Raw genomic sequence first — 288,358 nt, 5'->3', positions numbered from 1 at the left:
TGGGAAGAAACTCTATCAAGCTCAGTGACACTTTCTTACAAGAGAGAGAGATGGATTTTAGTGCCTGAAGGACTCCAAAAGCCAATTACAATCACCAGCCCTTCTTCCCACAACAGAATCTCTGTGGGGTAGGTGAGGCTGGGAGAGCTGTGGCTGTCTCAAGGTCACCCACCTGGCTGCACATGGGGGACTGGGGAATCAAATCTAGTTTGGAGGCTACTGCTCTTAACCACTATACCATGCTGGCTCTCCCAAGTAACATGCATAGAATCTTGCTTAAGTGTTATCTGAATATGTCTCTTGCGCCTTACAAAATGCATCTTTCTCCTTTGAGTTCATAAACTAATTTTTACAAGGATTGCTAGTTTAGAATACTCACACATTTTTGCCACACATATCTGAAATGTTTTAATAATCCTTAATCTCTTTAGAAAATCCCAGCTAAAACAAAAAACATTTACTGTACAATCAAAAGCCATCATCCCATCACATGTGAAAAACTAGAGCCATCTTTTTAAAGATCTTGATATATGGATTTAGAACATAAGTGTCATAAACCGTATTAGAACTGCCAAAAATGTTGAGACTATGTGGGGAATTGTACTGATGAGAAATATGACAGGCTTTTGAAAATGCATTACACTTCAGGACTACTAAAATTAATGGGAATTTGAGGGTTGAATGAACACCAGTTGCCAAGGAAACAAAAGTGATGTACTTCTAGTAAGTCCCTTCAACCCCAAATAATTATCTTATGTTGGCTTTCCTGTGTCAGAGCAACTATCACTTGCAAAATATAATATCAATCAAACAGTGTTACAGGTCCTATTAACTGTTTCCCCATGGTTCAGTTTCTTAAGAAGCTTTCCTCCAAATCTCATGTTAATCACCGCATATCTCTACATATCTCTATACACACATTTTCTTCATGGAGAATGCTTCATAGGTGATGGTGAAAAATCCTGTCAAGAGTTTTCAAGGCAAGAGGCATTCAAAACTGGCCCACCATTGCATGCCTCTAAATAGTGACCTTGGCTTTCTTTAATGGTCTCGCATCCTGAAAATAACTAAGGGCAGCCATATTTAGCTTCCAAGAGGTGATAAGAGTGGGCTAACTTGGGCCATCCAGATCAGGGGAAATATTCAATTTGTTTCCAAAGTATAACTAGCAATTTAGTTCAACCAAATACACTAAACACTTGATTCCTTTCTTATTTTTTAACAAAAAGATCTGAAGAAGAAGTTGGTTTTTATATGCTGCTTTTCTCTATCAGGAGTCTGAAAATACCTTCAATTACCTTCCCTCTTCCCTCCCCACAACAGACACCCTGTGAGGTGGGTGAGGCTGAGAGAGCACTGGGATTACTACTCAGTCAGAACAGCTTTATCAGTGCTGTGGCAAGCCCAAGGTCACCCAGCTGCTTGCATGTGGAGAAGTAGGGAATCAAAACTAGCTCACCAGTTGAGAAGAAGCTACTCCTAACCACTACACAAAGCTGGCTCTCTTGTATCCAGTAATATAACTTGGCTATGAGACTTCAGATTCTAAGGGTTAATTGAGATTTTGGGGTCAGACTTGATAACAAAGACCCTCTAATAGGAAGAGAAAAGTAGCTCCAGTTGGTTAATATATGAGAAGATTCAAGGACAGTCAAGAGCTGAGCTGGATAAAGTCTTAATGTAGATTCCCATTGGAAATCTATCACAGTATATTAATGATTACTGAGAATGAGAAATCTCTGGTGTAAATATTACCTTTGATGTGAATTCACAAGGGCTGCACTCAGCCATAAATTTCTGAATCTTGTAGAGTTCTGTGAACAAGAAGCTTTGTTACCAAAAACGCACATGTGTCCAAGACACATGTATATTTATATAGTGGAGAATGGCTTGTGAGAGGTTGGTTAAATAGCAAATGGATCATTTGCCAATGTTTACAAGGTAACTGAACCCTTTAGAACTCATGGCAGATAACAGTTATAGTAAAATAACAAGCAGTCTTTATTTGTAAGAAAATAATAAAAGGAAATAGACAAACGTATATCTGGCACACTAACAGTCAATCGGATAGGAAATCAAAGAGGGGAAAGGGTTGCTGTAGGTATATTTACCAACCCTGGAGAGTGGAGAGGCAGAGGTACAACACAGCCAGCCAGCAGCATGAAGGGTGGTCTGAATGGGTCCCGGATCAGAAGCACATTTTGGCTTGGCAAAGCCACAGTTTTTATATCTTTTTGAGAGGAGGGGGTAATGCTTGGCTCATGATGGGGGTATGATAGGGGCAAGCTGAGCATATGATAGAATTTTCCATGGGGGAGAAGTTAGAAAATGGCCTGGCTGGGTCTGGAGATGAGTATTGATCAGCTCAAAGGAAGGGAACCATGATGTCTCAATAGGTCTAGCTGTTGTGGTTGGGGAACAATTTCCCCTGGCAGATTGGCTTAGGTTGAGTCAGGGGTGAGAGACAAAGGAACTTGCCTAGAAGCCTCTAGGCAAACTTGACTCTGCCATCCACTTGATCAGCAATACAATGGAGGCGGAGGAAGGCAGGACATGTCTCAGGCTGCAGCTGTCATGTTGAATCTGTGGCTTAGAGCAAACTGGAGAGAAGATAGAGTCTGCCCAGCTGGGTATTGGCAGACTATGAACATAGTGTCTGGCTTTGCGTAAGCCTAGGCTGTTGAGCATTGCCACTCGTTATTGGGGACAGTATGCCAGTCTATTGAGCGGGGTCCAACCATACTTAACAATTTACAGCAGTTCTCAGTTCCTTCCATTCATATGCCTATGAATGCCTCTTGTGGTGTTTGTGACTAGAATTGAAGACTGTATGTATAGTATTATGTGTGTACAATACTGCCTTATGGTAACCCCACAGAAATCTCCATTCAAGTGATAAAGCAGAGTTGTTGCCATTGACTTCCTCTGCAAAGTCTTTCTTTGTGGTCTTTCATTCATGTAGTGACTTTGCTTTGCTTCCAAACACCAATGAGATCGAGCTATACAATACCATTCCGCATTGCATGGCATAGCTATTACCAATACAAAATAAAGGGACTATGGGGACAGAATTCTGGGGCCTATGGTCAACCTAGGTGTCCATGAAGCTGAGCAAGTTGTGATTTACTTTCATATGGTGTTTTGGTTGGGTTTGGTGGCTTGAGTGGATTCCATAGGGAACCTTCGAGGGACCTGTGGTGGCTCTTGACAGTCCTGCAGGAGGGAAGGAAGGATGGAAGGGAGCATGTGAAGGGTGGGCGCTACTCAAACAAGAGCTATTGCATGCTCAATCAATGACTATTCCAGAAAGACGAAAACACTGCAGGAGCTCTAAGAAGCCTATTTGGATGAACAGAGAACTTCAAGAGGAACTAAGAAAGAAAAGGAAAATGTTCAGGAAATGGAGGGAAGGACAGAGCTCTAAAGAAGAGTACCTACAGGTTACTAGGCACTGTAGATCAATCATCAGAAAGGCCAAAGCTGAGAGTGAGCTAAGATTGGCCAAGGAAGCCCATTGTAACAAGAAAAGATTTTTCAGTTACGTGAGGAGCAAACGTAAAGTAAAGGAGGCAATAGGCCCGCTGTTGGGTGCGGATGGACAAACTCTAACGAAAGATGCAGAGAAAGCAGAAAGGCTTAGTGCCTATTTTACATCTGTTTTTTCCCACAGGTCTAAGTGTTTAGGCACATCTAGAGATGGCTGTAGCCAAAGGATAGTGTCTGGGTGGCAGGTTAACATGGATAGAGAGGTGGTCGAGAGGCATTTAGCTGCACTGGATGAGTTCAAATCCCCTGGTCCAGATGAAATGCACCCGAGAGTACTCAAAGAACTTTCCAGAGAACTTGCACAGCCCTTGTCCATCATCTTCGGAACCTCTTTAAGGACTGGAGATGTCCCGGAGGACTGGAAAAGAGCAAACGTTATTCCGATCTTCAAAAAAGGGAGGAAGGATGACCCGGGAAACTACAGACCAGTGAGTCTGACCTCTGTTGCGGGGAAGATAATGGAGCAGATATTAAAGGGAGCGATCTGCAAACATCTGGAGGACAATTTGGTGATCCAAGGAAGTCAGCATGGATTTGTCTCCAACAGGTCCTGCCAGACCAACCTAGTTTCCTTTTTTGACCAAGTAACAGGTTTGCTGGATCGGGGAAATTTGGTTGATGTCATTTACTTGGATTTTAGTAAAGCTTTTGACAAGGTTCCCCATGATGTTCTGATGGATAAGTTGAAGGACTGCAATCTGGATTTTCAGATCGTTAGGTGGATAGGGAATTGGTTAGAGAACCGCACTCAAAGAGTTGTTGTCAATGGTGTTTCATCAGACTGGAGAGAGGTGAGTAGCGGGGTACCTCAGGGTTCGGTGCTCGGCCCGGTACTTTTTAACATATTTATTAATGATCTAGATGAGGGGGTGGAGGGACTACTCATCAAGTTTGCAGATGACACCAAATTGGGAGGACTGGCAAATACTCCGGAAGATAGAGACAGAGTTCAACGAGATCTGAACACAATGGAAAAATGGGCAAATGAGAACAAGATGCAATTTAATAAAGATAAGTGTAAAGTTCTGCATCTGGGTCAGAAAAATGAAAAGCATGCCTACTGGATGGGGGATACGCTTCTAGGTAGCACTGTGTGTGAACGAGACCTTGGGGTACTTGTGGATTGTAAACTAAACATGAGCAGGCAGTGTGATGCAGCGGTAAAAAAGGCAAATGCCATTTTGGGCTGTATCAACAGAGGCATCACATCAAAATCACAAGATGTCATAGTCCCATTGTATACGGCACTGGTCAGACCACACCTGGAGTACTGTGTGCAGTTCTGGAGGCCTCACTTCAAGAAGGACATCGATAAAATTGAAAGGGTACAGAGGAGAGTGACGAAGATGATCTGGGGCCAAGGGACCAAGCCCTATGAAGATAGGTTGAGGGACTTGGGAATGTTCAGCCTGGAGAAAAGGAGGTTGAGAGGGGACATGATAACCCTCTTTAAGTATTTGAAAGGTTGTCACTTGGAGGAGGGCAGGATGCTGTTTCTGCTGGCTGCAGAGGAAAGGACACGCAGTAATGGGTTTAAACTTCAAGTACAACGATATAGGCTAGATATCAGGAAAAAGTTTTTCTCAGTCAGAGTAGTTCAGCAGTGGAATAGGCTGCCTAAGGAGGTGGTGAGTGCCCCCTCACTGGCAGTCTTCAAGCAAAGGTTGGATACACACTTTTCTTGGATGCTTTAGGATGCTTAGGGCTAATCCTGCGTTGAGCAGGGGGTTGGACTAGATGGCCTGTATGGCCCCTTCCAACTCTATGATTCTATGATTCTATGATTCTATGCTGTTGGGAAGCCTTACAGTAGCAACAATATTTCGGAGAACATACATGGGAAATCAGAAAGATCTCTACTGACATATTGCATTCTTAAAGTAAGGGGAAGTACACATTTAATTTGAAGCACCGTAAAGTAGCCTGAATAGTTGATAGGACAGAGCTATTTGGAAATGTCGTGGTTCCTTTCATCACACTATGATACCTCAGTTAATTGGAAGAAAGCAGAATGGCAAACCTATTTAAGGGCCTACTGGGTGTTCTGCTTTATCTTTGGCTGGTCACCCAACCTAAGACCTGCCCTTATCCCAAAAGCAATGAATAGTTTTGCAATTAGTTTCACTAACTCCAGTTCAGTCAGAGAGGCATGTTAGCATCCACGGGAGCTCTCATGTGAATAGCTCAACAAATGCCAGCACTATTTTCAGTAGAGTATTGATTGGACTTGTTCCCAGCAGAGAAGGACAACACAGAATTGAAACCATATCTGCAGCTGGCATCCTTTCTGCGCTTCATCAACTGAAATAGTATTTTAACAGTGTTTTTGTTGAGCCTGTAGGAGATCCTGAATTATTCTTCATAAAAATAAAGCAGCAGTATAGCATACAAGAAATAAAACCCAACTGATCCTATTGAGAAAAAGGATTTCATATAAACAAGATGCATAGAATGCAAGCGTCATTCTATTCTGCATGGCACTGCTGTAGAAATAGCATTCTGTTCAAGCCATCATATTCTCTACAGATTTTAAACTAACAGGAAAAGATGCTTCGACTTAGCACTCATAGTCTATGGCAGGGTTGCCAAAGGAGACTAGAAAGGTAAAAAGTGGGGAGTGCTGATCTCTCTGAAGAGCTGGGCAAGTCATGTAAAATGCTTTCATAAGATCATGGCTTAGTTCTGAGTGGTATTTATTTATTTATTTTTGTATTTATATACCGCCCTCCCTGAGAAAATGTTGTCTGGGGACCCACCATGATTCTCAGCATTCTTGGTGAGTGGGTGAAGGCACATCTGTCTAGAGAACAGAGATCAAGATGTGAGCCCATCTGTTCTGTGTGATTAATAATAACAACAGCAACAACTTTATTTTCATAGCCCCCCTCCCCCCTTTCTGGATGGCTCAGGAGAAGCGGTTTAGAGTCAGGCAGAAATCTGAAATCAATTGTTTATTGTGTTGGGAAAACATCAGCCAGCCATTCTTAGCCAGGATCCTATCAGATGGTGCTCTTCAACGTGTGCATAAATGACTTGGACTTAGTGGTGAGAAGTGAAGTGGCTAAGTTTGCAGATGACACCAAATCATTTTGGGTGATTACGGCAAAATTAGGTTACAAAGAGCTCCAAAAAGATCTCTTCAGACTGGGGGAATGGGCCTTAAAATGCCCAATGAGATTCAATGTGAGCCAGTTTAAAGTTATGAGTATTGACGCAAAGAATCCCAATTTCACATGGGATCCAAGCTGGTAACACAGAGTACAAAAGGGACCCTGGGTGGAGACAATGTTGACCTACTCTGATGCTGCTGTGAAAAACACAAACTCCATGGTGGCCATAATTAGAAAAGGAATAGAGAATAAAACTACTGCTAGGATACTATCCTCATACAAATTTGTAGCAAGGCCATATCTCGAATGTTGTGTACAATTCTGGTCACTCTAAAAAGGATAGTGTAGACCTTGAAAAGGTGCAGAAAAGAGCAACCAAAATGATCAGGGGACTCTAACAGCTGCCCTGTGAAGACTGGTTAAAATGCCTAGGGCTGTTTAGCCTACCCCAAAAAAAGTAAATAAGTACAGGGAGACATGGTAGAGGTTTATGAAATCATGCATGGCATGGAGATGGTGGACAGGAAGAAACTCTCCTCTCTCTCCTGTAGTACTAGAACGTGGGGTCATCCACTGAGGCTGCAAGATGGTTAATTTGTGGAACTTGCTACCACAGGATGTGGTCATGGTTGCATTTGGAAGGCTTTAAAGGAAATCAACATATTAATCAGCTTTCATGGTGGATAGGTTCTCCCTTCAGTAGAAGAGGTAGTAACACCACTTTAAATCAGTTTCTGGGGAGCTCAGGCAGAATAAGGCTGTTGTGGTCATCCCGTTGGTAGGTTTCCTAAAGGTAGCTGGTTGGCCACTGTGTGAATTGAATGCTGGTCTAGATGGACCTTTGATCTGACCCAGCATGGAGCTTTTTATGTTCTTACCTGAAATGCTGATCTTGCAGGTATGCAATGGACCAGCACTTCAGCATGTGGTGAAAACATCAACAAGTTTATCTTTATTTTGACATTTCCTTATTTTTACTGAGGCCTCAGAAGTCACTTGAAAGTGCACTCAGGACAACTGATCATCCCTGGTCCTATTTAAGACTCTCTGGTCCAGAAAATATGAGTGCATCTGGATGTTTGTTTTTATGGTGTGTTTTTTAATAGTCTACAAGAATATATTTTAAGGCTGTGTTCTTTACCAACCAGAAGGCATGGCTAGCAGCACTCAAGACTGTCATGTGTGTGCAGAAACTCTGTTTTACAAAGCCCATGTGGATTTTTAGAGGCCATTAAATTTTACCATAGAACACAGAAATCCCTTGAGCATAATTTGGTCTTTTAATAGCTTAAAAATCCATATACCTCCTGGGTGAATAGATTAAAAGATTTGGACTGAAACACCAAATGGAACTCCAGATTGGTCACTTGGGAATCCTTTGGGAATTAGAGGATAATTCATTAGAGGTGCAGCCCCACTTTAAAAGCTAGCTAATAAAGCCCTAAGGAAATATTTCTCTTCTGTAGCAACCCATACAAAAGCAAGCAAAGACTGTGCATTATCTATTTATAAACATCATTTTTCTTTCTCCAGTCATACATATTACTTGAATCATGAAAGATTTCTTTAGTAAATGTATATTTTTATAATGCCGTTGCTGTTGGAATTTGAATGTGTAGGTTTTAGTTGATAATTCTTCACCTTTCCAGTTCAGTACAATCAAGTCACCAGTACTTGATTGCAATGCCAGAACCAATATGGAAAGGATGCTTTAAGCAGCACTGACAGATAGGGACAATATCATCCTGTAAGAAAGCATGCCAGAACAATGGTGATCAGGGATCTGATACCCATATCAGCAGAGACTATCTGTGCAGGTTGTGTCAGTAGTGTTCTAAAGAGTGCTTCCTCAAAGGCAAACCCCCTCTCTGTAGAATTAATTACCCAAGACAAACTGCAGAGGAAGTTAGAAACCCATGAAAATAAAAGAGGCTTTTTCAAGGAGACAGTGATGCTGTCCAAAAGAAACTAGTCAGAAATTATGCTACCAAAGTTCATAATGTCTTATCTGGGGTATGAATCTCTGCAACATGCAATCTTAATGGGAAATGGGGGCAAAGGAATGTGATAGACCAAGTTAAAACAGATAAATTGATACCACAGGGTATAATAGCTCAGCTTGCTGAATTCCCATGTCAGACTGGCTTGGATAAGAACAGCAAAGCAAAATAGTTATAGAAGATCATGCCAAAAGCTCATTATGTGTAATATCTTTCCATTGCTCATGCACAATACCTTTATTGGCATAAAGATGTGTAATATGTTTAAGGAGCTGACACAAACAAAGAGAATCTACTACTGAGAATTTCACTGAAGTTTGTTTGATGGAGATCGATCCCAAGGAAGTGTTCTTAGGGTGGCATGGCAAGTCACTTGCAGTCGATTCTTAAGAACACTTTTTCCAGGAGTAAGCTCCATGGAATAAGTCTAAGTAGACCGTTCTATTACTATTACTATTGCTATTGCTATTGCTATTGCTATTGCTATTGCTATTGCTATTGCTATTGCTATTGCTATTGCTATTGCTATTGCTATTGCTATTAAATTTATTGCCCACCACTCCTGAAGCCGGCTTATGGCGGGTTACAAAACGTCCAGTAAAAATCCCATTTAAAAACCCATTAAATTGGACACAAAAAAACCATACAAACAAGAACAGGCAACATGGCAAAATACGACCCTCCACCCCCCTTACCTCTAGGAGGGGGAGGAAGGGGGGTTAAGATAACGCTGACTGTAGCAACGATGTTCCTCAATGCCCCCAGCCTCATCCGCAGACCTGGCAGAAGAGCTCCATAGTTCTGAAAGTTCCCGCAGGGCCCACAACTTGCCCGGGAGCTTAGACCGCTGCACAGCACTGTACCATCTCATTTGACCACCAGCATCTCCACAGGCCAAAGTCAAAGGATTGTCTCAGCACTGCTCAAGATTCTTGCCATTGTAGGAGCTGGCGATTGAAATAGAACTCTGCTGCATCTAAAGCGGTTACTGTCTAGCGAGTTGGATCTTCATAGTTCTCTGTGACTTAAGCCCCAAAGTCTCTCTTCCTCTGTTCAGACTAGTTCCTTATAGAAGGTATAATTGCTGAAGTTTAGGGCATACTTTCCACCTATCATTTGATTTCTTGGTTGAATCTTGATCTATTGTAGCCCACAGCATGTTTGCTGTAATGTATTCAGCTGCTTCCTGTTTAAATTTCATTACTGTATGAAAAAGCCATTGACAGCGCTGCAGAAAATGAAATTAAGGCCTCTAATGCATAAGGGACAGGATCAACAGGTCTCCCACAAGAAATCATAAGCAAATCTGAGTTAGAATGTGATGTGACAAACAAATTCTGGCTTCTTTACTGACCTGTGAGATGCCATTATATGTCATCTCACCCAGTTGCACCCAACTGCAGAATAGGATTTTGCAATAGGATCAGCAAGCACAGGCTGAGATGGAAAAGAAAGGGGGAAAGAATTCACTGAAGCCAGTGGGGTGACCTGAGGTACTAACTGTGGGTCCCACCCTACTATATGCTTTACGATTGGAACCTCCGGGGTTTATATCATCTACAACCACCTGCATAGGTCCTAAGGCTAGAACAGCAGAGCTGGGATCGGTAGAATTAGAGATTATGCCGCCATTTTATTGTAATTGCTTGTTAACAGGGTTTTATGGGTTAATATTGTGATTTTATTGATTTTATTCCTTGTAAACCGCCACGAGACAACTATTGTCAAGCTTTGTAAATCAACAAAAATATTTGCATAACTGATAGAAATTCTTGACATGAAAGGAAAGTAATTTTATATTAAACAGACAATTTAATACACTGGGATTTGTGTGCTTCTATAATCTTCCTTAATTTCTGCCTGTTTATTCACTAATGTAGTTACACACTGTGGAAACAAACCCAATTAGTAATTCATGGTTTCAAGCATGAGCATTTGAAGAAGTTGGGGATTCATGTAACAGATTCCTATAATTTCCTTCCTTCTTCCTTCCTTCCTTCCTTCCTTCCTTCCTTCCTTCCATTGTGGCTGAAGTGGAATTCTAGAGATTCCTTAAACATAGTTTGGCACATTAGCAACTGTGACAGCTCCTCGGATGAGACGCATGAGCAAACCTGTCAGCACTAGGGTGGCCAACCTACAAATTGTAGTAAAACATCAGCTCCTTGAGTTCTTGAAATAATTGCATCTGTCTAGTACTCCTAATTTATCAGAAAACTCATAGGTCACCTCCCCATATTCTTGTTCAAGGCAAATACAATCCAATAAAATCAGCAGCATAAAAACCAGCAGTTAAAAAAAAAACTAGAGGAATAAAAACACCAGAAGACAATATTGAATAGCCCACATTGATATTCATAACATTCATTTAAAAAATTTCTAGAGAGTAATGTGTTTTCTTCCTCATTCAGTCATCCTCTCACCCACAAGCTGTTTATGCTTCAGGGACTTTCAGGGCTGTTCCATCTACTTGCCTTCATATGTAATTCCTTGCAAAATTGGAGCCATATTATTAATGTTTCACATCTACCTCCCTGTGCTTAAAAGCTTTATAGACAGTAGCAACAGCAAAAATAAAAATAACATTTCATGCCTAATCTAAAGTAATTTTCTTTAAACACAGTAAATGTGTGCAACAGAGGAAGATATTTCCCTCTGGGATTGCATCAGTTTCCTTTAAAGATAGGAAGGGTGCTTTAATTTCCAAGGCAGTGTAAATGCTGCTCGCAAGCCACTTCCCTGCTCACAAGGCAGTTTGGAAAGATCCACATTTCCTTACTCTCGTTGCTTACTTTTCCTGGCTATTTCCACAGCTACCTTTTGAGTCTTAAAGCCTGTCCCTTGCTGAAGAAGTATCACTTCAGTCCTCTTTAACATGGCACTGCTTAAAGGCAGTGCCTAATCCCCCACTTCACATTTGCCGCCTTGCAATCTTGCACATGCTAGGATGAAAAGGTCTACTCTGAGTCTACAGCAATCCTCTTACCTTTAGCATGACTGAATGAATGATGGTATGGGTCCTGAGATCCAGTTATTGGTGTTCAAATGACAGAGAAGTTTAATAAATAATAAAAGAAGACACATGGTCTATTTACAGAGCAACCTGAGGGCCAAACAAAACAATATTGTGTTCTCCATGAGTCCTCATGGAGAAGAGGCTTCAACATCTCCTCCCAGGAGCCATTTTCTTGGACCTGAAATAGTAGCATGGGATGCTATTTAAACCATGTGGTTAAACCACATGTTCCCTGGGAGAGGGCCATTTCCAGTCAGGGAAAGGCTGAAACTCCTTCCCATATGCTATCATCCAAATACAATGCCATAAGCATAGGAATTCAGGTGAACCAACAGCTTGCTTTTAACTGACCTACAGATTACGCATGCCAGAAGCAGCCTGTATACTCTGTGTAAATAGGTCAGGGTCCAGTCCTCTCCCTGCAGATATGAATTGAGTAACTTACCAAAGACTCCAAGTTGATATTCAGAGTGTGAATTTTATGTTGGATCTGCAGGTACCATTTTGAAACAAAGGGATCACTTAGCAGATCATATAAGAGACCATTGGGGCTGGAACGATAATGCAATTTTATCCAAAATTTGATAGTGGAGAACTATGCTCTAAATGACAACAAGCTGAGACCTAGTTTGTTACAAAGGGTGGGAAGACTGATCATGTTTGGAAGACCCAAAATACGACTGAAAAAAACTGCAGCTATACGATCCAATTCAGCATTCAAAGCCTCAATCCAAACTGGCATCCCGTACAAGAGTTGGTTAACAACCTTCGACTGGAAAATCTGGATCGCTGCTGGCCCAAACAGGTTCCCACCATGAAGGTGAAAACGTGAGAACACACTTAACTGGTTCTTTGCCACTGTAAGTACCACTTTCCGATGCAGGGACCAATTAAGTTGGTAATGAAAACAAACTCCCAAATATCTGAAATGTTTAACTTGTTCCACGGGATTTCCGTCCACTTTCCATCAGCTGCGTTTCCAGGCCTTAGAGAAAATCATGATCTTAGATATGCCATTCAAGGTTTCTGAATCTGAATTTGAATTGAGTAACTGCTGCTTCTCACACACTCATCAGCCTCCCCTGTGGGTGAGTGACAATTCAGGATTCAGTCGGTCATTCAAAAGCATTCGCATTCTTTTGTCAAAGTCTCTAACTTCCATCCTGTGTCACTTTAGGCAAAGCAATTACGTTAGACCCATTCACAGAAACCAGAAAGCAAACTTTCAGCAAAGTCACTCTTAGTACATGTATGCCCGATAACAGAATAATTTGATCGCCCCTCATAGATGATGGAGAATGAAATGAGACCCTGCTCCTTTTAAAAGCACTAGCAACATCTTTGACACTCAATAAAAGAAACTGCAACAGAGAAACGTGATCTTCTAGAGGTCACAGCAATCTCAAGAGTGGCAGCGGTCGATCCAACATGATATAACACGGTCCGATAACCAGATAGTAGGTCACGTTGTTTTATGGGATATGATCAGGGCTATCCCACCCACCCCCACCCCTTTAAAGACAGCTAGATTTGCTGGTTCAGCAGTCTTATATCTACAAATATTTTTAGTGTCCTCTTTTAAACTAGGGAGCCAGAGAAAGGCTGAATCTTGATTAAGTGAAAGACAGCAGTTGTACCTGGAATGACTACCTCGATGCCTGATTTCCTATCATCCTGCTCAGTGAACCATTAAGGTGAATGCAATCAGGAACAGTGGCTTGCATGGGGAGTTTACAGCAGAATAATTGTAAGGAATGAATACAAATTAAATCCTTTAAAAGGCAAATCCTCTGCAGGTCTCTATACCCAGCATATTACATGCATATTTCTAAAGATGGGACACATCAAACACTATGTGAAAAAGAGCAAGAGTCTGCTCCTTTCAGATAATAAAAACTCATGCATCGTAATCCAGGAACAAGTTGGCTCAAGAATTCTGATTGCTGCTCCCTACTGTAACTGACTTAATCCCAAGGATTACTTGTTGCTTATTTCCTGAGAGCACTGAATCGGGACCATTAAATGTCCTGGGGGCTACATTCTCCCTTCGATACACCATTACTGCATTTCTTTGAATGTGACAACCAGTTCTGCTAGGGGGAAAAATTAACCCTGACATCCTACCTCAGGCGGCTGCGACTTTTTACAGTTTAAGAACCAAACTACATCAAAATTCAGAGCAAGACACTGACAAACCACAGGAACACGAGAAGACCCTTGCTGGAATCAGACCAGTGGTTCATATCGTTCATCGAGTCCAGCATCCTGTCTCACACCATGGCCAACCAATTTCTCTGAAGCTTCAAAAACAGGGCACAGATGCCTTCCTCTGATGTTGTCTTCTGGCACTGGGGTTCAGATTTTACTGCATTTGAACATGGAAGTTTCTTTCATTCAACATGGCTAGTGGCCACTGCTAGACCTCCATGAATCTGCTCCCCTTTTAAATATCTGCGGCTGTCATTACACCCTCTTGCAGCAAATTCTAAAATTTAATCATAGTGTAAAGAAGTCCATCCTGGATCTACTGCACATTCATTTTATTGGCTGCCCTGAAGTTCTAATGTTACGAGAAAGCTCATTAGCATAACAAAAATGTACTTAAATGTCCTGATAACTGACATGATTTTAAAATCCAAAAAGTTTCTGCAGCTCAAATGCCAGCTTTTGTGAGTCCTTCACTACAAAATGGCACACATGAGATCTAATGATAAGCAATAAATATACACAGGAGTATCTTGCACAGTTGTTTCAGTGCACTTGTATAAATCTACAATTGCTCACACTTGGGTACTGGCAACTGATCACCTCTCTCATTTCTGTTGCCTTAGAGAAGCCCTTTTGTCCCGTAAAAATCTTTGTCTGTTATTCCTTCTGTATTCTGGTTAATATAGCATGCCACCTACCCCTCCAATATACCTTTACTCAATATTGTATTTTCTGTTTGAAAGAGCCATATTTTGCTCAGTAATGAGTAACTTTGGCTCTAGAGCCATAGGTGGCAGCCTGAAAAAATACCTTAGGTTCTGGAGATTTTCCAAAGATATTTCACAAAGTGGCAAAGTATCTTCTATGGGAAAGCACTACAAATAGAGATGTGGCATATTTCTAAGGGAAGATCAAAATCATGGAAAGTTTTACTAAAAGGAAGAGACGACCCCAGACACAGCAACTTGTTGATCCTAGTACCTGGGAACAGACTCTACACAGTAGCATCCCTCATGCTGGGACTAGAAGCCCCTGTCCTTCTATGCCACTCAAAGGGTTTCTGATAGCCAGGACAAGGAGAAGCACAAGTCAAAGGTGAGCCCCAGTTCCAACTGCAATGTCAGGCCACACCAGTTCCAACCTCTCTTGGAACCATGGCTACAAAAGAGGCTCCATATGACACCAATGCAGGCTTGCTTCTTTGCTTAGAATGCTTTCCTTTTTCCCAGCTATTTAAATAACAAAATTGATCCAAGCAGTTATTAAAATTCAAACAAGCCAATACTCAATCAGCAATCACAGCTAAAATCACTGAAAGAAAACATCAACCATTCCAGCTACAGAAAATCCCAAGCTGAGGAGAAAAAAGAGGAATCAAAAATTACAGGGCAGCCTGGAACCAATTCCTAAACAGCATTATGCATAAGATTCCCCGTCAAGCAAATAACTGGCCCTGGTTCAGCAGCAATGCTAGAAGAAGAGGAAGAAGAATTGGTTCTTATATGCTGCTTTTCCCTACCCGAAGGAGGCTCAAAGTGGCTTACAGTCGCCTTCCCTTTCCTCTCCCCACAACAGACACCCTGTGAGATGGGTGAGGCTGAGAGAGAGCCCTGATATCACTGCCCGATCAGAACAGTTTTATCAGTGCCGTGGCGAGCCCAAGGTCACCCAGCTGGCTGCATGTGGGGGAGTGCAGAATCAAACCCGGCATGACAGATTAGAAGTCCACACTCCTAACCACTACACCAAACTGGCTATGCAGAGATTCATCAGTGGCTATTAGCCATAAGGTACAGAATGTTGAAGTGGATGGGTCACTGGCCTGATCCAACATGACTTCTCTTATGTCCTCTTATGTTCTTATATTGTGCAACTGGGCCATAGTTGCACAATATAAGAACATAAGAGGTAAAGGTAGTTTGTTGGATGAAAAGAAGAGAAGGAATCAGAAAAAGGTGAGAGGTTATGGTATCTTACAGAGAAGAAAAAGAGAAAATAGTGTGTGCTGTGCTATCAAATCACTTCTGACTTATGGTGACCTTATGAAGGAAAGACCTCCGAAATATCCTATCATTAACAGCATCGCTCAGGTCTTGCAAACTGAGGGCCAAGGCTTCATTAGAATAATAGAACCAGAGAGTTGGAAGGGACCTCCAAGGTCATTTAGTCCAACCCCCTGCAGAATGCAGGAAATGGCCACAAGAGCCAAGCACCTACACAATCCCTTCTATCCACCCACTTACAATCTGCCTAAGTTCCCAGAATTAGCATTTCTGTCAGATGTCTATTTAGCCTCTGCTTTAAAACTTCCAAAGAGGGAGAACCCACCACCTCCTGAGGAAGTCTGTTCCACTGAGGAACCACCTTGTCAGGAACTTCTTCCCTAATTGAGTCTTTCCATCTCATGTTTGATCTACCTCTTTTCCTTCTGCCTTCAGCATTCCCTACCACTATTGTCTTTTCCAGGAGGAAACAGTAGGGGAGGGGAAATGAAATCCCCCTCGCAAGTCCTTGCTGCTTGTTTGCGTATAATATGAAATTTCACAGACACTAAAATGTACATCGATCCTTTGCAATAAATTGTCATTGGTTAAAAAGGCAATCCTGATTAATCCATTCATTTCCCTGAAGTCTTGGAAGACTTGATATGGCCTTATCTCAGGCATTTTTCTGGCTGAATTCCAAAACTGGATCCCTGCTTGAAAAGAAGGGCATTTGAGAGACATTTGAAGCCTTATGAGGACTGGAGGGAGAAGCACTCAGCTTTTTTCGACCAGCCTTCCTTTTGCTCTTAAAATCGTTTCATGCACATTTCATCACTTCATGGGGTAGATTTGAGTTTCAGCAAATGGGCCTGCTGCCATCACATCTAGCCTCGGCCACAGATTCACACGGTCTGGAGCGTATTCTCAATGACACTATTTTAAGAACTCCAGCCGAAGAAAATTCTATCTCGGTGAAAACAAAGCGTGCAATCAAGGAAGGCATAAATGAGCACTCTGGAAATGCACTCACAGGGAAGAGCTAGCATGAGTAAGTGGGATGATGATCCATTACTAATGAGTCTATTTTAGCCATCTTGTCAACCGTTTGCGCCACACATAAGAGAGTCCTATTAACGCCTCACACCTGAATTTGTTCAGCTGGAAAATGATCACCTTTGTTCACAAAGTATTCATCTCATTCTTTTGGAATGGAAATTACTTCAGGTCCTACTTATCCTGCGAGTGCTAGAAGGGCAACTGAGTGAGGGTGAAAACAGGCAGTCGTTTGATCAGGGAGTAACACATCGGGGAGAGGCGATTTTGCAGAAGCATTTTACAGGTTAATATTCAATATGCTGAAATTAATTGGCACCTGGCAAAGTATTTGTTGTACAGGGCAATGCAGAAGTTCCATCTAGGGGTATGAAAAAAAATGGTTTCCTTCAGTTTTGCAGTACTGTCTGCAGAACCACACAGCAGCAGAAGCTGTTTGCAGGGTTTGTGTGGGGAGAGGAGAGATCTCCCCACCATACACAAACTTTACTGGGAGAACTTCTGCTGCCAGGTTGTTTAAGCAGCTCAGAAGCAAAAGCTATCTGCAGGGCCTGCATGAGCCTGGGAGGGATCTCAACATCACATGCAGACCTGATTGGGAGGATTCATTTTATTTGTTTCTTTGTTTGTAATTTAATGTATACCTCACCCCTCCCAACAAAGTCGGTCCGAGGTGGCTTACAAAAGGATAAATGATAAAACACACAATTTCCATGAAAAACCCTCAATTAATCCCCATGTAGAGTGAGTTACAGTAGTCTAATTGTTGCATGGATCACTGTGGCCAAGTGTTCCGAGGACAGGTAGGGCGCTAGTCGCTGCACCTGGTAAAAATGGAAAAACCTTCTCTGGGCTACATTAGTGATCTACACCTCCATGGGAAGGGAGGCATCAAAGACCACCCCCAAATTCCTGGCTGAAAGTGCAGGTGTTAATTGCAACCTGTCCAGGCATGGGAGATATGCTGCCTGTTCCTGCCCCTTCCCACCCTGCCACAGGATCTCCTTCTTGGAGGGGCTAAGTTTCAGATGGCTCTGCTTGAGCAATCCAGTCACTGCTTCCAAACATCTGACAAATGTATCTGGGGGGGGGGGGAAATCCAGCAACAGGCAGAGCTGGGTGTCATCTGCATGCTGGTAACAACCCAGCCCAAAGCCCTGGACCAACTGGGCCAGAGGGTGCATATAGATGTTAAAGAGTGTGGGAGAGAGTATTCCCCCCTGTAGCATTCCACAAGGAAGTGCCAGGCTTCCAGTTCACAAACTGTATAAATCGTGGCAGGTAGGTCCTGGCATAGCGTCAGAACTTTGTCCACAAAATGGCTCACAAAAACTTCACTGCTCAATTCCAAATGTCTAAAATTTTGATGTCCTTCATCGAGGGCGGTAAGAGAACTAATCACCCTAAACAATTGTGCTAGGTGAGAGCCCATGGATGCAATTTCAGAGGTATAGAAGTCCCATTTTGCTGCTTTCCCTACATTCTCATATGCCTTCGTAAGCATTTGATGAGGTGTCCTTGCCGCCTCGTCATGAGTCTTCCTCCACATCTGCTCTGGTTTCACTTCCTTCCTCTCCTGGAGCTCCTGGGTATACCAGGGAGCCCATTTTAGGCAAGAAGGAAAAGGATTTTTTAGAAACTAGCCTATTATGCTATTCCAATAACAGCACAAGGTTCACCATGATTCCAAGACTCCTCACCTAATCAGAGCTAACTGAACCACACATAATAGAATCCCTCTCCAAATGTAATGGCTAGAGTAATCTCTGGTGAGCATGTTCAGAATTCTCCCCTTTATTCAAAGATTTGCAGTGATGTATCTGAATTCACAGAATCATAGAGTTGTATCTGAATTCACAGAATCATAGAGTTGGAAAGGGCCATCTGTCCTAGAGGAGATCAGCCCTGACTGCTCCTTAGAAGACCAGATCCTGAAGATGAAACTCAAATACTTTGGACACCTCATGAGAAGGAAGGACTCCCTGGAGAAGAGCCTAAAGCGACTGAGGGCAAAAAAAGAAGGGGACAACAGAGAATGAGGTGACTGGATAGAGTCCCTGAAGCAGTCGGTGCAAACTTAAATGAACTCTGGGGAATGGTAGAGGACAGGAAGGCCTGGAGGATCATTGTCCATGGGGTTGTGATGGGTTGGACACGACTTCACAACTAACAACAATCTTGTTCAACCCCCTGCTCAAAGCAGGATCATCCTAAAGCATTTATGGTAAGTATCTGTCCAGCCACAGAATTATAGTTACCCAGAGCAGTGTGTACTCACCTCAGTTTCCTCTGGGAGAGGTGAGCATAGGGATGAACCTGGCCTACCCCATACTTAGAAATCTATATGAAAGTATTTCAATATGAAATTATTTTTTTATTAACAGCCAACTGCCATCAACAATGAATCATGATTTTAAAATATATTTTTCCATTTATAAGTCTGAATGTCAATTAAGGAAAGAGGACTTTCAGATGAGAGGAAAGTTGTCAGGAACTCTTTAGTGTGAATGTGGTCCTGATCTGTGGATTTAGCTATCACCAATAAGGGTGATATCACTATACATATATTTCATTTGTATATGAAAAGAAATAATTCTTCCCTCCCTCTTTTCCTCACAACTGACCTATGAAGTAGATGAAGCTAAAGCTGTGTGACTGATACAAAGTTACTTAGAGAGGATCATGGCTATGTTGGGATTTGAAATCTGGTGTCCCCAGTCTGAAACCAATGCTGTAACAATTATATCATTCACATACTGGATAGTCAGCACAAATCTGCACATGAACTTTGGAGTCCAAAATAAATACTGGCTTCTCAGATTCCCTGGCCTGAATTTGTTTGGTTGAAGTATGGTACCAGGACAGTTGAATCACACCACTTTCCAAATGTGGGGAACCATATTATATCCCTCCCCTCTTACAGACACACAGAAACCGACAAAAATGCCCCAAGACAGAAATATCCCCAGCTCCTCTGTTTCATTTTGCCTAAAGCAGGCCTCAGGATATCAAAATAAACTGAATGTTCATCTTCTGGTCCATAGATCTCTGTTAACACCTCCCCAAACACAGCTTTCAATATTTGGACAACAGGTTTTTGTCGCTCCCCCTTCCAAACACACCAAACTAAATATAAAATGGAAATAAGTGTGTTTATTTATTTAAAGGAGGACCTACTGACTAGAATAACCTTGCCACTTTGGGGAAACTAGTTTTTCTCCCTCCAGCCAGTATACGCTGTGCTTAACAATCAGCTCTCTGGGGGAGAAAAAAGACATGTATATACTCTGGTATACACTTCAGTTTCAATGGCTGCCTTTCATCTGCCTTGGCAGAACTGAATAATCTCTCCAGTGACTCTAAGTTTTTAATCTTGGGCCATTCAAGATTAACTAATTAACAAAGTGCCCGCCATTATAATTGTGTTTGTGTGAGGGGAGAGAGAGAGAGGGAGGACGTGTGCAATGCCGGCCAAAGGACTTTTGGCACCAGAGGTGGTGAATGACTTTGTCACCCCTCCTGTGCCATGGGAGAAGCCACCACTTACCCTCTTCCCTTGCCTGCACAGTGTGGGAGAGAAGAAGGAAGAAGGTCTGCCCCAGCCAATGCTCTTCTGTTTCTAGCCTTTCATGTCCTCCTGCTCCTCTTCTAAAACATGCAAGGGAAGAAATTGGAAAAAGGAAGGGAGAGATATCTTTGCCAGTGTTCCAGAGTAAATTTGGTTTCTATCTGCATCCATTTCCTTCTCCCCACTCCAAATTTTGCCTCCTCTCTTGATCTTCCCCTCCACCTCCAAGTTTTTAAAAACAATTTGCACACTCCTTTCAAAAAAACCTCTCTGGTGTACGAAAAATAAAGAGGGGTGGGAGAGATGGAGGAAGGGGGAATCTTAGCTTGTTTTTTTACACACACACACACAAACACACACATACTGAGTATTCATTCCTTTTCTCACTTTGGCAAAGAATCGCTGATGGTTGGATCAGGTTTGCTGGGTTGTTTTGTCTTTTTGTGTTTGGCTAATATGACTGCTCTGGAAATTCTCAATGGAAGGAGGTTTTTAAAAAGTGAGATGTGGGGGGGGGGAGGGTAAATGCTGCCACTCAAATATTTGACAAAAAATTGAAAGAGACCCAAATAAATCACAATTCTTTTAAAATTGGGCAACACAGAAAAAACGTTTTCCACTCTGGCTTTTGTGAATCTTCCTTTGCAAGGGACTGGAGATCCCAGACCATGAAAACCATGAAAACAGGTGGAAGATATTTTACTTTCTTTTCAGTCCCCCCCCCTCCCCCTATTCAACTAAAGCAAAAGCCTTGTTTTGTTTTGTTTGTTTGTTTTTTTGTCTTGGCTCTTTGCAACAAACTAATGGAGCACCAAACCTTTAACTAGCAAATTATGGGATGGACTGTGTCTGTGTCTAGGTGTTCCTCTCTTTCTGGGGGCTGGGGGCTTTGTTTCCTTTAACCTCTCTCCCCCATATTTATTTGAGAGTGGTGGTAGAGAGTGGAATGAAAGGCACATCAGCTTTGGTGTGTGTGTGTGTGTGTTGCTTTCCTTTTCCAAATGAATCCACAGAGACAATCAAACGCAAACAAAGATGGGAATGGGATCTCCCCCACCCACATACATCTCCTCTCCAACTCACATAAAATCATCCTGCCCTGAACTTTGCAAACTGGAAGATAGGATCATATGGAGAAGGGATGGCTTGGGCATTGGTACTATAAGCACCCAAGAAGGGGAGGTGGAAGCCATCATGGTAGGGGAGAAACCAGCTGAATGCTCTCTGGCTGGGCAAAGTAGAACTGGCAGATAGGGGAGTCGGTGCCTCCACTGCAAGCCCCTTTGTTGCCAGAGCCCTGGCTGCAATAGGAGATGCCACTGATCAGCTAGCCAGTGCTTGAGGGGTAGAGGGAACTGGTGTGACAGCCAGCTCACACATTCCTGCAAATTTAACAAGCTCTCAAAAAATGGCTACAAGGCAATTCTAGCATACCACTGCTCCCAACCCATTTCTAGAGATAAAATGGAGATGCAGCCATTCTTTGCCTAAAGCAGTACCCACCAGGACACAGTAATATTGCAATTATTATCCATCAGCAAAGACAAACCTTAATAATCTTGTTCCATTATCTGCATCAGTATATGTGTATCTACAGGAAGCACATTCCTCAAACCAACCACTGAAACCTTCTGATTGCTAGATGGATTTCACAATTTCTATTAATCCTTCCCTCTACTCCAGGCTCTTTCCCTTTATATATTATCCACAGTATTGCCTCCCCTTTTATCTTTACAACAACAACCAACCATCGTATTTGAGGGTCCAACTCTCTAACTCAGTGGTTCTCAACCTGGGGGTCAGGACCCGTTTGGGGGTTGAATGACCCTTTCACAAGGGATGTAGCAGGGCAAACAGCTTGGCTGGGGGGGGGTGCCATCCATACAACAGCCTTGCGGGGTACATCGAGATTGAGCGTTCGTTTGTCTGGAGCAGCAGAAAAGAGCGAGATTGGCATGGTGGGACAAGAGGCAGAACTCAACTGAGAAACCCTGGGGGGGGGGGAACAATTTATATACAATCATGAACAATGGATCTTCATGCTATTGGTCAGTTTTGGTTTAATTGGTGTGAAAGAACACTTGCGTCATTTTATGGTTGGGGGTCACCACAACATGAGGAACTGTATTAAAAGGTCACGGCATTAGGAAGGTTGAGAACCACTGGTCTAACTATAATCCTCTTCATATGCTGCACTCATCATCTCGCAACTTGTTGTTGATGCCAGGCCCCTGAGCGAGTGTGGAAGAAAACGCACGGCGAAGTGACAAGAACATCCCATTGCACGCTTATGAGGGTGTATGAGATAGCTGTGAAAGGGGCCAAACATGATTTCTTTGCCACAGAAATTGTGTCCGCAAGCTCTTGCCCAGCACAATGGTTTAAGGCAGTTCAGCCTCTTACTGGCCTCAAGGAGGGGCGCCAAAATGTTAGTAAATTGATTCATAGCTGTGAGGCATTAGCGAGCTTTTTAGCGGATAAACTCTTCTCAGTCTACAAGCTCTAATGTGCATAAATGCAGAAAGATGACTAGAAAATCCTGTGGGGCAGTAAAGGGGATAGCTTAGCAAAATTAGGGACCTTGGCTTATTGCAAATTGTTCCCGTCTTGTATCTGATTGGCTTACTGAGGTTTCCTTGGTTTTTTTTATAAGAACAGTTATCGTACTTCTCTTCCCCTCTCCCAGCTAATATGGACAGAGAGTCTTCTGTATCTTCTGTTTCCTGTAAAGCAGGGGTAGTCAAACTGCGGCCCTCCAGATGTCCATGGACTACAATTCCCAGGAGCCCCTGCCAGCAAGTGCTTGCACGGGCTCCTGGGAATTGTAGTCCATGGACATCTGGAGGGCCGCAGTTTGACTACCCCTGCTCTAAAGTATGTGTTTTACTACAATAAATCTATTTTGTTCTTAAGCAACGTTTGCGCAACCTTTTCTGCTTATTTAGACTCTTCCAACAAGCGAACCTGAGAATCAGCAAGGGTGCTAATTGCCGCTGCGGGGGCAAAAGCACCCAGAAGACGCTGGCAGTGCATCAGCCTTGCCGCCCCAGCAGCCTCCAAGGAGGCGCGTGGTGTAGCGGCATAGCAACAGCAGGAGGGAGGTGGGACGGCAGGCTGTGTGGATGTTTCCTTTTAAGGAGTGTGCACTCTTTCCCTCCTCAGAGCCAGAGCAGCAATATCCCACCCGCCCACCCTTTTTATGTATTGTTAAGAAAGATTGTTATTGCAAGTTGCGATGTTATGTTGGTATATGTTAACTGAATGGTTAGGAAACTTTACTATTGCAAGATGCATTGTTGTTATATGTTGTTATATGTTAACTGTCGCAGCCTGCAGTTTTTGGTACAAGGGATGGATCTGTTTGAAGAGGCATTGCCTGTGTACTGGCTGGCCTCCATGGAGATTGGGGGGCCCCATAAGGGACTGCGTGGATCCGTAGCTCGCGGGGAGCTCACGTTTCCAGGTGGAGGTTAGCAACCTACAGAGGCGGTCACCCATTGGATTGTAATGGGTGGCCACCTCCCATGAGTCAGCTGGACTCTGGAGGATCTGAGGCCTTTTGACGGGGTTAGCTTGCGGTCAGCTGACCACAAGAGGGCATGATCCCATCCCATGTTTAGGGCCACACTCAATAGTTTAGATAAAGGCTGTGGCCAGTTTATTGCCAAAATGAGGAGCCAGTATCTTTATTGAGATGCAGCAATAACCCCCTGCAAGGCAATGCAAACAACTTCCATGATAAGCAACCAGCTTCCAACAGGAAGAACAGAAGGAAGTGGTGGCAGTGAGGAAACAGCTGCTGGCTGTAGTATATTCTACAATTCAAGTCACTGCTGGGCTAGAGAGTCCCACATCTATCCATTCTTTGAGCTTCCTTTTGATATTATCTTTGTGCAGTCTCAGAAGCACATGTGAAAAATCCTGCTGTTCACCCTAATAATGATTTGCTTTCTTGTGTGATTGAATTACCTTCACTATAGTTCTCTTCATGATAATGCTGCACAACAAAGACCGTTTCTTCTCTTTCACACTAGATCAGAAAGCAGCTAGATGTTGATTGATTTTAAAGTATTTATGTAATGCTTTTTCTGCCCATCCTCATTTGGACACTGAGAGACAATAAAAACATTCCACTGTTTTTAATATGTATTTATTCTTCTGACGATCACTCTTTTAATAGAAATCTGGGGTACAATTGTCCTCCCCAAAACCCCTTTCTTTCAGACCATGAGCATGTATGATAGATACAGTGGCAAGATTCTGCGCACCTGGCAGAGCCTACCATCATCCTGAATTGTTTTAAGGAATTATGTTTGTCATTTTTATATCATCTGTATAATTTGTTGTATGTAAATCTTTCTGGTGCTGTATGTATTTTTGTGCTGGTCTTTGACCATATTAATTCACTCTTTCTTTTGATAATCTAACCTCAACATTCTTCTTCTGAAGAGTGTTTACCAGAACTTTTTAAAAGTTTCCAAAGACAGGACTGAATATAAATCCCATAATAAATAAATCCCATATTAAATAAATAAGTAAATAAATAAAATAAAAAATATGTGTGCAAGTACAATAAAACGCAATAACATCAGACACAGAAAGATCGTACTGGAATGCCAGGATAATAAATGACAACTAAGTCTTCAAACCACAAATATGGAAATTTGACTTCAGATGACTAATCTGCCTGGAGGGATTTCAAAAACTAAGATTTAACTTTGCTACTATGGAAACTACATTCTTCAGTGATGGGACCTAGGGGTGTATACTTCAAACATTTCATAATAATTTTGGATCTGGATTTTGGGCAGAGCACTGTTTTCATTATCCTGATTATTCTGGAAATGTTGCCACCAGTTCAGGATTTTTGGAGAACATTTATTCAGGCTCTGAAAATTCAGGAATATTATTTTTGTCATTCCCCTGGGTGTCTCTAAATAGTTTTCTCCCTGATTGCACACAAAGAGCAAATGATTTCTCACAATATGTTTGTTTGGCCCCTTCAGATAGCTGACTAGGATGCTTTTATTTCTCAAAGTATTTGGGGGCAGTCTTGAATCAGTTTGCTGGTTCCTATGCTACTGCTTGACTCAGTTGAATGGTTTAATTCCTCAATGTTACTATCCTGGACTTTTTTATTTTATGTTGCAACCTGCATATTGTTTTTTTATGTTTGTGGCCTTCATCAGACTGCGGAGCACCCTGCCTCAGGTTATGTCTGGCCTCCCCTTTTGTACCTTTTTGAAACTTTTGAAAATGATTCCATACCAGTGGACAATTACGGTGCTTTCCCCTATAACACAGAGTTTTAATCTGTGGGGTGTTCTTGTACATTGCTGTTTTAAATTGAAGCTTTTGTCATTTTAAATTTTGATTTTTGAGTGTTTTTTATGCTTTTACTTTTGTTTTGTCTACGGCTACCTGCTGGTTTAGATTCTTGGTTTCTAATCTGTTGTACATTGTATTGTCAATCATATAATTTGCCATTTTAGTGATGGAAAGAATATTTGAGCATATTATTAACAATCCACATTTAAATAGTCCTGCCAAGCTTTCAAGACCTCCGTGTATATTATCTTGTTACTGTTATGAGTATACTGATTTACATAGCAAATACCAACAGTGATTGACCCATCCACATATTTACAGGGCTAAGAATTACATTTCATCAATTAAAATATTATGAGATTGCTGCAATGCAAAGTCACATTCCCCAACAGAAACCTCTGTACAGGCCAATTGTAATGTGCATCAGCCTCTTAAGTATCTTACAAACAGAAGACAATTTTCTGTCCTGGAAGTTGATTTTTTTAGTTGTACATCATCAAATCAAATCATGCATTTTCATTTGCTCTGCTGAAATAATTCACTGCCTAATTGGTTATACCAGCTTCAATATCTAGAAATGCTTATAGGCAATTGTGCAGTTTAATTACATGCCTTGCTGCCTTATGGAATCCCTTTGATTGCCCATGAAATCAGATAACTAGTACATTTATAATTGATGGAGTTAAACATACCAAATACTTATACAAATTATTGATAATATTTTAACGCCATGATACCAAAAAGAAGTACGATACCAAAAAGAAGTAGACAATAAGAAGGAATAAAACCTAAACCCAACAAACTAGCAGTAATTGGCTGTTTAGCATAAATTATATTTATATAAAGGTGAAGCAGAAAGGACTTGACCATCCATCTGTGAAAAAAAGAGCAGTTTCACAATTACACCTTGGAAGTCAAACCAGGAAAGCACATTTCTTCCCATATGTCTCAAAGCTGTGGGGGGAAGGCCACAAAAATGTCAGAGGCTGATATGTTTGAAGACAGTTGTTGTTGTTGTTAGGTGCGAAGTCATGTCCAACCCATTGTAACCCCATGGACAATGATCCTCTGGGCCTTCCTGTCCTCTACCATTCCCCGGAGTCCATTTAAGTTCACACCAACTGCTTCAGTGACTCCATCCAGCCACTTCATTCACTGTCCTCCCCTTCTTCTTTTGCCCTCAATCACTCCCAGCATGAGGCTCTTATCTAGGGAGACCTTCCTTCTTGTGAGGTGGCCAAAGTATTTGAGCTTCATCTTCAGAAGACTAGAAGATTGTAAAATGCTGTCACTCCAGAATGAGAGTCCTTTGAGTTAAGCAGTGGTATTAAGAACAAGCAGTATGAAACAACGAAAGGAGAATTAGCGGCCCAGAATCAGCCAGGGCCACCATTGACATGGTTGGAGGGGAAGGGGGCACATGTGGGAGAGTGAGGGGCACACATGGCTGCCATGTGCAGCCCAGAACTTCCTGATTGGTTGGTGGGTGGGAGGAAACAGCAGGCACCTTGTGGAGCCTCATGCTTGGCCTGGCCTTTTTTGCCAGGCATCTCACAAGGAGCTACCCACCTTCCCTTCCTAGTAGTTAAGGGGTTGGTTATGTTAATAGGCCAGGGCAGGTATTTTTCAGGTTTGTAGTGGTGGTCTGTGTGTGCATTTTAAGTCACAGCTTGCATGTTGGCAGGGCGTGGAGCCAGTTTTGGAGGGGAATTGCCCTGTGTGGCAAATGAGAGAAGCAAGGGGGCCTCCTTAAGGAGGTGGCTGACCTGTGGATGGGTGCTGAACTTGGCTGGGGGAGGTGCATGGGTCACAGGGCCAGGTGGCCTGGGAAGGATTCATAGGGGGTTTGCACCTCCCCGGATGTCCCAGGTGGACACCTCCTGAGATAGGATCTGCAGCAGCTCAGGGGATCTGTCTTCCAGCTGGGAACAGGAACAGATTGACTGAGCTGCTGCCTTGCCAACATCCCATTAAATGTTACAATAAAGCGGTGGCCTTATTCAATTCCAACCACATGTGCAAGCATATTCCTTAGCCCGGAACTCCCTCCCTGCAAGTCAATGAGGTCTACCAAAGTCCTTCGCATTAACTGAACCATAAATAAAACCTGGCCTGGAACTTCTCCATATTTTGATACCTTGGAACCCCAGTAAAACACAGAACAGCTTTCTGAATGGGGAGGATAAGCCAAGGAATCAGAGGCTGAAGGAATTGGGCAGGAAGTAAGGATCTGTTCAGAAAAGGGGAATGGTTCAAAAAGTGACTGAGCTTCCTTACCTATCTGTGTCCCCCCTCCCCCCAACGTACTATAGCCGTAATAAGCAGCATCTAGTAATAAGCTTATATAGCACCAGGGGAGTACGTTGTTCTGTGAATGCTTGCCTGGCTAAATGGAAAGATGTTCATGGCCTCTGTGGGAGAAATGTCAAAGAATATAATGAAGTAGATCAATGTAAGCCCAAGACAGTCTTAAAACGTATTCCACACTAGAGAAAAGGCCACGAGAACCACAGAACTAACCTGGCAAGGTATGCATACAGACTGAAAGCGTTCAATAAAAGTGAGGCAAAATGTTGTGCCTCATTTGTTCGTTGAGCCACTGTCCTCAAACTATTTCAAGTGGAAGTCTGAACTGTAGACCTTGTGCAATAATCCCTTACTATCAGGAGCCCTAGTGCTGAATTATAGACCCAGCGACTGCCGCCACCTCCTTCAGCACTGGAAAATGCTATTGATTCAATCTGTTCTTTTACCATGTCTATAAATGAATAAGACAGAAAGGGCAGGCTCCATAGTATAACTCCCACAAAAGCGATGCCAGGATGGAATTGGCCTTTTGCCCTTCTGTCCAGACCTACCCAAAGACACATAATCACCTAATTGACTTCCAGATGTTGTCATTAAATTCCTCTAATCGGGGAACACTTATTTGCTTAATTAGTGGCTTTCTTTGGGTTCCTGAACACCACTTTAAGTCCAGGCCTGCCTGTACATCCTTGTGAGACACAAATAAAAAAGAGACAGTCAAAACTGTGCCACCTTTGCTAGGGCACTAAAAAAAAAAAGCAAAGGTACGCAAGAAACCCTCCTTTCAAAACTTCTGCTGTTTCCCCAGTACCTTCTGGAATCATTTGGTGTCTTTAAACTGTTTATTAGCATCAGTGTCAGACAGCAAATCTGCACAGGCAGACATATCAATCAAATATAGAAAGAATGACAGTAGCTGCAAATCAGGGGAAACTGCATTAGCTCCCAAGGCCTCCCATACTTACAAATTTTTTTAACAAAGACAGCTGATTAACTCTTCCCCTCATAGCCATTTGTCCTGCAGTTCATTGTGATAGCTGTAATCAGCATTCTAGGTGACTTGTTAAAAGAAGTAGCTCAGGGGTTTGTCAGTTCCTCACCTGGGAACAGGATAACTTGTGAGACAATAAGGAAGTCTCCAGCTGCTGCACCTCACAGTCATCCCCCCTCCACCCCTGTCTTTCAATATTAGCAGGATTCTCCTTAGCTTCCTGAGGCACCCCGGGGATCTGCACCATTCCCAGCTGGGAGAACAGATCCCCTTGCCTGCTGAAGTCTGCCCTACAGAGGTGACCTGTGGGGGGGAGGGGAGCCACCAGGCACCCACCTGCTTTGCCTGCCCCCCCAGCCACCTGGCAACCACCCCCTGGCCTCCCAGCAAGATAAGCTATGCTTGTTTACATGCTGTCTCATATTGAGGCCCTGAACCCCAGGGAATCTGATCACCCACCAGACTCCCTTCCAGCAGACTCCATACCATGCAAAACCCATAGCTGTGATGAAATATTATCCATGAAACATCTACCACAGATACTGCCTGGAGGCTGTTTAAACATCATATAGGGTGGGAGGGAAGGAAGCTGCTCCATGGTATGCTAGGCAAAGAGGCCAGGACCCATGTACATGGCACCTTTATAGGTGTTGTGGGTCCCATCTGTCTCTTTATGTTGCGTGCGCTGTGTAAGAGCAGCTTTCAGACTGCATGTCTGCTGCCTTACCACTCTGCGCCACAAGAGGCACTTTAGAATGAATATCTCCCACAAATAAATAATGACTTCCTTAAGTTGACCTTCCCAGAGCACCCTACCTTGCTGAGAATTATGGTAGATAAAGGGGGATTTGTTGCAAGATTATTGAAGTACAACTAGGCAAGCTATCTTTGAAAATTCACCCTGAGCCAGAAAAAATGGTAGCAATTGAGACACATGCCCTGGTGGTGAGTAACTGTATCACACATCTCCATTTTAAACAACTAGAAATTCTCCCCATCTCAATGAAAGGTCTTAGTGGTCACATTAAAGCCATCAAATCACAACTGTGCTTGAAAACAGAGGTACCAGCTACTTTGTCCCCCAAAAAATTGCATTGGGGGGGGTCAGTTAAGCAGTTAATCTCTGGACTTGCCCTAGCTATGGCTTTTTGTGAGTCAGTGAGTGAGTGCGTGTGCACATTTACGTGCACTGTAATACCTCCGGCATCACTCCAAAAGACATCTGGAATCTTCTGTCCCCTTGCATTTGCTGGTCTTTAAGGTACCACAAAACCCTTTACTGTTTAGGGTATAACAAACATGGCTGTCATTCTAGGATTAATTGTTGTGTGTGTTTTCTCTCACAGCTATTCATGTGAGGCAAGTCATTACGATTCCCACCTTAACTGATAGGAAAGCCAAGCTGGAAAACAATAGGGAACCTTTTTCAACAAATGATGCATGTCTCTTCCAAAGCTCCACAGCAGGATGACAGCTGTTGTATCTCCCACTGACTGCTCTGCCACATCAGTCTCTCTTCTCCTGCCTGCAAGTCCCACACACTAGGTGGGGAAAGGTTGATGAAGGAATTCACATAGCACAGAAGGCAGCCCCAATGTACGGAGCTGGTGATGATGTAGATGGAGAAATGAGCTCACTAGCTGGATTCTCAGTTACTGTAAACAGTGATTAAGGAAGTATATAGTTGCCATGTGTTAGGAAGGTATCCTTAAAAACAAAACTCTACAGCAGAGTTTTGGTAGAGCCAGTATAACTGTACACAGGCAACTAACTATTAATGCATGTGGTACAGCAATGTGTTTCCTCCTTGTAGCACAAAAGCCCATAACTAGTAAAGCAGAAATCATACACACAAATGTGCCATTCCAGCACCTACTAGCTGTCCTGCTTTGGGTACAGGATGTGGAAGAGACCAGTGAAACCACCGATAGCCTTGTAAAGTGCTGTCCAGAGCTTTGTTTTGTATTACTGCACCAGAACAACGTTGCTTGAGCAATTTCCTATGCCTGTGAGAAATAAGTACTTCAGAGGAAGGTAACTTACAGATGAAGTAGAGAGATGGATTGCACTGACACAAGGGATTTTTCATCAAGGGCATATATGGCAGATGTACTGTTCACTAAACCTTTATGTGTGTGTTCTTCTGAGAATAAATTCAGTCAGAGGCCCACTAGGAAAGAACACCCAGCTGAAAGGATGATATATTCAGTTGAACAATGTGTAGTAAAAAAAAATCCTACCATGATTAAAGGCACTAAAAGTAACATATTGGCAGGATATCCCGTACATGTCTCCCATCAGTTGTGATGAACTGGAATTTTGTATTAAAACTGTTGTCATCATGAACAAAAAGCGATGGTCCCCAGTGTGGCACCACTCACCAGTGTGTTTCCAAAGAATCACAGAATCATAGAATAATAGAGTTGGAAGGGACCTCATGGGTCATCTAGTCCAGGGGTAGTCAACCTGTGGCCCTCCAGATGTTCATGGACTACAATTCCCACGAGTCCCTGCCAGCAAACATTGGCAGGGGTTCATAGGAATTGTAGTCCATGAACATCTGGAGGGCCACAGGTTGACTACCCCTGATCTAGTCCAACCCCCTGCACTCACAACCCTATCGCTCATTCACTGTAACCTGCCACCCGCTTGAGCCTTCGCAGAATCAGCCTCTCCATCAGATGGTTATACAGCCTCTGTTTAAAAATTTCCAAAGATGGAGAACCCACCACATCCCAAGGAAGCCTGTTCCACTGAGAAACTGGTCTAACTGTCAGGAACTTCTTCCGGATGTATAGATGGAATTTCTTTTGAATTAATTTCATTCCACTGGATCTGGTTCGTCCCTCCAGAGCAAGAGAGAACAACTCTGCTCCATCCTCTATATGGCAGCCATGTGCTGCTGCTTTTCCTCCTTCACTATACCACCTCCTCCCCCTCCTCCTCCTCATTGGAACACTCAGAAGACTCCAGAAGATTGCCTTTGTGTCTGCAGGGACCATCCATCATGAAATAGCTGTTTCCACCACAGCAGCTTGACTCGATTAGAACCTCCCAACATTTTGTGATTGCCCTCCATGGCAGCCATTTTGTTATGGGTCTTGACATTTTGTGGTGGTGAACACTGCTCTAATGTAGACTTCCAGCAGGGCATACAGGCTCAGCGCAAAATAAAGGCATCAGTGATGAGACTCAAAAATCTATTTACCACATTCCTTGTTTTCAAACACTTGGTTTGGTATTCTTCACCAACTGTTTTCCATTCTCACATGTAACCTTTTGTTACAGGTTAAACAATTATGAGCCATTCATTGACTTTAAAGATTTAAGATGTACTAATATGTCTTTGGGTTACGTTTTAAGCTTTTAAAAATTGATTAATTATAGCATCAGAACTCAATATATTTGTAACTACTGCTGTGATACTCTTTGAATAATAGCACTTAGATCCAGTTATTCTCCTAGTAAGTGGAGTTATTAGTTTATAATTATTATTTTTATTATTATTATTATTATATTATTATTATTATTATATTTATATTTATACCCCGCCTCCCCCCGAAGGCTCGAGGCGGCTTACATAAACCCGTCCCCTAAAACCATAAAATGACAATAAAAACCAATGATTTACAATAATTGTAACAGCGATGGCGTAGCCTACTCATTTGCTCTCCGCATCCTCATCTACGGCGGGGGGTGACGCTCTCTACCGCCAGTTTGTGAGGGGGGGGCTGATCTTCTTTCCGCCCGGCCTCAGTTATAAGCCTGGCGGAAGAGCTCCGTCTTACAGGCCCTGCGGAATGCTGGTAATTCCCGCAGGGCCCTCAGCTCTTCCGGGAGCTCATTCCACCAGGTTGGGGCCAGGACCGAAAAGGCCCTGGCCCTAGTCGAGGCCAGGTGGGCTTCCTTGGGGCCGGGAACGACCAGTAAGTTAGCCCCCGCAGAGCGTAAAGCCCTGCGGGGGATATAGGGCAAAAGGCGGTCCCTCATATATGCTGGGCCTAGTCCACGGATGGCCTTGAAGGTCAAAACCAAAACCTTGAACCTGATCCGGAAGGCGACCGGTAACCAATGCAGCTGCCTCAGAACTGGCTGGATGTGAGCCCTCTATGGTGTAGCTGTGAGGACTCTAGCAGCCGCATTTTGGACGAGTTGCAGTTTCCGGATCAAGCCCAGAGGCAGGCCAGTGTAGAGCGAGTTACAGAAATCTAGTCTAGAGGTGACCGTCGCATGGATCACTGTGGCCAGGTGTTCGGAGGACAGATAGGGCACTAGTAGCCGAGCCTGGCGAAGATGGAAAAATGCCCGGCTAGCTACCTGTTTAACCTGTGCCTCAAGTGTTAGTGAGGCATCGATGGTCACCCCTAAATTCCTGGCCTGAGATGCGATATTAAGTTGCGTCCCGGCCAGAAAGGGTAAGCGCGCTTCCTGATCTGCCCCCCTACGGCCCAACCACAGAACCTCCATCTTGGAGGGGTTGAGTTTCAGGCGACTCTGCTCGAGCCATCCAGCTACGGCTTCCAAACATCTGGCAAATGGATCTGGGGGGGAGTCCGGGTGGCCATCCATGAGGAGAAAGAGCTGGGTGTCATCAGCGTACTGGTGGCAACCCAGCCCATAGCTCCGTACCAGTTGAGCCAGAGGGTGCATAAAGATGTTAAATAATGTAGGAGAGAGCACCGAGCCCTGTGGGACCCCACAAGGGAGCCGGTAAGGGCCCGATACTTCCTCTCCCACGGCTACCCTCTGTGTCCGGTTTTGGAGGAAGGAGCGTATCCAGCGTAACGCTGTACCCCTTATCCCCGTACCGGCAAGGCGGCTCGCTAGCAGCTCGTGATCTAAAAGAACTAGCACAGCAGAGCCACCTCGGTCAAGCTGGCGACGGAGGTCATCCAACAAGGAGACCAACACAGTCTCCACCCCATGACCAGGGCGGAAGCCAGACTGGTATGGATCGAGTGCCGAAGTATCTTCCAGGAATGCTAGGAGCTGGTCCGCCGCAGCCCTTTCCACCACCTTACCCAGGAACGCTAGATGCGCTACTGGGCGGTAGCTTGCAGGGTCATGTGGGTCCAGGGATGGCTTCTTGAGGAGAGGGCACACCATCGCCTCCTTCAGCACCTCAGGAAACTCCCCCAACTGGAGAGAGCAGTTAACAATATCCCTGAGCTGCTCACCTATCCGTCCATCCCTCCCCTTAAGGAGCCAAGACGGACAGGGATCAAGGAGGCAGGTGGTTGCCCTCATCCTCCACAGCAACCCGTCCACTTCGGATAAAGAGAGCCGCCTGAAGCCATCAAACGTTACCTCCAAAGGCGGCCAACGGGCCTCTAGTTCATTAACTGTATTAACTGTAGCTGGAAGGGAGTGGCGGAGCGACAAGACTTTATCCGCGAAATGGCTCGCAAATGCCTCACAGCTGATGGTCAAATTCCTACTATTTTGGCGCCCATCTTCCAGGGCGGTAAGAGATCTAACAACCCTAAATAGTTGAGCTGGGCGAGAGCTAGCGGATGCAATTTCCACGGCAAAGAAGTCACGTTTAGCCACTTTCACTGCCATCTCATACGCCCTCATAACCAGAAAACATATTCACTTGACTTATAAAAATGAACTGGCACATAAATTCGTAACCAGAATTAGGCACATTTTTGGCTTGTTCTTCCACCTGCCATCACCCAGAGTCCCATAGCACTACTAGCTTGCCTTTATGTCCATTTGACTCGGCCTGTAGTGCTGGTGATTTACTGATTCCTCCTGATTGCTGCAGGATAATCTTGGTTGCGTTGGTGGCCAATAGTCTGGACAAATTATTATGCCATTTGAGAGACAGTTCAGAATTTCCCTCGGGCCAAATAAGTCATTTCAGGCAAAATGTGCCCACTGAAATTAATGGGTCATTCTGTTTGATTCTCAACAAAGGTTTACATTGAACAATGGATCTTGTAATAAAGTATGTTAAGAATACCAAATCAAGTGTTTATAAACTAGGGAATTTGAGGCAAGACATATTTGTAGCTTTAATATGCTACTTTTGCCCTTTAAATGGGACAATTTTTAAACTGGTTCCAAATAGCTTTCCCTTTAATGTCTAAGACAAGCAAGCTATAATGGATACAGATCTTGCTAGATTTTTGTGAGCTGCTTTGGGTCTCTTCACAGTCACTTTGTCAGCTGGAAAGGAAAGCGAGTGTCCAGCTCCTTTAATAAAGATTTAGTGAGTGGAAATGAACAGTTCTAAGCTTTTCATGGCATTCAGTTAAATAACGCGTGAAGTTTTCAAGTAATTATTATGCAGACCTACCTCAGGAGGTTACTGTGGTAATAAAATGGGATGACTCAATGCAGTAGAACAACAAAAAACAAACAAACAAAAGAAACAAGTCAGGCTGGTTCAATTTGACAAGGCTACCAAAAACAAGTCCCAGGCTGCAAATGAAGTATCTTTCCATGGACCTTGACTCCACCTGCAAGTAAGGGAAGACAAAACGTAGCCCAGATGGAATTCAGCTGCTGCTAACTTGCTGCTGGCAAGATCTTCCTAACTTCCCCTTAACAGCTAGTAGTCCCTTTCCCTTTGAATGATATCAGTCAGATGCTACAGATTACAGTAAATTTAATCACCTGATTAGTAAACACTAAGCTTGCAAATATCTTTGATTGCTTGCCCATATGTGGGGCCCACAACAACTGTCCCTGTGGCTCCATAGCTAAGATCACCAATACACCTGCACCATTCATATGGATGTCAATGTCATTCACCATCAGCATTGTATGTATCTTGGGAATTTCGACCACTGCCAGCACATATAGCTGTCTTTCCTATCTGCCATCTCCTAGGACATTTAGCCACTATGTCAGCATCCAACCTTCATTTTTCTCCTTGCGGTTGGTCTCCAGAGAGATGTGCACTCTGGTAGGACTTGTGCTGTTCATTGTAGGATCTGTTTCTGCCTCCTAGACAGGGGCATTTTGTTTTTTGCCTGTAGTATACAAATGTGACATTTTTAAAAAATCATCTCATGCTGCAACAGCTCTTCTTTCCTCTTATGATTAATATCCTTTGTCACTTATTTGAGGTCAGGCTTTCTGAATAACCCACTTCATTACTTGGTTCATTAGTTATCTAAACTCCTCTTAGCTCAAATACAAACTCTTTTTTAGGGGGGGATCATTCATAACCTGAAAACAAGAAAAAACACGAGGTCTTCCCACATTCTATGCATTTCTTGCCCAATATGTTTTTACAGAAAACGGCTGAAATAGGAAACTAACCATGCCTTCCTAAGCAGCGTTACACCCTTCTAAATTCATTGACTACAATGGACTTGGAAAGGCATAATTATGCTTAGGATTGCATTTTTATTCCTCATTATCTGCAAACAATTTATCTGTGGTTGCCATAATGAAAGATTCTCTGTAATCAAGCTGCAAACTTAAGCACCTTGATTATAAAGAAGTTCCAGTATTTTGACTAGAAGAATAAAAGAAAATCTAATAAATACACAGTGTTGATTGGCCATTGGAAACACATCATAAAAATGAGAGATTAATATAAAGGGTTGCATCCAAACATGCCCTTGTATGAGGAGAAGCTGTGCTTCCAAGATCTGAAGGAGTTTCTTGTTCATTGGGAAACTCCAGCTCATGAAAGGGCAACTTTGGATCCAAGTATACTTTGTATAGAGTCCACTATAAATGGGGGATTAACATTTCTGTTAATGAAACAAGCAAATAAACAATCCCAAGGCAGCCTAAAGTTCTTACAAACAAGCCCTGTAAGTATTGCTTATATCTTTTGTTGACTCCTGTGATACAGAACAAGTGACAACTTGCTTTGAAGATATTTATAGTACTGCCGTTTCCAGTGGGAAAGGGTCATGTGAATTCTCCAGTCCTTTCATGGGCTTTCAGAGGACTGTGATAGAATGGGAAAGGCGGGGGAGGGGGGTGATTTCTGTAACATCTACCAATGAAAAGAGAAATATAACAACTACTGTGGTGGCCTAAATATTAATATCCTGTTTTTCTCCTCAATGAGAACCCAAATCAGTGTGTAGCAGTGTTCTCCCTTCCCTTTATACATGCAATTAACACACTTATGAAGCAGGTTAGGCTGAAAAGAAGAGTAACTGGACCAAGGTCACCCAGCAAACTACCATGACGGAATAGGAATTTCAACCTGGGTCTCCCGAAATACTAAGCCATGATGGATATCTGTAAAACATTGATTTTTGTTTTTTTTGTTTTTTACTTTTTATTCCTGAATTCAACCCATTATACTTAGACCCTTTGCTAGTTGTTTTATAAGTATAATCATTCAAACAAATGAAAATTCCCCAAAAGTGCTGTATTAAGGGAAATTGTAATAGTGTATTGACTGTGGTGTGGTCAATGATCCATTCATTATTGTGTCTTGAAGGCTTTTGGAGTTTGTAAAATAATGTATTTGATTCCTTCAAAAGTCAATAGAAACACAAATAGGTGACTGAGGAGCCAAGACAATTCAACCAATATTTATACTCCAAGACACAGAGATCCGGTCTTAACTCACCCACCTTAAATGCAACAATTTATAGCTTGGAATGTTTGTCACCACTAAAGTGCCCTCACCGTCAGCTACAATAGTGATCTGTTTAGTGGGACTCAATGTGGAAAATTCTGCAACCTCATGAAAAATAGACATGCTTCATTAATTTGGAGGTAAGAGATACTTTGAAAATTAGTTGTTGAAAATTGGAGAGAAAATCCCAAAAAGCGGATTCACCAACATATGTAGAACTACCTACCAGACAGAAACCAGCAGGCCACCAGCAAAAAAAATGTATGGAGGTGAAGAAACGCTATCTCCACCTCCAATGTCTCGCCCTCGCACCCGCCTCCCTCCCCCTTCTCCAGGGGATGGGAGTTTTGGGGGATTTTTTTAAGTGAACTGCCTGGAGCAATGAATAGGCATTCATTCGTGCAGGCAAAGGCAAAAACAAAACAAATTCCCCCAAGTTGTAGCACAAAGCATGCCTCTCCAAGCTTCCCCTGCAATCAGGAACAAGATATAATTTAAAAAGAAGCAAGACTCGTGATTCCATAAGCAGTGGCAATAAAGAAGCACTATGCATCTATGATTAGATGCATAGGTGTTTCAATGGAGAAATACCATTTTAAAAAATAGTGGGCATCGCAGCCCCTTTAAAGCATGTGAAGAGGGGATTGGCTGCCTGGCTTGATTCACATACAGAAAAGAGTAGTGCATAAATCACATTGCTCTCTTCTGCCACTTCCAGGGGGAGTGAGAAGGGGGAGAAGTGCAAAATGGTGGCAGAGAAGAGCAAGACAGCAAAAATGGTGAGGAAGGGCCAGGAGGTGCAATTTTATTTAGCGTTATGCCACTCCGCTGGCATAACATCATTTTTAAAGATGTGCAGAAATGCTCCCAGATCTGTCTCATTGATACTCCTTCTGGTAATGAAAACTGAGGTACAAAACACTCAACACTTGTCCTTCTTCATTAAAAAACAACTCATGTAGTTTGGCCCTACGATTTTGTGTTGGAACTGTCCCAAGTATAACTGCTGGGGAAGGTGATGTGATAGGATAAAGCTACTTGCTCTGCTTTGATAACTGTTCTGATCTACAGTTTCATGGGCATTAAGCAATCAAAGAAAAATAACAAAAGAAAAAGAACTGCACTTCTTCAGGAGAAATTCATAATACTACCCTCATGAATGTAGCCACTTCCTTATATTTCAAAGGTCCAACTGGGTAAAACTTCCAGAGTTTAGGTATTTCGGCAGACTGAGTAAGTTAACTGTCTCCCTTTTTTCTCGCAGGCTCCTGGAGCCATCATTTCCATGACATCAAAGAGGACACAGAGAAGGCAAAGATTATCCACATAAAATTGTCACATTTCGGTTCATTTTGAAACAAAACTGTGAACTTTTCAATGAAGAACATCAGCTTCAAGGCATTTATAACATATGCAAATCACCTGCTTCATATTTCAGTAAGACAAAGTGCTTTGGGTGCTGGAAAGAATGCTGGTATAATAATATTCATGTCACTTTAATAATATTTTCTTTGCATTTGGAAGAATATTTCTTAATACTGGCATAGCTTTTTCCCCAATCTATTCAGCTAAATCCAGGTTTTGTCTTTTCACCTCTAATGAAATGGATTTCCCCTGGCATCCATACAGTTCAATAATCTTTAATAATGCTACATTCTCTCCTCTGAAAGCCTTTTCCAGCAATACATGGGAATATATTCATGACTCGATAACTTCCCATTTTCATTTTTAAAAACTTTATTCAGATAGCCAAATTGCATTTTCTTCAGCTGAAAATAGACTGCTTTTCTGAATGATGTCTTTTAAGGTCAAGTAAAAGCTATTTCTGACTGACTTCAATCCCTTGGAAACTTCACTGATGCAGAGCAGCCAGAAGTGACAACAACAGGGTCAGAAGTCTGTCAAGAAGATACAGTCTCTGAGATGGCAAGAGTGCCAAAATGAACTTATCCATGGGCGGTTTTGTGCCTTTCAGACTCAATTACCTGCACATAAAAATGGAAATTGCCAACCTCATGGTCTTGCATCACATTTTTAATAATGAATAATGATAGTAAAAAGTGGAGTTGAGTTCCCAACAAATGAAGTTCAGTTGTGTAGATGTGATGGCACTGGTAGTACAGAGGCAACGAGAGAAGCAGAAATGGGAAGCAAGAGGGCCCACACAATGGACTGCTTCTGCGGAGCTCCATTGATCCCTTCTGTTTCAAGATTGTAGGTGGGGTGGATTGGGACATTAAAATGAATCCAGGAGCCTCTGTGCTGCTAGTAGGAGTAGAAGCAGCAGCAGGATTTGTTTTATTGTTTAGATAGGTCTTTACAAAATATGAGACAGGTTTATAAACAATAAAGTAGAATAAAACCATAGAAGACATAGCATTTAAAACTATAGAACTATGAAACAGCATGCAAAAATACAGAAATGCAAGAGTGTTAAGAGCTTACCTCAGTGTCCTATTCACCTTCTTAGGAATCCTATTCCTTAGTGTAGGGTAAATTCTACTACCTATTAGATTGACTTTCTTAAGTGGAACAGCCAGAGGATAGCGACCTGAGGATCTGATTTGGTTCATGAGCCCATAAAGAAATGGACAGTCCTTTAAAGTCATGATTCCTATGCCATAGATACTTTAAAGGCCACAACCAACACCATGACTAAGTGAAATGTGTTCCTGTCAGCTAGCCACAGACAATTATTGGTTTGTTACATTTTGAATCAGTTGCAGTTTCCAGGTTGTCTTTAGGGGCAACCCAGTGACCAGGATGTTAAATTAATCCAGTTGTGAGGCTACCAAAGCATGGGCTAGTATATCCAGGTTGGCTGCCATGCAGCTAATAGAAAATAGCCTGCAGCTGATAGAAAATAGTAAACTGAAGTAAAGGATTATGCATTTGAGAGAACGTTCCTCAAGTGGGAGGGTATTTTAACCATTGTACTAGAAGTTCATTGGTAGGCTGTGATCAACAGCAATGTCAACTGACGGATACACGCTGCTGGCAGAGCCTCATGGGAATCGTAGTTCTTGGGCTTTCCATTCTGCCATTGGTGTAAGAAAGCTCGGGGGGGGGCATAAACAGCATTCTTGGAACCAGCTTAAAGGGGAAAATCATAGGAAAACAAGTTTACAAAACTGTGAAGAAACGATGCAGAGAATGCCATGAGGGGTGAGTGTCATGGATAATCAAAAATACTCCAATGGGTTTTCCATGGCATAACCACTGCCACATGCAGAATTTTAAAAAAGCAAACGTCTTTTTTGCAGAATTTTTGTGAGTTTTCCTGTTGTGCATAATCAACCTTGGTCATCACACCAACCAGATTTTCAAACTGTAAGCTAGCTCCATGAGCACCACCAAGCTCTTAAGCCACTCTGCAAATGTCAGCTCCCCTCCATCTGCTACAAGTGGATACAGTCTCTCTGACATATTAGCCTTCCCAACTATCATTGCCTGTGTCCAGTTATGAGGATTACATTACATTTGTATTACCTTCTGATTCTTTGATTGAATGGTTGCTATATTGCTCTTTATTTGTTGCCTGAATCCTATTTTCATCTTTTTTTATTGAACACTGTGCCTTGACATGGTGCTAGTGCTGGATTATATACTTTACCTTTTGGTACATGGAAATTGTTTTATTAGAAATACAATGCCGGTGCCAGAGATGTTTCCAAAAGAGGAGAAAAATCTTCGCCATGTTATTTCTATGACGAATATTATTCTCCAAATGAACACTGAATATGAAAATGCTGTAATTTCATTTTCAATGAGAACATTCTTTCTTCTAAGACTGGGGATAAATCACCAAGTGCTTTCTAATCCATGAATTCACATCATTTCTAAGATTTATGATCCATTATAAAGACAGTTTCAATTTCCTTTGCCCTAGCAAGATTTTAATGTATAGCAAGCAGAAATTGCACTTACTCTGCATGCTTTTCATAGCAATAATATCATTTACTGATAAGCTTTTTTAAAGGTTTTTTTCCTCCCCTGTTATGAAGATATTGCTGGATGTGTTTTATAGTAAGCAGTAAAAATGAAGAGAAAAAACATAATATTAAGAACAAGAGATGGTTAGAACTGTTAAATAACAATAGGGAGGCCTATTCAAGTTTTAAATAATTGTCATATTACTAATCACAAAGAATGTGAAATCTATGAAAGATAATCGTAGAATCATAGAGTTGGAAGGGGCCACACAGGCCATCTAGTCCAACCCCCTGCTCAACACAGGATCAGCCCTAAGCATCCTAAAGCATCCAAGAAAAGTGTGTATCCAACCTTTGCTTGAAGACTACCAGTGAGGGGGAGCTCACCACCTCCTTAGGCAGCCTATTCCACTGCTGAATAATAATAATGCTGCCCATAACACTGAAACAACCAAATCTTCTGTTGATGGGGGGGAAAGGAGAGACATAATCTTTGATCATTCAAAAAGGCTATGTTGAGAATCATAGAACCTGATACAAAAATAATGTGAGATACAAAAATCATGTGAGATGGAAGATAGACTTTAGGATGGAGAGAAATCAGATTAAATGAAAAAGCTAGCAGGATTTAAGCCATGACACATAAATACAAATTGAGGGAAGGGAGGAGGACTGGACATAGTCACTATTCCCAGGAATATAATGAATATAGCATTCTCTAATGCAGTAGTTCTTAATCTAGGGGTTGGGACCTTTTCACAGGGGTCGCGGTAGGGCAAGCAGCTTGGCCGGGGGGGTGCCATCCACACAACAGCCTTCCAGGATAGATCGCAATAGAGTGTTCGTCTGTCTGGAGCAACAGAAAAGAGTGAGATCGGCATGGTGGGACAAGAGGCAGAAGTGAACTGAGAAACACTGGGGGGAAAATAATTTATATACAATCATGAACAATGGATCTTCACACCATTGGTCAGTTTGGGTTTAATTTCTGTGAAGGAACACTTGCATACTTTATGGTTGGGTGTCACCACAACATGAGGAACTGTATTAAAGGGTCATGGCATTAGGAAAGCTGAGAACCACTGCTCTAATGCAATATTTTCCAATCTATAGATTAGATATCAAAATATGTATGCCACTCCGCCTTTAACAATGGGAGGTGAGGCATACAAAATTGAAAGGAACTGTATCTACACTTTGCCTCAGTGAGAACTGTGGCTCCCCATTAAGCTGCATATTTCATCCAGAATCTCCTCTAATCTCAGAGCCCCAAAGTTTTCCTGAGCAATGGCCTTTAGGGAGTACAAACAAAACTGTGCTGAAACAAAACAAAAAAATTAAAATCCTGAGATGCTTTTGAGATGAGCTGCTTAGGCTCAATTCGACCACTGAGAGCCCTATGTAAATGTGTAGATCTCATCTGCACCTGGACATAGAAGTCTGGGATTTGCGGTGTAATTTTTGTGAAGTCCTTGTGAAGATGGAGCATTTGCTGGCTCAACTGGCCTATTGTGGAGACTCAATGAAAGATGATGAAATCATATGCAGGAAGAACACCTAATCAGGCAGCATCTGGAACTGATTGGATTCAGTGATGCTGACAAATCCAAGCTCAGCTCATGCTCTGCCGTAAATAAAGCTTCCTGGCATGGATCCAAAGGTGAAAGCATCCAAGAACTGCACTGGATTGCTTGCTCAAATGCCTTTTGCAGTCCAAGGAGACAAGACACACACACCAGATTCATTGGCACAGCACCGTGTCATTTACTGGCAGACCCATAGCATCCTCCAACTATCCATTGGATCAATTTGCTACCTTCCACGTCTCAGCTTGTGACCACTTTAACTGGTGATGTTTGTGCCACATCACAGGTCCTGGTGTATGCTGGGGCAGCAGATGTTCTGTTTCATTGAGACACCCCGTTCGCCAGAGGTACAGATTTATAGGATCTGGTGGTTCTTGGCTACACTTAATAGAAAGGACTTTTTTTTCACTTAAGCGACTCAACAAATTCTAGAAGAAGAAGAAGAAGAAGAAGAAGAAGAAGAAGAAGAAGAAGAAGAAGAAGAAGAAGAAGAAGAAGAAGAAGAAGAGTTGGTTCTTATATGCTGTTTTTCTCTACCTGAAGGAGTCTCAAAACGGCTTACATTTGCCTTCCCTTTCCTCTCCCCACAACAGACAGCCTGTGAGGAAGGTGAGGCTGAGAGAGCCTTTAAATTACTGCTCGGTCAGAAGAGTTTTATCAGTGCCATGGCAAGCCCAAGGTCACCCATGTGAGGAGTGCAGAATCAAAAATGCCATGCCAGATTAGAATTTCACACTCCTAACCACTACACCAAACTGGCTCTTTATTGTGTAATTGCACTTCTCTGTAGAATCCATCCTCTCTGAAACAAAACCAAACCAGGACAAATAATGGGGGACTGGGTGAAAATATACCCAGAGATTTTCCAGGCATCTTCAGAGTGTCGTAGAAGGTCTAAGCGGTGGCACTGTATTGCTGAAACAGTATTACAACAGTATTACTGTGATCTTATCCACCCCCCCCCCCTCAACCATGGTGTCAAGAATGTCATGGGGGGGGAGCAGAACTTTCCCATGCAGAGGAAGGAAAGGAGTGTTTTGTCTGATACAGACACAAGTTGTAATTTCCCCTTTAGACACAAGAAACGGCTCATGCCAATAACATCCTGCTGGGGAAACATGGGGGGGGGGGGGTGGTACACAATTAAAATAGATTTCTTTGGTAGAAAGAACAGTCTGTTAATGATTCGAATGTGAACACAGAGTATCATCATACAGAAACAGAAATATCTTGCAGGGATCAGGTGGCTGTAAAGTGAAAAATCCTGTGTGAAAGCTCTCCTGGTTGACATATTCTAAAGAGTTGCCACCAAGCACCAACGATCTGACTCAACATTTGTTTATTTCTTTGAAATATACATATTCCACATGTCCACCATGCGCAACATGGCTCACAAAATATAAACATGCACAGTTAAAATGCCATTAAAGCATAGAAATGCCGTTCAAAAAGGATGCTACCTCCAATTTGTCCAATTTGTGAATGACTTAGACCTGTGATTAGTAAACCATGATCCAGCCCAAGAGACTAGTTTAGCAAAAGTGATTTCAATAAACTTTTTAGCATAACCATGAACACAAGTTGCTATCTTATATTGAGTCAGACTAATATTGCATTTCCTACTCTGACCTGCCCAGTATCTCAAGCAGAAGTCTTTCATGTTGTCTACTACCTGTTCTCTTTAACTGGAAGGGGCTGTAGGTCAGAAGAAGAGTCTCTGCTTTGCATACAGAAGGTTCCCCGTTCACTCCCTGGCATCTCCGGTTTTCAAAAGAACCAGGCAGTAGGAGATGTGAAAGGCTTCTGCCCAAGATCCTGGGGAGCCTCTGGTCATCTGAACAGAAAATACAGGCCTTGATGGATCAATGGTCGGATTTAGTACAAGGCAGCATCATGCGTGCATGTGTAACTGGAGGGGATGCCAGACACTGAACCATGGACCTTTTGCATGCCAAGCAGATGCTCTTTCACTGAGCTTCCAGCTGTATATGCAGATCTGCTGAAGACTGACCTTGAGGTCCAAGGCAGGATTCAAGCAGACACGTAATTGATCAATATGCAGCAAGGATCCCATCTGCAGGATCCAGTTGGTTTAAATCAATCTAATCTGATCTAATCAATCACATGCACTGGCAGGAAGATCCATTGTGTGCTATGTGTATATATGTCTGGGTTATCTGGAGGGGTCACAGTCCTGTTGTTGCCCATTACAACTTGTACTCATGCTGAGATTGCAATAAAGAGCTATTTGTTTGCCCAGTAGTCCTGGCCATGCTTCCATGAACCCTCAAATATAACACTTCCTATCTCCCATTTGGTACTGTGACTGCACTGTTTGTTTGCTGCTTCCTTTCTGTGCTCCCAATTTGACGTCCAGGTTGCATCCATTCCTAAGGAAAGAGATGTAATGATAACAAAAGGAGAGGCAGAAAAACTATTTCATGAAGCTGCACTGATAAAACATACCTAACAACTCATTTTTATTTATGCACTCTTTAGGGAAGAATGCTTCCCCCCCCCCCACTGTAGCAATTTTATAACAGTCGCCCACTTCGTGATTCTCAAACAAAATCATATTTTTATCAGAGAATTCTTTATCCTCTTGAAATAGCAAGAATGCACCCTTTCGTAGTCAAACATAGATAGGGCTATTTAGGTTTTGTACTGCAGGCTTAAATCACAGGTATATGCTACCACCTAAAAGTGTTTCCATGGTGATATTTGCATTGCATTGTCACCCAAGGCTTTGGGTGACTATTTCCACAACCAAGGCAAATTACTGCTTGCAGTGGATAAATAAAGTGTGTCTCCGGACACGAAAAACATGATAAGTTTTCATGATGCCCTCAACTTCTTCGGAAAAGTCATGCTAAAAACCATGAACTACTGGTTAGGTGTTGAATGATTTGTGACAAATGGGTCCTTTGGCCATTAGGGGTGCTGTTTGCCATCACTCCTCCATTTTATTAGTGCATAACAATTAGCTTCACTTAGGAAATGGTGAAAGGTTAGGGGAAGATGATGAAGCATTAAAACCTGCACTGTCCCTTTGTGGTGTAACTACAGGTCAAGCTTCAGCAAAAGAGACTCTTTAAACCTTATGCTTAGGACAGAAACCCTAACACCTTGCTCAGGCAAGAGCACCTCCTAGAATGCCTGCCATCTTGGAATCCTGCCAATTCCATTAGAATGGCCCATTTATTTTCATTCCACATTAAACCATTCTGGCAGACTTTTAGACAATCCTGTTTGGCCCAGACCACCTCTTTGTCATGGAAGTTCAGAGCCATTTCCAGGTGCTTGGTGGAGATGGGACTATATTTTATATGGTTCTACCATTTATATGGTTCTTATATGGTTTTATATGGTTACTAAAAATATAGCCCGCTGTATAAGGGATACAGCGAGCTCTAGATACTTACAATTTCTTGTGTCCCACGGCGACGGCTCTCCGTTGTGAGTGGCAGCGGGGGAGGCAGGGAGGGCCCAGCAGCCGCGCTCCGCGCGACTGCCGGGGTCTTTGTTTGGCAGCGGCCTGATGCAGCGAGAGGCGCAAAGCGCCTCTCACTGCGTCAGGCCGCTACACGAGGGAGCCCTCGGCAGCCGTGCTCCACGCGACTGCCAGGGGCTCCCTCGGGCAGTGGCCTGACGCAGCGAGAGGCACGAAGTGCTTCTCACCGCGTCAGGCCGCCGGGCAGCACGGCTGCCGGCGGCTCGCAGTTGCTGGGGTTGGGAATCGGAGGGACCAATCGGCAGGCGCTTCGCGCTTGCCGATTGGTCCCTCCGTCTGTCCTGAGGAAGGGTCCAATCTGGACCCTTCCTCATCACGGACAAATCCCACCTCAAGAGCCCTTAACGATTTGTTTAGTCCGTGGCGCCCGTGGCGCCACGGGTGGTTTAAAGATATGGTAACAGTATGCTCTGACATCAGAGATGGAATTCACTAGGCTGGCTTAGGTCCAGTTCAATTTACCATAAACATCTGGACTTTTGGGAGTTTCTCTTGTCTTCAGTTTTCAGTCCTCAGTGGAAACTGAGTCCACCCAAGGAACTCTGCACGTGCTCTGAGGAACCTGCTACAGCACAGGTAATATATGTTTAGCTTAGTTCAAGAATATTGCTTTTCACTTGAATATCTCTGTTCTTTTGTTGCTTTCTCTGAATTTTGTTTCTACTGGTTTTTCACCAGCTTTGGAATCTAGCCTCTCTTTCCCATTTTTAATTTGCTTTTATAATCAACTTTTAATTATAAAATCATTTGTTTGGCTTTACTTAGTACAATTTACATCTCTGGAATGTTTATCTGAATATTTACCCTACATAGTTGGTTATAAGGTATTTTCTAGGGTTTCTACCCTGTCGTTGCTCTAGGACTGTGCTGGAAGAGTGCTTTCTCCGTGTATCAGTCTAAATGTTCAGTCCAAACATTCTCAGTGATGGTGGCAGGTTATCAATGTTTCTTCCAGGGAACCCTTGGTCTAAGGGAGTCTGCATGAAAATATATCATTTCTTCCTCTTGTGGCGCAGAGTGTGGCGCAGAGTGGTAAGGCAGCCGTCTGAAAGCTTTGCCCATGAGGCTGGGAGTTCAATCCCAGCAGCCGGCTCAAGGTTGACTCAGCCTTCCATCCTTCCGAGGTCGGTAAAATGAGTACCCAGCTTGCTGGGGGGTAAACGGTAATGACTGGGGAAGGCACTGGCAAACCACCCCATATTGAGTCTGCCATGAAAACGCTGGAGGGCGTCACCCCAAGGGTCAGACATGACTCGGTGCTTGCACAGGGGATACCTTTACCTTTACCTTTACCATAACAATGCTACCTTTGTGGAAGCCATTTCCTCCACCCTATGACTAGCAATGCATGGCTAGGATAAAATATGAATGGTTCAATTAGAAGTCTTATATCAGCACCCCACATCCAGTGAAGTGTTCACTTCCTGATCAGGATCCAATATCCCAGTTCATTAATTCCCATACTGGCCCTCCAACTTTGTATTCCAATATGCGTAGTCTTCCACAAGTCTTCCAATATGCATAGTCACCAGTTTGTGCAAATAGGGCAACACGAATATTTTCCGTCTTTAATATGCATAGAAGTGTACTCTGGAAAATCTTACTTTCCAATTATGTGTACTGATTCAATCTGGAAAAATGGCACCATGCATGTATCAAGAGGATCACACATGTCACAATCTCTCTGAGCTGTGGTTGGATCGGCAAAGTTCTAATGACTGATGGGCTAAAATGGTAGTCTTACTGAAATTTTATTCCAGCCACGCTGAAATAGTTTGTGGAGAAACAGCTTATGTATAGCAAAAGTAATATATAAAAGGCATAGGAATAGGAATAGACAGGCATGCCCATCAAACTATGCTTCAAATCTATAAAAGAGCAAAAGCAAGTAACATCTGTTGGCAATAGGAAAACACAAAAAGCAAGCAAATAGCTACTGTAAACAGTAGCAGAGAGAACTTATGATTGGAGAAGGGGGCCATTGTCACTGACTAGTTGAAAATATGATGAATTAAGTCATCTTTTGCAGGGACCTTTCATGTCCTTTTAACACAGTCTCAATGATATGCTGATCATGCATCTAATACAGCTACCCTCTTAAAGCAGTTTGTCACCGTAGTTTGCAACAATTATGATTCAAGCTTGAAGGAGTCATCAGAGTTTGAGACATCTGCAGAAAACCTTACAAGTTTCCTGGCAAATGGCGGGGGGGGGGGGGGGAGAGAGAGAGAGAGAGAGAGAGAAAGAGAGAGAGAGAGAGGCTTTCCTACCAATTAAAATATTGTCCAATACTGATTCAAAACACGTTTCCCAGCTTTTCTGCAGACCCTGAATTTCCTCTCAAACTATGCCAGATGCAACTTTACTAAGATGCCAGAGTTGGCTGTATCTATTGGTTAGCTTAACTTCTCTTGGTAGGTTTCTGCCTGCAAACATTTTGGCCTAGAAAAGAACTGATGCTTGGTAGTCTACTGACTGTCATTTGTCGGCACAGAATAATACACAGGGAATACAAAGATGTGTTTTATGCACAGGCACTCAACTGCAGGCAGAGATCCATTTCCCATCCGTTTTCAAGCTGAACAGTAGACAGTGGTAGCTGCAGCAGCAAAACTTCCAGAAAAAGGCGGCTGAGAACATCACCCAAGCCGCTGTTGACACGGCGGTCGGGTGGGGGAGGAAAAGAGCGGCAACGGCGGAGGTGGCGTGCGCACGCACGCACGTGTGCCGGGCTGGGGTGGGCCGTTGAGCGCGGGGCTATTTAAGCGGCCTCGTGCTCACTGCCCGCCCCTTTTCGCCCGGAGCCGAGTCAGCGTGTCCCACCCCCCCTCCCTCTTTTTTCGTGATATGGGTTAAAAAGGTCTAATTTATGGTTTGTTTCTAATTTCTGTCACAGCTGGTGGGGAGGCGCAAGGAGAGGACCCAATTTGAGGTGGAATCAGATCAGGGGCACCTGTACGGGAGAGGGACCTTCACTGAGGTGGCTGAAACTGTGAGTTAAGCCTAACCCGGCTGGGGAAGGCTAGCACGGCTCGCAGGGCCAGATGACTCAGGGTGGGCCAAAGAAGGTTTACGCCTCCTTCGGCACCCTGAGGGGATCATCTCCCTCAGAAGATTGCCCATCGGCCAGGCTCAGGGCTGCATGAGGAAATGCAGACGGCTGGAGTTGATGGGTAGGGGGTGTGTGGTCGGTGACCACAAAAAGGAGGGAGTCCTCTCCTTGTCCTGCCAACACCGCAGGTTCTGTTATGTTTTAATAAAGCTGTGGCCTGTTTGTAATGCCATACCAGTGTCCGCATTATTCCGACTGTAACTATAGACCTGCAAGTCAAAGCCTTCCATTTTATACATAACCTCCTTTCATGCTCTTAAAAGGAGGCCTATACATATTCACAGAAATGAATTAATCTGGTTTGTTTATTCTGACTTCAGCCATCATGCCCCTCCCCATTCATTCCTATTAAGACTGTAAAACCCCTGCAGAATTCAGTCCCTGTGTCAACTTTTCCATCTCAAAACCCCCATTATACAGGAGTTAATTTGGTGGCTAGAACCAGAACTCAGAATCAGGCCAAATCTCCAGCAACATCGTACTTATTTCTTCAGCCATTGCATAATATTAACTTGGCTTCGTTCACCTTTTCTCTGCTTCTCTTATCCCCCCCCCAAAAAAGATGCCACACACAAACCAATGAGTTCAGCCAGAATTAATTAATTACAGGTGGTTTGAGCCTTATTAAAAGCCCACTGCCAGCCCTACTGACTAGGCTGCCTGATACATGCCAACTTTATGGGCAATCCCACTTGGCTCCAAGTATAAAGGTAAAGGTATCCCCTGTGCAAGCACCGAGTCCTGTCTGATCCTTGGAGTGACACCCTCTAGTGTTTTCCTGGCAGACTCAATACGGGGTGGTTTGCCAGTGCCCTCCCCAGTCATTACCATTTTACCCCCCAGCAAGCAGCTGGGTACTCATTTTACAGACCTCGGAAGGATGGAAGGCTGAGTCAACCTTGAGCTGACTGCTGGGATCGAACTCCCAGCCTCATGGTCAGAGCTTCAGACAGCATGCCGGCTGCCTTACCACCCTGCGCCACAAGAGGCTCCAAGTATAGAGTGGCTTTAATCCACCTGTAGCATTTTCTAGCAAACATCAGTCTTCAAATTTGTGAAGCCCCAGACCTGAAGGCATCCCTTCTCCAAACCCCCTGATTGATAACCTATGAGGGGCCAGTGTGAGAAGCCACCTTAAATATACATGATTTATTTTGAAAATCTTTCTTTTGAAATCTTTCTTTTGAAATTCCTTCATGGCATTCCCTCTGATTTTCCACAAGTGTGCTGTGATGCCCTAAAATGACCCTACACGAGATACAAAAATTCTAAAAACTATATAACATTTTAATTAGATTAAATTCAGCAAGGGAGATGCAGGCATCAGGTTGGCTATGGCAGATGCACAAATAATAAGAAGCAAATGGAGGTTAAATAGGGAGCTCATTGAAATTCTTGTTTGCTCTACTTTATTCTCTTTTGCTGTTTTGCATTTAAATATTTGAACTGCACTCTTAGAGCAACGACACAGATACAGTTCACAACTAAAACGGGGCTCTGGCAAGCATTTCATGTCAAGTGTTCATGACATCAGACTATCCACAAAGTCAGAGTGTCTGCAATTTGTTCATGATTATGAAAGCAGACATCTATTTGTGTACACAGGATCCAAACTTATTATAATTGTCAATGTGTCCTTTTGAAAGAGAAAACGAAATGTCAGCATAAAGAAGTCACTTTGCCTCTGAAACTCAGCAGTATCTAAAGATCGGTTACCCAAAGTGTGTTCCGCCCACCCTGTTGGTGTACTAAGGTGTCCCCTGAGAGGAGAAAAGCAACATCTGCACAGTTTCATAGGTTATATAGATGGCAAGGATTATCAGACATTTTTAGTTTAGGAGACTGACTCTGAGACATGACAGGGTGTTGGCCTGAGGTGTAGGAGGCATATGGTCAACTCTCTACCAAGGCTTGGGTAACTCCCTGGCCTGTACTCAATCACAATCACAAGACTTTATAGCATTTAAGTTTTCTTAAGAGAGGGGTGGCAATATTGCTTCCCCACTATTCTGTTCCTGAGGGTGATGCCTGAATGTCACAGTTTAGCCTATTTTACAGAATTCATGAGCTGTTCATTGAAATGGCCAAATACAAATAAATAGTCTTAATACCTATCAAACACATTCTTCCTACCAAATACATGTTATTTGGATGTTGATTCCAAGTCAATGGAGCCCAACTAATTGAGCAGTATACCCAGCACAAAAAAGTTTGACAAACCAAACAGATTTCAGATAACGTTGGCTGGGAAGGGGTTTATCCCATTGTAACCAATTTTTTTTTCCAGATATTGACAACCAACACTAGCTGTAAAAAATAAAGAGGTTAGATTCTTCTTTTTTAACAGCAATGAATGAACTAACAATTGATATTTTTCTCCTCAAGAAGTTTCCTCAAATTGAACATGGACTCATGAAAGCTGTACTCTTGAAAATGTTGTTGGCTTCTTGAGGTGCTATTGGACTTGAATTTTGCTCTGTTGGCTACCCATCTCAAACCTTCAGCTGTACAGTTGGACTAAAACTACAGTTGGAGAGCCAGTTTGGTGTAGTGGTTAGGAGCGCGGACTTCTAATCTGGCATGCCAGGTTCGATTCTGTGCTCCCCCACATGCAACCAGCTGGGTGACCTTGGGCTCGCCACGGCACTGATAAAACTGTTCTGACCGAGCAGTGATATCAGGGCTCTCTCAGCCTCACCCACCTCACAGGGTGTCTGTTGTGGGGAGAGGAATGGGAAGGCGACTGTAAGCCGCTTTGAGCCTCCTTCGGGTACGGAAAAGCGGCATATAAGAACCAACTCTTCTTCCTCTTCTTCTAAAAGGTCTTAGAATAATCAAAGCCAAAAACAACTCTAACAGGTTCTGAAGGCTTGGAAGAGAATTTGAACTTATTGTGCCCTGGAATGTGCTCTGTGCCTTGGACTTAGGGAAAGCAGTCCTTCCCTATCTGAACTCCCCCACCATAGAGAGAGATCAGAGTTACAAAGCATATGTAGCTAGGAAATAAGACCATAATATTCCTTTTTTTTCATCACAGTTGAATAATGTAGATAAATGTTTCCTGTTGGTTAAGTAATACCAATTATTACTCCATTCTTTAAAAAATATTTTTTTAATTACCCCCCCCCCCCGTATGGAAAACCTCAGCAAAACCTTAAGACACCTGCAATGATGGAAGGTTAAGTTAGTTCACAGCTGTGTAACTCTACTGATAGAAGAAAATGACCAGATCTTAAAAAAAAAAACAGTTGGCTTTCCAAGAGAAAATGTTTGCTTTTACTCAGAAGTACAAAAGTATGTTAACATTTGTTGGAGATGTACATGTAGAACACTGAGATAAAATGAGAATTGAGGTTAAGAACAATCTGGGCCATTCCGCACGACTTAAATGTAGCCAAAGTCTTACCTTTTGTAAACGCTATTAATTCAATGTTCCACATGATGTCGTAAACAAAACTCCCGCCAAACTCCAGCAACAATTGGAATTTTATAGCTCTTAGGGGGAAATCCAGAAAAGTGGATTCCCCCTGAAAAAACCGTTACACTTCTGAGCACAAGCCGCAACACATCAGTGAAAGACATGTGCATTCTCAAAATAGCGGTAGAAAGAATGTCCCTCCCTTGCTCTCGCCCCCAAGCTTCCAGAGACGAGATCGCCGTTTTTCCCCCTTACACCAGGGAAAGCAACGAATAAGCGAGGCTTCTGCAGATAGTCCCTCCACAGAAGTGCTTAACAGTAAAACAAAGCACCTTTCTGCAATTGTCTTTAAAGTTTCCGAGCACAATACAGCCCCCTGTTCGACACTGCCTGTAATTTCAGGCACAAGTTGCGCCCGGGGGGGGGGGGTTACTTGAAGAGCGTGGAAACAATTAAGTGCCAGCTCTTACGCCAGCAAAAAAAGGTCTTTCTGAGACAATGATTGAACAAACATTCATGGTGTGTTTGGGTTTTAAAAAACAGTTTTTAAAGGGAAAGGGGCTTTTCGGAAGAATGAACACAACAGTTCATTGGCTATTCTGTTTGATTGATGGCCAGGGGCAGGAAGAAGCATGGAAAAATATTGCTTCCTTTGTTGCAATTCCAGCGAGACCAGAAACCTGTGGGGAATGAATAGACCACTACTGGGACTTCAATATTCCACTAGAATTGAAGGTGTGCAGAATGACGAAATTCCACTATTAAATATAGTGTTTCTACATACTGCAAACATTTAGCAACATTGGTCATTGTGCGGAATGCCCCCCTGAGTTTGCCATGGGTTCTCAGGTATAGTCCCCAAGCCATGCCCCTTCTTTCACTACTTTTTTCCATAATGGTGCTTTTTCTTCATCTCAAAGGGCATACAACTCATATGGATCCTCTGCACCAATGAAGCTTCTCCTCTAGGTCAGGACTGCAATCAATCAAAGGAGCAATATTTTTACAGTCTACATCTAGTTTAAGAATGCTTTCATTAGTAATAGCTGTTATTTTAATATATTCTTATCTTTCCACACTACAAAATTGAAAGAACATGCATTCACAATTTTGGTCACTTCAGTTTGAAAACATTCCTAGTGAAATCAAATATAGATTCAGTGGTATAATGGCATTTAGGTCAGTTTATGTCCTAATAAAAATGTACGTAGTACCAAAGCTTAAAAACTGGCTTGTGATATTGCTATTTTGATCATTATGTCGATCTGTCTCCATTATTCTCTCTCAGTATTTTATTGAATACTCTGATACTAATGGAGTACATAATAATAATAAATTTCAGAGAGGGAGGAGTCCATCTCATTAATGCAATCGGTATTTCTTCCATATAATGTTAATGCTGAATGATTAATGCTATATAGGAGAAATAGCTAGTGCATGTTAAATAAATAGAACCTATAGTTTTAGAAGAGATTTTCTGCTAATCAAGAGAAGAAAGAGAAGGGAAACCACATGCCACTCCTCTCATGCCAGTTGAGCTGTTTTTCTTTGACAACATGCTGTGACCTCAAAGTATCCTTGGATTTGACTGACTCCAAATCTTTGGATCAGCCAACCACAAATGTACATTAAATTATTCTTACTCAATGCAATACCATAACACAAGCATTAAGGATACTGGGTAGCTAATCCAGACAATGAGAACAGAGTAAACCATACCCCCCCCCATACACACACACACCTTAATGATACTGAACTGCACATGGAAACAACCCTGTGATTATTTTGCCATCAAATCTGCCTGTTAAAGGGGCTTACAACATCAATGAACACCCCTAGGATGGCGAGGTCTCATTCAAATAACTGTCTGATCAACTTTAGATGACACTTCCTCTGCCTATGACAGTGACCAATGGAAGTCACCTTTGGTTGTAAAATCTGAGAAATGGCTACCCATCCAAACAATGCAGTATGTACCCAAATTACCCACCCTTGACCTGAAGTGAACAATCGCAAGATAGTATTGTTGTAATCACATTATTTTTGTGATTGTATTGTATTGTTATAATACAATCACAGTATTTTGCATCATCACAATACAGTACTATTTTGAGGACCTGTAGATGGAATTAATATACTTTTGATTTCTGATACATTGCTATGAAATTAAATGTTGATAGATCTTAAGATGATAATTAGGGATGGGCGCAAACTTAAAAATCCTGGTTCAGTTTGGTGTTCAGGGTGACCTTTGAACTGAACTAAGCTGTAATTTCCCCAAACCAAACCGGCCAGTTCGGATCCCCTTTTTGTTTGACTTCCTGTTGCTGGGAGAGGGGGGGCTTGCCCAGGAAAGGTTTAACTAGTCCATTTCACTTCCCCAGACCTTGAAATGTGAAGAGCAAAATAGAAATGCTTAGTGGTTCACAGCCATTTAAACCTATACACTTTTGAACCTATACACTTTTGAACCTGTGCCTGGCATGTTTCCCAAAAGCATTTTCCTGGGGGGGGGAGCATTTTCTTTGGGGGCCATAATTCAAACCCCCTAATTCAATCTGCTCAAAACGTGGAGGGCATATAGAGGAGAATCAGGTTAGGTCTCCTGCCAGTTTGATTTTTCTCGCTTGGACAGGGTCTATTCTATACACTACTGAACCTCCTAGAGCTGTCTCTGTCATATCCCCAGAAAGCACTTTCTTAGGAACACCTTGTTTGGGGAGGGGAATAACTTGTACCCCCTAAATCTGCTCATCATTAAACTAGGAAGGCAGGGGAGAGTCAGCCAGAGATCCCCTCTGAGTTTGGTATTTCTAGTATGTTGGGGGATGTTCTTATCATCTCACGAACCTCACAAATCAAAATTCATGACAGTTCATAGCTCGTAAACAGAGCATGCTATGTGCCCATCCCTAGCAAAGGCAAGGTTTTGCTGCAACTCTCAAGATAAGATTTTGAGTGCCAGCATTTCTTTTTCTTCCAGTGAGGTTTTGATGCCAGAAACTGGTTGAGTTTTCTGAAAGATATGGAATATAGCACGGTACGGTAAGGAAGAGCATCCTTTCCCTCACATCATTCCTCCTGCCCTATGGACAGACACTTGTTTGACAATGTTGTGAAAGGACTTGTTTCCCAAATTAAAGATTGAGTTGGGGTATTTGACTAGTGAGAAGGGTAACAGTGGGATCTCCACCAAAGTCTACCAGGAATATTTCCTTAGAAACTCTCAAAATGAACCAGACCTGGATAAATGAAAGTGTTTTTTTTAATTAGGAAGAACAATTTAAAGGCAACTAATAAACTTACACACAAGAAACCATTAAATACACATACAAGAACTTAAAGAAAGCTGAGTTGAATGAGAGCCAGCTTGGTGTAGTGGTTAGCAGAACGGACTTCAATTTTATATTTCTCCACATGCAGCCAGCTGGGAGACCATGGGCTCGCCATGGCACTGATGAAGCTGTTCTGACCAAGCAGTGATATCAGGGCTCTCTCAGCCTCGCCCACCTCACAGGGTGTCTGTTGTGGGGAGAGGAAATGAAAGGCGATTATAAACCGCTTTGAGACTCCTTCGAGTAGAAAAAAGTGGCATATAAGAACCAACTCTTAGTATTATTATTCTATAAGAGTGAAGTGATATAGCTATCATAACATAAAAAAGTCCATGGAAGAAATTACCACTCTGGGGAAAAAAAGGTGTAGCCCAGAAGTGTGTTGTTGTTTTTAGTTGCGAAGTCATGTCTGACCCATAATGACCCCATGGACAACGCTCTTCCAGGCCTTCCTGACGTCTACCATTCCTTGGAATCCATTTAAGCTTGCACCAATTGCTTCAGTAACTCCATCCAGCCACCTCATTCTTTGTCGTCCCCTTCTTCTTTCACCCTCAATCACTCCCAGCATTAGGCACTTCTCCAGGGAGTTCTTCCTTCTCATGAGGTGGCCAAAGTATTTGAGTTTCATCTTCAGTATCTGGCCTTCTGAAGCAGGGGTAGTCAACCTGTGCCCCTCCAGATTTCCATGGACTACAAGTCCCATGAGCCCCTGCCAGCATTTGCTGGCAGGGGCTCATGGGAATTGTGGTCCATGGACATCTGGAGGCGACAGGTTGACTACCCCTGTTCTAAAGAACAGTTGGGGCTGTTTGTTAGCATTTATTGTAATTTTTCAAGATTTTGGGGTGATTACCTTTATGAGCATGGGAAAAGTCTTTATTGCAACAAAATGATTGTATTGCCTACAAGAAGAAAATAACTTGTGTTTGAGTACAGGGTGTAGTCTGCACGGGGCTCTTTATCCAGTTCCAGTTCGAATGAATCCCTCCCATCTACACTGAATTTGATTGGCATTTTGATTTGGGGCACTTTAAATTTTCCCTCTGCAACAAACATGATTAATTTGAGGTGACCCTACCTTCCCCCCGCAATATTCTGGAGTGGATATAAGCCTCAATATTTCAAAAACCACCATGAGTAAATGTGCAGATCTGTGTTCTTTGCGAAATAACTCTGCCTCGTGCCTCAAATGCTGTAACAAGGAAGTTTTCCATGATTGGCCATGGTGTCAGTGCAAAGTCTTCCCAGTTACAAGGCTTCCCTTAAAGTGACTGTGCTCTAGAAGCCCTAGCTTATCTCACCAGACATTTACCTCTTGGTTCCCCCCCCTCCTCTGCTGTCTCCCAACCTCCCCCCCCCCTTTCAAAAGGAAAGAAAAGAGTCCTGCTGCACTTGGCTCCCTCCCTTCTGAGCTTCCACAATCGAGTGCTGAACACTTTCTGTTTCAATGAGGAGGGGGGGATAGAGGAAGACTGGAGTTCAAATCGATCTGAATTCAGCAGGATTCACAATGGAATAAACAAATCAAGTGCAGAATTAGCCCAGGTTTTTCAGCTGCATGTTCATCTTCCTGTCCCTTGAGCAACTGGTGTCTCTTGGATTGTGTCCTGGCGCCCTGCTGACTGGCGGTTCAAAACGGCATCCCTCCAGCAAGTTAACAGTATAACCTAAGCAAGAATTTTATTCCACTGATAATAGAACAGGATACATGCCCAGAAAAGAGCAGAGAAGAATTTTTATGGAGACAGGTAATGGATAAGGCAAAAAAGATATATGATGTGCAAGAGAAGGAAGAAAAAGCTGATAAACCTGAGGGAGGATTTTTATTTCTTCTCCCACTGTGAATTATCACATGCTTCCTTGCACACACAAGATGTTGTAGATCAGGAAAAACACTGAGCTGCATTCCTTCTTTGCAACTCTGGATATTTTGGGGTAGCATATGCATGCCATTGACCTTGATAATAAATACTGTTATGGCACATAGTCAAACATTATTTGTGTGGAGTAGCTTAAAAAGCTTTAATGCATTTCCATTTTGATTTAAAAACTAACAGAAGTGGAATGTCAAAACTTTAAGGATGTGCTACGTGAGGTTCTTTTATTGAATACAATACTGGGATCAAAGCTACTCACTGATTCCCATCATTTTCAATAAGATGATATTGCTAAATATAACTTCCTTTGATCACTAAGTTGGGATGAAGTTTGCAGCAGTGGATCCCCTCTCAAACAAAGGAACCGCCCTCCTGAATTTCTGGCTGATAAGAGAGTGGACACATTTTCTATACATTTTCTGTATAACAAAAACTCTCAATCGCAAAGCAGGCACAGGCATTCTAAAAACAAGCTTTTGAGTCTGTTAGTGGCCAAACCAATCCTCACCCTGAAGGGAAGTTTGCTCACAGACACCTGTCTCCAACATTGCCTTCATGTTGCATTGCATTACCCTGCAATTGCCTCCCCTAGCCAAAATGTACCAATTTCTGTCAGTCCAAACTGACTGAATTGCACTGTCTGCTCCCAAACAGAAATGGAACTGTACACATCAGCCTGATATACCATGCTTCTAGGAGGTGCCTGGATTCCTTAGTTTAGATCATTGTGGACTGCGGTGGCAGACTAAACACTGAATTTTTCTCCCCATTCAAAAATAACACATTTTTGCAGGTCAATAGAACTTCTAAAGGTGTTACTAATCCTATCAACCTGGAAATCTTTCCTTCTTCTCTTGCCTCCAAAACTTAATTAGGTAATCACTAACAGCCTGCTCCACCTAGTCAGTAACCCATCATACAATCTGGGGGTTGTGAAGTAACCACTGATGCTTTTAATTTCATTCCAATAATGAAATCAAAATATTTGTTTCTTTTTCTGGGCGAATCCTTAAGGATCCATCCAGCAAAATCACAGTTATTGTTCCTATTTTGAGAAACCACCATGGTTTTGTCTCAAACCAGAACATATCATCAAATGCCTAAAGCACCCAACCCTAGCCCAAGGATGCAAATTTTCTATCTAAGCCACACACCACTCTGTCTGTGTGTGTTCTTGGATCCAGTATGCATATCCCTACCCTTCAAGGATCGCTGCCTAGTTGTGGCGAAGGGGTTTGCATAGCTCTATGAGCTATGCCGTGCAGGACCACCCAAGACGGACAGGTCATAGCAGAGAGCTTTGACAAAAAGTGATCCACTGGAGAAGGAAATGGCAAACCACTCCAGTATCTTTGCCATGATAACTCGATGGATAGTACCAAAAGGCAAAACGATATGATGCCGGAACATGAGCCCCTCAGGTCGTAAGGTGCCCAATATGCTACTGGGATGAGCAGACGGCTAGTACGAGTAGCACCAGAATGAATGAAGCAACTGGGCCAAAGCCAAAATGATGCTCAGTTATGGATGGAACTAGAGGTGAAAAGACAGTCCAATGCTGTAAAGACTTATTCCATAGGAACCTGGAACGTCAGATCCATGAATCAAGACAAGCTGGATGTGGTCAAACAAGAGATGACAAGACTGAACATCAACATTTTAGGAATCAGTGAACTAGAGAAAGAGAAAGATACACCCTATTGAATGCAGAATTCCAGAGAATAGCTAGAAGAGATAAGAATGCCTTCTTAAACAGTGCAAACCAATAGAAGAAAACAATAGAATAGGGAGGACCAGAGGACCAACTTCAAGAAAATTGGAGATATGAAGAGAATGTTTCATGCAAATATGGGTATGATAAAGGACCAAAATGGTAGGGATCTAACAGAAGCAGAAGAGATTAAAAAAGAAAGACACTTGCTCCTGGTGAGGAAAGCTCTGGCAAATCTAGACAGCATCCTAAAAAGCAGAGACATCACCCTGCCAACAAAAGTGCATCTAGTCAAGGTTATGGTCTTCCCAGTTGCAATGTATGGCTGTGAAAGTTGGACCATAAGGAAGGCCAAGCGTCAAAGAATTGAGGCTTTTGAACTCTGGTGCTGGAGAAGACTCTTGCAAGTCCCTTGGACTGCAAGGCGAACAAACCGGTCAGTCCTAGGAAATAATGGATCAACTGAACATGCTGCATTCCACAGGTGGTGCAATGTGAACTTCAAGTGGTTCCACCTTGGTTCAGTACCATTGATTGCAGTTGAAAGGAGACAATTATTAAAGGACACCAAAATATGCATGCAGGGGGGAACCTTGAAGAGGATAATAACCATTGAAGATTTGAGAAGAAAGATGGAGGCAGGTTTGAGGTTTAACAATATTCAGGACAGAACAATGTGGAACAATATTCTGAAGAGTAGTCGAAACAGAAAATTAAAGACCATTATACTATAAGATACTATAAAAAATTGTCAGGTAGAGCAAATGTTTCAGTATTCAGAACTGCTGCTGCTGTCACCCTTCACAAATACTAAAATGAGCACAAACAATATAATGATAAAAAAGAGTACAAATGATATAATGATCATTAGGATAAAATAATTATTTTTATAGCAGCCCAACTGCTTACAAATTATGAGAAGGCATTCAAAATATCCCCTGTCTTTTATTCACTGACAGACAAAATGACATCTGAAGACAAAGTAATGTTTTTACTCATCTACAAGCGTTCTTACAACTCCTAATGGATTAGACCATAACTAGTAAAGTAGCTTCAGTAGATCATATAACTGAACAAGCAACTCAGCTAAATTTGACAGGTGGAACAAAGGGGAACCTCTCAGTACAAGTGCTAGGAGGTCAAATCAGGAGACAGTCTCAGCATCTATGCCCTGTTCGTTGGCATGCAAACAGCAGCAAGTTCTGATACTAGCTACCCATTTTGAATGTAAAGGTTATACTTTGGGACCAGCATTTACATGGATCATGCTAAGAAGGTGATTTTTTCTTTTAGCAGCTGCTAATATATAAATTTACTGTGAGATTTTAAGCATTCAGCATGGACACCATGGCCTTCATATGTGTGTAGATCTCACCATCTCTTTACTTGCACAGTTAATTCTGCCATTTCCTTTCCCCCCCCCCCAATATTGTATTTCCTTTTCCAGACAGAATCTTGTTCCATTTGACACACCTATAAACCTCAACATCCACCATCGTAAAGAAATAATGAGTTTTCACAATGCAGATAACTCTCCCAAACTTCTGTTTTAAACCATCCTCATATATCACTGCCTGGAACAAAGGAGGGGAGAAAAACACATTGCTGTAAAATTATATATGTTACATTTATATGCACAGAAATCTGTGCATTGAGGCTAATTTGCTTGAACTGCATGTAAGGTTAAGTACATGTGCCTTTTTTATTCTTTGCAAAACCTATAGATCTGGCAATATAGACTATGAAAATTAGGGAGGGGGGGACAATACAGTCCTAAACAATGTGACACTCTTCTAAATCTATTATTTCAGTGGTATAACTCTGCTTAGAACTGCACTGTTAAACACCCTCAGCCTATGCATCTTTTCCTTGATGATATCAGCATCCATCACTACAGCGGCATTTAGGTGTTTGTTTTTTAAGTTGGCAGATCAATTATAGCTCTCCCAACACAACATGTACTTTTGGCACTTAGACATCTTGTTAATTCATCTAATTCTAGCTAAACTCTATTCTAAATTCAAAAAAGCTAAATTTGGCTGCTTCACAATCCCATCTCAAGGTTTTCTGAACAAAGTCTTAAGAGGTTTTCTGGGACAATAACTACGTCAGCTCTTCTCCACTGATTTCATGTTCAATTAATGCCCCCCCCCCTTTATCCCAAATCGATCTACCTCTGGAATCAGAGTTAGCACGTTAATGTTGTCCCCTTTAGTACAGGTACTGTTATATGGAAATATTACAGGAAATGTTATAGAACCTGTTATGATCAGTTATTGAAACCACCATTACTATTGTTTTTTTTCCATTTGTTGATGTGTAAACTTTTCAATAAAATTACAAAAAAGTGTCTTATCTCTTGGAGGGAGGGAAATCAAGTCAGTATAGACCCCCTCTCTGCACACTTTAAACATTGCAGATAAGGAGAGATGGTATTGTTTAATTAATGCCAGTTCAGTACAACATAGGAAGAGATGAATTTGTGCAGTCAGATTTGGCCTTAAGAAACTCTTTTGGGCTCCATTTGAAAAGCATACGTGCAAGTTTGGGATTTTTCTTGGAATTGCATTTAGCTTGCCATGTTTCAAAGTATATTGAAACATCTGCTTTCAATTAACCCAGCCTAGGAGATCCTAAGGCTCATTTCATGATGGGGAAAAGCAATCCAGGGAAGCTAAGAGACAGCTGCAACAACACCTCTGTTGCAATTTAGCTACCACTATCTACTATAGTGTTAATTTGTATTTAAGGAATATCTGTATTGGCTGCTTCTGTACAAATCTGGATATGTCACAAAAATAAATATGAATACACTGACCCGCCTCTCCCGCTATGTCCCCTGGAGGGCACTACACTCAGCAAACATCAGCATACTGGTGATCCCTGCCCCTAGAGATGTCTGCCTGGCCTTGACCAGAGCCAGGGCCTTTTTGGTCCTGTCTCCAGCCTGGTGAAATGAGTTGCCAGTTGAGATCTTGACCCTGATAGAGCTGTCAGAGTTCCACAGGGCCTGCAAAATGGCACTCTTCCACCAGGCCTATCATTGAGGACATGGCAGCCATAATCAGACAGGCCTTTCCTTCCTCCCCCCCCCCTTCTCTCCTTTTTTCTTCCATCTCCACCAACAAATAAACAACTCTGATGGTGAATGAAGGCAGCTGGGAGGAGGGGGGTTGGATTATTTTATCAATTGTTATATTCGAGCGAGCTCGGTGTAGTGGTCAAGAGCGGTGGCTTCTAATCTGGTGACCCAGGTTTGATTCCCCAATCCTGATCCACAGACCACCAGCTGGGTGATCTTCGGCTCGCCACAGCACTGAAAAAGCTGTTCCCTCAGCCTCACCTATTTCACAAGGTGTCTGTTGTGGGGAGAAGAAAGGGAAAGAGATTGTAAGCCACTTTGAGACTCCTGGTAGTAAGCCACTTTGAGACTCTGGTAGAGTGGGATCAATGAACCAGCCAATTTTGTGAGTCTTATATCGTCAGAGAGAGCAATGCTACTTTTTCTGGCCCATATTTAAAGGCAAGAGAGGGCAGACTAGGCTTTGCTAAAGTTCTTTAAGAAGTAAATTCTAAGCTGATAAAGATTAGTGAGAAACTCACACATCCCAAAGCTATTAGTCTATGTCAAAGTACGGAGCTGACTCTGAAGACATGTTGGGCGCTTCCACTAGTTCAAAATGCTGCAGCAAGACTACAGTCTGGTATGAGTTATAGGACACATATTTCACTTGTGCTGAAAGTATTGATGTCAGGAGCAAATTGGCAGCCAGTTTTAATTCAAAGTACTGATGACCTTTAAAGCACTACACCAGCAATGACAAATGATGACCTACTTCTCTATGAACCTGCCTAATTACTACAGTCATCATCTGAGTCCCTGTTTCTATGTGCCTTTGTTATATGCAGTGAGACTGAGTGAAAGCAGTTTTTCTATGGGGGCACCATCCTTAATTATAGAGGACTGTCATAACAACAGTGATAATTGGTGCCCTATAGTGGTGGGAATGCTACTATGTTAGCCCCAGTCCAACTTACCCATCAGGTCTTACTGACTTAAGCACATTCCTGATGCTTCAGAGAATATTACCACCATTCACTAAAGGGACTAGATATCAGAGACCTCAAGAAATCTTATATACAGCTCTCTCTCTCTCTCTCTCTCTCTCTCTCTCTCTCTCTCTCTCTCTCTCTCTCTCTCTGTGTGTGTGTGTGTGTGTGTGTGTGTGTGTGTGTGTGAGAGAGAGAGAGAGAGAGTCAGTACTGGCTGCCACCCAAGTCAAAATGGATCATTAGCTATTTCCCGCAACCCTGACATCACCAGAACATTAGGTACACACTAGAGCTCCTCATTGCCCATTCCATGAGCTGTACCGGACAATAGTTTTCCTTTTACAAATGAGATATTATAGGATGTTAGCCTGGCTGAGCCTTGAGGAACTGGGCCCATTCTGCACTTGTTCGATAATGTGCTTTCAATGTACTTTAGAAATAGATGTTCCTATTCCACACAGGAAAATCCAGCTGCAAAAGCACAGTGAAAGTACACTATCCAATGTGTGCAGAATGGGCCCTGGTTTTGATTTTCAGCAATCTCTACCTCCTCACCTCCCAACATTCTTACCCAAATAAACATGAATTGTATAATTCATGAAGCACTTATTTTTAAAAGAATTAACAATTAGACCCGAGATTGAACTCCATTCATAATTGTATGTACTGTGTGTATGTTCTATATATAAAATATTTGCAACTAGTAGTTAAGCAGCTTTAAAAGCAGGCAGGAAGGGTCTCCCTCCACCACCAGCTCTGGTCACAGCAAGGCAGGAGCTGGAGCTAGGCCTGTGGCAATCCCAACAACTGTTGTTGGCCCTTCCACATGCAACCTGCACCTGACGGGTAGGATGGGAGTGTGTTGGGGGGGGGGCACTGCCCCAGCACTGTGGCCCCTTGACTTGGGGGGAGGGAGGCAGGGAAAAGCAGAAAGAGTGCTGTATTCTCCCCTTATGAAGATTAGGTATTCATCTGTGTGAAGAATTGGAGCTCAGATTTAAGAACCTTAAAAGACAATGCAGTAAAAGTGCTATACTCAATATGCCAGCAAATTTGGAAAACTCAACAGTGGCCACAGGATTGGAAAAGGTCAATTTACATTCCAATCCCAAAGAAGGACAACACCAAAGAATGTTCAAACTATCGCACCATTGCACTCATTTCTCATGCTCAAGGTTATGCTCAAAATCCTACAAGCTAGGCTCCAGCAATATGTGGACTGAGAACTTCCAGAAGTACAGGCAGGATTCCAAAGAGGCAGAGGAACTAGAGATCAAATTGCCAACATATGCTGGATCATGGAGAAAGCTAGGGAGTTCCAGAAAAGCTTCATTGACTATGCTAAAGCCTTTGATTGTGTGTAGCACAACAAATTGTGGCAAGTTCTTAAAGAGATGGGAATACCAGAGCAATCCTAAACAGAGTTAGACCCACCTAAGCCCACTGGACTTCAGTGGCCTTAAAAGCGTAGAGAGCCAGTTTGGTGTAGTGGTTGGGAGAACGGACTTCTAATCTGGCGAGCCGGGTTCGATTCTGCACTCCCCCACATGCAGCCAGCTGGGTGACCTTGGGTTCACCACAGCACTGATAAAGCTGTTCTGACCTAGCAATGATATAGGGATTTCACTGGAAAGATGCTGTACCATCAGCCAGACCTGGAAGCCTTGACTTACCTTACTTTTCACACTTGACAGGCACTCCTTAGTATTGAAAACTAGGCACATTTTCCTACCATTCTTTCTTTTCTTTTCTTTTGAATCACATTGCTCTGTGCAGAGCATGTAAAGAGAGATGAATGAGGCCTGACCCTGGGAGACATTTAAGATTCTATTTGACATCCAAAAACGATTTGCCTACAGCCTCTTCAAGAAGGATTATTCTCCCAAGACATAGTTTGCTGCTTACTGTGGAAACTGCTTTTGCTGCTTACTGTGGAAACTGACAGAGCAACAGTGGAGAATTATGGATTATTCAACATCAGTGAGAAAACCTGCAATTAGATCTGTATTAGTGACTTTGATGTGCTATCATATTAATCTGGACCAAACGGATAGAAGTGTCCTGGGAAAGAAGGTTGACTGCATCCAGTCAGTGACAGGACCAATTTCAAATGGTCTTCCTTTGATTAGCCCCTGAAATGTGGCAGTTTACCATCAGTCCCTTAGTGATTTTAGACAACCATTTAATTGAAAAGAGAACATGTTCAGAATATGTAGATGTTGAGGCGAGGGGGAAAGTATCAGAGTATTTTTAACAAAGAATCTAGAGAGTTTTTTAAAAGTCAATAATGATGTCCTGTTTTTTCAGTTGCACAAAAAAATCCAAAATACGGAAAATTCAATACCTTGATAAATAATGGCCGAATAGACCATCATGCCCCACCGACTCTGTCATAAGGCATGGTGAGGTGATGCTCTTTAGCAAGAGAAGGAGCAGGAGCTGCTTGTAGCTCATAAAAATCTGGAAAATCTTATTGAGTGTCCATAATTTCCCATGCTGACTTTAGAGATTCCTGGATAATGAGGAGTGAAGGAGTTTTGGCTGCTCTTGCTTCTGGAAGGAGTGGGGAGAGTAAGCCTTGGTGGTGGTGCATAGGGCCTGAAGCCACCCCAGAAAATTGTAAAAGGGGCAGCTAAAGCCCAGTGAAGAGATATCAAAAAGTCAAGGGAAGAAGCAGCATGGATTATGAGTCTCACAAAGAAATCAATGGTCAGTGGAAATTAATTAAAATGCAAAATGAGGAACCATTTTTGCAAGAAAGTTCATCCTAATATCAAACATCCTTGACTTGCTAAGATAATTTCAGAATCCAGCCATATAATAATGGTCTGTTTATAACAAAAGACAAAAATCCCTTCAGGACTTCTTTGATTCTTAAGACAATGTCTTAACACCTCAAAGAGATTAAACTGAGAGATCAAACTTCCTGAGTTAATCATAAGAGCAAAAACTCATCTCCTGAATCCCAAAACACGACTTGGTGCAGTTTCCAACAAATTTCAATAAACCCATAAAAACTAACATCAATTATCATTCATTTAACCAAGAATAGAATATTAAAATCAATTATCAAATTTCAGGTTTCAGAGAGCTCCATCCAGTCAGTAAGTAGCGTCGGAGGCATTGGCATGCACTTTGAAGTATTTCGATTTGGCCCCTTTACCTCTCTGGGGCTGAGGAGGACAGAGCAGAGCTAGTGTTGGAGCAGGTTGGCATCAGCTGAGGAGGCATCAGAGGGTGGCCTGCAGGCCTGACCATTGTAGTTGCTTGTGTGTATTCCCTCCCCCTTCTGCCTGGACAGCATCACAGAGGGAGATAGGCCAGCTTCAGTGAACAAAAGGGTGAGGGAAAAGTGTTGTGCTGAAGCAAGAAGACATTGCCAGCCTTCTCTCCCACCAGCCCCATCCGCAAACCAGCCAGGCGATGAGGAGCTTTGGGGCTGGAGCATGTGTGCAGCTATTCTGATGGGAATGAGGTCACTCTTGAGGCCTCAGTTTTAGGGATGGGCGTATTTTTAATTCAGAATATTCTTGGTCCTCAGCCTGGCCTCCAGGTGGTGAAACCCTTGTTTTTTCTGGTCTGCCAGTGGGGTCCTGACATGCAGGTCCAACCCTCAGCATTCAGACTGGTTCTCAGACAAAGGGCTGCTGCACCCTCGCTCTCTCATTCACACAGAGAGCGTACTTCCTTCCCCCCACTTCCCCCTCCTTCCCTCCCTCTCTCTCTTTTCTTTCTTTGGAAGCCTAGGTGCATTGCTACAGTGTTGTCCACCCCACCCCACCCCCATCCATTTTCTCCAGGAGAATTGATCTCGGTTGTCTGGAGAGGAGCTGTCATTCCGCAGGATCCCCAGTCCCTCCTGGAGGCTGGCATCCCTGAATGTCAATTCCCTAGAGCCCACCCTCCAAAGTATCCATTTCCTTCTAGAGGAACTGGTCTCTGTAGTCTGGAGAGGAGCTGTCATTTCAGGGGATCCCTAGATTCATCCATCGCTAGGGGCTACTTATCATTCCTGCACCTGATCCAGGCCTCAGCCTTCGCTCTTCTATTGCAACTGGATTATGGTGGCCCCCTGGGGTTTCCAAAGACAAGAGACATTCAGAGGTGGTTTGCTATTGCCTGCAACCCTTAGTAGTCCTTGGAGAAGGGCTGACCCTTCTCAGCTTCTGAGATCTGACAAGACTGAGATAGCCTGGACTATCCAGGTCAGGTATTATTTGATCTAGAACTCCCTTATATCTGTTTTTGATGGCCCATGCCATCCATAAAACTCTCTTCCAACACTACGTTTCAAAGGAACTAACTTTCTTCCTCTCAATTTTCTTCATTGTCCAGATTTCACACCCATATGCAGTAGCGGGGAATACCATCGTATGAATTGTCTTAATTTTGGTCACCAAGAACACATTCATACACATACACCTTTCTAAGGTGAGATGCCACCACTGAAGAAGCCTTGTCTCTGGCTGCCACCAACCTTCAGCCTCTGCAAGTTAGTTCACAGAGAGCAAGGCTTGGGAAGAGGATCTTAAATGTCAGTCTGGACATATATAATATAGTAATTTTTAAAGAATCTGTGGGGTATTGTTGGGGTATATTTGAGGGTCTAGAACAGTCCCCAAACCTTTTGAGCCTGTGGACACCTTTGGAATTGTGACGCAGCATGGTGGGTGCTGCCACAAAATGGCTGCTACAGGAGGCACAGTCAGCCAAAAAATACCTGCTGTAGCTTATCTTCAGTCACCCAATGAAAATCCTTGTGCTGTGGTGACAGCTGCTGCCAAAACAACATTTTTAAGATTCTGTACATCCCATCAAATCTCCAGTGGCAAAAGGCCCACTGGCCCTTTCTAAAAACACTCTGCAGGTACTAGGAAAGGTCTTGGACAAGCTCCATGGAAACCATGGGCATCCCATTGGGGTCTCAAAGGCAGGCACAGAGCTACTTATTGATCAAACATTCTATCATCATTTCTCTTGGTGTAGTGGTTAGGAACATCAGTTTCTAATCTGGTGAGCCAAGTTTGATTTCATGCTCCCCCACATGCAACCAGCTGGGTAACCTTGGGCTCGCCACAACGCTGATAAAGCTGTTCTGACCAGGCAGTAATATCAGGGCATTCTCAGCCTCACCCACCTCACAGGGCGTCTTTTGTGGGGAGAGGAAAGGGAAGGCAATTGTAAGAGAAAAGCAGCATGTAAGAACTAATTCTTCTTTTGTTATTTCGGGTTAGGATATTGTACAGTGTGTTCCATATTGTTGTTAATAAATAGTATATGCTGTTGAATTGTGATCTACTTGAGAATAATTTTGAATTCCAGGTGAGGGCAAATGTGAATGAAACACGTTGCAGCCCTCAGTTTTAGGGATGGGCATGAACCACTTCATGAGCTAAATTTCAGCCAGAACTTGCCTGAACTTGGTAGCACCTCATTCGGTTATTGGGGAAGGTGACTTCCTCAAATGTTTCCTGGACTTTTAAATAGCCTGCTGTTCAGGCCATTTAAACCTAACAGGCCATTTAAACCTAACAGCTAAGTGGAGTGGTCTGCCTGCTAGCTGTTAGGTTCAGATGGCTGCAAGCCATTTAAATTGTTCATTCCAAGCGGGGAAGTTGGGCATAAAAGAAACAGAGGAAATGGCTAAGATTAAGGTCTAAACTGACCAGTTCGGTTTGGGGCATTTTGTTTGGTTCAGTTCAGGGTTCAGTTTGGGACTGCCCTGAACCAAACCAGAATTTTTCAGTTTGTGCCCATCCCTATTCAGCCCCCTAGGATCACAATCATGAAATAACAAGCCTGTTTCTTTTTAGTTAATTGGATCCTTGTGATTTGACTTCTAGGACAACCTAAGAAAACTATCCTGCATTTTTAATTAATCAAGACCAATATCTGGCAGACTGTACACTGGTGATATTGCAAAGAGCTAAGGCTTTTCAAATGTAGTTTCTCCAAATATCTTTTTATTTGTTCATATGAACACCAGTTTTTTTAATTCCTATGTGACTCTTGAGGAAATGCTAATATGCATTTAGACATAATAAATTATTTACAAGATGTGGGCATAGGAAGTCACTTGATTCTAACCACAATTAAATGTTAAAATAAGGTTTTTTTAATACATATTTTTAATTCAGAATATTCTATCCAGTTCTATATTATAGTTTAAGAGCATGTTTGAATAAATGAACAATTAAACACAGGAATTTGGAAGGAACACATCTATTTCATGCTGTAAGTGTAAAATCAATCAAAAGAGCTTTGAGTTTTATGAGGCGCACCAAGGCTTTTCATCTCCAAGTCACAACTTTATAGGTTTTTCAGTTGTCTCGGGCCCGTGGAGACTAGCAGGCATTACCATCTGAGCACTCTTCACCATGTGAATCCAACTGTAATTAACCCCCAACTCTGCAAAGGTTCACTAACCCTTTTTGAAAAATCTTGACCAAAGTATAGGGGCATGAAAGGAAATGTATGACTTTTAACTAAGAGCATAGGGAAAGTTTGACAGTTTGGCTTTGATTTGGAAAGGTCACTCAAACAAAATGATTGAAAAAGAATGCAGACAGGACATGAAGAGAAAAGTGCCTGGAAAAGTCAAAAGGGAAGTAACCCCATCTCCCCACACGCATATACCCCTCATCCCAGGCAAAGCGCCTATATATATATTGAAATATATATTGAAAAAAACAACTTTCCACAAATATGTAGGCATTCCTGAAAGAATGCATTCCTGAATGTGTTTCATAGCTTAATCATGACGTTAGGAAACACTGAAGCTCACTTGCCCTCCCACAAGGCTCAGGGCAATTTACATAAAACACAGGATTATACATTGTAACCATAACCATAACAATAATCATAACATAACAGTAACAATAACAATAAAAACCAGTATTGAACAATAATATGACAACTTTTCAAACAGAGCCCGGAGGGGGTCAGTTGGGTTCAGGATGTGGAAGGATGCCTGCGATGTCTGGGGGATTAGCTGAATGGTGTTAAATCTGTCAGCATCAGCTGAATGCCTGGTGGAGGCGCTCCCTTTTATAAGCCCTGTGGAATTGTGGGAGTTCAGGAAGGGCCCTGATTTCTTCAGGGAGCACATTCTACCAAGTGGGGGCCAGGACAGAAAAGGCTCTGGCCCCGGTTGAGTCCCGACGTATTTCTTTGGGGCCAGGGATCCTCAGTCAGTTGGTTGTGGCAGAATGTAATGCTCTTTGGAGGGTACAGACAGAGAGGTGATCTCTCAGATACACTGGGCCTAGACCGTGTATGGTCTTGAGCCTGATCCAGAATTAAACTGGTTACCAGTGAAGTTGTTGAAGGACAGGCCAGATGTAGGACCCTCACGGTGTGTTTGTCAGGATCCTGGCTGCGGCATTCTGGACCAGTTGCAATTTCCAGATCAAGGTTAAGGGAAGGCCAGCTTAGAGCGAGCTACAGTAGTCTAGTCTAGTGGTGACTGCTCTAGTAGCTTGTCCTGGCACAGATGGTAGAAGACCTGCTGTGCTACTCTCATGACCTGTGCCTCCATAGAAAGGAGGCATCAAGAATCACTCTCAGGTTACTCAGGGAGTAAGCTACAGATAGTTGCACTCCAACCAGGTTGGGAAGGCCCACTTCCTTGCTTGGACCCTCCCTACCCAGCCACAGGACCTCCATCTTTGAAGGGTCGAGCTTTAGATGACTCTGCTTGAGCCACCTCATCACTGCTTCCAGGCATCTGGCTAAGAATTCAGGGGAAGAAGCAGGGCATCATTCATCAGAAGGAAGTGCTGGGTGTGATCTGTGTATTGGTGACATCCCAGCCCAAACATCCATATCAGCTGAGCAAGAGGGTGCATGAAGATCTTAAATAGGATAGGAGAGAGGACAGCTCACTGTGGAACTCCACGTGTGAGCTGATGGCAGCTAGATACTCCTATAGCTACCCTCTGTCTGCGCCTCCAGGCTAATGCCTAACTGGCTATTGTTTTGGTGCCCTTCGTTGAGGGCAGTGAGAGATCGAACTATCTTTAACCACTCCAAGCGGAGCAGATTAAATAATTCGTTAAGGGCACCAAAGGTGGACCCTGTCCGTGATGAGGAAGGGTGCCCATAGGCCCCTTCCCCCGGACTGACAATCTGATTGGGCCCTTCGATTGCGCAGCGTGGCTCGCAATTGGTCCCTTGGCGCTGAACTGACTAATCGGGAGGCGCGAAGTGCCCCCTTCCTCCTCGCCCGCGGCCGCCGGCCCCCCCGCTGCCATTGCTTGACTTGCCTCTGCAACGCCTCACCGCCACGTTGTGGCCTCACCTCCTCGCCGCTGCCTGCCAACTATGCTCCACATGGGCCCAACTCACCCGCACCACAGGGGGGGCGACGAGCCGCGTCCAGCCCCGCCGAGCTGTACCACGCCCGCATCGGCTCCCCCACGGTAGGTCGCAGACTCGCCGCTATGCCGCGGCCTCGCCTCCTCGCCGCGCCCGCATTGCCACAACCCTCTGCACGCCCCCACGTCGCCCACGCTGCACCCGGGGCCGATGAGACGAGCTGCGCCCGCATTGGCCCTGCCGACTCCCGGGGCCCGCACAAGCCACATGCCACCGCTCCGCCCCGCCCCACAGCCGCACCGGCCCCGCTCACTTTGAAGCCCCGCTAGCGCCCGCTGCATTAAGACTGCAGCGGGCTTATTCACTAGTCTTAAATAATTGTGCTGGGTGTCAGTGCGCAGACACAACGACAGTCGAGTAAAAGAGCTGGAAAAAGTATACAGGAGGGCAATCAAGATGATGAAGTAAGGCTGAAGAGTCTGGGACTTCCCAGTTTAGAAAAGAGACAATTAAGGGAGACATGACAAAGAGACAAAATTGACAAAGAGAACATTTTCTCCCTCTCCCGAAGTATTAGAACTCCAGGGTATCTAAGGAAGGAGATTCAGGATAGACAAAAATAATCTACTGTGTGTTTTCTGTTAATTATGCATCCAGACATAAATTGCCCACAGAGTTGGCTCCTATCAAGTGGGGTCCAGCCTCTGGTATACATCTGGCAACCAAAGGGATTTCCTGCTTGCTATGAGACCAAGAACTGAGAAGCTGTGATAAACTTTGTTACTCAGATCTACATTCATGCCTTCAGGTCCCGATTTGTGACTTCACAGTTGAGAGGAAATGTTATTCTCACCTCTGCAAGAATGTGCTGGATTTAGTGTACGTTACAGACACCTTCACCCACTACGTTTTGCCATCACACCTGGGATTTAAGCAGGACACCAGACAAGTGATGAAATGACAGATGGGCTGAGGGGGAGGTGGATCCATTCGTAGAACAAGCTGCCAAATGACACAGTTTGGGTGGTGGAGAATGTTTGCTTCCTTGTAGCAAGTGTTTGCCCTAGTCTTTTAAAAACAGTCTGCTACTCCTGTTCAAATCAAATATAGCTTGTTTTGTGCATTTCCAAAATGCTGACCCATTTTTGTTTTCAATGGAAAAGAAAAGAGCATCATACCAGAACTGAATGGACCACTGTGCTAAGGGTACAAACTCATATACTCTTTCAGAAATCTGTCCTTTCTGGAATACTTTACCAGTGGGTGTACATTAGGTCAGTCTCTGCTGGCCCTTGGAAGAACTTGTAAAACACTTATATTTATAACCTTGGGAGTCCAGTGACAAAGGGCCCAATAAGCATCCATCCACCTGTGTGCACATTTATTCTGCTCAATTAATGCTTCCATGTCGTTAGCTAGGACCATTCCATAAATTGTTTCTTTCTTCTAAAAAGTTTGTGCTCTAAGGAAAGATCTATGACACACTCTACAAAATGGCCATTCCTGTCAGTGAATCACAGGAATCTCGTGATGGAAATTCCAGCTAGTTCTCTGGGTGTCATTAAGTTGAATTTTCCGAGATTTTCACATGCCAATTCAGGAGAAGATTGAGTTGCAATGAAACATATTTTGAAAAATTGCAACATTGTGGACTAATGACAAGACCAATTCAGCACAGGTAAACCTACTGAAAACTCCTAATGTTTTACGATAACTGAAGGAAACCATCAGCAGAATCTTTCTGACACTATTTCACCACAAATAATTTAATCAGAAACACAGAAGGTGGAAAAAACACTACAAGCAAATATGAAGCATGTTTCCACAAAACAATGTACAAAATGTCTCCATGGAATCTGGAAATAGAATCTGTTGCAGGCTAATTTAAGAATTTGCAAAGTAAGGACTAAAACCCAACATGCAGAATACCACAATTGTGTTCACAACATTAACCAAAAATAGCCGTTTTCAACCTTTGGACCATGGAGGAATCCTGAAAAAAAAATTGAGGCGCCCCATAGTCAGAGTTAATGTCCATTAAGGCAACATTTAGGGGAATGGCCAGGGAGCCCCTACAGGTTCCATGAAGCCTGGATTGGGAATCCCTGGCCTAATATGGACACTATTCAAATCTACAACCCCCAATTCATTTGTCTTCTGTGGAATATACACTTTAAAAATATACAGCATTTTTATTAAATTCTATCTAGGAAAATTTAATTCAGATGCAGCATCTGGTATTAAGTGACATTTTGCTTTTCATCCAATTTTCCACATGAACTGAGAGAAGATCAAGAGGCTTGATCCAATTGCTGATCATTTACTCTGCAATCCAAAGACTTACACTACATTAGCAACCAGATGACTTTTAGCTGTCCCCCCTTCCTTTAAGGATCAGGCAAAGGGGGATACAGGCCAGGTGTTGCGTTTGTTCGGATTTGTATCTATAGCCCCTCCACAGCTTTCAGAACAACACTGAGAAATAAGGTTTTTGAGAATTTTATTTTATGAATAGGCACAATATTTCTTAATCTCTTAGAAAAAGACAGTATTGGCAAATAACCTGAACTAATGAAACAAGCCTCTTACAGGAACATTCTAAGAAGACTTACATTCTTCTAAGTCCATCGAAGTCAATGGGCAATAGAAGGATCCAATTCTGCTCAGGATGACATAGTTACGGTACAATCTCCTTGCCTTCCAGATAAAATTAATGCTGAAATTAAAGATGAGGGAACTTCATTCCTATTTTCCTTCTAAAGCCACCACTGTGCCCCAAGAGAAGGCATAGGCTATCCCACCCTCTGGGTCATCACCCCAGAACATGTAAAGTAGCCAACCTCCAGGCAACTGAGCAAGTGAGGAGTTCTTTGTGAGCTAAGGAAGAATTTTGGCTCATAAAACAGATGAGTCCCTGAGATTCGTATTGAACACCAATTGCAATTGCCAAAAGGCAGAGGATGATTCAGTGATAGAGCATATGTTTTATATATACAAGGTGTCCAGTTCAATCTTTGGTATTTCGGAGTGCTGAAAAACATCTGTCTTTGCCTATGAGAATTCATCAGGAGAAAATTCTGACTTAAATTGGCCAGTGGTCTAACTCAGTATGCCTTTGGGGTGGTGTCTTGCTAGGCTATCTATACATATATGTCAATGGAAGGGATGTGTTTAGGGAGCACATGGTGCCATTCCTGGAAACCAACTACATGCACTCATGTAGCAGATGTAATAATACTACACCACCATCACTACTTCCTGCTCTCCTTTTCTAAAAGCCCCTAATAGGAGGGAGGGGGGTCTGTGTGGGAGGGTGTGTGACTTCCCCAGTCCTCTCCTTTCTTCTTTGACTCAGGCAGGCATGGTTTAAGGAATTGTGGGGCCCGTTGCACCTGAGTCAGCGAGGCCCTAGCAGAGCGCAACATGTGCTGTTATTTGTGCTGCACAAGTAACAATGGGGCACCCTTCCCAGGGTTAGTTTGGAACACTGGAATCAACGGATACCTTCACTTTGCTGAAAACATTTACTAGTATTATCCTGAACTCTAAACTTCCTTAGCATAAAAAAGAAAACAACCTAATCTTTTAAATTTGAGCACACTCAGGGACTCAGTCTAATTGAAGAAACATCATTGGTTTCTTGTAGAAATACACCCAAAGCAAACGAAACCAATAGGCAAAAGGTTGTGTCTTCTTGAGATTTATTAAATCCTAAATAATTTTGCAACCAGAATGGGGTCCCAGGTATTCAATCCTGCTTTCTATTGCTTCTTCAGTGGTTGCAATTGTAGTCTTACTATAACATCATATAACATCACCAGTATTACAGGTACAGGATATCACATGGGCAATAGCCCTTCAGTAAAGGGGTCACTTCATTATTTATTATTATATTTATATTTATATTTATATTTATATTTATATTTATATTTATATTTATATTTATATTTATATTTATATTTATATTTATATTTATATTTATATTTATATTTATATTTATATTTATATTTATAGCCCGCCACTCCCTTGCGGCTCGATATATATCTCTGGAAACACAGCATCTATAGCTTGGACACCCAACTTGTTGTAGTGATTAAGAACATTGGCCTCTAATCTGGAGAACAAGGTTTGAGTCTCCACTCCTTCTCCATTTTGGATGACCTAGGGCCAGTCACAGTTCTTTCAAAGCGAGCTCTCTCTCAGCTTCACCTACCTCACAGGGTGTCTGTTGTGGGGAGAGGAAGAGTAGGCGATTGTAAGCCACTTTGAAACGCATTTGAGCAGTAAAACGCAGGGTACAAAAAACAGCTTTTCTTCTATATTTTCTAAATTAATAACTATTCCACATTACAGATGCACAACTGAAGCTGAGAGAGAATGGTTTACCTAAAGACACTTAGTGACCAGATGGCTGCAATGTGCTTAGAATCAGACACCTTACAACCGGGTTTCCCAATCAGGATTCCAGGGAGCCCTGGGGCTATATGAGAGCTCCCCAGGGGTTACACCACCTTCCCCAAAAATTCAGAGGGCTGCTGACATCACTGGAGCCCTCTTCCCCTGTTGCTCTCTTTCTCCACAATGGAAACAGTAAATGGTCAATCTATTAATTGACTCCCACATCTTACATCCGCACCCACTTCTCTGAAGGGGCATGTCACCACATCTGGTGTTCCTGAAAGCCTGAAAAATATTTCAGGGGTTCTTCCACAGTCAAAAGATTAAAATCGGTTTCCTTTCAAAGACAGATCCCATCCCCTATGCTGTGCCAGCTCCAATCTGCGCTGGCACAGCTGATCACCTCTTTGGGAAGAAGGCAGCCATTTTGCATACATCAGTAGGAGCCCCACCAGTAACTGCCTGAGAGGCTATTTGAACTGGAGCCAAAATAGTTTACTGTATTGTGTTTTAATGAGCCTCTTGTGGCGCAGAGTGGTAAGGCAGCGATATGCAGTCTGAAAGCTCTGCCCATGAGGCTGGGAGTTCGATCCCAGCAGCCGGCTCAAGGTTGACTCAGCCTTCCATCCTTCCGAGGTCGGTAAAATGAGTACCCAGCTTGCTGGGGGGTAAACGGTCATGACTGGGGAAGGCACTGGCAAACCACCCCGTATTGAGTCTGCCATGAAAACGCTAGAGGGCGTCACCCCAAGGGTCAGACATGACTCGGTGCTTGCACAGGGGATACCTTTACCTTTACCTTATTGTGTTTTATTTATTTAGATCTGGCCTTTGTCTTCAGTGGGTGGCTGAAGTGGCTAACATCACTCTCTGTGTTATCCTGTGAGGTGGGTTAGGCTGAGAGTGTGTGACTGGCCCAAAGCTCCATGGCAGAGTGGAGGTTGAACTTGTGATTCCCAGATTTTAGTCCAACACTTTAGCTACCACTCACATGATCACAATAGCACCGAATTTCGTAAATGCAATGTTTCTTCTGCTTGGGCATTGGTTTTCAAGAAAACATTTCTACTCTCCTGCTCCCCCCCCCCCCCCCAAGAACAAAATTACACATCACCCAGCACTGCAGTTAGACAGTGGTCATTTTTCACCTACCAGTCATACAGGTGAAGTGATGTACGCCTCAAAGTCTCCTTTTTTTTGAGGGAAGAAAGTGCTGGCTATCTTCCATTTATTTCAGACAACTCCACTATGTCTTTATCTTCTATCCTGTCAGCTAAAACAAAGGAAAGAGTTCAATTTAGCTTTCTTATTCCAAGTATATATAGTATTGACTTACAGGAGGGCATTACGGGCTGGAATAAGACAAGACACACCAATGATGGGTTTAAACAAGGCCACAGCTTTATTACTTCCCCATGGGAGAGTTGGTGCAGCATGGGAGAGAAAGCCTAACCTAGCAGTCAGTGAACTGCACCAACACCCCACAGGGTCCAGAGGTTCCTTGGGGATCTGCACCATTTCCTGCTGAGATAGAAGGTCCCCTTGCCTACTGGAGTCCGCCACTAAGGGAAGTGACTGGGTGCAAACCTCGCTTGACAGCCATCAGGGCTGCCTGACAAAATGAGCCTGTAGCCTCCCTGCCGGGTCAGCCATGCTCATTTACATGCCATCTCTTATGGAGGCCCCGAACCCCAGGGAGTCTGATCGCACACTGGACTCCCTGCCAACAGGCTCCATCCCATGCAAATCCACAACTGTGATGAATTATTACCATGACACATCCACCCCAAAATTCTGTAACAAAGCTGTTTACATATCATCATAGGATGGGTGGGAGGGAAGCTTTATAGGTGCTGTGGGTCCTGTCCTGTCCTGCCCTGCTCCTTGATGCCATGTGCACTGCAAGGATGCTGCATGCTCACAATGGGGCACTGAGGCAGTCATGTCTGCCTCCAGCTGGCCCTCCACTGCATCAATAGGTGGCTGCATTGAGTCTCGGCCATGTTTAAGTACATTTGGGGTGAAATCCTAAATAGAGTCACCCCCTTCCAAACCCACTGAAGTCATTGGGCTCAGAAGGCTGTAACTCTGCTTAGGATGACATTGTAAGTATTCTGTAGCAAGGCAAGGTAGCATTTATTGTGTGGGGGCAGAGGCTATTACAATTAGGATACAGAAAAGGGAACAAGCTAAATCAAAAACAATAACATTAGAAAGTTAAAAGTGCATCAAAACGTGTTTAAAAACACACAAGCACTTTCTATGAGAAACATACTGGCAAGAATCAGGAGAAAAATATGCTTCTGGGCTTTATTTACAAGGGGCAGAATACAATGTGCAAGACTGTGGCCCTAGGATTAATGTACATAATAACAATTTCATTTCCTCTGGCGGTATTGCTAATTCATCCTCTCTGCCTACATAGTCCTTATCATATTGAAGGCCATAAGTAAGGAATGGGATAAGTGGCTCAACATGAGAACCTGAGGGCCACAGGATAGGGGGTAGGGGGAGAATCAGGAGGGGTGGAGTAATCTTCTAGAGCAGGGATACTCAACCAGTGGTCCTCCAGATGTTCATGGACTACAATTCCCATGAGCCCCTGCCAGCAAACTCTGGCAGGGGCTCATGTGAATTGTAGTCCATGGACATCTGGAGGACCACAGGTTGACTACCCCTGTTCTAGAGGGTTCTAGGAAGAACACATCCTTATTGGTTGGTCATCGTCACATGATTTCACTTAGCTAAGAATTATAACTGGGCTATCATGCTGAATCTGTGGCTGGAGAAAAGATGGAGTCTGGCCCAGCAGACTTTAACATTGTCTGGCTTTGCACAATCCTAAACTATTAAGGAATGCCACTGGTTGTCGAAGACAGCATGCCAGTCTAGATGGCAGCGTTCAGCCATCCATAACAACTTCCCCTGTTACTCTACAGGCCTAGTCTTGTAAATGCTGGGTTACCTTGGGTCAGTCACAGTTCTCAAAGCTCTCTCAGCTTCCCCTGCCTCACAGAGTGTCTGCTATAGAGAAAGGAAGATAGGCAATTGTAAGCTGCTTTGCCATTCCTTCAGGTAGTAAAAAGTGGAGTACAAAAACTCAGTTCTTCTCTCATGGCAGAGGGTGGGGTCCCTATGTGGCTCTAGAGCCAGGGACTATGGAGAAGTACCTAAATGCTCTTGCTCCCCCTATGATCTAAATAGAAGATGCAAGAAGAAGGGGGGCTTTCAACTGGTCTTGGATCCAGAGTGATGGAAAGAAGCATGGTTACTTCCTGTACTACTTCTGATGGCCCCATCAATGCAGTTAGCTTACAGAGAGGGGAATCTCTGCTGGGGGATATTCTTCCAAGAAAAATGGGGTCCTATCACTATGGAATGAGGAGTGGACTTGGATTATGGTGGTCCCAGATTCCACATGACTATGCCATTCTCTGACCTGATACCCAGATGTTCACACAAACAGCAATCGCTGCACATGTGCTTCTTTACAACCACAGTGTAAACATGCCTTTATTATTCAGGCAGCAGTGTAAAATGATCAGATTTGGCATAAAGCATAATGTACTTGCTATTCCTCCAGCTCTTCTCCTGCCTTTCCCTTCTGCTGTGAAATTTATTGACTCCTTTCGCAAGCACTTAGAAAACCCACTAACAGTGATGGTTCTAAGGAAATTGTGCTGAATGAAAATCTCCCCCTCTTGCTATCCCTTTTTAAAGTTGTTTCCCCCCTCCATCCTTCACCTAACCGATTCAGAATCGCAAACAGCTCATCCTAAATAGTAGCCTGCCATCTATTTGAAACGTCTCACAATTGTTCTCTCTCTTTTTTAAAGGATAAGCTGAAGACAAAATTTGAATAATTCATAGAGGTTCTGACCAGCAAGTGCATTCTCTGGCTTCTCTCCCTTGCTTTGTTTCATACAGAGAGAAGGAACAGAATTCTCTTTGTAACTGTCCCTCTGTCATCTTGTCACTTGCAAGCAGTTTGAGTCCCCCCCCCCATCAGAACTGAGTTTGTAGCAATATTGTTCAGCTGAGACAAGAACTATGATCAGCACAACAGCACTGTTAAAAACATTATAGACTCCATGAAAACAATCACATCTGCTGTAAAATGGTAGGTGATCAACTGCGGCACATCATACTCATCATAACTTAGCTTGACTTGTCTGGCTGGAGAAACAAATTACAGATAATTCCCTCTTTTTCCTCCTTTCCCCCATTATTGTGCAAAATGATACCATGTGCCCACTTGCTGCCAGACCTCTCATGCTTTCAAGGGAGAACAATGGCTTTTAAATGATAGGAGATGTGATCAGGGTTTGCAAACGGTCTGCCTGGTGTTTCTAACTCTGTTTGAGGAAAAAGCAAAAAAAACACACAACCAAAACTACAAAACATGTAGCATATTTTCTTTGGCTTTATGGGGACACAAAATAAGTATATAACGGAATAGAAAATGCATAATTTCATCCTGTATGCATAATTTCATCCTGTATCCTGTATAGGGATGTGTGCCTCGGCTCGGCCACCCTGGCGATCACTGAAGCCGAGGTGACACATAGGAGACCAGTGCCACGGCCGGCCTCCTACATGCCACTTCGGGCTTCAGTGATCGCCAAGGCAGCTAAGCCAAGCCGAGGCACACATCCCTAATCCTGTATGTCTGGCCTTTGGAAACAAAGATCCTGTTACAGGGCAAGCTTCCTCCACCAGGGTTTCATTAAACCCTGGGGTTTCTTGATGGCCCTGGAAGGGTTTCCTAAACAAGTGTGAGTGAATGTTTTTAATTTTTTTAAAAAATGTGTTAAACATTTATTGGTTGATATGTAAAAATACCCAATGGCCAATGATGGGCCTGGAGAGGGTGGGGAGGAGAGGCCCCCGTGTGTGTGTGCACACCTCTATGCTTCCTAACAATATGCTGCGTGATTGTGCCACTTCTGGGGGTTTTCAAAGCCTGGGGAATGTCTCACAGGTTTCTCAACAGTCAAGAAAGGTTGAGAAAGGCCACACTAGGGTATAAAGACAGAGTTGTTTTGAATGGCTTATATGTTAAATACATTTTATCAGAAAAGAAAAGAGAGCTGGACACATACTCTGTTATGTGCAAGTGCTTTAGGTTCATTCCTGGCACATCCAGTTCAGTATCCCACTTAAGAATCTCAGCAGGTTTAAGGACAAAACTTTCTCTAGTGGTGATTCTAGAGAGACACTGCCTGTTAGAGTAGAGAACATTGAGCTAAATAGATTGATGGTATCGCTCAATGTGAGGCAGCTTTATAGGAATGTTAGTAAAAATTCTGTCATGGTACCTGATATCAAGATCTGCATCAGCATCCTCTGAAATGCGATACCTGTCACGGACCCCAGCAGTTAGATGCAGTCGTGGTCCCCTACTGGATATACAAGTCCAGTGACTACTGACACTCAGCACTTCACCAGAAATTTGGTTTATTGGAAGCAGGGACTCACACACAATTCACTCAGCCAAGGCAACACAGGCACAGGAAAATTGACCACGACATCGCTCTTAAATCGGACCCAGGTTTTTATACGCACGGGAATAGACCTCCTCCCCCCCCCCCCCCCTGCTTTCAACAGGAGAGCCATAAGAGACCCTTTCCGGAGAGTTTTTGAAGTCAGCGGGGTGTGAGACTGTTGGAGCCAGCAAAGCTCCTGCTTTTACATTTCAAGAGGAATGCCAGATCCCATGGCCCGGAGAGGGGGGAAAGGAAGGCGGTGATCAGAGCGACAATGTTTTTGACACCTCTACAAGGGACAAGTGGAGCCCGCCCTGAGAAGGAGAAAACAGAGAAGGGGGGGACAAAGGCACCTGACAATACCTGCCAGAGCCCCGAGCTTCAGGTGGGTCCTACTGTCAATGAGTCCCTTTGCCCCTTCCCTGCCCATTCACTTGTGAGTGCTCTGCTTTTAATACTTTGGGTGTAAAGACAATTCATGGTGATGGCTACAGTGGCACTCCTAAGTGTACTCACTGCCCAATGCAATTGGAGAAAGGTCATGCAGAGGAAGGATGCACAGGTGGACAGGCATATGTTAGTGGGTGGGTTGGAAGGGGAAGCCCATCCCACAGCAGGCCCTTGTCCAATGGTGGGCCAGAATGGGCAAAAAAATGCTCTGGTTGACTCTACAGCAATGCACCACTGGTGGCCCAGCATTACCACCAGTGTGAGGAATCGGCCTGAGCGGAATCCATCACTTGAGGGCAAGAAAAACCAAGAAAGTCTACAGAGCTAGTGTGAGTCATTTAGGTATAATTCACTGTCATCCCCAAAACAAATGGCTGCCATATTGGATTCCAGCCCTGGCAGAGCCTGCATGTGTATCTGTGAGTCAGCTATCTCTGAGACATGTTGAACTGGCTGAATTGGCTACAAGAACACATGGTCTTAATTAACACACCAAATCAATAAAGGGGAATATCTTGAAACTCTATCACAACAAGGCCTATAAGGTTAGCTGATATTTGTACCTACAGGATGATATCATTTTTATTTACATCATACTATGTAACCTGCTGTGTGTAATTTGTAGTTACCTGAATTTTGTAATGCTGTATGTTATACTTACTAAAATATGTTCCAGATGATATTATGTTTGAAGTGATTTATAGTGGGATTTATTAAACTTATTATTCTTTTTTATTATACTATACTCACAGAATGTGGCTGTGGACCTTGTAATATTTTTTTTTCAAATTCTGTTGCTATACATTTTGACTGCCTCTTGGCAATCCTTTCAATCCAATTCTTGTGATTTTAAGAATCTGGACTGTGTTACTGTAAATAGCCCTTCTGTAACTGCAGTACTCTTGAGGACATGTGCAATTTCCCGAGACAGAAACATTCCAAAAAAGGGCAGCACTAATGTTTCTTTTACTTAGCTGTGATTGTAATGAAAGATTTAATCATTTGTTGCTAGTTCATGGTTTCACTGAATCCCGCTAAAGACACCTGCAGTCTTGTAACAACTCCAGCAAGGAAAAGAACAAAGAGGTCTGGGGGAAAGTGAATCCTTTAAACCCATTTTGAGCTGTTGGGTTTCCAATTTTAGCCAGCAAATCTCAAGTTTGACCTATGAGAGATGGGAATGTGTCAGGTGAACATGTCAGGCCTTTGATATTAGCTCTGAATATAAGCTCAAAACATCTCCCAAGGGACATGAGCCCCAAAACATCTCGTTCAGAAGCATTAGACTGACTTGAGTAGATACAGCCTTAAATAGCCATAAGCCATACAGATGTTTCTGGCTATTTAGGGATAAAAAATCTTTTTTTTAAAGCTAAGTTTGAAAAAAAAACCTTAAAATTCCTTGGCAGCTTCATGAAACCAATGGGTTGTATATCTCAAATTCAATTTCTCCTCTCTTTTAAACATTCCCATAAAATAAACTTTAAAGGACTATTCAGTATAATTAAAAAGTCAGCTCCAAAAAAAATTAAGGCTTGGCTAGGCTTGCCATCTCCTTGTGGGGAAATTCCTGGAGATCTGGGGGTGGGCCCTGGAGAGGGTGGCCCCTGGGACCTCCATGGGGTACAATGTTGTTGAGTATGGTACACTGAACCTTTTTGAGCCTGTGGACACCTTTGGAAATTCTGACACAGCCTGATGTGCTCAGCCACAATCTTGGTGCAATAAAAAAGTTTCTGCAGGAAGTGGAGTCAGTCATAAAATGGCTGTTACTGCTTACCTTCAGCTACACAGTAATAATATTTGTGCTCTAGTGTCAGTTGCTGCCAAAGCAATTTTTCTTTAAAAAAATCTTCCCTAATGACTCTGGGATACACTCCCATGAAGCTAACTCAGGACTCTTTGCAGTGAAGAGTAAAAAGTAGCTTTATTGGGAGTCTTGGAGAGCAACTATGGGAACTTTCATTGCAGAAAAATATTGCTGAAGACACCTCATAGAGAATTTCAGGAACAGATATACCCTCAGCCCCACTGTCCCTTTCAGGGATTTGTGCACCAAAAGGCATTCCCACAGAAAGGCAGTTTTATCTAAACTACAAAGTGAAACTATTCTTCAAATGTCTTAGCACCCAAACACTAAATGCCAGGCATGGTCATTTGCATTCCTTACAACATTAAATAATACCAACCTTAAAAGATAACAGGAGTTACTTCAGAGAGTAGAAAGAACAAGGGAGTGGGGAAGGAAGGCTGGGAGAACCCCCCCCCCTGTAGAAAGCAGGCCCCCTCAGCTGAAGGCAAGTACCTTGGCTTAAAGGTACATGACATCTACACAGCCAATGACTTTTCCACTGGCTATTTGATATGCAAAAGCCCCACCAGGACCCTCCTAAATACACTTGGTGGGCACCATGGAACCCATAGACTCTACCTTCCAAAGCAACCATATTATTCAAGGAAAATTACCTCCATCAATGAGTGGTAATTCTGAGATATCTCCAGGTCTCACCTGGAGAATGGCAAACATAGGATTGATTGACTAGGGGTGATTCTGCACCAATGGTGCCACTCTAGGCCTCTGGCAGTGTGTAGTGGCAGAGCTACATGTTTCGCTGCCTTCTGTGTCCCCACGGGGAACACATTTTAGCAGTAAGCCCTGAATTTGTGCATCTCTATGGATGCAGCTGGGGTGGAATGGTTCTGCTGCACAGGGGGTGGCAGTTTGCAGGAAGGTGAGATTGCGTGGAAGACCTGGCGCTTCTGAATCTACATGGGCCTCCACCAGGCTAGGCTTCATTGGCCCCCAAATCACATAACGGGATGCAGAAAATATCTTTGTTCCCTTAAAGTGGAGCAACAGCAGCCTAATGCACACTCAGCCTGGGAGAGGTCTGCCCTAGCAGTGACATCATGTGGAAGTGGCGCTTAGCCTCACTTCCATAGGACCACCCTCCCAGCCTTTTCCGCCCATGCGGAACAAATAAAAGGTTTTCATGACTATGTTCACTTTGGGAGGTAATTCAGTTATCAACGCAACAAGTCAGCTGATGTTCCAGGAGCCCCTTTTCATTTTCAATCAAGGCAAACTGCTGGCTAGAAGAAATCCATGTATCATAAGTGGAGGAATGATTCATCCTTACTATAATGATCAAAATAGACACCAGCCAGAAAATTGCATGGCTGAGGGAGGGGGTGCGGGATCGGGGATCATGGCGACAATTGTGCCATGGGATCGCCAAGAGTTGGACACGACTGAATGGCCGACAACAACACTCAGTGATTCAACAGCTCATATAAAAACAATTCAGAAGAGGAAATGTTTGTTCCTTTCTCCTTCAGCTGCTAAATGATGTTACTGTCATCAAGTTGCATTCAGTCAGCAAACTGCCCATTTCCCAATGCTAACACATCTTCAGTCTGAACAGTTGTATCTTGCTGTCTGCTCTCAGATCCCTTGAGTTTAGGAAACATAGGAACAGCCCACCCCATACTATGAAAAAGCCCCAAAGACAATGAAAAAACCCTCTCAGCTACTCACTACTATAGAGTACAGGAGCAGTAAAATAGATGATAGTAGATTACAGGAAAATGCTATTTACAACAGAATAATACCTTAGAGGCCTTTCTGATGGTATCATAAAACAATAAGATTTTTGGTGCTTGCTTGAAAATAAAACAGAATCACATGTCAGTCTCATTGGCCTAACCAGTTTAGTGTTTCATTCTCTTCTGGAGAATTTATACAGAAACTTGGGTTTAATTTTTTTTAATACATTAAATCAGGGTACACTGCAAATTAGGAAGAAAGAAATCAAATTTATTCATTGACAGGGAGTTTCACAATGTTAAGAGATCCTGTTATATATACACACACACCCCAAATATGTTTTCATCTCTCTTAGAATTCCATCCCCACCCTGAAAAAAAAACCCTTCATTGTGATTTTCCAATAGGCCAGCTGGATTTGATTATAGTAATGTCATATTCAACAATTCAGGCACAGGAAGTGAAAGCTAACTGGAATCCTTCCAAGATCCATTATTTTGCATACATCTTAAGCCTAAGAACTGAACAGGCTATATTAAACTGGGGAAAGTTCATGTAGTTATCCAGTGTACAATAGGTTTTGATTGACAATCTATATATTAATTCCAGCAGACTCAGAGTTTGCAATCAACACAGGAACCAATTTCTGGAACCAAATCGTGTTTACATTAAGCTGGGAATTGGGAAATCTAGTACAATTCTATGCAGTTACTTCCCCTGAACCCCACTGAAATCAGTAGACAGACTGAGTAATTCTGTCTAGGAGTAATGTCAGTTGATGAAGTAATACCAGGTGATAAGTGGTATTTGTCATAATCACTTGGAAGAAATGCAATGTTAGTTTTCACTTGTCTCTCACCTTCCTTTTCAGGAGCCTAAATGGGTATACAAAGTTGCCCTGCCCATGATTTTATTCTCTCAACAATCCCGAAAGGTAAAATGAGAGTAGGGCCATTTCCACAATTGTCCGTGTTCTCCGGGTCTCCTTCGTATTGGTCTCTGGAGATTGACTTCACTTTTGTGCCTGGCCACCTGCACACGTCATCTCCAAATGGCAATGCTGAAGATTTGCTTTTTTTCATGCTGTTCACATTAACTTTGGAGCTATGCGCTTCCGGGGGGGGGGGGGTGTTGGAGGCGTGGAGCAGGCAACCCTGCCCCCTTCCTTTTTTCCTTTTTTCTTTCTTTGCCCTCACACAATAAGGCACTTTTGGTTTAATTAATTTGTGATTTCTTTGTATCTGAGAAAGTGTGAATAAAATCTTGTTGATCTTTAAGATGCCACTGGACTCTAAATTTGTACTTTAAAGCTGAAATGATGGGGGTGGGGAGAGAGCCAAAAGGAAGGGATAAGAAAATCCTCTGGGACAAACCAGCAGGGTCCTGCCAGCTGCTGCATAGATGGAAACAGGAATCTTTTTTTTAAGGGCCATTTCCCACGGCTTAAAAATAGCACAATGGTTGCTAATTGAAAACGCTACTAATTTGGCATTACCCACGACGTCGTAGACAATCTGCAACACTCCTGAAACCGATCAGCAATAAGCGCTTCGTTTTAGCGCTTTCAGGGAAATCCAGAAAAGTGGATTCACCCTCCGGATAGCGATACACTCCTGCAACCAATCTGCAACACTAGCGCTAAAGACCTGTGCGTTACCATTGTTGCTGGTTCTTCAAAGCCCCTCCCCCTGGCTCTCTTCTCCAAACTTCCGGCGAAGCGATCGCCATTTTTTTTTCTCGGAGCGAGCGGGGATAAACGCACCGGCGAGCCTCTTTCTGTTTAGAGGCTTCCCTGGCTTCATTCCTTCACCTTTAGTCACTAAGCACAAACCACTTAAAAGCCCGTTTGCTGGAATAAAGTCCCTTTATTTTTTACACATAAATTCAGCTGAAAATCGAGCCCGTGAGAAGGGGGGGGGGAATTTTTTTTTATCACTCGAGCCAGCGTGCAAACGATCATACAATCAAACGACAGCTCACATTAGGCAGCTGGATGGGTCTCTCCGTAGCAAAGAATCTACACAGATTCGTTGCTATGGGTCTGTTTTTTTTTTTTAAAACCTTTCTTAAAGGGAAAGGGGCTGTTTGGGAGCATGCTAACGGCTGCGCATTGGCTGCTTGACGGCCAGGGGCGGGACGAGCTTGGCAATAGCGCTTCCTTTCTAGCGATTTCTGCCGAGACCGGAAGCCTGTGGGAAACGCTAAAAAACGCAACTGATTCCACTACAAAGCCAGGTGTGCAAAACGACGAATTCCACTATTTTAAATGGCGATTTTTCATTCCGCAAACAATTTGCAACAAAGATCCCCGTGCGAAAAGGCCCTAAGACTGGGAACTAGTGCAGGAAGCCTAGAGGGCACCTGGCTCTTGCACCCACCTCTCGCAGGGCTGATGTGTGGCTGAGTGCCAGTTTGGTGTAGTAGTTAGGAGTGCCAACTTCTAATCTGGCATGCCGGGTTCGATTCCCTGCTCCCCCACATGCAGCCACCTGGGTGACCTTGGGCTCGCCACAGCACTGATAAAACTGTTCTGACCGAGCAGTGATATCAGCGCTCTCTCAGCCTCACCCACCTCATTGGAGAGGAAAAGGAAGGCAACTGTAACCCGCTTTGAGCCTCCTTCGGATAGAGAAAAGCGGCATATAAGAACCAATTCTTCTTCTTCTTCTTCATGTGCACGCATATTGCCCTTTCCCATCCAAGCCAAGAAGCTCAGGTTCAGGGTCTCTAAAGCCTATGATCTCCAGCAGATCTCCTGCCGGGGAAGGACAGTTTGTGGAAGGTTCCAGGAGGAAATGGCAGCAAGAGGGACTTTTCATTCTGGTAGCGCAGGAGCACGATTGAGAGGAGTTTAAAAGAAAAATGGATGTGAAAGAAATTATATCATGACCTGAAGCAGATTTTCTTAGTGATAATTGTTTTGTTTTGATTTTTTTGAAGGCAGACAGCCCCGCCCCTTCCTTTTCTCCTCTTTTAATCTTTGCACACGCGCAATAACACCCATTTGATTTAATGCATTTGTGATATCTTTGTATCTGAGGAAGTGTGCGTGCACATGAAAGGTCGTACCTTGAATAAAACTTTGTCAATCTTTAAGGTACCACTGCACTCTACATTTGTACTTTAAAGCTGAAATGATGATTGGGGGGGGGGGGAGCCTGCTCAGGAAGAAGACGAAAGGTGGGGGTTGGAAAATGAGGGCATTTCTGGCTTGCCTTGCAAAAAGAAGGGTGGAGAAAAGGCAGGCTGAAACAAAAACAACAACAAATTCCACAAATACTTTCAGGGAAGCCCTGGGGGCCTCATATTCATAATTATGATCATGCATCTTAACACAATCAGAAAGAATGAAAGAAAAACACAAGAAATCGTACCTCGGAAGCCCCACATCTAATGCCATGGTTCGAGGGGGATTAGAGGGCTTACTAAGATTAGAGGGCTTCCTACATATTAGGTGGTCATTCAAAGGTGATTTTAGTTGCTCAATGGAGATAAGGTTTTTTATTTTGTGAGCGCATTAGCTTCTCACAACCATCATGCATCTTAATGCGACCAGAAATATAATAAGTGGCGGTAGGGTCCAGAGGGAATGAAACAGGAGGCAGAGAAGCAGGTAGGCAGACTCACAGGTCCACGAAAGCATGCTGAGGGTGCGGAAAGAAGAGAGAAGCCACTTCGAATGCTGACCACACACATTAAAGATAAAAGGTAACGGTATCCCCTGTGCAAGCACCGGGTCAGGTCTGACCCTTGGGGTGATGCCCTCCAGTGTTTTCATGGCAGACTCAATACGGGTTAGTTTGCCAGTGCCTTCCCCAGTCATTACCATTTACTCCTCAGCAACCACACACATCGGATTACCGCAAATTCTCTCCCTGGGAGGGAAGGGAATATGTGGGGGGGTTGGAAATCAAAAAAGATACGTGATGGAAACCTTTCCTCCAGATCTTCACCTAAGGAGCCCTATATTTGTGTTAAATCAAGGAAATTCCGCGCAGCTGCCGCAAAATTTTAGGTTGCTGTGGAAACGACCTGGGGCTAGCTTAGAATCACAGTGAGCTTTGCAGCTGCATGGAGATCTATGTTGAAATTTCTTCAATCCTAAGAGGGTATTGAACCCCCTTCACCACACTGGTTTTCCAGGTCCTTTTTTGCAGCAGTAGCTTTATGTGTTGGCAAATGTGTTGGTCTGAGGGCAGTAGAGCAAAGTGGGCAGCAGTCCATTATATGTGTGTCTGTCCAGAAGTGCCATGCTTACATGCCAGGCTTATCCTTCTACTTTCCTGATATCGAGTGATTGTTGGTGCTCACCACTAGTTAGGAACCTGACCATTTTCTAAGACGAAAATATAGAAGTTATTGAACTGTTGCCAAATAACCCAATATGCAAGCCAGAGTTATGCATTTTTAGAAAATACAGAATACAGAATACAGAAGGAAGGGAGAATTGATGGAAATTATCCCCCCATGCACACACACACCCTAAACACTTTTCTACTATACAGCTAAAGAAAAGTATCTGACAAATGGACCAGCAAGCCACTATGCACAAAATAATACAACACAAAGCAAAACTATCCAGTTTGGCCTTCAATTGACTTTACAGCTCATGTAACATTTACAGTTTATCTCCATAGTTAAAAGTTAATAGAATGACTACCAAGTGATTTCTGTAGTTCCTGACTAAAAAGAAAAGTCATTTTTGTCTCTTGCTTTGCAAAACACGAAGTACAACCTACATCCAGCATAATTCTGTGCACACTTATAGGAGCATTACCTGTTCTGTAGCTGTGTTGGTGTTGGTGTGAAGCAGCAGAGTAGGCCAAATTTTGAGTCCAGTGGCAGCTTTAAGACCAACAACCCTACCCAGACTAACTTTGCAGTAAGTGCCACTGGATTTACTGGCAAACATGCTTAGGATCATAGCAAACAATGCATCCTTCAACATTTTTCTTTTAAATTCTTTTGACTGTTTAAAAGTCTTTCCTTCAGTAAGTGCTCTTCTGAATTCCCCGCCCCAAAACAAAAACCTGTGGTTCTTGAGCAGGTGTTTTACACCACACATTTGAGTCTGAGTCTTCCTGAGTTTGCCACAACTCAGATGTTCTAAATTAATTAGTTTATACCCACTGATTGTGCTCAGACTGACAAATTATACAATATTATGAATACATCTTAGAACAGTGGTCCCCAACCCCTGGTTCGGGGACCAGTACCAGTCCATGGATCAGTCGGTACCAGGTCACGGCTCGTCCTCCTCCCTGGCTGCTGCCTCGGGGGCTGCCCTGCCACTCTGCTGCCAGCTCACCTTTAATGCTCTCCAGCAGCTGCCATGGCTGGGGCTCCCCCTCAGCGTGGCACTGTGCAGCTGCTGCTGGCAGTGCCCCCCAGCGGGAAGTCAGGGCTGCCGGTGGGGAAACAAATGGAGCAGGGGCTCAGGCAGTGGTGGTGACGTCCCTCGGCAAAAGACTACCTCTCCCCCCGGGCTTCAGTAAAATTATCAAGCATTGATCGGTCCCCGGTGATAAAAAGGTTGGGGACCACTGTCTTAGAACACATCTATTCTGTTGTAGTTGTATAAACATCTTTATGAAGTCAAATGCAATGAAATGCTATTGTAAAATATAGTTTAAATGCAATTACTGCCATCTGGGCCACAACATGACTGAAGCAGTCCATCTGCTCCAGGATAACCTCAGCTGTAATGCTTCATGAGATGTGAAAGAGACCATAGCAGTAGTATTAGTATTATTAACACAAGTATGGGCTAGTATTCATACAGTCTTCTTTTTACTGAGTTCCTTTTGAAACATTTGGAAAGCTGTTCTACTTTTTTTCCAGAATGTGTAGATGTGAGCAACAATATCAAATAGATCCCAATTGTGTGTTGTCTTCTTTCCTATTTACCCTACTTTCATGGCAGCAAACAAATTTTTGCCCCTTTTCATCAGAAGTTCTAGAAAGATACTTTTGAATTAAGCTAAGTCCTCCCTCTTCCTTTTGTGATCTCATGGGGAGGGTAAGACAATATATCTATGTACTCACAGGAATTACACAACACAAATTTATTGCAACCCAGCTTGTAGGAATGAAAGAAGAAATTCAGGGGGTGGAGTTTTCCTTGGCTCCTAATCATGTTCCCATTAACTCTTTCCTAGTCATTTTACTGTACTGTCTTTTGCTGATTCAGAGGGAAATGATGGACAAAAGGAAATTCTTCAACACAAAACAGTGATAATCCAAACAAGTGCCTTGGGGGTGGTGGGGGGGGGACATTTATCCTGCTCCCAACTCCTAGCACTTGAGCATACCACTTTTGTTCCATCCATAGATGCAAGGTAGCCATTGGTACTTACTGCTGGAATAGAGAGCAGAGCACTATGAGGGAAGTGAAATGAGACAGCAGCACCTGAAGGAAGATGCTTGCTCATGAGGGAATCTCTGGACTGCTTGTTTCCCAAAACCAAAAAAGGAACACAACCTTTACAGGGAGGAAGTCAGAAGTTGAGCTGTATAATAAAATAATGTAAAAATGTTGATTATTTATTATAGTGCACAAGCCAGGACACAAGCTTGTTTGCAATTTGGCAAACTTTCCAGTGCTTCAACGTTGTGAAAAGGAGCAATTGTCTCCCCTTTACTGTATCAACTACTCCCTTTCCTATTGAATGCAGCAGAAATGGGGGCCCTTTTTATTGGGGATCTATACATTCTAACAATTCCTAGACTCCATTGCATTATAAAGCCCATCCCATGGAAAGTAACAACCAACATGATTCCATTCAAATAGGCAGATGGCTGTCTACATCAAGGAGATTTAGAAAAGCTTTTAGCGGCCTGTATTTCTTCACCAACGTTCCTCCTTCTGGTGAGGACAAATGTCATTCCCATGCTTCCTATCACCATGCAGCATTAATGAGAAGTACAATTTATTATTTTCTTTACAGAGCTGTTGTTCCCTCCAAAGGATTCAGTTCTGTGAATTTATCCTGCCAGCCTGAGGTAAAAGCACAATGACTTGTGAAGCCAAATATACCCAGGTCTAGTCTAGGAGGGTACATTTGGGAAGGCTGTTCTGACAGTAATAAGACAACATGTGCAGCAAGTGAAAACACTCATGATGAATGTGTTTCTGAAAAGCACTGTGTCCCCAGACAGGCATCATCCTGACAAATGGTGCAATTGTCTGATTTATCATTTTTGGGTTTGCAAGCAAATCAAACCGACACATTCTAAGGATATGACAGTAATATTTCATGTGGAACACTGTAAAGACATCTAAGTCCTCCTTTAATGATGCCCATGGTTCCTGACTTTTGTATCAAGCAAAAGGCAACACGTGTGCATGACAGAGCTTTTTAGTATTTAGAGTAGCTCTCTGTTGCCAGTAGGTCTCATCAGGTGAAGGCATGGTGGTGAAAGTAGAAATGCTGTGTCGCAGCTAAAGCATGTACAAACTGGGGTATACTGACTTGCAAATAACAAAGCCACAGAAATGGTTTAAAGGTGCATAGAGAATGTGATGCCATTCTTTTGACTCAGCTGGAACATTCCAGGCCTAGGAAGTTCAAGGGTTTTGCAGCTTCCACAGGCAGGCCAGAGAGATAGCTTAGTGCACATACCCTTTAAGCAGCACCTCTCTTGGTCTCTAAACACTCTCTAAAAAGCTCTCATTTCATTTCTATGCTGCAGCATGGCAAAGATTGGTGGTGGCGAGGCAATAGGCAGGTGAGCATGGCAGGAATCCATACAGCCAACTATTCTGTTCAGTGCTTACTTTCCTGCCCACCCTCTGGGGCGGGGTGACAAAAGGGCCTGATATCAAAAGGTATCAGCTGCAGCCTGCCTCATCCAAGTTGCCAGGGACTGAACCATAATCCCTGGCAACCAGCAGTGGGGAGGAGAGAATCTCAGGTTAAAAATTGGAAATAAAAATAAGGCCTTGACTATGTACCAGATGTTCTGTCCACAGTTCCTGACAATTTCTAGAGATATTCAAAAGTGCCAAGAATAGAGTTTCTGTATATTACTAGAGCTACCCTTATCACTTCTGGGTAGCCATTCGGTCAGGAACTCAATTGTCAGAATTTCTGGTAAGTAGGGGAGGCCTTGTTTTTCTTTTTAATATTTCTTTCCAGGCTGTTTGTCCCTACACCATCCCCAGCCCAGTTGTAGCCCACTAATCAGTTGAGCCACTGCCAGATCATCAAGATGCTGGGCTACTGCAAGGCGAGTGGATGCACGCAGGCTGGAACAATGAGCCCTGGAACGCTGAGCAGGAGGGAGAACTTTGGAGTGGGAAAGAACTGCAGATAGGATCTCTTGCCAGTCGGGGGGGGGGGGGTCACAAGGGTGGAGGAGCAACTCCCACCAGGAGGAGAACAATATAGTTCTAAGTTCTGGATCTATGTAGTTCCCCCCACCCCACCCCAAATCCATTATTTCCTTCTCTCACAACTGACCATTACAAAATAAACTAGTGCCACACACATGAGGAATGGAGGGGGAAGTAGACAATGAAGAAATCCATTCCTTCCCTGCTTCAGTTTCCCTCTCTCAGGTGACTGAACAAGCTAGTTCTCCTTTTCCTCCTTTATTGACTCAACATTCTATATTTTCTGGAACATATTTATCATTATCCGGCTAGCCTTTGAAACTGCACTATATCCAATTAGGCATCTGGTTCATCTACCTCACTGGAATCTACTTTGACAGCTATTGGCTCTCTAAAGTTTCAGAGAAAATTGTTTGTCAAATCTACTTATTGAGCTCCTTTTAGATGGAGATGCCAGTGACCAAAACTGGGACTTCTGTGTGCCAAATTTATACTCCTCCACTGTGTCACTGAACTTCCCTTTGAAGGACATCTTCCAATTTTAGTTAGTTTACCATGTCATATTTTTCTGCATCAGGGCCAGCTTGACCATGAGGGAGGCCTAGGCCTCAAGAGCACGGGGGAAGGGGGGAGAAATGGGTTGCCAGGAGCAGTGAGTGATAACCCAGGTTCACATTGTGTCTTGCTGCCCAGGATCATGTGGCCAAAGCCCATTACAGGAATGGCAGCTCAGAGCACAGTGGTTTGAGGCAAACGAGACCACTGTAAGGGTGATGCCTGTCTAGCAATGAGGATCTCTCTGTCAGTAGGAGGCCTAGGTCCAAGGACCATTGAGTTACTGTTACTGAAATTGGAGGTGTTTCTCTATATCCCGCCTATAAACAACTCCTCAATGTGAGGAGGGATCTGGCTACTAATGCTGTCCTGCTGGCCATATCAGAGGCATTCCTGAGAATACAAAGACCCCAACATTTATACTGCTTTTTGCCACTTTAATAAATACAGTGATTCTTTTAAGTTAACAGAATTAACCATTTTTCACACTGAGGCTTTAAAAAAAATTCAGTGTCATATGTATACACAAATCGTACCTCCCTGTTCAGTTCCAGGTAGACTCGTTTTCTTATTTAACAGTTCAAATTGTTGTTTAGAAGGGGATTCATCTCAGTGTTTGGTTGGAGAATAGGACACCTTCTGAGACTCTAGTGCAGGGGTAGTCAAACTGCGGTTCTCCAAATGTCCGTGGACTACAAGTCCCATGAGCCCCTGCCAGCATTTGCTGGCAGGGGCTCATGGGAATTGTAGTCCATGGACATCTGGAGGGCTGCAGTTTGACTACCCCTGCTCTAGTGTCACAATCCAATAAGCTCAACCTTCCCACCAAACATTACTGCTGTCTCTAAAGTTTAGATATTACGTATTACATAGGCCGAGTTGCTTCCTTCTATTTATTTAAGAATTGCATTCTTCTTCTTTTTTTTTTAATTATAAAATCTTATCCCAGATCCAGGCGTGAGTGAATTAGCTAAAATGTAGGTGCTTCAATAACACAAATCTGAGGCTGACTCTCAAGCAATCAATAGCTGATCTTTTAAAGGACTTGGCAGATGACCTTCTTCTTTCAGATTAGATATCTGTTTGAGCAGAGTTCGTATTGATTGAGACAATGACCTCACTGCCAGCTCGGGGATTTCTACGGGGCTATTCTCTTGGTGTACTCCCAGCATCCGCCTATTGAAATCATTCACTGCGATTAGATCAAATTAATTACAACTTAGTTAATTAATGAGATTCCATTTTAGCACTCGGGATTGAATACCTTCCCCCAAACTTCTGAACTTTTCTTGCACAAAGCTAAAGAGAGAATTCTTCCCAGAGAACCCTTACCGACTGGGTTTATTGCCCTAATCTTTTACTATGAGTTTGTTGTGGGAAAGCACACTAGAAATGCCCCTTCCCTTTGTTTTACAATGTTTTGTAAATACATTTGAGAGGTGTTTTAAAATCTGTCTTTAAACTATTGCCTGCTTCTGCCATGAGCTAATATTGTTTGCTGTTTTAACACATACATGCCTCTCCGCAATTCATGAAGACTTTCTGTCATCAAAGTTACAATAAAAATATTTAAAAAAACAATCTGTCACCCATAATACAGAAGATAAAATGCCCAAATCAGATCAAAACAGCAGCACTAAGTAGCAAGCTTCAAAAAAAGCCCTCGAAGTTGAAAACGTTTTATGAGCCCATCACAAATATTTCCTTGTCAATTCATTAACAGACATAGTGATATAACTTCCCTCTATTTATTTCTGGTTCACAGAGAAATTATTTGCATCGTTACTTCAGTCTAAACCCATGGAAATCAAGACTGCACTGCTGCAGACCCAATTTAAACAGGGTTATACCCCTCTGAGTCCATTTACATTAGTGCTTTAGGTTGCACGGCCAGTTTCCTATTATTTTTGCATTGATTAGCAGGGTGGCATTTCTGCCAATGAAGACCCAATTTGCTTTTCAGCATAAAATATGGCCACAGCCATTTATTATTATGTCACCTTCAGAAGGGTTGGCCTTGCATGATAAGTGTCCTGACCCCTCAGCCATCCAGCTGCTTAACCTGAGGGTCCAGGATGCCTTGGGACCCACTCCATCCCAGCGGGGAGAGCAGGTCCTCCACATCCATAATCCCTCACTGGGAAAGTACCCTATCGAGGCCCACTAGGCATCCATCTCACTTTGGTGCCCCGTGGGTCACTTAGCTATGAGCCCCTGGCCACCCAGCCAGGTAAGCCATGCTTGATCTCGGCTGGTCTTGTTAAGGAGACCCCCAACCTCCAGGGAGTCCCAGACGCAGACTGGGCTCCCTGCCAACAGGCTCTTACCGAGCCTAAACTGACTGCAACAGAGAAACACAAAAAGAACATGTAACAAAACCATAAACAGAGTGTGGGAAGCTGTTTGACTGCCCAGCATGGAAGAAGGGCGAGGCAGGTGCACATGGTGCCTTTAAAGGCATGTGTGTGCCCCTGCCTCCCACGCATGCCGACAGTGGCATGGGCCCATGTGGCTCATTGGGCTTCCTGACGCCACCTGTGTCATCAATGGCGGCTGCGGTAAGTACACAGACGCTAAATATTTTTTAATCAGGAGAACATGCCAACAGGGGTTGGGTATAAACTAATAAACAAACAAATAAATAAAATTTCGAAAGCATTTTTTTTAATGCATGGCAGCACTGATGTGAAAAGATCACCGTGCTTTGGGTTTGGTTAAATGTGAATCATAGCAATTTTGCTAGGAGAATTTCCTCATTAAAGATGACCTTTAGGAATGGAAATTATTTATCTGAGTTGCATCTCCTGTCCAAAACCAAGTAATCAGTCTTCTTTACGTTTCTCTTCCTTGCACAATTGTACAAAGTTTCACTTGAATGTTAGCTTCTACCATCCCTCATCACCACCCTTTCGCCCTCACCAGCTTTATCTTTCTCTCTTCCAAAGTTCTGTTTCAGCAAGAGTATCCGTCTATAGGATAATTTCAGCTTGTTTGCTTTATCTTGGGCCCCAGTATGCCCAATCATATGATAAATACTGTTCATCATCCCATAAAGTCCTAAGTAGTTACACCCTTCTAAGCCCATTGACTTCAGGGTACTTAGGAGGTGTAACTCTGCTTAGCATTGCATTACTAGCATTCTAATAAACAAAGAGGCTGATTAATAATCTAACCAAAACTTTGCTATTTATTAATTACTTTGATATTTCACTTTCCTTCTTTAACAGAACTCAAAAGTAATGTATGTATAAGCTTGGACCCACCAAGTATTACTGCATCCAGAAGGGACTCCTGTCTCAAACATGAAGCTCCCTTATATTGAAGCTCCCTTGGTCACTCAGAGTCAATATTGTCTACTCAGACTGGCAGCAGGGTCTTGGGCCTTTCACATCCCCTATGATCCTATCCTTGCTGGAGATGCCAGGGATAACTGGATGCTGGAGATGCTGGGGATACCTGGGACCTTTGGCATGCCAAAGGCCCGTTATGCACGGCCGCTGAAACGGCGATTTCGGGTCACATGGAAAACGCGGAGGGGGAAGAAGCAAAGCAAACCGCTTATGCACGGGACGGGACACAATGGCGGCAAAAGCCAGAGTAACCGATTATGCATGCGGCGATCCCGGCGCCACTTCTGGTTGCGCCCCGGTCACCCGGAAGCTGCGCTTTCTTCTGCATTTCACTAATGCGGCTTTTCCCGCGGCATGCACCAAATCTGCAGCCGGTTGCAGCCGGCACCATGCGTTATCGGTGATTTTTAGTCGCTGCCATTCCACCCCGAATGTGCGCTATCCTCCCGTGCATAATGGGCCAAACAGATACTCTACCACTGAGCCATGGTCACTCCCAAAACCACAGATCCACTCTGTCTGCAGAGCAGGATTTCCTTGTCTCCCATCTCCCACTGTAGCCCACAATCCCCCCTGAAATCCTGCTCCAGAAGTACCCCTAGGAATCCCTAGAGGGTTATAGATGGGGGAACTAGAGGTGATGCTGCAGTATAATCCCCCCTTTTCACCTGCTGTGAGAGGGACAGGAATGGAAGAGTGTTGTGGAGACAGGATGTTGCCCACTGCAGTAGGCATCTGGTAAATCTAGTTAAGGCTTAATATGAGTGCAGCTCTATTACCCTGGAATGGTTCATTGGCGTCATTTCAGAAATAACACAAAGGGTTTTTTATCCCTTTCATGTCTCATGAAATAGCTGGGGGTTGGGGGATGAAGGTGATTTACAAGTTTGTACCAAACCAGGCTCAGACAGGTATTTTCTAGCACTGTGGTTCCTTTCCATGTCATAAGATTCATATCCCCGGCTCCATTTTACTGTCACAGCCTCCATGTGGTTTTGAGGATGCTGTTGATAGCCTACATCTGGACTTCTCTCCTGGTGCAGCTTTAAAAACAGCTGATTTTCATTATGCAAAATGACCATCATTTTCCAGTAGCAAGAAGGCACGGTGAAAATGTACTTTGGCCTTCTGAGGAAAATAAAAGCAAATGATGCATTCGCTAATGCTAAGGACCAGAAGGTAGAGCTCAAGCCCAAATTATGAACACTTGGCGCCTTGGGAGGAACTGCAAGCCTATTTGTCTACTAAGAGCAAGCCTGTGTGTTCCTCTTAACCTTGTGACTTCACAGGCACTATTTCATAATTCATTAAAAAAAACAGATTCCTTGGTTTTCACGGTATCCTTTCTGTAATGCCTGAATGACATTACTGTGTCTGCAAAATGCATGGTCCACAAATGTGAAGGGTAATTGTACCATGTAGTTATAAACCCAAGTACACTTTTTTGTCTTCTTTACACTGGAGACAATGCCAACCTGTGGTGAATATTCAGGGATAAAAACATAAGAGAGACCATGTTGGATCAGACCAAATGCCCATCCAGTCCAACACTTTGTGTCACACAGTTACCAAAACTCAGGCACTATCAGGAGTCCCACCAATGGGCCAGGACTCCAGAAGCCCCTTCCACTGTTATGCTCCAAGCATCACTGCCCCAGACATAGTATTCCATCCATACATTGTGGCTAATAGCCACGGATGGACATCTCTATATGTATCCAGTCCTATGCTTGTAGCCCTCAGCACTTCCAATGGCAGTGAATTCTATGTGTTAGTTGCTCTTTGGGTAAAGAAGTATTTCTTTTATCTGTTCTGAGCCTATTTCATTGAGGAGACACAAGTATTGTGAGGAAGGGAGACAATAACTTCTTTCTCTGCCTTCTCTATCCCATGCATAATTTCATAAACCTCTATCATGTTACCCATCAATCATTGTTACTTCAAACTAAAGAGCCCTTAATTGCTTCCACCATTCTTCATAAGGAAGGAGTTCCATCCCCTTAATCATTTTTCTTGCCCTTTTCTGAATCTTCCCCAGTGCTATATCTTTTTTGAGATGAGGTGACCAGAACAGTATACAGTGCTCCAAAGGAAGCATTATGATGCAGGCAAATTTATTTTCAGTCCATTTCCTAATAATCCCCAGCATAGCATTTGCATTTTTTTTATTGCAGTCACACACAGAGTCAGCATCTTCAGTGAATTATCTACCTGACTCCAAGATCTCTCTCCTAGTCAATTATCACCAGTTTGGACCCCATCAACATATATTTATAGTTAGGATTTTTAGTTGTATATTATTTATATTTATAGTTTATATTTATATTATTATTTAATGTATTACCCGTCACTCCCAAGCAGGCTTGTGGCGGGTTACAAATGTCAAATTAAAAACCCCATTAAAACCCTATTAAAATGGACAAAAAATACAGGTATAGTAGACCAACAGTTAGACTTTTTAGCTTCCTTGTGTATTACTTGCCCACACTGAACCTTATTTGCCATATTGATGCTCACTCACCCAGCCTCAAGATATCCTTCTGGAGCTCCTCACAGTCCTCCCTGGTTCTCACTGCCCTGAACAACTTAATGTCACCTGCAGCCTTAGCCACTACACTGCTTATTCCCAACTCTACATCATTACTGAACAAGTTAAAAACCCATCGGACCTAATACTGAGCCTTGCTGTAGGACATCTTCCACTGTGAAAACTGGCCATTTCTACTCACAGAGAGTTTCCTGTTAATTAGGAGCCTTTGAGGAGGAACTTTGTAAAAAGCTTTCTGGAAGTCTAGAGTTATTATTTCTCATATGGCAGAATTTACAGCACATAAACTCTGATATATCATTGGTAGGCAAAATCATGAAACTCCAGTTCACATACTTTGGCCATGTCATGTGATCCAACTCAGTGAAGAAAGCAATTATGCTAGGATTGGTATGTGCGAAAAGGAAATCAGGCTGACAAAGAGCACAGTGGTTAGATATGATCAAAATGGACACTGGCCCCAACCAAAAGAATCAGTGAAAGATCAGAAATTGTGGCGGCAGTTGTGCCATAGGATCACCAAAAGTTGGACTTGACTGAATGATCATCATCATCATCATCATCATCATCATCATCATCATCATCATCATCATCATCCTCACATTGAAGTCTAGTTTATTGGCAACATAAACAAAAACACTTCTCTCATTCCCTGCAGCAAATATTAATTCACAGCACACTCCTGGCTGACATGGACAGCAGAACAGATGTCAGTTGCATCTCAAAGTGTCATTCAACCATAGATCAATGCTTGATAGGTTATCATTTAATCAAGAAATACAGCTCTAGTCCACAAGGGGTGCTATATACTGCTTTTGTTGATTTTAAAGCAGCCTTTGATAGTATCTCCAGATACAGATTATGGACTAAACTTGAATTGTTAAAAGATTATGCATACACATTTGCATTTTACATGAAAATAATTTCCTTAGCCCTCAGGGCCACCTGTCTGGCCCACTAATGAAAAGAGTAAAACAGGGGTGCATTCTGGCACTTATAGTTTTCAACTTCTATATTAATCCCATGATGTGGGCTTTATCAAACACAAGTTTCCATCCTCCTAAACTAGCAAAAAGAGCCATCTCTGCCTTATTATATGCATAAGATACAGTAATTGTATCTCATTCACATTAGGCCTTTACTGCTGCCAAGAGAAACAACTTGCAATAAATTATCAAAGAACTAAACTCACCTTTATTGAAAAGCATGAGAGCCACAGATGGCAGATTGAAAGACACAATATTGGACAGGTTAAATCCTTTAATTAGTTAAGTGTAGTCTTCAGGGTCATAGAGAGCCCCAGCAATGCATATGGCTGTGTTCCCCAGCATAACACCACCTTTGTGGAATAATCTGAGATTAGAACAACCATGAAAAGAAGTAAACATCACAGCTATAGTCTGGATTGGCCCCTCTTCCATGATTATTTACCAAGCAAGAAACTGTGCTGGAGAACTATTTACAGATCTTGCACCGCATTGTCTGATTAACCTCTTACTGAAAGACATATCCCTGCTTATTCATCCTTGGTATTAATGGGAAACAGATAGAGAGATTTAAAATGAATTTGTATTCTAAGAAATACTTGTGTTCTAAGAAATAACCTTCCAACTAAGATCACACAAGGACAATGTAACATATCCCAGAACCAACCTCTGGGTTTGGAATATGGCTTTCCATTATCCATTTGCTATGCTTCTGCTTTTACTTAAATGAGGAAATTACATCACTGAAGAAGAATGCCATCCACATGCTAAGAATTATTGTACTTGTTATAATTCTATGGATATATTCCATTTTACAAAAAAAAAAAAGATGCAAGCAAAGTTCAAAGTAGGATCACTCAGAAATTGATCTAGACATCTTGCTGAGTAGTCGGAAGTGTGTTAGCGTCAGCTGACTATAAAAGCTAGTATATACATTGAATAAACAAATAAATAAATAGAAATAACAAATAATAACAATAAAAATAATAATTTTATTTAAATTATTCTACTTCCTCTTTCCACGAAAATATCCATGGTAGAACATGTATCTGTCCTTGACTCAAATGTCTCCCAAATGCAAACATTATGCTCAATCAGAAAGGAGATAAATTCAGTGACTTCAATTGCTCAGTAGTAACTCTTGAATCAGTGTGGCTTGGCAAACATCTTAGCTCATGAATGGCTAGCTTCAGGTAGAAAAAATGAAGGGGGCATTTTTTTTTTCTGTAGATAAAGAACAGGAAAGCAGTTTGTCAAAATCTTATACATAATCCTGAACTTGGCTCCAGAGTATGGATCAAAAAATCCACATACCGTAATAATGCCACAAACAAACACATAGAAACAATCACAAGGTCCAGTAGTCGGAATATGATTGGATGAAATATTTCGCCATATTCTATTGGATCTGAGATGCAGGACTGCGTGTCAGTTGCAAAATCAGCTAAAACGTTTTACAAAAATTGTTAGGTAAACATGCGTCTCGATGTCTTCCACTTACATTTGTAAACCTTTATGTGCCCATAAAAGAAATCCTGCTAGTAAACGCCATTATGTATATTCTGGATGGCAATTGAGAAGAAAAAGACTTTTACAACTCAAAAACAGCTTGAAAGAAAAGTAGTTTGGTTTGATGGTTTCATCCCCTAGGGAACATCCCCAGTTTTGGTCTACAGGTTTCACAGTGAACACCCTTTAAAATGCTTTTATTTATTTTAAGACATGTAAAGACTGCAGAAAACATATTTTGAAAGGCATGTAAATGGGATAGATTGTAAGATATGACTAATAAGAAATCCTCTGTATGAAAAAAGTCATCAATTCTCAGAGAAGTTTCACAATTGCCTAGCAATACAATAACGACATGGCAAGAAGCATTTTGTTGCAAATTACAAAACAGTCTACTTAAAATAATACTGCTGTGAACTGTATGCATTCATTTCTTACTGCTCTTTAGTTCCATTGACCTTGGGTTCAGGCCCAGAACCTGTTTTCAGTGCTAAACTCCAGACCAGGAACGTATGAATCAACAAGATAAGAGAATACATTGATGTGTTTCCACAGGGCTTTCCTTCATCACTGGGCAACCAGATTGAGTCACCATAGACATCTAAGACTGAAGGGTTTCCAGGTGAAATGCTGTATTATTGTATTTGCACCATGAAGATTTTTCTTCCCTAGATGGCATTCAGTCCATGGAAATGTGCTGGGCAAACAGTGTCCACTATCAATGCAGTCACTCACTCCGAAAAAACAATGGTGAAGGGAACAATCATTCTCCCAACTAGATTTTTCTTTTCTTTCCAATTGTCTACAAATTTCTGGCCATCTATTCTTCTAATTATTAGGACGGATTTGAAATGGGGAGTCATTCAAGTATTGTTCTTAGTTGCGAAGTCATGTCCGACGCATCGTGAGCCCATGGACAATGATCCTCCAGGCCTTCCTGTCCTCTACCATTCCCCAGAGTCTATTTAAGCTTGGACCGGCTGCTTCAGTTACTCCATCCAGTCACCTCATTCTCTGTCGTCCCCTTCTTCTTTTGCCCTCAATCGCTCCCAGGAGTCCTTCCTTCTTATAACGTGGTCAAAGTATTTGAGTTCCATCTTCAGGATCTGGCCTTCTAAAGAGCAGTCAGGGCTGATCTCCGCTAGGACTGACCAGTTTGTTCGCCTTGCAGTCCAAGGGACTCACAAGAGTCTTCTCCAGCACCAGAGTTCAAAAGCTTCAATTCTTTGACGCTCGGCCTTCCTTATGGTCCAACTTTCACAGCCAGACATTGCAACTGGACATTCAAATATAGAACAACTGAATAATTTAGACATACTAAATAGGACTGTCATTTCAGGTTTCAGTAGTGAGCACAGAGTTTCAGTAGAGATAGCAAAATTCACAGCATGGTTGAAAGATATTAATATAGTTTAACATTAGATTGTAAAAACAGCTGTGTGTTTTTTCTGTGGTTTTATTTTTAAATCTCATAACAATCAGATACAAGATATTCCTGAGAAGTACACGTGGTCTAAAAGATGAGGAAGATTTCACTCCCAGATCAAATCTCTTAATCATTTCTCTATTCCTACATCACAGAAATAGGCATTTCATTTTATCAACCGCCATTTATGGGATTTCAGAAGTTTGTAATAGCACCTCTGGAGAGTTAACTACAAACAGAATTCTAAAATCAATTTGACAAAGGGGAAGCATACATTTTTAAGAGATGTTTTATATTGGCTTCTCAAGTTCATTCTGAATCTCTATAAAATTGATCTGGTGCAGAAATTAGGAATGAATGGAAGCAGGATGACAGTTTCCTTTGAGTTAAAGGTTTTGGGGTGGGGGCTGTGGTCTAGTATGGAAGGTGGTTGTTATATTCTCAATTGCATAATGTTGAAAGTTCTAGGCTAATGGCAATGCAAACAGTGTTTCAACCTGATTTCTGGCACACAGTATGCTAGAAATTAGAGGTGCAGTGCAATGAATAAGGTGGCTGGCCCATTCAATCTACTGAGCTTCTCACATGCAGGAAGGATTGTCAGATTCAACAGCAGAAACTAATATTAGTGAGCTGATTTACCTGTTTTAGAAAGGTGGGTGTGAACCAAATGGTAGCTCTCCAGGTAGCCAAATGGTGGCTCTCCAGATGTCCATGGACTACAATTATAGAATCCTAGAGTCGGAAGGAGCCATCTAGTCGAAACCCCTGCTCAATGCAGGATCAGCCCAAAACATCCATAATAAAGTATCTAACCAGCCACTGTTTGAAGACTGCTAGTGAGGGGAAGCTCACCACCTCCTTAGGCAGTCAATTCCACTGGTGAACTACTCTGAGAATTTCCCCACCACCACTAATATTCAGACCCCAGTTCATCCTCGTCACTCTCTTCTGAACTCTCTCAATTTTGCCCACACCCTTTTTGAAATGAGGCCTTCAGAACTGCACACAGTACTTCAGGTGCGGTCTGACCAATGAAATATACAAGCTACAGTTTGGCCAGCCCATCTTAGTTGAACAGGGATTGCAGGACCACTCTTCCTACCACTACATCCCTCATGGCATCTATGTCCATGGGGTGATGCCTCATGGAAGTGCAAGAAGATGATCACATTGTAGCCTTCCAGATGGATTTGATAAAAGACCACAGTGAAAGGCAACTGAGATGGATTAGTCTTAAGTAGAGTGAGGATGCAGCTGCAGCAGACAGGCAGCTTGGGCCAGCTTGTTACAGTTACTGTCCATGGAAATGGATTGTGACAGCAGCTTTTGGACCAAATAATGGCCAATGAAGGATATGGAAAGTGGTCATCCTTTCTGAATGGTGTCTGTCCTGGCTATATAGGAGTGTTCTGCATATAAGGAATACAGGGCTCATGTTTTGTTTTTTGTTTTTTAACCTGTGGTTGTGGGTGTAATACCAGCAAGGTGATGTCCTGATTTAAATTGAATTTGGACTTTAAGAAGCAATTGTTCTGAAGTTCAAAGGACTGCTCCATTGTTAAAGAGGGTGTTCTCTGAACAGAAGGTGCTTCCTTGATGGGTTAAGAGCTGGCTTGTAAAGAACCAAGTCCTTGGAACAGGGAGGGAAAGGGATGGATGATGACTTTGACTTAGGTGGCTTTTCCTGTGCCTTCTTAGGTAGCGGGGGGTCCTGAGGAGCTGCACTTGGGAGATAGAAGGATGGAGCTCAAAGCTTTCCCCGTCTTTTGCATTAGATCCAGGGGAGTTGGATTTGTTCCCAGAACCACTGGACCTCAGGAAACTTGGATCTGTCAGGAACACAAGGCAGTGTAATGCTCATATCCTTCTCATGAGTAGCTCCAGGAAATGCCCGTAGTGCCACTTAGAGGTGGTAAACTTGGCAGTGTCTGGTTTTTGGAGTGGTGGCAGATGGAGCAACACAAAATGTTTTTACGCTAATAGAAGTTTTCTGAGTCTGAGTCTCACAAGATGCCAAGGCATTTGTTGTGGGCTTCTGTGGGGTAGAATTTTGACCCACAGAACCCGCAATTCTTGAAGAACACTTTTAATGTCATTTTCCCCACACTTGTCTATGGAGGCAGTAAGTGAAGGTAGTTTTGTGAGCAGTATTGTGCTATTGAAATGGAACATGGACTAACAAACCCTTTCTTCAGAGAGAGACAGAGGGAGACCTGAGGGGAGGATGCGCCATCCCTCAATATCATACTGGAAGAAGTGGGAAACAGCATGGGGGGCAGGAGCATTCTGAGCCTCAAAAAATCTCCTCCACTGAAGTGACCTCCAATTCTAACATTGTTATAGCAAGTGTGAAATATACTAAAGTCGGACAAAAATGGTCTTAAGGTATACTGCTTTTAAATTTCATGTTGAATATATTTAAAAGCAGGTCTTTGAACCACAGTCTTTGAACCTAGCTGGGAGTTTTATCGTCACATAATATCTCCCACCAAAAACTGAAATCAACTTGGGAAGAAAATATCAATATGATTCTCTCCAAGATAGGCAACTGACTACTCTAAAACAGTGGTCCCCAACCTTTATTAGGCTGGGGACCGGCAGGGCATCGGGCCACGCCCACGCTTCTGGCCGCGCCCGCGGGCCGCACCCGCAGATCGGGCCGTGCCCGCGAGTCACGCCCGCGGATCGGGCCACGCCTGGAAGCCATGTCCGCGGATCGGGCCACGCCCGGAAGCCACGCCCGCGGATCGGGCCGCACCCGTGGGCCCCGCGGGCGCGGCCTGCACGGGCGCGGCCCGGCCCTGATTCGCTCTCCCCGCCCTCCCGCAGTAAGAAGCTTCCCGGACCGCAAGTTTGCGGCCTGGGAAGTTTTTTACTGCGGTGGGGGGGGCGGGGAGAGGGAGCCGCGGCCCGGCACCATGGCCTTCGCGGCCCGGCGCCGGGCCGCGGGCCGCAGGTTGGGAACCACTGCTCTAAAAGGTGTCCTGACCTGGATAGCCTGGACCAGCCCGATCTCAACCAATGTTAGAAGCTAAGAAGGGTCAGCACTGGTTGATGGGAGACCATGAAGGAAGTCTGAGGGATTGCTATGCGGAGAAAGGCAATGGCAAACCAACTTTGAACTTTTCCTGCCTTGAAAACCCTATGAGGTTCAAGAGCTGGCTTGCAAAGAACCAAGTCCTTGGATCAGGGAGGGGAAGGGATGGATAATGATTTTGACTTAGGTGGCTTTTCCTGGGCCTTCTTAGATGTGTATATGTGTGTGGGGGGGTATGTTCTGAAGAACTGCGCTTGGGACATAGAAGAATAAAGCCCAAAGCTTTCCCCATCATCTGCGTTAGATCTGGGGGCGTTGTATTTGTTCCCAGAACCACTGGAACTCAGGAAACTTGGACCTGTCAGGAACAAAAGGCAGTGTAATGCTCAAATCCTTCTCATGAGTAGCTCCAGGCAATGCCCACAGAGGAAGGCAATGGCAAACCAACTTTGAACTTCTCCTGCCGTGAAAGCCCTATGAGGTGGTCATAAGTGGGCTGTGACATAATAGCACTTTCCACCAGCACTCTAAAGAACAATTTGACATCTTTCTCAGGCAGTCAGACCTGGACACATCCATGGTTTACCAGTGGACTACACAGTTTTTCTGCTTGGCCCTTCTCAGCATCAAGAGCTCCTTAGATGAAAGGCAAAAAGGCAAATGTATTACATAGGTAATGAAAATGTTTGGGAGGGTGCTGGTTTAATATTCTCCCCCCCCCCTTTGAAAACCTAAAATAAACAAGGCCTGCAATTTCTTGATGCCAAACAGGCTGTACTCCCCGCTCATACCTTGGTTTTTTGTTGTTCTTGTTTTTTTCAATTGACAAAATTCAAGCCCATTTAACTCAACCGAACACTCAGTACCCAACTGTCCTTTTATGAATTGCAAAGTACATTGAATCACCAGCCGAGGCTGCCCAAAGACAATGTGAGAAGTGCAATCTGCATTAACGAGTCTGAAAAAGAGTTGAATTAATCATTGAAACGCAGATGTTGCCCAAGGGGGGGTATGCACGCAAGAGAGAGCAGGGACGGCAAAATGCGATCAGGCCACGGGCGGGGAGGAGGGGGGGGAGATCATGTCATGACATTGGCACTGCAAAATTGCAAGACTCAGAAGCTGAGACAGGCACAGGCACTTTACAACAAAGGGTTTTTTATAAAATAGCTACTGCCCTTGTGCGTTAATGAACACGAACGCTTAAGACCAAATGAGTGGGAATGCAAGGTGGCAAAGCGGGGCTTCCGGACGGCAATACAGCTGAGCAAGCATGAGGCTTTTTGACCCACTCACTCGGCAGCTGCAGCCTGATTGTTGCTCTGGAGGCTCCCTGTAGGCTCTGCCGAAGCTCTGGCAGGCGCAAGCAATTCCGTTCTTGTGGGATTGCAGCCACCTACTGGCGAGATGTGGTTACTGCTGTGCCTGTTGGTAGAATTAATTATTGAAAGTACAAGGAGACAACAGAAGTAATTGAGGGTCCCGTGACCTCATAGAGCACATAGATTTCATTTTGCGGTTAAGGAAGGCTTTTCTGATCTGCCAGCCAGGCACTTGATTCACTCGGCTTCCCCAACCCCTTGTTCTTGGACATCTTTCCCTGAATATAACATTTATAGTGTAGACCTAAGCAGAGTTACGCTCTTCTAAACCCATCGGCTTCAATGGGATCAGAAGGCGTTAACTCTGTTGAGGAGGGCACCGCTAGAGTTCTTAAGAAATCTGATGTCAGCAGGAAAGCAAAAGTCAACTTAATCAGAATAGTCCCTAGATGTGACAGTCCTTGCTGCTGAGCAAGGCTCCAGGGGACAGGCTTGTCATTTGATGAAAATGAGAAAGGGGAGTCAAGCTTCAAAGGCCCTCTTCCTCAGGCACAGCAGTTGGCTGGGGTAGGCTGCAAGCAGACCATTAGAATAGCTTTGATTGTAAATTGTAACTTTAAAATCTCCAGGTCCTACTGAAACCAATCATACAGGATTCATTGTTATATATGCACCTGTTAGCATAGAAGGCTCAGATCACAAGAATCTGGACACGCACTGACTGGACGCTGCTGCAGCTGTGTCAGGAGAGGGTCTCCTGAACTGATTTAACTCTCATACAAAAGGAAGCTGTGCTATGGAACTTGCCCTTGACAGGGAGACATTTTGTCTGGACTACCTCTTTGGGCCTCTCTTACTGGAGTACGTAAATTATCAAAGCTGCAGCAGAGATGTAAGGCAAACAATTAAGGTTTTATCTTGGTCTGAGCTCACAGTGGCATCAGAATTGGTTTCCTGCATCAGAGCCTGATTAGTCTTAAGGTTTTTTAAAAGGTTGGGGGGGAGAGATTTTTTCATTCAGCCAGCGTATGGAAACAAACATAAAACTTTACAAACTTCTTTATATTTATTCAGCACATTTATAGACCTCCCCTATCGGACCTGCTGTCTTAAAGCCACACCCCTTCCCTACCCTAGGCCAAAACAAGATGGATGCTGAGGGATATCGGGCAAGTCCATCAGTGACTTATGAGCTAGGAAGTCCTGTGGTCTTCCCTCTGCCATTCTGCAAGTCACTTATCCCTCAGCTTCAATTCCTCTTTGTCAGCCCTGAGATACAACTGTGGATGTCCCCCATGCGGTTTTGTAAAGATAACTGATCTTATGCAACCAAAATGACAGAGAGTTGTGTGGCAAAGTGAAGGCTCACATGTATTGTCTTGAATGTGGTTGTGGCTCTAAAACACTAGCCCTGACACATGTAGTCACCCAGTCACTGGTGAGACATGAAGTACATAGTATGAAGGACAATCCTGAAGTGGCCTGTGAACCATGAGGTGCCAGTCAAGCAGGAAAACTTACAGGAGCTGTGAAGAAGCCAGGACCCCGAGGTATTGGTCCTTGTTTTAATATTTAACATGCTGAATGAAGAGAAAGAGTCATCTCTTTGGATACACGCAGCACCGGTACTACTTTGGCTTCTTGAAGTCCATTTGGCCATCCAAGCAGAATTTCTTTAACTCTCATGAAGTGCTGGAATTAGGAGCAAAGGGGCTCCTGATCTTGCGTGGGAAGAGGAGAGCTGGGCAATGGGGTCCAGGTTTGTTTATTAGTAGTTTTGTGTCAACCTGGACCTGGCTAGCCCGATCCAGGGTAGCTAATGCAGAGGCAGGCTATCGTTGATCATTTCTCACCTTAAAAACCCTACAGGGCCACCATAAGCTGCCTGTGACTCAACGGTCCTTTCTGCCACAGTACAGTTCTAGTCTTGCTCTATTCAGCTAAGAGTGCACCACAAAGAACCTCAGCACCCATTACTCTGGAGGATGAGCAAACAGAGGGATACTATTCGTTGTTCTTCCTTCCAGTGGGTCACATTGGTGAAACAATTCTGAAGGCAAGGACAAACACATAGAAAGCAATACATATTTGTGTTTGTAAAAAGAATAGGTGAAATAATTCAGCAGTATGGATATCTCTTCAGATAACGAGAAGCTATATACATTTTTTGTGGGGGGGGGAACCAAGGTATTCAGAACAAGGAGCCACTTAAACATTCAGCATGTTCTCGTTCTGCTGTTACTCCGTTGAAGAATAAAAGTAATAGGCTTTATCAGAGGAATTTATCATCTTAGCTGTCGTAAGGAACAAATTATGTTATTGGGAAATTACTATACATTGTTATTATTGTTAATACTTTAAGCAATTCTGTATATGATCAGCATAGTCTTTAAACTGGAATCCCATCTCTCAACACTGCTTACCACATTCGTTCTTATCTAAAGACCATCCAGCAATTTCATGGAATGTAATAGGAAAGCATATTGATAAGAGCTTTAGAACAAGCATAATCCCACCCTGTTTCCTACAGGGCTGGACAAGAATTGGCTGTAACAAATGCCATTGCCATCAGTTAGGGTGTACCCACAGGCTGATTTAGGTTTTGGTGCCCATTCAAGACAGAGTCAGAAAAAGTAAACAAGTCATGAAATCCCAGAGCCTGCTAGAATTCCAAGGGACAGGGCAGCACGAGGGGAGATGTGTGCATTTCAGGAACTGACATGAGAATCCTTGTGACTGATAAAAAGCAGGTGCAAAGGACTGATCTAAGATTTAATTAGTGATGGGTCTGTAAGGACCATGAAGCAAGGGGAGAGACAGATGACCGATAACCTCAGAAAAGTTCAAATTTGATTGAGGCTGAGGCCTGCTTCTTTCCAGCCATAGATCGTGTAACAGTTGAAAGTCTTTACAGGCAGTCTCAGTGGGTTTGAAGAGCCTGGACTCTAGCAATTGACCTGTGTCCATCATGAGGATAAACCCTTTAAATTGATCTGATCATAGTTCAGCTACTTTGTTGACAACTGAGCTCACCTGGAGGACTATCTTCAGGAGGCGTAGGGATTCCACTTTTTAAAACAGCCTTGTGCATTTAACAAAAGCCACCTTCTGCATAGATGCATTTTCCTAGTCTCTGTCCTCTAAAGATAAAGACCATTTTTTCCTGCCTTACAAAATGAGGTGTGCCTTTCCTGCACTTAGAGGTTAAGTTGTTTCAAGGCATGCCATGAAAAGCTAACAGAGATCCTAAGGGATGGAAAGTGCTATATAAATGTAAATTGTCACTGTTGTTATGCATGAGCCGCAGCCAAGCCTGACGATGAAAAACGGCACTCCGACTGAACTTTGCTGATGAGAGCCACTAAGATTAGAAAATCTCTAAAACTATCTGGACATGAAGACAAACTCCGCTTCAAAGCCTCTAAAGGGTAATATAGTTTTACGCGAGGTGAGAGCATTTGCTAAGAAATGAAACCTGCTTAATCTGGTCAGGACAGTAGTCAAAGAATCAAAGAAGCAGCCTCCCCCTCTCTCTCCCCCCAATGCATCAAAGGAATCACTTGAATGGCTTGATGCATTTGAGGAGAGGTTTGGGAGTTTCTTTCCTCAGTGTCTGATATAGCCGTGTTCCCAAGGATTATGCACTGTACATCGGCCATGGCATATAAATCTTTAATAGAAATAAAGTCATACAATCTTCCCTTTGGAAGGAACATAAAAGGCAGGATTTTGCTGCCTATTTCTACTACCGCTATATATATTGGAAATATTCTGGATGCACATAATCTGATGTAAAGGCTTTGGTTATACAGCCCTCTTTTAGAGCTGTAAAAGAAGCTCCTGAGTATGGCAAAATACACACACACACATTTAAATCTTTTAAAAATATCGAATGGGCATGCCTCCTTCCTAATATACTGGGTAATAAATTAAGATCATACTTCTGCCAAGTCGATAAAATCTCAGTACACTGTGACACAACAAAATACAATGCCTGCAAAAGCTGTGTCCCTATAAAAATTCCAAAAAAGTCCAATGCCCTTTTTTGAAAGCTCCAGTTTGAAGCCTCATCTGAATGTTAGAAGATGGAGAGCTCTCTTCCCACTCCCCAAGCGTGTAGGAGCGGCACCTGGAAAAGAGTATGAACATGCCACTAGGTTCACACCTGCCTACAGGAAGTGGTGCAGAACAAATATCGTTTAGAAGAGCCAAACTGCTGTGCAGCTTCAGAGAGGAAGAGATGGTCCTGCATCGCAGATGTATTTTTTTTTCATTGCTTCATGTAAAATCTGCCTTTCCCACTAAGTCTCAAGATCCACACTGCTTGAAAGGAGGCGGGAGAGACCAATAGCATAAAGACAAAGAATCCCCAAAGCTCTGGACACAATTTGTTGCCAAGGGATGTACAACTTCTCATCACGTCTACTTGAACCATCCTGAAGTGTTAAAAGGAGCAATACTAAGCAAGACTACCCGGAAGGAAGCCCCATCTGATGAAGTGGGGCTTTTCCCCAGGAAAGTGATTTGAGGATTGAAGCCAAAGCAGAAGAAGTTATCAACTTCAAGGCAGGCCCTGGAGTTCTCCTGGAATTATGACTCATCACCAGATGACAAAAATCAGCCTCTCTGGAAGAAATGTCAGCTTTTGACATTAGTCTAGAGCATTTATCCCTGCTGAGCTCCCTCTCCGCTACACATCCCCCGTCCTCAAGGGTCACCCCCAAATGACAGGTAGAAGACATCTCCTCCAGGATTCCTTTGGCAAGGCGAGCCTGTAAGGGACTGCACTGGAGTGGTGGAAAATACAAGATCATCAAAGTTATTCTTGGGAAGGGGAGAGGGAATATGCCTCATAATCCATTAGCAGGCATCCAGCCCTTCTACGCAGAATTTAAATGTGCTTTTCATTCATTGCAGTGCTTCCGCTTCCTAGGTAAAGTGATGCTGTTAGACTAATGCGAACACATTAGCGTGATGCATCTCCACCTCAAGAACCGGGCAAATATTCAGCAGACTGCAGTGTAATTATATCTCTGCGGCAGAACTGGTTCCATATACCTCTTGTCCAACTAATTCTGACCCATTGGCACTGATCGCATTTCTTAAGCAGATGGAAGAGTTTTATTTGCTCTACCATTTCATGATTGCTCCATTTCAGTGCTTTATCTATTGTCCCTTTTCCTGAATGCAATCCCTTTGTCTTCTTGGCATTTACAGATACCCAGAGCAAAAATTAAAAGAACATGTAAGAAATTACTTCATTACCCTGTATGCCAAAACACATTCCAGAAAAATAATTTATTTCTGGGCTGAGACCCCTCCCCTTCAACAATCTCTCCTGTAATCTATGATGCAAGTCAAATGTTCTTGTATCCCCCCCCTCCTTAGATCATGACTAAAGCTGTGAGAAAAGTCTTTAGTGTAAATGCAAAGTTATTATCAGTTCAGTCTAACATGATATAGAAACTCAAAGAGTCATTCTGGAGCTGGCAGGCTATAAATCTAATCAATCTTCTTAAGAGAAAGAATTCCTTTGACCTGGAAATTTCCCAGTTAGAGCTAATTCTCCCACCTTACAACATCTATACAAAACCCATATATGGTTAATCATTTCCATTCTACACATAACAAAGGAAATAAAACCTAAATTTTGAAGCAGTCTCCAGTGAATCCAGTAATGAGCCTCTTGTGGCGCAGAGTGGCAAGGCAGCCGTCTGAAAGCTTTGCCCATGAGGCTGGGGGTTCAATCCCAGCAGCCGGCTCAAGGTTGACTCAGCCTTCCATCCTTCCGAGGTCGGTAAAATGAGTACCCAGCTTGCTGGGGGGTAAACGGTAATGACTGGGGAAGGCACTGGCAAACCACCCCGTATTGAGTCTGCCATGAAAACGCTGGAGGGCGTCACCCCAAGGGTCAGACATGACTCGGTGCTTGCACAGGGGATACCTTTACCTTTACCTTTACCAGTGAATCCCAGTCTCACTTTCCACACACATAGGAAAATGCGCTTTCAGTGTGCTTTTGCAGCTGGATTTTCCAGTGTGAAACATTGTTGGGTATGATGCTACAGCTGGGCTACAGCAAACATTTGCAACTGTAACAACTTGTCTGCACAGGATGATCCCATTGTCAATAAGTGCTACTCTCCAATACTCAGCACTGTGGGGATGCCGTCTGGCTGGGGGTTCGGCTCATCCTTTGCACTGGCAAGGTTCCAATCGTAATGCCTGCCACATCTGGTTAAAGGATTTGGCAGTTGGGACTGATTGAGAAATGCCTTCCTACAATACTCTGGAATCCTGCTTTCACTTACAGCACACGGAGAAAGTGCCACGTAGGCCACTGTGCATTCCATGAAGGAAGAAAGGTGGGATACAAAATATTATAGTCAGACAGTGTTAGGCCATGTTGGCTATTGCTCTGATAAGATAAAACAAGTTTTTAAAACGAAATCCCTGATGATTCTCTCACTGAATCAGTTTTATACATGCTGACTGAATCAGATTTTGGAATAGCTGCTTTTCAAGTGCTCTTGAAAGAGCGGCAAAAGCTAACTGGGGCTGCCTTTTATATTGGCATAAGCGTGGTTGCTTCAGCATACAACAGAAGAGCTGGAACTCAACATGCATTTTTATGCATTAATTTATATCCTGCTGTCCTCTCCAATTGGGACTCAAATTTCTCCCCTTCTCCATTTTCTCACAACCACCCTGTGAGATAGGCCAGGCTGAGAGTTTGTGATGGGCCCAAAGTCACCCAGCTAGCTTCCATGGTGGAAGTGGGGATTTGAATCTGGGACTCCCAGCATACTACTCTGCCACTGTGTCCACTATGCTATCTCCCATGGGTTGAATGAACACCATAGCTCCCATAGTTAGATAAGAAGATCACATAGGTTTTCTTGAGTAACAGATCTGACTTCTCTTATCTCCTCTGTGTCCTACAATAGCATTACACCAAACATCACCTTTAAGTGCTGCAGATCAAACCCTGGCATCTAGGAACAGACTCACGTAGTCTATTTTCTGTCATACTGAACTAGCAAACCAGGCAAAAAGCTGAACTCGGTCTCTTCCATCAAAAGCTGCAGCTTTCATTAAGATCCTTAAGCACAAATAGAGGCTACAGTCTCCAAATTCAACTTCTGTCCGTGAAACTGTTCAGTCTAGACTTGCTGCATCACAGATCAACAGAGGTTCTGTTTATGTTGGCATCAGGCTAACTTGTCTTTTCCTTGCCCTAGCTTTCCCTTAGGTCACTTGGTCCCATGTTGCCAAGAGACTTGGCTTGCTCTGCACTCCTGGCAGAACAATAAGATCCATCCCCAAGAGCCAGTAGTGAGGGAGACTTCCAGTGGAACTTCTGCTCCAGCTGGCTGGCCCTGAATCAATGGTGCTTCTTTGTATTAGAGAATGTAGGTAAAAACTCTTTTACTTGCAAATTAGAGTTCTCCAGTACAAAGGAGGAACACTGGGGGATCTCCAGTGCCTGAAAAAGGTGAAAGCTGTGAAGGAGAAGCAGTTGTAGTGTAACCTGAGAGCAGCATCTCACCTAGGCAGGAGAAGAACTCCCTATCAACAACTAAGACCCTGAGGGGACTGAGGCTGGAGTGACCTTTCATTTCCTTAAACTAGGTGATTAAGTAATTGAAATGCAAAATGGAGGCTGCATTGTTGAAGAAACTAACTCCTGTGAGCTAGACTCTTCCTGCCCCAACCCCCCAGACTAAGGATTGAAATCCTCCACTCCTGATCAAGATGCTGAAGGAGAAGCTGAAAGGGGGAAGGGAAAACAGATGTATAAAATCACAGATGTTACAGAAGATTCTGGTTGTTATCTTATTAATTCTGGAATGGTGTGATTACTTATTAAAAAGGAATAATGACACCTAGAAAGAAAAAGGAGTACAAACGCAGTTTGCTGTCTCCATCCCAGATAAAGTGAATATGCAGGAGATAATGACCAAAATAATACAAATGACTGAGACTTTGAATGACATGAACAGAAAGGTAAATAAAATTGGTGAAGATTTAAGCAATATTAAACAGGAGATATCAAAGATCCCAAGGCTGGAAGACGGCATATCTCAACTAGTGGAAGACTTTAAAATTGTGAATGAAAATCTGGACAGTCTAGAAGATAGGATGGAAAGTCTGGAGAATGAGAAGGAGAGAGAGTATCATGAAAGAATCTAGATAGAAGTGAGACAAAAACAAAGACTTTTAAGACTGCATGCCCTGCAAGAGCTGGAAGGAGATGATACATATACAAGCGTAGTTAACATTCTGTGCGAGATGTTGGGGGGAAATGAGGAAGAAATGAAGTTGGAAGTTGCTGAGATCTTTGGAGTAAATTCAAAATATGCCAAAGAAAGAAAACTTATAAGTTTAGTTAAGAAATCTATAAGGGATGATGTACTTCATGTACACTATGAAAAAAAGGTTTCAAATGGATGGGAAGAAAATTATTTTGTTGAAGGAAATGCTACCAAAGATTTTGAAATTGAGGAGTACAGTTTCATAACTGAAGTGTTGAAAAAATAGGATATATCTTAGATTGAAAATACCTTATTTTGTTTCAATTTAAGGGTAAGGAGGTAAAGATTAAAGACAAACAGAAAGCATGAGAGTTCATAAAACAATATTTAAAAGAGCTAAATTAAAATATTGGTCTGCTGGTAGTTGAGTTAATTTAACTTATTTTATGTAATAAAGATATGAATATATAACACGGAATGTGAATGGTTTAAATTATCTTTAAAAATGAAAAGGGTGTTCAACTTTTTGAAAAAGGGAAATTTCCAAATAATTTGTTTACAGGAAACACACATAAAAGAATCTGTAAAAAAATATTTAGTTAAGAACTTGGGCTTAGATTTTGTGGCAGCAATGAAAAAGGAAATTGTACTATGTGTTAAGGAAAAACTGAAAACACATTTATTAAAATTCAACAAAGGTGGAATATTCATAATGTTAGAAGTGGAAATGAGTTTATTATTGCATGAGGTGGTCAAAGATTTTATAATTGCTTGGGCAAGGAATCTTGGATATAAGATCCCATTGGAAACCTGGCAAAAAACGTGGAGTAAGATCTGAAATTTACAAATAGCTATTATATTAAGGCAAACTATTATAAATTGCATTCTTGTTGGTACATGACTCCACATAAATTATCAAAAATAAACAAAAGCTTATCAGATAAATGTTGGAAATGTTGGGAAGTAAGAGGGATGTTTCATATGTGGTGATCTGCAAACAGGCAAGACAATTCTGGCAGGATATCCATAAAGGAATTTCCATTTTATCATGTCCTCCATTTTATTCTTATAACAACCCTGTGGAGTAGGCTGGGCTGACAAGAGTGAGACTGGCCCTAAATTACCCAGTGGCTTCTATGGCATAAGTGTGGATTCAAACTTGGGTCTTCCAGATAACACTCAACCAGCTTGGTGTAGTGGTTTGGAGTGCAGATTTCTAATCTGGCAAGCTGGGTTTGATTGCCCGCCACCCCCACGTGCAGCCATCTGGGTGACCTTGGGCTCACCACAACATTGATAAAGCTGTTCTGACCAAGCAGTAATATCAGGGTTCTCTCAGCCTCCCCAACCTCACAGGGTGTCTGTTGTGGGGAGAGGAAAGGGAAGTCAACTGTAAGCTGCTTTGAGACTCCTTCAGGTAGAGAAAAGTGGCATATAAGAACCAACTCTTCTTCCTCTTACATCACACTGGCTCCCCACATGCCTTTAGGTGGGTCTCCTACTCTCTAGTTCTTTTGTCTAGGTTATCCTGTGTGTCCCAGAGAGCTAAAATTCCTCCACCCCTTCTATTGCTCAGGTTTGGCAGCTACATCAGCTGCTTTGTGTTCAGTCAGAAATAATATTGTGTTGCATAGCCATGCTTTCTCTACCAGGGTTTCTGTACCTGGGACTTCTTGATGACCCTGGATGACCCAACCATATTCTGCACAATTGCACTACTTCTGGGGTTTCTCACAGCCTGAAGAATGTTTCAGGGGATCCTCAACAGTAAACAAGTTGAGAAAGGCTGCCCAAAGCTACTCCTGCCTCTCTGTCGTCATCTCCCCCCCTCCTCACAAGCCCTTTCACCATACTGATAAGCCTCTCTCCAGTTGCCAGCTGGCATCTCTGTATTTCTACCTCATAAACAGCATAGGGCAGAGGGGTAAAAGATACACTCTTCCTTGTGCTCAGGTTCAGTGCTAGATGAGCAACGCTCATTAGCCCCTAGGCTCAACAGTCAGCAGTACTAGACAAACGTACCAAACTGCTGAGGTCCGGGATTAGGGGACCAGGAAGCTGTTCATATATCAAAGGCTCAGCAATTGAACATCATTAATGGAAGTCTCCAAGTGTTCCTTCTCTCCGCCTCACTCCCCTATTATTCTTTATGTTCCCCCAGTTTATATAATTCGTAATGCTGTGACTTCCTTGGTGACCAGGGGAGTGTATAGTCTCAAATAGCATAAGCCCCTCAATGTAACCTGGTGTTCTTTTGGGCCTATCCAGTTGTCATTATTCCTGCTTTGCCTTTTCATTCTCTTTCCCCTGCTATTTCAGAGGAGGGAGCTTGAAAGCAAAATACAGCAGAGCGCACTGCTTCAGTATTTCACCGGCTCCCGCTGCACAAGTGTAACAACCTAAATAAAATATGTGAGGCGAGTGCTGGGGTCACACAACTGAAAATCTGCCATCAATCTTCCCCGAGTGGGAACGTGTCACTCACATCCCGCTTTATATCCTGATGGCTACAAGCATCGTGTTATAGCTAGGATTACATTTAGGAAGTAATAAAAGAGGAGAAATATGTACATTATTTTCATACTTCTTGTCAGCAATGTATAAATCCTGCACGAGCAGCCGGAGAGTTTCGACAAATCCTGGCCTGCCGAAGGGCTTATAAAGGGGGATATTATTGGAGCGGGAAAGAAGAAGCTATTTTCATCTTTACTAGGGGTGCCCACCGACACATCAATCTTCTCCTCCAGTTCAAGAATCCTTTTTCCTGTTGTTATTATTAATAATCATCCTCATAATTCCTATGGCACTTCCTAGTCTATAAATTGCTTTCTTTGGCTTGTCCTTACTGCAATTCTGTGGCGTTCCATAGGCTGAGAGACTTGCCTGAGGTTACACAGTGAAGGTCACAGGTGAGCCAGGATTGGCTCTTTCCTAGATCTGAGGGCAAATGATGCATTATGCAGCAGATCCAGAAGTAGATCTTTCGACATTTCCCTTCAAACCGGAATTGGTCACAATTGATGCTCGGATTGGCAATGTCAATAGGCAGAAATGCGGGGAGGGGGGAGGAATTCAACTCTGTTTCTATTACTGGCTCATGCAAGGAGAAAGCCAGTGGCAGCCACTCCCACTCACTCAATGCAGTGCTGGGCTCCTTCAAGCTTCATGCAGGACTGCAAGCACTGGCACTTACTACTTTGAGTAGTGCTGGGGCCACCAGCTCCTGGCAGCAGCTCAAGCCTGCCTCACTCAGGGCTTCCTTGTGTAAGCCAAATATTAAGACAGATGGGATAAGGGTGGTCCCAGCAATGGGATGGGGGGGCAGCCTTCAGGTCATTGGCCCATTGGGACTTCTCCTGGCGGCCTTAATGGCCAATCCACTCTGATTGGATCCCATGATCCAACAGCAGAAGCTGCTGATGGTCAGGGAGCTTCCCCCATCCCTCATCTCAAACAGTCCATTACACCACTGGGAAAGTTGATTCCAAAGATCAAGAGACCCTTCTGGACTAATAATCAAATAGTCTCGTTCTACTGAAGGGAAAAAGGGCAAAATTGCCCTTCTGTTTTGCCCATCAGTGAAGTTGGCAGGTTTACAAGAAGGTGGGGACAGCCATAACTGTTAACTTTACTTGGGGGCAAACATCACTGATTCCACAGAAAATTCTTTATTTTAAAGGCTAAGAAATCATGAGAACTTAAAAACATAGCAAACTTGGTCTACTTTTGATTTTAGGATTGATTTCACTATCACGTCTTCATATATATTTTTATTGTGAACCACTGCGAGCCAGCTAGGTGGAAGCAGCAATATAAAAATCGAATGAATGAATGAATTTTTGTTGACACCATAAATTGTAGGTCTAAAAGAGAATTCCATTCAAAGGTGACAGGATTTTAAGACAATTCCATATTATACACATCACTCAGAATGAGATTACATGTACTATGCACTTGGCACATGAAGACCTTGTTAAGGCACATGGACATCCAGGCTCACAGAATGAAGTTTGAATCCAGTGGCACCTTTAAGACCAACCTAGTTTTATTCAAGATTGATCTTAAAGGTGCCACTGGACTCAAACTTTGTCCTGCTGCTTCAAACCAACACGGTTACCCGCCAGAATCTATCCAAGCTCACAGATCTTCAAGACAGTCCTCATTTTCAGTGATTCACATTAAATCCCCCAAACCTGTGAAAATTCCCACCTTCCTTCAACATAATCTACAGGAAAACTCTTATTAGCTTTCAACTTGAGAAAAATCTCTCCTGGTCACCTTGAAGTGTGTGTGTGTGGGGGGGGGGGGAATCCTCCACACTGTCCTTAAACTACAACTTCGGTAGCTGCACTTGAACAGAAATGTGACATTCCATCCAGCATTTTGTTGACATTTCATATCACTCATGTCCGTCGCCCAAGTTCCCTAATATGAATTGACATGAGTGGCACCAGGCCAAAGTCACTTGTCACACTTGCGATGTGCCTGCAGGAAGATCCGTCTAACAGAAGGAGTTCTCTTAAATAGAGGTTAAAGCAATGGTGCCTTTATGGAAAGGTTATGTCAGTGCCTCTCATATCTTTAAGTATCAGGCACTGCTCCTGAATCAGGACTTTCTGGAGCAAATAAATAAACTTGTGAGGGGGTCAGTGTCAGTGAGTTTGAAAGATGCTTCCCCGATTCATCTCACCCCCAGCGTTGGGGGTGGATTTCACTCTTGCTTTATATGCACAGGTATATTTTTTTCTGAATCTGCCCAAACCTTTCTCTGTACTACATTGAAAGAAATGCTCCTCTTATGTTTTGGCATTTGCTTTGCTTATATTTATATAGAGCCTCTTGTGGCGCAGAGTGATAAGGCAGCAGACATGCAGTCTGAAGCTCTGCCCATAAGGCTGGGAGTTCAATCCCAGCAGCCGGCTCAAGGTTGACTCAGCCTTCCATCCTTCCAAGGTCAGTAAAATGAGTACCCAGCTTGCTGAGGAGTAAATGGTAATGACTGGGGAAGGCACTGGCAAACCACCCCGTATTGAGTCTGCCAAGAAAATGCTAGAGGGCGTCACCCCAAGGGTCAGACATGACTCAGTGCTTGCACAGGGGTACCTTTACCTTTACTTTGCTTATATTTATAGCAATGATCTACTTGTTCCAGCCTCAGCACATCCAATCTATCTATTGACATGTGGTTGGCAGTCAGGGTGGTTTTCCCACACCCTCACAACCCCTGCCAGAAGATGGCGCCCACAGACTCTCTGCAGCTCTTTGGCCAATGGAGCATAGCAGGGCTGCTCTCCCACATGACAATTTTTGTCTCTTTCCAACCTTCTTATTCCAGGAGGGAGATATAACTGCTGCTGCAGCAATCCCCCCTCCCCCATTTTTTTCTTTTTGCATTTTTCTGCTCAGGGGATGAATCAGCTCTGTTGAGATGTAACAGCATGGCTTGCTGCTATGGCCAGCCTCAGGGGTCCCCTCCAGACTGGAAGTAACTTATCACTCACTATAGACCACCAGATAAGTTTTGAAGCATGGGTGAAGCAGATAAGCATGGGTGAAGTAGATAAAGGTTCCATGGATTTCAGGTAGTTGTAATCAGGCTTCCAAATTTTTAAAAAAATTCAACATGGAATAGAAGCCAGGAATACAGTATGGTTAATTACCCCAGCACTGAATTTCAGCTGTGATCTGCTCAGCAAGATTTGGCTATCAGCGCTTGCTAATATCTTCTGCCTGATCTGATTAAGCCAAAGTTACTTCCCTTGGCAAAATAAAGTGCAGGCACTAGACCACTTCTCTCTCAGAGCTCTTGTTCTCTCCCGCTAGGGGTCTGCACAGGAAGAACGCCCTGCAGATAAGGCTGCCTCCACTTTATTTCAGATTATGGATTTAGAAAGCTTTAAATTTGCTATGAAGACAGTTTTATAATGGAACAGGAATAATCTAATAATAACGCTGTCAGCAATGCAAAGTCCTGTGACATTTCTTGATCGTTCAGCACCACAGACGCAGCATAAAAGATAAAGGGGCAGATGGAATGGTGCACAGAAATTGAACAGAAGGTTGCTTTACCTCCGGCTGAAATACTTCCCATGTTAAAGCTAAAGTGCGAGGATCAAACTGCAGCGAATGTCTTTTCCGTCTGGGTCCTGGTAAACCAGATTCCATTACAAAAGCTCTAATTAAAATTGGCACTCAAGAACCCCAGTGTACCAATAAAAATCCAGAGAATACAATTGTGGAGAACAGGTCCATTAAATCTTAGTTTTATGACGTATCTCCAAGTCTTCAAAGCCTACCACGGACAGCTTTCAAAATAAAATCGAACTGGCATTTTTGTTTCTGATACACAGCATTTGCCAAAAGTAGTTTCACTTGTGGCTAGTAAATTGCTGGGAAAGGGGTATGTGTAACATTCTGTATTCAAACACATAAATTAATTCATTGAATCACACAACATGGTTATAGCTCCATTTGTTATTCTGGTGGCAAATTGTAGTGATACATTATTGACCAGCAAGTACCCTTAGCGACCAGCATTGCTCATTCTTACAGAATCCAATCAGGGAAATGTGATCCAGCATCACAGCTATAGCTAGCAGTGGTTATTTATAGAAGAGCATCTAAAAAGGAAGCTTTACTTAGAGAAGGAAACAACCAGCACTGATGGTAAGCATGCCTCAACCAACCATGTTGGCCATGTGGCGTTTGCAAGTGAACTTCCATATGCCATTGAGGATGGGTTCATGAGGCACAGTACCATGAGGGCAGGTGGGTTATCATGTATTCTCAACCCAGCCCATCAGGGTTAAAGGCAGGAATTTCAGGCAGGCAACAAAAATCAGCCAAGATCTTCTGTCCGTTGGGGGAGGGGCCGTGAGCTAATAAAAATAATTTCTACTGAACAACCCAGTGGTCGGTGACAAGAAGAGACCTGTTAACAAGTTGTCACTTGCCAAATAGTTGGCCAACCCAAAGAACACAAGGCCAATGCAAAGAATAAATGACGCAGTGTTGTACTGCTGAATGATGTAGTGGAGAGAATGCTATAACAGAGGCCTATTATTCATGGTGACAGCAGTGCTGGGTCACCGGTACTGGATCACCGGTACTTCAGCACGGTGGGGCACAGTGCCACATCCTGAGTATACACAGGGGACAAAATCCACTGGTGCACATGGCCCACCCCAGGGTTTTCCGTGCGCATGCACAACTCCAGGGCAGGTAGGTTCCCTCGTGCCACACAGTGGTGGTGGCAGTGGTGAGGGGTGGGGGTATCCCAACACAAGGGTGGGTGGCGTAGCAATGCTATCCCACCATTAAGGGATTGACCTTGTTTGGCTCTGCGATGCTGTGAAGCCAAATGGGGCATTTTGTGACCCTTCAGGGACACCATACGCTCAGGCCCGGCTTGTCTGATGGTGCCCTCATTAAGGAAAGGAATGCTGGGGGAAAAAATCAGCCTCCTCCGGGGCATCAGAGGCCCTGACGTGGGCCAGGGCTGGGAGGGGGGCGGGCTTATGGTGATATCATGAGTCTTCAGGGATTTGCCCTGCTGAAATGCAAGCGCTGGCCCAGTGCACCCATCTCATGCATAATTGGCCAGAGTGAGGCAGAGCAGCACATGGTTGGTCACCAGAATGAATGTTGGGTGGCTCTGGAAGAGCAATCTCATGAAGATGTGCTTGAAGAGGGCAAATACAAGAAATAAGTATTCAAGAAGATCATGCCACAGAATATAAACATGTTGGCAGACATTAAAGCACTTTAAAAATTGGGTAAGTTACTGCAGGCTAATCAATGCACAGGTGTGTCCCAAGATAGACCCCAAGTTAGTGCTTCTTCACAACATGACCCAGAGGTGACTTTCATTGAACCAATATCTGCAACCTAGAAAACAGGGCTCAAGGTGGGGAAAGAAGCTTTCCTATGTATTGTTAAACGGCTTGTTTCCAGCTATAGCAAGCTTGCTTCTTGCATCTGGCAAGCTTGCTTCTTCATGTTTTCCGCACGATTATCGCCTCAATGACTCGCATTGCACTGTCTGACTACAATGTTTCCAAGTGCTGTGCTATATAATGTTTAAGTTTTGCAGCCCTGTTAATGTAACACCATTAACAAAAGTACATTTCAAAGTGGCTTAAAAGTTCCTTTATTCCCTGCAACCCCATAAATATACATAGGAACAAACAACAAAAAGCTGTCTTCCTGCAACACAGAAATAACATCAATAAGACCATGTACAGCTAAAGCAAGAGTTCCCAAATCCTGCCACAATCAACTCTAATGAACAACAATGTGCCAGACAAATCCCAACCTTTCCAAGGCAATGATTTTTAAAGATTGACACGTTTCTCCCAAAACCTCTTTAATTCCTTGGAGATGTCCTATAATTTGGCATCTGCTTTTCTATCTAGTTTTCTCCGGTGGTTTTCCACCACCATCAGATCTGTTCATGGATTCACTGTTGGCTGTTTGGGGGAGGGGGATCATTAGATGAAATCTGCAACAACTCCACATCCAGGGAAACAAAACTTTCATGTATTGCTACTGAGAAACAATGCTGTTACTTTAGGTCTCAACATGGGATTCCATGCTGGAGGGCTGGCCATCCTAATGCTTTGCAGACGTGGGTGGGTGGTCTGATACATTTTCCTATGATTGACAATCAGTGTTTTGACCCGTTCCCCCCCACACACACACACACACACAACACACATACACATACATATAGGCTTTGCCATAGTTTAGGGGATAATTTTAAAAGAACACAGAACTTGTGCCCAAAAGAAAGGGTACTTGGCCACATCCCCCCAGTTTGACGATCTTGCCTGAAGGGGGGTGGTTGGGATAACATTATGCTGAAAATCTTTCTGCTGAGGATTCAGAGTTTAGCTCTCTGAATTTATTCGTCATTTCTGACCTTCTTCAGTCATGTGAAATACCACAGTCCCAGCATGTCTTGGTTCTGTTCCTTCTTTCCACAAACCCAAACTGTGGGGGTTTTATTGCTTTCCCAGAAAATATATGATTGCTGTTGGGTATTACATACTTTTTTCCTGCTTGGGCCTTTTTCTGGGTTAGTCTTTTTCCTAATAACTGCTACATGATCTCTCATTTGTCTAATTATCTCACAACCGTTTTATACATGAACACAGACTATTCGACAAAACCCATTATCGCCTAGTTGTGAAAAGCGTTCATTAATTTTAAATGGTTCAACTTTCCCAAGGGGATAAAATCACAGTTTCATTTGATTCTTTGATCTGTATAATGCTGGTTAAATAATTAAATGCAAAATGAGGAATACACATATAAAATGTAGAAAGTCCCTCTATACTTACTTATAGATCAAGTATTTCCATTTAACATGTACTAATTCCATTAGGTTGGACCCTTAACTGTAAACTAAACTGAGTTGACTCAATAAAACTTTTTTTTGTCCCTGCTGCAGCCTGCTGTGCTTCCCAGAATGCTGTTCCTTGGATTATGTGAACCTTTGGGGAAATACACCCCAAGAGCACTAGGGGGAAATCCCGACTGAGCGGAAATTCCCCTTGTGCAAAAGGAATGAAAAATAGGCTCCAACCTACTACCTTCCATGATTTCATGTTTTATCAGTACATTGTTTCCCCACTTTACACCAGCATTTATATTCACTCACTTAAAAATAATACAAAAGAACTTGGCATAGTGCTCAACAATGTTATCCCACTTTACCTCACAAACCTTTAAAATAGACTAAGAACATGATGTGACTGACCCAAAGGAATTTAAAGAGCAACCATAAGCAGGTTTGATTAGGATCCTACTAAGGGTAATTCAGTGATGCTTACCCCCAGAAAAAAATATTTTTAGGGATGCATTGCTAATGAGTGTCAAAGCTAAGCACAAATTTCAAAGTAGGAATATAATGAGCAGTATATACCTTGCTCATTATTAATTTAACCCTTAATGCAGAATGTATCTATGGCTACAGAACAGTGTTATGAGTGAGGGTCCTGAGACATGTACAGTTCTACATTTATAAACTAAAATAGCCTTTCTCAACTTGTTTACTGTTGAGAAACCCCTGAAAGTGGCACGATCATGCAGAATATGTTTGGGGAGCATAGCTTTGTACATGCTCTCCCCTTCATATTCCCTCCAGGCCCATCATTGGCCATTTTGGGAGGGGAGGCAGATTGACATATATAACAAATTTTAAAAATACATTAAACATGAATTAACTCCCACCCATTTGAGAAACCCTTCCAGAACCACTAAGAAACCCCAGGGTTTCATGAAACCCTGGTTGAGAAAGCCTGAACTAAAATCTGATTTTTTAAAAAAATTCAAACTCTAGGGAACGTTTTGATGTCTTACTTTCTGATGTTAAAGTATCAACAATTCCCGATGTAAACTTCTGAGGCTAAAGTTACAGTGCAAGAGGAATGCAGCATTTAAGAACACTCGTGTGTTTTAGGAATCGGAACTAAATGTAATTCTTTCATTATAAACTATTAATAGGAATGTTCCTCAATTTATATTACATAATAAACCTTCTGTGTTTCACAGTGACAGTTGTTTCCTGAAGGCATGGTCCAACAGGCACTGCTTCAGTTCAGCTCTCATTCATTCAACAGAGACTTGTATAGCAACAGAGTTTGGTGGACAACGCTCTTAAGTCTGTTGGGACATTCGTCAAATTTATCTGCTAATAGCTTGCTTAATTTTATTTTTGTATCCCACGGTCCTTGATAACAGCAAACTAATTCCAGTAGCCCTGTTTAATGAAAATGTGCTGATGGAACTCATATTTCACTTCATTGACCATAATGAGCTATTTCATCAAACTGTCCACATGACACCATTAGAGGAAAAATGATAAATTTACTAATTTATTCAGTTGAAATTCAGCATAGAGTTAGAAAAGGAAATCCAAAGTGCTCTATGGAGAGGTATGTTACCCTTTCACCAAATGATATGTCAAAGTCTTCATGAAACAAAAGACTGCTTTTGTTACCCTTAATGGAGTATAAACATTAAGTATTGTTGATTAATTATTTGTATTATGCAAGTTCAGCAGAACAATTGTATGCTTCACAAGTGCAGATTTCCTCTTTTAAATACTGTAAAAAGACTGTTTGCTCATAACCAGTTCAATTCCTAGTGTTCTTAGTCTTCATCCCTTTAATCCATTCATTGCTGGGCTCATTGATTTAGAACAATCAAGATGGTAGCACTATATATATATATATATATATATTTTTTTTTTTTCTGAGAAATGTAAACTGTCGGGTTTATCAGAATCCACATTTGTGCCCTCAAATCACAATATCTCTAGATTACGATACCACATCACTGGATGGCAGAAAGCAGGAAAACATCATGACACTAGACACTTAAGAGATGCAGCAAATGCAAAAGTGACAGACCAGCAGCTAGAGTTGCTAGCCACCCCCCAGGGGTGCAAACATCGGTGGAACTGTGGATCCCTGAGGGGCCTGGCTGTAACCTGGCTGGGCCATGGTGGACGTTCTCGGCTGGGGCATCATTGACCACCCAACTTCCAGCTCTGGGGTGGGTATGATGGGTACCTGGAAGCTGTCAGGGGAGGCTAGACCATGGCCTAGTGTGGGTTGGAACCCACCCAAGAACCCCACAGGGGGAAGCAAGGAAAGCAGGTGTGAAACCGATGGAGTCCTGGGGTGGTCCCCTCTCATCAAATGTAGGAAACCACTTAGTAGGTGTGAGGCTACTTGCAAAGACTCTGGATGAGGGTGATCTCTAGACCTGGTCAGAATTGTGGCCTAGTGGGCTGCTGAGCCACTGATGCCTGAAAGAGAATTATTTGTATTATGCAAGAATTATTTGTATTATGTGGTGGGTTGAGCCACTGAAAGAGGATTATCAGATGTTCATGCTGGCTTTCGATCACATAGCAAATCTGGATTTTGGAAAAGTCACAGGAATATCAGAGGAAGTCTACATCTGCTTTATTGAATACAAGAAAGCTTATGATTGTGTGGGTCACAACAAATTGTGAGATGCCCTGCAAAATTTGGGGGTGCTAGTGCATTTGATGCAACTGATGCAGTCACTCTATGCAAACCAGGAAGCCACTGTGTGTACACCATTTGGTGACACTGACTGGGTCAAAACAGAGAAAGGAGTGCACCAAGGTTGTATTCTTTCCCTTTTCCTGTTTAACTCATATGCTGAGATCATTATGAGGGAGATTGAACTCAAAGAATCAAACATTGGAATTAAGATTGGAGGGAGGAATATAAATAATCTTTGATCTGCTGATGACAATACCCTCCTGTCAGAAATTAAGAAAGGCCTAGAACAGCTGATTACAAAGGTCAATGAAGTAAGCTTCTTCTTAAACATTAAAAAGAAAAAATAATGACCGCAGCAAAAAAACCATGTCACAATAACAATTGATGGTGAACAGATCAAATGTGTTCAAGAATTCATTTTTCTTGGATCACAAATTGATGAGACTGATGATTGCAGTATAGAAATAAAAATGTTGAATTGCTCTGCGTCACTCAGCAATGATGTTGCTAAAGTCACTGCAGGCTATTTATGGACCCAACATTCAGAAGCGAACCCAAAATAGGTTTCTTTAAAATTATTATCAGTGTGTGTTATTTTTACTAAATCCACAATAGAACTAATGATCTCATAGTAAGCCAGTACAGCCTTAGCTGGTGACTCATCCAGGGATATTTATTTATTTATATTTATCTACCGCCCTCCCTTGTGACTCAGGGCAGCTTACATGGAACTTTCATGAAACAGTACGTTGTAAATAAGCATACTGGTTTGAACATATATAACAGTTTGATAACAGGCAGCATTAACTAAGAACAATCAATCGTTTATTGATTTGATTTCAATTCTTTATTTACCCAACTATACATCAGCTACCAGGCTTGTACTAACTTTTAAAAGTGATAATATACCAAAGACCCTATGGAGCAGGAAGTCTTTCTTAGCTCATTTTAATATTACAATTTCCAGGGTTTTAGTTGAAAGGAGATCTATAAATATACTAGCTAAAAGGAATGGTTTAAAAGGTGAGGGAAAAGGTAAGAACCATCCAGATTGCACAGAGATTGCCATTTTGTTTTAATGATGATACTGAATATAAAAGACTCTCACCAAACAGAAAACTATCACACCAGTGAACATGTTGGGCTAGCTATTTGCAAAGAAATTTTAGAGGAAAGTTTTTAAAAGGTATATTCCAGCTTGCTTCTTCAGGATTCTACTGCCTAGTTCTGGTGCATATCTATACCTGGCATCTAGCTAACAATGATGGCAGTCATGAGGTACCATTTTTCACCCACATCTCTGTACATTATCTGCTAGAATCTGGTAGGAAGAGAAGGACATAAAGGCCTAGGCCCTGCTGAGGCATATGAGTTGCAATCTTGATAATTGCCCATCAGGCTAAGCCAAATTACCCTGACTGGAACAATTTTAGACCAGAGAGTCTACAACATTAGATGGGAAGCTTATCTTCTGACTGATGGTGCGAATCTACTGTGGAGCTTGACTCTGAGGTCCTGAAACAAATTGAGTATGGTTGTTAAGGCTTAGGCCCTTTACATTATCTGTCCCATTTTCAATATCCTTGCAAATAAATGATTGCTACAAAATCAAAGTCTTAACGTATTCCTCAGTGCATTAGTAGTCAATATTGTTCTCATTAAGACTAACTAATGTTCTTATGGCTGCTTGAAACACTTTATTGGCCTTTAGAGCTGGCTTACAGATTTTCAGGAGTAAATTAATTGTAACGGTGTTTGAGTTGAAAGTATTCTCATTTACTCATGACCTCCTGAGACTTGATAGTCAATGCCTCTAAATCTAATCTGGAAAGCACCAATATGAAAGCTAATGAACTTGGCAGTTAAATCTCCATCTTCCGGCTTTTAGAGATAACAAGCAGTTATTTGACTGGTAAAATCTCAAGAACTATTAACTGGGTAGTAATTGTTAAAAAGTGTTATGGGAAGCAAGGACATCAATCGTCACAATGTCTACTGCTCTGAGTTTGTATTTCACATTCGCATTGCTAACCGTGGCTGTAAACATTTATTCTCACCCTCCTCAGGGCTCTTTATACACTGTCTGATGCAGTTAAAGTTCCATCTGTGTAACAACTTTCAAGTGCCTTTGTAATCAGTCAATACTATGATTATATCTATGTATAATAAGGATAATTCTGCAAATGGTAATCTGTATTTTTCTTAAGGAAAAATCTGCTGACTATTACCAGACACAAATCAGAAACTGAGAACAGGATCTTCATAGCAAAACTAAGCATTTTTAAAGATAATTTGTTAAACGTTTGCTTTCTTATGGAAGACAATTCATTTCTCTGCCTGTCTTGTTCAAAAAGAGTAATTGTAACCTTAAATATGAAACTATTAGATACACAGGGATCTCATAATATGTCAGAGCATTGTAACACAATCAGTTCCTTATATCAGGGGTAGTCAACCTGTGGTCCTCCAGATGTTCATGGACTACAATTCCCATGAGCCCCTACCAGCAAATGCGGCCAGGGGCTCATGGGAATTGTAGTCCATGAACATCTGGAGGACCACAGGTTGACTACCTCTGCCTTATATAATTAAGGGCACCTTGACTGATCCCTGAGAGACCATGATTAACAATCTGATGCCAGATTAGGGTTGCCAGTCAATGGCTGACATCCAATGGGAGATGGGGGTGCCATCATTATATTTGACATGATGTCACTTCCAGGAAAATCTGGAAATGACATCATGCCACACAGAACACCAATTTGTTTTGTTTTTTTAATCTCCTGCCACTCAAAGGAGCAGTTACAGGAAGCACAGGTTACCTATAGGACGTTACCTGGCATTGTAGGAGACCATACAATCCCATGCCATATATTGGTAGAGGCATGCTTATCTCATATTCTACTCTACTGTAACTGAGTTTAGCACAATCCTATTTTTCTAACAGCTCTTGTTTTCTATGGTGATAAATATAGGAAACTTGTTAACTGGACTCATATGATGACAAAAACATGAGAATCCACATTTAAGTGGGAAAGGGATAGAGAAAGAAGAACTTTCTCAAGAAATGGAATCTTGAGAAGCACTGCTCTATCTTTAAAATTCTGCTTTTTTACCTTCACTCTTTGGAATCTTTTCAGGCAAGGAAGGCATGACTTTTGGCAAGATTGTGTTAGCAGAGTAAATAAGACAGTAAGGTTGCACACCCTGATTTAAGAATAGGTAAAGCTTTATGAGCCTCTCGTGGCGCATAGTGGTAAGCAGCAGAAATGCTGTCTGAAGCGATGTCCATGAGGTTGGGAGTTCGAACCCAGGAGCCTGCTCAAGGTTGACTCAGCCTTCCATCCTTCCGAGGTTGGTAAATGAGTACCCAGCTTGCTGCTGGGGGGTAAACGGTAATGACTGGGGAAGGCACTGGCAAGGCCACCCTGTATTGAGTCTGCCATGAAAACGCTGGAGGGCGTCACCCCAAGGGTCAGACATGACTCAGTGCTTGCACAGGGAAAACCTTTACCTTAAAGTTTTATTAAAGAATTACTATACTTGATAGTGCAGAGGAGAGATAGAGATAGGAGCTGACTACATGCCTAACTAAGAGAGATAGATAGACTGGAACTGTGGCTTCTGAGAAGAAGTAGGAAATTGCCCCTAAGAGTAGCAATCTGAAGATAGACAAGGAATGACGAGGATAGACGAGAGAAAGTCCTGACCTAACTATCATATCTAACACTATCATATCTCACTATCATATCTAACACATTACCTAACAGTATTCTTGCTGCCCCTTGCAGGGTCTTCTTCTCTCCTTCTTTCTACACCAGACATTGGTCCAACAGGTTGAACATCTTTCTTTTGAGCTTGACCCGTACCAGGTATCATCAAATTCCAAAAGCGGAAAGACTTTGATTGCATGGTTGCGATGGTCCTGACACCCTTCCTCACATTATTCTAGCTTGTCCTGCTTTCTCTAGCCAATGTAGTTTTATTCAGGATTATATAGTTAAGATCGAATTGTAGCAATGAACTACAAATGATCGATGCCATACTTAGTGAGAAGAATTATGCTCTAATGTCCAAAGTTGCCAATACAATAAAATCATAAATTGTGCTTTGGTACTTTTGTATATATTTGTTTGAACATTCATTTGAGCTGTGTTTATCTGTATGTATTTGAGTTTTCTTTTGTGCCATTAAAAGTGATCTGTATCTGCTATCCTCCTCATCCTCCAGTGGAAAGCCTTTTATATGAATGAAAGCTGCCTGTAAGAAACCTGGGCTTACAATAACCCATCTATCATCTGAAAGCAGCAAAGGAAGTACTGGTGGGTGTCATGGAGGCCATGGGTGCCACTTTGGGGGACCCTGGCTAAACCAACTGACAGGATTGTTCATGGGGAACGATGGACAATATATGCCATTTTGAGTTCCTTGAATGACAAATACGCCGTAAACTAAATAAACCACTGAATTTTATCTGTGACTGAAATTCATTCATGCAAGTTACTACCTAATGCTTCTATGAAGTTTTTAAGCTTAGTATTTTGTCCTCATCCTTAATTAAAATGAAACCTATGGACATGTGGCAGTTTCTGTCCACATTTATAACCTTTCTAGCCTTTTCTTCCTGTCTCTCCAGTGTTTTGCCACCCTTCTCTCTCCCCTAACATTGTCTTCACAGTCTCAGACTTAGATGGTGAACTCTCCATGACAGAAATGCTTCTGCTAAAATTATTCTGTACACCCATGGAGCTAAACAATAGTATAATTGCAGCAGTTGCATGCTCTGAGAGAGAGAGTGTGTGTGTATGTGTCTGAATTCATCCTTGGACAGCATGGCCAATAAAATAATAATGAGGAAGATGAGCTTATGCTGCTTACTTTTTGTTTTAGACATCCATAGATGGCTATCAATTATCCACAGATGGCATCCACAGGTTAATGTAATTCAAATAGAAGGACTCTGAGAATTATGAAATGCTATCCATTCTTCAACAAGAACCTGATCTGAAGCTACTAGTTTAAATGTTATTATGGGTAAATGCTACTAAGCTTGCTTCTGTTTGGAAGGGATTTTGTTTGGTTGTGGCTGTGCTAGTTTTATCTTTTGGAAATGTCAAAGCAATCCAGAACAGCTGCATACAGCCTGCCCGGGGCCTCTGGGCTGCACAGCAGATGCAAAGAAGTTAGGCTTCGTGTATGTATGCCCAGAAAATATGTGAGGATACATAAGAAACCTTCAGACAAGTTTCTTTTTTCTCTCCTGGAGGCCTCTCACAGTAACAGTTGTATGCTAAAGTATGAACCACAAATGGGAGAAGCTCTCATATAGACAAACTTAAATCAATTTAGGTATCCATTTCTAAAAGAATAGAGAAAAAAAGCATCCAAGTTGTAAAAGCATTACAGCTTGGCTTGCTCAGTTGAGACGTTCAACTCAACTTTTATGCTCCCAAATAAACTTTTCAGAGGCCACACATTCACTTCAGCCTGAACATATCTGTACACACTTAGGCTCTATACATACATCCCACTCCAAGCTCATGGGCAGCTGTCAGAAACAAGAACTAGCTTAATTCCTGAATTTGTTCAGTGAGCTTTCTCCCTAATACTTTTAAATTTTGCAAAATGGATTTGTTTGATTAATCTACATGCATTTGAATGTCCTCTTGTGAACCACTCAAGTGCCAGGTATAATTGAGCTACATCTGCAGCCGACCAAATATGCAGAGAACAGGGATTTGCTGACTGATTAACTGCCTTTTTGCCTGGGCAACAAGGTATGCGTCAACCAATGACAGTTGTATCTGGTAAAAACCTTTGGAGGGCAACAAAAAAGAAGAAGGGAGGCAAAGAACTTGATTCCCATGTTTGTAAGTAAGTTAAAGTGTCATGTGAAATGAAGGCCTGAAGGTACTCCTCTTAGAGTACTATTATTAAATCAAAGATCTGTTTTTTTTATTCAACTTGAGCCAAATAAAAGAGCTGGAGCAAACAAGCATTAATATTCCAATAGCAATGTGACTTCTTGCAGGGGTAGAATAAATGAAAACTATTCACTTTGAAAGCCCTCGAGCTATCAAGACTCAAAGCTGATTGCCATCCAGATGGCAACAATTGTTTAGGTGACATGAAACACAGAAAGGAGGAGGTGAAACAAAACTAATAAGACATTGGTGTATTAATATGCACACTTATATTAACAGTGCAGCATGAAAAGAAAACTGAGTTTGAATATTCATGTATTTTTGTGGTTGTAAAATTAATTAGGAAATCTTGTCCATATCATCAGTGGAAGTTATGTGATTCTTTTTGTAAGAACTAAATCTCACTCATATTGTACAATCTTAATAGAATATTCTTCTCAAAAGTAATAATTTCAACAAACTTGTATGTTTAATTTCAAGTTTGGCTGAGTTTCCAGCTTCCTCTCAATCAAATAACTCAAGTTAACTAGTTCTTGGTTTCTAATTCTCTATTGGGTTTTTGGACAAACACCCTCAGATGGAGCCTGAATGAGGATCTGGATTGTACAACATACAAACAGGCATCCTGGAATTTGCAGCCCTTTTTCAAAAGGCAGGATTTGGATGCAGTGATCTATATACAGATCAGATTGCTGCATGGGACTGATTCTGAGAGGGTTCAGAAATTGCAAGTATAGAAAAGGAGGGCAAGAGATGAACTGAGGTAAAAGACACTTGATACTATAAATCAGGCATGGTTCTTATGTTAGAGACAGTTCACATACAATGCATGATGACAGAGGTTAGAATTTCTATCTTTGTTCTCATCCTGCAGTGAAGATAAATAAAATTGCAACAAAGTAAGGTAAGCCATACACTAATTAAGGAAGAAGTATTCTGTAAGCACAGGATGCTGATTAGGAACATGTAATTAACCAAGTTTCTTAAAAGCAGGTTTTGTTGGGTTGTTAGAAAAGAAGCAGAAGGATGGTATTGGCTTAACTTCCCTTCAGAATTCAGCCCCAGGAATAAAGAACACTCTTTCCCTGGCTGCAAGTAAAGTTTCAAGTAAAGTTTGTTGGCTGCAATCATAAGCATAGCATACTCAGTAGAAAAGTAGAAAATTCAGGATCACCTTACCCTGCTCCCCCCCCCCCAAAAAAAAATAAAATAAAACCCCAAACACCTGAAGGCTGGAGATGTCAGAGAAACAGCAAAGGAATTTGCTGTGAAATTCAGTCCTTGGGCAGCCCCATCCTTTCAGAGTAGGGCCACATCCCTCAGCCCTTGGTTGGTTTTTTTCCTCTTCTTCTTGTGGATGCCTGTGCTGGCTGGTGTGATTGATGGACCTATTAGTCTTGCCATTGGCCCAGTCTGTACCTCAGCCTTGGAATGCCCTTGCCTATGATACATGGTGCTGGATATTGTTTTTCCAGTGCTAAGTAAAGACATATTTGTTCTCTTAGAATTGTAGTCCATGAACATCTGGAGTGGCACAGTTTGCCCACCCCTGTCTTAGACTTAGGGATAAATGGTTCTTCCCCACCATCATGATGATTTTGATTCATTTTAAATTCATCTTGCATATCTGCTGCTTTTTATATTCCTGTTAATTTTTATTCTTACCTCTTGTTATCCTAATAACATTAGAATGTGCTGTGTTTTCATTTTATCTCCTGATGTTTTAATGCCTCTGACAGTTGTAATTCCTGGAGATCTCTAGGCCCCACCTGGAGTTTGGTGACCACACTGCTGCCATAAACTATCATAGAATAAGATAGTGTTCCAGACAGGGACATTAACATTCATTAACATTCATACTAGTGCAAAAGTGTAGTTTGTCTATCAGTAAAAAAGACAGAAGAGCCTCTTGTGGCGCAGAGTGGTAAGGCAGCCGTCTGAAAGCTTTGCCCATGAGGCTGGGAGTTCAATCCCAGCAGCCGGCTCAAGGTTGACTCAGCCTTCCATCCTTCCGAGGTCGGTAAAATGAGTACCCAGCTTGCTGGGGGGTAAATGGTAATGACTGGGGAAGGCACTGGCAAACCACCCCGTATTCAGTCTGCCATGAAAACGCTAGAGGGCGTCACCCCAAGGGTCAGACATGACTCGGTGCTTGCACAGGGGAAACCTTTACCTTTACCTTTAAAAAAGACAGAGTCAATGCTTGTGTAGGAAAGTAATAAAGAAACTGTATAAATTCTAATTATGCCTTCATATTTGTTTAAGTCACTTGTTAAGTATTTTCCATACATACTTCTGAAGTATATCTCACAAGTCTACAGTGAAAATGGTTTCACCATCCTGTCAGCCCCGCAATTGATCTTTCAGGTAATATACTGAAAAGGACATTCTGTTTAGAGAATAATCTAGCTCCACCAAGTGAGCATTTCTTGTAAATGCTCTTTGGTATTTGAGAGCAGACTAAAAAGGGATCTCAGCCTCCCAAATATCATTTTTCTCCTACAGAGAACCCATGAAAAATGTGTCTAATTTCACATGGAGTAAAATAATTTTCCATAACCTTTACTTCCATATTTAACATCCAAATGGTATTTTCCATTGCTGCATATGAAAAACATTTCCCTCAAATCATTTAACAGAAATAGCTAATATTTTAAATTATTTTGGGAGAAATGAAAGATCACTGGGGTCTCTGTAAACCCTCCGAGGACCAAGCTTGAGGTCCAAGTCAGAATTGAAAGCATGCACGGCAATTAGCCAGTGCTCGGCTAGATCCCGATGGCTGGAACCAATCAGTTTAAAGTGAAACTGATCACTAGCACATGCTGGCAGGAAGATATTTTGTTGTATATGTGTATATATGTTGGGATTTTTGGTGGGTTGTTCAGTTTCGTTTCAGTTTGCCTTCTTGTACCATCATGCTGGGGTCACAATAAAGAGCTGAAATGAACTCCCAGTGTCCTGGTCTATGAACCCATGGATCTAAAAATCACCACCAAAAGGCAATTCAGATTACAGAAGCTTTACAGGATTGTTACTTTAGAATTATATCATTTCACAGGTAACAGGACTCTATGTCTATATCAGTAACTGTAATATATGATACTTAAATTCAGAGACTGGGACCCCAGAAAAGCAAAATAAATATTTCATCAAACCTGAGAAAAGACAGGTTTCCAAACTGCCCCCACTCCCGAAATCTAAAATAAAAGAATAATAAAAATAAAAAATAGTGTGTTTTTTTGGAAAAAAAACTCTCCAAAATGATAGCAGTGCCAGTAGCTTTAAGAAACAAATGCCCTCAGTAGTTATTGCAAGACAACCACAACAGTATTGTCAGGTTTCATGTCTTGGTTTCTGTCAATAACAGGCAGTGGGGAGGTGTCAGGGCCATTTTCAAGGGCGATTCCAGCCTTTAAGGGGTGTATGATGGACATCACTTTAAAAGCAGGCCTCAAAGTGCTGATGTGTTAAAGAACCAGGAGGAGAAGAATTAAACCTTCACTCAAATATAGAACTCGACTGACAGGCATTCAAGTGATCTGCCATAACTATAAACATACTTCATCTAATGAACAAGAGTATTTCTTGGTGACTAATTTCACTCTGATGACCTAACTTATCTTGATGTTTTGAGAGACAGAAATTCCAGACATTCATAATAATAATACATGTTACAAAGAAGCTAAAATAATAGGAACAATAGAACTTTATAAGACTGCAGTGATAAAAAGAGAGACTAGAGAGGAAAAAAATACTGCCAGTGTTCAGCTGCTCTGTCAATCAAAAACCTTGCCATAAACTAATTTGACATCAGCTGGAGATCAGTTATTGCTTGCCATCTCTCTTTACTAGTTGCCAAGCTGCTTAGAACATATAACTGCTGACAGTTCTTCTCTAAATGTTACGACAAAGAAAGGACAAGACTGGCAGAAAGGCACACTTTTTAAAAACCTTTCTCAACAATGCAGTGTTATTAGGGCACTGATCTCTTTTGGAGTCCACATTTCCTAACAATGATTGTTATCTAGGTTGTGAGTAGCCAAAGACTCATCTTAAAGTCTACACAGGTAGATTAGCGGCAAAACCAGGAAACCACAAACTGTTGTCTCTGTAGGCAATATAACTCCTACAACTATAACAGAGGTCACGCTTTAGTCAAAGCACAAGGTCAGAGCCAACCTGACCATACGGCAATATGAAGAAGTTGCTTTGAACCATACGTTCCAGAGGGGAAATTTTCCTTCCTGCATCTGTGTTATAAAAAAAAGAGAGGCTATTTCAAATCCAGAGGAAGAGGCATACTTCTGACTTTTTGCTTTAGGCACCAAGGCCAACATTATATAAATGGCTTTCAATCTTTACTCTGCTTGTTTGTATTCCAGGTTAGCAATCTAATTCTAAAGAGAAGCATAGCTAATCAGCACATAAAATGACATGTGTCAGCAGCATTATAGAAGCCTCTTGTGCAAGCAAAGTGGGGGAGAGAGCACACCTGTTTCGATATGGCATTGCAACTGACTTGAGGCATAACATAATAGCAAATTATTGTTCTTCCCCCTCCCACTCTCCCGCTCAACAGAAAATCCCAGAGGTCTATAGGATCAGGTCACATAACTACTGCTATAAACTGGTTGTCTCTCCACATAATACCCATACTAGAAACACTAAACGTCTATTTTGCAGTGATAATATTGCTGGTCATGGATGCACTGCTTTACCCAGCTACATCCTGAGTCTGGGGCACAGAGGTGAGAAAAGATATCCACCAAGATCTTGACACTGAGCCACATGGCTGGGTTAGACAGACTTCAGGAAATGCGTTAATTCTTCTCTGTCATCTCTTTTCCCCTCGTGTGATCTTCCCCCTTCCAGCTACATTTTTTTTTTATCTTGGAAGGCCCTAGTTATTAGAAGGTGCTCAAATCAAATGACTGTCCCTGTCAATTTCTCAGGACTGCGCTGTGTTCACCAAGAGCAGACCTTTCAAAAGCAGTCAGCTGTGACCCAGGCCTTTTTGATGCTAACTGCAGCAATAGAACTTCAGTAGTGCTGTTTTCCTTTTCTGTCTAAACCAAGGCTGTGACTCTAACAAGGAATTTGAATAGGCCAGACTCTCTGTATTCATTGCCTTTGTCTGTAGCTTTATTGTGTGGGCTTTTTAAAAAGATTCTGTTTCAAAGACTGATTTTTTTGTCCTCAAGATGATCATTTTTACACTTCGCTCTCACTTGAAGTGTAAATTCTGGCATTAAAAAGATTGCAGACAGTTATTTCAGTTTATGTACTGCCCTTATTTTGGTATTGTCGTCTATCTTTTCTCAAAGTGCTTTAACATTTCTCTGTTTTGTTCATACCTGCACTATTGATGGAGGTAAGATTGCTATTCTGATTTTTAACACTAGATTGATAGACAGCATGCCCCCCCTCCCCTCAGACTTGCTATGAAATGTTGTAGTACATTTCCCCATATTATTGATATCCATGTCACAATTTTTTTTTGGATTAATAGTGGAGGCATGCTTCAATGTTAAACTAAAAATGATGCACACATTTCATCCACCAGTTTCTAAAATAGCGACCCCAGGGGCGTCGTCGAGGCAGTGGACTCAGCGACCCAAAAAAGGGTTGAGAACCGCTAGTGACGGCAGCAACCCAAACGGGGTAGTAGGGTTGCACATGCACTGGTGATCATGGAAGACCGAGGCAGCCAGCAGACAGGAGGGGTAGTGCTGGCCGCCTCAGCCTTCCATGATCACCAGCGTGTGTGCAACCCTATGATCCCCTTTGGGTCACCGCCACCGTCGCAGTGGCAGTGGGGGTCGCAGCAACAGGAGGGTTGAGAACTGCTGTTCTAAAATAATGGCAAGGCATCTGTACTGTATGTGATTAGAATACCTACATGCCTTGGACACATGTGCAGGCTACAAGCCAGAAGGTTCCCCCCATGACAGTGATATGGATGTCCCCCAGTCCCTTTTCCCAACGGCCCAAAGGGGGAGGGCTGGCGGTAGCGAGCTCGGTTTTAAACCAGGCTTCAGGACAGTGCTCACTGTGGTGGTCTGCAAATGCTGGTGTCTTCTCTGTCTTGGCTTGTGAGCAGTAGTGGGACGCAACGGAAGCACACCTGCCCTCCCCTCCCCCCAATTGCAGCAGGTCTCGCCACATGGTGGTGATAGTCAGGGGCAGGGTATCTCTGGAGATGTGCCAGCATTTGTTGGCACGGCTCTGGTGGCGTGAAGGGTGGGGAGACTGGCGGGCAACAGGCCATAGTGGAGGCTTGGCAGATGCATGGTGCATGTGGAGGGACAGAAGAGCATTCAAGCAATCCTCAGTAGAGGAGGACTTTTCCCACAAACTCAAATCAGAGGGTGAGTGGTGGCATGCAACACTCTTCCTGTGGCCGTGGGGGGATGGCTGTTCCTTGAGGAGGCCGCAGAAGGCAGGTAGCCTTCTGAGGCTGCAGCAGCAGTGAGGTGGCAGGTGTCGTCTCGGTGGGGTGGCAGCATTCTTGAGTGGGCTTCAGGGCAGATAGCCCTCTCAACAAGGACCAGCACATTGTGGGAAATACCCTGCATATTTTATTAGGGATAATGATGATAAGGGCCCTGGCCTTTTCAGAGACAAAAGACATTATGAACAAGAATTACTAGCAAAGACATCTCATGTTCTGTCACAATGAAGACTGGAAGAATATAAAGACTGGAAGAATGACAAAAATGTGTTGCCTTGTACCCTGGAATGATTTTGCGGCGGGGGGAGGGGGTGGGTATTGATTCCCCCAAATATTCCTACACCCAAAGAATCTACACAAAGATTCCTACTGATTCACTGAAACATTTTTTTCACACATAGAATAGGACATTCGGCATTCTCAATGAAACAAGACAGATTCAAGTGGGAAGCTGTGCTGGTCTGAAGCAGCACAACAAAACAAAATCAGAGTCCAGTGGCACCTTTAAGACCAACAAAGATTTTATTAAAGGTGTGAGCCTTTGAGTGCAAGCACTCTTGTTCAATGTACTGACTATCATGATATTCCCACTGTCATGATGGTCAGTTCATAGTCTGAGGAAGAGTGCTTGCACTCGAAAGCTTGCACTGTGAATAAATCTTTGTTGGTCTTAAAGTTAACAACAAGACAGTCATGAAGACCAGAGCAACATACTGCCTTAACATTGATAATATTTAATATAGCATAACATCAACCTGGCTGGCCTTCCTGATAGAACTGCTCAAACATTGAGAGAAAACATTAAAAAAAAAGATACCACCCAAAGAATGAAAACTCTCCAGAATTAACAAGTTAAATGGCGGATATATAGGTAACTTTACAATGTTTTTAACTGTTCTGAGGTGTTTTTAATGTTATTTATGACTGTTTTACCAACTGATGTTATCTGCCCTGAGATTCACTGGAGGATGGGTTAGAAAAATAAAGATTTGTAATAGTATTACTGAAATGTATTCATCCTTTCCTTTCTTGCCATGCAGCTTTCCTCCATTTCTCTGTCGTTTTATATGCCATGTGACAACAGTGACTTCTGCTGGCAGAATAGTAGAGAACTACTCTGTTGTGTGTCAAGAGGAAAATCTGTTCTCCCATGCATATTTATGTGCTGACCCCAAGACTCCTAGAACAGGATAGTATGGAAACTGTTATAATCGTGGCAGGCCACATTCATTCTTCTAACATATATTTGAACATTCCTGTAACATCTACTTCCAAGCAATTGTCTTTAGAAATAACTTTCCTGATTCACACAGGTAACATTTTGACTTCTGACTTTGTACTGCTACACAATGCAATTGCTCAAGTGTCTAGCTATTTGACAAATTTAATTAAAATATAATTGCAGTGGACAATGTGGCAATAAAGTAAAAAAAATTATACATCTTATTGATGATTTCAAGCATCCCAGTTCCTCATTAGAATTTCACATCAGATTGTATCAGTTACATTTAGAGTACTTCAGAAATGTCAAAGTATGGTAGGCTTTTAGCTTCTGGTGTCAGATAAATAAATTTAGTTTCCCAGGTATATTGTTCATTTGATTCACCACTTTAATACACACGAGTTTGGGCTCTTGGTCCTGTGTATATGCAGAAACCTTTCCTCCGACTTCTCCCCCAAAAGAGTAGCATCAGGAGAAAATGACTAAGCTTACTCAAAGTGTCTCCAGTATGTGTTTTTTTCTCTTCAAAAACGGGAATTGCAATTCATTTTAAGTAGCAGAGGGGAAAAAATATTTTGCTCCATATTTTTTATTTTTAGCACAGGAAAGCACCATTTAATTTGGCGGGCTGGCAATTCCATCAGCTGCCTTTAGAGTGACCGCAGTAAAAGAAAGTTGGGAGTCCAGAGGAACCCTTAAAGCCAACCAAGTTTTATTCAAGGCATAAGCGTTCACGTGCAAGCACCCTTGCCACTGAACTCACACGGCTCCCCACCGGCACCTGCCGGCAGTAAAACAACTCTCGAGTTCGCTCTTCTTTCCGACGAGCAGCTCAAAACGCATCTTTCCCCCCCTCAAGAGGGATCCCAGGCCGTGTATTGCCTCAAGCGCTCCCAGGAACACAGAAGTCTCGCGAGACTCGATAACGGAGCAGGGCGGAAAATGCGGTCGCCACGCCTGACGTCCACTTTCAAGCTCGTCTCCGTCCGGCGAGCCGAGGCGGGATAGTTGCGCGAACGGGACGTCAAAGCGGCCGCCAATCGAAGAACTAGCCGAGGAAGGCGAAACGGAGTGCGAAGTACGTGACGTCATCGTCTTCCCTGCCCGTTGGGAGGGATAGCCAATCAGGTTGCGCAGCGGACAATTTCGAACACGCGAAAAGCGGAGGAGGGAAGAAAATCACCGAAGGCTAACGGCGACTGGGGGGAGGGGGGCTCGGGCGATGCGCACGGAGTGGCGGTTGAGCCTCAGGTCACGCGCAGAGAACGAGCGAGGAGCGGCCAGAACGCGCGGTCGGGTTCGGTTGAATATTTCGTAACAGTAATAACCGGCGAGGGCTGCGGGGCTGCCGGTGGCTTGTGGGCGGGAGGCTGCGAAAGGCCGGCGGGCGGGGGGTATAGACAGCCACATTGGCCCGTATTTTTTTTTACTGGGATCCGCCCCATTGAGATTGGGCTCGAGAGCTCGCAGAATGTTTTATTTCCAGTGGGCTGGCTCTCGTGACAGGTATCGGTCCTTGCAGGGGCCAGCTGCCGCTCTGGGGTTAAAGGGAGGCTGTTCCGCCATGTTGTTTGTCGAGCGCTGAGCAGACTCTCTTGCGAGTGCCCGGTTGCTGAGCAAACGGTCTTGAGCCGTGTCGTCCGCAGATTTAATGGGGACATCATCATCACACATAAACACACACCCCGGGGGGGGGGGACACGGCTTAAAGGTCGCCTGATAGTCTTAAGCGAAATGACCAATGTTTGGCCGGTCCTTCCTGTTTGTTTATATTTCTGATTCCGTTTACTGTGTGTCATTGTAATTTGATAACCAATTGGATTAGATGCATTTTGAGGGATGCCAGCCTCTTGGTGGGAGTTGATGATAACAACTCATCTCCAGACTGCAGAGATCAGTTGCCCCCAGGAGAAAACAAATGCTTTGAGGAATGACCCCCCCCCCCCCCCGTGACATGATATCCCTCTTCTTTACCCAGGCTCCATCCTCAAATCTCCAGGAGTTTCCCAGTTGGGATTGGCAACCCCATTCCCCACGGGTGGCAGGGGGGGGCACAAAGGCTTTTAGCAATGGCTCTCCAAGGACAACTCACTAGCTGCTGTGATATAAGATGCTGAATTAAATGCCAGGGTTTTGTGAACTCTTAGGGTTTCTTTATGGCCCTGGGTTTCCTGAATGGGTAGGAGTTAATTCATTGTTAATATATTTTTTAATTTGTTAAACACTTATTGGGTGTTATGACAATATATGGTCATATTTCATGTATCATTGACTAGTTTTAATGTAAACCGCCCTGAGCCTTCGGGGAGGGCGGTATATAAATCTAAATAAATAAATAAATATTGATCCTCTTTCCCCCCTCCCCAGAATGGCTAATGATAGGTCTGGAATAGATGGGAAGGGTAGGGGCCTGTGGTGAAGGTACATGAAGCTAAGCTTCCCAGCCATGTACTGCAGGGCAGGGTTGCACCACTTCTGGGGTTACTCAAAGCCTGAAGATGTTTCAGGGGATACTCAATGGTGAAAAAAGTTGACAACGGCTGGATTAAGCAGACCTTTGCTAACATTAGTTAACATCCAAGAAAAATGTTTCAGAGAGTTGCTACTGTAGCTTCTTGGGAAAAGTTTTGGCCATGGTATCTAACAAGACTTTATTGTATATTTTGGCCTTCAGCTAATAAGTGACTACATTATTACCAGATTCAAGTGGGTAGCCATGTTGGTCTGAAGTAGTGTCTAAGATAACAGATTTGAATTTACTTCTTCAGATTCTGATTTTAAGTACACGAGTATTGCTTGTTAGTATTGAGACACAGAAAGAAAAAAAATACACTACCTCTTCCTCAAATGAGCCAAGTTTCCCAGAGTGTCAAACAGTTGTATAATTCAAGTAAGAAAGAAAGAATGGATAACTTCAACCCTTTTATAGTGATGTCATTTCAAATGTGTTTAGTACTAGGGGCCAAGCTTGTTGCATTCAGGAATACAACGGGGCGTTAGAGTGACGGGTAGTGGGGTGGAAGAACTCTGCAGATGGCTTCTCCCTCCCCACAGGACCTGGAAAGGCTGGAAACCCAGAGGAAGGGAACTCACTGGCAGGGGCAGCTCTCACACAGCAGGGATCTGCAGTCTCCAAGCCTCAGAGGGAAGTGGAAGGAGGAAGGGGTGGTCAGGAGTGGGGGATGGAAGGCTGCTGGACAGAAAGGCAAGCTGGTTGCAGGAGACAACACTCAGGGGTGGGACAGCCGCCATGGGTGTTAAGTGCTGAGTGGCACTTAGCCATGATATATGCTCCTTCCCCAAGGCCTTACCAGAAATATTAAGTGGAACAGATAAGTAGCCTTCTGATGAAAAAACATGTGTTCAGCCTGTTGGAACCTCCTTGTACTGGAGGAAATTTCTGTCATTGGTATAATAGATCCTTTGGGTCCAGTTCTTAGTTTTGGTAATTATTCAAACAATAGCATCAGATATTTTCAAATTCAGTAAGATTTTACATGTGAGAATTTTGTAGAGATGAGATCAAGAATACTTCCATAAAAATCCTAAAACATCATTCCATTCTTGTATTTAAGGCATAACATGGCTAAAGAAAAGTGCTTGAAAAAATCTTTTAAGGAAACTCTGGAAGACATAAAAGAACGCATGAAAGAGAAGAGAAATCAGAGATTGGCCAAGCTGGGCAGATCATATGTTTTGGGAAAATCAACCTCAGTCCTGTCTTCCAAGGGTAAAATTGTAGATCAGTTTTAAAATATTCTGCTTATGTTTTTCCAGAAATAAGAATGATAAAATTAAATCATTTCCAATTTATTTCAGATGACACTTCTGTGCAGCTGAAAAACTTCCAAGCAAACAATAGAGCATTGGCTCTGGCTTTAGAAGAGGAAAAAAGCAAAATGAGAGAAGCACAAGATATCATTTTGTACTTAAAGAGGGAATATCAGTCACTAAAGTTTCAGATGCTTGTCTTGCAAAGAAAGGTTGAGTTGCAACAAGAAAAAGAACATGAGGTACTTTTAAAAATGTCACATGGTAGATGTCTACACATCCATATTTTCTTAATCATAGAATCATAGAGTTGGAAGGGGCCATTCCAGACCATCTAGTCCAACACCCTGCTCAATGCAGGATCAGCCCAAAGCATCCTAAAGCATCCAAGAAAAGTGTGTATCCAACCTTTGCTTGAAGATTGCCAGTGAGGGGGAGCTCACCACCTCCTTAGGCAGCCTATTCCACTGCTGAACTACTCTGTGAAAAATTTTTTCCTGATATCTAGCCTATATCGTTGTACTTGTAGTTTAAACCCATTACTGCGTGTCCTTTCCTCTGCAGCCAACAGAAACAGCATCCTGCCCTCATTTTGTTGGAGGGGTTATTAGGTGCATGTTTTATAAATGGCTTTGATGGATATTTTCCGTATATTTTGGGTGATATTTGATGTCTCCTTTTTGATCTGTAGGTATGAATGTTTGTATTTTAAATACATTTTGTTAAAAAATCTAGAACGCTAAAACATAGGACTTAAAGTAAGGACTGTGCAAGAGTGCGCAGAGATTAGGCTGTTAAGAAATCTAGTGCTTTAACCTTTCAAGGACAGTAGATAAAAATAGAGATTTGTCCCCTTTTAGGTTTACGTCTAAACAAGCTTGTTGACTAGAAGAATGTTAGTGGTGTAAGGTCCCCTCTTCTTTTTCACACTAACAATTGAAGTATTTAATTTTTATTTTCAATTAGACTAGATTATTGATGGTGAAGAAGGTTATTTCTAAAGCTGTTCAAAACCTCCTTGAGGCAACTAATCTCCTTGAACCAGCAAAGGATTTATATACCACAGAAGATGTAAGTTAGTCTTTTTGAAATCTTGAATTTGTGGATTTTAGAGTTTATTTATGAGTTCAATCTATAAATATATAGAGAAATCAGAGCTATGTTTGAAAAATACACAACCCAATCCTGGAAGTCCCCAGGCTTTTCTTGATCTTTCTCAATAATGTTTTGCCAAATACTACCAACTTCTCTCTTCCCATCTTTATTATGTTTATTTTCATAACTAACACGACCCCCTAATTAGATAAGGTCAAATGAAATTAGTGGAGAAATTAGCCTGTTCAAGCTAATTAATATTTGTGTCTTAGAGGGTATGAAGCATGCTACCTGCTTATCTAGCTTCAGTGAAACAAAGTTTGAGTCTAGTGGCACCCTTAAGACTAAAGTTTTATTCGAGGTATAAGCTTTTGTGTGAATGCACACAAAAGCTTATCTGAACGAATAAATAAAATGGTAAAAGAGTACTGGGAGGATTTAGGACTCATCACCACCAATCAGGCAGGCTATACTTGCTGTCCCATCCAATGAATGGCCGATCATGAAGGATGTCCAAACACTTGCATGCAGTTCCTATGTCAGTGTATGTGCAATCTTATTCACCTACTAGAAATTCCACTATAGATATTTTTAAAAATTCTCTGTAACAGTGGAAAATTCCATGTTTATGGCATTCTCCTCAGTACTGAGAATCAGAAGTGTAAAAGTTCACATACTTTATTGTTAAGTTCTTAGTATTATATAGTATGTTTTTAAAAGTTGTTGTAACACCTAGTACTATGCATTGACATGTTGGATGTTTTAAAATATGGAAAAATGAAATGATATATTTCACTGTTCTTTGGTTGGAAGAACTGTTACTGTTTTAAAATGAGAATAGACCAGTGTATATTCTTTGCCAGGCTATTTTTCTGCAAGTATTGCCTTCTGAGTATTACATTTACCTTAAAACCCCAGGTTTTACCTTCATGCAGATCAGTGAAATGTAAAAGTAGGGTATATCTATTACTGGTCAGATTGTGAGAGATACCTAATCTAGCAGTATATGCTAAAATACAAAGGTTCTAAAATGATAAAAATGTTGAAGAAAAATAGCATGAAGGACCTGGTTGGAGAGACATGCAGAATAACCTCCAATATTGTAGTTGTTCTTTTCATGCAATATATGATTATTTTAGTTACATGGAGAACTAGCTGCTGCCTTTGCTATACTCTTATGTATTATAATAAATTGAATGTTTTTATAGAGCCCAGCTCCATCTGTCCCAGCACTAGAAGAGCATGATTCCAGACATGGAAGAAACCAAGCTACAATGTATGTAAGAATGTAATAATTCACCACTGAATAATAATTTTGATGGAGCCAACTAGAAAGCAGAGCACTAAAAAGGAAAATTTAGGACTGTTTCTTTAGACTCACATGTGTATTGAATGGACCATGTGTAATTTTGACAGGTTTTAGAAAATTCACTGAATAACATTTTCCATTCAAAGCACACTGCCCCAAAACATCATAGTGAGGGGTGGTATATAAAATCAATGAATGTATAAATAAATATGCAATAATATGTGTAAATATATCCAGGAAACATATTTGTAATGCATAAAATACATTGATTGGTTCATGAGAACTGAATGCACTAGTATAACTGGTGATCCCAACTCTTTAGACCAGTGGTTCTCAACCTGGGGGTCGGGACCTCTTTGGAGGTCGAACGACCCTTTCACAGGAATCACGGCAGGGCAAGCAGCTTGGCGGGGGGGGGAGCGTTGCCACTGTTGCTGCTCCTCCTGTAGGCACCCGCACTTGGCTGCCAGCCGCTCCAGCAGTGCCTCCAGTGCAGCGCAGTTTCCTGCCAGCCACTCCAGGTGGTGGTGCAGCTCAGTGGGACAAGAGGCAGAACTGAACTGAGAAACCCTGGAAAAAAATCAATTTATATACAATCATGAACAATGGATCTTAATGCCATTGGTCAGTTTCTGTTTAATTTCTGTGAAAGAACACTTGCATAATTTTATGGTTGGACGTCACCACGACATGAAGAACTGTATTAAAGGGTTGCGGCAATAGGAAGGTTGAGAACCACTGCTTTAGGCCAATATGTCTTAACATTAACTTTTTGTTATCCAAGGAGTTAATTGTCATTGCTGTGCAACCCATGCTTCTTCAGGCATATATCCTGTTGATTGATTGGTTTTTTAAAAATGTATATTCCTTCAATCCAAACAGTGATATATCACTGTGGAAAAAGAGGAGTTGGGTTATTGGTTCAAAATTAATTTAGAAAATATTATTTTGAAAATTAGTGAAAAAAATAATGTGAATGGAGGGAACTTGCTTTAATGATGATATTCTTTCTTGAAATATCTCAGTAAATTTCACCTATTCCTCTTAGGGCAATTCTAAAACCTGACTTTACAGTCACTGTAAATAAGCCAGGCAAAATGTTCACAAGTGAACTTGAAGATAATGCAGACAAAAATTATTTGGATTTTTTATCTGACTCCTTGCAAGACATGGAAAATATTCCCACAGGCCCAATGTTGCAGACAAATAAAGGTAAGTAGTCCTGTGTTTAATTTTCTAAAAATGTAAATGCTGAAGACTCTGGGATACAAAGAACTTTGTTTGATACCACAAGGCTTTGGGCTTCTAATTTGCAGACTGCAGCATTACTATGATTTTGTGTTACTTAACAAACTAATTTTAAATCTCGTGTAACTTTTTTTTCCATATTCCTTCGTAGGAACTCCGATATTTATGTATGTTTCTCTTCTCATAAACTGCTATGTGCCAAAGAGGAGTTCAGGTGTAAACAAGAATTACTTTGTTCTTTATGCCTTAAGGCAAAATTAGTTGCTAAGAAACTGTTTCTTCCTTGTGTTCAGGAATAACAACCTATCCTTGCCTACTCCCTTCTGGGTCACCTTTCTTTTCCTGTTTAAAGGAAATTAATGTTCTCTACACTTGGGTCATTTAATTTTTTTTTTTTGGCGTGACTCTGGCTGAGATATGAGCTGATCAATCTTTTCTTCCCAGGCCAGATTCATCTTTGTATTTATGACCCTGAATTATCCTGTGCCTGTGTAACTGACTCTCCTGTAGCTTTTCCATTTTTGTACCTTAAGCATGAAAAGAGTGCCGATCCAGTTACAATTTTGACATGAATCCTGGGATATAGGACATTTCTATACAATATATATTGGGATGATTGTATGTAACATTCTTCCTATGCATGTGGTGAAATGCAGCTACTGTTCACCAAAATCAGGAAAGTGGGGTTCCACTTAATACTTTAGAAATTCTTTTCATGAGTGGATTGTGCCCTTTGTTTGCTGTAACACAGTTGTATTCATTATTACTGTTCTAATACGTTCACTATTCTGTCAAGCCTTTTTAACTACGTGTGTTCTCTCTGAAAATAGTGCATGCTATTATAGTATTCTTAGGTTTAATTAGTTGTTGTAAAAATAATCTTGGACATCCACTGTGCATTTGTTTAATTTGAACTACTAAAGTGGTTAACAAATTAGTTTTCTTAGGCCAATACCAGTGGGAATTGATACACATGATCTTAAATTATCAGGTTGGCAACAGAGTTCTCATGAGGATTGTGAACCATATGACAGCAGAAATACTTCATCAAATGAAGAGAATAAGCAAGTTCATAATTCCTTACCTAAAAGCATATGTACCCGGCGACGCTATTTGAAGAAACAAGACCAAAGTGAGTTATTTGTTTCTGATGGTAACAATTTAGAAATCACTCACCAGATTGAAGTATCTTGTGAACAAGACAATACTAGAACTGAGAGGGATATAGAGATTAATAATGAACAGATCCAAGAAGTGCATCCTTGTGCAGAGAATATATATGATACAAACAGAGATCAAAGTTTGGTATGTTCACATGGACTGGCAGACTCCAGTATATCAACAACTGATCTAAAGGAAATTGATTTTAATAGTATTGGTGATTCTCAAATACAGAAGGAGAAAGGTCAAAAAAGGAAACTGGAAGAAGTGAAAAAACATTCAAGGACTAGTTCAAAAAAGAAAAGTCAGAGTAAACGTTCCCGTTCCAAATTAAAAGCGGATTCATCTGTGGGTTGCAGTGATGCTTATAACTTTATTTTTGAGGAGAGCGTCCATATTACACCTTTCCGACAAAACAAAGAAAATGAGACTATCACAGACGATAAAAGTGATGCAGAAGAAATATGTAGTGATTTGTCAACAGATGGTACCTCTGATGACAGTCTCTATGTGCCTTACAAAAATAAATCAAAATCAGAGAAAACATTAAGACATGGAAGTGATGCAGCCCCAGTATGCACAAGACAGGGATCCAAAAATCCTGTGTTAGAACATGGAAGAACTACTGAAGGAAAAATGTCTATAGGTAAGTAGACTAGGATATTGGTAAGTTCCTCTCTCATTCATTATTAGGCTTTTAGAATTAAGTGTGTATGTAATTAAAGTGTATCTGAAGAAGTGACCAGTGGCTCTGAAAAGCTCAAGCCCTGCCACAAATTTGTTTAGTCTTTAAGATGCTACTGGTTTCTTCTTTTCTATGTAATTAAAACAGATATCTGCAGAAAACTTCCCTGTAGATATCATTGAACCATCACATTTTTTCAAAACTGAATATATGCTTGCATTTTGCTTCCAGACATAGTAGTGTAGATATAGTTTAGATATGTCTCCTTGAAATCTTTATTGTCCTGTTCTTAATAATGTAAGAATTGGCATTGTTTTGCCGTCTTCCCAGTATTTATTAATGTTATACACACAGAAACCATGAAGATGAATATGCATGTAATGGGAGAAACTGTCAGAAAACCAAAGTTTCTGTCATGATTTTAATGATGTATGGGTACCCTATGTTTAACCATCTTGAAATGTCTCCTAGCTTTCTGTATCGCTTGTAGAAATAGATACTGTACTCCAAGATACTGAATGTTATCTTGTCAGGTTGGCCTCTGTGCTTGGCTTGTATTATCCAAATTTGGCTACGTGAGTCCTGGGAGAACTGCTTTGAATAAACTTTCAACTTTTCTACAAGTAAAGTTTTGATTTCAAGTCTGTCATCCTGACAGAAACAGTGGACCTAATGCTGTAATGAAAATTGCTGAAAAGATTCCATGTTTCATTTTCACTGTAGTGAACAAAGAAAAAGAGCACAAGATGAGTCCTTCTGAAAATACCAACTTTCAGACAGGTAACCTTACTGCTTTGACAGTCTTATTCCTTAGTCCGTGGACGGCTTTTAAACAGAAGGAAATTGTTACCTTCATACAAATATATTTCTAATTTGTCAAAGCCTGCCCTTACTATATCTTTCCTTAGCCTCTCCCATACATTCTGCCCAAACTCCTACAATCCCACTTCCACAAACACACTACCACCAAGAATACTGTCTAATCCACCCTTTCTAGCGCCTGTTGTATTTACACGTACAATGGGCTTAAAATCTAGTGCTATAATAAATTGTAAAGGTATTTTTAAAAGAGTAATACTGTGTAATTTGTGTGTATTCATACAGTTTTTAAAGCTTAAATCCCAAATCTATACATTTTTAAAGCAAATTCACATAAGCGTGCACAAGATAGGTTTAAGCTTCTAGATCCTGGTAGTTTGGTTGTCAACAGCAACATCAGATGACTTTTTGTTTGGGGGAGCAGTTGAGGATGTAGTTGCTTGTGGGAACATTGCCAGATTTAAGACACTGGGGAGAGCATTTTTTCAATGAAATCTTTGATTTTCTATGAAATAAAAATAATTTATTAATTATATATCCAAATTTCCTGCAATTTTATTTGAACATAAATCTTAGTCTTGTTACTAGAGCCTGAACTGGGTTAAAATTACAAGTAGTACTGTTTATGCTTCAGTGTTCTGCTTATACATGTTCTGTTCATATTTGAAGACATGTTAGAAAGATTGTTGGTATCACTGACAGTGTTGTCCTTTCTTGGGGAGAAGATTCTTTTCCTGTAAGCATTGAGACCCTTCAGTTAGTTGGAGCAGATTAAATTTTTGTTTAAAGAATGGTGTGGCATCTTAGCATTTTCAAACTGATTATGTTTATTTTCTGCTGGATTAACATACAAAAAATTGTCTTAATATTGTTTGAAGTAAAGTTTTAGGTTGGTGGTCCAAGTTTAGGTTAAAATGGTAATGAGCTAGCTCTAGTAAATCATCCATGCAAGGCAGTGACAGTTCTGTCCTTCAGTCTTTCCCATGTTCTTTTCCTCTCTCCACAACAGTCCTCTTGATCCTGTAAAGTGTGATTCCTTAGGCCCTGGAATTCATTGAATTAACCACATGAGTTGGTGGGGGGCTCAGCTGGGGAGAAGGGATGGAATTGTTTCTGCATCTCATCTCAAGGGAGGTTCATTGTCAGAAAAGAAGGCTGAACATATTCCTTAGCACCTCACAAATTGCATGATTTTTTAAAGTTCCCGTGGGTTCCATAGTCCCAAGCACCAGCTGTTGAAAGGAAGTAAACTTAGGAAAGATCTGTGATCTTTACGCTCATTGATTGCTAAATCACTCTGATTGAACCCAGCCTAGCCTGATCTCATCAGATCTCAGAAGCTAAGCAGGGTTGGCCTTTGTTAGTATGTGGATGAGAGACCACCAGGTAAGTCCAGAGTTGCAACACTGAGACATGTGATTGCCAAAAAAAGCTGCCCAACAACTTCACACCTTCAACTAAAGTGGAAGAGAGGCAAACTAATACTGGTAATTCTTTGAACAGGTAAATACTCTGAGAATCTTCAAAAATTCTGTCATCTTGGAGATATTACCAACCTTACATCCTCTTCTACCAAAATGAGAGATTCTCATCCTCCCATCACTACTGGTGAAAAAGATTCCTCTCTTCACAGACGCAGATGTACCACTAGTGTCTGCTATAAGGAACCACCTATTAACAAGTTAGTGCCTTCATTTTCAATTCAGTTCATTACAAAAAAGTTGCAGTGTTAGTGTAAACATGTTTTCCTTTAAAGATGATTAGATTTTAAGGGATCTTTGTACAATGCTTGCTTGTTTGGGCCACTGTGGAACTCTTTGCCTGTGACACTTCTGGACTTCCAGTGTATTACCCAGAGAGCCCCAATGTGTGCCTAGCAGGAGAAGCAGCGAGCTATCTCTGTAGTGCCTGGAAAGAAGTGCACGTGGAGCAAAGGTGTTGAATTTAAGCCTGTACATTTAATTGTACTAACAAATCTAAGAATAATATTGAACATTTTCAAAACTGAATTTATATCATAATTTGTTTGTTTAGGAAGCTTCGACGGGGAGACCCTTTCACGGATACCAATTTTCTGAATTCTCCCATTTTCAAGGAGAAAAAGACTTCCAAATACAAGTCAGTTAAAAAGAAATCGCTGTCCAGATACAATGAGGCATTTGTTGGTTGCCTTTGAGAATCTTCATCGATGCAAAATGTGGAACGTGATTTAGTAGTACAAGTGTTCTTACAGTATAAAAAGGGGTATTTTAGTCAAGTTTTGTTGCTGTGAAATCTGAACTGTATATTTGTACATTTACCTGTTTAACATATGAGTTCAATTTGATACTTTAGTAGCACTTCCCTAACACACAGGGACTTCAATATTATATATTAAAAATTAGTAGGCATGTAATTGAAATATGCATAATAGGAAACTAGTTCTTTCTCAGTTGGCAGAGAAAAGGAAATTCTGTCCTTCAGTCTCTTTCCTTTCCTTTCTATTATGGAAATTATATTGCCTATCACATTTTATAATTAATGTTGGCATTCTGGGAATTACAAGTCCCAGGAAGCACTAATTCGGAAGAGGATTGTGAGGAATAAAATCAGAATGAGGACACTACAAGACTTCTCCTTTGGCTGCCATTGCATCACTCCCTATACACTGGACAGGTAAATAAGATTAGCTAGCTGGAAGGAAATCTTTGGCTTGGATTTACTATCAAAGACAGAGAAGAAATGGGCAGCTCTGTAACTGAACTTACTTTGAAGTGGTTTTTTCCAGACAAGCTGTTGTAGTTCACATGTACCAAAGGAGTATGAACTCTGTGTTTTAGTGCTTCTGCTTGGGTAGAATCCCCATTCTACAGAAGCATAAAGTGGTTTTTCATGTGATTCGTTAGCCTCATGAATGTGTTCAGTGTGAAATGCAAATCAGTCTAGCAGTGTACTGAGTAATTTCTTTGTAGAGGTTTCTCAACGTCATTTACTGATAATACAATTTGTAATAATAAATATTAAATAACATATAAGATGTGGATTTATTTTCAGTTGTTCCATAAGGACATCTTCTGTATGATTATGAGCCTTCATTTCAGCATGGTATGGTTTTTTAGTGATGTGGAGTTAGTTTATATAACCTATTCTGTGTGAATGTGGCTTACTTCCCAGTCAGAGCCCACACCAAAATAACCAGTGTTATGGAACTGCAGTTTGGATCCAGTTTCCACATAATACAGTGGAACTTTCCTGCCTCTGCACTCGCAGCTGACGGACCTCCACAAAGTGCTCTGAGATAACTAGAAGAAGAGTTGGTTCTTATATGCCTGATTAGCTTCTGAGTGAGCTTTGACTAAAAGCTATTGTCTTGGATTTTGTTCTTCTGAGCTTGTCTCAGAGTACCTCACTGTGAATGAGTTAAGTGCAGTTCCTCATGCCAGAGAGTTTATGCAGGTTGCTTCTCAGGTCAATGCCTGTAAAAAAAAAATCAAAGTAAGGGTTGGATAACATTATCCCTGCTCTTTTTTGGGAGTTCAAGTTTCTTAAGAAAAAAGTTTTTTTGTGCTTTCTATTTTTTAAAAATCTACCTTAGATCAGAATAAACTGTCATAGTTTCAGGTGGGTAGCTGTGTTGGTCTGAAGCAGCAGAACAGAGTTTTGAGTTCAGTGACAGCTTTAAGACCAAACAAGTTTTATTCAAAGTATTAGCTTCCTTGTGCATGCACACTACAGATAAAGCTGCCACTGAACCCAATTTTTGTTCTATCATATACACTTCTCTCACTGGCTGTATTTGGACAAGGTACCTGAGCTGACAGTAGAGCAATTTCAGAGGTATTTAGTGTCTTTCATTGATGTTTTGCAATCTGGATTCCAACTTTCTGTCCTTTCTGGAATTTGCTGACAAAGCAGGCAGGGTCTAAAAAAAGCATCCAAATTGATACGACCTATACTAATATACTGGACTGTTATAATGTACTCAAAGGTAATCCAAAATGCTGGGACCTGCCTTTTGCTTGCCAGCTAGCACCAACCTGTAACTTCAAATTTGAAAAAGCTCCCTGACTAATTCTAGGCTAAATTCAAAGGGCTGGTTTTAATGTTTGAAGTCCTTGAGGGCTTTGGACCCACAGCCTTAATGCACTGCCCCTTCCTAGGTAAGGCCTACCAATCACTGGCTACCTTAATATCAAAGGTGGCCTCCCTCCTATGCAATATATAATTAATCATTTTTTCTTCAGTATAATTAATCATTTTTCTTCCCTGTGGAGACTCTGCTTAAACTCGAGACAATTAGAATTACATCTGAATGGGTGTTTAAGTAAAAGTCTGTGACTTGCAACTGTCATGGAAAGAAATAACACATCCAAAGGTAATATGGCAATTTCATTACAAGCAAGATAAACCTTGTCTTTCAAAAAACTGTAAAGTACCAAAAAGCACACAAGATTAGTTTCATACATATAATTTAAAATCAATTTATACCAGTACAATAAATAAATTTACAAATGTAGTTTCAGTTAAAGCATTTTTAAAACACATCATACTATAGAGCTTTATTGCACAATATCTATGAAAATAATCTTTAAATTAGAAACCAATGTTCTGAATATAGAAGAGACTCTAATTTCAAGACAATAAGAATCTTTGAAAGGAACACTTTCACAGGATATCAAGCTTAAGAGGTGATTCTTTTGGCCCAGTTTACAAAATACTTGAAAAGTACTACTTAAATACTCTAATACACAGTTGCATTATTGTACCTTAAATACAAAGCCAAATAAATCTGATTTTATATAAAGCGCTAAGGCATTTCTATGTCACCATTTTTACTAACGTTGTACCATTTCCTTCTAGAAAGGGTCATCTATTTGTAGGATAGATACTCCCATAGACATTTTGTAAAAATGGAGAATTCTACTGAAATGCAGTTTGCCACTTTTCTAGTGAACTATCAGCATGTCTAAGAACAAACAGGATGAAGCTCTAGTCCACCAACAGCATTTTATAAACAGAGGAGAAGCAGTCCACCTTTAGCATGACACATTCTTCACTGCCCTCTATTCCCAGTGTTTTTAAGATAACCACTGCCCACTTATGAAACAGAACATAGTAGCGAATATTTCCTTTGCACCCCACTGGCATGAGTGGAAGTGTATCTCCTATGTATAATGTAAGGAGTAGTGAAAATATAGCTGCAATAATTGATAATATGCTAATAGGATTGTTATAAAATGTGGGTGGAAAATCCAGTTTAGAACAATACATGATGGCAAGGAAGTTAACTTAGCAGGACTATGTTCAACTTTTTATGACATTGCATAAAATCTTTATAAGTATCAGATAGGGCTCTTCATTTAAGGATAGCTGAGACTTTACAGAACTACAAATAAAGTTTTCAAAGGGATTTTAGTATCTTTCCCCTGCATTGCAACTGTCCACCAGCATGGGCTGTGGTGAAAGGGTAATTAACAGAAATCCTCCCTACCTTACAATAGGCTCTTGCTATATGTCCAAGAGGTTGGGGGGGGGGGGAGTGAGTACATTTGCCAGTTTCCCTTCTGACTACAGCCCTGTACTGCGTCTCACAACCAGAGTTCCTAGCCCTTACAATTGGCTTTCTGTTGGAAAGTGGGGGTAGGGTGCAGATATAGTTGTGACAGGAACGTTTTGTCCCACTACTACAGTGTGAAGGGAAAACCACTTGCATAATGGAATTGTCAGAGACTAGGAAGGCATACGCTCTGCATAGGAATACTAAAAATCACATTGCACTACTTAGGTTAATGTGAATGTTGCTCAACTTACTCATGGCATCTAGCTGCTGGCTGATGTGTGTGAAAATCTTTGGAATTGCCCCTTCCACCCACCCACTGCAGCACCTACTGTGGGAATGTATGATCAGAGTGGCGTTTCCATGTATATAAAATTCCTAATACAGGCAAATAATTGCCAGCTTGGGACACAGTACTAGAAAAGGTTTTTCATTTGAAATATGCTATAGTTGGCCCTACAAAACAGTATAGTAGAGTATATATGGCTTTTTATGGCTACCACAGGTTTTGAAGTCTTTTTGGAATTTATGACCTATATAACCAAAGTCAGTATGACACAACTTAACTAGTCAGCTTTTTCTTTGACATAGTGGTTGCAAATACAAAGAATGAAATTAATAAGAAAAAAATTGTACCTATTAGGGGATTTTCCTCATTATAGTTTAGAGCAGTTCTTTCTAATATTCTCATAGCACCTTCTAGTAGTTGAGTGTTTCATTAAAATATATATAAAATTCATTTCCCCTTTGTTAGCATCTCTGCTGTAAAAAATAAAAAGCTTTTTACAATTTGATACTGCATTACATTAAGCTTCAACATTCACTGCTTGGAAAATTGTCCCTTTCCAAATCTCCAAACAGTTTTGTGCAATACATCTAATAAAAATGTATTATTGAATTCACTGCAAAAGGGCATGCAGGTGTACATTTAAAAAGTACTTTAATAAAATAAACTCTCTATATTACATTTTTAAAAGTGCTAGTTAACAAAACAAATTTCTTTTAACACACATTCCAATTCTATTGAAAGATGAACTGGAAATTCTGCTCTTAAGTAGGCATATTGATTGTGTTTGAGATAGACAAGATCACTTGTCAATTAACCCAGCTTCTTTAATTTTTGTGTAGAAAAATTTCTCTAGTATATTGGCACACTTGTAGTATTCACTTTCAGGAGGGTTGTACTCTCTGCAGTTAGTAAACACTCGCTGCAAATCTGCCATGAATAATTTCTTTGATACGTAGTACCGGGTTTTCAGTCGTTCACTCATAGTTTTCAGATCTGTGTAAGAACACACACACCAGTTACTCCACTTCTGAATGGCCTGTGGGCTGTAATAAAGACTGACCAACACACACCAGTCTTATTCATAGAATAATACTGACTCTTTAACATAGCCCCTCGTGTTTTTTCCAAAAAGCTGTAGATACTTTAACATATTTTGTGTAGTTGGTATTAAAATTAATGCTACCATTGCACATATATCTATATGCTGTTTTGTCTCCACCAGAGCATTTCTATAGGTGGAAGGAGTTCCCTTCTCACCTCCTCCCTTGCACCGCAGTTCAAAATGTCTTTTGCGATGCTGTTCTACGAGATCTTCTGTACACAGAAGCAGTGGTCTCCCACGCAAGCATTGACCCTGCTCAGCTTTGAAGCTCTGATGAGATCAAGCTATACGAAAACATTCCACACCCTGTCTCTCCTAACTTTAACCTTCTAAAACATATTGATGTAGGGGTATTACCCATGGGGAACCTTATAACTTCATAATATCCGGGAGCTTCTGTCCTCTTCACAGGTTCCATGAAAGGCCAAGCGCTTTGATGGCTCTTTTGTAAAAGGGGGAAAAAAGTTTCTCGTATAAATAGATGTTCCATATTAGAAATAGTTCCATGTATTTACAGAGCATTATGCAAGCGACTCCATTATAGGGCACATGTTTTCGACTGAGACAGTCCCAGCTTCAATCTCTGATATTCCTAGTTCAAAAATCTTAGAGGTTGTTGAGATCAGACTTTCTCTACCTGAAAGATCTGGAGAGAAGGTCTGAGGATATGTTATGAACAATCTTGCTGAAGCTAAACTTGTGCCTGGATAAGGGAATTAAGCTGGGGAAAGGAGACGTAAGATCCCAAGATTCCTTCCAACTGTTACATTCTATGACCGGGAGGATACCACTGATCAACTTAGTAGAAGATACTGAACTACCAGACCAACTTTATTACCATTGAGAAACTCCTGAAACTTTCTTCGGGCTTCAAGAACCCACAGAAGTGGTACGATCACAGAATATGGTTGGGAAGCATAGCTGTGTACATGCCCTCCTCTTCCCAACCCCTCTTGGCCCATCGTTGGCCATTCTAGTCTGTACTAGACCAGCGTATGATACGATTTCATAAACAGTCACATTTATGTTTTAAGATTATTGATCATTGGTATCTTTTAACATTCTCTGCTCTTCCTCAGTGGAGATAATTTAGTATATTTATCAAGATTCATATGGTCCAAATGAATATGAATACTCACCTTTACCTGTTGCAGAATGTTTTTTAGAGTGCTGTACAGCTGATCTGGATCTTTGGGTTCTTTACTTGAAAGAAAATTTTGACAAGAAAATTAACATGTATGTTTTGTTCACTTTTGGTTGTCTCCTAAAACATTTCCAAAAATTATTGCTATGGTTACTTAATCCTACACAATGGATGAGGACAACAAATAGTTCAACAGTTACAGCGAGAAAAGCTTGTTCTTTTGTACAAACAGCTCTTACCCTTTCTCTTTGATACTTGGTTTCCATCCGGTCTCTCCTATACAATAAACAAAATGAAAGCATTTGAGAAGAAGCAAAACTCAACTGTACAACAAAAACTACAGCATATTCCTACTTTTCAAACTAATCACAAACAACAGCTATACTAAGAATTCCATTTTGCTTTGCAGGACACTGCATTCCTCAATATGTCCCCATTAATTTACCAATCCTTTTGTTCTGTGTTTATTCAAACTGGGATCAAAACAACAACTTATTTGGTTCTTTGGGCCTCAGACTGGTTTAGATATGAAACAACCCATTGCATGATCAACCATGCAAAACTGCAACCCCAAGCCTACTCCTTATTAAGAATTGAGTCATCATGAATGTAACTGAATGTTATTTCTTATGGAGACTTGTTTAGCACTGTTCTATATTTCAATTTTAAGCACAAGGAGACCTCTCAAGAAAGCCAATATTCTAATTTCCCTTTCTGACAAACTGAATGCGAATGCAGAAGGGTGGACTTGTTTATAGCTAAAGCAGGTGGGGTGGTGGTGGTCTATATTATTTCCAACAACGGATACTGCCACTTCATTACTCCCCATTGCCCTTTCTAGCCCAGTTGACCAATCTCAAACATCCAGATTGACCCTTACTGCTCACTGCTTTGTGCAGTGGCTTTGAAAAGTACTAAAATTATACATGTTGAAGCACATGTTAATAGGAGAAAATTCAGCCTTCTGTCAAAACTGCAGCAACTAATAAATACACTCCATAACAGTAAGACCCTTATTTTCAATCTGGCCCCTTTGATAATTGTCAAAGCGGTACATACTAATTCCAGGAATGCTTTCTATGGGGATCTGTCGTACTCCATCTTTGAAGCAAGAAAGACCAGGATAAACTTTCCGAATCTGAGCTTGCTTCCTTTCAATCAATTTTTTAATGATCTGTAAAAAATAAAGAGTGACATAGAAAGAAGACTTTAATTGCTACAGTGAAATAACGTGTATGGCAAGCAATCACAGTGGGGTTCCCAAAGTGGGTGGTACCCCCCCCCCCGCCCAGGATGATGGAAGGATCTAGGGAGCAGTGAGGAATGTTGGGGCAGTAGGGGGCAGCAGTCTGACTCTTTTGCACCTGCATTTTCCTAGTGAGAGACATTCCGAGTTGGCTTGCCATTGCTTGCCTTTGGGTAGTAGCAACCCTGGACTTCCTTGGTGATCTCCCATTCCAGGGCTGACTAAGGTCAACCTTGCTTAGCTTCCTGAAGAAATGTATAGCTTCTGAAGGTGAGCTGGATGGGATCATATTCCTACTGATCTCCTTCCCCCCCTCAAACTCTTTTCTCCCTAGACTCCTCCCCAGATCTCCAGGAATTTCTTAACCCAGGGTTGGCACCCATTTCCCCAAAGTCTCCATCTCTGGGAGGCTGGAAAAGCCTTCTGCTTACTCCTGGCCATGAGATTTTCCATTGCTTGCTTTTCTCTCTCTTTCCCCTTTTGTCTTGACCCATAGTTTTTGTGGGATGGGAGTCAAGGGGATGGCAACCAAAAAAAGTTTGAGAACACTGTGTTAGTGCATCAGGTTCAGGTGGGTATTAGTCTGAAACAGCAAAACAAAGTTTGAGTACAGTGGCATCTTTAAGACCTTTCATGTACATGTATCAGTTAGGGATTTTTGTCTCTAAAACTGTACAAATCTCTGGATTTTAATTTAAATATTACTTTTCTGAATCAAAATTACAATACAATGCTTTATCTAATTTCTATTTTAATTAATTAATTTATATTCAGATTTTTAGATCACCACTCCCGGAGTCGACCGGCTTGTGGCAGTTTACATAAAATCTATCTAATCTAAATTCCCATAAAACAGTAAAACATGCCCATACAAAACCTCAGATGGCAGTAAAATCACAACAGGATAGCTCACTACACCCACACCCTCATATCAAATGGTTGCCAATTCTCCAAAGGGCAGCTTCAAGATGTGTCCCAGCAGGCTTTTACCAGTCTGCATGGGGAGGGAGTAGTTCTTCCTAGACCAGGCTTCAACAAAATGCCTGGTGGAAGAGCTGTCTTGCAGTTGTCTTGTAGGCCCTGCGGAACATTGAAAGCACCATCAGAGCAGTCAGCTTTTCCGGGAGCTCATTCCACCAGTTTGGGGCAAGGATCAAAAAGGCCCTGGCCCTGGTTGAGGCCAGGCACACTTCCAAGTGCCTGGGGACAAACAGCAGATTTCTGCCCGCAGAGCAAAGAGCCCTCTGAGCAGCATAAGGAGACATGCAGTCCCTCAGGTAAGTGAGGCCCAGGCCATGGATGGCCTTAAAAGTAAGTACCAACATCTTGAACCTGATCTGGGAGCTGATCGGCAACCAATGCAGCTGCCTCGGCATAGGCTAGACATGGGCCCTCCAAGATGACCTTGTGAGGAACCAGCAACTGCATTTTGCACCAGATGTAATTTCTGGGTCAGAGACAAGGGAAGGCCCACGTAGAGTGAGTTACAGAAGTCTAGTCTGGAAGTGATTGTTGCATGGATCACCGTGGCCAGGTGGTCCGAGGAATGGTGGGTGCTAGTAGTTGAGCCTGGCGAAGATGGGAAAACACCACTTGGGCTACTTTCATGATCTGATCCTCCATAGAAAGGAGAACATCAAAGATCACCCACAACTTCCCGGCCACAGGTACAGCCGTAAGCTGCACCCCATCCAGGCAGGGGACTTGCGCTTCCTGATCCTGTACCCTTCTACCCAACCACCATCTTGGAGGGGTTGAGTTTCAGGTGACTCTTTCTGAGCCATTCAGACACTGCTTCCAAACCACTGGCAAATGTTTCCAGGGGGGATTCTAGCCGGCCATTCATCAGGAGATAGAGCTAAAAGGTTGTTTCACTGCAATTTTTGTACCTATTCTGATCCTACTAGTAAAGCAACCTTTGTTGGTTTTGTATGGGAAATTCTACATGGCAAAATTATAAGTATGGAGTGTCAGAATTTCTACTTGTAACAATAAACGAAAAATTAGAAAAGGGTGCTTTAAGAACTGTGGAACATTTGTGGGTGGAATGTAATAGGGAAAGCAAAGTCATCTTTGATATACTGACAAAGTAACACTTCAAAAGAAATTATGTAAACTTTCCAGATTCTTAAAAATAATAATTCTATACAATACTTCAAAGCTTCTGTGTTCAGAGGAAAAAACAGAATAAAATCTACCAGAACAATTCATTCTACTAAACTTGAGAAATACCCATGGATACTAGCATAGGTTTGGTTGGTCTGTAACAGTCAATCAATAGAAAACTTACCTCTTTCTGCTTTTTAATGATAACTGAAAATTCAGTATACGGAATCTTTGGATTTAATTCACATCCCATTAATGTTGCTCCTTCATAATCCTTGATATAGCCAACATATTTTGCTTTGGGTACTTTAATATCTTTTGAAAAACCCTAACAAAAATAAGGGAAACTTTTAAAATATACTTTTGTTTTTAAATGACTTCTGAAGTAACACTGATTTTTCTTGGATACATGATCTTCCAGGTTCTTTAAAGCAACAATTCTGTACATGTTACAGTAGAGTAGGCCATATTTCCAAATTAAGCACAGAATCTAGTTCCAAACCTGAGTCAAAATAAATAAGAAATTTTGGAAGGAGAATGACTAAAGGAGAATGACTAATGAGTACAATAAGTTAAATGTGATCCCAGGGGCGATTGCTAGTTAATTTTTTTAAAGCAAATTTACAAAAAATATTGATCCCCCCCCCCCATACGTGTTATTTATTTACTTTGTTCATTTATTCCACATTGGGTTTTCAGTGTGGCTTACATTGTTTCCCTCTCCATTTTATTTCTACAACAACTCTGGGAAGTAGGTTAGGCTGAGTGCGTGTAAGTAGGCCAACCCACTGAGATTCCACAGCACAGCAGATTTTCAAACCAGCGTCTCCCAGATCTTAGGCCATTAGAAAAATATTTCTAATATTTATTATACTATATTAGAAATATAGATATTTCTAATATTTATTATATTTATAATACTGACTCTGAATTTATTCTAACAAAGGTTTTAGATGTCCCGTTCAAAAAATAATATACTATTGAAGATGTGCCTATTCCTACTGTTCTTATCTTTCCTAGGAAAATACGACCTACAGTTACATGCAAAACAAACTAAGAGTCTTCTTCTATTTCTATTAATGGGTGTTTCGACACAGGTTATGTGCCCCTAGTCTTGAGGCTGTTATGTACATATGTGCCATCAAGTCACAACTGAATTATGGTAACCCCAACAAAGGTTTTTTTTGGAGAAGTAGAGATGGTTTGCCATTGCCTTCCCTTGAAAAGTCCTCCTTGGTGGTCTCCCATCCAAATACCAACTCTTCTTAGCCTCAGTTTTGTCAAGACTGAGCTATATCATGCCACAGCATAATCATGCTTCCACAGCATAATGGTGCATTTGTTCATTTTCTGGGGATTCCCATGCTTTTCTCTGCTCTTTTCCAAACCTTTTTTAAAGATTACAATGAAGTCTGAATGGCCGCCATATGCATGAAAAAGTCTGGATTTTTCTAGTCCCACTCACATAGCAGCCACTTTCCCTATTCCTTGAGCCTTTAATTATTTTAAAAAATGGAGATTGAATACCTTTATCGCGATCTGGATATCAGGTTCTCTGAATTCTCAGTTTTCCTTTTCTCTTAAATTAGGTTTCTAGTCCTTTTTCCTTGTAGAGGTATAAGGGAAAAGGTACCAATCTGATTTTTAAAAAATGTCCAGGAAAACTTGTGTGGAAGCCTTTTTGCCAATGTGCTGCATTAGCAGCTGTAGCAGTAACAGGGAAACTAGACAAGCTTGTCCCCATATAGAAAACACCCATGAGACTGCCCCTTTTCCTTAAGAGAATGCTTATCAATGGAAGAGAATGCCATCAATGGAGTTAGCCAAAAGAAAAGAAACTCTTCTTGCAGTATGGATACGAAACATAGTAACATGCTAACCAGCACAGGACAGGACTAATGATGCAGAAAATCACCATACATACGCATACATACATACAAAAAGTCAAAGTAGCTCAGTGCTCAAAATTTAATGATGTTTGCCCTATGGTTACTAACAATTAATATTCCTTCACACCAATGAAAACCTCTTAGGACTACTTACTTGTTTCTTGAAGTAACCAATTGCATATTCATCAGCATATGTAAGAAAGTTGAGAATATTATGCTTAATGTGATATTCTTTCAGATGATTCATTAGATGGGTTCCATAACCCTGTATAGAAATGCAAAAGTTTTAAAACTTTGAAGCTTGCATTTTAGAAACTGAGCATTAAAATAATCCTTAAATGCTTTACTTCATGCCATGTTAATTCTGTTGTGAAGGTCCCCTCAGAAGCATTAGGGGCTCCACTGGGAAAGAGAGACAGGACATCCCATTGTGTTCACATAGAGAACTACACTAGTTTTCATGAAAATCATTTAGTTTCATATCTTTCAAAAGAGTTCACAGTTATGCTTTCGCTGTAGCCACTGACATCATCTTTACCTTCACTTGTTCATTCGAAGTCACAGCACAGAAAACTATTTCTGTAAATCCTTGAGATGGGAACATCCGAAAACAGATACCACCAATCACACGGCCATCTTTTATTAAAGCAAGGGTCTTGTGCTTCCTGCAATTGTACACATTAACATCAGTTTTATTTCACAATTATATATATATGTGTGTGTGTGTGTGTGTTCCACATAGAAAGTAGATGCTAGGAAAGAGTTTTATTACAGTATCTTTTCCACTGACAACGAATACCATTTTAGGAAGAATGCACATGAGAAGTTAAAAGGGCACCAATGATGACAGTTTTAAATAAAAGCATGACCAAAGAGATTGGGTCATTTTTAACCTATAAGCAGTGCCAACCTAAGCAGAGTTACCGCTTTCTAAGTCACTGAAGTCAGTGCTCAGGAAGGCATTGAACAATTTTTTGGAATTTTTTATCTCCCAAGTATCAGAAATCTACATAGTATAATAACAGATGACTAGCTGGGTTACTCTGAAGAATTATTCTATTCTTAAAGATGTGGAATGATTTACATTGTTTCAATTCCCAACTTGTTACAGATAATACCGTTTATCCATTTGTATTTGTCACAATCAAAAACATGCATACAACACACAAGGAGCTTCCAAAAGAAATCAATAGAAAAATTCTCATAACTGAACAAGGCATGGTTTCAATTCCACTTCAACTTGGAAAATTTTTGAACCATGCAGCCCTTTAAGCTACTGACTTTGAAGAACAAAGCAAAAAGCTTTGCTGTCATCTGTGTCATTAAATGTGAGAGTCCATTAATTAATCTGATAGTGTTATCGGATGTTTAGGCTAACAGCAGCGGAGTTCATGGGCACTCAGATTTGGTGAAGCCATTTGATTCCAAAATAATAAGCAAGTTCAGGTGCTTTGAAATGCAAAATGGAATCCTTGGACCAAAGTCATTACTTCAAACTGGAAAACAATAATTTAGAATGCCCTTTCACGGGCTCATTGCGAAGTCTTAATAGGTTTTGGGTGGGTGGTTGATCTTAATGGTTTTAAAATATTGTTTCATGTATGTTTAAAATTGTTATCCACCTTGGTGGCCTTTGTGATGGCAGAAACATATGATATATATTTTGTAAACACGGTAATAAATGTGTTGGTACTAGGTATATCTGGGCCGGCATCTCTGAAAATCTATCTATTTCTCTGTAACCTAATCTGAACTATTTATTGAAGTTGGCAGTAGCAGGTTACTACAATTAAGTGTTCTCAGTTTATTTTCTAACAATTAATCTAATAATTAAATGAATGCCGAGACCTAAACTATACTTTGCCACGTTAAAAACTTGGTGATTTTTATTTATTTATTTTGGTGTCTCTAACCCCAATGAATGATGCAAAGAGGGAAAGAAAGGTACTCACGGATCAAAGACTAAACGAGTAATATACTCTTTTGGCATTCTGGGTAGCTGATGCGAGAATACGTTCTGTAAGCCAACTAGCCACATCATAATTTTTTTGTTTGGCTTTTGGTTTAGGGAATTTCCAACAACATGAAATTCAATCACTCCCCTACGCTCTTCTAGCCTGGCAGCTTCGTCCCGAGCCGAATGGGCTGACAGAAAATTAGTCTGCTTCAGTGCAAAAGAGAAAAAAAAATATTAGTGCATTTGCTAAGATTTTTGTGACTTCATCATCTGATACATGCATGCAAGATGAAATGGACTTCTAAGTGTGAACAAGACTATATGCCTGTGCAAATTATAAGCCACTCTAGGAACTTCTAGTCAAATTGGTTAAAAAGTTAAGATATCACTCTATGCCACTGCAGTGAAGGGCAGTATATAAATCAAATTAATAACATTTAAAAAAAATCATTTAGATATATAGCATTGAAAAAGCCATAGATATTTTTGAGACTCTACAATTTCCAGCAATTGCCCAAGTTCTAAGGAATTGCTTCAGGGAAGGACTCAGGATCTTGCTCTTTATCACCAAATTTGTAAATGGAACTTTGTATTCTAAATTCTAAAACAGTGCTGTAACCCTAGATTCCTTGTTCAAAATACCAGCTAAATTTACATCTGAATCTGAAACCTTCTGTATATCAATCTTCCCGCTGCAAGAATGGAAGCAGTTAGAACAGTTAAAGGGATCTACTGTGTTTTAATGTATTATTTTATTATTTTTTAAAAATGTTCTTGCCCACACCGAGCCCTCAGGGAAAAGCGGGCTAAAAATACAATTTTGTTTTTATTATTATTAAATGTAGCAGGTCAGAAACCAAACTTAAATAAGTTCCTGGCTGGTCACTCTAAGAGATCCCACTGTTAATTGCTGCTGTTTGAAGGTCCAAATAAATAGGCACTCGTTTTTAAAAGCCCAAATATGGTATTCATACATAGAGCTAAATCAAAATATTCCAATATCATTTGATCTTCATTTAGAAATGAAAATGAGCCTAAGTCAATAAACAGATATGCTATATTGTTGCATACATAACCTCAAGGAATATTATGCAGACATCATAATCAATTGCAGTTGAACTGTTTGATTTACATTGTCTGCTTTCCAGAGCAAAATTTGGCTGCTAGCTGTCCAGGAACTATCAATTCACAGAATGTCACTTTTCACAGTATGCACAAAGAAATGGATCAAAATGTGGGAGGAAGAACCTGCAGTGTAATGAAGAATTGTGCTTATTTGGAATCTTGGCTAAAGAATTATAGCTGGCAATTGGTGCCCCCTGTGGTCAAAGTGCAAAGCACACAAATTCCTCTCTTCCCATTCCATCAGCATGGAGCTTAAACATCCAGCAACTGGTAAATGTAAATATGAATAGAGTTGCCAGCTCTGGGTTGGAAATCTCTGGAGACATTTGGGGTGGAGCTGGGAGTGGGTGGGGTTTGGGGTGGGGAGGAACCTTAGTGAAGAATAGTGCTATGAAGTCTACTTTCTAAAGCAGCCATTTTCTCCAAGGGAACTGATCTCTTGTCTGGAGATGAGCTATACTTCCAGGGTATTCCCAGGTCCCACCTGGAGGCTGGTATTCCTAAATGTGGATGATAGAAGTGGTCTAGTAATGGCCTTTCCCCCCTGATTATGAGGATGCAGTAAGAAAGTTGCTCAGACCTTTTGTCTACATATCTTCAGAAGCATTTCCTCCCTCTATAATCAAAATAGAGTTTATTTTCAGAGGGCAACAACAGCCTATGAAATGTATAATAGCATCTGCTCAGGCTGGAGCTTTTTGATGTGGAACACATCTTCTGGTGCAGCCCCTGGGATGGAAATGACTATAGATGTAACATCCATAGTCCTGTCCCATAAGTGGTCGGGGACAGCTGAGGGGCACAATGCGGGAGGAGGCCTGCCAGGACCACCACTGCCCAAGGAGGCTGGAGCAGTGCTGCCACAAGAGGTAAAGAGGAGAGGAGATGGGAGGGAGTCTGGGTGTGTGTCTGAGGGAGGGAGAGGGACTTGGGAGGAGGTCAGGGAAGCGAGGTAATGGGGGAGAAAGCAGGGGGGAGTGGGGAGGAGTTTGTGTGTAAATGTGTGTGTTTATATGTGTCTAAGAGAGGTAAGAGGGAATGGTGGGGGTAGTAGTTTGTGCGTCTGAGAAAGGGAGGGGGGAGGGACCAGGGAGGAGGTCAGGGAAGCAGGTAAGAGGGGAGGGGAAGGAGTGTGTGTCTGAGAGGGGGAGGGGAGAGGGACCAGGGAGGGAGTTGGGAAACCAAGAGGGAAGGGGGAGAGGCCAGGGTGGAGGAAAGAGAGTGTGTGTATTTGTGTGCACACCTGTGTGTGTGTGTTTGTGTGTGTTTGTGTGTGTCAGTGAAAAGGAAGGGGCTAGGACCAAGGAGCCCTGGAGCAAGTATATGTTCCACATACCTTGTCAGAGTCAGACTGTTACAAATTTATTTTTTCTGATCATAGTCTTTCTGTGGTGGGATGGTCTTCCCAGAGATGTCAGGAAGGTCCCCATGTTATTGATTTTAAAGGATTTTTGATACAAAGGATTGCTAAGACCTGTTTGTCAAAGTGGTCTTTCAACAGGGCGGTGAGATGGAACCTTTTGTGATACACCTACTTTATAGGGCTTTCAATTAACATTATCCCCAGCCTTTTGGAAAAAGGCAAGTTAAACTGCCATCAAAAAATAAATACTAGAAATTGATTGTGCAACATTCCAAAATTGCCACGCTGTGTCACATGTTGTATATGCTACAAGAAGAAATAACTTTATGTGTTTAGGTCTCATTTCTTGAGGTTTAATTACTTTGCATTACAATCGCATAATGTTTTATTCAGTGTGATGTAATGCGCCAGCTGCCTCCAGCATAGTAAGATCAGACACGGTGAAAAATTAATCAAAACTCATTTAGTGGGCTGTATTAAAAGCAACATATTGAATTATTTATATTTAACAGAGAGACTGACCAAACATTTAATTTCACCAGAAATTTTAAAAAAAGGAGCCAGGTGTAAAAGCAAATGTATCCACCATCTGTAACTAAAAAGGTCAATATGCTGACATGAATTATTCTGCCAAGGCTACAATTCTTACCTCTGGCCCAAGCATTGCTGCTGGATCTGTAATGGTTGACATCACTTCATTGATTAGTTCAATAGGAATATCTCCCACAACTCTTGGCTTCTTAGCATCCTCCCCAGAATAAGGCTCATTGATTTTTCTTTTCTCTCCTGTGTAATTAAGTCATAAGACACAAAAGTACTATTCAATGATCAAAGAAGTCCTAACGACCCAAATATTTATTCTGTTATAAGGCAGCAGTTCAAGGCTACTGGATAGCATTGAACAAGCTGATTCACAGCTCTGAAAATGGCTGTCCTGCAGTGCAAAACTAGGGCTTCAGTTCCCGAGTAGGCCACATCTAAGAGGCTGTTCCTTATGACACAACTGTCCTGGAGGAGGAGTTTCACAATGGATGCAGAGATATCTCAGGATCAAAAGTATTTTTCTCCAAGCCCTTTATATGTTCCTCATATTTGTGGATGCACGTAACACTGTCTCACTGGAATCACATTAGTGAGATAAATCAGAATTTCTCAGGAAAGGTGAGTTTCAGCCTCTGACCAATATGCATTTTTCAAGTAGATAACAAACCAGCACTAACAGAATTCTGAAGAAGTTAGATTCAAGACCAGTAGCACCTCAGCAGCCAAGATTTGGAGGGGTATATTGAGAGTCAAACCTCCCTTTGTCAGATACAAAAAAGCTAAAAACTGCTTAAACCATTATGAAAAATACATTTATAAGGCAGAATGGTTTGTGTCATTTAATTGCTTGAACAGAATTTTTTTCACACATCATCAACAAATACGTGATAACCAGCTTTCCATACAAACTCTCTTAAAACCTTTCTGCCAGTCGGTACCAGCTAGCTTAGTCTATGATGTGTAGACCATCATTTTACATTCTTTTAAAGTTGATGACTGGCATTACATCTTGCTCCCAAGGCCCTATGAGAGGGGCTGGGACTCCATGACACAACATCTGTCCCAAGTTCAATCATTGGCACCTCTAGTTAAAAGGATCAAGTAGTAGGTTACATGTAGTCTATGGCAGAAACCCTGGAGCGCTGCTGCCCATCTGATGGATTCAGTATAAGAGAGCTTCTTGTGTTCAAGTGTCCATCAAGAAGCCCCTTAATCCCTCTGTACTGTCAGAGAAATGAAGTCCAAAGCTGCTAGGCAAGTTATGGCACCTCCAGCTGCCAAGGGCCCCCTTTTACCTCATCCCCAATCAACTGCCTTCTTGCCAGATCACAATGGCCTGTGAACACACAAGTTTACTATTCATTTAAAAGTCAAGTTGTGTATGACTCTTTCACTTTGAAGGACCTGGCTAGAACCAACAGACAGTGGCCTTATTTCTCCGTTCGATTTTATTTTAAAGGGGTATTAAATAATTGGAGTAACTGAAAGAATTGTATGCATGGACGTGATACTAAACGAGACTCTGGAGCATTCTGTTGGTAGCCCTTCTACTTTTAAAATTTTACTGTGCAAATATTCATTTTAGGAATGACATTTCTTGAGTCTTCTTTTTTATTTCCTTCGTTCGTTTCTTTCAGGTGCCAGAAAAGGTTTGCACAGCCTCACACCTTCATGAACAAGCCACATACTATCTTGGTGTGCTGCTGTGAAAAAAAAAAAATCTTCATTTCCACTGGGCCTGGGCAGAACCTCCAAGGACACTGTGCACCAAGCCCTTCTCACAGTAGTAAAGTGAGCTACTTCCTTATTAGTGTTTCTATCGTTTTGAGTTGAAATCAGGCTGAAAATTCCACTCTGAGTCAGCATTGTCTATTCACTCCATGCTTACAATGACAAAAACAAGACCATTAAGAACAGAAAAGATAGATGTGCCTTCTGGCTAATGCATCAACAAATCTGGCAGCTGAACTTCCGCTGTAGAACATTTTGCGCATATGGTAGGAAAGCTGCAGGGAGACAGCTTGGCACTTTAGGTCCAGGATAAACTAAAAATAACTGTATTTTGACTTGCTTCATTAACTGCCTGGAGGGGGGAGGGAGGTGGAATACGGCATGAAACGGGAGGAGGGGGGAGGGAAGCTCAGCTTGTAATAGCAAAAGTACAGCAGCGCTGCAGCTACCCTTGAACATATCCAGGTACACATGTTTGAGCACCCTTAAGGGAAGTGCTGGGTGGACACACAATGCCTTAAGAAAAATTCAGGGGACACAATGTCATTCTAAGCTCCATATTCCTTTAGGTGACCTTGGGTCTGTGTCAAGAATGATCAGACGTATGGTCTTTTAGGCAGAAGGGTTTTATCACATATCACGACTGATAACAGGATGTAGCTGGGTCATTTTGAAGAACACTGGGGAAGTGATTACATTCCAATTACTGCTGAATGAAACCCGCTCTACATGTAATAATCATATGCACCCACCGTGCCATCCTCAGCAGGTCTACCCAGAATCCTATTCAGATCTATTCAATAGGTCTTACTCCCAGAAGAAAAGAGTTTTTAGGATTGTATTGCATATGACTGAGCCACTGGTGATTAAATGGGCTCCAGGAATAAGTGACTGACTCACATCAAGCCACCTAAATAAATTTAACAGAGTGAAGGGATGGCTGTTGTTGCAACAAAGTGTAGTGTATTGTTATTATTTAAATCCTATGCAAGGCACCCTTCCACTATGAAAACTGCTGAACATAGATTGCAGATTAATACAAAATAATAACCATGGTGATGGAATTCAAAGCATTAACACATTATTTAGAACTAGGGTGAGAGGTTAATGTTAAAAAGTATTTTCTGTTGGCATTGGAAGGCCATCTGGGCTTCTGTATTATTACCTTAAAAAGCACTAGCTGAACCTGATAAAAGAATTGACTATGGGAGGTATCTTTACAACACACACACACACCCAATGATAAACCCATTCTGCATTGTGGGCAAGTTGCCAAGTACCGATCTTGCCATAAAAGAATCAAGCAATAGGAAAGACGCCAATCACAGCTCTTCTCTTGCTCAACTCTCATTCTCTTCCAAGAGGGCTTACACAGGAACAACTCCCTATGGATCATACTCACTGGGGCTAAAATAATCAAAAGATGAAGTTGGTTGCTCTTTACATACCCAGGTTTGGGTCCTGGCCAGAAACAGCTTTGCATGCAGGGCTCAAACTCCCACTACTGGGCTGCTCGAGAGATGTGGGACTTGCGCTGTATGAAAAGGACCTTACCACCGGGGGACGGCTAATAACTACAATTAATAAAAAGAAACCATGTTTAAGACAATAGATCTCCAGTCTACACACCATTCTATACTGCATATGAATATGGCAACACAGACTTTCTGTGCATTACTGTCCAATTACCAATGCACTAAATGCACCATTTTAGCTGCACAAAGTACTAACAAAGCCATAAAGAATATAAATGAAATTGTATGTATAAAGGACATTCTATTAAGCAAAGGTACTTAATTTATGGGCATGGGGACTCCCTGCCCCAAAGCAAACGGCAGTTACCTGTCTGGATGCCTAGCTGGACAGTTCGAGAAGAGGATGCCATGAAATCTGGATCCCAGATGGGAGAACTTTGACTATACACCTCTTCCTCCAACATGGACAGGAACCTTAGCACATAAGGTGAAGCAAGGTTAACACACATGAATTCAATAATTTAAGTCACCTAGCAAAATGGACAGATCATACATTTTAATGATAAACTATCAAACTTTAAACAACTGAGAAAAATACACGGCTGCTACATAATCCCCTTTGGCACTGTTGTTCATTTTAGAGTGATTATAAAATGGTAGGCTAGCACTCTTGATCAGAAATATCTCAAGTTTTGTTGTCATCACAATAATTTTGAGGTATCTGTGTTGTATAAAAACACTTTAAGCAGCTTAGAATCATGTACGATCTAGAAAGATTATCTGCCATGATTTAAGTATCCTCAAAGTAATGAGCAATCGAAGATAGCAATGTCAGTCTGCTCTGTAACACTAGACACACAAACATCTGGAGATCAATGTTGTCAAGTCTCTTATAAACTACCGCTTTTGTCCAACCACAGTTCTCTAAGGATATAAGCCAACAAAAATACCATCTCCAGCTAAATGTGACAGCAGAGCTTCCAAGACGCTTCTTTCCGAAAATCATCTGTGGATGAATGAGAAGTTTGGGAGAACCTGAATGCTTGCACACTGTGTTATTTAGGACAGTCTTAATGAAAAGTATCCTCATGTTTGGATTTTGCTTTAGAGCAATGTGGCTACCTGTACCCTGTCATGTCACTCGCATGTGAATACTTCTCATTGGTATATACTGTTCAGTGGAGGTCATTTGATTATTAGAAAAAATCAGGATCAGCTCTGCCTTCTAGTATTCATAGCAGCCGAAACTATTTCATTGTGACAACTTTTTCTTTCCTCCCATAGTTTTGAACTTTTATGAACTCAACTTTAACCAGCAAAGTAAAACAAAACCAGAATAAGTTCTTGCCACACATACTTTAACCATTTTACCCGTTAATCTAGGATAACATTCCCAGTTTAATAGTAAAAGAATCATGAACGCAATTAAGAAACTGCATTTAATTCCAAAGCATATAATGAAAGGGAGAAATGATCCACTCATTTCACTACTTGTTACCACTGATTATGAGTACAGCACATTAGTTAGGAATAAGAACTAGAAGTTCAGGCCTCCTACTATTGGAAGACTAAAAAGGGACAGTGAAGTCTGACAGAAGTACAGATGTAATTGCAAGAGCCATCTTGGAAGTAAAACTTCCTGAAAACTATGTAATCTATGATAGGGAAGTTCCTGCCCACCCAAGGGATCTAATGGTATTATTTTCACAAGCAGATTGTTTTGGCATTTAGGGACAAACCCTAAATTAGCCAAGACTTGTTTTCTGCATGGGAATGGTTATAGCTTCTCATTTTTGACAACAATAAAAAGAACACCATCTGTTGTCTGCATTTTATGGAAAAAACATAACTTGGTCTCCCCTATCTGAGACCCTACCACAGTGATGAAAATCACAGCCCCTTGGTGATACACAAAGGCAGAGAACCACTACATGCACAACCTTCTCCCACAGAAAACAGAACAACACAAATATTCTTTTTTTAGTGCCCTTGCAGTTGATTGTTGAAGCCCTGTCACCATAAGTTGTAAGACCCCAATGACTTTAGAGTGTCTTCCACTCCCAGAACGTTTCCATAGACTCCCATCAAAAAATCTACCACCCCACAAACAGTTTCTCAGTCTTAATGCACTTGCATTTCCAGTTGGTTGTTCTGGCACGCTGATATTCCTAAACAGTCCTACGTTCAATGGGGATTTTCCCATGAAAGTGTCCTTAGGATGGCAACCTTTCAGTGAAACCTTAAAACATGTTTATGGGATTAAGTCCACTGAACAAACCTGAGTAGTATTCCAAGTAGACCTGATTAGGATAGCTCCCTTATTGTGCTTTCTTAAGAACTATATCCTTCTTAACCCATGGATTTCGATGAATTTATAAGGATGTAATAATTCTGTTTAGGATTATGCTGCCAGTCTACTACTATATTATTTCAAATTTTGCTCATATGCCAATGAAACCTATCAAAAGGCAATACAATAAACTTAATACTATCAAAAACAAAAATAATCTCTCCTTATATGTTCTTTCTTTTCTTATTCCTTTATTTCTCAGGACGTCTATCAGAACAGCATCCTGGTAATGTCCATTTTCAATGGAAAACAACTTTCTTCAATTAGTCAATTTTCAAATACAATGGATCTCTATCCAATAGCTTATTTTAAACTAGTAATAATATACCAACAATCAACGGCTCTAAGAAGTGCGGGGAGAAACGTGTAAATGTCTACGTTCCCAGAGTTGCAGCTCTTGGCTGCACAGTCCACTGTCCAGAGTGGCCTGGACTGCTCACGAGCTACTCAGTCCCTTCACAGCGTTCATATCATCTTGCCTGTACCCCAGTTGCCCAACTGCCACTTTTCCAACTGTCATTCCCTCTCACCTGTCAGTCACTCTCTAGCATTCTCTGGTCTCCTTAGTAACCAGAATATCTCAGTAGCCTGCTTCATCCTTATCTGGCCATGCCTAATTTAAAGTTCATTTTAGCAATACAATAGGGTTGCCAGGATCGGATCATTCCAGCAAAGGTCATTGTTGACCAAGTTCCTCAATAACTTAATTAAGCATGCTGACTAATTACTGGGAAAGGAAGGCAGTATGGTATGGCCCAGGGGTGGGCAAACTGTGGCTCTCCAGATGTCCACGGACTACAACTCCCATGAGCCCCTGCCAGCACACATGTGTGCTGGCAGGGGCTCATGGGAGTTGTAGTCACTAGACATCTGGAGAGCCACAGTTGGGCCACCCCTGGTAGCCTGATCTTGTCAGATCTTGGGAGCTCAGCAGGGTCAGCACTTGGAAAGGAGACCACCAAGGAAGACCCTGCAGAAGAAGGCAAGGACAAACTTAATCTCTTGCCTTGAAAGCCCCTTGACGGGGTTGCCATAAGTCAGCTGTGATCTGATGGCACTATATACAAACACAATTAAATACTGATGCAGACAAAATCAAGAACTGCTCTTCCAGTGGGAGATAGCCAAGCACATGCTTCTGTCTTCCAGGGAAGTCTGTGGAAATTAATAAAAATTCTTAACCACAGTGGGATTATTTCCACGTTTTTCTCGTCTAGCCCACATTCCACAACCAGTAATTATAGTGATACAAGCCATCAGCTTATAAAAGATACACTTTATCTCTTTTTCCTCTAAAGACCTGTGCCTGGAAAAGAACATACTGAAGTTTGCCACAAAGCAGACAACTAATTGGCCTCATCAGAGAAACCATTTCACCCTTATCTGTCATGATGATGAAGTAGTCCCTGTTTAAGTACTGCATCTTGCTGTGGAGAAATTTGTTCTTTGCTAAACCATTATCATGTGGGGGAGGGAGGATCTAAGTAATGACATGTCTTTTTTTCTACTGTTCCACTAACATATTTGATATGTAAACCATCATGAATAAATTACTTCTACTGCAGTGCAATTATTATGTAAACTGAAATCCCCATGGCTCCATCACATTGAAGCAGGGTGAGGCAATTTAATTCACTATACTATGCTGATGTCAACCCGGTGTCAAAAATGAAAGCCTTTACAAAGTTACAGCATAAAATGGCAAAAAGAGAAAATTAAGAGGAGGAGAAGATAGAGAAGCCCTGTTTTTTAGTACCCAAAGGAGTGTCAAAGCAGCTTACAATAACCTATGCATCCTCTCCCCAGAACTAACACCCTGTGAGGTAGATGAGGCTGAGAGAGTTCTGAGAAAGCTATGTCTGGTCCAAGGTCCCTGCTGGCTCCATGTGGAGGAGTGGGGAATCAAACCCAGTTCTCCAGATTTGAGGCTGCCGCTCTTAACCACTACACTAAGCTTGCTCTCTGACATGAAGCAGGCTTATTTGAAAAGAGGCATGAACTATGTAGCTAACACCAATGTAATTATAACACATCAATTTATGACATAGAGTAACAAGGACAGTCTATTAATGCGTAAGCAGACCACCATTGTTTAGTACAGTTATCCCCTGACTCCCCAGCCCTAGAAAATTCAAACGTAACCTGGATACCACACAGAGACCATTTACGCATTGCGAACTTCACTGCCACAGCTCCCATGCAGGAGCACAAATCAAGGGCGGATGAGGCACACCAGGCCAAATGCTCCCCATGTGGGTGCAGGAAGAGGTGGGGCAACCTGCCACGACTAAAACTCCAGCCTGCAGCCCAGCATGAAACCCCCAGTGCGTAAACGGTCAGACAAACACAGGCAGTAAAACAGCATCCAAGACCAACCAGGTCTTGTAGCTTTCTTACCCCCAGGAGACACAAGCTGAGAATGTTTTGCTCTAAACTGATACTGTTCTTGTTATGATCCTAAACACAGCCAACAGCTGGTGTGTGGCTTGTGGGCCACACAGTGCTTTCCTAAGCTGAGCTGTGCCCTTCTAAGTCTTCTGGAAATCAATGTTATGCTTTGGATGCCATTGTCAGTCTTCAGGCGCAGGTTACTTGGGACTTGGCTACTTAACGTACGGAGCTAGTGTTCTGTAGTGGTTAGAATGTCAGACTAGAAACTGAGAGGCCAATGTTCATATTTGCCATGGAAGCTCACTGGGTGACCTTGGGCCCATTACATGCTCTCAGCCTAACCAACCTTCTAGGGTTGTTGTGAGAACAAAAGGGAGAAGAAGAGAATGAATGTAAACAGGTTGGGGCCTCCAATGGGGAGGAAGGCTGGGTATAAGTGAAGTAACTAAAATAACAGGGTAATTAAATACATAAAACAGTGCACTGCAGTCACTTGCAGATTAACTAAGTAGCAAGAAAAAAGGCATTAAATGATTATCTGCTATGGTAAAAACTGAGAATTTATGTTCTTTTTAAGCATAGGCTTAACTGGCACATCATATTATTAAAGATTGAGAGCCTAATCAAATAGTTTACAAATAAAAATTTCTTACTTTGGAAAATGTGTGAGGATTAGTGTTCGTTTCTCAGGAGGAAGCTTATCTTTTTCCTGCCTAGCGTGTTCGAGAAGTTGTCGTCTCATGACTGTAAAGACGGAGCGCAGCAGTGTTCTCCCAAAAACTTGTGTGGTTTCATATCGAGGTAGACTATCACAAAACTGGGGAACATTGCAGTAGCACAGCCACCTGCCAGGAATTGAGGACACAAAAATAATACACAAAAAACTCAAACAAAACTTGAAAAATATCTTATTTGATAGTCAATTAATTAATTATTTGTCTCTATATTTATTATATTTCTATGCCACATTTCCACCCAAATTCAGACGCTAGCAGTAAGACCCCTCCTCTTGCTGAAGGACAGTTTATAGCTAGCATTACCATAAACACCCTTCCTAATATATCATCTCAAATATAAGTGTAATACATTGCCTGGCCCAAAATGACAGAAAATGGATGCCAGCCAGAGACAAGTCTGGACATGTAATCTGGAGGTGTAAGAGCAGCTGGTTAGCTGACAGCCTCCTTCATCCCCTGGAGATATGCATAATTTAGGACAATGGGTCTCTCAAGAACCTAATGACTCACTTGGACTAATCTCATCAATGTCCCATCTTGCTTCCTCTGGTTACACTCACCTTAATCAAGCGACCAGTTAATCAACACTTAATTCTATTCACCAAGCCTTTTAGTTTACCCGTCCAGGGTCACTAAGCCTCTCCCAGATCACTGTTCACCTTAGGAAAGCCCATCAAACTTTTGTTTTTCAGGTGAATATATCAGCTTGCCCCAGGAAGCATTTTGTCCTACATCAAGATCAGCTAACTGACAATGTAGTGTGTGTTCCTAGTACCAGCAGCATGCACCCTCACTTTTTAGGTTTCTTCTTTTCTCTCTGTTAAATGCTTCTGTGGACCACTACAAGATCTGGTAATTATAGCTCTTTTCCCCTCAACTATTTCCATGCCTTTCTCTTAACTAGCTTACATGTTTCAAGTGTGCTTATGTGGGTGTCTTGCCCTTTTATTTTTCTTTTAATAAAAAGCCTTTCTGGTTGAACATCAGCCTGGTTTATTTGAGCAAAAAAAAAAATCCTAGTATACATTGGTGGAGATCTAAGTTCCAACCTCTCACTCTTTCTCCTTAAGCTAATTACCCCAAATGAAATAGAAGATGGTCTCTTTAGAACACAGAGAGTCCTCATTAAAATGCATGTCCATACAGTTTAAATAAAATAAAGTATTTAAACATGGTGGTTTAATAGAACATATAAGCACATAGACACACGAAAGCATACAAATAGGCAAGAATTACTGAGGGAACGCCAAACTAAACATTTTCACCTGTTAGTGGAAAACAATAATCAAGAGACAGCCAAATCTCACTGGGCAGGGAATTCCAAAGTTTCTGCACTACAACCAAGAAGGTCCTTTCTCAGGTGGCCATCTGTCTAATACAGGCTTTCTCAGCCAGGGTTTTGTAAAATCCTGGGATTTCTTGACGACTCTGGGTTTCCTGAGTGGGTAGGTGTTAATTAATTTTTTATATAATTTTAAAATCTGTTAAATATTTATTGGGTGATTTGACCACATATGGTCATGTCAACCTGCCCCTCCGTCCCCAAATGGCAAATTATGGGCCTGGAGGGCAGGAAGAGAAGGAGCCCTAGGTAGGTATATACACAGCTAAGCTTCCCAACCATACCCTGTACGATCGCACTACTTCTGGGGCTTCTCAAAGCCTGAAGAAGGTTTTAGGGGTTTCTCAGTGATAAAAAAGTTGAAAAGGCTGGTCTAGTGAGACAGTGGGGGTCCCCAAAGCAGGGTCTCCAGAATGGATGAGTAGTGTGTCTATATGGGAGAAAATGGTCCTTCAGTTATGTTGGTCCCAAGCCATATACGGCTTTGAAGATCAATGCCAGAACTTTGAATTGGGCATAGAAACATTCGTAGCCAATATGCATAGAACAAAATTGGCATGAAATGATATTATCTACCATATTTACAACTATTATTGGCGCCACAGCACAAAATATGCTTTACCACATCTTATCCTATAGGACAGCAGTTCAGGAAATCTAAACAATTTAAACTGTTTTCATAATCAGCCCAGTTAAAGGGTTTGTTAAAAAATAAACCCTGTCAGAACAGATCTCCCATTAATTTAATGACCCAAGTAACAGAAGAAATCTTAATCACATATGAGGGTGATAAAAATGAAATTGCGGCAATATTCTAGCCCTGTTCTCTAAATCACTCCTGGACTATAGTAGCTGGAGGTATATTGCACCTGAGGTATGGCTTTGGCTATTTCATCCATACATAGTTAAGAGTATTTGTATTTTGTAGACTGCAGAATATGTATTTTGTAGACTGCAGAAACTCAGTTAAGCCCAGCAAAGCTCACATACCCTCCATCCTTGAACATTGCCAATTAATGCATAATTTCTGCTTTCATGGCACAGTCTGCCATTACAAATTCAAATGAGAAATGAAGTTCAATCCACAATCCTGGTTTGCAGGAAAAGTGAAGTCCATCACTTTCTGCTTACAACAAAACAGCAAACTATGGTTTTCCATGGAAGAAGAAATCATGTATCAGCTGCCTGCACATAATGGATGAAGGAGGAAGGAGCATGCAAACCCAAGGGTCTTCAGACTCATTAGTGTAGTGATAAACCATGGCTTGCTGTCATATCTGAATCAAACCGGAGCATTGAAAGTAGTCATCACATGGCACCTGTACTTACAGAAAATATTTCCATAAGATGCAATGGGAACCATAAAACAAAACATTCTTACCTTGTATAATTAACTTTATAGCCAGCAATGTCATCATTAGGTGACCTCTGCCTTCGTTGAGAAGGAGTCTCCAAATGCCAATAGTTGATACGATTTAGAAACATTTTAGCCAATTCATCTATTGTTTGTCTTTCTTTTGATGGTAGGTGACTAAATTTGTATTGGACAAAATTATTTACTCCCTTAAAAGAAGAGACAGAAATTAAAGACATGCAATCAAGATAGCATATATATTCGCATATAAGCCGACCCACATATAAGCCAAGGCACCTAATTTTAACACAAAGGCAGGGAATAAGGTTTCCACTACTGGCTACTGCAGATGAAACACAGTAATTGCTCCATGTCTATAGCCTCACGTTTGCATATGAATCCAATCTGCCTTCTGTTGCATTAATTTCAGTACAAATAAAAAGCCGCTGCTGGTTTATAAACTGCAGGTATAGTTTCCGACTGGAAGATATGAGGCATCTACCCAGTTGCAAATAGGTACTTAATGTGTAACCCCACAAGCCTTGAACATCAGCCCATCCCCAAGCAAGAAGGCTACTCTTATTTGTCCAGCATATGATAGATATAGATAACCAAATACCTAACCAACAATGGTTACCTTTCTGAATCAGGACCTTGTTTTCTAAAGATATCAGCGACCTACCTAGGGGTCTTGTAGTGATACAAATTGCTATCATCTATTGGATTCCTTTTAAACTTCATCTTTTGTATTGCTAATGGTGGATTTTCCAATTTAGAAGATGCTTTTTCCATCCAATTCCCAGGGGCACTGAACTAAAGAACAAAGGGCTCTCTGCAGACATGTACAAAAGAATACATTAAAAATAATACTACTTCAGCTAGAGAGAGTAATTACACATTTGATGAAAGTGCGAGCTGAATTCTGAAATGCATGCAACAGATTCACAATGCCTACTTGCATGAGAAAGAAGAAAACTATCCTCATGTGAACCGTTAGTAGTCATCTTCATTGTCACATATAGAAATTATGTTCCTAATATAACAGAGCTCTTGATGCCTTTTTAAAACTCCTAGCTTTTCTTTCTTTCCTTTTTTAAGATGCCAAGTGAAAAGCAAAATCACAGTAGTGCTAACTGCTCATGCAGATATTTTACCTGTTCAATACTAGGCTTCTCAAACGGGGGACTTTCCAAAGATCCTTCGACAACAGGTTTCCCCATCTGTAAAATGCACTTCCTCAAAAGCTGTTGGGAAAGTTTTTTAAATAAAAAGTTTAATGGCCATCAGTTTTAAAAAATGGACATTTTAAAATGATAAAATCTATAGTCTTGCACAGCCAATGATTTAGATTGCTAAATACACACACGCAAAACCAAATAGCACACCACTCTTAGGACCTGAAAAACTATCTGGGATTTATGGACCTGGTATGGATAAGCTAATGAGCTAAGTTCATGACTTTGAGAGCAGAAGTGGAAGTTGCTAATTGCTGCTTTCCCCATCTCTTTGTGGAGAGGAGTCATCATGATTTGCAAGGAATAGAGGAAAGAAAAAACTATTAATTCTAATAAAGTTACCAAAGAATGTAGATGGTAAAACTGACATTCAATCCCAATTAGAGTTATACCGTTCTAAGCCCGTTGACCTCAATAGACTAAGAATGATATAACTCTATTTAGAATTACATCGGTTCTCAGAATCTACTGAGATTACCTCCAGAGTGAAGGCATTGTGTATCCTCTGATGGAGAGGTCTAGCCCAGAATTACAGTACTTAGAAAGACTGGAGAGATGGAAGTTGACAATACTGAAACCTTGCAGTCACCTTTTTTCAAAAGTCAACCAACTTCTAAGAATTTGTATACAGGACAAAAGTACAGAATTGTTCTGGAAAACAAAAACAGCAACTTGCCTTGAACAAGTAGAAATAGACTTGTTTAGTGTCAGCGTCTTCTTCTTTATGGACACAGGTGAAGAGATACTCCACATCCAGCACAATTCCCAATAGCCTGTTCATTTCTTCTTCAGAGACATTTTCCAAATGGGAAACATGAGCAGCTAGGAACAAATAAACAAAATCCAAAGCTGTCAGCAAAAGAATTGAGCCCATAGAGGTTTCCCACCTTGGAATGGCTGGTAATAGCCCAGAGGCTGGATCTGGCCTGTGAAGGTATTTTACTTAATCTCTAACAAAGTGTGGGTAACGTGTCTTACATATGAAAACCTCCAGTGCATCCATATTTTTGAAATGGAAGCTATTCATTCTCCCCTATATATTTCAAACGATGATTATCAGACCTTATTGTAGACATTCCAAATCTTCCTTCTTTTTCTGTCCTTTTTGCCCTCAAGTCACAGCTGCCTTGTGGCAATCCTGTAGGGCAGTGGTCCGCAACCTTTGTCAAGCTGCGGACCGCTGCGCTGGGGTGCGGGGAGAGGGTGACCCGGGGCCCCGCGGCGCAAACGTGCATGCGCGGACTTGCCGTGCGTGCGTGTTTGCTCCCCCGGACGCAAACGTGCATGCGCGGCAAGTCTACGCGTGCGCATTTGCGCCGCCAGCATGTCGGCGGCCGCGGCTCCCTCTCCCCGCCCCTCCAGACCGCAAGGAAATCGGCCGCCAAAGTGGATGATTAGCTTGCGGCCCGGCAAGCTTCTTTTCCCGCCCCCTCCCAAAGCAAGAGGCTTGCCGGGCCGCAAACTGATCAGCCGCTTTAGCGGCCAATTTGCTCGCAGCCTGATGAGCTTCTCGCTGTGGGGGGGCGGGAAGAGGGAGCCGCGGCCCAGCGCCGAGGCCTTCGCGGCCTGGCACCGGGCAGCGGCCTGGGGGTTGGGGACCACTGCTGTAGGGCAGTGGTAGTCAACCTGTGGTCCTCCAGATGTCCATGGACTACAATTCCCATGAGCCCCTGCCAGCATTTGCTGACTACCCCTGCTGTAGGGCTTTTGAGGCAAGGGACTTCAGAGTTGGTTTGACATTGCCTGTCTCTGCACCATGACCCTAGTATTCCTTGGAGGTTTCCCATCCAACCATTCACCAGGGCTCACCCAGCTTAGGTTCTGAGACCTAACAAGACTGGACTGGCCAGGGTAAGCCAGGTCAGGGAACTTTTTGATTGAACAGCAGAGACTGAATGAACCATTATGCTAAGTAAACTATAGAATATAGCTTAGCTACAGGAATATTGATGTCTGTTCCTTGATCTAGCAGCCTGGATTAGCCCAAGCTTGTCAGACGGTTGGAACTAAGTAAGGTTGGCCACAGTCAGTATTCAAATGGGAGATCACCATGGAAGTCCAGGGTTGCTATGCAGAGGAAACCAATGGCAAACCAACTCTGTTCCACTCTTGCGTTCACCACCCCATCACTGGGGTCACTATGAGTCGGCCACAGCTCGGTGGGACATTCTTTTTCCTTGGTCTACTATAATACTTTTGCATGTCTCATTGCTTCTTATGCAGTGTGCTTTTAACATGCGCCTTTGTTAAAAGCACAGCAAGTAGTCTTTTACTGCAGGGGTAGTCAACCTGTGGTCCTCCAGATGTTCATGGACTACAATTCCCATGAGCCCCCCTGCCAGCAAACGCTGGCAGAGGCTCATGGGAATTGTAGTCCATGGACATCTGGAGGACCACAGGTTGACTACCCCTGTTTTACTGGATGTACCAGAAGGCTGTGAATCCACTGTGCAAAGAACAGAATGTGAGATATTTCTCCATCTGTGCACAGATGCTGGTAGCTGAGGTACTTGGGTAACAGGCTACTTCTATTAAGAACTATACATTCTAGACTCCTAGAATATTATTGCTAGGTCCCTTCTGGCAGCCTGCAGGGGATTGGTGGGGGAGTGACTTATCAGAAGAGAATGGAAGGACCAGGCAACTTGGTGATATCATTTCTGACACACACAGGAAGTGACATCATCATGCTGTGTCTGTGGGGTGAATCTCCGGTATTTGGGCAAAAACTCTATGGTAATAATGGCATCTATGATAGAGGTTTTTGTCCAAATACCAGAGCATTACCTGGACATTGTCAGATGTGTGCTCTCGAAGTGATGCCACCATGTCAACAGAAATAGGTGGGTTCTCCTCTGTCTCCTTGTAAGTACCCCTGCTGGCCATCTGATCCACCAGGGTCTAGCAACCCTACTCCAGAACCTTTATTAAATGGAAAAGTCAATTTGAGACTTAACAGATTGCCTTCTCTAATGCATTTACAATTCCAATATTTGCAGAAGAGTCTGTAATCTCAGAAGTAACTTAATTTGCTGGACATGTCGCCAATTTGTCCTTGTGGTTAAAGAAGCACAGGAGCCCCTACACTAATAACTTGTCCAAAGTTCATTATGCAAAAAGAAAAGCAAAAAACCCTCTTTATAGTAAGCCTAGATTATGTCCACAAAAACTTAAAGAAAAGGCATCATCAGTGTCATAAAAGCTTAATAACTGGCACTTATAACTATCTAACAGCAGGAGGCTAATGGGGAAATTAGCTACACTGTCATTTTAATGGCAGTGTGGTTTGAACTGTGAAGGCACTTTTGTCATCAGCTGTTACCAACAGTGAAGTAGGGGAGGGGGAAAATCAAACAGTTACTCTCTGCCTGTGATTCAATGTCCTTTTCTCCCTGTAGATCTAACTAAATATATTTAAACCCATTATATCAGCGGACGTGTGCAGGTACTAATAAGCCCATCTGCTACAGTGTAGAAACCTACACTGAACCTACATTTTTCTCTTCCACAAAAATAACAGGAAGACTTTCCCAGGTATTTAGCAACCAATATCTAGTCTAGCTAATAATAAACTAGGTCCTAATCTGATGCCTAGTTTGCGTTTCAGATATGGTGACAATTATTTTTACCTCGTTTGTTCAGCTTGTGCATACTGTAAGTATAATTCTTATGAGTATAGTTCTAGCTTGCCAGCTGGATTTTTGAGGGTGCCACTAAGCTGCCCTTTTCAGTTCAGCTGATTCATCTGCTAACAAATAAGCAACTATCAGGAACTAATTGTTGGGTAGAACCTCTGACCCCAATGACTTGCGCTGATTATCATGACCAATGTAACAAGGGCTCAAAATGCAAAAAGAAAAAAAACGCAACAAACACAGAGCTGGTGAGTTTAAAATTCCATATTTCCTTTTCAAATTTTGTGTTACACCCTGTGTAAAAGAGTTGGTATCACTGGGCTTCTGCAACATAAAAGAAGGGGCAAAAATGGTACAGGATACTACAAAGGTAGAAACTTCAACCATATATTTTAAAAGCTTAAAATGATATATCTATAATATTACAGTGTACTTAAATAGTTCATCCAAAGCAAAATAGGCAAATTACACTGTGCAGCACACATAAAATACAATGCTGAATACTCTTAGTAGCACACTGTGTAGTGCACAGTGTACGATATCTATGGCCTAAAGGCCCATTTTGGTTTTTTTAAGGAACTATTTAAGTGAAGTGCAATAGAAGATATAGTTTATTCTATCCTTTGTATATATATGTTTGTAACTTCAGCCTTTTATGCATCCAAAATCAATGGGCTTGCCAGCTTTCCTGAGTTTGCTGACTCACAGTGCAATTATTTTAAAAAGAATCCTAAGTAGACCTAAGTAGAGAGCATCCTGCTCTCTCAAGGATGCCATTAAAATTAATAAGTTCCAATAATCTAGATATTCTAGACGAACTGAATCCACTTGTCCTAGATGGAGTGATGTTGGCTTTATAAGAGCAGGTTTGATGGTGCCCATGGTCCTTGCTTGTTGTTTGAAAAGCCAGATGCCATGTTTGCCAGGAGCTCTTTCTATCAGCTGCATGTGAATTGCTAACTAGCAGTGTGCAATTTTTGACTGACCAGTGTTTTTTGGTTTGGGTCTGTTGGGCCTGAAAAAAAAATTCAGGATTCCTCAGAAATCCTGGATCCCAATACTGGTATGAAATCTGGGATTTTTTCAGGTCCTCAAGAAGAAACATACCTTTTTTTAAAAAAGCCAGCCCAAACCTTGGGCTGATCCTGCACAATGCAATATATGCAATATATTTTCAACTTGGATAGATCTGAATATACATTTTTACTGCCAACTCTCTCATTTCATAGATGTAGCTAATCTGGCTATGCTAATTCTGTAAACTCACAGTTGGATTGCTGCAATGCACTCTCCGTGAGGCTGCACCTGAGGACAAGCTGGAAATTACATCAAATCCAGAATACGGGAGCACATGTTGCCCATTTTGAAACAGCTGCACTGGCTGCCAATCTTTTTCTGTTTAAAGCCCTTTACAACGTGAGACCCAAATATTGAAGAACATGAATATATGAGGCAGTCTTATACAGAATTAGACTTTTGGGCCATCAAGGTCAGTGTCATGCCCGTGTCCCTGGTTCTGGTGCCAGGGACACTGTGGGGATCTCCCACAGACACCAGGAGACCCAGTTGTGGAGGACGTGCAACCTGTTACCAGCCAGGTTGAGGCCCATCCGTATTATGTAAAACCCTAGGACAAGACTTACCAGAGAAGCAGCACCAATGGCCCCAGGCCAAGACTCCTGTGAGCCCTGAATGACAGTGTTGGCAGCGCCGATCTACCTTGACAGCTATCAGAAGATTGGCACATTTGGCAACTTGCTGTCAAGGTAGATGGGGCCCAGCTGCAACTTCTTACTCTGACAAAGATTCACCCCAGGGCTGCTCCACCCTGCTCTGTGTATTTCAGGAGTGCCTTGAGACAAGGTCCTCTGTGGGTGTAACACATGCGTTTACCTGCCCATCTCTCCAGATAACTCTATGTTCCAGTTCTCTGTGGAGAAGCTCTGCCTGACTGACTCCCAGTTTCCTGACCTTGGCCTGATTCCTGATGACTACACTCCCCAATTCCAGACCCTCATGACTACCACCTCAGCTTCTGATCCTGGTATGGTTTCTGATTTTCTCGGGCTCTTGACCCCAGCTCAGCTGACTCCCCAATTCACCCTGGCTACTGTGTGAACTGTCTCCTTTGGCTCCCAGCCTCCCAGACTGGATTCTGGTTTCTGGGTTGCCTGTCTAACTCGGCACAACCACCCGGCTGAGGCAGGGCAGCACAGTCTGTATTGTCTACTCAGACTGGGAGTGGCTGTCCAGGGCCTCAGGCTAAGGTCTTTCATCACCTCCAACCTGATCCTTTCAACTGGAGATGCCATTGAACTCAGACTTTGTTCTATTGCTTCAGACGAACACAGCTACCCACCTGAATCTGTCTTTATTAAACGTATTACATTAAATTAAATTAAATTAAAATTCAAAGGACAAATTATTCTGTAATTTACATCTCCTTTCCCCCAACCTTTTGATTAAAGTCAGGCTCTGATTTCAGATAAATGGACTGAAACTGAAGAAGAAGAAAAGCTACAGAACCTACCGAGTGCATGATTACAGCTACGACACGGTTCAGTAAGACACACAACGGCCTGTTGCAAGTCTGCCCTGGGTGGAGTGGGAGGTGGGTTAGGGTTTTTCCAGCCATTACATTTACAGGATTCTTCCGCCTGTGATTAAAACGGGAAGGGAGAAGGAGAGAGAATAATGCCATGAATTTTGGATAATGCAAACATCTGGCACATCATTGCTAATGTTCATAAAGTAGAGGCTTTTGTATTGCTGGAACATAATCATTCTGTTACTGTAAATATACAAAACAAAATGAATAGCCATAATTTATAAAACAATCATTTCCTACTCTACTGGTAAATATTAGCAGTGGAGAAGGTATTGGCTGAGAAAATTGGCAAGGCCATTCTCTTAATGAACCAAACATTACCCCGCAGTTCTCAGCATATGGTCCAGTACACCTAGTGGTTTCTGTCCCTGGACTGATTGTAGACATAAATAGCTTTTAAATTTTAATAGGAATATATCATGACTTTTACCAATGAATTTCTCCATCACAGATGAAATGAGTATGCAAGACCACTGTGGCAGAAATAATGCAATAGCTTTAACATGATCGCAAGTTCTGTTTCCATTAACTCTGAAATAGCCTCCGCTAAATAACTTGTGTTCATCATGCACTATTGTGCATAAAGTTTATATTGTGCATGTATGTAAAGTACCATCAAGACACAGCTGAGCAGTCACTAAATAATACCAAGTATTTGGTCCAACTACAATGCAGCCTTGCAGGAGGAGAGAACACATTCATTTATCAATGCGTTATTTTCTCCCCACTCAATATAAATATTTTACAAGCACTGGGATTTGTAACCTGTCAAATGTCAGAAGATAAAGTAGCAGGAAACTGTGTTAGAGCAATCCTCCTCTGTATATTTTTCATCTTAAACATTTGTATATGTACCATAAACAGTACATTGCCCATATATTTATCTGTCCTTAGCATGAACTACAAAATCTACATAAATATTTGTGTTCCCCTCCACACACACACACACAAGCATGCCTGTTTATAAGGAAAACATACTGGGGAGGGTGACAACTAACATTCATAAATATGGAGCTGGGATTTTGTAATTCTATCAAGCACCAAAAACTCTGCCCCTGCAATCCTGTGACATAAAATGAACTTCCAGGAATTAATTCCAGCTCTGAACAGAAACAACAGAAAGCATTCTGAATGACAGACAGGTTCTTTTGTTTTTTTCCCCACCATTCAGTTGTTATTTCTGACTAATTTTTCCCAAACAAGTGATATTTAACTTACAATAATCCAGCCTCACCCTCTCTTTCCCTCTACATAATAATATTTTAAATATCATTTACAAAATAGTAAAATATTTCCCATGCTTTTTCAGTACATGTCCATCAGGGTTTTCCCCTCACTTTCAACTTGCACCTTCCTCAAGTTTTATTTTTCCTTTTCCTTTCATTAACCTCTCTTCAGCTCTCAGTTCATGTTCCTGTCACTATTTCTCCATGTTTTGCAAGACTGGTTTTGTTGTGTTCTTCCCCCTTTCTTTGCTCCTAAATCGAGGGTAATTCAGAAGCAAACCCTCCCTCGTATTTCCCCTCCTGCACCCTTTTGCTGCCCCTTGGAGGCCATGCTTCCACCACCCACTCCTCCAGCATCATCCTCCATTCCTTCTTGCAAGGGAGTTGAACGTGCCAGGAGACTTCTCAGGAGTCACTTGTCTCTTCCCCCTGCCTTGTTCCTCCCCCCTCCCCATGAGGAAGGATCTTCAAATTTGTTTAGAGATTTAAATTAAGGCAGTCATGGGAGGGGAAAATGGGCTGATTGATGCTTGAATCCGAAGAGCACTGGTGGTGGGAGGCCGGGGGTGGCAGAATTGTTGGTGGGGGAATTGTTCTCCAAAACAACAGCTGGGGTTGGGAATGAGTGTGTTTACACAGAACTCAAGGTCATGCCTAAAACTTCTTCGTATGAAATGCCTTCTCTACACCCCCAGCTCCCCTTCACCAACCCCCTCTTAGAACCAGCAAGCAAGCAAGAGAAGGGGTGTGTGGATGATTGTTACCTGTTATTTGTAGATTATTTTATCAAGGCTCATCAAAGTTAGATGCCGAAAGACCTACCTAGTAGCTGTGAATTAGGGCACATTATGATCCACCCTCTGGAGTTTTGCAGCTTCTCTTCCCCTCCCCCAAATAGGGAAAGATCTTCAGATTTGTTTAGAGGTTTAACAAAAAAAGACAGGCTAGAAAAAGAGTTTTTGACTGATGTTTAAATCCAAAGCATCACCCCTCACAGGTCACAATGACACTGCAACCCTATTTAGGAAAGCTGTGCTTTTAGGTTGCTGTTGCAGAATACACCAGAGAACAAAAAACGGTGCATAAAGGCAGGCACCAAATTCGAAGTCAAGCTTAAAGGCTTGACTACTGAGAAAATCTGCACTAAGATGTTTGTGCAGGAAAGCCCTTAATTTCCCACAGTTGTTTAAATCTAGCTAAACACTCCTAAATGCCAACCTAAATAATAAACACTGTAAACATTCTTTCAAAGGGAAGAATTAAGTTGGTCTGACTGTGGAGGGAGTTCCATAAACACGGGGGAGAGGGGGTGGTTATGACCACAAGCTTTTTGCAGACCAAAGATTCACAGTATGTCTTCTTCTACCAGCTTCAAGGGATCCTGGATCTAAATTATTTATGGATTTAAAGGTTAAATAATACCAAAGCAACAATCATATGAGTCAGCATAGTTCTTCCTTGATAGTTCTATCTCACCAGCTCATACCAGCTAAGAAGGTGGCAGGCACGTTTTGAAACAACTGAACCCTTCAGAACAGTCTTCAAAGGCAGCAAAGCGCATTCAGATCAAGTACATCTTTGCTGAAATGTATGCCTTCAGTTCTTGACCCCAGCAGGGAAAATATTTTTGCACAAAAGGGAACGTGCATTCCTCAGAAGCTCACATTACATCCTGTTGAGTGGCTCTGAGACTTTTGCAATGTTTTCCCTTCGCTGTCTCATGCAACTTGATCAAATGTCACTCCTCTGCTTTTCATTAGAAAAGAACATATAAAATTACCTCCTTGAGAATTTTGTGCACGGAGATGGAGAAGCAACTGAAACATTTAGTTTCCCTGAAGAGCCTACAAAACCTTATATAAACTACATATTATATATCACTGTTATGACTCTTGTCATGGAAACACTAATTTAGAAGAAGGCACATTGTACAAGTAGGGACGCACGATACTGGTGAGGGGGCAATTCTTCTCTCTGACTTAATTCCCTCCCCCCAATCATTGTTGCAATGCAATCCTTGGGCCACCGTGGGTCACCATCAATGTTGGCAAGCCCCATTTGCCCCCCCTCCAACTGCCAAGCTCACTAAGGCTCCCCCCCCCATAACAATGGTGGCAGTGAACAATGCATGACGCCCAGCTACTGGGCCTGCTGAGGCTTCTCCTCCCTGTACAGCACCGATGACAGTGAGTCTTGCATGGTTCCCAATACCGGCCCACTGAGGCTTCTTTTCCCCCAACAGCTTCTCCCTGTGTGGCTCATAGCCGCCAAGCTCCATCCCAGCCACTACTGCCAAGCTCCACTGTAGCTCCCGACAGAAAGTGCATTCTCTGTGCATGAACCAAGTCTTCTTCAATGGTTCCTTTATTTTTAGAGGGGATTTAAACCTCCCCCACTTTTTTAAGATTTAAGATTTTTTTCCAAACCTGGGGAGTACCTGGGAAATAGTATATAGATAGAAAGTGACAACGGAAGACACTAGCTTGGATCCCATGGCTATATTTGGACATAAGGGAACTATTTTGCTGATTCCCCATTTCTGCCACAGATCTCCAACTGCCCTGCACTCTGTTCCTTGGAGTCCTTTTCCCCTTCTCACCACGAGCAATATTTCAGATTATCTTTGGCAGAAGGGGAAGGTGAAGAACTCCCATTCTGCTAATGGAGTCAAGCATGCAAGTACTTATATATTCCACAAGCAACTCTGGCTGTGACCAACAATTTTCTGACACAGTGGAAACATGATTATAATTCTAGTCACACTCTAGTTACAGAGGTATATGTTATATACGACATAGAGCTGTCATCCAAAATGTTTTTCCGCAAAACACATAGGATCACTTACCCATAATTATGTCAAGCATTTCTCATTCAACCTCACATCACTGGAAACTGCTAGCAAGGGAATGCACGACATACTGACATGAGTACGTGTAAGCATTCAGAAACTTTCTTAGTGATGTGGCTCAATGGTAGAAACCATTTTTAGTGGCAGCTCTGTGTCACTTAAAACATGCTCTTCCACCCACAGAATGAAATCCAAAACCAGTTTCACAGATTTGAATACATCATTTTACATCCAAATGCTCTTATCTGTTTTGTGGTTTACAGCCCATAGAATGCCACTCTTGAATGTTACTTTTGAAACAAACTATTAGGGATAGAAGATGTAGGAAACTCAGGTTCATGTAGTGATAAAATGGAATTCTATGGGAAAGTTACTATGACTCACAAATGCTTGCATAAGTTCTTAAATTTCTCAAAATGCATGTTAATTGATAGATGGGCTTTACTAGAAACACCATTGGGTTCTGTGCCAGCTTGGTGTGGTGGTTATGAATGGAGGACCAAGTTTGATTCCCCGCTCTTCCACTTGCAGCCAGCCAGGTGAACCTGAGCAAGTCACATTTCTCTCAGATCTTTCTCAGCCCCACCTACCTCACAGGGTGTCTGTTGTGCGGAGAGGAAGGGAGGCGATTGTAAGTCACTGTGAGACTCCTTTGGTTAGTGAAAAGTAGGGTATAAAAACCAAGTCTTCTTCAAGTACATTTGTTAACAACAGTGTTTCTTCGTGCAAACCCCCACCCCCACAAACACACACACACACACACACACACACAAAAATCCAATACTGGGCAAGTTGTTTTGTAGAGTTTAACATTAACTGCAGTATCATTATGCAACTTTGTATTATTAAATTCTCTGGACCAAAACAGTAATCGATGAGGAGTCCAAGCTGTAGTGACTCAGGCTGCATTGGAAAATAAATGACTATGGATTAGTTTTATGATGAACATTTTTCTAATGATATACGTTAGCCCTAAGCTTGGATTGTGGCTTATATACACAACCAAAAATCATTGTCATTAATTTATACATTGGACACATCAGATGTTTACTGCACTTACTTGAAACAGTAAACAACAAAACACTAATATTAATGCAAATTAAGAAGAAGAGTTGGTTCTTATATGCCGCTTTTCCCTACCCGAAGGAGGCTCAAAGCGACTTACAGTCGCCTTCCCATTCCTCTCCCCACAACAGACACCCTGTGGGGTGGGTGAGGCTGAGAGAGCCCTGATATTCCTGCTCGGTCAGAACAGTTTTATCAGTGCTGTGCAGAGCCCAAGGCCACCCAGCTGTCTGCATATGGGGGAGCACAGAATCGAACCTGGCATGCCAGATTAGAAGCCCACACTCCTAACCACTACACCAAACTGGCTCTCTACCTGGGATCCAGGGAACTATTAAGCCTGTTCTGTATGTACAGGAGGGAATTTCAGGAAATTTTAAAAGGAGTTGGTGATGCAGTTGAGTAAAAAATGCTGTTGTTAGGGTCAAACACAAAAAAGCTCCAGGTGTATGATGATGGTAACCTAAAACAGTTCTTAGGATAATGATCTCTGTATAGAGGACATATCTCAAGGAACACAGACACAAACAGATATGCAGTTTCCTTATACTGAATCAGACCATCACTCCATTAAAGGTAGCATTGTCTACTCAGATGATGATCTTTCATATCCTATACTATCTGATTCTTTTAACGGGAGATGCCAGTGATTGAACACAAGACCTTCTCCATGTCGAGCAGATGCTCTGAGCCATAGCCTTTTACAACCTTTTCCATGTCTGTTAATAAAATCTAGTGTGCTATGATGATTTATAATAATTGAGGTTTTCTGTTTTCATTCCAGTGAGAGGCATATGGCACAGAAAATCTTAGGCAGTTATTGTTTATATTCAATAGCTGCTGCTCCATGACATGATCTGGAAGCGCCTGGTTTAAAACTTAGATGAGCGGTGGATTTGTCAGCTGGCTTTAGGCAAGTCACTATCTCAGTCACTCACTGAGAATAATGCTAGCGTGCCTTGCAGCAGGCTTTTTCAACCAGGATTTTGGGGAACTCTGTGGTTTCTTGAGTTTCCTGAATGGGTGGGAGTTATTTTTTAATATATTTTGAAAAATTGTTAAACATGTATCAAGTGATATGACCATATATAAGAGCCTCTTGTGGTGCAGAGTGGTAAGGTAGCAGACATGCTGTCTGAAGCTCTGTCCATGAGGCTGGGAGTTCAATCCCAGCAGCCAGCTCAAGGTTGACTCAGCCTTCCATCCTTCCGAGATCGGAAAAATGAGTACCCAGCTTGCTGGGGGGTAAACAGTAATGACTGGGAAAGGCACTGGTAAACCATCCCATATTGAATCTACCATGAAAACGCTAGAGGGTGTCACCCCAAGGGTCAGACATGACCCGGTGCTTGCACAGGGGATACCTTTACCTTTTTATGATCATATATGGTCATCCCCCCATCCCCCCTCAAATGGCCAATGATGGGCCTGGAGGGTGTTGGAAGGGGAGAGACCCCAGGTGGGTGTGTGCACAGCTATGCTTCCCAACCATGTTCTACATAATTGCACCCCTTCTTGGGTTTCTCAAAGCCTGAAGCATGTTCCACAGGTTTCTCTGTAAGAAAAAGTTGGGAAAGGCTTACAGAGTTTCTGTACAATTACTTCACACATTGAATTTGTAAGTGCACACGCGATGTGCTTTCCATGTACAAATAAAATGTAAAGTGTGCATGCTACAAGTTTGTCTGCTAGCACACATATTAAACAAGTACATAGAATCAGGAAGTCAAGATTGAGTGTAGCTGCTTGTTGCATATGCACTCAGCGGTAACTTGATTTGACATGTGTGAAACAGTCCTGAAACATTCATGAAATTCTTTAGACACTTGTAAAAGTGCTATGGATTTATAAATTCTAGAACCATTCCATTCAGTAATGCAAGTAGAAGAAATGTGGTTTCTTTTTTACCACATATGCTTGGGTGTTAATCAATGAATTCTATTTTTTCCCCTAAGAATGTATTTTAAGCAAGAGTTCATCTGTGATGTGGCTACTGGTATTATAAATTTTCAAGTGTTTTATGGCTATTCTATTCCTATTTATGACAGTCAATTTTCTTGTGAATGTTATTTATACTTAGCATAGATAAGCAAGTTATTAAGATGGATGGAAATAGACTTAGCCTTGGATGAAATCCAAGGGATCACTCTTGGAAGGAAAACAGCTGCTGGCGCTGTTCCACAATCGCTTGTACAAGAGCCTGTAGAAGAATCAATAAACTGTTATGCTTGTGCAAGACACTGCGAGCTCCTGAAGAACCTCTGTTTTAGCTAAAGGACAGTGCTGGATTTCACCGACATATAAAGTAGACCTGGGTGCAGGAAACATCTTCTGCACATAGCCAGGCACCTTTGGTTCTGTTCATAGTTGTTTTTAATTGCCCTGTTTATCAGCCCAACTGTTCATCTCCCCCTTTGCTACTGGCTGGACCTTTGGGTCCCTCACTTAAGGCCTAGGTTCCTATGAAGCATTTTTGTGGGCAATACATATCAATGTTGAAGCGCATTAGTGATCTTTGCTGATTTGCCTACAAATATTCCTCAAATGAGAAGATCAGTTGTGAAGAAAAGGGCCTGAAGTTGTGGAAAGAAAGAGCGCATACACCCCACAATGATTTTGCCCGGAAAATGTCTCTGTCCTTACACTAATAATTACCAGTAAATGTATGTTTGTGGGAAAGATATGCAGTTCTAGCCTAAGTGTATGTGTGTATGTGTGTGTGGCCTGCACAGTTTGTGATCCAGCCCACTAACCACCGATGGGCTGGCATTTGGCTGGCTGCTGAGGTCTACAAAACTGAGCAAGGGACTGGGAGAAGTTTGGTAACAGCAAAGCCACCATATCTGGTTGGTAGGTTATGTTCAACTGTGGAGGGTGGTGAGGTTGCCAATTGTGTGGTCCTGCTTTAAATTCATTCATTTTTCTGTGATACTATTTCCCACTTCACTCCAGTAAAGTCAGAAAAGTAAATTTTTGTATCCCCAAAGTTAACCTTATATTTGCAGTCTTTCACTTTTCTCTCTTTCTCCCCAGCCAAAGCTTATCTTCAGGCCTAGTTCTAGGGTTAGTAGAGAGCCCAGCTGCCAACCTGCACCCATCCAACTTCTTCCCTATTATTATGTCATTTCTTCAAGTCCTGCCCTCTACATTCTGCTCTGATGCTTCCTGTTTTCCTAACTTCCAATGGACTAAGTACATAACGATGCTGCAATGACTGCTGTCAGAGAAATAGGATGCAAAGAAGAATGAGACATCAAGAGAAAGAAGCAGATAAGCCAAACAGTTGTATAGCACATATATACCCTGGCTGACTTTAAGATACCAAATGCATACAGAAACAGGTAACATACATGTAAATTCTGTTCTTATCCAGTATTCAAGCTCAGTAGTTCTAAAAATTATGACAGCAATAGAGAAATAAGAGTAAAAAAGGGAAGGGATTTGAAAGCGACATTTTTTATTGCCACATCTTTTCCAGGTTTCACAGTTATTCTCACCAGTTATTCAGAAAGAAAAAACAACTGTCTCTTCTAAACGCAGCCTTCATGGGGAAAGCATACAAAGAGATTTCTGTTTGCTGACTCAACATTTTGCCTTGTGTGTCAGCAAGATATTGAGCAAAGAATCAAAGGAGCTTCAAATTGAACCACACAGGTCTCAGGGGAATTAGTCCCAGTGTGCAGCCTCCATTCCGTCAGCAAATAACATTTCCAGAACTCAGGAGCCCCAGCACAAATATTTAAGGTTATAATCCTAAGCATACTCAGGAGTAAGTAGGGTTGCTGAGACTGCATGGACTCCAATAGACTTAGAAGGATGAAATTCTATCTAGGTCTACTACAAGAAACACAGTATGAATTACATCATAGTCATAGTTAGATTACATTGTCAGTATATAAAATGTTGACTTTACACCAGGGGTAGTCAAACTGCGGCCCTCCAGATGTCCATGGACTACAATTCCCAGGAGCCCCCTGCCAGCAAATGCTGGCAGGGGGCTCCTGGGAATTGTAGTCCATCGACATCTGGAGGGCCGCAGTTTGACTACCCCTGCTTTACACAATACAGAATCTCAGTATTAGCCTTGATTTCAACCAGAAAGGTAAGTATTGGTAATAAGAGCTTTCACACAGGTTTTTGAGCACTTTCTTCCGTCAGCCAGAATTGTCCCTAAATTTTTGCAAAATGCACCATTGGAAGGATTTGTTTTTTAAATGAATAAAGTGAGTAGTGCCGTAGGAAAAAAGAAAGAATTCTTTAAAGTCTGGTAAAATGGCAGGGCAAACGGCAGCTGGAAGTGGCTAACTTATAGGAAAGTAGCCCGAATGTGGGTGTAACTACGTTCTAGGTGGGGCCTGGAGTTCTCTGGAATCACAAGTTATCTTCAGACTATAGAAATCCATCCAGATTATTTGGTAAGGCACTTGGACATTGTTCTTCCCCAAAAGGTTTACAGCAAAGCAGATTTGGGTAAGAGTTTTCCAAGGACAAGGAAAGAATGATGAGAGCACAATGTCACATGAATGCGCTTTAAAAAAAAAAGGTGCTACAAGTCTGGATTCCAAAGCAGAGAAAAACCGTATGGAAACAGCCCTGATGGCCATGCCTCTGAAACATCATTCCTGTCTGAACTGTGTGCTATCAATTCAGAATTATTTCCATTTATGTTATTCTGCCAGGGTGTATTACCCAGTAGAGGTAATGTTTCCCTAATCACTGAATTATCTGTACACCGCCCGTGGCGCCACGGGCGCCATCTGTACACCGCCCGTGGCGCCGCGGGCGCCACGGACTAAATAAAACAGTAAGGGGTTCTGGGGCGGGATGTGTCCGGGATGAGGAAGGGTCCGGATTGGACCCTTCCTCATGACAGACAACCGGAGGGACCAAACGGCAGGCGCGAAGCGCCTGCCGATTGGTCCCTCCGATTCCCAGCCCCAGCAACTGCGAGCCGCGCTCAGCGCGGCTCGCAGTTGCTCCCGGCCTGACGCGGTGAGAGGCGCGAAGCGTCTCTCACCGCGTCAGGCCGGCCCCAAGGAAGCCCCCGCCGCAAACACAACACAAGACTCCAGCCGCCGAGAAGCTGCAGAAAAAAAAAAAACACCCCCGGAGGAGCCTTTCGCCGCTAGCGCGACGAGAGGCAGCAGAAAAAAAAAACCCTGTAGGAGCTCCAAGCCGCCGCGCCGACGAGAGGCAGCAGAAAAAAATTAACCCTGTAGGAGCCTTTCGCAGCTCCAAGCAGCAGGAAAAAAAACCCCTGTAGGAGCTCCAAGCCGGCACGCCCACGAGAGGCAGCAGAAAAAAAAAAACCCTGTAGGAGCCTTTCGCAGCTCCACGCAGCAGAAAAAAAAACCCTGTAGGAGCCTTTCGCAGATCCAAGCAGCAGAAAACAAAACCCTGAAGGAGCCTTTCCCAGCTCCAAGCAGCAGGAAAAAAAACCCCTGTAGGAGCTCCAAGCCCACGAGAGCTAGCAGAAAAAAAAAACCCTGCAGGAGCCTTTCACAGCTCCAAGCAGCAGAAAAAAAAACCCTGTAGGAGCCTTTCACAGCTCCAAGCAGCAGAAAAAAAAACCCTGTAGGAGCCTTTCGCAGATCCAAGCAGCAGAAAAAAAAACCCTGTAGGAGCCTTTCGCAGATCCAAGCAGCAGAAAACAAAACCCTGAAGGAGCCTTTCCCAGCTCCAAGCAGCAGGAAAAAAAAACCCTGTAGGAGCTCCAAGCCGGCACGCCCACGAGAGCTAGCAGGAAAAAAAAACCCTGCAGGAGCCTTTCACAGCTCCAAGCAGCAGAAAAAAAAACCCTGTAGGAGCCTTTCGCAGATCCAAGCAGCAGAAAACAAAACCCTGTAGGAGCCTTTCCCAGCTCCAAGCAGCAGAAAAAAAAAAACCCTGTAGGAGCCTTTCACAGCTCCACGCAGCAGAAAAAAAAAGCACCTCCTGGTGTCCCCTGGGTCCTAGCGCCCATTGCATTCCTGGTTGCAATGGGCTTTCTTGCTAGTACAAGCATAACACTTCCAATAATAAATCTGCCTGGGTGAGAACCCTGGTTGAAACTCACAATAAATTGTTTGCCTTGACTAAACAGAGACCAAGGCCAAAGCAGTTCTTGTCCAACACTCAAATAATGTGACACTCCACAAATATTGAAAAGGTCTACAAGCTTTAAGGCAAAGCTTGAATCTCCTGCCACTAAGGCCCCATACAACATGAACCCGCAAACCGTGTTGGCTCTCCTCCTGATGGTATTGCTCTCCCCTTCACTGACCTATACATCCCCTTTCATGGAGGTCTCTGATCCTCTGGGCCCCTATAAGTTGGAAGAGACTTGCCAGCACATTACACTCTCGCAAGACGACCTCTTTATGTGGAATATTCCACTCTTGGCTTTGAGCATTATTTCAGGGCAGTTTCCTGCTCAGTTCCTTTTACTTACAGTGCATCTAAGAATTTGATTTGGCGTTCAAAGAAACAGCGATAAAGGCAAAGATACTAAGCGGTGACACCCCTCCCCCCCTTTCTAAATCCATATAAATCAATGGGTGTAGTTGGGTGCAACCCTCCTTAGGCTTGCCCTGCTAATTTATCAAAATAAAAGCAAGGTCCTGGGGGCGCTGCTCTCTGGCTGCTGGGCTGGCGCTGGCCTCCTCAGGTTACAGCGCCAGCGGTCCCCCCTCACCCACCCCTACTCCGGGCTGCAGAATGAACAAACCCGAGTCCCCACATCCTTCAGCTGTCAGCCTGTCAAAACAAAGGCTCCGTTGCCAAGACCGGGTAAGGAAACGGAGGGGGGGGGGTAGAGAGAAGGAGAGGAGGAGCCACCGCTGCAAGTCCCCAATCCGAGCTCCTGGCTCACTTCCCCCAAGTAACCCGGCAGGCAGGGCACGGAGAGTGTCGGAAGGGCTGCCTTGCAGGAGCGGAGCCGAAGGGTTTGTGGGGAGGGGGGTGTTCTTTAAGCCCCACCCAGCAGGCGCCCCGAAGAGCGCCTTCTCCTTGCCAGCGCCACTGTTTCCACGACAAGCGGCGGCAATGCGCCGAGCCTGCCCCGTTGGGGCCGAGCCCGGCCGTGGCCGGAGACGGGCAAGCGTCGCCCTGGCGCTCTCGCGCTGCCCTGCTGCAGCCTCGCCATTGCCAAGGGGGCTCAGTCGGCGGCGGCCGCCCAAAGCGAGTCCGTTCCCCGCCGCACAAAGGAGCCCGCCGGGCGGCGCCCCGTGGCGACAAGGAGGAAGCCGGCAGAGCAGGCGGTGCGGAAGGCGCAGGCCCGCGAGAGGGCGGCGGCCTGGGAATTGGGTCACCCGGGAAGAGGGGAGGGAGACGGGGCTCCCAGGGCTAAGAACCGCCCAGGGAAGCCGTCGCTTTGGCCATGCAAAGGAGCAGGGCAACTGCGAAGGGCGGAAGTGAGCCGAGGGGCTCGCTGGGGGCGATGCGCTTCGGGCGGAGAAAGCGAGAGGAAAGGTGAAGAGTGCTCGGGGGCGAAGCGATCGCTTCATTTTGGGGAAACTCTGAAAACATGATGGATTTCATGCGCCGGTTGAGCCGCTTGGAAAACTGAGCATGTGCATTTCCCAGCCAATAAATAGTCACAGCCCTCCCACACATATGTGGGAATCGAGGATTTACAAAACAAACTCTGCACAGCCTTCTAAGACTAGGGGGTGCATCCAGCCAGCCATGGGTTACCTGGAGGAGTTCTCCACTTTCTCGTCCTCCCGCAACAGTCTACTGACGGAGTCGCACCCCAACCTTTTTTTTTTGGTCCTAGAGGTCTCGAGATCCGCAGGAGAGAAAGTAGGATCATGCATCTCCCCTCCCAACGACTTAAGTGCCGTGAAGTCTTTTGAACTGTATGAGTCGGGTCCAAAGCAGTTCAATTTCTCAGCAGATTTGATCCCTTGCGCTGTCACACATCACTTTTACCACTTGACTTAACGTCGCATCCCGTTTTTGCTAACATAAATCAGGTCCTAACGTAACAGTAACAACGGATTTCCAAGTTTAAATCAGAGTCCAGTAGCACCTTTAAGGTGCCAACAGAGATTTATTCAAGGCGTGAGCTTTCGAGTGCAGGAAGAGTGCTGGACTCTGATTTTATTGTGCCACTTCAGACCAACACGGCTGCTCATTTGGATTTCCAAGGGTATAACTCAGTGCTATTAGATCGCAGGGCTTGCAACGGCGGGCGGTGTGAAGAAATTCACTTCGCATCCGCCCTGCGAGGTTAAAAGGCGCCCAGAGATAATGAGCCCCCGTGAAGTGTTCTCGAAGGGAGGGGGCCAAGAATAAAGCAAAATAATCCTCGTAAAGGAGGCGGCAGGCAGCGCTGTGTTTCGCGCATGGGGAAACCTGCTGCTAAGTTAACAAAGCGCGAAAGCAGGCAGAGGGGGAAAGGCAGGTCGCGCACACCCAGCAGAGCCCCCGGCAAAAGCGTCCCATTTGCCCCGCTTTCGCGCCGCGTCGGGCGCAGCCTCCGCTCCGACTGCAACGGCCAAAAGGCTCGAGCGGAGCGTTAGGGCGCCCCTATCGGTCGCAACGAAGGAGGGCGGTCGCTGCTGCTGCTGCGTCTGAGGCGGCGGCGGCGGCTCCGTCCTCCTTCTCCCCCACCCCCCGGGCCGGGCGGGTACCTTGCAGGCGGAGTAGACGCCCAGCTTCTCGAGCTTCTTGGCGCGGGGCGCGGAGCGCAGCTGCGCCTTCTTGCCCGCGATGCGAGCCGACCCGGGGCCTCCTCCGCTGCCGGCCGCGACGGCCGCAGAGCTCTCGGCAGTGGCGGCGGCCGCTGCCGCGATCACAGCGCGGGCGGGTCCGCAAGCGGCCAGCCCTCCGGCGGCCGGAGAGCCCTGCTGCACCGCTCCAGCGCCGCCGCTGCTGCTTCCTCCCCCTCCTCCTCCTCCTCCGGCGGCGGCGGTGGCGGCAGCGGCCGCTGCGGTGGCCCCCGCCCCGGCCGCGCCAGCCTCAGACATGCCGCAGCCCGGGCGGCGGGGGGCTCGGCTGGGGTGCCGTCGTCGCCACCGCCGCCAGGTTCGCTCGGTGGCCCGGCTCCGTGCGCCCGTCGAGCGCTCTAGACCCTCCCCTTTCCCCGCTCGGCTGCCGCCGGCTGCTCCCTCAGGAGGGAGGGGACAGGCCGCACCGCGGGCGGGTCCTGCCGGGGAGAGGAGGCGGAGGCGCCTGCGAAGAAGCCAACGGGGAGGGAAAGACGGACATGTTGCTGGCCGCGGCCTGGCGCGGTGGAGGGGGGGGGGGGTGTCGTCGCCTGCCGCGGCCTGCTCTGCATTCGCTGCCTACGAGGCAAAGAGGCAGCGCGGTGGCGTCGCCGCCGCCAGCCCGAGCCGAGCCGCACAAGCGCCGTGAAGCGCCTCAAATTGCCTCTCCTGTCACCCCACGCGCCCGTGCTCGCACCCGCTTTTATGTGGCATTACGCCGGGAAAGGTGGTGGCGCCAACAGCTCTGGAGTGCGCCTTTGCCACCGTTCCTGAAGGCAGCGACATCCCTTTTCTCCTCCCTAGAACCTTGGGAAGGTCAAGCTGAGAGAGAATAAAGGCCCAAGGTCGTTATGCCATCACCTGGCATGCATCCAGTGCATAGTTATCCTACACCATATCTGTTTCTCCCCATTTTATGATACTCAGAGAGATAGAAGGAAAGAGAACGGTTAGCCCAGGGTGGCTCAGTGAGCTTCACAGCACAGCAGGGAGTTGGATGCCTCTCATATTTTAGTCCATTTTCACCACTTCTCCACATTGGTCACATTTTAAGAACATGGGAAGTACTGCAGGGGAGAATTTACAGTTGTGCGTGATATAATCATTGACAGGAACAAATTTATTTAGCCAGCGCCCTCTTCGGTGTGCCTCACTGGGTAGATAAGATCTCCAAAGTGAGCTCAAAGCCTTCCCATTTGAGCCTACAGAACAAGCACAATCTGACAGGCTGCAGGCAAGCAGAAGGTGGGTAACTGTATTTTCTGTGCAAAGTTCTGTGCAGCAGATAATCCAGATTGGTTTTGGAATATGAAGATGCCTATGCAGTCACAATCTGCATGCTGGCACACAAGTTTCTTTCTCATTTACATTGATACCCGTTTTCTTCTAGAACGTGTTGATTGCATTGCATAGGGTGGGGAAGACAGGAGTATCTTTGGGGGAGTGTTTGGTGCTTTATTTATTCTTCAGCTGAATCACATTGTTATTATACAGGATAGCAAAACGTTGCAGTGACGTTATAATCAAAGTGTATTCTCATACAATAGTCGCTGTTTTTAGGGAAGTAATTAATGGTAAAGGGAGGGGATGAGCAGGTCCCATCATGGTTATGTCCTCCAGTGACTGTTGAGATAAACTCAAATGCCACTCAGATGGGATAAAACCACCCCCTAACTATAGGTAGCATCCTGCGTCCAACAAGCCCACCCCCATCTAAAGTGACATCAGGACCAAGTTACAGGAAGTGGAGAACCAGTGCTATGAGTTTGATGCTGTCCAAGGCAGGACCTTGAGCAGGAAATACCAGCCAAACACCAGATATATCGTATGGCACATGTGTAATACAGCCAGCAGGTCCTAAGATTGTCAGGCTGCTGGGCAAAAGACATTCGGAGGTGGTTTGTCATTGCCTGCCCCCGTGTCATGACCTTGATATTCTTTGGAATTTGCCCTTCTAGGTGCTACCCTGCTTACCTGCTGTGATCTGACAAGATCGAGCTTACCTGAGCTAACCAGGTACAGGACATGCTTAAGTACATTTATATCCTGTGCTTTCTCCAAGGAGCTCAGAGGAGCATATATAATTCTCTCCCCACTTCCATTTTATTCTCACAACAGTCGTTTCAAGTGGACTAGGCTGAGAGAAAACAACTGGCCCCAGGTCATCTAGCGAGTTTTATGGCAAGTGGGATTTGAATCTGGATTTCCCAGGTCCCACACTTAAGGTAATAAGATATGGTAAAAGGTTTGTGACTGAACCTGAGTTATATCTATGACAAATTAACCCCCACGAGCTGGTTTGATTGGCAAGAAACAAAAGGAAGAACCGAAAGAATAATTCCGATTGTGTAGCTCAATAAGAGGAAGTGTGGGTTCTGTGAAAAACCACATGACATAAGCTACACTGTGGATCCTGGACTGACATAGCTGATTTATCATGAGTTGATCGTTGCAGTTGCCTGATGTTGAAAAGTGTGTTCACCACCCCTTGCAAATTGTTTTTTAATGTATTATGCTTTTCATCATTATTTGCTCAGCAGGTGTTGGGATCAGTTCACAAGGCAAAAAAAAAAAAAACCCTACACATTACGTGTTACACCCCTAGAAATACGGGCCTTGTGCCGTGTCATTCAGCATCAGAACAGTAACTTGGTGGCTAAGGATACGGTTACTATAGTAATAACTAAACATTGGAGTTGCAGTACCGATGCCTAGCTAGTATGTTAATAGCAACAGGGAAAAAATGACACCTAAAGGACACAGCTTTCTAAAAGCCAAAGGTATGTTTTATTAAATTTCATTGGAGTTTATACATGGAATTGCACATCATAGCAAGTAAAACTACCAAATATGCTTCAGCACCTCCAAAGGCCAAAGAGGATGCACAGGTTTATGATTGTTTTGAGACATGCAAAGGAATTTCACAGATGACTTGTTGACACATCTATGTAAGCCAGGAGGAAGTGGGCTACCACAATAAACAGCAGTTTTGTTTAGGTTTTTTAGATAATAACTCAAACAAGGGAAGAGTATTAACCTCACAGGCTTCAGATTTTTTTAAACATGGACCTATAGAGCTAACGTTTATTTAAATCACACTAAAGGACCGACTGGTATTGCGTGTTGAAATATCAAATGCTATCATTACTTGTCATAGTAATGTCCTCTTTTTGGGCTTATCTGGCTTTTAGGTGTCAGGCCTAACCATTTTTTACCCAGGTTTTTAATGGAAGAGTTCTGTATTTTAGTCTGCTGACTGTTAGGAAGATCAGTTTCAGCTGTTGAAGGGTCTTATGCTTCCATTTCTCCTTTGTAGTGGCTTGTATTACCATTGTTAATTTGTACTGGGTTATTATAGTAGTAGTGGTGTGTTTTTCCTTTGTGACTTGCCTGAAGAGAGGCAGCTTATACATTTTCCTAATTAAACAAATAATCCTCTAAATGTGTGTTGCCTTTTGGATTTGTATTGGCCATTTCTTGTAACTGCAGACCTTGATGTGGAGTGGAAGGTCTCACCATATCACACCATAAGCATTTGAAATGTATTTAATACATGATATCATGTAAAAGGTTAAGCTTTTATGTATTTTATATCATTGCCAATAACAAATTTTTGAACTGCCTGTTGACAATACTAAATCATATGATGCTGCAAGACTTAGATAACATTTGAAAATAAGGAACCAAATAATCCTATTCCTCCATTCTTGGATATGAACTATCCATTCATCTATCCACTAGTGTTGAAATGGTTATCTTTAAGTTAATGTTTAATGTAAGTGTTTATGTTTTGTAAAATATCACTGAACTTAAAGCACACTGAAGAATTCCTCACTAACTAAAGTTCATGATGAATTTGGGCAGTTTTGTGGTTGCAATGAAGTCTGTGGCAGGTAAAGTGGCACAAACTGTCAAGTGGTTCATGGTGGTCCATGAATACTCCCAGATAGATTGTCTTTGCTTAACCAAAATGTTTGCCAAACTTCAAAGCAATGAAATTTAGCCATTTAATGTAGGAGTGGTCAGGGACCAGAGGATCTGTTCTGTGTGATTGGGCCTGGGAGCTTGCCAGGGGTCTGCCAAGCTGTTGTGGGGTTGCTTTTGGGAGGCCTTGTCAAAACTCTGGGGATGCCTGCCTTTTTGCCCTTCAGAATCTTCCTTTGGGGACTGGGGATGGCCCTGCCAGTTAAACATGCGTTTCTGTCCTTTTGCTGTGTAGAAGACTATGCCCTAATGGACTGGTGTGTTCTGGACCTCTGTTTCAGCTGGGGGGGCTGTGAGAGTTGTGGGTATACTCCCCTTATTTGTGTTGTGTAGCTAAGTTGCTAAAGTGCCTGCCAAGCTGCTATGGGGTTACTTTGGGGAGTCTGCTATTCTGTTCTTCAGAACTTGCCTTTGGAAACTTGTGAGAGGACTGTGAATGTAGAAGGGATGTCTTTTTCCAGGGTCTGGGTGCGTGGGGAGCTGCCCAGTTGAAATTTGCCTGTGAGTTTGGTGTCACTGCCTTGTTCCTGAGTTATAGCCTAGAATATTGTAATTGCAGTTGTCTTCTTACAAAGACCTTTGGGAAGGGATCTGTAACTGGGACTCTAGAAATGTAATCACCTCCCAATTTGGAGAGATACAGGAACAGGCAGCAGGGTGAGGTTCCCTCTGCTTTGGTGTTGTAGCTTGCACTTCTGAACCTGTCTGACATTTTCCTGAAAAGCACTTTCCAGGAGGCATTATCTTTGATGGTCCATAGCCTGAACCTCCTAAATTCAATCTGCACATAACCTGGATAATTTGTAGAGGAGCATCAGGGGGAGGTATCTTGTGAGTCTGATGTCTCTAAGCTTGTATAAGGACCATTCTATACAATCTTGAGCCTGCGCCTGTCATTTTCCTAGAAAGCAGTTTACTGGGGGCACCTTTGGAAGGAGTGTAACCAGGCCCGGTTTAAGGATTTGTGGGGCCCGTACCACCAGAGCGGGGCCCTTGTTTGTTGTTGTTGTGAGGTTCTGTGACAGTATGGGCCACCTGCTCAACTGATGCCAAACCTGTGGGCCCTGCTCTTTATCTCTCCTTCTGCATCGCTGCCACCACTCACTGACTTGAATCATCCTTTCTGATGGACAGTAAGACCCCCCGGCTAGGTTCCTAGTGTTTTGGGGTTAAAAGACTGACTCTTCAGGTCCCGTCTGGAGAGTTGGCAACCATTCAGTTTTGCCTTGATTTCTTCCCCTGGGTCCTCCCAACATGCCAGCACTACCTGAAATGGGGAGACTAAGTGGTCCAGAGCACCAGTCACTTTTTTATACCAAAAACTCAGTTTTATTGAACTATTTACACTTTAACATTCGTAAATCAACAATCCCACCAATGCACCACATGAAATAAAACAACAACACTTTTAAACACACAGGGCATAAAAAAGGTGAAAAATGCATTCCTCTTTCCCTAAACTCCCTTACTGAAGAGGGGGAGAGGAAAGCCGTCAACACAAACAGTGATCCTGTATACAGATCTAGCTCCACCCAGCACTTGAGCATAGTACTTGCAATGTAGCCATTACTTCCTGCTGGAACAGAGAGTAGAGCAAGGAATGATAGGGAGACAGCAGCACCTGAAGGAAGAAACTTACTCATGAGGACACTCCCAGGACCGCTGAAAGCACAAGGCCTGTAGCACATGCTACATGTGCTACATTGTTAAACCGGTACCGGGCATAACTCAGACCTTGTATATCCAACCATCACCAAGTTTGGAGGGCAATTAGAGGAGAGTCAGTTGGAGATCCCCTGTGAGTAACATACAGGGTGGGGGGGGATTCTACTGTGTCATGAGTGTCATGAATCAAACAAGGTTGTGGCTCACAAACCAGGCATGCCAGGAACCAAACCACATTTGCCCAGTTCATGCCCATCCTGACTAAAGATTGTACAGAGAGGGTGAGAATGGTTCAGCATAATTATTGTTTTATGCCAACTTCACATCTGTCAAGTATCTTCAGCGCTGCTGTTTCTCTCTCCTGTTTTAAACCTGCTCATTTCCTACTTCTTTTATGTTTGTTGCTCATTCTGTTATCTGCTCATGGTTTCCTCCTGTTCTACTATCTGGTCTACCAAATGTTCCTCTCAAGGACCATCAGGCTGCTCCTGCTGTCAAAGCCAATTAGTCACACTAGGCTCTATTTGTAGACAAACAAAGCAGCTAGGCATGTTGGGCCATAGCAAAATCCAAAACAAACCCAAAAGCCATTTGATGAGCAAAAAAAGATATTTGGGGCCATAATGCTGCTTTGTCAGCATTTTCTCTGGAATGCCTTGCTGGCTTCTACAGGCACAGGCTTTTAAAATTCTCCTTTTGGTATCAGCAAACCCCTTCCTCACTGAAGCCAGCAAGGCATTATACACACACAGGATACTTGTAAAGAGACTTCAAAGGTTTTTTCCCCTCACCCCGCCCCTTTAAAAAATCTAGGCTGACCACTGACCAAGATATCAATTCATAATGAAAGTAAAACCAAGTTAAATATTCTGGTACTGGGAATGACCAAACTCTCCCATTCCTAGGGAATGGCCCCAAATAAAATTAGTCACTCCATATGGCCTGTGTTTAGTTACCATAGAATGAATTCTTTGCAAAACTTCTGTTGCTTTTATTTATATTTTATTTCTAGTTTGATTTAGGCAGAATGTCTCAGGACAACAAAATACATAACATTTGAACAATAAAATACATAAATCAGAAAAACAATTTAGGGTTAATTTTAAACTCCAGGTAGAGAAAAGCGGCATATAAGAACCGACTCTTCTTCAAAAGTTAATTTCTTATTTGCCTGCAGCCAGCCTATTTGGTGAATAACTGACTTAATCACAGGGAACCTGCTGGAGGAGTTGGGGAGGGGGGAGAAGAGAGGAGGAAGGCCTGGTAAATAAAGTGCTAATTCTACCTGGCCTCCACCAGAAGAGCTCCATCTTACAGGCCCTGCAGAACCTGGGAAGTTCTGTCAGGGCCTTGATGTTCTCAGGGAGCTCATTCTGCCAGGCAGGAGCCAGGGCAAAAATGTCCCTGGCTCTGGTCTAGACCAAATGTTTTTCTTTGGAGCCAGGGATCAATTGGTATTACTTGACCACAATGTTCTCTGAGAAATGTATTCAGAAAGGCTGACCCTCAGGGCCTGTAAAACGGAGCTCTTCCGCCAGGTCTGTGGCTGAGGCTGGGGTCTGCAAGGTAGAACATTCCGCCCCCCCCCCCCCGGAGTTTTAAGTATACATCGCTGCTCTCCATTCTCCATCGCCTTGGTTGGTAGGGGGTGGAGTGGTATTTTTTCCTACCATGTTGGGAATTTTTAAAGTCTTAATGGGAGGTTTAGTGTGGGGTTTTAAGACTATTGTTACCCGCCACAAGCCTATTTAGGGAGTGGCTGGAAATAATAATAATAATAATAATAATAATAATAATAATAATAATAATAATAATAATAATAATATGCAGGGCCCAGATCACGTAATAACCATAAACCCCATAAACCAGACTTTAATACCCTTGTAAGGAACTCTACTTTGATCTAGATTTGCAAAGCAAATGAGTCCTGCTGTATCATAAACACTGTGGAGAGCTCACAAGCATGCAGGGCCTTGACCTATCCTAATGAAAACTGCATTGGGAGGTTTTTTAAAACCATTTATTTGGAGGTAAATCAGCTGAATTTTAGTTGAATACGCCTGAGACCTTTAAGGTTACACTGTGACATGTTTTTTAAAAGTTCAATTTTTATTTATTTACAATTTTGTACAAAGGAGCTGATCCTTAGGTAAGTGTGCAGAGGATTGCTACTTCAGATGCACATTCTTTCTTTTGTATTTTCCTATTATCTCATATAGTGAAGTCCCAGTGTGCGTTTTTAAATAATAACAAGAACTCTTAATATTGCACAATTAAAAGTCAATCAGGACTGAGTCTTAAACCTTTGAGTCCATAGAGAGGATGGAAAACAAATCCAAATATAAATAAAATGAATAAAATAAATGTTACAAGATCAAATTAGGTAATACCACTGCAACATAGAAACAGCTTTCAGACGTGTCTACATAATTTCCCTGTTGGCAATTGGGGGTTGCATAGACAAAATCTGCAACATGTACTGGTGTATGTGGTGAAATGGAATCTTTCCATTTGCTCTCCGCAACCCAATCATAATAGTTACCTTTACAGCGTGACTTCCATGGCTAGAAAAAATTAGCTATGCAGACAAAAGGCGTCCTGAACCAGAAAAATAGGGTGCTTGTAATTCCAGTGTCAGCAAAGTGGGGGAGAAAGAAACTTGCAATGTATGTCAAATTATATGAATGTCAACAATTATCGTTAGGTCCCTGTTTAGGCATAGATAATGGCATGACCTTGAGAGAACTAGCTACTTTGGGTGTGGTCAGAGATCAAAGCATCCTGCCTTACGGAACTTAAGGTTCCGTTACACTAATGCAAGCTTTTTGAGTTCTCCAGGATTCCTCATTTGTCTGGATATTCAGTACAACACACTAAAGCAGGGGCAGATATTTAGGTTTTTCAGAGTATGGTGAAAAGGCTACTGCTTGTAGTTTTAAATCATCATCATGATCTACTGATGCAAATTAAACCTTCATTTTGTTATTATGCATGATACTCTATAAGAAGGACAATCAACATTGGCTTGTTGAAGTAGCTGGTAATCAGCCCTCTATTTGTGTGAACAAACAGGTCACATCTAAAATTTCATCAGCAGATTAAAGTCCCAAGCCTCTGTATGCAAGCATTTGTAATTGTCCAAGTTCAAAGGTGACAGTTGTGCAGTCATTTCAATTCCCAATGGGGACAAGTCATGTGGTCGTAAGATGAAATAGTCGAGTTAAACATTTACAGAAGCAACATGGATTCTAAAGCCCTCAGACAATGGTTCCCGGCTTATGTACACAGGTGCCTAGAATATTTACCAAATAAAATGGGGTTGTTTGGTTTTACTCCGTTCCAGGCAATATAAGCAGTTCCTGGAAGTCTTTGGTGAACGGTCATGTCTTAAAATGAGAGTTAGCAACACCAAGGCCCTTCTTTAACCCACTGGACAGCTGTTGCTTCTGTATTCAAAGATGTTTACCATTTTATGAACAGAACCAAAACACAGACTTGTTGGCACCGTTTCCCCCCTTTATCTATTCTAATACGTAGTATAACATAAAATTGTTATGCATTGTAGTTTTCTGCCCTCAACTCACATATTTTTCATGCTTCTTCAATGTACGTCCTTGCTGGTACATTACTGATAATTCTCCAACGGAGGAAAGAAATCAGTAGGAGTCACCCAGTGATCTCTATTAGATGCTGTTTCCAGTTAATAAACACACAGGAGTCAGGACAAGATAGTCAAGCTTGCCAATCACCCCGGATTATTCAAGATGAAGAACCGCAGAGAGACATGTACTTCAATAGAATCTCTTCATCCAACTGGACAAATGATAAGATGGTAACTGAAATTCAATTGAATCAAATAATGACATTGAAGTAAAATCCTTATTTCACACTGTTATGGGATTGCAAATGGCAATGGATAAAGAAATAAGTTTTAGAACATGATGGAAAATTAAATGAAAATATGTCAGGGAATGAAACACGGGAGTGTTATTTCTATGACAACCTATGGTGTGTGTGTGTGCCCCCCCTCTGTACCACTGTGTACTGTTCTAGTGCCCCAACTCAAGAACATAACTACAAAATAGGAAAGGCATGAAAAATACAACAAAACAATCAAGGAACTGAAAAGCTAAAGTCTTTGCAGACTAATTTGGGGGGAAAAACATAAGGGAGGGATATTACGGTTTATAAGGTTGTCAATATGGAGAAAATACCTCCTAATGCAAATGGGTTAAACAAAAAAAGTTACTAGAAGTAAATTCAGGATAGACATCAAGTTTAATATAGCTTATGGTATTCACTGCCAAAAGATGTGAAAGCCTACTGGCTTATATACCTTTAGATAGGACAAGCAGGGAACCTACATGAACATGCAGGGGCACTTCATTTCCCCTTATCCACTATACCATCTCCTTCCCTTTTCTGAAAGCCTTCATAGCTTCTTCTTTTTCCTGTTCTTTCTCTCCTTCCCACATACTAATCAACCTACCCTTATCTGCTTTCCTTTCCTTTCCTTCCCCTGGCAGCCTTTCCCTAGAAGAAGTCTGGCCAAGTTGTACAGTGCTGGCCACTGTGTTAGATCAAGTTGTGTAGCTGACCTGACTGGGCCCAGTTGCAGCAGGGAGCCTGCAATGACTTGCAAGAGATGATCAGTTTTCCATACCCCCCCCCCATTTCCTCTCTCCTGTCAGCCCCCATGAACTCAAATTTCCCTGCATCCTTCCCTGTCCCAACACCAACCAACCTATTTTTCTGCCCCATTTTCAGAGCTTTCACAGCAGTGCAGCGATTTAAGACTTGGTCTCCCATATCCTAGTCCGAAGTCCTACACCACCACACTGGCTTTTGTGGGTAGCTGCTCTTCAACAGCAGCAAGCAGCCAAGCTTGGTTGAGTCACCCAAGTCATATAGTAGCAAGTCACCCATGGTTGCTTTCAGCCCTGGCCCAAATGACTTTTCCTTGAAAAAAATACTCCTGGAGAGGGCCTTGCCACACCCCCTGCCTTTTACTGACAGAAATCAAGGTTAGAATCCTTGCAATACTGTTGTGGTTGCCTGGCAACAGTCTCTGAGTGCATTTCTCCCCCACCCCAAGCTACAGGTGCTGCTTCTATCATTTGCAAGGATTAATAAGATTTCAGGTTTTTCTATAAACCTGTCTCAGGTTTCCATGAAGGTATGTCTTGCCAGTCCATGGTCCCAAACTCTAGATACAAGTCCTCAGTTTCATAAGAAAGTCTGAGGCTAAATGGTTAGTAGCTTGTCTAAGACCAGCCAGAAGGCTTTTGCTTGAAAATTAGATGCCAATTTCTAACAAACATGGTTTCAACATATTCTAAATCTCTCATGATGCTCCATAAGGTTTCCATGCTCTTAAGCAAAACAGCCTCCCCTGTGCTTCAGAACAGCACTGAAGATACCCTGAGCCCATTTACTCTCACACCGTAACACAGCACTGTTTTTAAAACGCCCGTTGCAAAAGCGTTTTGCTATCTGGTGCTACGGCTATCTGAAAAACACAAGCCTTGGAATTCCAGAGTCCTCCAAAATGCTCCATTTAATAAGGCTAACTGAAGCCCATTTGATTTTATTTTTGCAGAATGACATGGGAAACAAGATCAGAAAGGACTGACCCTGAACTTCAGAAAGGTGAGGAAGATTCCACCAAGCCAGTTAGCACTGATTTCAAGAAAGTCGGCCATCTCGACATTACAGTTCTTTGCTCTATATGCCGTGAGAAAGTCCACATTAAGCAACTTTTTCATCATAAACGAGCACATCGGGCACAAATTGCACTAGGTTATCAACGACCATGGATTGAGGCACTCGATATAAACAAGTTAGCCCTTCGGCAAAAAGAACAAATTTTAAAAATAATACATTCTCCTAAATACATTGAACAAGATGCACACAAGATCATCTTTTCATTCAACTTCCTAAAGGAGAGCCTAAAAATTGCACCATATTTTTCCATCAACAGTGTTGAACGAAGTTCTGTACATACTGAAGAAGCAAGCAGCCCAGTTATTAAAGCCATAGCAATTTGTCAAGATAGAAATGCTCTATGGCGCTCAAACTTGGAAGATGTGTTTGTTGTACTAGACAATTATGGAAACAGGCCTGGAACATCCTTTCTTGGACTCTTTGATGGAAGCTATGGTATTTCTGCTGCAAAAACCACTTCAGCTGAGCTTCCCCTTTTATTGCTTGATCAGCTTTCTTGCATAGATTCCTCCTACCAAGTGAGTAAAGCTGAACAAGAAGTACTAGATTCATTTCGCACTGTCTTTAGGGCAGATTATAGTATAAGAGAAAAAATTTTCACCTCTAGGGCAAGCCAAACCAAGAAACTTCTGACAAGCGATTATAAATGGATTCACAAAGCATATGCCAAGTCCTTTTGGCGAATGGACAGGCTTTTGCGACTTGGAAGAAATGAAAATTCCCGGATTCGATGGAGTGGCTGCTCAGCTGCTACCTGTTTAGTGGAAAAGTTAATTAGTGAAAAGCAAGACAAACAAACCCAAGAAGGGGAAGAAACCCTTCAAAAGATAAGTGGAGAAAGTGCAAGAAACATCATGAAACAGGAGAAGCTGTCTGAAGATACAAGCATTGTAGAGGAAAAAACCATCATAGCACAACAGGGGGCTCCATGTGTCAGTAATAAAAGGACCAGCAACAATGACCACCAAGAGGAGGAGCCTCTTGAAAAAATAAATGAAGAGGAAGAAACTACCATAGAGGATAGTGAACATTTTAACATTAATGAAGACAGGCTCCAGGAACATCAGCTGTCCAACAGTAATAATTCTACAGAGTCCGAAGACAGGCTCCAGGAACATCAGCTGTCCAACAGTAATAATTCTACAGAGTCCGAAGAAAATAGTGCTGGAATAATGCATATTGCGAATGTCGGTATGTACATAATTCCTGTACCGCCTCATTCCTTACCCCCAGCCTTACAGTGTATCCAGTTGAATGGCATACTAACAGTCAGATATTTCACATTTTAAACTTGCAAGATAAAATATAGTTCACTCTATTTAACTGGCAGGAAACAAGAGTCAGGAAATTCAATATCAAAAGATAGTTTGGACAAGATTGATATCAAATGGCCAATATAATAATTTTTGTACCATAACACTGACTTAACTTGTGGAACAAACATAAAAATGGAAGTGTATCACACACATATAACACAATTGATGATTAGTGGGGTGGAGCAGAACTGGAGACCCTTTCATGAAAATAATATATCTTTTAATTGTTTCAGGCAATGTTCATGTAGTTTTATGCAAAAATGGAGAAAGCTATTGGCTTTCTAAAGAACATACCACTTACTCTTCAAAAGAAAGGAAACGCGTTCTTCATAGTGGAGGGTACATCAGCTCTAATGAACCCAAAGGAATGATAGAAGGAATTATTAGAACTACTCGTGGACTTGGCTATCATGGAAACCCACAGTTAAAAAAAACTGTAATTCCTGTACCTCATACAATTTCCATTCCAGTAGATGATTCATGTCAATTTCTTATTTTAGCTTCTAATGGACTTTGGGAAGTTCTAGATAAGAATGAAGTCGTGACATTAGCTCTAGTTATGTACTCTGCTTTTTTAGAACAATATCAACATGCTCAGCAACGAAAGAGCAGCGTGGCTAAAACGTCAATACCTGAAGACTTTTTTTTTTCATGGTATTTGAAGCCAGATTTTCTTTTGTCAGAGGAAGATTTGGAAGAAGGCAGTATGGAAGAGAACAACACAGGGATAACGTCACCAAGATGCAGCGGCTCAGTGGAAGAAGGGAGAATTCCATCAGGTTCCTTAGTAGGAAGCTCAAGAGAGCAAAAATTAGAGAGCCCTCCAGAAGAAACAATCAATCAATTGAACCTTGAAGAAGCAACTGTTGAATCCTGGACATTTAATGAGGTTACACCATCATTAGAAGAGAACAACACAGAGATAACGTCACCAAGATGCACTGGCTCAGTGGAGGAAGGGAGAATTCCATCAGGTTCCTTAGAAGGAAGCTCAAGAGAGCAAAAATTAGAGAGCCCTCCAGAGGAAACAAACGATCAATCGAACCTTGAAGAAGCAGCTGCTGATTCCTGGACATTTAATGAGGATGCACCATCTTCAGAAGACACAGAAACGACCTCATCAAGTTCTAGTAGCCAAACCAGTACTGAGGAATCCCAAGTGCTTGATGAACAGCATATATCTGGTGTTTTTGAACCACCTGACAAACAAGAATCATCTTCACAAACAGAAGATCAAGAAACAGATGCTACAACATTTTACGCCCATGCAGCAAAGTATATGAGTAAGCATCTTGTAAAAGCTGCACTTCGAGCAGGTTCCCGAGATAATATTACTGTTTTGATAATACTCTTAAATGGATGTGATAAGATACCCACTTATGTTGAGCATGCTTGTGAAGGTAGTCAGTGAGAAATATGGAATACAACTGTAGCTCTAGTCTTATGAATGAAGAAATGAATACATAAAACTGAGTAGTTTAAGAATGACTGCAATGATTTCCTGTTTTATACCACTTTATTCAAACCTGAGCACCTCAATATAAAACTAAACACTGGTGAACTGTCATTTTCCTTGCTAAGCCCAAATTACTGCAAATTTACAATCTGCACATGTAAGTTTCTGCTAGCAGTTCAACATTTAAATAGATTAAATCATCTTTTCTGACACTTGGTAGATTTCATATAATGAAAATAACTAAAGAATTAGTGCAATATACTGGACAGACCAAAATAAAATGGACTTTGGAAAACAAACTTGCAGAGTTCATTACAGACAGACAGTAGTACTTATGTTACAGGTACAGGAGCATCATTTATTACTGTTCTACCCATGAAGGAAGAACTTAATCCCCTCAAATCCTGGGGGAAAGAAATGTTAGCTCTTTAAAGTAACTGTACATATTGTATATTTTTAAGCAACTCTTAAATAGTACAGAGTATTAAACAGATGTAGACTACAATGCAGTACCCTATTTACAGTACATTAATATCCCAATTTAAAATCAAGTTAAATGTACATGATTGTTAGTGCACTGACTGATTTGACTTTTACAGGGACATAACTGTGTTTTGGTCAACAGTGATTAAACACAAATCAGACTCCTACTTTTCGTTTTACTTGGAAAACTCTCAATAGCTTGTGAAAAACTCTTGTTATGTTAGCAGTTGAATTCATTGGTTCTGCCATTTGATAAACAGAAAACAATTAAATTAAAACTTGATTTTATCACTTGAAACTGGGTCGACGAATTTACATATAAGCGTAACAACTAAAAAACCAATTGTTCTGCAAGCACAGGATCTAGAACATGTTAATGCTGCATGTATTTTGTAGTTAAATTATGAAAATGTGGAATGTATATTTAAATGGTAGATACCCACATAAACAACATTTTGCATAAATACTGTGAATAAGCTTATAGGATCTTCAGAAGGTGTTATAAGTTAGTTATTTTTCCCATACCACAAATGGACAATCCCAGGTCTATTTGTTATACTTTAACAGCAACCACTATCCAAAGCTTGAGGAACTAACTGGTTAGCTGCAGATCCATGGAGTAGTTTGGTCTATCCCTAATGACATGTGATACAGTTTATAAACCTTTCAACTGAAGCAAGTCTATTCAGCTTCCTTTCCCCCCCTTTTGCTGAAACAGCCAGTGATACATGCATGTTATTAAAAATTAGGACAAAATCATTCTGTATTAGAAATGACTATTTCATAAGTCTCTTCGATTTTGGAAGCTGTATTGGGCCAGGTTAAACACTCCAAATTCCATTGTTATTAACAAGTTAGGAAGCAGAAAATATTCAAGACAGTTTAAAGTAGCTGAAGATTTAGTTACTACAGCATTGACTCTTAGTTGGTTGTGTTGGTTCAGTAAGATCTACTCCTCTTCCTCTGACAGAGTTGGCCCCTGCATTCTGTGGTTCATTCTTTGGCAACTTTTTAGCTACAAAACGAGAAGGAAGTAAAAATCAATTTTTAGGTTTCAAAGTCTATTTTAGGTGGTTTATTTTGTCTCCAAATAGTACACAAATGCCTGTACTAGTTTATACGGGGCTGCCAATCCACAGGTATCTGCCTAGTGATCACCTGCACGGTTGCCTTCAGATACACAAGATTCTAAAGGACAATGCTTATGTGAATTGACAAGTTTAAATAAATTAACTAGCCTAGCATGGGAACAGAAAAAAAAAACAGATTATACAGCAGAGTTTACATAAATATATCTATTCCACAGTTTTCCTTCTTTTAATCTTCAGCTTTGGTGGAGCTACAAGCTTCTGCCAGTGAATCCCAGTGCAAGTGCTCCTGGAAATGCTTTCCAGGTACACGGTAAGAGGGCAGAAAGGCCCACCCAGCATTTAGCATATCTGCTTTCCAAGTTAGGCTTTCCAAGTGAAAGTCAGCAATAAGAGAAAACAGCAGAGACACCAAGATAATAGCAACCAGCTTCCCACTACAGCCTCATATTTCCCCACAAGAACTCCTACTCCCCAGGATCAGGGGACCCCTCTTGGTCAAGAAGTTATTCTACAAGAAGTGCTGCACTGATACAATGCATTCTGGATACAAGCAATGGTTCACTAATATTCTCAGACCATTTAACCTATACATAAGAGAAGCATTTGAGTCTTATGGTAGTAAATAAGAAATTATCTAAAAGCTAAAAAATGTTAGGGACTACACAAAAATCAAAATGTTAGGGACTGGCATTTATATTAACCTATAGGTTTGTATAATACTGTTCTTTCCTAACAATGTTTAAACAGAAGCTGATCATTTATGTACTTGTACAATTTTGTACAAGGTAACAATATCTGTCTTTTGTTCACCTTAGAACCACAAACAAACCTCTATCAAATAAAGGCGAGAAGCTTGTTTGCCAAACAGAACTCAGGGTTCAGAAGCAATATTTATGCACTTTCCATATCATAGCAGCATTTCCATACAACCCCATTTGTAAAGTGTAGATTCCATTAAATAGTTGACTTACCAATTGCCATGAATATTTCGTTTACATTCATTGATGTTTTAGCAGATGTCTCCATGAACAATAAACTGTTGTCATCTGCATAAGACTGTGCTTCCTGTAAATTAAGCAAGATTTTTTTTTCACGTACTTGTGGTTTAAACCGGGGGTCGTCAAACCCAGTCCGCGGGCCAAAGGCCTCGGTACTGGGCTGCCGCCGGCTGCGCCTGCCTCTCCCCCACTGCAGCGAGAAGCTCGCCAGGCCGCGAGCAAAGCAGCCGCCTAAGTAGCCGTTTCGCTCGCAGCCCGGTGAGCTTCTCGCAGCAAGGGGGGGGGAAGAGGCAGGCGTGGCTGCCGGTACGCTGTCAGATGCAAACACACATGTGTGGAGCTGTTGCGCATGCACGTTTCCGCCCCCTGCTGGCACAAACATGCATGCACGGCAACTCTGTACATGCATGTTTGCACGCAGCTGCGGCACGTTTGCGGCGCCTGGGCCTCCGGCTCTCCCCACCCCCAGAGGCGGTCCTCAATCACAAAAAGGTTAGGGACCGCTGGTTTAAACAATATTTTGTTGATACCAGCCGAAGAATAAATATTGTTTCAAATCTGCATGTTAACATAAAGGTAAAGGTAAAGGTATCCCCTGTGCAAGCACCGAGTCATGTCTGACCCTTGGGGTGATGCCCTCTAGCGTTTTCATGGCAGACTCAATACGGGGTGGTTTGCCAGTGCCTTCCCCAGTCATTACCGTTTACCCCCCAGCAAGCTGGGTACTCATTTTACCGACCTCGGAAGGATGGAAGGCCTTGAGCCGGCTGCTGGGATTGAACTCCCAGCCTTATGGGCAAAGCTTTCAGACAGCTGCCTTACCACTCTGCGCCACAATTTACAGCTAATTAAAAATTTGCCCCATTTGAGTAGAGTCCAGCAGCATCTTAAGACTAATAAATCTATTCTAGCACAGTATTTTATGGTCTACAATGTGCTTCTTCAGACCAAAACATGCATTTGATTAAGTCGTTTATAGTCCACAAGAGGTTTATTTATTTATATTTATTTATAATTTGATTTCTAGACCGCTGCTCCCAGCGAACTGGCTCGCGGTGGTTTACAACATTTATATAAAACATGGTAACAAAATCTTACAACAATAAAATCCCCAACTCTTACCCCAATAAAATACACCTAACAATGAAATACAAGATGGCGGTAAGACTAAAAGATCTCCCCAGCCTCCAACACATATAATTTGGTGGGCTGCAGTATCTAGGGGTAAGGACTACAACAGGGTGATTCTATATGGTCTAATACCCAAGAACTTGGGGGGGGGGGTTGAAATTCCCCAGTACTCATTGCACCCAGCCTCAGCCAAATGCCTGGTGGAAGATCTCCATTTTGCATGTTGTGGCATTTCAAAGAATTTTCTAACAAATGTGTTAATTGCTCACATCCTAACCATAATAACTCTATGAATTAATGACTTCCAAAATACCCTATCGTTAACAGCCTTGCTCAGTCTTGCAAAATGAAGCCATGGATTCCTTGAATGAGTCAACCAATCTCATAATGGGCTGTCCTCTTTTCCTGCTGCCTTTAACTTTTCCTAACACTATTGTCTTTTCCAATGACTCATCTTCTAATAATGTGATCAAAGAATAGTCTCAGTCTGGTAAATTTAACTTCTTGAGAGTGTTCAGGATTGATTTTAGATAAACCTAAGTACTACCATATTTTTTCACATCAAAAATCGGAACCTGAAGTTCTGGGGGATATTTTTGGACATAACAGGAACCAAAGGTGAGAATACCTATTAAGCAAGTAAATCTGAAGCAAAGAATAAGCATTTGAAAATTTAGAAAAGCTCAAGCAATTAAAACTGAAACATGGACACAAAACTGCAAACAAAATCAATGTGAACCATGCAGAACCATTGAGTTACAAGATAGGTGTATTTTCAAGTTTCTCCCCTCAACTGTTTTTATTAAGAATGCCACGTCCAATGCTAGAAGAGACGATAGAGGAACAGCCTTCACAGTAGCTATCATTTTTAAACAATCACATTTCTTCTAATGGCCTTCCACTTGCCATTCGGTTCCTGACTTTCGTTTGAACACTCAGATGTTGACTGAAGACACTTCTGTTTGTCTTGGCTTTTTGTGATTATCTCATTTCGTTTAGTTAGTATTGAACCTTGATTTTATATTTAGAGCACAGGCCTGCAAGCAAAATGATTCTTTAATATCTGTACAGTGCCTAGCAGTTTTAGGCACTTTGTGAATATATTTCCTTAGAGAAGGACTGAGCCAATGTAGTTTTTAATGGATGCAGGATTGGACTTGGATGAGTAAGACTTGGAACCATCTCTCCATTTACTCTTGAAGTTTCCTGAGAGTTTACCTTGTGGGATTTGTATGAGAATGAAATGAGAGTACCTATTTCATGTTTCCTTTAATTTCAATATGAATGTAATTAAATTTAGCAGTAGTATTAATACTTAAGGCCAAACCAGCCAATGAGCAACCTCCAGTGAATGTTATCTTAAGTACTAAATTGTTCTAGGGTTTCTAGGTGCTCCAGGAGCTTCAACTGTTGTGGTTGCATGCAACCAATGCTCTCCCAGCTTCACTGGTTCCAGATAGGGGACTGGATCAGATTCAAGTTTTGGTTCTCACCTTCAAGGCCCCAAACAGTCTGAGATCTTCGTATCTAAGGGACTGCCTTTTCCACTATGACCCCCGAAGAATGTTAAGTTATAGCAAACAAAATCTGTTAGGATCCCTAGCCCAAGGAAGTAAAATCGGCCTCAACACGGGCCAGGACTTTTTCGGCTCTGGCCCTTGTGGAATACTCTGTCAAATGAGAGCAAGGCTCTTAAACTGTTTAGCAGATCCTGTAAGACAGAGCTTTTCTGCCAAGCCAATGGTTGAGGCCTACAACAACTTTATAGCCTGCTGGCTTTCCAGTAAACCGAATTATTATTTGAATTTATTATTCCCCCTCCCCTTTTTTTCATTTGGGGAAGGAGACAGTTGGAAACTATATTCCCAGACAAGGAGCAATAAAAAGGGGATGCCAACAGGGAATATCATCTGGCACGTTTACATAGAGCATTACACCTTTCAAGTACTCCAACTACAACACACAGCATTCACCATATAAGGTATGGGGCATACTGCTCCACTCAAAAACTCTAGATTACTACCGATATTTTCAGCAAATATGAAAATGCAGCATAAGGTATATTTAATTCTACTTGTAATATATTTCATCCTATAGTATAATATTTAAACATGGTCTATTTCCCACATACTTATACTGCCAGACCTTATTTTGATGTTTTGTTGTAGATTTCTTTTTAAGGAAGCAAAAAGCTGAGATATTAACCATAATACAAAATCAAAGTGTTTTTCTGACTACAATGAAACAAAATGATGAAAGAAGCTGTAATGTCTACATGACATTTGGTCAAAGCTACAAGTTATGATCAAATCTAAAAACCAGAACTTACCTGAAAATCTACAGCCCTTTTGTTAGCTAGATCGGCCTTATTTCCTGCTAAAGCTATTACAATGTTAGGACTTGCTTGCCTCTGAAGTTCTTTTACCCAGTTTTTTGCTCTTGCAAAGGATTCCTGTTAAACATTAAAACCAAAATTGTTGATTTCAGCATCACTGGTTAGAAACATCTTCAGCCGACTTTATAACATTAGCTTAATATGACCCTGCACATGCTGTTTAAAAATTACATTCTCAATGCTTTACTTTTCCTAACATTTTAATTGAAGCACTCTAAAAGTGTCAACACATTTACTTGGGACAAAATTCCATTTTCTTCAGTGGAAATTTGCTTAGGATTGAAGGTGATTTAAAGTTGTGCTCTGTGTGACTGTTACTCCAACAATATAATTTTGGGAATACCTCAAAGCTGATCCCTTATCTTAAACAAAAATGTTAAGGTACTTCTTTCATTATCGAAGGTGCATATAGTTGGAATAAACCTGACTGAAGCAACTATCTCAGTTTGCAAACATGAAACCAGCTGAGGTCCAACGAACACCATAACCAAGCCTTGTCCAATAGATTAATTTGGGAAGATTTCTGAGTACTCTGATAAAAAGGCAAATGTACATGTCAGCTTCACCCCTTTAATCAGAACTACCACTGATGCAACGTGGTATACAATACCCACCTAGGTCTAGTATGCACATAATGTGCTAAAGCAGTGTCATTTCTTTAATAGGAGCCCTCTCCCCTGTATATATAGCAAACTTCAAAGCAAAGTGCTTTTCAATCATGATATGGAACGAGTCTGCTATATGAAGGGAAAACAAGAATCCCTATTAGGCACATGCAGGTTTCTAGGAAAGCCCCTAAAGGAACTCTTCAGATTCCAGTTTAAAACACTTTGTCCAGACACAAAACCCTGATTAGAAAAAACATTATGTCTAACAGTTACCGTATTTGCCAGCATATAAGACGACTGGGCGTATAAGACGACCCCCCAACATTTCCACTCAAAATATAGAGTTTGTTACATTACATTACAGTACTATGGGCCACTATGGGCAGCTATGTCTATCCCAACTGAAGTGCACCTGGCGTATAGGACAACCCCCCCCCCCACTTGGAGGCATGTTTTTCAGGGGGGAAAAGTAGTCTTATACGCCAGCAAATACTGTAAGTCTATTTCTTTGTTTTGGCCTGAACTCATTTTTTGTCTCGTCAACGCAAGCAAATATTAATCAGCCCCCAAGCTTAGGCTTGCAGGCCCCAGCAAGAAGGATGGACAAGTCCTCATTCATGCAGGTGCAAGCACACAACAGTGGTTTTCAGGAGGAGGAGGAGCTGGAAGAACTCACCAGGAATGGAAAGGTAGCATGAGATGAAAGTGGAAAGGGGATAGGGGAAGAAGATGAGTGGAGAAGAAGAGGGAGAAAAAGCAAAAGTGGGGAAGACTTGTCATACCATAAAGCAGCGGTCCCCAACGTTCATCTGGTTGGGGACCGCCTCCGGGGGTGGGGGAGAGCCAGCGGCCCGGCTGCCGCAGTTGCTCAAAAACGCGCACGCGTGGAACTGCCGCGCATGCACGTTTTGGCCACCAGGGGGCGCAAACGCGCATGCGTGGCAGTTCCACGCAGGGGGGGAGGCAGGCGTGGCCCGGGGGTTGGGGACCCCTGCCATAAAGGACACACCTGCTGCCACATACCGAGGCAGAAAGCAATGAAGTGTTTAGGATATGTGCAGTATGCTGAAAAAAATTCAAGGGCCATATAAAACTCAACTTGTGCAGCACACAAAATGGCTATTGCTTTTCAGTTATGAAACCAGATTCAAATGAATTTGTTTTTAAAACTGACAAACTTAAGTTTGTTCTTTACCAATTTTATTGCAGAGTGGATAGGTATTACAATATATTCTCATATCTAAACAAAAAGGTTGCTGAAACCCATAAAGGTGAAAGAGTATCTCAACAGTTTTTTGAGATTGTACAGCTCTTCATCAAAATTGCTATCATTCATGTATACGTGCAATAGATGCCAGCAAAACAGTGAAGACTTTCTAAGTTTCCTGCAAAAGGTCATAGATGGATTATCATATCTCATTAGATAATTGTTGTCTGTCTTCTAACTTAAACCTGTATTTTCATTTAAAAACATTTTTGCTACTATTATAAACATTTTAAAAATATATCATCCCTGATACATCCTGACAGTCCAATCAAGCTAATTCTATAGCCCATTTTCCGTAAAATGAGAAACTTTTCTCCTATGAAAATAAGCAGAAGATCCAGGGCAATCCTGTAACTTTGAAGTCAGCCTCATAGTGCTCAATGGGACTTACTCTCAGGGAAGTGAACACAGAATTGCATTGATAAGCCATAGCTTTTGTCCTTCACATGCTCTGGCAAATGCCAGTGAGAAAATCAGTTATTTGTTCTCAAAATCTGGGGGAAACCCCAGGCTTGCAGAAAAATCCTAAAGCTGCTAAAAGAGGAGGTTACAAAAAAGCAAAAATGCAAAAACCCAGAGAACGGATAATTGGCTTACCTGAAGAAACATTCTCTTCATTGGGGCAAAGTCTGCTAGGAATGGTTAGGTCACACCTCCACTTGCTCCAGGCAGGGCTATGCAAATTAGTATGCCTTTACTGGACGGTAGTGGACTGACCCTTTCCAGGCATACAATTGCCAATAAGCTCCACAATAAATGTAGGCAGACGTAAATCTTAACCTTGTTTAAGATAAGTTAACAACAACAGTAGAACTTTTGTTCCTTCATACAACTTTGCAACGTAACATCCAAATATACGAACTATAACAGTGGTGGGAAAATATGCTGGAGGACTTCACCCCACTGAAGAGAAGGATTCTTCAGGTAAGCCAATTATCCGTTCTTCTTCAATGGGGGGGAAGTCCTCCAGCAATGGTTATATAGAACAGCTTAACCTCAGGTGGGTAAAGGTAAAGGTATCCCCTGTGCAAGCACCAAGTCATGTCTGACCCTTGGGGTGACGCCCTCTAGCGTTTTCATGGCAGACTCAATATGGGGTGGTTTGCCAGTGCCTTCCCCAGTCATTACCATTTACCTCCCAGCAAGCTGGGTACTCATTTTACCGACCTCGGAAGGATGGAAGGCTGAGTCAACCTTGAGCCGGCTGCTGAGATTTAACTCCCAGCCTCATGGGCAAAGCTTTCAGACAGCTGCCTTACCACTCTGCGCCACAAGAGGCTCTACAGGTACCAATAATTCTTATTCAATGTTACCTCTTTTGGTTTGCACCTGATTCAAGACACTCCTGCCAAACAACATCCCTTCTGATACTCGTGAATCTATTTTGTAATGCTTAACAAATGTTGTGGTAAGACCATATGGCCATTCTGCGTATCTCTTTGAGAGGTGCTCTTGTCTGAAAGGCTGCAGGTGAAGCTGATGACCTGATTGAAGTGCAGTAATATCTGTGGGTTTTTTCAGCCCTAAAGTGTCATAGGTCTGTTTTATGCACTGCCTAATCCAATTTGCAATGGCACTCTAAAATGCCTTATTTCCTAGATGATCAACAAATACAGCATCTGACAAATGAAACCCTTTGGTTCTGTCCTGATATACCTTTAATGCCTTCCTCACATCCAGCCTGTGCCATTCACTTTCCCTTGGTGCCAAAGGCTTAGGAAAGAAGGACGGAGATATAATCAGTCCATCAGTATGAAGCCTTGAGTTAAGCCTCTGGTATGAACGAGGGATCCATTCTGAGTACCACTGAATTCTTATGAAACAGTTTGTTTTTCTAATTTGATAGAGCTTTCCCTTCTGCCACATTTCTAGCTGTAGTAATTGAAATCAGAATGCCACTTTCTATGATAGATACTTTAGTTGCACTCTTTTAAGTGGTTCAAAAGGATGTTTTAACAGTGCCAATAGCACTTTGGATAGACTCCACATAGGAAATCTGTGTTGGCCAGGAAGTGCTAACTGTGTGGCACCTTTCAACTATTTATGAATTAGTTCATTATTTGTAATGCCCGTTAAAGCCCATAACTTCTAAGCCTGCCTCTAGGGTAGATACCTGGCATTTTAGGATGCTTGATCTAAGACCTCTTCCTTCATGTAGAAACCCAAAATGTCCTTAGGAGGAAGATTGTTGGGACAGACTCTGCAACTTCTAGACCATGTCTTCAATGTCAACCAACTATAATTATAAATACGCCTGGTTGTTGGCCTTCTGGCATGAAAAATGATCTCAATAATATCTCTAGGAATTCCAGCATTCATTAACGTTTTCCTCACAGTATCCAGACCATCAGCTTCAGCCACTGAGAATCTGGATGCCATAGTGAACCTTGATTTTTCAGGTCTGCCCCTGCTGGTAGCAGTCAAGGTTGCTCCATCTTTTGTTGAACTAGATCCAAAAAACCAAGACCTTCTCGGCCAACAAGGTTCTACTAGTAACAGAAATGCTCACATATCCCTGAAGTTGCTGAGCACCCTGCTTAACCTTTGTGTCAATGGAAAAGCATACAGAAGGTCCCAAGGCCACACTTGAGTAAATAAATCCGTCACTTCTGCTTTGTTATCCTTGTACCTGGGCATAAACCTGTCCACCTGATGATTCTCTGCTGTGTCAAACAAGTCCATCACTGTGATTCCAAAGCGCTGTTATCTGCTGGAAAATCTGCTGGTTGAATTTCTACTCTGAGTGGTCTACTTCTCTTCAGCTTAGCCAGTCCCGTCATGTTTGCTGTTCCTTTTACATGCTGTGCCTTTAATCCCAGGACCGGTGATGAAGCAAATTATGTGGGGCAAATGGGAGGGAAATTTATAACATGTGCTGACAGGACAGAAACCAGTGATCTGTAGCGGAAGATTCTATGTTTAGTAGACTGTAATGCAAAGGTGGTTTGCCATTTGCCAGCCTCTGTGTATCAACCCTGGACTATTCTGGGTGGTCTCCCATCCAAGTACTAAGCAGGGCCAAACCAGCTTAGTCTCTGAGATCTAACAAGATCAGGCTAGCCTGGGCCCTCCGGGGCAGGGCCTGTAGTATTTGAAGTTAGCTTAGTAAGTAAATGGTGCTCTCCCTGACTTCCTTGCAACTAATCTTTGTTCATTTTTGCCATAAACTTACAGCTGAATTTTTAGCGACCTTGTAAAGTTCTGAAGGCATCAGATATTCAGAGATGGTTAGCCATCCTGTTTAGCTTTTGCAATTTGATGAGACGGAGTTAGCCTGGCCTATCTAGGTCAGGGGCCCTCATGGTCTCCTCAAGTTGTTCAGCAACTTTGAATGGTCTCTAAAAACCCTTAAATGACTAACTTTGCTGATTTCTTTAACCTTGTCCATGATGAATCTAGCGACAGAATTAGGCTAAACTTTCAGGCTTTATGTGATCTCCATTAACAGCCACAGGAATTGTTCTATCTGAAGTCTGGTAGAGACTTTTGTGTCAGATATTATTTCAGATCTCCCTCCTTTCTGAAGAACAGGCAAGGAAGCTACTACAAACTCTGACTGTATTCCCTATCAGCATCAGAAACTGTGGGATATCAGTACAAAGTCCCTGTCTTTCTAGCTCTGGTTTATGAAACAGTAGCTCCTGTTTCTTTCCCCTGAAGCTAGATCCCCGCCTCCTTTATGACTTCATTTTTCTCTTGCTGAAACTGAAACTGAGTCCTCACTGGGAAGTGACTAACTTTCCTGTTATTGACTGAGAGTCCATAAAGGCCGAGTACGTAGGAAAAGGGCTTAGAGGCTGCTTCTCTCCACATACCATGGTCCTGGTATTCCTTGGAGGTTTCCCATCCAATGCCAGCCAGGGCCAGCCCTGCTCAGCCTCCCAGCTTTGCGGAACTTATTCTAGCCTTGACTATCCAAGTCAGGGCTCTTGGACTCATTAGGTCTGGAGACCTGCCTGCTACGGGCTGTGGGATCCAATTAGTCGCCACTGTCAGTCCACCACAGAGGGCACTAACGGGGGGGGGGGGATTAGCATGCTCAGATTAATGGTTATCACCATGCTGTTTAGTCTGGGCAAAGGCTTTGAAGATACGTTTACTCATCATGCCTCCCCACCCACTCTGCACTCTTGGCACAGGTATGTTACCAATCTGTGCCACTGGAGACAAAGGCCAGCTTGCTTTCCTCCGGCGCCTTCTGATTGTGTCAAGTTCTGTCAGGGAGTGTTTTGCCTCTCAAAATGGAGGCACAGTTGCTACAAGCTGAGCTATTTCCCCACTCCCTGCACCAGTAAAACAGGGGTGAGGGATTGGCCATTTGCACTGCTGCAGATGAAGTCCCAGCTTGTTCTCCTCCGACATCTTCTGTTTGTGCCGAGTTCTGCCTGGAAGCATTGTGTCTCTCGCAGTGGAGGAGGCACAATTGCTACAAGCCAGGCTATTTCCCCCTTCCCTGCTTCAGTAGAAAGAAAACGAGGCATTTGCACTGCTGCAGTCAGCCCCAGCAGGGAGGAGGTTGCAATTTCTGGGTGCCCTTACCAGACACCTCTGCCTGATGGTATGGTTCCGTGTCTAAGCAGACTCCTTCCCTGCCTCCGTGCATTACTTCTTCGTCTTGGAGGTCAATAAAATAGCCTTTTTTATCCAATGGAGAATTTCCTTTTTCAAATCCTAAAAGTACACCATTCTGCAGAGTCATGGAGCTTTGCAATGAAGGTCCTGCTGGAGCAATTGGAATGGAGAGGGTCAGCCCACTGCAGTCCAGTAAAGGTGTACTAATTTGCATAGCCCTGCCTGGAGCAAGTGGAGGTATAATCCAACCATTCCAGTAACATTTCTCCCACTGAAGAACAGTTCTGCACCAGCACAGAGAATTTTTCTCTGAATGTTGTTGTGCCACTGCAGAAGATGATGAGACTCCCCCTCAGCAAAGTTTCAGGCAAGCGGGGGGGGGGGGAGGATTGTTGTAGCTTACTCTCCCTTGGGGCAACAATGCAGCTGTGGCTGAATCTACTGCACCTGCATTTCCCCACTGTGAAGCTCAGGGGGAACTGCTGCAGACTCTAACTGTTCCCTTTCACCGATGCAACAAAGGACTCCCCCCAGTAAGTTCCTCGCAAACAACTCTCCTCTGCTGACTGAAGGCAAGCAGGGGAGAAGGTGAAGGACAGGACCTGCCAGCACTGTCATTGTTTCCATTAGAGCTGCAGAAAGAACTAATGGCTGGTCTGAGTCTGGGTTAGAAGAGGGAAGGGACCAGGGTGATAGCAAGAGGCCCATTGGAGGGAAACAGAAAGTAAAGAAGGCATGAGTGACAAGAGAAGAAGGAATGGAAGAGACAGAATGAGGGGTCCTAAGTGACAGAAAAGGTGTGAAGGAGGATGAAAGGCAGAGGGTATAAATTGCCCTGTGTCTGCAAGTTCCTTCAGAGTTCCCACTTGCTTTGTTTATAAATTCCAGCCATTTACAACTTTCAGGCACCCTTAAACTTAACCGGTATAACAAAGAAAATATTGTATTTTTATACCTCCTAAGTTTTTGGGCTGAATACTAGGTCCAAAGAAAATCAGGACCTGTGAAATTACACATTCAGTTGCTTCAAAATTTATAAGCCAGTTTGTTTGGACAGTTATTTTGAAACCCAAAGCACAGCCAGAAAATCTCTTCACCACCATGACACATCGTAAAGCAACTAATTCATAATTTGAAGGCTTGTGATACCTTTAAATCACTACTAGATTAATTTCACTTACCTCATTGGTAATATCATATACAACTATAGCTGCCTGAGCTCCTCTGTAGTACATTGGTGCCAAACTGTGATATCGTTCTTGACCTGCTGTATCCCAGATTTCAAATTTTACTGTTGTGTCATCAAGACACACAGTCTGTGTTAGAAAAGCAGCTGAAAAGAAAGCAACAGGAATGGTGATTATGTACTTCTTCTTTAGATCACTAGAATATGCACCACAGCTATATGCAGGCCATTCATTACCACTGAAAGAACAACCAAATAAAATCAGACCTAACCATAACCAATTTAGTTCTATGGTGCTTAGAGCATAGACAAATCCTTCTTGCAAGGTTTCTGCTTCCTAAGATTATATTAATGTAGTATGGCAGCTTTGTAAATGCATCCCATAGTTTATACACTATGTCCAGAGCAACATATGATATATTGTGCATTCAATGTAAAACAAATTACTGTCAAATGTCTATCATTCAGAATCCGGAACATTTTCTGTGTGTGTGTGTGTGTGTGTTTTTTTTTAAACCATTGGTCTGCCAGCTAACAGAGGAGGAAGATGGGAAACTGAACTATGCGGTGACAGCTCAATATGTATTTTAAAAGTAAAAAAAAAAACACTCTGTATTCCAAATCTTCCAGTATGATGATTTCAAATTAGCACAGCTTGTTCTCAATTTACAACAGTTCAGTGTTCTTTCGGAATCATATCTGAAGATAAAGACAGCTGCTTTGCATTCATTTCTTTAGCTTGTGCAGAACAAGCACACTTTATATATAAAATGTTTGTTTTTGAGGCTGTATTTCAGATCTAAGGCATAACAAAGAACAATATTTTAGTTCAGGATAGTTTCAGGAAATACTATCCAGATTTGTATCTTGTCCCACATTTCGCCCATTCTCCAACAAGTGTGATGGTTACCAGTAGAATTCCGGATCAGACTTAAGGTTCAGGTAATCACCTTAAAAGTCATATGCAATCTGGGCCAGTGTACTTGAGGGACCACCTCTCTGCCTACATCCCTCAAAGAGCTTTATGCTCCGCTACCTCTAACCACCAGCTGGCCCAACCTTCCCAGGCCCCCAAAAAGCTCACCTGACCTCAACAAGGGCCGCAGCTTTCTCCATCCTGGCTCCTACCTGGTGGAATGAGATCCGGGCCCTAATGGAACTAGAACAATTTCACAGGGCCTGCAAAAGAGACCTCCTCCACCAGGCATTTTCCAACTGAAAACCAGGCTGTTTCCCTGATTTTCCCTGGATAAGAGTAGCTTCTTGTCAATTGCAAAATGATCTCTAGTGTTTCTTCCTTTTCTGAAACCAGTTTGAACATCTGGTATTTTTCTGACTGCAATACATAGATTATTATAGCCCCAAGTTTCCATCCCCTACTAGCACAAACCCACCCCAAATATTGAAGGTGGAACTCCCCCCCCCTCCTAAAGGAGAAAGCAGGCTCCTCTGGTCCCACAGTAAGTGCACATAATATCACTCATACCCAGATGATCAAGGTCAGGCCCTATGATACATTCAACCTCCCCTCCTCCAACAAGTTCATCAACTTTGAAAAAATTTAATTAGGCTATACAGAAAGCAAAACACTGAAAATGATAGCAAGCAGATACATATTTCCAAAGCCTGCTTCACCCTTCCCTTGTTACAGTAGTCAGTAAAAGCTGTACCTTTACCACAGACAGTAGGCATCAACAGGCTACAATTGGTCCCTCAATGATACCTCACAAAATTCAATATCAGATTACCACGGCAGGAAGTTGACAAACAGGCATTCTGCCTCCCCAAGACAAACCCCTCATCCTAGGGCAGGGTTGAATGGGTTCTTTTAATGAAATTCTCTAACGAGAGTGGGTGCATGCACATGCTTACAGCTCACCCACTGATTCTCTCCCTCAGTAAAATCTTCCCACATGATTAAATACTGTAGGTGAGCCTAGAGTCCAATGTTTGAGACATCTCATAATATACATTTCCATCAACCATAAATGGGACAGGCTTGCCACTGGTGGGTGCCATTCATCTGTCCCTGGGGATTTCTTCAGTAAACTGCGGTGAAATACAGGATGAACATTTTTATACATTTGTGACAACTGAATTTCAACCATTACATCATTGGTTACTTTTATAATCTTAAAAGGTCCCGTGTGCTTGTAACTCAGTCTTTTACATGGTTGTTGACTCCTTAATGTGTAGCGGAAATATAGACCTGGTCCCCAGTTTAAATGACCATGGGGATCTCATGATCAGCAAAGGTTCTTTGCTTTGGTTAATGTCAATTTCAATTCCTCCCAAGTGGTCTGGATTTGTTCCACTCACTTTTGCAAATCTTCTAATGGTTCTTAGGTTCATAGACATGCCAGTACTTTGATGCACAGCAAAATGCAGCAAGTCCACCGGGTCCTGCTGAAAGCTTATAAAACACCAGAGATGTTGTCCTAATATTTGATTTAAACATTCAGTTTGGCTACTGGTTTCAAGATGATAGGCTGAACTCAGCCCTGATTCAATCCCTGCTAATTTTAAAAACTCCCTCCAGAATTTGGCAACAAACTGAGGGTCCCTAACCAATATTATCTCCGTTGTTATGGTGTAGAGTCTATATATATAAATGTTGTACAAACATGGAAGCCAACTTCTGTGCCATGGGCAAGAAGGCACAAGGTACAGAGATGCTTGTTCAAAGAACAGGTTCACCACCACAAAAACAACTTTTTTTCATGATTGGTGAATTCTTGGACACACTTTCTGTGGCCTAAAATACCTTTACTGATATCCCATATACTGCTGGTTACCTGTTTCTCCCAACTGCTGTCAATGAAAGTTTCACATTTTTTTCTAAACCCAAAGATTTTTTTAAAAGATACATTTCTTGGAAGGAATCTATCATTCTTTCATATCTTCTGTATAGTTCCTCAGTGTATTGTTTCGAACTTTTGTTTATTTTGTCCTTGTTTAAGTGTGTGATCAATTTCTTCCAGGACATAAAAGCTTTCAATTTCTTCTTCAGCAACATCTGTAGTTAGGGTGTAAACTTGAGTGGCAATTATGTTGATAAGCTTTCTATGAAGTCTGGTATTATTTGGTCATTTAAAAGGTAGCAAAAACAGGTCATTATTGAAGAGGCCAAAGGGAATTGCAGTTAAAAGATTCTGCAGTTTCACACCATGTAGTTCTTTCAGCAAGGGAGACTCTTCTGATTTACAATATATTCTGGGTACATCTAATGATACGAGTCCTGACTCCTGAAAGTTTATTTTGGAATATGTTTTTTTCAGTCTGCCATAAAATAGACTGCCATTTTATTTATATTCTATCACCATTCAGCATCTGAGAATTCAGAAGCTAGTCACTTTCTCAATTTGAGTATCGCATACTTGCCCCTTCCACCTATCCACTTTTGTCAAACAGTGATCAAAGGGAACAACGAATATTGTGCACTGTTTCAGCAAACAGGTAAAATATTTCATAACACCAGAATTGGTGGCAACCTATATCTACAACAATGCAAAAAAATAAAACAGATGCTCTTTTAGACCCATTATGCACGGGGGGAATAACGCACATTCGGGGTGGAATGGCGGCGACTAAAATCACTGATAACGCATGGTGCATGCCGCTGAAAAAGCCGCGTTCGCGAAACGCGGAAGAAAGCGCAGCTTTCGGATGACCGGGGCGCAATCAGAAGTGGCGCTGGGATCGCCGCGTGCATAATCGGTTACTCTGGGTTTTGCCACCGTCGCGCCCCACCCCATGCATAACCGGTGTGCATCGCGTCTTCCCCCTCCGTGTTTTCCATGTGACCAGAAATCGCCGTTTCAGCGGCCATACATACTGGGCCTTAGAGGGACAAAATAATGTGATACATTCATCAGAGATTAATGACATTTATAACATCTATTTTAATAATTTAGTATTTGCAAGGAAAATAAAGTTTATTCCACCTAAGGTACCAGATTTCTGAGGGCTTAATTTAAATCAATGTTTTACATGATGGAATGATACTATGACAGCTTTTTTTATTTATACAGAATATTGTCAGAAAGAATGAGATCTATTGAAAACTCCACTATGAGGTACAGCTAATTTTAAATGCAAATGCCTATAGCCATTGTATCATAATTTTTTATCCATATACAATACTGTCACAAATTCTGATGCTACTCAGGTTTGCCCTGCCCTTTTCTATCAGGACAATTCTATTAATTTATAATCTTTCATAAGAAATGCTGAATACACAACACATACCAGAACACACTATTTACTTTACAAATATAAATATAACAAAGCTAACAAGAATGGTATTTGTCACAGTAAACAATTCAAAACAATTATTACTCGTGGTGCTATGTACTACAGATGAATATAAAGAATTATGAATATAAATGTAATTTTTACTCACCTCCAATTGTACTCTCCTGAAACTCATGAAACTGGCCTTTTACAAAACGAAGCACCAGACTTGATTTGCCAACAGCAGATTCACCCAGAAGAACTAACTTGAACTGACATATTTTATTCCCAGCATTGGGCCCATTGGGTCTAGTTGCTCCCCGGTTGGCCATGTCCAAACTAGAAAAGAGTCCCTTGTTTCAGATTCTTAGAAGGAAGTTCCCAGGATGTGAACTTTACTGCTTCTTCACCTCAAAGTAACCTGGCCCAAAAAAAACAGCATTCAGAAATCTGATATATAAATACATCATTAGTTTATTTTTTAAATCCTCTTACTAAGCCCTGTACAAGTATTTTGCAGTTTTATTGTACAACAGGAATAAAAATGCATACGTGTAAAATTCATCAGCATTTAACAAACCATTTTTTTCCAAAATGATCAACTATTTTAAGTGCCAGTAAATCATAGATTATAGCAGCTAAACTGGAAAAATTCATAAGCGAACACCTTTGGAAACACGATAGGATTTACTTGATTTAAAATAATAATAATAATAATAATAATAATAATAATAATAATAATAATAATAATAATAATAATAATAGCTCCATAATATATTGTAAACGTTTTGGATTTTTTAAATTTAAGCATGGTGATAGAAAAACAACAAAACAGCCAGAGAGAGTTGAAATAATTATTTGAAAAACAGTCAAGGCACTGGTTATCCAGAACATGCCTTACAGCAGGGGTCGTCAAACTGCGGCCCTCCAGATGTCCACGGACTGCAATTCCCATGAGCCCCTGCCAGCGAATGCTGGCAGGGCCTCATGGGAATTGTAGTCTGTGGACATCTGGAGGGCCGCAGTTTGACTACCCCTGCCTTACAGAATAATCACATATCAGATAACTCAAATTCCAATGTTATTTTAATGCAATATACACATCTTTTAGCACATGTTTAAACAAAATATGAATATATAGTTTGTACAACACATCTACAGAATTATCATGTCAATGCACTGCTATGTACGCAATAAGATACAGTGGAGAAAAGGTGATAGCCAGCCCTTTGCGCCTCATGTAATGCCACACAAGCATGAGTGTGTGTGTTTTTTTTTTAAGTGTGAGGCTTCCACTAGAAGGAAGCAGCCACAAATAAGACCTTGTGAAGCCCTGTAGTTATTCATCTACAGATTTCCTACTGAAATCACACATTCATCTTGAAGAATGCACAAACTAATGATACGAGTCATTCTACTCCGGATTTTGGTATAATACATGGTAAGCCTGCCTACATTAAGTTTTCCTTCCATTTAAAAATGAAAACTAAATTATTTTTTCAATTAAACTTTAAACAATAAAAGATTCAAGTCTGCATATTTCTACATTGTACCACACCAGTCTAGACCCTGAACAAAAGCAAAAAGTTGCTGCTTAAGTCAGATTTTTTCCACTGAACTTCCTCACAACACTTTACTGGACCACCAGCTATTTCACATCCTGTTCGGAACTAAACAGTACTTACTCGACACTATCCTTCTATATCCTTAGCAGAAAGAAACGGCAAGCCCAGGTGCAATAAGACACTAGCTGCTTCTCCACTTATTGCAAAGGCTGCTTTCTGTTTTCAAGGATTGCAATGTTTACTTCAACTCTAGATACAGTGCCATGTTTCCTTCACATAGTTTCTGCCCTCTCTTGTTCTTGCTTGGCAGGCTGGCAAAATCCAACCCAACTGAAGTCTCTATCCTATATAATGAAATTTTCACACTAAAATATATAAAATATATAAGATATATATATGTGATCTGTGCTCACTCCTCCCACTCCTACAATAGATTTCTGAGCGGCTAGAGAGTTAGTGACCGCCATGGTTTTTAACCGTTTTAAGAGTATGTTTTTTGGAGTCTGTATTGATGTATATGGGTTTTTAACAGACTGTTGTAACCTGCCTAATATGAGAGTTGTGGGCAATAAGTCGAATAAATAAATAGATTTAGGTAATTTTCTATTTGGAACTGGACTCCACAGACATAACTACTTGCTATACTATTTAAAATTATTATCGTTACCACTAGAACTTAATTGTTAAGAGTAAATTGTTATGGATTTCTTACTACCTACATTGGAAATATTGAAAACTTCTAGGGAACCCCTAGTGCTGGGCACTTAAAGGCTTGTTGCTTGGGACTATGAATCTGAATTAAAGTCTTGGCAAGACTTGCTCCAAAGTGTGTTCCAAATGTTTAAAGCAAGCTTGCATAAATCCTGGAAGAACACTGTGACAGTATGAACTTCGATGACCACCTTCCTATACGAGTACTTTAAACCCTGTCCTTGAACTCCTTGGTCATGGAAGCTGACAGAACCAGGTTAAAGGTAAAGGCATCCCCCTGTGCAAGCATCGGGTCATGTCTGACTCTTGCGGTGATGCCCTCTAGCATTTTCATGGCAGAATCAATATGGGGTGGTTTGCCAGTGCCTTCCCCAGTCATTACCGTTTACCCCCCAGCAAGCTGGGTACTCATTTTACCGACCTCAGAAGGATGGAAGGCTGAGTCAACCTTGAGCCAGCTGCTGGGATTGAACGCCCAACCTCATGAGCAGAGCTTTCAGACTGCATGCCTGCTGCCTTACTACTCTGCGCCACAAAAGGCTCTAGAACCAGGTTCCCAGACTACAAAATTGAACATGTTTTTGTTCTACCAACTCAGCTCAAAAAACTACAGAATAAATCCATAGCACGCTATCAGGCAAATAACACCATATTGGTTCAATGGAAAGAACATCCCACAACAAATTCTGGGTTAGAATAATGGAACAGTACTGGAGCAGTGACAGTTTAACCTACTTCACCAAAAAATGGCAGGAAAAAACCCATGAATCTCCAAAGCCAAGTTATATCACAGGATTATTAGGATAAAAAAAGAGAGGAAACTATCCAGAATTCGTGGAGAAAGAGTGGGGAAAAAATAAGTAAATCCTTGTTTTGCATGTGGCTTTCATCAAATATTTAAAAAGCCTCAGCTACTGCAAAAACACACACTGAGCAACCACTACTCTGACAAGGATACATTGTTGGGCCCATATTGCTTCAGTGATATAACTGCTGAAGTTTCCTATCCGAGACACAATTAAGAGTGTTAATTTTGATTTTCCTCTTTTTTTTGTAGCAATTATATACAGAAACTGTATTTCAGTATTCAATAAATATGCAATTCCCTATAAATCTTTTCCTTCTCTTTTGTAAGATTTCTTCTTATTCTACATCCCACAGATATTTGTGCCAACCCATGATAGTGGCTTTTGGAAAATTTCAATTCTGCAACAAAACATTCTTGCTGCTGTCAAGCAAGTTGTAAATCTACATAATCAAACCTGATACATTTTAAAGAAATTCTAACACTATCTTAGGTACCACTGATGTTTCAGATCCTGTAATATCTTTAAACATTTAGTGGGCCTGTTTCCATATACCTAATAGTAGCTTATAACAGCTTTCTTTCATGTATACATCATGGGATCAATCCTAAAAAGATATACTCAAAGTCATCTCATTTTATTTAGCAGTGCTTGGGTATTATTTTAGGATTGCAAATTATTTTAGGATTGTGTTACTCCACATCTGCTTCCAACTTCAGCTGTGAATTAGAACGTCCAAATAGCCTTCTCCCAGAAGAAGAGTTGGTTCTCATATGCCGCTTTTCTCTACCCGAAGGAGTCTCAAAGCGGCTTACAATCTCCTTCCCATTCCTCTCCCCACAACAGACACCCTGTGAGATGGGTGAGGCTGAGAGAGCCCTGATATTCCTGCTCGGTCAGAACAGCTTTATCAGTGTTGGGGCAAGCCCAAGGTCACCCAGCTGGTTTCATTTGGGGAAGCGCGGATTCAAACCAGATCAGAAGTCCACACTCCTAAACACTACACCAAGCTGGCTCTCCCAGAACTTTTTATGATTTTGACTATTCAACTGTGGATCATTTCAACTGATAAATCTTTTTTTTTTACTTAGCCTTTACAAACAGGCATTGGAGTTGGATCCAACCACCTTTTCAGCAGGTGATAAAGGAAGGAGGATTACCCCTGAAGCATCAGAAAAGGCTGTCCTCTGAGAATCATGGAACCTGCACGGACAAACGCCATGTAGAACAGGGCCTATTGTAAGGAGGGTAACTAGATTAGATTGCATGGAAATGCTGGCTGCATCCAACACTAGTTGGATCCAAAATTGTAGTCTTAGTTCCCCCCAAATTTGTAGTCTTTTCTTTGTCCAATCATGAGATCAGTTTGGCACAGAGCACATCTTTTTGCACAGTGTTAACACAACATGTTCGTATAAAAGCAAACAAAACACATTCTCAGTGACAATATTTGCCACAGCTCATCTTTGCTTAGCAATCACTACAAAATGCACTCTGGTCAATTTTCTTTGTCTCTGGGGCCAGCCCCAACATTTAAGTCACTAATTTTTCAGCAGAGTTTTGTATTTTAGTGACATACTTTCTAATGATTGTTACCACCAAACCCCAATCCTACATGACCTGGATACTCCAATTTGAAGCGATGCCCACAGAGGTATTGGCTGGCCATTTTAGCTGTATGCCAACAAACAAACAAACAAACAGCGTTTTTTTATTTGTGGTGCCCAAGCTCTGGAGGATTTACCCCATTACATACTTGACTGCTTACTTTACTCTCAACCCAGGGCCAAATTCCTCAATGAGATCTTAAGGGGCTCTAAATGTCCGTCTGTTGCTGAAAAGACAATCTATCTTTTATCTGACCAGGTTGATAAAGTAACATATAATACCGCTCTTTTTGCTTTGGCTGCAAGGAAAATAAGGGCCAACATTATTACCATTAAGGCAGGCTCTTAATACTCTTGCACTCTGTAGTCATGTATGCTGATTCAGTTCTTTGGTCTTAAATTTTATATTTTTATACAGTTCTTTTAATTCTATTTTACTGTTTATAAATTTGTATTTTATATTTTGCAAAGGCCTATTGTTGTTAGGTGCGAAGTTGTGTCCGACCCATTGCGACCCCATGGACAATGATCCTCCTGGCCTTCCTGTCCTCTACCATTCCCCAGAGTCCATTTAAGTTTGCACCTACTGCTTCAGTGACTCCATCCAGCCACCTCATTCTCTGTCGTCCCCTTCTTCTTTTGCTCTCAATCGCTCCCAGCATTAGGCTCTTCTCCAGGGAGTCCTTCCTTCTCATGAGGTGGCCAAAGTATTTGAGTTTCATCTTCAGGATCTGGCCTTCTAAGGAGCAGTCAGTGCTGATCTCCTCTAGGACTGACCGGTTTGTTTGTCTTGCAGTCCAAGGGACTCTCAAGAGTCTTCTCCAGCACCAGAGCTCAAAAGCCTCAATTAAGGCCTATGGCTATATACAAATAAATGTATCACTACATGACTTTGATGGCCCAGCCTAGACCTTGTCAGAGTCTAAGCAGAGTCAGCCCTGGTTAGTATTTGGATGGGATCCACCAGGGTTGCTACACCAAGGCAGGCAGCAACAATCTACCTCAGGACATCTCTTGCCTTGAAAACCCTTCAGAATCACTATGTCAGCCATAACTTGATGGCACCAATAACAACTTCTTCATAATTTCACAGAATTTTATTAAAGATATGATTATATGACATTAATACATTTAAATAGGGCAAAAACTCCATCTCAACAAAAAATTAACCTCTATCCCTAATCAAATATCTCCCAAATTTCACATAATTCCAGTGTTATTAAAAAGTTCAATTAACAGAATATTGGAGCTAGTATAGAAAACAATTGATTTTTTCATCTACCACCACTGAATGGCACAACCTGAAATTTACATACAAACATCAAAAACAACTTGCTGTGTCATACAAAAAATGTTTTGATGAAAAATGATTAAGCAGCCTTGGATTAGAATTGGTCAGTTTTTTTGGTCAATCCCAGCCTGTCCCCTTACTTATTACAGCTGCCATTCTACGTGTTTTTTGCACATGCAGGTTCTATGATCCAAAATACAGACTTTAGGGGTTGGAGAGTCAAAGGGAACATTTTCCTTTCTTTGTCACTAATAGAAAAACTGGTTGGATCAACCCTGTTCAATTTCCTTTCAGAACTACTGAAACACACTACAATAAAATCACTGCTTAAAATACTATGACAATGAAATTTTGAGATATCTGGCCCAACTATCAAAGTTCTTCATTTGAACATGATAGTTACAAACAGATTTTGAAAATATAGTATTTCAGTACTCTGTTGTCCAACTTCTTGCTAAAATGTTGGTTTTATGAAGTTACCTACTTTCTGCTTTGGTGGAATAAATAGGCTACAACAATGAGCCGGGTAGAAAGAAACATCAAACTTTATCTTTCTATGAGTATCTGAACACTTAAGACTAAATGGAAGCGAGTTGGAAAAGCTATTTGTGATTAGGGTACGGAGGTCAGCCTTGTTCTGAGAAGAAACTCAGATATTTCTAAACTGGTCCACATTCTTCCATGAACCTAAGTAGCTATTACAAATCAACTACATATATTTAACAACCAGCCTCCCCCAACCCTTTAAAAAACAATGTTTGAAAGTGTATCACATTCTTTCCATCTGTAAGAACAGTCCTGAGCTTCAGGGAAGAGTGGTAGTTTAACATGGAATGTAAAAAATTGATAAATGGAACTTAGTTTTCCCATAACCTATAAATGATTTCAACAACAGTACTAATTAATATTAATAACTATAACAGAGGTAACGGACTGCAATAGTGCAAACAGGACCGGGGCAGAATGCATGAATAGATTTCTGGGAGGGAGGGAACAGGGGCCCTGTAGATGTTGCCGATATTGCTTGGTCTCAAATAAATAAATAATAAAATAAATAACAATGCTAATTTTTTGAACAGAATATTAAAAGCAGAAAGCAAAATTAATATTTAGCATGTTACCCTATAAATGTCACCATTATCATGTGCACTGCACAAGTTTTTACAGTTCTGTCAATTATAATGTTCACAATGGACTCTATTTTCCCCTAAGATTACAAAGGCAATTCTTTCAGAGTTCTGCATTGTTTGCATTTTTTCTACAGAAAAAAGCACCACCAATTCAAGAATGAGCACACTACTCCACTATTACAGAAGATTTTTTTTTTGCCATTAATGATTTTGATTACTGGTATAATTTGACAACTTGACAAAGGTAGATCAACATGAATTGCCCATAAAATCAAATTGTTATAATTATTTCAAAGAGTATTTTCATGAACCCTCATTACAAAATAAGTATCTTACATTTTTCAGCCTTCCCTTTTTACTCTTTTTCACTTGTCATTTTAAGTTTCAAGGCAAACTGTGGAACTCATACAGCAGGGTGGTTAAAATAATTGCCACCTACAAAAGTATCCAATTTAGATCTTGCCACTGCTGTGAATTTAGGAAACTACAATATGCACATATTTGTCTACTATTCAGGGCTATTTTAAGAATAAAGTGTATAAAATACTTTAAATGCTGTCAATGCTATATAAAGGCTAAGTCGACACAGAGGCAGGCAGTGGCAAAACACCTCTGAATATCTCTTGCCTTAAAAACTCTATGGGGTTGTCAAAAGTCAGCTATGGCTTGACAACACTTTTGTGTTGTCAAGCCACAGGCTTATAGCTGAAGCTATGAGAAGCAAAAACACCATAAAATGTGATATTTTGTTAAATGTGATTCAATATGTTTGATTATTTTAATTAATCTGGGCATTGGTTTATCAGTGCTTCCTTAACAATGGCCTCCTAAACAAGAGTTACATGTTTCTAATCTCATTGACTCTGATGTAATACAAAGGGTGCAACTTTGTTTAGGGTGGCACTGTGAATCATGCTACTAAGATGATGCCTACAACACTTTTTAGATAAATTTAAATTTTATCTGAAATGAACCAACATGCTATTGTTTACTGTAATACTGATTATACTGTTTTTACATAACCATTCAATTTCTTTCAATACACCATCATGTGTAATGTTATAGAATAATATAACTTTCAACAACTAATATTTATGTTTATGCTTTCCTCTGTAATTATCTAGGACACAGAAGCTTTGTGAAACATACACGCATAAAGATAAAACTAGATTTTTAAAAGATGTCAGTACAAACACATCCTCAATTTTAATTTAAGAAAGTTTGGCATTTATAAGATATTATACTTACAGGCTATATATTAAGAAGATCATTGTCATACCTAAGAATAATCAGAAAACATAACTCAAAAGTACTCATCAGCAACTTAATTTCTCATTTACTTGCACTATTTAATTTAGCTTTGGACACTAAAGCCAAAAAAAAAGTAGGTTAAGTGTACCTTTAGTAAGAATGTGACAAACCACAGTCAGTAAAATCAGGCAGCTCAATTCTATGCATTTAAAAGTCCCAGTAGTTTCACTGAAAATTATTCCCAAGAATGTACACAAATACACCTGTAGTTCAATTATACAAATCATGAAAACAGCACCTCTATGAGGACTATTTAATTCAAACTAAACCCAATTGAGTGTTCAATGCTATGCAGGTGCAAGTTCAACTAAGCTGAATGGAATTTATTCTTAAGTGTCCATAGCAGTGTAACCTTAGTTATACTTGCTGGCTGGGATGAGATCTGACAGTGACAGGACAGTGTATTAGGAAGCCCACCATGAGAGCATTCAATAATGGTCTGAACCCACACACACACACACACACACACATACTCTTAATGGCTTTTGCCATTTGCTCCTTTGCTTCTTGAGTTTAAATATCCGTATTATCACCCTAGTCTTGCTTTTTTTCAAGTAAAACCCTCTTCAAGAGCCAAAAAAGTTTCCTGAACAGCTATTACTGAAGTACAAGTATAAATTACAGAGTAAAATTGTCATGTTCCTCCTCTGCTTCAAAGAATACATGAGGTCACAGCCAACAACGACCTAAACTTTCAGTTATTTTTTACAGGAGAAGACTTCCTTCTAAATGTTTTTCAGTCCTACCCTCTAAACACCTCGGCTAGCAAACGTCAGCAAAATGACAGCAATATAAACGTGAGTTCCTGCTGCCTTCTCTACACCTCTGAATCGGTTTAAATCTATCTATTCCAGCCTGCTAGGGCGATTTCAGCCGACTAGGTTTTGTTCACGCCGTAGAACCGAAAGCAGAGGGAGCAGCTTTCCCCCTGGTTATTCTTGGGGCCTGTTTTCTTGAAGAACTCCGGCCTCATTGCTGGCGAGCGGAAGGGGTGCCGATCCCCCAACACTTCTCACTTCCTACTTGCTGATGCGGCTTCCCTCGCATTCCTAAGCCCATCCTGCGAGCGGCCGCCTCTCTCAATCCATCCCTCCAACTCTTCCATCGGCCCCGCCTCGCTGCTTGACACAGGAGTAAGAGGAAGTGGGAGAAATGGGGGCGCCATTTTGAGGGTGGAAGGAGCCAGCCTTGCTCAACGTCCCGCCCGGCCACTGGAGGCCCCGCCGGCGCCACTAGAGAAAAGGGGGGCAAGAGGAGGGCGCCTGCCTGCCTGCCTCTCGGAGCGCCGGTCGCTCCCTTCCCCCACCGACTCCGGCCTCAGCGCGTTACCTGGCAGTGATGGGAGGTGGCGGCCTTCCTACCGCTTCAGTCCGCCGCCGGAAAGCGAGCAGATGACTGCCTGAAGGCAGGCCGGCGACCGCTGGCACCTGGCGACTCGCACACAGAAGATGAGGGACGGAGGTTCTTCCGCGCCTCACGGTGGTGGTAGGGGGGGGGACGGCCGCCAACTTCCGTCTCCCTCGCCTCCGCCTCCTCCTACCGGACCAAAACACAAACACGCCACTTCCTCTTGCCACGTCACCACGCCCACCTGGGATCACTTCCGATTTGCCCAGGTCACGTGGGCCGGCGGGCGGTTGTTGCCGAGGGGGCCCGCCGCGAGAGGCGTTCTGGGAGGCTTTTTGCGCGGGCCGCCAGGGATTGTGGGAGGCCGGGCGGGGAGAGAGAGAGAGAGAGCGGCGTTTGAAAAGCCTTTTGAGAGCCCGCCGAACCTCGTCGCTGTGCTCGTCTCTTCATGGCCCTTCTTCTGTCGCAGGACCGCGGAACTCCGCCGGATGTCCGATCTGACTTTCGTGGCCCTTAAAGACAGGGTGTATCCCGCAGGGCGGATTTAGGAATCTGGGCCTCCTCCGCCTTCCGATGTGTCCTTTCGGGAATCTTTAGGCGCTGGATCACAGGCGTATATAGCAAACGATGTGTTTGAACAACTGTTGGGTCCAGGAGCATCTTGAAGATTTTTTAGGCCAACGATGTTTTAGACCAACCATGAACGGAAAGCTCCCCCCCCCCCGGTTGAGTTAAGGGCAAGATAATGTAACCAGTTAGTACATCTCTTATATCCCTCCCCTTTTCTGGATTAAGTATTGATATAACTTCTAAAGGGGAAAAAACACCCTTATTTTGATAATCTGTTATTTGACCTACTGTGCTGCAGTAGTGAAAAAGATTTTCCTGGCATTGGTTAGATATTTGGAGTGTATTTAAGATTTATATATAAGAATAATAATTACGAGATATATTGGTTCACTTTACTCATAAGAAAACTTGAGACGTAATACAAGAGAAGCAGAGAACTCCCACTCAGATTAGCATCTGACGGTGATTTTGCACTATTTTGGCATAGAAGCATATGTAAACACATTTCTATTTGTACAAAGTTATATGGGGAGGGGGGGGGCTGCTGACTAAGTGCAGGAAATGATGGACTGAAACTGACCAGTCGTGGGAGTGAGGCCTTCAGAAAAATAGGAGTGGCCTGTTTGACACAGCACTGACATTCGTAAACACTTAAATATTCATGGAAACAGTCTGGAGGACAAACAGGATGAACTAGAAATCTTGGCACAAGACTGTAAATGAATCAGTACAATCACAATCCAAGTGATCTGACCCTGTTCTTAAACTTCCGCTCTTTCTTACAGTTATTGTGTAATGTTTATTTATTTCACCGATAGTTTAACAGGTACATGCTGAAAAGGACACAGAACTGATGTGGTCTTTGCCCCAGAGGTTTTACATACTGAACTGACAATGGAAACGAAAGGTTAGAAACTATATATGGGCAGAGAGCTTGAGGGTAAGGAAAAGGCAGCTGCCAATGGTGGAAAGAAAAAGGCGGCCACAGTAGCTCAAGGGAAATGTTGCTAAAGTACTTGCCTAAAAGTTCAGGCTGTGAGCTGATACCCCACCTGTGATCTGGGGACATCGTAGTTTCAATCGTGCCAATGCAAAAAAAATAGATGGTTTTCAGCAATAAGCAAATAATACTTCTAGTTTTCTGTAAACTTATGGCAGCAGGCGTGGAAAGGTACTGGGGCCACTGGGGCCGGCATCCTCCTGGTCAAGGAGGCAAACTGTGGGCGAATCAGCACCAGATTGCAAATGCTATCAGCAGGAAAAATGGCTTCTCAGTAGTGGAAGTAGGATGTGTAGAGTTACCAGCACTGGGTTGTGAAATTCCTGGAAATTTTGGGATGGAGGCTGGGGAGCAGCCTCATCAGGATGTAATACCATAGAGTCCACTCTCCAAACTGCCATTTTCTTCATGGTGATGGGACTATGTTGTCTTGAGATTATTTGTAATTTAAGAAGATCTCTAGGTCCCACCTTGAGGATGATAACTCTAAGCACAGGTCCTGGGTTGCCTGCAAAAATAAAGCATTAAAGGAAAGCAGACTGATAAAAAGAAAAAGAAGGTGCTTGATGCATAGAGACTACCTTTGCAGAAGGTGTAGACATGGAAAAGGGGGGTACAGAGATGAAAATTGACATGATTTATCATTTTAGAAGATTTAGATTAATTTAATTGAAATTTATTGTTGAAGCCAAAGCCATAACAATCATGCAAACAAAGTATTAAAACAGCAAAATATGTATCTATCATCTATCTATCACAGTAAAAGCAAGTGGTCACAATAAGAAGATTGCAAATGCAGAATAAAATTAGTGAAGTGAAATAAAATAACTATACATCCACTAAAATACAAATTTCTCAGTCATACTTGAAACAAACCTTTTTCTAATAATAATGGGTGAAGAGATGAAAATAGCAACCATTAAAGTTACAGGGGTGAAAACATTTGCCAGTACTGTGTTCAACCTGATTCAAACATCATTGTATAGATGGTAATACAGGATGTAGTGGATAAGGTCTTCTACTTTGTTAAGCCCACAAGGGCCCAACCAACAATCTAGTGGGATCCGATTAAATCTTCCGTACAAATATTTTATCCTTTCAACAACTGTGTGAAGTAGGTTAGTAGGATGAGAGAGCAACTGACCCAAGACCACTCAGCAAATTTGATCTTACTCTGACACTAAACACTACACTACAGTGGCTCTCTGGGTGGATAAACATGAGAAAAGGAAAGAACAAAAGGGATGTGGGACTGGTGATATGATGCAGTTTATGGGGCAAAGTAGACAGGAATTGTCATTAAAATAATAGTCTTGATCAGTGGATTTTTCTAATACTTCTAGCTTTCTAATAGTTACAGGTTGCAGTTTGGTATAGTGGTTAGGAGTGCGGACTTCTAATCTGGCATGCCAGGTTCAATTCTGCACTCCCGCACATGCAGCTAGCTGGGTGACCTTGCGCTTGCCACAGCACTGATAAAACTGTTCTGACCGAGCAGTGATATCAGGGCTCTCTCAACCATCTCACAGGGTGTCTGTTGTGGGGAGAGGAAAGGGAAGGCGACTGTAAGCCGCTTTGAGCCTCCTTCGGGTAGAGAAAAGCAACATATAAGAACCAACTCTTCTTCAAAATTATCAACTCTACAGCAATTTTATTTATTCATTCATTTGTTCAATTTGTATATCGCCCCTCGCTATGACATCTCGTAGCGGTGTACATAGAACTAGTAAAATGGAACATACATTAAATAATTTCTATATTACATATAAGATTAAGCAGAATACACTAACTAATTTGAATGGCTGCACTGCAAAGCCGATTTATAGTGTCATCTTACCCTTCTGAGCTTTATGCAGTATTAGTATGTTTAAAATTGTCACTTTTTCATGCGTCAGAAACCTGATGCATACTCATTTAGCATTGTATTTCTTGTGTGCATTGACAGAAGAACTGAAAAGTTTTAAAGAGCCCTTGTGAATTTAATCTCACTAGCACAGTGATACTTACCCTGCAGCTTGAAGAAAGTCATATTCACAGTTACCATCAACTGAAAGAGCCACATTTACTTCCCACCCTGGCACAAGGCCTTCCCATCTTATCTATTATTCTGCTACAGCTGTTTCAAAGTGGGAACTATCAGTCATTCACAAGGGCTTTGCCCACTTACTCTGCCCCACGTTTCAGGAGCCACACTTGAAAACAGTGCTTAGAAGAGCCGCAGATTGCATGTCAAAGAACCGCTGTGGCTCCCGAGCCATAGAATATCACTGCCCTTGTGCATTTTTCTTTCATTTGAACTTAATCAAGAACTGAGGCCATCTAGTGGGAAGAACGACAAAAAGGTGAGATAAAGCAACAATTTCAGATGTAAACATGGATGACCTACACACTTCAGATTTGTTTTTGGTCTCTGGTTCAGCTGTTGCTGTTTTGATCTTTTAGCTTTACAGTGTGATCCTAGCAGTGTTACATGATCAACATGGAACTGCACAGGCCAGTCCTCATTCTGTCAGTTCATGTACGCCACATACATATAATCATGGGTGGAAATTAGGTGCTGCATCTGGGTACTCCATTGTTTTGAAGGAAAATACCTCCCACCTCAGCAGCAAAATGGTTTTATCTCCACCGGCAGTGCAAATCTAAAAACACTTTCCTGGTGCAAATCCTATTGAATAGACCTGAGTAGGATTCTGAATGGACCTTGAGTGAAGGCAGTACAAGGGATGTAAAAGATACAGGCCTATCTTTTACGTTGTCCATTGCCTTCCTCTGCAGAGGCTTCCTTGGTGGTCTCCCTTCTACTGATCCTGCTTAGATTCCAAGATCCAATATTGGACTGCACCATGTTGCCTTCCCTCCCCCTGCCCATTATAATGACAAACATTTTGCAAACAACACATAATTTCCTAGGGTTTTTTTCTGAGATATACCAAGCTATGTGGGACATGTCACTGCAACACCATCTAATGGTTTTCAGTCACAGGAGAAATGCACTTTATAAAATCAAATATCCTTTTACTGCTTAGGATTGATCCTGAAAGCAACAGAGCACTAAAGTTAAACATTTAACGGCTTGCCCTGTGAAATAAAAATAATATATAGTTGTATCCATGTTTAATATATTTGTAAATGAACACAAGCTAGAAGTTTTTCACAATGATTCCTTTATATATGTGCCACTGGACATCACTCAAGATTTCCATCTTCCATATAGTCTTCACAAACAATTTTTCATAGTGAAAGTGAGCAGTTTAGCCCTTTTAAGGCAGTTTAGCTATCCAGAAGAAATTTTGCTGCTCTTTTGTAAATACAGTTAGGGTTATTAAACAGTGACAGGACAGATGGTTCATTCCAAATCTTTCAAATGCATGTTTATACATTCTTAAAAATAATGACAATTGCTCCTTGGAACTCTTCATTCTTCTTGAGCCTTTATTGTGCTCAGAGTTTTGTTAATGTCTGCTTTCATACTGAAGGGTAAATATCAAATACAGGGGTTTCATGGATGCAAGAATTTTTGACATTACCTGTTTGATTGGCCTTTGCTTCATTGTATAAGAGATTAATTTAAAAAAAACATAGATACTTGACAAAACATAGTTTCCCTCTTTGCCAGTTACTCAGAATTAGTCAGATGATGGATAAAAAAGTATTGCATTGTATCCTGGAGATTTGTTTTTAACAGAAAAGGAGATGTATAACCATAGAAGATGAATATTGACAATTGGAAATTAATCATATGTACAAAGTCACTTATTTTATTATTTTTAATTATCCGTTATAACTATATTCCTTTCATGCTTTATATGTGGGATCATATTCAAGGTCACCTAATGTGATCTAAGGGCACTATTAGTTAAGTGGTGGTAAGCATGTTTCCATCTTTAGTTGGATTCTCATCTGCATTAAGGGTTTTAGGTGTGGGAAAAGTATGGTAGTTTTTCAGATCTATTAGAGTAGAGGACAAGGGCTCGTTAAATAATGACTTATAATTCCAAACAACGTTTTTCCCCCTGCAATAATTATGAACCAAAAACCCAGAGAAGTTTACTTTTCTTTAACCACACTCATTGTGAGTACAACCAACAAAACAATTCAAATAGGTTAAACCTGGAATTTGTTTTCAGTTGTGGGGCAACTTGGGAACAATACAGGAAAGACAAGGACGCTGTCACACAGAGCAGGAGCCCAGTGTTTTCCTCTTAGGCTTCCCTCTGTTTACTCTGCCTAATAGTGACTTCCACCTCCCCTGGCAGTGCAGCCCTGAAGATGCACACATCGGGATAATTCCAACAAGACTTACTCCCTAATGTTTAAGATGACACCAGCCTTCATCATGTGGTTGCCAACTCTGCCTTGAGAAATTCCTGAAGACTGGGTTTGGGGTGGGGAGGGATTTCCACCGGGTATAATTCCATATCGTCCCTTTGTTGGTCTTAAAGGTGCCACTGGACTTTGATTTTGTCCTGCTACTTCAGACGAACAGGGCTACCCACTTGAATCAGTCCCTCCTGCAAAGCAGCCATTTCCCCTAGGGCCGTTGATCTCTCCAGTCTGGACATCAGTAGTGTTGCTGGGAGATCTTCAGACCCGTCTAGGAGTTGGCCGCCCTAAGTCACCAGCCTTTCCTCCGAGGGCGGCATCGCAAAGGACAGCGAGAAGCACGGAAGGGCAGGCTTCGGTTCTGGGCAGCGTCTCTCCTCCTCTCCCCGCAGAGGAGAAAGCAAGCGGCCCTCTCACCCCGTTGCTAAGGAACCGGCGTCAACAACCTTCTGCTCCGCGCGGATGCTGCAGCGAGCGGTCCGTTGGGGCTTGCCGCAAGCCGCGTCGCTGCCGTCGGGATGGTTGGGGGGCACCCGGTGCAGGGGCTGGGCGGGGCCGTTGGGCCAGTGTATCAAGGGCGCTTTACCGACAGGTTTCCAGAGCTCCCCACCGTGAGTCTTAGTTGGCCGCCTGCTCCTTTGCCTGTCTCTCCTCGCACTGCTTTCTCCATCTCTTCCGCTCAGCCCTCTTGTCTGCCTCCCCAAAACACGGCAGAGGGGACGAACATTGGCCGTGGGGACAAAGATATTTTGGAAATGGGCACCCCAGAGGATTAAAATACACGTGGCTGAAACTGGGCTAGTCTAGAAATGTGTTGCATTGGGGCAATAACTTGGGGCAATAAGTTATTACTGGCTTGTCCACACTGGGGGACATTGTTGCTGATACAATTGCATGTTTCTAGTGCAATATCTGACAATGTGTGCACACAGCCTGGTTCCTTGTTAGGGGTTTTGCTACGTGCATGTATTGAGGAGTGAAGGAGTGGCTGTTTCCTACAAGTCTCCAAGGAGTTCTGGGTGGTGTGCCAGGCCCTCCCCATTTTATTCTCACAGGCCCGGGCTATGCTGCATTATTGTTATTGGAATTAGCCGGAGATCATGCAGTGACCTTGATGGAAACGCATCCTACACAGGCTCAGATATATCTCACCTTTACTCAAGGGACTGGGTGTTCGGGGAGAGGGAAAATGTTAACAAAAGCATGAATGGAGGCCTGTTTTTGCTAATACTCATCAGGAAAAGGCTTTGCTATCAGTACATAAGCCAATCCAGAATGAAAGACATTCTGGATCAGAGGGATTTGTGAGATGAACATAGTCTTGTGATCTCTTATCCTCACCTATAGGGGCTCTGCTTGCTTTTTATAGGCTGGAAAATTGGGACCAATTGGAGAAACAGCTGCCAGTTGTCTCACAGAAATCTTACCCCGAGTAAGTACCCTGGTCTTTATGTCTCTGTATTGATTGATATTGATGATCATTGGAAATTCTTCCCATAGCTTCCACAGGTCTGCAGGCCGTGCAAGATAGAGCTCTTCCACCAGGCCAGAGATCAGAGACCCCTCCTCAGCTTTGCTGCAACAGCAGCCTCCTCCCCATGAACTAGGTGGCACTAGGTGGGAGGTTGTTTGGAGGGGGGGGGGGATGAGGGTTACTATTTCACAGCTGTGAGGAAATGGTTTTAAGGTGGGGTAATTGTTTTATTAGAGCCTCTTGTGGCGCAGAGTGGTAAGGCAGCTGCCTGAAAGCTCTGCCCATGAGGCTGGGAGTTCAATCCCAGCAGCCGGCTCAAGGTTGACTCAGCCTTCCATTCTTCCGAGGTCAGTAAAATGAGTACCCAGCTTGCTACTGGGGGGTAAACGGGAATGACTGGGGAAGGCACTGGCAAACCACCCCGTATTGAGTCTGCCATGAAAACGCTGGAGGGCGTCACCCCAAGGGTCAGACATGACTCAGTGCTTGCACAGGGGATACCTTTACCTTTACCTTTAATTGTTTTATTATTTTATAGTGTAGTTTTTATTATTGTAACTTACTGTCTAAATGGCCACAGTACTTTGAGCTTTCTGCATTTCAGACTTTTGACTACACCATTTTAGGTGAATGGTTGATACAAAAATTGGTCTATATAAAATCTTGCACATTGTGCTGTTCGGTCCACCTCTGTGACCAGACTTTACTATATGCTTCTTCCTGATAGTCCATGGAACCATAAGCCACAATAAATATGGTCATTTTTAAGGTGCCACAAAATCCGTTTTGTTTTGGTGTGCCCTGTGTTCCTTCCGCTTTAATTCTGCTTCTGTCCTTCAACAAAAGAACAGGAGGCACAAAATGCAGGCAAGGTTGCAATACTAATTATAGCTCCATACTTCTGAACAGTAAGGATAATTGCATGGAAGACTGGGCTGTGGAATTCAAGTAAAGCTCCATTGCTACTCCATTGCTATTTCTTTTGTTTTGAGATGCTCTTTTGTTAGTAATAGTTAGTGAATTATTCTTGAGATATTCGGATCTTACTCGGATCTTACTGACTCTGCTTACATTTCCAAATGCTTCAATGCCTTAAATGTTCAGGTCACAAGTTACAGATGCCTTATATAAAATAAAATTTGAAAACATAATAAATATGACATTTTAATTATCTGCCTACTAAGGCACACGCTCTTTACATTTTGCTAATTTTACCTCTTTTGCAGTGCTGATTATTTTTCATGTAAAGGAAAATCTAAATTTTTCATCTAGTTGCACAAGAATCTAAAGCCACTTATGACTGTTTTGACATTTGTCATACAGGATGTCTGATAAACTGTTTTCCTATTGCGTTATAGCCATTGACACCACCTGTTGTAAAAAAATTTCGAAACACCACCCATCCACGCCTTGGGGGAGAAAGAATTTTTTATGGTCGAGCAAATGACCCTGATATTGCATCTCATTTGATACATGGTATCAAAACCATACCCTCAATAAAGGTAAGGATTTTAAATCTTTTCCTTTTCTCAGGAAAAATACCCCATTTATTTGTATGATTTTCATTAAGGGGTGAATACAGGTATGCCTTTCACATGTAAGAACACAACTGATACTTAAGGCCATTCCACACAACGTTAATATTTCTGAAGTGTTACCATTGTGTAACTCTATTTATTCTTTGTTATTCATGATGTCGTACACAATCTGCAACACTCCTGCAACACTTGCGCAAAAATCGCTTCGATTGAACCGGCTGTGTGCGTTACCGAGACCTGCCGCTTTTGTTTGCAGCACTTTTCAATAGCGCTCAGACTTAGCGACATTGCCCGTTGTGCGGAATGGCCCTTATATTTATCCAGATCGGAGCGCAGTAGCACCCTAAAGGCCATCAAGATTTTTGTATGCTTGCCAGAGTCCTGGTATTCCTCAGGCTCCAACCTCAAAATCTCGAGGTATTTCCCAACCCAGAAATTGCAACCCTAGCTTTTGAGAGTCAAAGCTGCCTTTGCCATGTCTCCATAATTCCTATGTGTGCCCAGTGAAGTAAGCTTATACTCTGGAACTCTTGCTGGTCTTTAAGGTTTTGACTCACATCTTGCTATTCTACTTCAGACTAAGATCCTTACCCAGCTAAATTTATATTTATGGGAATAAGTCCCATTTTATAAAGGGAAGCATTTTTAAGACTCTAGACTCAGTCCATTTTCTTTAAAAATCTATGGTGTAAGTGGGGCTGTCAGTTATTTTTAGTTATTTGTTTCTAATCATATTTTCAAATTCAAAATGCCAGAGATAATCGCAGTTAGCACAAGTGTTTCAAGAAGCTAATAGAATTTATGCAGTAGGATTCCTTTTGAAAGTACCAAATGTTTGTATCTCATACTATCTGACATATCTTCAGGCGGCCTTACTGACAAATCCACCACCCAAAACATGCTTTCAACAAAAGCTGAAAGAGAAGAAAGAATCTGTTTATCTGAGTGGTCGTGAAGCACCCCTTGGGAAGAGCCATGATCAAACATCAAGATTACCTCAAGGGCTGGATATGACCAAGACTACATTTGGAGTAGCGACCATCAGAGGTAGCAGAATTAGTAGCAAGGCACCATTGTCCAGTCTCATATGGTATATTTATGATTTATTATGGTGTTTGTTATACCCCATACTGTTCTTCAAAATGCTATTGTACTAAAACCAGCATTTTGGTAAGAATATACCAAAAAATTAAAACCACATCAGTCTGAACCATTTAAAATTAAATTGCATTAATGAAAGAAGGCAAGTTTCACAACACAAATTAATAAAAACAGTATAAGTACAGTTCAGCAGAATTTAAAGGTATGCAAGAATGCCTTTTCCTGTCACCTGCTTATAGGAATCACTTCTTAACTTTTCCCTTATGTTCTAATGGTGGACGCTCTTCCCGCTTTCAAAACAGCTGTAGAGAACAAGGAAGGAACCATTAAGACGCTGCCTCCAATCTTTGCATCTAATAACCAGGATGTAGCTGGGATGGCAGCTCTTTTTTAGGTTGAGTGTGGGGCAAGAGAGACACAGAAGAAGGTACTCTGGGCAGAGAAACTATCAGAAATCATGGTCGTTACAAGTGCAGCGTGTGTAACTACTGTCCTGAGCTATACAGGATGGGTGGGTGATAAAAAATAAATATTTATTTATAGTGTTCTTCACATCTTACAAATCACACCCAGCCCACAGCTGCAGTATCTCAATACTGTCCCATGATAGGACATAGATATTAGCCATGCTCAATCCCCCTCCCCCTCTCCAACTCTATCAGCTTTGATAGTGTCGAGCCAGCGGATCCTTTGGTGACTACGTTTCCTTTTGCCTTGACCATGCCGATCATTAAACTTTCTAGCAAGTTTGATTGCATGATGTGTCCAAAGTAAATGAGCTTTAGCTGTAATATCTTGCCTTCTAATGACATAGTTGATTTGCTCCTCTCTAAAACTATCTTGTTGGTAACTTTGGCATTCGTCTCCAACACCATAATTCGAAGGTTGGATTACAGACTTCCAAATAATGCATATCTGCTTTGTATGAATGGCTCAGATATACTCTTGGGTCTCTTGCAAGCCGTGGGAACAGAGTCTGCTCACATGAAGTTTTCACAAGTCTTTTGGTACTAGCTTAGTTGTTTTCATTCCTGTATTGTGTGATGAGAATGATTCGGATCAGAAAACAGCCCACTGATATTTACACAGAAATTATTTAGATCAGATCATTTCATTACTTGTATTGGATTGCTTGCAGAGGGTCCCAGTGGAGAAGTTATAAATCCACCAAAGACATTCGAAGAAGTCAATAAAGAAGCACTGGATGGGCATGAATTATATGTTGCATCTCACAATGATTATTTTGTTGGTGAGTATGGACAAGAGAGTGTTAAATTTAAAAAATCCAGACATCGTCAGTGGTTAAATTTAATTTTTTATAGTTTGCTTATGTTTTCTCCTTCTGCTACTAAGTATAATGCAAAGCAGACTGCCACTTTTCAAAAATCTGTTATATTTGGAATGAGGACATTGCCCTCTTGATATTACTATAAAATACAGTGGGAACTGTGGCTTGGGTCCAGTGCAAAATATCTCCTTCCATAGTAGCTCTGGTGCAAATGAAACTATCATGGAGTTGCTTAAACAAAGTCAGACTTATTCCCCATTGTGTTTTGTCTGTAAGATCTTGTGCAATTAGTTTAGTCTAGGTGCAATAATATATAGGGAGGAAAGAACTCCTGCTTGGAAAATACCTGGGAATTTGTGGGTGGGGTCTCAGGAGTTTGAGGAAGTCAGCAGGGGTATGATTCCATCCAGAAATGAAGCTGTCATTTCTCAAGAGGAACTGATCCCCATAATCAGGAGATGAGTCTTAATTTCAGTAAAACTCAGGGTTTCAACTGGATATTGAGAGTATTGTGCACATACAGTACTGTGCTAAGTCTTTATGTTTCTGTTTGCACTTTGCTCTATCAGAGCCTGTACTGGTAGCTACTTATTAAGTTTCCTTTCCACTCTGGTATTTTGGGATTGCCTTAACCAACCTCCATGATGGCTTGAGATTTATACCCAGAATTTAGATCTTAATTTTTGCTTGTTTTTAGTGTGCATCTGGCACACAGTTAATGATGATCCTGATCTTCCACAGGGGAGCCAATGAACAGAAAATACAACCCCTCTACGTTCCATAGGTTTAATCTCTATGGGAAAGAAACTCCACATTTTAATGATGGGCGAAATGTAGCCAGAACTTTACGGTGGCTGCACGAAATGCAGATGTAAGTTGTGACAGATTCCAGATGGTGGGGTTGATTTTTCAACTCTCTTGTTCCTTTCTGATGGTATACATTTTTTGGCCTTATCTGTGATCTGAGCCAACTTGGTGTGGTGGTTAGGAGTGTGGACTTATAATCTGGCGAGCCAGGTTTGATTACATGCTGTTCTACATGCAACCAGCTGGGTGACCTTGGGCTCACCACAGCACTGATAAAGCTGTTCTGACCAAGCAGTAATATCAGGGCTCTCTCAATCTCACCTACCTCACTGGGTATCTGTTGTGGGGAAGGTAAGCTGCTTTGAGACTCCTTCGGGTAGAGAAAAGTAGCATATACAAAACAACTCTTCTTTTTCTAGTTTCTCCATATTTTATTCAGGATGGTCCAAGATGATTGCACCTCAAAAAAACGGAGGTCACCATGTTTCATAATTTCTTTTTAAATTTAAGTTATTTATTATAGTCTACCTCTCTCACTGAGCCTCAAAGCAAATGACATAGTGCAAGTCTATACAATCAATGGCTGTGACATCCATCCAATGAATAATGCAGTAGAGGTTGGCTTGCAAAAATTTGAAAACAAGCAAAAACCTGATATAGAGCTGAAGCAATGCCAAAACAAGGCATAAGCATTAAATGATACCAAAATCACACTTTGATACATTACACACATATGGGCATCTTTTAAGATGACAATGGATGTGATATCATATTTTTAGTATATTGTCAATCTAATTGGTCCTTTAAGCCTTCAATCTCTTTTACATGGAGTTTGGGAATTGGAGACATTAAATATAGTTTGATTGTCTTAGAAATTAGTTTGTGTATAATGGCTGGCTCCTCTTAATCACCCAGATTTAATTCAAGCCACACATCAAACAATCTGCAAGCCACCATATTTTAAATGAACCATGTTGGACAGACTACCACTGCTTAAAATTTCTTTTATTGATTTGATGTCTTGAAATGAAGAGGAAACTACAGTATTTGGATTGGCAGTGGATTATAAATAAAGTCCAGAGCTTCCTACAGCCACTGAGGGACTAGCTGAATTCATGCTTCACATTTAGAGGTTACAAAGTATGACAGTCTAGATAGCTCTCCATGGTGGTTTCCTACATGCAGTGCTATCCCATACAAGTTTACTCAGAAGTAAGTCCCACATTGGTCAATGCTGCTTGCTTCCAGCTCTATGTGCATAGGACTGCATGCATAGGATTGAATTTCTGCTATTCTAATGCTACCATTCATAAGGTTCCTCCAGTGCTGTTATAAATAATTTCTTCCACTCCTTAATGCATTTAGCATGATTCAAACTTTGTTTAATTGTACACAGATTTTGAATGTGAAACATCTTTAAAATAAATGATAGATCTGGATTTTTTAAAAAGCAGTGCTAACACACCTTGTGTTGTAGGTTGCTTGAGTCAAATTTTATGCAAGGCTTTCTTTTAAAAAGGCCTATTGGATACTATTCCAGTGTGATTAGTGAACTGCATAATGGTGTGTTACAATTATTTGAAAATGAGAATTACGTTTTGTCTTCCAAGCCTAGTCTGGCTGTGAGTGGAGCAACAGAAACTGCTTATCATGCACATAACCCCTGCAAATTAAAATTGTGCTTCATTGAGGAACTTTCTTTGGCCTTTAAAACTGAGTGGAAAAGGGGGGGAAGCTTGTTACAGTTGTAGTTTTATTAATCTTGCAGGAAGAAGTCAGCAAAACTTGTGTCCAAAATAAGTGATGATTTTAAGGAAAAATTTCAGCCTCAACTTGGAAGAGTCCTTGATCCGTAAGTGAATCAAAAGGGTCTTTGTGATGGAATTGGCTCCATTGTTAAACTTATTAGAAACCGGCAAGGTTTTTATTCCTGACCTACAGCTTTTTGGCAGGAGAGTTGCAAGTGACAAAACAGGTTCAGACTCTTAGCATCTGCCATTGTATAGTGAGTTACAGTGCCTCCCATCCCCTTGGCTCTGATTTGGAGACATTTTTTCAGGCTGGAAGAGGCTAAGGTGCTAGTAATATGCCAGATCATTATTATAGCTAGCACAGTTCTGCAGGACCTGCAAAACAGAGCTCTTCCACCAGTCATTTGGTTGAGGCCAATCAAAACCAGCAACATTTACTGGGCCTCCAGAACTACTTTTTCCATACAGATATGCCCATTAAATACATCAAGAGGTAATCTTTCATTGAGTTGCAGTAGATATATTAACGTTCAATCATTACCGCTGTTATTGTTACTATCGTTTGTTACTGTTCAACTTTATGGCTTCTGTGCAGTCACACATGGATACTGCACAGCTGCAGTCCTGCCACAGAAAGGAACTGGGAAGCTTTGAATACATTATTTCACTTCTGAGAGTGCCCCCCCCCCATCTGAGAAGAGCTTGACTTTTCCCGCCTAAAAGTCATATGACTGGGAGGGGTGAACTCTATCTCACATGGAGTACATGTCAGGGAGGTCTTATATTGTTAATTGTCCCTTCAGTTCATGGATTTCTAGAAATCAAGACATTGATTGATCCAAGTTCCTTAAAAAAGAAAAGGATGGTGTGAAATCTTGTTTGAATGCATTTTAGCTCCAATAAGACCTTTAAATTAACCCTTTAAAAATATACCTCTGCATTCAGAGGCACAGAGCCAGGAGGCAACATTAGGGGAAGGCCTCAGCCTCTGTGCACTGTTGTTGGCCCTCCAGAAGAAGTGGTTGGCCACTGTGTGAGACAGGATGCTGGACTAGATAGACTATTGGTCTGATCCAGCAGAACTCTTCTTAGGTTCTTTCATATATAAATCTTTGCCCGGTTGCAGTTAGTGTATAAAAATGCGGTTTCTCTCTCTGCCTTTTTTTTTGATAGGTGCATGACAAGATCTCCTAATTTATGTTCTTGTTTAACAGATATAACTGTGCATTTTTAAAGGCTGCTTCGATTTCTTTCTTCCTCTTACTCTCTCTCAAGAAAATATAAGCATTAAGATCAAAGACATTCATTGCTTGCTGCGCAAACATTTTTGACAGTTATTACTGTGTGCTAAGTGGGAAAGAAAGGATGGTAAAAGAAATGGATTATCAGTGGTTGTAGCTTTGATTCATGTGGGAAAAGCCCCAGTGAACATGCTACAGGTGAACTCTTGTCAAATATCTTCATTGGTTGTCTTTAATCTTTACATACAGGACAAGAGGTGAACTGACAGCCCTTATTTCGTTTTCTCTTCTAGAACAAAGATTACAGTTGGGTGAAAAATCAAACCTGTATTTAGCAGATTCTTTTCTTTTATAGCATAGCGGATACGCTTAATGTCCCTCCAGACCACACATTTGGGATACGCCTAAAGCCTGACGATCATGGCAAGTATATAAGTTTTCTTCCACATACTTGACTAGCTATACACTTTTGTTTATATATTCATTAAAATAATTTGTAGCCCCTCTTTCTCCTAAGACTTAAGACAGCTTAAATATGTCGAAGCAAATGATCATATGAAACATAGCACTTCTAAGACATACAAGCACAATTTTACAGAGGGTTATTACTCATGAGCTAAACAGATGTAATGAATCCCAAAAAAGGCATGATGAGAAAGTTCCACTTTGTACCAGCTTGTGGTGGCTAGGGATGGCAGCTTCTAATCTGGAGAGCCAGGTTTGATTCCTCACTCCTCCATGTGCAACCTCATTCCTCACTCCTCCACATGCAACCAGACTTGGGCTAGTCACAGTCCCGTTAGAACTTTTCTCACAGAGCAGTTCTGTCAGAGCTCTCTCAGCCCCACCTACCTCACAGGGTATCTGTTGTGGGGAGAGGAAGGGGAGGTGATTGTAAACTGCTTTGTCTCCTTCAGGTAGTGAAAAGTAGGGTATAAAAACCAACTCTTTTTCATCTTTGCATCAGTTGTTTTCCATACTTGTTCAGACTGTCTTCAAGGATACACGTGAACACCCATGATGCTGCCTTCTATTGCTCCAGCAAGCTCAGTCTCATCTACTCAGACTGGCAGCGGCTCTCCACGGTCTCAGGCAGAATTCTTTTATGTCACCTGTTATCTGATTCCCTGCTTATTTTATGTCTTGTTTGGCTATGGATTGTTGTTTGGATCATTTTGCACATGCTGTAAAGTAAGGTACTGCAAGCAATTTGCTGGAAAGGTGGCTAAGAAATGATTCAAACAGAAATTTGGTTCTTTTTTTGTGTGGAAGAAATTTCTTACCCACTCTGAAGTTCTAACGTCAAGATTCTGACTTGTCTCATGCGATGCAAGATGAAACAAGTGTGTTGCCACTGTCCACTGCTTTGTTATGACATTTCTATGTTGGCCCTTTACCTGAAAAGATCACTATCATTGGATCGTGTAATGTTTATGCTAGCCAGTTACAGTCAACTCTGCATTCCCAAAAAGAGAAGGATGATGCCTGTCCTGTTATAAAGGTGTGATTATCTTATACTGTTCACTGGAGATACTAGAGTTCGAACCTGGGATCTTCTGTATGGAAAGCAAGTGAACCACAGCCTGATGCTGAGTGTGTTGCAGCAGCCCCATCAAACGCTTACAATTACATGGATGAACATGGCCAGGTCAAATAAGCAGAAGGACAGATCATGAGCCAGGTGTAACTGAAAGAATGCACATGTAGCAACTTCACCAAACTGTCAATTCATCAGCAAGTTTGAGATCAGAAGCTTGCCATTTGATAAGGTCTTGCAGATGTTTTCTGCAAAAATGACAGTGACTTAGAGCAGTGGTCCCCAACCTTTTTATCACCGGGGACCGGTCAAAACAACAAATTTACTGAGGCCCGGGAGGCGGGGTAGTCTTTTGCCGAGGGATGCTTTCTCACTGGCACCCCTGACTTTCCACCGCCCACTGGGGGGCGCTGCCAGCAGCAGCTGCACAGTGCCACGTGGATTGTTGTTGTTGTTATTATTATTATTAGATTCATTTCCCGCCTCTCCTCATAGGGCTCGAGGTGGGTAACAACAGTCTCAGACAATAATCTCAACCCATTACAATCCCCATTAAAAGACTTTAAAAATTACAAGCATGACGGCCAAAATCCCCATCCCACCCCCACTATCCCAGACGACAGAGAGAATGGAGAGGAGTGATGTACACTTCCAACTCCTGGGGGGGGGGGCGCGATGACCCCGCAGACAGCACAGATCTTGGTAGATCAATGGATTAACTCAGAAAACATCAGTTTCATGGGTTGAACTAAAAGATGGTCTTGGAGAGCTTTGATTTTATTTGTTGATTGATTGTTTATACAGGTGTTGGGGATCTTCTTCATTATCGGCTTCCTAGTGAATACCTACGAGGGAAAGACAGAGAACGGGCTGTTTTTACTGCAATTCGACAGAATTTGAAGAAAGCGAATTACCACAACTTTGAAACGTTATTAGAAGCATTCAGGCACTATGATAAGGTGAGTGGAGTTCCAAGATGAGGTGACCATTTTGTGTGACTGCTGGATAAAATATTAATGCTCAGTTGCGGTATTATTCCTAAATATGAGCATAACATTTGAAGCCAAAAATTATTCTTTCTATATTGAGAATAGAACTTTGCTTCTTTTTTGTTTGTTTTGCTAACGTGTGATCATGCAGTTATACCCGCCTCATCTCAGGCATTGGCTCTCTCTGGGGAGCCTTTATACAGTTCTTGGCATTCAGATGACATAAATGTCATAACAAACTGCTTCTTGTTTGTATGTTGTCCTCTCGCACCCCCTCTTTGTCTTTTTGCTCAAAGCTCAGTGGCAATCGTCCTTGTTTAGGAAGCCTCAAAGCAAACTCTGGTTTGCAGAGACATCCAGTGGTAAGCACCTGGGTAATTTAAGTCTTTATTCTCTCACTGCAGACTGGGATTCTGAACTGTCATGTAATTCCAGTTTTGAATTTTGATTTGTGGAGGAAGAAATGATTTGCCCAGGTATAATCCAAAGCTTCTTAAACCAGGAAGCTTTTAGTCAAACTCATCATGGAGGAGGGTTGGGGGGAAGCACAGCAAGCAAGCCAGGCTCATGCCTACTGCAAACAAATAGGAGGTTTCTCAGGATATCTGAATGCATTCACTACCTTAGCCTGGAGGAACTTCCTCCAATGTAAGAGTCAAGTTAGAAGAAAGCTCCTTAGGCTGGATAACATCTTCAAATGTTGCTAGAGATTGTCTTCTTCAGAGAGTAGGACGGACACAAATGGCCATCCATTTTGTATGATGAATTTAAGATAGGTATGCTGGTTAGTGAGGCAGGTATAGCAGAGCACATTATAGAACATGATGGCTGATTTTGTGCTCCTAGGATGGCGATGGGAAAATAAGCAAAGATGACCTGAAGAAGGCCTGCTTTCAGCTAAATCTTGACTTGGATACGGAGCTTCTGGATGCTTTATTTGATTACTGTGATTTGGATAACGATGGCTTTATTGATTATCTGGAGTTTGTAAACTTCCTCAACTGGAAAGACAAAATGTCTCTTAGCGAGTATGAAAGAAACATAATTACAAAAGGTATGTGGTAAACTTTCAGAAATAATTCTGTTCATAGAGTTGATTTACTTATTTATTGCCTTTACCGTTGTTTTTTCCCCATAGTGGGGATCCAGAGTGGCTTGCCTTATTTCCTTGTCCTCCATTTTTATCTTCACAACAACTTGTGATATAGGATAGGGTTAAATGTCACTGGCCCAAGATCCCCCAGCAACCTCCCATGACACCATGAAGATTCGAACTTGGATCTCCTCATTTAACCGCTATATCACACTGGCTCTTGATAGATGTTTAATCCATTAAACAGTTCCATGTACGAAATGGAAGATTAGGAATCAGCAGTAAGACAGGATAGACATGTTTTTCCTTTCAATACTGTTTATTACAACCACTATATTTCAAGATGTATTCTTGTATCTTCCTCCTTAAGACACTCAAAGTGTCTTTATTTAAAATATATCCCACCATAAACCTCAGGAGTACATCACCATGGTCCATCAGTTTCTGCCTTTTCTGTTCATTTGGGAGGTGAGGTAGATTCTTGCTTTTTCCAGAGTGTGCTGTCAATTCCTCTCTTCATGATGACTGGATATGACTCTGTTAAAGTGCTGACAGAACTTTCAAAGTCATCTTTGGATCCAGATACTTGATTTATCTGTACCTTGTTTCTAATCTTGCATTCTTGGACAATGCTTTTCAGCATACGTTGATGAATTCAGGTCCAGTCTTTCCTGGATGGAACCAACCATCTAAATCCCTTATCATTCTAATTATAGCCCTGGGTTTGACATAGATTATCTTGACTCAATGTGATTACTTACCCTGGAAGATGGTCCTTGATTCTCCTTGATATTCTCTGTGTCTTTGAAACTATCAGCCATGATTGTCTTCTGGATCACCTGTACAGGTTGGGGGCACAGATCCACATTGCCTCCATTTCTGTCAAGCAATTAGATTCCAGAAAGTGGGTCTATTGCTTTTTAGAGCATGCTATAACTCTCAATATATTTTATATCTTCATGAAACTTCTGGGTAAACTTGTTAGGTATTTTGAGTGATAGAGTTGATGATACTGATGATTTATTGATGATACTCAGACATTTACTCACCTGAAGTGTTCTTGGTCCTGAATCAGTAGCTGGAAACAACTATGATCCAGATTAGAACAAAAGAGTGGAGCATAGACCAGGAAAAGCAAAAATATTAATGGTGGGATGCTGTGATGGACTTGGAGAAAGGGGTTTCACTTTAAAGATGGGATTGTATCCCACCCCTTACAGAGAAGATATTCAATACGGACAGTTTTCTTGACCCAGTAGTATCCCTGGATATTTAGCTCAGCATCTGCAAATTTTTGAAAGGCATTACTCATAATCAGAACTTTGATATACAGCAATTTATTTTCAGAAATATATTGAACCTATCTTGTCGGTCATTTAATGATTTTTGTTGTATCTCTGTATTTTTCACTTTGACCATGTCAGGGGTAAATTCAGTGAAACTTCCTTGGTTCTGATCCACAACAAAGTGGATAGCCTGCATGATTTAAAAAAATAGTCTGGAGGATCCATTTCAACTTGATGCATTTTCTCAGCATGCTATAATAAGTACAGTAGATAAATTAATGCTGTCACATTGCTAGAAGTCTGGAAGCATATATAGTTTGAAGGTAATCTTCTCAGTCAGCTTTCCTGTCTGAAGCAATGAGGTCTTCTATGTCAACAGCATCAAGAAAGTGATCCCAATAACCATGTATTTTTCACATTTATGATTCCTTCGGACAACTCTTGGAGAATTCTTGGAAACCATGTTTTGATTTATTCTTCTTCGGTTAATTCAGCTGATTATGGAAACCACGGCAGCGAATTGCCTTAAATTATGTAGAATTTCTTGCCTTAAATAGCATTTGCCTAATTGCATCAAAAATGTCCAAATATTTACTGTACTTGTTCTGTCTGTCACCATCCAAAATTCATCATGCTTTGTATTCCTTCAGATGTCTAGACAAGTTTATCCTGCTCTTTCTCCAAGGAACTAAGATCTGCATGCATAGTTTTTCTCACCACTGCCCTGTCAGATGGGTTAGGCTGTGAGAATAATTGAGTCAAGGTCATAACAGCATAAGAAAAGCTTTGCTGGATCAGACCAGGTCCATCAAGTCCAGGATTCTGTGGCCAACGAGTTACTGTAACCTGCTGTAGAGGACCCAACTACAGACCATAGAGGCCAAGGCCTTCCCTAATGTTGCCTCCTGGCATTGGTATTTAGAGGTTTTGCCTCTGAATGTGGTTCCCTGTAGTCACGGTGGCTTATCTTATTGTGTCACTTCTGAAGCTTTGAGGATTCACGTGGGCAGCCGTGTTAGTCTGAAGCAGCAGAACAAATTTAGAGTCCAGTGGCACCTTTAAGACCAACAAAGTTTTATTAAAGGCATGCGCTTTCGTGTGCACATACACTTCCGCAGATACAATGTCATTTCCATGGTATTGTATCTGAGGAAGTGTGCATGCACATGAAAGCGCATGTACCTTGAATAAAATTTCGTTGGTCTTAAAGGTGCCATTGGACTCTAAATTTGGTCTGAAGTTCTGAGGATGTTAGTATTAACATAGTTACAGCAAAAATCTGTAATTTGACATAGTTTATGAATGGCCATGTGTCATGAGATAGGTGTTACGGGAAGGTGAGTGGTGGCTATTGTAGAAAATAGCATTCATAGACTCGTGATGTTTACCAAAGTTTCTCTACTGTGCCTTCTACCTCATCAAGGTGGAAATTGCTGGAAAATCTACAGAGGACTATTACAGGGACAAGGCTATGATGCATGGCTTAGAGTTGCCAGTCCTTTGTGAAAGTGTTTGCTATATCGGTATCATTTACTCTTTACAGGGAAAAGAAGAGCTCCCTTTGACCTCACTCCCCTTGAAGGTACAGAAAACAAAACGGATGAAAATGTTATTCTTAAACCTGAAAACATAGTACTGAAGGAACCAGGAAGTTTGGAACTGACACCCAGAACACTTTCAAGACCAACAGATCGTGTGTTTTCTGATTATCGTACAACTTCTTCTCAGTATAACGCAATTGTAGGAGGCATTCCTTCAAAATGTAGGTAGAAACACTTGCATTTTTTGTTACTACATTTTAACAAATACATTCTAAATCCAAGTGGGTAGCTGTGTTGGTCTAAAGCAGCAGAACAAACTTTAAGACCAACAAAGTTTTATTCGAGGTACCAGTCTTTGTGTACATACACACTTCTTCAGATACACTGAAGCACAAGTCACCAACCTTACCTATAGTGAGAGGATTTGGAGGATGTTGCCAGGAAGAGCTAATTAGAGTCAGCATCCTTAAGTAACTGAGCAGTAAATATAGCTAAGATTGGATTAAGGCATTTGGTAACACCTGTGAATATCATCAAATTAGCATTCAGCATAACAGAAGGGTTTACAGATGCTATAACTAAATGACATTAGCATGTATAGTGAGATAAGGAACCAATATCTCTGTTAAGTCCTGGGGTTCCATTTTCTTGACTTCCAGTTTGTCCCTAAGTGACCCACAGAGACGCATATTTGCAGCATTAATTTCCATCACCCTTACAAAGACTGGGACCAGAAGCATTCTTTACATTTTTTTTAGGGTTCTGCTGTGTTAATTCCAAATATTAACTTTAATTTGATTGTTTATTTTGGATAAGCATTTTATTTATTTATTTTTATTTAATTTGTTAATTAGACTTTTAGCCCACCACTTCTGCAAGCGACTCATGGCAGGTAGTTGAATAAAATCCCCAATAACCCATCCCTCATAAAAAGTTCAGCATTCCAAGAACAAACAAATTGGCGTTGAATAATAACCCTCCCCCCACCCCGCCCACCTAACAGTAACTTGCAGGGGGGGGGGGCAAGAGGAATCATGATGAACTGGTGTAGCCTGAGGAGGAGCACATTTTTGAGCACATATTCAGAAAAACAGATACTAGTATCAGTCTGATTTGAACTGGCTTACAAATATAAGTTATGACACGAAGTTAAGAAGTTTTCTCATTGATTTCAACTAGAGAAATAAGTTGCAATTCAACTCCACCTCTTTGAAATCAATCAGAATTAAAAAGCGGTTGACTTGTTCCTTCATAACATCATAATATTTTTGGTCCCGCATGTGCTTGGGCATAACAAAACATCCAGTTGTGCAGAAGATCGGATTTTTGCACTGCATTTGCAAAATAAGCTTTTTCGTGGGAAATCTAGCTCTTCTTCTAAAGAACTTACCCTCTCTGTTGGAAGCTGACAAGACACAGTTCTGTATGAATCAATGCCTCCGACATAACAGGGTTTTTTTCTTGTCTTTGCGTCATTTGCTTCCACACAGTTTTCCCGTTATATGGGGTTCCAACCATTCGTGCAGATATCGCTGCGCCTCGTTTTCGACGCATCAGTGACATCACTAATTATGGAGATCAAGCCAGTGTGTATGCATTATTAAATCCAAGTATCTATAGCAATAACGGAGTATATGAGACGGACTTCTTCAAGACAAGGCCAAAAGAAGAGGTAGAGTACCTTAATTCAGAAGGCTATTTTTGAGACATTCTGTAGGCTGTAAATACATGTAGTACTGGTGCATAGTCTGCTACTTCTCTGGTTTAGAAAAATATATTAAGGTTAGTGGTTCATGGAACTGTTTGAGACACTAGGGTGGCCTTAGTTGTTTCCACACACTATGGCATCCAAACTTCAGTACTTTTGGGTGTATTTTTTTTTTTAGCAGTCACACAGTGTTGTGATGTCATCTTGCTCCAGTCATCCTTTCATTGTTCTCAGTAAGTTTTTTCCCCAAACCTAGGCCCAATCTTTTTGGAAAGGTCATAGCCCAAGTACCTTAGTATACTGTCTGCACTGGAAATGTTGCATTTGCACAAGTCCTATTCACACTGGTGCCATATTCTTTCCATCAGTGCCTCATAGCAACATTTTCACTATTCCTCAGCAGGTATGTTTTCCCAAAAAATGTCCCCGTTTAAAAAGGGCTTGAAAGAGCTCTGTATTGGTGCAGCAGAGCAAAAATGCAAGGGAAATGGAGGCTGACCAAGCAAAGTATGCAAACCTGTCATGTGGGAGTGCTGTTGTCCTCCCCTCACCAGCATGGTGTGGTGGGTAAGAGCAGCAGACTCGAATCTGGAGAACTGGGTTTGATTCCCCACTCCTCCACATGCAACCAGCTGGGTGACGTTGAGCCAGTCATAGTTTTCTTAGGGCTGTTCTTACAGAGCAGTTCTGTTTGAACTCTCTCAGCCCCGCCTACCTCACAGGGTGTCTGCTGTGGGAAGAGGAAGCAAAAGGTGTTTGTAAGCTGCTTTGGGACTCCTTCAGGTAGTGAAAAGCAGAGTATAAAAAACAACTCCTCTTCTTCTACTGTTAGTGTTCATGCCAATGCATATGCATTAGCAATTAATGCAAAACAGGATTTTCTCCACATGGATGCTGTCCGGGGTCCTTGAAACCTATGGTGTGTCCAGACTACTGGACTAACACTACTGTATTGTATTGCTCTTTTTGTCCCTCACTCTCCTGAGTTCCACTCTTTGCCCATTTCCATATATTCCTGTATCTTTCTTGCAGAACTGTGATCCCAGTTTTGATTTTTTCCCCCTTACTAATGCACATTGTACACCCATACGTATAATACTAAATTTGGAGCAGCTTGATAAAAAAAAATGGCTGCAATGCAATACTAAACAGAGTTATACACTTCTAATACAATTCAGAAATAATCAAATTGGATTCTGGGTGCTTCATAAATGAGTTCTGAAGCAGTTTAGTTTAGTTTTGTTTTAAATGTAGAAACATAATACTCTGATATGGGCTGGGCCCACACCTAAGGAGAAGGAGGAAGGTTTAAGCTTTCTGTCTGTGCTCTTTTCCTGCATTGAAACTGGTGCACAGGGCTAAATGCAAGATCCTTATGCAAGTCTTGATCAGGATCTGTTTGTTTGCCCTGGTGGGGCAACTAGCTAGTATGCAGAATGATTTCAGAGTGGAGAAATGGCATGAGGGAAGGCTTAAGATGTCACAGTACTGACCGAAACTGGACGTATGTGTCTGTTATCGAAAATCATTTGAGGACTCATACAGAAATCCCAGCATCGTATCTAAGTTGGCCTTTCATAATCTCTCCCCTGTAATTTTTCCAGCGGTGATGTTTTGTTTTGTATTGTATAGGTTGCACACCTTCTGCGCAACATCGGTGTGAATATTTCAGACGAGAATTTTGATGAAGTATGGAGGCAGGCCTGCCTGAAAGATCATCGAGGAGAAGCTTGTGTGGAATCTGTCCGAAATGTACTGGATGAGATGCAAGCGTCACAAATAAAAAAGGAGATGATGAGTTCTCCATGATATTTATTTTATTTACATGCTTGCTGTATATGATGGAGAATCTCCAATTTTAATTTTGTTTGCATAATAAAAAGAACATGTTCAGTCATTGAGAATAAATTAAAAAAAAACAATCAGTTTTGATTCAGTTGCTTTGTTTTTGAAGGCAAATAAAACATTCCAAATGAGAAACATTGATATGATCATTTATCTGAGCAGTAGTAGGAAAAGTAAACAGGAGTACACTGATAGCTTGAAGACTAACAAAGTTCATTCCAGCATGAGCTTTCATGAATCAGAATTTACTTCTGATGTGTGGCAGGTGCGTGTATATTTATACCTAAAGTTCTGCTCAACACAAGGGTGGGCAGGGAAGCTGATACTACTATGAGAAACAATTTTTAAAATGGATCCAATTAAGAACAGATGACATAGGGAGTTAATTCAAATATTTAAAACACACACACACAATCATGAGTTTGTGTAAAGAAAAAAAAAATAAAAAGACACAAACAAGCCTCTTTCTCTGGCATCCGAAACTGGTAACAGTGAAGGAAATATTCAAAGAGATTGGGATGTGAACACTTGGCAGGTTATTAGTATTAGTGTTTCCAGTAAATTGAAGACTAGCAGACGTAATCTGTCCACACAAAGTCATCTTGGCACATTTTATTTTAGTAAACACTACTAATGTGCTTCTGTAATCTACACCCAAATCCACAGCATATCTCGACATTTGTTGGGGTTTTAACACTTACATAAAATATGTGCTTCATATACATGCCAGCATACCTTATTGCCAATATCCTTTATGCCTCCAATAGGCTCACAAAGATTTGCAATGTGCCGTTTTTGCCTTGGCTGTCATTCTGTCTCCTGCCTTTATTGGGGCCTTTGGTGCCCAGTCATCAGGTTCTATTACAAAAGTGTAATCTACTCTGGGCCATGTCGCTCACAGCTTGTCAACAAGGGCGGCTGATATGAATGTGCATTTTTAAAAAAAACCCTTTGTTTTATTTTTGTACCCATTTTTTTAACCTTTTCATAATTTACTAGTTTTTTTCCTTCTTCTCTCTCAACTTACTGTGAGTGGTTGGGCTGGCACTGATGCTGCTCTGGTCAAGGCAGACAGAGAGCAGTACTGACAGAAAAGTTCTTTCTTCTCCTGCTTCACCCATTGTCTCAGGTACAATTTCCAAGTCTCCTTCATAATATCAGGAGCCCTGAGAATAGCACTGGCCTGACTCACACAGGAAGTGGGAAGAGGACGACAGAGAAGAGGTAAATCCCCAGCATGTGCTCAAATGTTGCAACCCATCCATCAGAATGAGCTCATGAGGCATGGCATGTATGGGGGAGGGGGGGGGAGTAGGAGTCCGAGCTCTAGCCAGCAGAGTGGGTTGGGGGAGATATCAGAGATAAAGTTAGTGATTGATTTAGTCTGTTTATAGCCCACTAGATTGGGGAATAAGATTAGAGAATCAAAAAGCAATGCAGTCATACAGCATAAAATGTCCAGTGAACAATGCCAGAGGACTGGGATTACAAAATTAAAAAACCATGAGAACAACTGACTTCCTAGGGCCAGGTATATAATTAACAACACAGAAGTAGAATTACAAAAGCATAAGACAGTGCAATAAAAGCAAGATGAGGATCAAAGGTGTATTTACATTATCTCATTTCCAGTTGCCCTTTTTTCCCTTCCTTTTTACCTCCATGAACTCTACAACAGATGAGTGTTTTAGGAATGGGGATCAAGCAATGGTTTCTTCAGCAATGATGAACCACTGCCTCCCTAAGGTCCTCCAGGAACTCCCCCAAAGTAAGGGAGAGGTTGACAATCTCCCAGAGTGGATCCCCTACCCTCCGGTCCCTTGTTCTCAGAAGCCAGGAGGGACAGGGGTCTAGAGGACAGGTGGCTGCTGTTACTAAAGCCAGCAACTTGTCCACTTTGGACAACAAAAGCTGAATGAAGCCATCAAACAATTCCCCACAAAATGGCAAAGGGCCTCCAGTCCCTTTTCTGTATCAAGCATGAAGGGAAAGTCATGGTGGAGCAAAGAGACTTCAAGACTTTATCCATGAAAAAGCTCGCCAAAGCATCGCAACTCAACTCTAATTGACTAATATTTTGGTGCCCTCCTTTGAAAGTGAAAGACTGAACTACCCTAAACAATTGTGTGGGGCGTGAGCTTGTGAATGCGACCGAGGCAGCATAAAACTCATGTTTAACTGCCTTCTCATACACCCTCGTATGTGTGCAATTCCTCTTTGACACAACACACTGTACTCTCGGGATCGAGAGTGCTGTAGGAAGAAATCCCAGATTAATATTGCCACCTTCTCCTCTATGGGGAAAAGGGACAAGAACTTGGTTACCCATTGTCTTAAAAAAAAAATTCTGTCACACTTTTCTCCCTGATTAGGGACCCAAAGCAGCTTTTCACATTGCTCAAGCTTCCTCCATCGAATCCTTGCAACAACCACCTTGTGAGGGTAGATTTGACTGAGAGACTGTGACAGGCCCAAGATCACTTGGCAGGCTTCCATGGTAGAGCAGGGGATTTGTCTCAGGTCCCTCAGTGGTTCAATACTCTAACCACTGTGCCATGCCAGGCCTCAATAGTAAGCCTTTGCCAGTCTTCACACAGAGGCCTGGATTCTGCCTTTTCCCTCCAGCAAAAGTCCCAAATAAATCCTGATGCTGTTACTGATGGATGGAGAACTCCAAAAATAGTTGGGGGGATGGGGGGAGAGTTGAAGTTCTGATATGAGAAAATCATAATTTTCCCCCTGGAACTTTTTGGCAGAATACAAAGGACTGGTGCCAATCCAGTCTAGATAATATTGTTATGTGATCCAGGATGTAAGGTTATCAGCTCGACTTTGGGAAATATCTGTTGGAGGTAGAACCTGAATGTGGTAGGTTTTGGGGAGAGGAGGGACTTCAGTGGGGTATAATTCTACCTTCCAAAGTGGCCATTAACCCAGGGGAACGGAAATCTGTCACATGGAAATCAGTTGTATTATCAAGATATCTCCAGCCCACCACCTGAAATTTAACTGGTGATGAATAAAAACAATGGCGTGGAGCAATTTTTTGAGGGATTGAGGTATTTGTTAGACACAAGTGCTAGAAGCTAACCCCCTCCCCTAAAAAACCCACCTCCAGTTTTGTGCTTTCTTTCAGAGACGACTCAAATAATCAGGTAGCTCTTTTAAGCCTGTATCATTTTCACACTTGAGTTGTCCGCAGAGGATTTCATGCTAGCATCTTAAGCAATTCATTGCCATGAGAACAGGGGAGGACTCCTTGCTGTATTGCTTCCTACCTTTTGTTATCAAACAGTAAGCCGTATTGATCTGTTTCTTTGATGCTTGGGGAGATGCAGATGGCGTCTGTAAAACCGATGAGTCTACGTCATCTTCACATAACTGTTGGTTGCATAGTCACTGCCTGAGACATCGAAACATGACGAATTCCACCCCATTGCAGTTCAGTCAATGCATCAGCTGCCATAGACAGAATTCCAGCTGTCATATGCTGCTTGTAGGACATGATGGATACTGCTGAAAAAAAACCTCAACTGTTTTTTCTACATATTTATGGAAAGTCGGTCTGGCATCTGATGGTATGTGGCAAAGTAATTCCCCATGTAGGTCTTCTCCATGACCAATGTGTTCCTAAATGATTGTATAAACCTTACCAATGGCTCTTTAGGCCAGCAATGGTATTGTTGCGGTTTTCTGTCTAGGCATATTATACGAGAATGTATCGTATGGATGTATGGAGCAAATTTATTTCATCTCTGTGATCAATGTTTGGGATTGATCACACGAGTATAAAACTAGAACACTTGCCCAAAAGCTGTGACTTGCACATTTCACAACAGTCTAATGCTTGGTAAAGCACCATCTGCCGAACTGGCTTGATCACCTAGTAAAGTTGACACAACAGTTTCCTAACAGATGGGATTGAATTGTGGAATGCCAAATAATGCTTGTAAATTGATACATATGCTGTGCTGGAGTGTTTGGATAGGAGGCCCCTCCAAGGAATGTTGAATCTAGGAGTCTTCATTTTAAAGTAGATTCTTAGTTGCATTTGCTCAAAATACAATTAGCTGTTGAAGAGCTATCAGAAATAATTATGTGCAGGAAAACTTTAGGTTGCAGAAACCAATGCAAAAGTTTCAGGATAGTCAGGATTTTGACTTCATTCCCAGGTTCTTTACCTGTCCTTGATGTATAGGTCAGAATCAACAAGGACCAATTCTCACAGGCAAAGCACAGTATTGAGGCCTGAGTATACATCCATATAGCCAGAAGTGTGAGCTGAAAGGTATGAGCTGAATGCTGTACTTGATGAGATCAGAGCCCTGCAGGACTTTGGTCAGTTCTGTTGGGCTTGCAAGATAGAGTTGTTCCGTCAGGCCTATGATCGAGACTAGAAGCAACATCAGTAATATCAGAACCACTCTGGATCTCTCTGCCCAACCCCAACAGACTGAAAACTGTTGTGGCTTTGAATAGCTCCTCCCATGAGGAAAGCACAGTGGTCAATATCAATTATTTAATGTTGTGGTTATTATTTAAATTTTTAAAAGTTTAAAATTGTTCTTACTCATTGATTTTATGAGTTTTACAGGGATTTGTATTAAGAAATATGGAATACACACTGGGTTTAAATGTTTATATTTTAAAAAGTTTAATAGATGATAGAATTGTTTTAACTCATTGATTTTATGAGTTTTACAGGGATTTGTATTAAGAAATACGGAATACGCACTGGGTTTCCAAAGATAGGGATGAATAGAATCCATTTATAAATAAATAAAATAAAAATATATACTTTTATGTAAATCTATAATAATATTATAGTTTTTGTTATGGCTGGCAATTGCTGTAATAAAAATTTGATTGATAATAATGTTTAAAGTTGCATGTAAAGTAGAATTGAAGCTAATAGAACTAAAACTATATTGATTTGTGGCTATTAAATGCCTCCTCCTTTTACAACAAAAATGCTTACTTCCTTTTAAAAGAGGGGAAGTTCAAGTTTTGATGAACCTATGGAGAAGCTATTAGTTTCCCCCAGCGATCCAGAGCACCAAAAAACAATACAATAACATCATACTATGTCCCACTGTTCTCTAGACTCTACAATCTTAGATTTGTAATACATTCCTTTTGTATGCTTGTACTGGTACAAATGTATGTATCAAGAGCAAGCATATCTTAGAGCAGGGGTAGTCAACCTGTGGTCCTCCAGATGTCCATGGACCACAATTCCCATGAGCCCCTGCTAGCAAATGCTGGCAGGGGCTCATGAGAATTGTAGTCCATGAACATCTGGAGGACCACAGGTTGACTACCCCTGTCTTAGAGCATTAATTCTTCACCAGTGCAGCTTTTGGGATTCACTACTATTCGAGTCTAAATTCTGTACTAGATGCAATCTGTGTATGTGTGTGTGTGGAGGGTGGAGAATGATGGTGGTTTTTAATCTGTTTTCAGCAGGAAATTATTTTTTTCCTCCTCTTTCCTTTTCTGAAATTGTGATGAAAGCTGGATTGGCATTATCTTAACAGTAGAGGGCAGCCTAGTATTTTGATACTTCGCAAGACATAAATAACTGGTCCCAGGCAGACCTCTGCCTGAGAGAATGTGCACAGCAATCATATCCAGCACAGCAAGAATTCCAAACCAAAATAGAAACTTTACTGAATCAGGGAGACCGCTTGGCACGACAGTTTCCAAGGGAGAGACTGTCTGGTGATGCAAGTATTTTAGCCAGGGCTGTCTCCCTATTAAAACAAACAAACAAACAAAAACCCCTTAGTCGTTTAATTATATGTTTGGATCACTTTAATGAATGAGTTAATTCTACATAAATCTGCATATAAGTAGACCAAAGTTTGTAATCAGAAGGAGTCTTTTTTTTTTTTAGTAGCTCAGATGGCTTTATAGTCCTGTCTTGGCTAGCTCAGGCTAGCTGGTCTCATCAGATCTTGGAAGCTAAGCAGGGTCAGCCTTGGTTAGTATTTGGACAGGAGACCACCAAGGAAAGCCAGGGGTGGCAACACAGAGACAGGCCCCACAAGAAGTCACCATAAGCAAGCTGTGACTTGACAGCACTTTCCACCACCAGATGGATTTATGGCGATACCAGGCTCCATTCAAGGTACTGGCTATCCAAGACAAGGCCCTTCCTGTGCTCCACCATGGCAGCTCCACTCATCTGAGGAAGACCTTCTACAGATGGCAGCCTGAAAATGGGCAAAATTAACCACTGCCCTTACACAGGTTTTCTCTGTAATAGCCCCCGACAAAAAAATGGCCTGCCTCAGAAGTTCAGGAAACCTCTACTCTTCTACACACTTCAAATTTTGCAAAGTATGCAAAACTGAGGACACTTCCACACATTGAAAATAATAACGTTATGACAGAGAAATGGTGTAACACTAAAAAACAATGCGCCTCCGGCCATTCCTCACCTTCTGGCTCTCTGCTGCTTTCTCGCGCTTCTTACAAATCTTCTATTATTTCTTTATTCTTTTATGTTCAAAACTGTCCCAACGCGTTTTGCTCACTAGCTTTGTCAAGGGACATTAAATTTATTGTTTTCAGACCAACTTCAAATTAGCATATATATGTCTCTTAAATAAAGTATAAGTTCATTATAACAACAGCTACTTGTAGCTTATGGTGTCTGGAATGCCATATGGAAGTGCCTTAAAACAAATTGGGGTGACGGTGGGAGATAAAGTTTCAGTCCATGAGAGAACAGCTGTGCTGTGATTGGTGGCTTGCTGTGATTGACAAGCCAAGGAGCGGAGGGAGACGTTTGGCTTATTTTCCCCCGCAGCCTCGTCAGGAGGCAAAAAGCTATGATGGGGCAGAGGGAAAACACGAGAGGGGTCTTCCTATGGGGAGGCCTGGAAACGCGAGATTTACCTGCATTTGCCAGCAGGAAGCCACTCACGTTTTACCCCTCTGTGCAGAAATGGCCATAGATTACTTCTATAATAACTGAAAGGGTAACAGCAGGGGCCACTTCTGAGAATGGAAAAGTAAAAAGTCCATCCTTCTCAGGCTGGCCAATGGGAGAGAAGTTATGCTGTCCCATTTCCTCCATTGTTATGGTTCTAGTGATTGTGTTTATGGGCTACTGCAGAAAGTATGCTTGGGTTAGAAAAACATCAGACACTAAGCCAAAACAGTAATTTTAGCCAATGCAAAATTTCCATATTTGGCATACTTTCAGCAGTAGGCATAAATGACGCATTTGGCTGTTTGTGTAGTTCTTTCTGAACTGGGGTGGTAAAATGTTTATTTGCAGGCACAGTGGGCATGCTTTGTTTTGTGTGTATTCTTTGCTAAGCGAAGTTGAAAGGGAAAGAGATGGATTTTTGATGTTTTCCTTTCTCAAGTTTTTTTCTGTTTCAGCAGGACTTAGTGTTTATAAACTTCAATAGGCTCTTCTCAATATGTTGAAATACACAGAAGCCCTTGTGAGTTAATTTTCCTATGTTTCAGATGGCATAGAAGGAGGGCATGGAGGAGGATGATAAAAAGTACTCAGACATGATCTATGGAATAAATAAGGTCACAGCTTATAAACCCCCAGCACAAGCATGATGCAGCATGGAAAGAGCTGCCCTCCAGTGGTCAGCGGACCACCAGGAAGCACTGATCCCAGTTGCATCCATTTTCATTCTAAGTTGTCAGCAGTGTATGAAGTATGTCAACAATGAACCATCTAGATGCAGCGCAAGAAATACCTAAATTGCAGGTGAAGATTGCTTAGTGCACCTGGAATATGCCACAAAGTGGTTAGCAATGATAAATAATAAAGGCAGGTCTTAAATTGCACACAAGGGAATTGTTTGTTTATAGGTTTTTACCCTGGCTCTTTAGAACATCCAAGAAAAATTTTCCCATGTTGGAATGTCCCGGATCAACTTGCAGAAGGAGGAATGAATTCTCTATATAACACAGGTGGGGGATGTTTTGGTCATACACAAAAGAAATATTTGCTAACAAAGTGCTTTACTTTGGTCCAGTGGAACAATTCCAGTCTTCTGATTCATTCCATCAACTCGTAGGCAATTCTGCAAAGTAATCTCCACCACTGCAAAAATGATTGCCACTGGCAGTGCCTGGGGACACGATGTCAGTGACACAGATGATGCTGACAGACTGACACTGTGTATTAATTCATGAGATGTATGCTTATGCATAGAGACCTTTGTGAAAAGTCACCAGAATAATACATGGTAATTTTGTGAAATAGACAGACAGACTGGCAGGCATGTCTTTTGTGGATGCATGTATCTACAGATACGTATTCACAGGCATCAAAAAGGGTTCTCATTACAATCTTTAGTTTGAACATATCCCTTTCCAAGCCTTTCACTTGGACAATAGTGGCTTCCTTTTTTACGTCCCCTTTTGCTGTTACTAAGAGCCTCTTGTGGCGCAGACTGGTAAGGCAGCAGACATGCAGTCTGAAAGCTCTGCCCATGAGGATGGGAGTTCAATCCCAGCAGCCGGCTCAAGGTTGACTCAGCCTTCCATCCTTCTGAGGTCGGTAAAATGAGTACCCAGCTTGCTGGGGGGTAAACGGAAATGACTGGGGAAGGCACTGGCGAACCACCCCATATTGAGTCTGCCATGAAAACGCTGGAGGGAGTCACCCCAAGGGTCAGACATGACCTGGTGCTTGTACAGGGGATACCTTTACCTTTGCTGTTACTAAAAAAAAAAAGTCTGCAAAGGCTAACAGACTGTTTATGGCAATGTGATTCTGGGCACTAGAGCCCACCTTGTGAAATACATGACATGGACACCTATGCCTATATGCATATGGATACCACTATTAACAGAAGTAGAGTGTCCAGATCACGCAAGGTCATGTTACTGCTTTACTCTGTTCAGGTAAGACCTCGCTTAGAGGTGTGTTCAGTTTTGGGCACCACAACTAAAGAAAGATGTAGACAAACTGGAGTATGTGCAGAGGAGGGCTATGAAGATGGTGAGGGGCTTGGAGACGAAGTCGTATGAAGAAAGGTTGAGGGAGCTTGGTCTGTTTAGCCTGGAGAGAAGATGACTAAGAGGGGATATGATAACAGTCTTTAAATACTTCATATGATAACAATTGGTGGTTTTAAAGCAGAAACTAGATAGTCATCTGACAGAAATACTGATTTTATGAATTCAGGCAGATTGTGAGGAAGGGATGTGTCAGGGTTTGCCTCTTGTAGCCCTGGAATTGCTGATCGCTTCTGTGGGATAGTCAGTGAATTCCCTCCTGGCCAGGCTGAACTCTGGAGATTCTTGGTAGAGGGATCACTTGGACATGAAATTGGAGTTACTGTGGGTGGGCAGGTAGTTGTGACTACCTGAATAGTGCAGGGGGTTGGACTAGATGACCTTGGAGGTTACTTACAACTCTATGATTCTTTGTTTCTATGATGTTCCACTTTCTCATTTTATTTCTTTGGCCAGGCAATGGCCAAACCAGACAAGATCTAGTCCGAGTCAGAGTTGAATCTGAAGAGTATTTTTGCTTCAGTAACTGTAGCCATGGGAGGTCTGGGCTTGGATCAGACTATGATGTAGAAGGAGAGGTCCCCCTGCAACTGTTTCTGCCAATTTCAGCCTTTATCTAAGACAACAGGGAAACACAGAAGCACTGTAAGCAATCCGTACGTTTCCTTCATAAAACGAATGGCAGGTAGAAATTCACATTTGGAAAAATGGAAATGGTGTGTGTGTGTGTGTGTGTGTCTGTAAGTGAGAGGGGAAGGGTTAAATGTCCTTTCCATAAGTTGTGGCCCTAATTCAAATCAGTGCCTCTCACGGCTGTTACTTACAAGTGAAAAAAAGCAACAACAAATCCATTCATGAGTGTTCCAATATGTCATCTAGTTTTGTCCATGCTCTTCTAGAACTATATTCGGTCCAGTCCCTATTCTGTTTAAAGATCACACTTCTGTGATACTGTTTTCTGCTAATTCAATTCCAAAATCCTTTTTCCTTCAACTGCCGCAGTGATATCCCATGTATACTTTCCTGTCAGCTCCTTGCTTTAAATTGCTGCTAGCGAGCATGTTTTCCAATCCAAATTTGCGCCCTCCTGGCCAATTAAAAGTGCAGGTCCTCAACCCGTCATCCTCTCTCATTGTTCTGTGTCACTTCCTTTTAAAGAAATCCCCTCACATGTTGCTTCCCGTATTTTTTTCATCATGCCTGAGCTCAAGGTTCTCCTGTGCAGCTGGCATGCCTTTTTCTTGCCCCTCTCTTCCCTTCCTTGCTTCTCTCTTCCTTTCTAGCTCAACCACTGCTTTCTCTTTCTTTTCCCTAGGAAGTTTCTTTGATGTCTCAAAGAATTCCCAGTCTCTCTGCAGCGTAGTTCGTACAAAAGGAATGGGAAGACTCAGGAGGAGTTGTGTGAGAATCAAGAAGTAGATGATGAACTTCATTTGACAGGCGAACCCAGCATTTTAGAGCCAGAATTTTCTGCTATCTATTCCCTGGTTTCTAAACCTTAAATCCCACATATTTCTCACACTACCTTTATCTATTTAGTTGCTCCATGTTAACGATGTGCTTAAATCTTGACCTTAGCCCATGAATTTGACCCAACTTTCTTCAAGTTGACCAATTATAAGTTAGTTCCGAGTTTTATTACTTCAACATAGTCCCCCCCCCAACTTACTTTTGACATGTTGTTTCCAATCCACCAGGCAATTCAGCAATGAAAGACTGTTGAAAGACATGTTTTTTCTCTCTTTGCCCCATGTGATTCTTATATCTTTGGTATGGCTCTGCTTTTTCTTTAACAACCCACCTTCCCCTACCATATAGTGTTTGCATCACTGTTGCTTTTAACTGTTTATTTAAATTTTACTTTTAAACCCCGATCACATTTTCCTTTCTGCGTTACTTCCAATTAACTCCTGTCTGCAGCTAATTTCCTTACACCCTAGCCTTCTTACATTGCCAGTGCAGACTGCCTGGAGCAGGAAGTCTTGGAGGTACCTGAAGACAATAAAAGGTGGGACAAGGTGTTATTAAGGGGAAAGCTGGTCAATGTTGCATGGAATTGCATTCAAAATCATTGGGCAGGGATCCATACTTTGGCTTAAGGACACCAAGGCTGTCTATTTCTAAGACCCTTTCTTCAAAGTAAATTTGTTATATCAAAGGACTCAGTTTATCAAATAAATCACCTTAGGATTGCTCCATAAGTTTCTCCTTGGGTTTCCGGGAAAACCCTAGCAAGTAGCAGGAGGGTTGAGGAATGGGGACATGGGTGCATGCATGATGTGGTCTATGTCAATGGCTGAGTCTAAGGAAGGAGATAGTTGGCAATCCAGCTGTTGCTTAGAGAAGGCGCTTTTTGCCACTGCGTCAACCTGCATTTCAAATGACAAGGCTGGATTCATGAGCACCCCAATCAGTTAACTTGCTCTGCAAATGGCAACAACACTCCAACCAACACAATGGTAACTTCCCCTATTTCGTAAAAGATTATTCTCTCTAAAAGGATGGATTTTTTTTTTTGCTGATGATAATGTACGTTTCTAGTAAATGCTAACATTTCTTAATTTGTTTCAAGAAACTTCATGCAACAGACTTATAAACAACCATGTTGGTCTGGCAACTGTGTATTAAAAGCTGAATTTCAAGAGCATAGAGTGCAGAATGAAGAGGGAGTAAACACGATAGGGGATAATAAATGGTTTTTCTACACCTTTCTATTTTGAAATGCATGGAATTGGAGGTGTAATAAAGAGCAGAAGACAGACAGACTCTGGTCCATAAGAAGATCACAATCTACTGTATGGACTTGGGAATCCAATGGTGTCTGCAAGACCTTTCCTTCAACTACCCAGCCTTCAAAGTGAAACTGATTTCTTGGGTTAAAATTGAGTCAGGGACTGTTTCCACACCAAGGATATTGATTGGGTTTGCATTTTAAAGGGTCAAGTTATTTGTCTCTTTCCACACTGAAATCCACATCTTCAGGCACAAATCTTAAGTGCCCTTTCACTTGCCCTACTGCAAAGGAATCCCCAGAAAACCATTTTTCATTTTTTAAAGTACGGACTAATGGGGTCCAATTTGATGCTGCCAAGTGTGAAAATGCATTCAATCAGGTTTTTCTCCATGCCCATCATTTTGAGTTACTTATTTATTATTTAAATTTATTACTCGCCTCCCCCTGAAGGCTCGAGGCGAGTTACAACATAGAATAAAACCCAAATAAACCCCCCTAAAAGAGACATAAAAACTACAATACAAATGCAATCAAAACCCCCATTTGGGGATAAGATGTGGCAGTAAAATATGTCCCATACTAATAATAATCCCAAAACCCATTTCATAGGGGAAGGGCGAACCAAGGGCACTGTTGAAATTTACTACTGCCTCTTATAGGGGGGCCATGATCTTCCTTGCCACCTAGCCTCAACCAAAGACCTGTCAGAAGAGCTCCATTTTGCTTTGGGATTGCTCCTTTCCTTATTGTTGCCCTCCCTTCCCCTCCCTCTTCTGTTCTGAAAACTCTGCCTTTTTTTTTTTAAGGGAGGTGATCATGTCACATTGCTGGTTCTAATTTTTTTTTAAAGCAGCCTTGCATTCAACAATACACAATACCTTTATTGGCATAACACAAGTTATGAGAAAGAAAAACAGAAATAGTCGTAATGCACCAGTCAATTTTAGTTTAAAAACTGAAGACATTAATTCAGCCATAATAAAAGTGACACCAGCATCCTTATCACTCAGTAGAAATTGGCAGATCACATCTTTTGGATGAGTTCTCCATTGAGATATGAGGTATAACATGCCTTTGCTGGATGGTGATCAAGGGACAATCTAGTAAAATATGTTGGGTAGTGTCAGGAACATTTAATTCACAGGGGCATAGTCAATTTACAAAAGGAATCTTGGCAAATCTCCCTTGTAATACTTTGGATAGAAATATGTTGAGCCAAGCAAGCATAAACACTCTGCAATAAAGGGGGTTTGCCAAGTTATAGAAATAAGCCGGCATTATAAGACCAAGATCACAGGGAGAACAAGTTGCTGGAACAGTTGGATAGATTGTTTTGAAATTCTTGATCCAGAAGCCTTTGTTTAATTTGACATATTATGGAAGACTCATTCAAAGATAAAATGTAATCTCAGTCAATGCCAATTTGTTTGAGTATATTAAGGATGGTAGAGAACCATTTAAATTTAAAAGAGACTCTCAATAAACAAGCTATTAGACTATCTGGCCCAGACCCTAAAATGCAATTTTAGCCAATATTTAAAAGTGAAAATCCAGGCCTTAGTTTTGAGAAGATTATGGCCAATTTCAAGGCATAGAGAGGAGTAAGGAATGCAGTTTGGAGATCCCAGAATCTGCCAAAAACAAGAAGAGGCAGATTGTAACTAGGGTTGTGCATGGCAGCATCTGAATCGGCTGTTCCAGGCTGATGAAGCCAGTGCTGCACCCCAGGGAGGGGAGGTGTGGGTCCCAGTGCATCAGTTGGCACACACACGCAGGTGTGGAGTTCCATGTCTGCATGTATGTGCAGAGATGCACACCGGCGCCCGTGCCTCCCCTATCCCCCTATGGTGCAGCGCTGGCTGCGTCGGCCTGGAACGGCCGATTCAGATGCTGCCACGCACAACCCTAATTGTAACCTTTCCAAGTTTTTATAAAAAGATGAAATGCAAAGAGGGAAGAATTTTAGAGTAAAAAACGTGACAGGCAGCTGGGACAAACTGCCTTTATGGAAGAAAAAACAGCTTAGATTGGTAATGGAACAGTTAGCTTGGGAAATAATCCTATTTCTATGTTTGGTCCAGTGGAGATTATATTGGAAGGCAATTCTCAAATATTTGAACCATTGGACCTGCTCAATTCGATGGCCACCGGTACGCCAATTTGCACTTCTGTGCAAAGATCATCAATTTAGGTTTTTTTTTTAAGTTAGTTGATAGGTTGTTGAGTTGGCAATATTCTTTCAAAGTGTTCAGGTATCCATTCAGACCAATTCTGGAATAAGAAAGCAAAATGGTGTCATCAGCATATAGAAGAAATGGGATTGGCAGTTTTTCCAGGGCCCCAGGAAAAGTTCCTGCACATCAGCTACTACTTGAGAACTTTGTAACTGTATGCCACAAGGACAGGAGCTTTTGGGGAAGGTCATATGGTGGGGGAGCAATGCAGTAATGTCGCTTCTGGGGGAAGAGCCAGAATCCAAGGCTCTGAGAATTCTCTCGATTTCTGTGGGAAAGATTGGGGACAATCCCAGAACCTAGTGGATAAAAGTGGCATTGCTGCAGACAAGACTTCATCTCCCCTTGTTATTTCTCACTCTGAGAGTGGGCAGATCAGGGGAATCCTAGTGGAAGCAGACTGTTTCCATTGCAGGGAATCTGAGAAAACTTTTGAGGACAAGCCTCAAACCTTTTCCTGCATTCTGTAGGGGGTTGGACTAGATGACCCTGGAGGTCCCTTCCAACTCTATGATTCTATGATTCTAGACCATGGGTGGCCAAATTGTGGCTCTACCAATATCCATAGATGTCCAGCTGGCAGGGACTCATGGGAATTGTAGTCCATGGACATTGGGAGAGCCACAGTTTGGCGACCCCTGTAGACTCTAGGTCCTTCTGTATTCAAATTTTTATTACAGTTTATTACAGTATAAATATGGCGATGTAGCCAGATCATGATTTACTGTTCCAAAATCTGCCTAGATTAATGAATTCATTCTGGTTGGGGGATAAAGGTCTGATTCTTAGAAGCACATTCCTTGGACATCAATGTCTTGTTTGTAGCAATGCCAAGACCTACACAATTGAAATTATTCTCAAGAGAAAATGTATGAAGTACATCACAGTTTTATGATGAAAACAGCTGTAAATACCAAACAGTTCTGAGAGTGCCCAGAATGCAGCTGTCTCTTAAATTAAAGTAGGTGTGGATCAGGAATACTAAGCAGATGTCTTGGATATGGGCTGACCTTTCTGATTAGCAGAATGCCTGAGCCTTGGAGGAAATTTATTGATTCTGCAAGTTTTAAAAATAAGTTTTACAAATGAAAAAAGTACCGGTGGTGGCCGTGGCTTTTGCAGACTCATTGTCAGAATCCTGGGTATTCTGCCACATGTTTTTAATTTATTTCTGTGACTGAAGTTTGGAGCTGTCTGCTTGGCCTGACCTGTGATGTTTCCCAGTGCTGGTTCCCTTAGCACCTCAAGGCCACATTCCCTAGACAGTGCTTCATGGCCCCTGCTTCCCACAACACGGCTGTGTTGAGATATCACACTTTCTTCAACTTAGTTTGCCCTCTTGCCCCTGGTACCCTGATTAGAGGAATGTTGAGTCTTCTTTTGAAACCCGAGTCATCACCTTCCCATGGGAAGGAGGGAAGGGGATGTTCCTGCATTTTATATATATGAATCCCTGCGTGTATCTCCAGTTCTGCCTATTTTGCTTGTTGGATGCTTTTGCTTGAGAATAAAGAAGCTTTCCAAAATAGAAGTTTCTTGTTTACAAGACTAGAATCCTGACAGTCATTCTTTGCACTTCCATCCTCTCCACTGCGTAGGCTGTATCACCTAACAATCTGGAAAGCAAAGACCAAAAAAATGCAGTGTCCTTTTCAGACAGCTCAGTACCTGTACACATTACATTTGTCAAGCAAATCGGAAAAGCATGTCGCCCGCATGTCCATGTTATCCTACTGGGAAGAAAACCACACCTGATTTATTTCAAGACTATTCATCTATTTCCCCTTCTATCCCGCGAGTGCAGCGTCTCCCCCCCCCCCCCCACGAGTGCAGCGATAAAAGTGTGCTCTAACTTTGTCGGCTTCTTTGAATTAGAGGTCTCAGAAGCACAAGTTCCAAGGTTCTTCTTGATTTAAAGTCCTCTCCAGTCTGGGTTTGAGGATACAAGTCTAGTAAGCAGTCAAAGGCAATGCACACCCTTGTCCCTGAACATCCTTATTTAAAAGCCAACAACAGCACCTTGCAGTTCCTCAGATGCAATGTTTATGTTTCTCTATCATATTATTTTCTAAAGTGAAAGCAAGTGCCTGCATCACCTATGCCACTGGGAACTCATTCTGTCAGGCCCCTGCAGGGTCCTCCGTAACACAAACTCTCTGTTTTCTACTGATTTTCCCACTCTGTATGCTTTCTTCATAAGCCAGACACTGCCCTGTCTCAGAATGCCTCTGAATTGCAGGCCTCTGTGCCTCTCTTCCAATCGCAGCCATAGAACCTTCCCTCATTTCTGACTATCCTCTGTCACCTAAAGATTTTTTCCCAGAGTGATTTAATGAGTGATTGACAGCACTGTTGTAAACATATATACCAGGAAGTAAATCCTATTAAGTTCAACAGATAGGGTTGCCAATCCTGCCTTGCAATATTCCCAAATATTTGTTGATAGACCCATGAGAGAGAGAAATTTGGGAAAGGAAATGATCTCAGCAGGTATCTGAGTTCACCCTTCAAAGCAGCCATTTTGATCTCTGTAGTCTGGAGATGTCCTTAGCATTCCACCCTTACTGTCTTTTAGAAAGCATCAACTTTTGTCAAAAGAGTGAATATCTAGCAGTCATATTTGGGGCCGAAAGAAAAATCGTCCAATAGCACCTCGAAGACCAACAAAGACCTCAGACTAGTCTGTGGAAGAATTGTTGTTGTTGTTGTTGTTAGGTGCGAAGTCGTGTCCGACCCATCGCGACCCCATGGACAATGATCCTCCAGGCCATGCACTCAAAAGCTCACTCCTTGAATAAATATTTGTTTGTCTTGCTACTGGACTCTCTTTTTGTTGTGTTACTTCAGACACACACAGCCACCCACTAGAAACTATCCTAATTGTACCAAAAGAGTTATGGTTGTATATTCAGCTTCTACATGAGAGCTATAACAAGCATTTAGTAGCACTCAAAAGAATGACAAAAT

The 288,358-nt window shown here is 42.0% G+C and overlaps 5 protein-coding genes and 1 long non-coding RNA gene across 19 annotated transcripts; 3 read left to right on the top strand and 3 right to left on the bottom strand.

The window, feature by feature from the left end:
* Positions 1 to 74,978: 74,978 nt before the first annotated feature.
* LOC143820324 (uncharacterized) lies at positions 74,979 to 85,143 on the bottom strand. Its single transcript, XR_013225308.1, has 3 exons — positions 85,053 to 85,143; positions 78,080 to 78,200; positions 74,979 to 75,245 (listed from the first exon to the last, which is right to left on the bottom strand). It is a non-coding gene; the product is annotated as an uncharacterized LOC143820324 (long non-coding RNA).
* A 59,157-nt stretch (positions 85,144 to 144,300) lies between these two features.
* Positions 144,301 to 156,478, top strand: SGO1 (shugoshin 1). Of its 4 annotated transcripts, none has more exons than XM_077302622.1 (10): positions 144,301 to 144,454; positions 146,952 to 147,106; positions 147,196 to 147,389; positions 148,114 to 148,218; positions 149,451 to 149,518; positions 150,600 to 150,763; positions 151,791 to 152,606; positions 153,369 to 153,425; positions 154,968 to 155,145; positions 155,499 to 156,478. In XM_077302622.1, exons 2-10 carry the CDS (start codon positions 146,959 to 146,961, stop codon positions 155,638 to 155,640), a joined length of 1,872 nt encoding a protein of 623 aa, XP_077158737.1. In that variant the 5' UTR covers positions 144,301 to 144,454; positions 146,952 to 146,958; the 3' UTR covers positions 155,641 to 156,478. The 4 variants fall into 4 exon arrangements, with proteins under 4 accessions (XP_077158737.1, XP_077158736.1, XP_077158738.1 ...); XM_077302621.1 differs by lacking the exon at positions 144,301 to 144,454 and adding an exon at positions 144,516 to 144,668; XM_077302623.1 differs by lacking the exon at positions 144,301 to 144,454 and adding an exon at positions 144,521 to 144,673.
* On the bottom strand, positions 152,314 to 204,871 carry KAT2B (lysine acetyltransferase 2B). 4 transcript variants are annotated; one of them, XR_013225263.1, is made up of 19 exons: positions 204,377 to 204,863; positions 190,545 to 190,671; positions 185,056 to 185,201; positions 184,299 to 184,388; positions 183,172 to 183,353; positions 180,365 to 180,556; positions 175,338 to 175,444; positions 174,944 to 175,069; positions 171,871 to 172,007; positions 168,729 to 168,940; positions 167,315 to 167,441; positions 166,931 to 167,041; positions 165,072 to 165,215; positions 162,595 to 162,709; positions 161,775 to 161,811; positions 161,531 to 161,594; positions 160,749 to 160,833; positions 159,637 to 160,282; positions 152,314 to 156,919 (listed from the first exon to the last, which is right to left on the bottom strand). XR_013225263.1 is itself a non-coding variant. In XM_077302612.1 (18 exons), exons 1-18 carry the CDS (start codon positions 204,710 to 204,712, stop codon positions 160,089 to 160,091), a joined length of 2,529 nt encoding a protein of 842 aa, XP_077158727.1. In that variant the 5' UTR covers positions 204,713 to 204,871; the 3' UTR covers positions 157,896 to 160,088. The 4 variants fall into 4 exon arrangements, 3 of the variants coding, with proteins under 3 accessions (XP_077158727.1, XP_077158725.1, XP_077158728.1); XM_077302612.1 differs by lacking the exon at positions 152,314 to 156,919 and having other exon boundaries at positions 157,896 to 160,282; positions 168,729 to 168,937; positions 204,377 to 204,871; XM_077302610.1 differs by lacking the exon at positions 152,314 to 156,919 and having other exon boundaries at positions 157,896 to 160,282.
* On the top strand, positions 202,409 to 218,569 carry PP2D1 (protein phosphatase 2C like domain containing 1). 6 transcript variants are annotated; one of them, XM_077302617.1, is made up of 4 exons: positions 205,704 to 206,467; positions 206,570 to 206,676; positions 215,700 to 217,015; positions 217,374 to 218,569. In XM_077302617.1, exons 3-4 carry the CDS (start codon positions 215,701 to 215,703, stop codon positions 218,549 to 218,551), a joined length of 2,493 nt encoding a protein of 830 aa, XP_077158732.1. In that variant the 5' UTR covers positions 205,704 to 206,467; positions 206,570 to 206,676; position 215,700; the 3' UTR covers positions 218,552 to 218,569. The 6 variants fall into 6 exon arrangements, with proteins under 6 accessions (XP_077158731.1, XP_077158733.1, XP_077158732.1 ...); XM_077302616.1 differs by lacking the exons at positions 205,704 to 206,467; positions 206,570 to 206,676 and adding an exon at positions 202,409 to 202,529; XM_077302618.1 differs by lacking the exons at positions 205,704 to 206,467; positions 206,570 to 206,676 and adding an exon at positions 204,990 to 205,696.
* A 68-nt stretch (positions 218,570 to 218,637) lies between these two features.
* Positions 218,638 to 246,573, bottom strand: RAB5A (RAB5A, member RAS oncogene family). Of its 2 annotated transcripts, XM_077302628.1 has the most exons (7): positions 246,311 to 246,573; positions 244,919 to 244,949; positions 236,730 to 236,981; positions 232,323 to 232,474; positions 224,629 to 224,751; positions 221,142 to 221,235; positions 218,638 to 220,094 (listed from the first exon to the last, which is right to left on the bottom strand). In XM_077302628.1, the coding sequence occupies exons 3-7, from the start codon at positions 236,890 to 236,892 to the stop codon at positions 219,979 to 219,981; spliced, it is 648 nt and encodes a 215-aa protein (XP_077158743.1). In that variant the 5' UTR covers positions 236,893 to 236,981; positions 244,919 to 244,949; positions 246,311 to 246,573; the 3' UTR covers positions 218,638 to 219,978. The 2 variants fall into 2 exon arrangements, with proteins under 2 accessions (XP_077158743.1, XP_077158742.1); XM_077302627.1 differs by lacking the exon at positions 244,919 to 244,949 and having other exon boundaries at positions 246,311 to 246,571.
* A 5,967-nt stretch (positions 246,574 to 252,540) lies between these two features.
* EFHB (EF-hand domain family member B) lies at positions 252,541 to 271,503 on the top strand. 2 transcript variants are annotated; one of them, XM_077302625.1, is made up of 13 exons: positions 252,541 to 252,701; positions 253,594 to 253,656; positions 255,057 to 255,200; positions 256,103 to 256,283; positions 257,476 to 257,586; positions 258,367 to 258,496; positions 260,201 to 260,284; positions 261,780 to 261,847; positions 263,766 to 263,920; positions 264,797 to 265,004; positions 267,873 to 268,091; positions 269,361 to 269,542; positions 271,211 to 271,503. In XM_077302625.1, the coding sequence occupies exons 1-13, from the start codon at positions 252,687 to 252,689 to the stop codon at positions 271,385 to 271,387; spliced, it is 1,737 nt and encodes a 578-aa protein (XP_077158740.1). In that variant the 5' UTR covers positions 252,541 to 252,686; the 3' UTR covers positions 271,388 to 271,503. The 2 variants fall into 2 exon arrangements, with proteins under 2 accessions (XP_077158740.1, XP_077158739.1); XM_077302624.1 differs by lacking the exon at positions 252,541 to 252,701 and adding an exon at positions 252,705 to 252,835.
* Positions 271,504 to 288,358: the final 16,855 nt, after the last annotated feature.

Source organism: Paroedura picta, chromosome 11, assembly GCF_049243985.1.
Source record: "Paroedura picta isolate Pp20150507F chromosome 11, Ppicta_v3.0, whole genome shotgun sequence".
Classification (NCBI taxonomy): domain Eukaryota; kingdom Metazoa; phylum Chordata; class Lepidosauria; order Squamata; family Gekkonidae; genus Paroedura; species Paroedura picta.
This window is presented reverse-complemented; position numbering and strand designations above follow the sequence as displayed.

Excerpts from the sequence above, each read along its gene's own strand:
- PP2D1 (XM_077302616.1), top strand. The coding sequence starts at position 215,701 with ATGACATGGGAAACAAGATCAGAAAGGACTGACCCTGAACTTCAGAAA. Across the intron at positions 217,016-217,373 it reads AATGCATATTGCGAATGTCG|GCAATGTTCATGTAGTTTTA; the intron begins GTATGTACATAA and ends TAATTGTTTCAG.
- RAB5A (XM_077302628.1), bottom strand. The coding sequence starts at position 236,892 with ATGGCCAACCGGGGAGCAACTAGACCCAATGGGCCCAATGCTGGGAAT. Across the intron at positions 221,236-224,628 it reads AAAGGGCTGTAGATTTTCAG|GAAGCACAGTCTTATGCAGA; the intron begins GTAAGTTCTGGT and ends CTTAATTTACAG. Across the intron at positions 220,095-221,141 it reads CGAAATATTCATGGCAATTG|CTAAAAAGTTGCCAAAGAAT; the intron begins GTAAGTCAACTA and ends CTCGTTTTGTAG.
- SGO1 (XM_077302620.1), top strand. The coding sequence starts at position 144,848 with ATGTTTTATTTCCAGTGGGCTGGCTCTCGTGACAG. Across the intron at positions 150,764-151,790 it reads AATGTTGCAGACAAATAAAG|GTTGGCAACAGAGTTCTCAT; the intron begins GTAAGTAGTCCT and ends TTAAATTATCAG. Across the intron at positions 152,607-153,368 it reads TGAAGGAAAAATGTCTATAG|TGAACAAAGAAAAAGAGCAC; the intron begins GTAAGTAGACTA and ends TTTTCACTGTAG.
- EFHB (XM_077302624.1), top strand. The coding sequence starts at position 252,743 with ATGGTTGGGGGGCACCCGGTGCAGGGGCTGGGCGGGGCCGTTGGGCCA. Across the intron at positions 260,285-261,779 it reads CTTGGAAGAGTCCTTGATCC|CATAGCGGATACGCTTAATG; the intron begins GTAAGTGAATCA and ends TTTCTTTTATAG. Across the intron at positions 263,921-264,796 it reads CATTCAGGCACTATGATAAG|GATGGCGATGGGAAAATAAG; the intron begins GTGAGTGGAGTT and ends TTGTGCTCCTAG.
- KAT2B (XM_077302610.1), bottom strand. The coding sequence starts at position 204,712 with ATGTCTGAGGCTGGCGCGGCCGGGGCGGGGGCCACCGCAGCGGCCGCT. Across the intron at positions 161,595-161,774 it reads CCAAGTATCAAAGAGAAAGG|TAAAGAACCCAAAGATCCAG; the intron begins GTAAGAGCTGTT and ends TTTTCTTTCAAG. Across the intron at positions 160,283-160,748 it reads AGTTATAAGGTTCCCCATGG|ATCTGAAAACTATGAGTGAA; the intron begins GTAATACCCCTA and ends GTTCTTACACAG.